The sequence below is a fragment of the Pseudopodoces humilis genome, chromosome 7, assembly GCF_049639895.1.
Source record: "Pseudopodoces humilis isolate 2021_Gansu_Grassland_sample_001 chromosome 7, ASM4963989v1, whole genome shotgun sequence".
In the NCBI taxonomy this organism is placed as follows: domain Eukaryota; kingdom Metazoa; phylum Chordata; class Aves; order Passeriformes; family Paridae; genus Pseudopodoces; species Pseudopodoces humilis.
In genome coordinates this window covers 5,281,343-5,544,465 of record NC_142206.1, presented here as the reverse complement: position 1 = coordinate 5,544,465, position 263,123 = coordinate 5,281,343, and the positions used below count along the sequence as shown (strand labels likewise).

The following is a 263,123-nucleotide window of genomic DNA, read 5'->3' as shown; positions in this document are numbered from 1 at the left end:
TTGTAGAATCAACAAGAGATCAGAGACAACTCTGTGTCCCTACTCCCTCTACAGTTTTTCCCCATGAAATGATGATTTTTTCTGTTGACCACATGGACCTATCATAGTGCCAGATTATTCTGGGATGTATATCAATGTGGGAAAGCTTAGGAGCAAAGCTTTTCATCCCATACTGTGTATTCTTGATTGACAGATCTTTGTCAACAGCAAGTGCCTTCTAATGAATGTGTGCAAATAAATGTTATAGTTTCTTAGCTTTTTAAACATGTAGGTGGTGGCCACATGGGTCATTACATTATTAGAAATCTATTATTATTGTTGTTGTTGTTGTTGTTGTTATTATTATTATTATTATTATTCTACAGAGACTACTGTAATGAAACTACCAATTGATTTGCATCTCAGTAAATTAGCTCTGGTTGAATAACTTACCATGATTCACACATCAAAATCTTCACTTGTGTGTCCTTCATTTTTGTCTGCTTTTGCTTTTCAGATGTTTGTGTAGTTTCTATCATCTGACCAACAGAAAAAAAATATTAATGTAAATTACTGTCTTAATACAACCTTTCATGTAGTAAATATAATTTACGTTCCATTTAGGGGTGTTTGACAGTGCTGTAAAAAGGACAAAGGAGACACAGTACAAGTACAAGACCAAATTAAGATGTAGTTAATTAGTCTGTATGATAGTTCTTTCCAACAGGGAAAGGAAGGATAAGAAATAAAGTCATTGTCTTCGTGGAAAAGTGAGTACTTTCAAAGTACCAAGTTATGAACCATTTCTGTGAAAATGTATGTTATAGACAGTGAAAGGGTATTTTCATGCCAAAATGCAAAGCTGTATCCAATATCTAAAAGTGCCTCTAAACTGAATTAGGGAAAGTTTGAGAAGCAGGATATTTATGACTAGATGGAAGACATGCTGCTTCTGATCCTGAAACCTTATTTTTGTAATGCACTTCATTATGAAATGTGATTATACCTTCGGATTTTACTAGGATTCTCTTTGTTGAAAGTAGTTTAACCCATATTCAGAGTGGGAAAAGCTGCTTTTCTTTTCTGTCTGGTAAGAATGTTTCCACCAGGAGTGAGGCAGGTTTGGTAGTGGGCTCAGATTGAGGCGAGTTTTCCTTTATGTTTACTTCCTTGTGTAGGCAAACCCCGAATGAGTGCGTCACACAGGAAGTCTTGGGAGTTACTCCAGATTTATGCTGATGTAACAGGACACAAGAGAAAAATGTATGACTTTCTGTCCTAAGCAGATGGAATACTGTTAAGTGACAGCTCCAGCAGGAACAGATTTGGGAAGTACTGTTTTTAAAGGCTTGTTAAAGCAGAATGTTTTAAAGAAAGGTTGGAAATAGCAGGAAGAGGAATCATGTTCATTTTTCAGGTTTAAATAACGCCTGAGTAGTGCATTACAAGTCCATGCTGCTGATAATGCTGGAATCCTATCCAGTGGCCTCTGTTTCCCCAGTTCTATTGTCAACTAATCTATTTAAATTTAGACTATGTGGGGGAAAGACCAATACTAGTACTGATCCAAGATGTGGGTACTCCTGGTCTGTGCTGGACTCAAGGTAGGCTGTCTATCCTTGGCTTGTGATCTTCCTGTTCTACTGCTGAAGTACTGAAAGAAAAACGTTAGTTGAAAGAACTGAGAGAGACCTTATAAATGTGCTAAAAGGCATCAGGGCAGTTTTAAAGCTCTTTGTGAAAAAGTAAAACACAAATGTGGCCTTTTGCCTCTCCACCAGTGTAATAAATGCCATCAAACTTTCCATTAGTACCATGCTGTGTTTTCCAAGAAGAGAAATGTCATCATCTTCATCCTATTCAATTTTTTAAAATATCTCTCTCTCTGTCTCCTTCATAACACTATTGAGGAGACTGGACAAAGTTAAACACAGCAATTCAAAAGTCAGATCCATTAGCCAAGATGGAATTGGACTCTCTGCTAAAAGAAGAATGATGAAAAGTACTGACAGAGTGAACACACTGAAGATTTCTTTGATTTAGATCTTGCAGTTTCTTAGTATCACATATTTCCTGGTTAAATTTCACTGAATAGAATTTATTTTTTTCTGGCCTAATGCTTTCCTTTCTTCAATAGGCTTATGTTAATTTTTGTATGATCCATGTGATATATTCAATAATTCTACTCTGTTTTCTAATCAGTATTTTTTAGCTTCCAGGAGTCAGATCTTATTGCTAGGCAACTAAATGAGAAATCTCCATCTCTGTATGAAGCAGTTTGCTGTATCCATGCTGACCCTGTGCTTATCTATACATACATCTATAAACCTACCTAAGTGCTGCTGTAAACATCAAATGTAAACATGCTATGTATCTTATCCATATGGAATTTATCTTGAAACTGTGTTGTTAATAGTCAAAACAGCTTGGAACAGGCACAGATTTTCCCCTCCCCCTTTTTAGACATGTTTCCCTCATATGTACCCATCATTAAGGGTAGCCTTCGTGCTGAAAATTACTTCTTTCTTTTAGACTAAAAGAAATAGGGATTTATGTATTAATCACCACTTTTTTTTTTTTACATCAGGATACTTCCTTAATTTAATTAATGCATCTGTGAAATTTTTATTACTGTGATTCTCTGTTTGCAAGTTTTCCAAAGGAATTATGAGATAGAGGACTTAGTGTGAAAACTAACAGCAGGGCTTTAGCAGATTGTAGTGCCAGCAGTCTTTCTGCAGTTTTTACAAAGCTTGTACATTTAATAATTTATTGAGCTCTTATTTGCCATCTTGGTGCTTGATTGCATTTCCAGTCATACAGTGTATTTTGGTGATCTTCTAATAATATGTCCTCTGTAACATCATTGTCTTATTAGTAAGGATTTGTTCCTACTTCCTTCAATGTTATTTTTGTTTTTAGAGTATCACTGTTCTGCCATGGAGAAAAGGGGTTCTGCTGTCACACATGGGCATGACTTTTTTTTTTTTAAACTGTTTTAGATTGTTTTTTAACCAGCTCATGACATGCTTTTAACATGTGTGTTGTGTGGGAGTCTCAGGAATGTAGAATTCAGGTCAGAAGAGGCGTGTGGAGGTCACCTAATTCACAGTCCTGCTCCAGGCATGGTTAATCTCTGAGGTTCAGAGCTTTGTTGTGTACTTTCTCTCTCCTATACTGAGTGCCAAAACTGGACACAGAATTCCAGTCAAAGGTGTTTTGGCTGTGGCCTGACAAGTGCTGAGCAAAGAACAACCAAGAGGTGACTTACAGGCGTTGCTTAGACATGCTGCTGTCACCACCCCTTAGCTGGTGGCTTGGCTGGCTGAATTACAGCTTTCCAAGTAAAAGCCTTGGTGGGAACAGGCCCCTTCCAATACCCAACTCTGCATTTTTAATTTCTCTTTAAACCAGCTTCTGATATTTCACTGAGGATCTGCAAAAGGGGTTTATGTATGTATTTTCATGTAAGTACACCTAAAGTTGGTTAGTATAAATAAAGGAGCTGAACTGATCCATTTTTCTGTTCTAATTTTGGTTCAGCTGTGATTAAGGATGTTCTGCTGTCCTTCCTGTTCAGATCAGAAATAGATTGGTAACTGACTCATGTTAGAAAATACTGTGTTCAAAAATAGAAATGATCGCATGCTGTGGGTGATCCCATGGAGTGGGGCTTTAGGTGAAGGGAGGGTTTAAACTCTCTTTTCTGCTTTACTGTCATAGCACTGCTATTATTTATGGTTCCCACGTGGCACCACTGCTTTTCTCACCTCCTCAGCCTCACTTGCTGTATTTAGGGACTGAGGCAATCTGGCAAGTACAGTTGAGGGACCGGAGGAAAGCTGTAGCTCTTCCCCATACTTTGTGTTTCAGCGGTGCCAAGGATGTGGGAGCTGGGAAGGCAGATGCTGAAGCCCTACTTTAGTATGGATGGACACAGGTGTTTGTGAGAGATTTGGTTCCTGTTCCTGAGTGAAGCAGCACTGCTGGGGCCCGGCAGGCACTGGGTGTACTGGTGGCACTGGTCGCTCAGGCTGGCTCAGGTGGCAGCCCGTGCTCAGCTTACATCAGGTGCACAAAAAAGCAGAATGTGTAGCAGAGGACACAGAACATGTGGAAATAGAATAAGTTCTCCCTTCCTTTCTGCCAGTTTAAAGTGAAGAGAGCACTTCTAAAGAGGAAATGGTATCTCATCAGATTCAGCAATTAGCCTCTCTTTTAACTGCAAAACTAGGTGACAGGCAGTGCTGCTTGCAGTGATGTACATCTCTGAGGCAAACCAACCAAACTGCACAGGAATATTCCCTGTAAGCCACCAAAGGCTTTCTCTTCAGGTGAAAGAGAAGCTTGCACATCCTCCAATTAGTAATCCACCAAGCCATCCAATATCCACAAAATGAAGTTATTATGTTTGGTATTGTTTGCTTAGTTATAACTTTTCATTTAAGTCCCAAGTTGGAGTCACAGAAACATTTCCATTATGATTGGAAAAGACCATAAGATCCAAAAGATCCCCAAGTCCCAGCACCACCACAATGTTAGGCATTAAATTACTAAACCATGTCCTCAATGCTACATTTGACCAAGCTGTTTCTACTGTAAATATTATTCCTAATATAATATTGTCTTATACACTACTTATTTTCTTTTACAGATTCTAGCCAGTCTTTTTTTGTTTCCTTATGAGATTTTCGTTGCAAAGTATCTAATTCTTTAAGATGTTACAGATGGAAGCATTAAAATGGTAAGTTATTAAGTAATTCGACTTAGAACCAGCAATGTTAATATTTTTATCTTTTATGCCTTTTAAAAAATCCTACGTTTTTGTGAACTGAGCTTGTTTTCACTTAAAAAATGCTGTAGGTGTTGATTTCTTATAGGACAATTTTCTTAATATACATCACTAAATCTCTTGATTATAAAAACTTGTATTTGTGTGGTCAGACAATTGGAATAGATGATCATTGTAGATCCCTTCCAACTGAACTATTCTATTTTATTCTATTCAGTACATCTTTTTTTCGTTTTTTGGACAGAAAAATCGGGGTTGTTTTCAGAAAACAGTTCACTCTTCTAATAGAGTTGGTTCATCCCCCCTCTTCTTCTATAATAGTGCTTCAAAAACAGCAAAACCTATCTCAGCTGTGAGTTCATATCCAGACTAAATAAATGCATTTTATGAGTCTATTATATTCCTAGTTCTCTCTCCCTAATTTAGCTGTGATTTCCAAATTTGCTTTTTTTTTTTTTTTAAAGTGCTTCAGTGGAGAGATGAAGTTGCCTTCCACAAAACAGGCTGAAATAAATACACAGGCTTTCAACCTTCAGGGAAAATGTGTTGGATTTGCAGGATAAGCGTGATAACTGACTCTAGACATGATAAAGGGAACTATGTAGCCCACATATTCACTTCATTTGTCTTTGTGCATGCAGATAACGTGCTGTGGTTGCTACAATTTCGACTTTCCATCCTGAACTTCCTGACATAGGTGAATCTAACTTGCTCCATTCCTCCCAGGCAAACAAAATGATCTATTTTTAAAATTATTTAATCAAAGGAAGTTTTATTAAGAGGAAAGCTGAGATGCAAAAAGGAAACACATCCTGCCGTGCAAAATTTGGCTCCAGCCTGCCCACCACCTTGAGCTAATATTGTCCAGTCTACATTTGCAAGTGGTGCTGTGCACTTAGAGCCAGTTTGCCTTTGGTGCCAAGAACCTGATGTCCACACTGCATGTGAGTGGGTGGAAAGGAGGGAATGTGCTTTGAACTAGCTCCAGTTTGCTCCTGTGAGCTGAAAGTCCAGTAATAGCTGGGGCACAGGAGATGGTCTGCAGTCTGTAGGGTGCATCTTTCACCTTTGTGTCATTTGGCTGTACCCTCTGATCTGGGCTGGGAGGAAGAAAGTAAGGTGAGAGGGAACGAACAGGAGATTTCCTTCAAAAGCATATTCCTGGTGTGAGCTCACAAATTCATAGAGATGCCTCCATTGATTGGATGGTTTGAAAAGTAAATATATTCTGGCAGACTGTAGGGAATTAATACCTTCTGCCCTTTGAAAATAAATTCTTTCTATATTCACTGATGCTTGAAAAGTATTCCAGTATTTATTCTCTGTGCCAGGGTGAGAGAGGGAAACATGGTTGAATATAAAAGTGTTCACAAGGGAAGCTACTTGTCTGGTTAATAGCAAAGGACACACCTGGTAAGTGATGACATTCTGCTTCATAACTAACATAGAGGATACATGGGCAGAAAGGTGTCCTCCATATATGTGTTTTAACTGTTTCAAAGCCTACAGTATTTACCTTTTTCTAAAAGCTGCAACTAAGAGAGCTTTCCCTGATTTCAAATCTTTTTATTCTTCATAAAACGAAAACTGATAAATTGAAGGCTTTGCATGAAATCCAGTATACCACTGCAGACAATAATACTGTTGCTACCTTTATTCTTTTGAGTCAGTACTGTAAAATAATGCAGCAGTGAATACAGAGAAATATGATAGTCCTGTAATAATGGTGGAAATGAAGAAGGTTATATAATTTAAACACTTGTGAAAGTAGTAGAATTATGGATTTCTTGCCAAGGCTTGTCTTCTGAGGCTGTGATTGTTTACAGGAGTTGTAGCACGGAAGCCCGTGAGGAAAGATGAGATGAGGAGGCTGATTCTGCTGCCTCATTCAGATGAAGCAGGACTTGCTCTGAGCAATGAATGCATTCATTTTCACGAGGTAGTCTAAAAATGGACTACAAAGCAGGATGGAATCCAACCCTACATCTTAGTATTCAAACTCTGTTTAAACAACTGTCTGCACAATGCTGCATTGCACTTGTGTTTTTAGTAAGGCTCTCAGTGGAAACCAGTAACACCAGTATGTACCACCAAGGTGAGAACACAAAGCCAGAGGCCATGGCACTTTTTACACAGACTTGACTTAAAATAGGTAAGTGGTCAGATGAGCAGAGGTAATGAGCCATGTAGAAAATTGTACCAAAGCTTTTACAAGCCTTAGCATGAGAGCTGCAGCATTTATGTAGCTTTACTCATGAATATTGTTGTCCTTTTGTAAACAAAGCCAATCCATAACCGAAAAGCTGTCTTTAAAAAAATAGGTATAAAATAAGCATTCTTTTAACCCAAACTCTTTCTCCCCCTTTCTGAACCACTTTATATTGTTGTTCCACGTGTGATACTTCCTTCAGCACTACATCAGTGCAGTGTGTGGTGGTCAGTGGGACTTTTGCCACGGTACAGTGTAAAACAGGTTTTGGCAAAGTGCGATTGCAGATTATAAAAGGTTGGCAGCAGAGTTAGCATGGGGTTAGGAGCCATAACACTAAGAAAGTTGGCTAAGAGAACCAACATGTTTATCAGAACTCAGCAGAAGCCCTGGAGCTGGGAAGTCCTTTCCTCATACTGCTGAGTATCATGATCATGTGGTGGGCAGCATTTAATTTCTTTGAGTTGGAGATATTTTTAAATTCTGCTGGGTGTCTGTGAGCATCCTCAGCATCTTATTTGGGAAAAAAGAATATAGTGTAGTGTACCATGCTCAAAAATTCTCTGACCCCTGAGCATTTGAGGTTTGATCTTATTGTGAACATCTACTTTTTAATCATATTTTGGGCCTCACAAATTCTAACCATTGCTTGAACAGTAAATGCTACTTGGTCCCTCAGGGTTTGGCCTTTTTTTTTAAAAAAAAAAGGCAATGGCATGTGTAAGAATTAATTAATTCCCTGCAGGTTTTTGTATTCTCTTCAACTCTCACTTTGATTTTCTGGATCTTTCTGCATGTTCATATGTATTCAGCAGCTGAGCAACTATGGTTTAAAAAAAATATTCACTGAAAAATACCAAAACTCTATTTCTCTCCTCCAACCCTTCACAAGATACCTGCAACAGAGAGAGTCAGGAATTTTAATGCCAGCTGATTTGAGACCTAAGAGAACAAATAACTACACAGCATTTTTGCCAGTGTAATCTTTGGTCATTATTATTGATTGAAATGAATCTTGAAAGTGTGTTTCTTCTGAAGGCTTTTGAAAAATGGTGGCTGTCAGTACGCTTTTAAGGCTGAAACATCTATCAGCAGCCCTGTAAAGATGGTGAATTAGTTCTGCTGAGGTGCGTGACACCTGGGAGAACTCCTCAGTGTGTCTGATGGGAATCAGAGGTAACTTAAAAATTTTGAATACAAATGGAGGAGAAGAATAACAATTCTCTGTGATGTGCCAATTTACGAGCAATGAGTAAGCATGCTATGGAGGTTAAAAGCACCTCTTTTTTGAGAAAGCAGCAAGGGAGAAAGTGTAAAATTATGTTCTGAGGTCTGACCCTAAAAATACTCAACTTTACAAAAGTTATTCACCAAGAGGACCTGTAGAACTCAGAGAGAGTTTCCTGGGGAAAAAAAAAACTGTAAGTGCTTAAGTGTAACTTCTTGAGTTTCATAGGATTGATGTTCTGACTATTTAGTTAGGTTTTTTCCCTTTGAGGTGATATTTGACATCTATCTAGCTGAAGGTCTTGCACAAGAATGAAAGTTATTTTACAAAAAATTAGGTGTTACAGAAAAAATTGATATCCAAGAGCACGCTCATGCTTATAAAGTCTTGACAAGAATGTTTTCATGAATTTCTATTCTAGAGGGTAGCCGTACATATTTAAATAAATTTAAACCTCCCCCAAAACAACGAAAAACCAAGTGTAAAGAATAAAGACAAGTCATTTCTGGTAATTCATGCAGATTATTCTTTCTGATTTGCTTAATATTTTATGTACAGATAATCTGTGAAGTCCCTTGAAGCAGAACAAAAGCTCTGAAGATACTCTTGCGTCCTCATTGATAATATTCATAAATGTTATCAGTGAGGAAGTAGAAAGCAATTTTTCCTGAACTTTGCCTCAATGAATAATTGTTGACAAAGGGCTCTTCAGGATGAAATGTCACATCTTCTTTTTCCTATGGCTTGTGATAAGTTGTGCAATCAAAATGCTAGGGTCACTAGTTTTTTACTAGGAAAGAGTTTATTATGTCTATGTGCCCAAATGTTTTCAGTTCTCCGTAACTCTGATGGCACAATATGTGATGGAAGTAAAGGAAATCAAGGTAATATTTGTGCCTGCTAATACAAACACAGCTGTACCACCTCTTACTAGTTAGGTAAATACTCTGTCTGCAAAGTTCAGGTCTGGAAGTAAATATCAAAGATGACCATTGTTAAATGTGTTGTTTAGATTGGGCCCAGGGTTCAGTTTGTTTCCTACTGAAGTTTTCTGTTCTGCTATCGACAATTACCACTTACATAAAAGCAATTTAAACAGATAATTCTTTTACCTGTACAGCTGAATAAAATAAAATCAAAACCAATTTCTTTTCCTCAAATACTTTTATGTCATTAAGGAGTGAATTCCTGCATAAAACTACTAAGCAGGGCTGTGATTTTTTTGTCATCCTTTTAGCCAACGTTTCTAGGATGGAAAAAGATTTTAATTGTAGATCAGGCCCTATTGAAGATTTTTCAAAGCTCAGATTAATTTATTACAGTACATAAAACAAGTGTAATTTTGACTCATCCTGTGTATAAATAGCTCCTCTAATGTATTAGATTTTTCTCAATTACTCAGATTACTCATATGTTTCCTAGGTTATCAACAGATTTTTTATATAGAAAAGAGGGAAGATTGATTCTGACATTTTCTCAGTCGTGTGCAATGACACTTTTGAAATCATAGCAGTCTCCTGCCAGCTATGGATATTGACTCAGGCATGAGATTTTTCAGAAGACATGCTTACTTTAGAGACAAACTCCAGTTTGTCATGTTTCCGTCTGTTGGATAAATATCTTTTTGGCTAAGTGTAAAACCCCAAATACGTGTCATCCCAGATGCTCAAGAAATTTTTCACCCCACTGCTGAAAGGATGAGATGCAAAATCCTTTCAAAACACCTGCCAAGAGAGACTGCACAATCCTGACCCAGGCAACTGGAACAGCCACCTGAGGTTTGGAACTTGAACAATACTGATGTTGAAAACAGCAATCCACGAGACAAATATTACTTCTGGGGAGTGTCTGATTTACCCAGCAGGTGGGAGATGTAAATCAGGAGCCTGGAGGGAACCAGGAGATATGAGAATAGCAGAGGGCTGTATGCTCAAGTGCATGCCCTGTGCAGCCAGGTTCCTGGAAACCTGACCTTGGGTTATTTTGGATACTGGCTGATAAGAACGTTTTCCTTGTTGTCTGAGCACTGAGACTGAAGAAATTTGCATTCCTCCTTTTTTCATTTTATCCTGCTGGCTGTACCAGACAGGACTGATGGGGGCAGGTGAGACTGAAATCCCATTGTGCAAGCTCCCTCGCTGGCACGCAGAGATTTCTGTCCCTCACAGGGAGTATTTGTTAGATAGACCTTGGGAAATGTTCCTTCAGGGTTCTAAGAACAGTATGCTCACTTGTAAATACTCTTCTCTTTCCCTTTCCCCTTTCACCGAGATAAAATAATGCTCTGGTGGCACAGGCTCTGTAATCCTTCTGCTTCTTCACTTCAATAGACGTGGAGGGATCTGTTGTTTAAATAGAAGTCTCCTCTGCAACACCAGTGTGCTTTCATTGACACTGTTTTTTTCCTTTCTTAAAAGTATTCTACATATTGATGTATTTGCCTAGGAATAAACAAACAGCTAAAGCAGGAAGTAAGCAAGAATGGCAGAAGAATTACTTTATACTGTTGACTTCTCCACAGCAGGTTTGATGAGAGCAGATAAAGCTAATTTCATGCTTTTATTCAGTAATGAGTTTTACTTAATGTAGCCACCAGCAGACTTAGTGATCCTATGTCCCATTTTATACGCTGTGATTTTAACTATGCAGTTTTCCCTTCTTCTGTCAGGATAACCTGAAAAGCAGGTTATTTTATTTTGTACTTAAGCTTGATTCTGACCAAGGCAGTGAACAGCTGTGGTCTAGCTGTAAGTTGCTACTGTTATTTTCCCTGTACTTTCCCAAACTCTGCCTGCAGAACAGGAAAGTGTGACTGGAAGTGACTCATTGGATCACAGAATCCACCTCTCTGCTGCAGCATTCATCACATCTTATAAACTCCCTTTAAAAACATCCAAACTTAGTCTTGAAACTGCCTTGTCACGCACCTTACGTGCTCTGAGATACCTACATTGTTTAAAATCTGCTGTTGAAGAACTTGAAAGACCTCTGCTCTCCTGACTGCTGCTAAGTAAGCTTTTTTCCCCCAAAATATACACATAAAAATATGGTGTGTAGGTGTTTCTTTCCAGTTGCTCCTGCCAGAATGCTGCTCTGGGACCCCACTGATTAAAAACACAATCATTTCGCTCAGCCTTCATGGCTAATTGATCTGGGCTTGGAAATGTCACCCAGCTTGCAAATTTGGTCATGCAGTTTCTTGTGTTGTCAGAACTCTTCTGGGGAGGTTTGTTTCAAATATGTCTAGAATTTGTCAGTTTATATTACATGAAGAATGTAGGAATAGGGTGGAAGATTCAGGGCTGCTGAATGATACTGTAGTAAGGGAAGAAATGCCTGGATTATCTGAGTATGAACGGACTGAGACTGGTTCCAAAAGCTTTGTAAATAGAAATATTTCAGGACATCTCAGTTGTGTATTTAAAATCAGCATTACAAAATTCTTCTCATCCATAGGGAGGATTTTAGAATGCATTGACAGGTAGTGTTACAGTCTCTATGATAGTTTTTCTAAATCAGTGAAAAAAAATACTTTAAGAATGCTTCTATGATCACAGAATATTCTTGGCTGGAAGGGACCCAGAAGGATCATCAAGTTCAACTCTTAGATGGATGGCCCATACAAGGATCAAATCCACAATCTTTATGTTATTAGCACCATGCTCTGGCCAACTGAGCTCATCCCAGAGCTTTTATGAAAGGAAATAGCACGACCCAAGCCTATGTCTTCTGGCAGAAACAAAAATGACAAAAATCTCCTTAAAGTTTTCTTTTTCAGATTTTCCTTTCCTCATTCACAACTTCTGTTGTTTTCAGCAGCGAATTTCAAACTATGTCCACCATTAGCCATGCCATTATTGTTCTTTTTCCTTTCAGTTCTTATTCATGGACTGATACCATAACATTCTGAATTGATTCCATAATTTATGACTGGTGTTATAACTAAAGAGTCTTACTTTATTTTTAAATTTTAAAATTAACGTGTAAGTAGATTCCACCTTCATCTGACATTCTAAGAATTTACTATCAGACTCTGGCAAGGTATATCAAATGGATTTTTAGATAAATGCAACACAAATTCCAGAACTACCTCTCTAGAACACTATTTTTTGATTTAAGTGCTAGTAATCATGGAGGTGTTCATGAGAGATTTCACTGATGAAGTAGGATGGGGCTCTTTCATATATTCCTTGAAGTTCCTTATTGATGTTTTCAAGCCATATTTGCACAAATTCCTGCTTTTGGTAGAGCTCTGGCAAAGGCAGTTTGATCTAAGAGCATGGAAGGGGGAAATTTAATACTGTAAGTGGGGCTGTGTGCTTCCAAAATTTTTAAATAACTCCTTAGGGCTTGGTGACGTAGGAAACTTCCCCTGAGTCCAGCCATTCACCCCCACCTTTGTATCAGAAATGCAAATCATCTTAATAATCATCCCTTGTATCCAAATATCTGATTTTGGACACTGCTTCTGCATTCACCGAGCCTCTTGCAATATTGAATATTTTTGACTGCAAGGTCAAAAATCTTACTGCTGTAAGATTACAGCGTAATAATGTAATCTTACAGCTGTAGAAGGAGGGGTTTTTGTGTGGGAAAGTTGCAGTGTCTGTTCATATATTATTCTGCCACATGATGTCCTCCTTAACCAGGTTAGAATTATGGAATGCAGGCACTCAAACTGTGCAATTCTTCAGCATTCACACATGTATTTATACAAAAAGTACCAATCTTGTAGTAAACTATTACTCTAACCAGAAATACCTAATCTGTAATTTGTTTCAGTTGCTACGTATAAATAGTGAACATTTCTTCTGAGGCTGAGCATTATTGATACAGCCTCATGATCACCTGCACTAAAATCCAAAGCTTAAGAAACTTCAGTGTTTTCAATTTGTTCAGCTTAGTCTTACTGGTACTGCTCACTACTTTGTAGAAGCATTTTGTGCTGGTTGTATTTTTTTTTACACCAAGGCACATTTTGAATGTTGCACACATTATGTGAGCGTTGTAATTAATCTTATTTATAAATTACTTTAAACAAAATGTCTAGTACTTGTATTTAGGGTCTGGCAGAAATAAAGACTTTTAGGTATAGCATCCTGCTTTTCCTTTGTGTCATGTTACTTGTTGCTGTATATAACTTTTCTTTTTCTGTCAAAAATTAGTGTGCTTTATAATGCTAATGTAGTGTATCTTTGTGTACTTAGGGGGGCATGAATGTTAGTTTTCTGCCAGTTCATTAATTTAGAGGGGATAATCTCCCACCCAGACAAAGGAAGATATTGGAACTAAAGAAGCAGCCTTGAGGATTTTGGTCATGGTGATGAGCACCTGGTTTCACTGGGGGTCAGTAGAGCACTGACTTGTCTCAGCTCTCAGTGTAGTGCTTCAGAATATTAACCAAAGCAAGGATAGAAAAATAACCCTGCTTTGTTTTCAGCAGAGTCAACAGGTCTGTCTTCTCTCCATACTTTATCTGTGTCTGTGCATATTCATAAATACGTACAGGTATGTGTATCTGACCACATAGAAACCAGCAGAGATACAAGAGAAACTTCACCCCTTGCTCATCTGAGCTTCTACTGTGTTAGGGGTTTACACTGGGCATGAACTATTTATAACACAGGTTTACAAGGTGGCTGGACAGTAGCAGAAAAAAAAATTCCAATACAGATATCTCAAGTGTTGAAATTTTACTTGCATATCTGGCTCTTACTATGTCCACTAAATTAGATATTTGGACTTATGACACACTGGAGGGCTTTCTTCTGGTATGGAATTTAAGTTTAACCTAAACTTCAGTTTAGGGTTTTTAAGTGGACTCATTCTTCAGTTAAAAAAGTAGGAAAAGGGTTACATAGCAAATTCTTAGGGAAATGAAAAGAACTGTTTTCTGTGGAATACTCAGTAACTGGTCCATCCCTCTCTCCTGAATGCAGCCAGTACTATTTAAAGTAATTATGCTAATCATGACAGTATTTAGGCATAGATTACATTCATAAAGAAAAATGAAAATGCTGTTCTAGCATGCCAGTGAAATCTGCTTTGACAAGTTAATCCAGCATTTATTTAATTAAACAATGGTAATAAAATATTTAATTGCACTTCAAGATTTCTATTTCTATCATCCAACCAGGTGAAAAATTCTGAACATATGTCAAGCAATGAAAATGCCTCAAGCACATCAAATACCAGCCATTATATAGATTAATGGAAGAAACTGAGCTGCAATGTGCACAGGTACTAAATATTTAATTCTCTTTCTGCTCTTTGAATCTGAAGCAAAAAGGAAATATCCCTCTCCTCCCCCAATCCAGGCCTGTTTGTTCCTGAGGAATGTTAATCAGCTTCCTAGTGCCAGCAGGCTACAATCACCAACTACTAATTAGTTTTAGATAATGATATTGGTAATGAGGCTCTAGTTTCTCAGAGGCACCAGACTGAGCTTGACTCAGGTTTATTCAGTTATTTATTAAGAATGTTATTGTGCAGTGTGAACAGTTTGAGCATGTTTAATGCCAAATATTTGTCTTTCATTTAATAATACCAACACACCATTTTAAAACAGGTTTTGCTGATAGAGCAGCTGATTTTAAATTAACTTTCCATTTAACAATGACAGTACTTGTCTCCTTGTTACTCCAATTGTTTGATTACTCTCTTGCACATGTTTACTCTCAGGCAGTTATCTAATTACCTGAGGTAAGAACACTTAATTGGGGAAGTTTTTAAATTAACTTCCCGTCACATTGCCTCTCTAGGAGGCCTGGTCATGGTCTTATGCCAAATGCTGCTATTTTTGCAAGGTGTAAAATTCTCCACTAGGTGTTTCACAGACAGGGCTATAATTCATTGGAGCTGCCAACTGTGAGGGGTAGAGAAAAAGTCTCCACTTCATGTAGTGCTGTTGCTAGGTGTGAGGTTAATTTGTATGTTCCCAAAAGTTAGCCTTAAAATTAACCTTTCAGGCAGAGAAAGAATACCATTATCTAGGAGATAATAACAAATACTGTGGAATTATTCCATACCTGGAATTGTATTTGGAAGGGAGAAATGAGACATTCCAGCATCTACATGAGGATCTCAGTTTGGTACCACCTTTCTGTCTGTAAGTTTACAGTGGAGGATTGTGCTTAATGGGTAAAAACATGAAAAAATGCCACGCTTGTTTCCTTGTAACATTGTGTATTGAGAGAAAGACTACAGGAGGCAGAAAGGTAACGTGTTTCCTGGCATCCTGTCCTTGCTTCTGCTAAACATTGCAGGCCTTATTTGACCTTTAATCCCTTAAAAATATCAACCCACTGTCAGAAGATTATGGTGGAAGAATGTAGCGTAATGAAACATTTTATGCTTTTTGTCTTTTCATGGCTGTCTTCTGCTTTTACATTTTCAGTATTTCAGAGGAAAAGCCTGAATTTTATTGATACTCTCAAAAAGGCCAGGTGTTTAAAGGCATAATTTTTATCAAAGTTTCATGTCTAAATTGCAGTTCTGAAAATGCTTGCAAGTGCTTTCTGTTGGCATATGGAGTCCGTTTTTGGCTTGTTTTTGTAGTTGAAAGTTCCCCAGTATGATTAAAATGCTCTCAATTTTGACAAATTGAGCAGTAGAAACTAATGGATCTGTTATTCTTTTGAGTAAATATGTAGAAAGCAGGTTTCAAGGCACATGTAATTGTATTTATGCCATCAAGAAAATGTGTGCTATTTCTATATTCCACTCAATAGAGCATCTGTCTGAGATGAAGAATACCTCGAGTTTTTGTTTTGGCTTCCAGTAAAATTTCAATCTACCACTAACAAACGTAAGAATCATTAATGAGATGCTGTGTTGCTCTGTCATATGTGATCCTTTTACTGGGCCCAAGAAGTCTTGAATTATTTTCCTTGCAATAATGCAGCTTCTGCTGAATCTTGTAGAATAGTTTCCAGCTTGCTTCTTAACACATTCTTTGGGAAAATAGAAGATGTCGTTTTGAGTTCCCTCATTCTGATGACAAATCAAGGTTGAGCTTTATATTTCATAGATGACTGCTAGGCTCTTCTGTGAACAATAATAACTTCTTTTTCTTAAATTTTGTTTTGCCTTTCTATTTCCAATATAAAAAAACCACACTCTGAATGTTTCAGCATTATAATCAGCCCAGCTAAATTATAATGCTGAAATGAATGCTACCCAGCTAGGGATATCAGGATATATCAGTTATAATTAAAATACAGGTTATATGTGAGGATCTAGGTTATCATAGGTTTTAGGCTAGCTGTGTCCTCCTCTGCTCACTAGCTGTATTCCATGGGAAGATTGTTTTAAAATATGCTCTCCTTGTATTATGATTGTAGAAAACATATTTATTTGTTTCATGTAATGTGGGGACAAACCTATTCAAAGGTTATATTTTATAAAGTGAAATTGTCTACAGTAGGTAGAATTTGAGGTTAATGGCACTAGAGTATGATAATTTCTGAGTGACTGTGGACAGCTGTAACTTTGATAATTAGGAAGAAACCTTGAATCTGGAGCAGATTGCTTCATATCTTTTTATTGGGCATGTTCTCCAAGCTTGCTGATCAAACATGGAATGCATCCCAACTATGAAGTACTGGAAAACTGATGAATAAGATCCCAAGACTGAGAGAATAACATTTTCCCTAATTTTACCAGGCACTGAAGTGAGACTGACAAGCCTGTAATTTACCAGGGTCTTCCTTCTCACTCTTCTTGAACTTTTTGCCACTTTTCAGTCAGCTGGAACCTCTCTGGACTACCAAGACTTTTCAAAAACAAGGAGAGAGGTGCTGCAATAACATCAGCCAGCTCTTTCAGTACCCTGGGATGAATCCCATTGGGCCCCATAGGAGCTGAGGGTGAAATAGCACACTTGGGTTGTACTCCCAATGGTCAGCTGATGTTTCTTTTTCTTCTTGAAAGCGCATAATAAACACAGACATTTTCTCTATTTCTGCCACACCGATTTTCTGCTTCGTTTTCTCCTGGAAATATGAAAAGATTGCAGCCTACAAAGGTGTCAATAACTGTGAATTAGTTCTGGGAAGAGCTGGTGGTTTATCATTTAGACATGCAGTGTTGCTGTGTGTCACACAACATCACTCACAAGAGGATTATGGTCTGCTTAAATGACAAATGCATCACTCTGTGCCAAACTCCTCAAAACTTGAATTTCTATACTTATTTGGAAACAAAACCCTTAATGATGATGATCGGCATTTCAAGTCCTCTGCTAGTTTCAATTCTCTTTAGCTTGTCTTGATGTGTGAGAAGTGCAGATCATGAACTTGTCAGTCAGGCAAAGGCAATAGTGCTTTGCAGCCTTCTAATTATCTAAAGAAAAAAAAAAAATCCTGTACACACAATTGTCCAGTGAACTTTTGAGGGTAAAATTATCTTTGACATCTGAGAAGTATGACACAGCAATGTAACAGCACATACTGCTGCTTAGAGGAGTTCTGCTGACTTTTTATCATAAAGATCCTATTTAAGTTGACTCTTAAAATTGTTTTGCTTTCCTGTTAGCTGCCTAGAGGTATGAGAAATTTTTTGTTTTAGTTTTCTTGCCCTTGGTGTGGCCATGTTGACTGTCACCAATCACCTCCTTACTTCCCATGTGCCTCAGCATAGTTTCCAGAAGTATCTGCTTCATGACCTTACAATATTTGGGTTCTGCTGTGCCAGTGAACTAACTCATAAAAACTCTATTTTGGTGTCCTCAGTTTCCCAGTCTTGGGGGAATGATTTCCTTTTGGTTTAATTATGTTTTTTCTGTTGTGGCAAGAGGCTTTACCATGAGGACTAGCACATAAAAGCTATTTTAACTTGGTCAGAGCCAATACACTGATTTTTCAGGGAACTTGGCCAGTGGGTTTAGCAGAGTGTAAGACACCAGTGAGACATCATGGTAGATACCTGACTCAAGATATCTTACATTTTTTCTCAATATGGTTAAATGTCCCCCCACCTCCCCAAAATATTTTTGTAAATAATTACTGTGGAGAGCTTTGAAGAGGTGAAGACATGAAGGACAGTGTCTGAATGCCATTTCTGGCTTCTTTGTTGTTTGAAAATACAAGGAAGTTGATGTCTGCCAGAAAGGTAAGGCTGAATGCTTTTTTTAGTTGGAGACACTCTGTGTTTTACTGGCCCTGGATTCTTGAAGTTGCTATTTACTCCCTGAAAACCTCTAAGTTAATCCAGTTCTAAAAAATATATTTTTAGCTTGTTGTGTCCATCTTTTGGATGAAGAAATAACTTAGCTTTTTACTAATTTTCCTTAATGTGGCTCTTTTTGCCATGTAAGTACCTTTATTTTATCATGTGGGAAACAAATGGGAAAAAGCCACTTCCTTATAGATATTTTAATTAGGTTTCAGATCTTTTTGTGTTTGTATATGAACATCTCAGGTGGAAGATATCATATAACATGAGATATACCTTTTTAATGAGAAATGCAAAATAAGGGTGAATCAATACAAATTAAGACTGAGAAGAACTCAGAGATTATCTCTATTTTGGTTTTGTATTATATCCTGAAGTTCTGTTATAGCTGAGTGACATGCTCACAATTAAAGGCAGTTTTGTGCAACCTATTTAAAACATGTTGAAATGTAGCTTTAGAGTAGCTAAAATGGAGATGGATGAAGTTCATTTCACAGTGCAGTCTGGAAGAGGTACAAAAGCTCAAGCACAAACTCGAGTGTCCAAGTAGTTATGTCCAAGTTTATGCCATGTCATAGCACATATCAGCATTGGTTTTAAGGACTTGTGAAGGAAGCCAATTTTTCAACACATTAACTGTTGTTCAACTCCATCTCAGGCTTGTAAGACAACTTATAACACTCTCTTCTCTTCCTCCTCTCAATCCTTTGTAAATTTTATATAATTTAGTAGTATTCTCTTCCCTCACTCTTCATAACCTAGGAGTTGCATATGTTGGAATTAAGAGTTGTGAAAGAAACATTGCTTGTATTTTAAAAAACAAATTCTACGTCAAAAGCAAAAGAAACCTGTCTTCACCTTGTCAATTGACTAAGAAGCTAAATAATTTAGGAGTTTGCCTTCCTTACCTCCTTCCTGCAGAAGACAAAAGGTTTGGTTTTCACAGTAAAGCACAATGCAAGTGTAATGCAAATCTAATTGAAATTGTAGTGCAAATCTATGCTTTCTATACCTATTTTACAGGAACTCCTGATGTTTCAAGTTTCTTTTATGCCAGAATAGTATGAAATGTTTTGGCCATTTTCCTGAAATTGGGTTGTCCAAGTCAGAATTTCAGCTTCTGATTTTGGGAGTTATGTGTGTGACTATCACCAGTATGTGTATCATGCACAAAAATGTGGGAGGTCTAGATTTAAATCTCTGTTCTTCTTTATTCAGAGCGGTTTATCCTCCATTATCAGAAGACATGCAGGGCATGGACTTGAATATGGATCCCCTGTTTCAAACCATGTCACTAGACAGGCTTACCAAGTTCATGTGAATATATTCAGATGTATGGTATAGCTCTGTGCAAAGAATGCAGCTTGGAATAACAGTTATGATAAAGTTTCAGTTAACCAAAAATACTCTGTTCATGTCTATGTGTATAAATAGCAAATAATTAGTTATACTCAGAATAACTCATTAAAATTCCATTTAAAGTCATTAAAGTTAATCTGGGCATTTAAAACATCATTAGCATGCAATTAGTTTGCTGTCTGTTGAATATTGGACTTCTTTTAATTGCATCTGAAAGGGGAAATTGGAAGTGGAAGAAACTTGCAGACAAAGCAACAAAAATAAATAAATTTTCTTGCTGTCTGGTGAAAAAACTCTCCAGAAAAGCAGATATGGATTTCCCAAAGTGGCCTTCCTTTCTGATAGCCTGTTCTTTCCCCTCCCTCCCTAACACTGCTGAAAAGTTACGTTTCTGTTACTTTTTCATTTCCATTTGACTACATCAGAGAAGATCAAATTATTTCCTGAGTGATGAAATGGGGGGGAAAAAAAATAATTGAAAGATAAAGTCCTTATTATTTTATAACTAATTACCAAGTTCCAGCATTCTTTGCTGGAATGAAAGATAATGTCTTAAGCTCCCTGTTTCTCATCATCATCAAGGAGGTGTCCCTGGTCATGGCAGAAGGGTTGGGACTAAATGGTCTAGAAAGGTCCCTTCCAACCCTTAACATTCCATCATCACTATCCTGGGGAGCAGTATTTGTTCTGCAATGGCTGCACAGTAAAAGTAAATCCCAAACTGTAGCTGCTTTCTGCTTTTATTAGCTTGATTTTTGATGTTTTGTTTTGTTTTTGGGGGGGGGGTGGAGGAGGGTGTTGTTTTGTTTTTAAGTAAAATAACTACTAGAAAACTAATTAATATATTTTAATTGTATAAACCTTCTGAATTACCATGGTAGTCAAATGACTGGGAGAGTGCAATGCCAGGGGAACACATTTTGGAATCACTGGAGACTCATTCTGTGTATTACTTTTCAGCATGCTGAATATGCTGGGATAATAAAAAAAACCCAAACCCAATGTTTAATTCAGGAACACAATTTGGTGGTAATTTTCATAACAATAAGATGCTGTTAAGCAAATGTTACTAAGTGGTTTAGGTATTGAATGAAGTAAGAAAGGAGATAGAAATTAGATTGCCATATACTGGTAGTACTTTAATCTCACCTTCCTTTTTTAAGGATGAGCTTAATCCTTTACTGATTTTTTTCTCATTTGTCTCCTAATTTTGTTTGTTAAAATATTTCAATTCTGCCTACTTAGCTGCTTTGTACTCTAGAGTTACATATGAATGAGTCTGGAAAATGAAATATATTAACATTTCTAAGAGTTTCAGTCTGAAGAAAATGCTGGAAGTCTTTGCTGTGAAATAAAGAATGCTCTACCTGACACTTGGGCCAAATTCAGCTAGTAATTCAGGTTTTTAGTCTTATTGTCATGGAATCATTGAAGCACCAACTTCTTTCCCAGATGTTTTACTCTAGTTTGTGCTGTGATGCTGCCAAGGTGGGTGTGATCAAAGGCTCTTTAGATGATGCCTCCTCACCACTGGAGTGGGCAGCAGCTCCATCCTTGAGCAATGTCTGGCTGGCCTCTGGCAGGCCTTGGCCACTGACTGCACCCTCTGCTTTTATTCCAATTATTTCCAAATTGTTGTCTTTAGTGTTATAAAGTGGGGGGTGAGATGAACTTTCAAGTTAATTGGAGTGAAAAGGCAGACAAATTTTTAATTGTAAAGAAAGGAAATTGCTGTAGCTGTGGAAGATGGAATCCTGTTAATTGCTTTTAACTGACGTCTTGGCCACTGAGATCAAATAGAAGGGTAGTACTTCCCTGCCTTTACCCTTCCTGAGGAGATAAGTTATGTTTTGGAGAACCTGGCAGCAGAGAGGTGTGGGCTGTCCCATGAGGGAGGATGGTCCAGGAGCCAAGAGTGACCAGGGCTCAGGCAGGACAGTGCTCTTGTCCCCAGCGCAGTCCCACATCCAGGACCCTGGGGCTGCAGCTCCCAGCTCAGACTGCTTGGGCATTTAAGGGCTGTTGGTGCACTCAGGGCCCCAGTGGAAGGTTTCTAAGGAATAAATATCAATAGTGAGCTGGCACTTGTATACAAGTTTTCGTGCAGATGGCCTGTGGCACAGTTTGGAATAAATTAAAATGGTTTCAGTTCTCCCTAAGAGAATTATTCCCACTTACAGATTTATGGAGTACATTTTTGCCATTTTCTGATGAAACATAGTGTATATTCTCACTGTGGATAATGGTTGAGTTAATAGACTGAATATATGAAATTAAATCTCTATCAATATTTTTCAGTATTATGTAGTTTCATTCTATTATGCAGAGCAGTATGTTAATACAGTCAGAGAACAAAATTGTGCAGACTGTTAAGTCTTTGGAGTTTTTTGCCTTGGATTTTTTTGAATCACAAAACTTTCGATTGCAGCATGAACCTTCATTAAAAAATTTAGGACATTTCAGTGGTTAAATACCATACAGAGTATTTCAGTTCCTTACCATGTACATTTCTCAAAAGCTTGTAAGAGAAGACTCATTAACATTTAGGCTTCTGGTTGTTTTCTCTATAATCTTCATGTTCAAATAAAGTTTTGGATCATTATTTGATGTTCAGCCTCTGTTGTGCTCATGTGTTTTATCCTGTGTACAAATTACTATTATATGTGGTTAGTTAGCCTGCTCTAAGGGGAACTGGGTTTTAGATTAGAAATATCTGGTCTTTGAGAACCTGGCAGTTTAAGGGAATCCTAGGCTGCCACAAGGCAAATATTAAAATCTAGATCCCTCAAAAGATTAAGTACCAAACTTCAGTAGTTATGTTACATTTTGTCTGCCTCATAGTGTTTGTTCCATTCTCTAATTATATCTTGTGCTTAATGAGATTATATATTTTTGAGTAGTGAATAAGTATAGAACTTCATTTTAAAAACAAATATTTTCTGCATACTTAGAATGTTTTGTTGAAAAAGTTGAGGCCAAAAGTGAAATCCACAACTTTTAAATGAAGATCTGAAATATTTTGAAGATGAATTATGACTATTTTTTTGGAACTGTTTTTATGACATTTTTCACAGGAGCTGCTTCCCAGCCCCCTTTTAAATCAACTCTGCAGGGAACTATTTCTATTTGAATGTTTTGCTTTGCTAGTCTAATGGAGCTCTAAGTTCTAATGATGGTTTTAGATGCTGCTGCAATATATAAAAAAACCCAGCAAAATAAAAAAACAAACCAAAGAAAATTCAACAATAAAAAAAAAAAAGCTGAACAAACAAAAGCCAATCACCACTACCAAAACGAAAAAAATAAACAAAAAACACAAAATAAATTTAAAAACCCAAACAAATGACAAAACTTTGTGACACCTTTATGGTCTTCATAGAATTCATTAACCTGCACTGTTAATAGTAAGACTAATGCAGCAGATCAAGGCTGTTATTGCTATTTGAATGGCTTTGCTTTTGTTTCAGCACAAGCAATCTGCAGTGACTGTTCCTGTAATGGTATTTTCCAGAGAGCCTCAGAGACACTCACTTTGATTGGCAGTGCTGTAGGACAGGGCACTTCTGGACAATTTATGCCTTTTATAACAGCCACTCAATGCTGTTACTTAATGTGCTGTGTTCTATCAGGCTTATCATTTACTGCAAATTGGAGATATTTCCCAGTCCATTTAAAGACTGTTCCATTGTTAGAAGACTTGTGTCCTCTTTTATATTTTGTTGTTATTTTCGTGATGGTTTTTGAGTTTTGCCTGTTGCCCGTGGCAGATTTATCTTGCTTCTTCTATATTTAATTATAGTTCCAGTGGAATTCTTGCTGTGAAAAAGCAAGTCTGACTTGCATTCCCTCTGAAACTGTTTTGACAAGTAAAACACAATTAATTTCTGCATAGTGCTATTCACAGTGTTTTAGTCCACGTTTCTTGGCATTTCTTGAGAGAAAATAATTGGGAGAAAAAATGGATACTTTGAAAGTTCTCCTTCTTCTTGATTTTGTGGTGAGTAGTTATAGGATCCCTGTTCAGATTTGTGTCTGCATGAGGTTCTGTGAAAACCTGGAGCTTTTGACCTCAAAGCTTCAGAAGTATGAGTGAGATTGTACTTCCCGGAATTTCTTTTAGCAATAATATAAACCTGTCTTGACAGTTACAAAACAGTATTTTGTGACTGTTCTTCTCTGTGGACAATGAATCTTTGTACCCATTTTTCCTTTTTATAATGTCAGTGTGTGCTCGTAACTTCATGGAAATGGCTTCAGGGAGCCTCATTTGTTCTTTTCATCAACTTTGCAGTGCAGTTGTCTCATTTAATATATAATTCTTTCTTTTGGTTTGTCCCTGGGTGATGCACTTTGCTAAGTGAAATTAAATTCCAGACATTTTTAAAAATGCAGTTCTTTAAATCTGGTTACAAACCCTTCTTTACTTCTGACTTGCTGCTGTCTGTCCCATATAGTCACTTTCAATTCTTTGTCAGCTTTCACTGACAAGCTGGGTATATAAAAGCTCAGTCCAGGCTGATGAGGTTTGGTGCAGCCAGCAGTGATCTTTCCTTCTTTGCCCATTGCAGACTTTTGACCTGAGGGAGCCTTTTAATTCTTCTGTTCAGAGATATTTGAGGACCAGAAACATCCCTTTGCCTTTTTGATTCCTGCTTGTTCTGTTTAGACAGGAGACTCTTGTCCTTGCTCTATTCTGCCTGTGATGCAAGTAATTCCTAATTTCTCTGCTCCTCAGTTTGATTCACAGCTGACTTCTTAGGATGGCTGTTGATTCAGTCCTGGGCTCATTGTTTGGGTCACGGTTTAATCTGATGTGACTCGTAGCTATTTGGGTGACATCAGCACCTTGCTTGTGTGATTTTTCCCAGTGTAGTTATGGTGACATGAAAACAGCCATTAAAATATGTCAAATTTGCATTTGCAACTCATGCAGCCTTCACAGCTCTTTATTGATTTTAATAGAGTTATATTGCTTTAAAGCAATGAAAGAACTGCCCTTTGTTTTTCCATATGTTATGATTCTTAAGCTGTACTTGCCATGTTGTAGCTACTTAGGCAGCCACACAAAAATGACCAGGGCTGCACCTTAACAGGTCCATGATCCCTTTTTGCTTTTCTACAACTATTTCTGGTTTTAGAAATAGGCCTGTTTTTTCACTTTCCAGGCTGCTTTCAATTATAGTGAGACAACAGCAGGATTTTGACAAATTCTATCAAAAAGCAGATTACACTTCTATCCTAAGAATATTTCTTGATCTGTACTAGATATTAAGGTTGGTATGTTTTCCACTGAAGCTTCCCACCAAAATGAAAGTGTAATACAAGAGAGTAAATGCCTCTTCATGCAGCTCCAGCTGCAGGACTGAGGTATAAATGGATGGGGGAAAAAAGTGACAATTTGCTTTCAAAGGATTCATTAATCAAGAATTGCTTTCTTCCTCTCTACTGAGAAAAATTCAACTTATAATTATAGTGTACCCAGTGCATCAGGGCATGCCTTTCTATTTTTATCTAAGTTGTCTTCCATCTTTCCCATCAAAATGTTCTGAGACTTATTATCATTCTTAATTATTACAGCTACTGTTTCTGTCTCTGAGAGATCTTTCTGGTATTTCACACTTCAAATCATATTTTTAGTTTAACCAGCTCCATCCACAATGCAATAATTAGAAGACCTACATGCTTTCTCTTTGTTATAGGTGAATAAGCTTTTCAGTGCTCTGTTTTTACTCTGTTTCCCATGTTTTGCAATATTGTTTGGTTATGACTCATACTCCCACAGCTGGCTGCCCATTTAGTAATTCCTAATATTCCACAAAGTGCATATCCTGATTAGACAGGAGATTCTGTGTCTGCAGATGAGAACCTCATCTCTTGTGTCTTTGAGAGACTGGTCCTTTTTGGCTATAGAACCTACTTTTGTGGAGTGAAATTCTGCTCTTGGATAGCACCAATGATCATTTGGTTAGGCTTGCTTTATTCCTGCTACTCTTAAGGACAGTTTGGATGAAAATTATTTTCCATTTACTGATGGAAAGAGTATTGTGTAGGCTGATCTACTCTGAATAATGAGTATCACACACAAACTTATGCTACAGTACCTGGTACTATGTATAGCTATTGTAATAAAAAGAGAATTTTATTGAATAAAGAGATTGTCAGTACACTAAGCCCTAACTAAACCCTGTGAACAGAAAGGTAAGCACTGGAAAGCTGCCTTCCTTAAACGAAGGTGTTCTTGTTTTAATTGTTTAATTTAGAAAAATACCCAACACTAATTACTTCAGTATCTTTTTCTATATGCACTCTACTGCAGAATGCTAGAAATGTGTTATCTTTTCTTTATTCATGCTTATTTGATATGGAATCCACGGAATATATTGGGAATATCGAAGGTGTGCTTTGGAATATTGTAAAGATGGAATATTGTAAAGACTCTACCCCACTGGAAGAATATTTCTGCCATCCCCTGCTATTGTTATGAAATCTTGGAGTTGAATGCTACCATTTTTTCTTGCAGAGGCAATATTGTATGCAGGACAGAGCTAGTGAGCAGCCGAATAAGAGCTCCTGATGGTGGATTTCAAGTTGCCTAGGTACAAAGCCATGTCTAGTTACAGGTAGTATGGATTTACTTTGCAGCTGGGATCAGAAGTGAAGGTTCTTTCAGGAGCACAGAAATTCATACAATCACCATGTGGTAATTTGCCTATTTTATCTTCTATCAGTGCCTGTTAACAACTTTAATGTGAGTGCCTTTATTGACAGGGCCAGGGAGACTCTCCAGTGCCAACCAGACCTCTGTGGGACCTTGATTTAAATATGAATTTGCAGAAGTGAGACCTGGTATGGTAAGAACCATTAGCTGCAGGCATGTGATGGGAAGCAAAATCCCTATTTTGCCCCAGTCCTTTCTCTCAAGATGTTTTGAATCTAACATCAAGCAACATGGGAACCAGAGAGTGAAATGGACCTAGAGTACTGGGAAACTTTCTTCCCAGTCTGCTCAGAGAATAACGGAGTGAGGGACAGTGTGTTGGAACTGTTGGGAACACCTGAGAAGGTGGGGGAGAAGAGCATCATGGATGGCTGATCTCCCTTCCTGTGTGTGAAAGAAAGTAGGGAAAAGGTTGCTGGTGACGGAACACATCTCCCTTTGCTTAAATATTTGTGTCTCCCACAGAGGAAAGTTCCTGCAACTCTGTAAAATGCAACTCCCTGGGTTTTTTTCCTCCAGTCCAGAAGGGTGTATATCCAAAGAGAGGAGTTGGGGGAACAGGCTTGTTCACATAAAAGGGATTTTTTCCATCTTCTTAAAAAAAAAAAAAAATAAAAAAAACAGTTTGTCAGCCTTTACTCAGCTTGTTCCCAGTTCAGCTCTGTTTGATCAAAACGTAGCAGCTTCCATCAGTATCTCTCTCACCTCATAATATTAATTGCTATTATGAAATTGCTTAGATTATTACTGAAGATAGGTTAATTATCAATGACAATAAATACCTGTGCAAATGTAGCATCAGAAACATGTTATTTTTTTATTTTTTTTTTGTGCAAAATCTCCCTGGTTTAACAGTGAACTCTAAGGCAGAGAATTTGTTTTGGTGAACCACCAAATGAACCAAGGTGTAGCACAACTTTCATCTCTGTGGAAATCCACTTCTCTTCATTCTTGCACATGTTTGCCTTCCCAGTGATGTGTATAATACAAGACAGATATATCTTTCTGAATATTCATAACACAGATGTGATATGATAGGTTTAATCTGACATCAAGAGGATGTAAACTGTATTTCTACTGCATGTCATTCTTAGCTTAGGTCTGGGGGAGCTAAACACTAAGGCATTGTCTGCATGAACCTGATACCTGTTGGTTTGTTTGTTTGTTTTAAGGATGTTTATTTAACCTCATGGTTCTAAGTGTATTTTTTAAGGAGAAAAAGTGCTAAAGATAGTAATGATGACACGTTGAGTTAGTTTTTATTTGTGTGATTCTAGCATATTTCTGAAGGGGTGATGAATTTGTGAAACTTCACAGTGTAGAGTTGCACTTGAATAACATTCTCAGGTATTAAGAGAATGTATTCATGGGTTTATTTCAAGTAATTCCCCTGTGCTTGGGAGACCTGATACTCAATATGCAATAAATTTCCCTTTTTTTGTGTGTGTTTGATATCTAACCTTTCCTTATTTAGTTTCTTTGCTTACAGCTGAGTTTTTTGGGTGGGTTTGTGGGTTTTTTAGTATTTTTTTTATTTGTTTGGGGTTTTTTTTGTTTGCAATTGTAGCTTTTCTACAGCCAAATACAGAAGTGGCTGGCATGGATTGGATAAAATTGCATTCCTTTCCATCACTTCCTTATGTAAATTCAGTATACAAGAGAGACTTGACCCTAGTAAACACACTCTCAAAAGTCAATTTGGGTTATGCTAATGAGCTAAACTGCTTATTAATTGATGTTCTGTAATGCTCTACTAGAAGCAGCAATTTAAAATATATCACAGGTTTTGGTTGCCTGTGTTCCATTGAGTTGTCACAGGATGCTCCTGGTTCTGTGGTGTTTTATTTTGCACTTCTCTTCAGGGCTGCACAGAACAGCACAAAACTGCCTCTCTGTAATTACATTTCAATGACACAACTCAGAAATTTGGTTTGACACCAACAATGTCAGAATATATTGGTCACAAACGAGCTTGGAAATTAATGTTCCTCCAAGGCGAATTGTGAAGTTCATGTCTGATACTTAAATGTTTTGTGACTTTGATTCAAAGTTGGAGCAGAGGGGAAACAATTTGTGTGGATGTAGGAGCCTCCCTCTCCTCCCTGTGACCACATATCACAGGAAAAACTTATGTGGGCTGGCAGTAAAGCCCCATGGATGAATTTGGGAGTTCTGTCCCATGATGGCTTTTGCTCCCACAGAGCTGGTGCAAGCAGCTGATGCAAGCCTAAGGAATGAGAAGTGTCCTGGTCTCTTTTAACTCAGTTTTTCAATTCTCAGTGACATTTACTCCATGTCCCAAAGGGCCAAATCAGTGTGTTTGTATTCCAGCCTCATCTGTGAGTTTCTGAGCACACATCAGCAGGCCTAAAGCATTGCAGCTTACACAGGGCCCATGGCAGCCCTTCCTTGGTCTTTTAGACACTGACAAGGCTGATTTCTTTTCAGTGTCTGCTAAAGGGAGAGATGACTGTTCATGCATAGTCACCACATAGAGCCTCTTTGGTTTTGTGTTTCTCCTATACAGGCTTTGTTCCTATTAGAAAAAATATACTTTTAATATTTATATTCCATTTTCTTCGACATTTCCATTGAAAATATTTGTAGCAATTATTATTAATGTATTTGATGGTAATATCTGAGTATTTAGGAACCAAAACACACCTCTTACCCTACAGTCTGATTCATTTTTGGGAGACTATTGGTAATTGTTGCAGCAGTGTTTTCAAGCCTCGTCTTCTGATAAAAAGGAGTTTTCCAGTTTAGAGGTAAAAGTACAAGGTACTTAAAAAAACCATAATTCTATTTCCTTTCTTGTATCTATTAATTTTCAAAGAAAGTTACATTTTAAAAAGCATAGTATTTACTTTCATTTAACTCTCCAACTTCTGCTAAATTTTTAAGTACAAAATAAAATGTTTGTATTGAAATAATTATAAGTACATAATAATAATAAGTACAGTTTAAGCCTTCAAAGTTATGCTCAGGCAATGCATTTGGGTTATTCACTAAAAATGAGAAGCTGACACAGTCTGATCAAGCAGGCATTTACAGGTGAGAAGAGACACTTTGAATATTTAGGCTTTTATGTACAACTAGGAAAACTATCCCCTCAGGTTTCTTTCATCAGATATCTAATATGCCCATAGTAGACCTAAACCCCTTTTCTCAGTGTCTATAAATAATTTACTAACTTTTAATACTGTGGTTATTCACTCTTATCATGAACATATGTTTGCATTAGTCACTGAAATGCAAATTAATTGGCTCAGTTGTGTGATTAGCTCATAATATCAGTCATCATAATTTTCCTACTGAAAGCCAGAACTTGGTAAAGCTGATCTCTCCTGCTTTTCTCACCTCCCCTCTGGCAAAAGAGAGGGACATGAACTGAAAAACACATTATAGCTGTTCAGAACAGTTCTGGTACCAGTTTTTATAAAGAAAAGCTCTCAGGGGTCTGTTTCTATTGTATTCACAATACTTGCTATGTTCATTTATGTCCACATTAAGACTTTTGAAAAAATTATTTCTCTACATTTATTACATTGAAGGCAAAATTGTGTGCAACTTCTGATAAGGAAAAATGGTGTGACTTGAGGATAATCCCACAGATTATGATTGGTATTTGTTTCTGTGCTGGAATAGCATCCCTTAAAGTGTGAATATTGTCTGAACCTTGCCTGAGGATCTGACAGAGTCATGCAGGCTTGGAGCTCAGCTGGAGATACAGAGATGCTTTCCAATGTGATCATGCAGATCAGCTGTTCCATTGAACTCTACTGGTTTGTTAAGTTTGGTTATGCTGCAGGAACAGGGTATTTAGTATTTTCTTTAGATGCTAATTGATTTGTTGTTGTTTTAAACTGGAAAAAGCTGCACTCTATTTTCTAACATTTGGGAATATGTCTTGCAGTGGTTTTGAGTGTAAATTCAGATGTAACAGGAGCAACTAGATAAGTGGTGTCTATATATTGAAAAAAAAATTGTATTTATCTGTCAGCTTCTGCAGAGTAGCTGCTTCATCTAAAATAACCAGATAAAGGCCTGGAGGAGAAAGGGGGCTTGAATATAGGTTTAAAAATGTTCACAAATACATACTTCAAGGAAGGTAAACAACATATATGTAGGACTATGTCTTACCTCCTATGCTGAAAATTAATGGCAAGAATCTCCCTGAACAGCAATGAAAACAATATTCCCCCCATCCTCCCCTTGAATCATGCAGCAATTCATAAGCAAATTCATAAGAAGTGGCATTTGGATGTTTTTAGGTAATGTGTGAATTTTCCTCCCACAGGTAAGGATCCAAACATGGATCAGGAGCACCATGAATCTCTACTAGTAGAGGAGTTTGTTGCCAAGAGTCAGACTGGAAAGTATTGATCCCAAATACTGTCCCAATTCATGGAGGGATTGATTTTAAGTGTGAAACAGACCAGTCTAGGAGAAATGGTTCAGTTGACCCCAGAAGAAAATATTCCTGTGAGGAAATGCAGCTCAGTGTTGCTCCCCACCCCTGTGCTCTTTATAGCAGGCAAAGGAAGGAGGCAGCTGCAGTGGTACCTGAAGCATCAGGTAATTTCCTGAATTGCAGGTGAGGAGAAATGTTCATGGTGCTGCTCATGGAAGCTCGAGGAAATGTGGAACAGCAAGACCCAAGGGATGGGTGTGTTTGGCACCACATCGAGGGTATGCAGGCACTGAATTTATTTATGGCACATGTAATCCTGTCCTGGCACTTTTAATGACTTCACAGGTTAAACTATTAAAATTAAACTGGGTATAGATTTCAACTTAGAACTCCTCTCTTTGGATTAAGATAGATGGGTTAAATGAAATCACTGGTGACAGTTGTGTGAAGAAATGGAGAAATTCCTTCTCCATGCTTGGCAAATCTAGTACAATTCAGAAGAATAAATCTTGTAGTTTTTTTAGCTGAAACAGGAAATATAGCAATGCAAATAAATATATTTCTGTTTTATTGGAACTGTCTATGATACTAAATATAGGTAAGAGTCCAGGAATATATTACTGCTAAACAACATAAGCCTGTAGACATTTAAAGGAGGGCAAAGTGGCAAAAATAAAGATAAATTAATGAATCAGACTCCTAGTTCTGCTTGTAGGTCCCTGAAGAGATGGAAGGATAGGACATTTTGCTTTAAGAATGGTATCTACAGCGCAGTTATGTGTTTTCCTCCATTGTTTTAGTGTTGGTTGGAGTCCAGGCCATGTTAAGGACCTTACAACCAGCCTGTCACTGTTCCAACTTACCTTGACTCCCCTGTGGCTGTCTTGGCATTTAGGGATTGTTATTAATCAGAGATGCTATCTTTTATTTGTTCTTGTATTTAAAGTTTGCATTTTTATTCCTTTTTATTGCCTTTGCATGCAATTCAGGGTTATGATTTCTATCTCAGAAATTCCCTAAATATAGAACTGATTTATTTTTACATTTTTACTTCATTATTTCACCTCTTAAGGTACATTCAGTGTCTTATTGGGAGTCCTGAAGATTTTCTTAAGTTGTCATCAGGAAAATAATTGTCTGGCTACTAATCATTTCCTGCTGTGGGGAAGCTGACTGTGGAAAGAAGGTAAGAAGAAACAGGGTTTGAAATGGATGTAAGAGCAAAAAATGACCCTACTCCATCGTCATTATTTTCCTTCTGAAGATATGCAATTTTTCCTTCTTTAGGTCTCCACTAATTGTGAAATTAATAAGCAAATGATGAAGCATTGCTACTGAATCAAACATTGTAAAATCAGTTTGCTTGGTTTCCTGTCCATGTTGCATTTCCATTGTTTTCTCCATAAGGAACAGTAAACACTTTTTTTGTTGCTTTAATGTGTCATTTATGTTGTTGCTTTGCATCATATGTTCTTCAGGAAGTTTCTCAGCTTTTCTCTGCAGCTTTTGACATTAAACTCTGATCATCAAAGCAGTGTTGTGGAATTAGGATGTAACTTCAGAGGTTTTAGTGTTTGTTCTTTTAGAAATGCAAAAACACCAACTGACATCAGTTCAGAAGATTGAGGTTCCTTTTTGTCAAAGGTGTCAACTTGTGACATTTGTAGTCACTTTTTTTTCAACTCAAAAAGAGATTGATCCTTTCTTTTTGCAGATCTCTTGCTGATGCTCTTCCAACATTATTCTCAAAGAATTCCAGGGGATGATAGGCTTGATTTGTGTGGCTCTATTTTCTTCTACATGACTCAGTGCATAAAAAGAAATGGCCACTGCTCCTAGGCAAATGAGTCAAAAGTCTATACCATCCCCCCTGTCTTCACAGTAGAAGGATCTAAAGAAGTTATCAAAACAACTTAGATATGACCTATGATTCTTTATCTTTTTGCTAGTTAGCCACAGGTGAAAATTTACATTCCTGTCTTGTGACCTTTTAGAAAATATATTTATTTCCCTATTGTTATCCTGTTTCTCAGACAGCAATTTTCCCATGGGCACCATCCCCCCTTAGCCTTTGCTGAGTTTAGCTCCAGTTTTTAACAAAAAAACTATAAAACTGGAGATTTCCTGGAGGGAGAAAAAAAAATCAATCACTGTTTGATATATGATGCACAATGGGAGAGAACGTTTGGATGTAAATCCTGTTTGGCATTTCTCTTTCATCTGGGAAGATGATTTATCTGATGAGATGAGCTCCTCTTTTGTACACTGAGCTGTTCTTTTTATATCTTCAGCTCAAGTATTTCAGTTGCCTGCTTTGTAAAGTCACTTCTCACACAATTGCATCAACACAGTGAAGGCAGGAGTGAGTGTGGGTCAAAGGTTGATGCAGAGGGTTAGGGAGCCACTTTTAAACAGAGAAGTCACAATCTACACCCTCACATGTATACAGGAACAAAATTTCTCCTCATACACAAGGAAGGCCTTTTTGACAGTATCTGTATTAAAAGTATGAAAAAAACCTGAGGGTTTTTTCCTGTGTTTCACCCCTTGCCCCCATAATATTTTCTGCTGAAATTTTTTCTTGCTGGAAGTTTTCCAAGCATTTTTAACACCAGCTTTCCAAAAGAAAATTCATGTAGTGCGTGAGGTTTATCAATCAGATGTTGTAGCAGACCTTTTCACATGAACCAAACTGATTGTGTGTAAAATAATACTGGATGCATTATGTACTGATGGGCAGCAGGAACACTTTAAAGTTTCTGTGGTGCTAATCTGTAAATCTGGTTACAGAGAGGAGTGTTTGTCATGCTGAGGGGTAAATCCAGTGTCATTGCATGGATTATTTTACTGGTTTAGTGGGGACTTTTTCTCCAGTGATCATTTTATCTGGATTATGAACCTGGCTTGCTGCATCAGGATATTTTTGAAACGGACATAACTTAATAGGATTTGTAAGAGTTCCCCCTCTTACAAAGGGAGGAGGATGTGCATCAACCTCCCGCTGTTGTAACAGCCTCTGTTCACCAGGAAAAGTTCCCACTTGACCTAAGGAACCTGAAAAATTGGAATTGCGAACAATAATAATCAAATTTTTAAAAAGTTGGACCTTGAAGTTGTTGAAGTGCATAGGGCTTTGCATGAACAGGAATGTTAAATACCCTAACAGGTTTGCAATGAGCTCCAAGAGAAACTCGCTGTCAGGAAGGTTTTGTGGACATTCTTGTGCACAGTGATGTGTGTCTGCATTATTGCTAATGATGTAAGAAGTACAATTGAGTCAGACTGTTTTCCTAGTTCACTGAACCAAGGGACATAAACCAAGCTTGCCTTCTGACAGTAGCATTACAAGCTCATCATGCTAGTTAAGATTTAACAGTATTTGTGTTTTTCTTGCTACTATATTAATTAAGCAACCATGATGCTGCTCAGGCTGCAGATCAAGTCCAGCAAAGAGGAAAGAAAGTGAATCATGACTAGGCTATTAACTCAAATGAGAGTCATGAGGTGTTCTAAGCCTATTTTCTACTGGAGTTCTGGGCTTTGAAACTCATGTTGAACCAGAACAAGGCTGAACTGTAAACTATGGCCTGATTCAAGTAATTTTGATTCCTGTATAGAAAGTCCTAAATCAATTAATGCTAACAGAGGTAGACAGAACAGATAGCTTGGATCATATTCCTACATTTTTCAGATGTTGCCAAAGGTGTGGTTAGAAAAGCTGTAGTTAGAAACTGAAGAAGTGCTTGGCCAAGAGTGACTTGGAAACTGCAGGTGCCCAAGAAACTCCTTGTGACGTGAACGCCCTCCTTTATCCCAAATAGTCTCAGAAAGGGCTATGGGTACATGTAGAACTCTGCATGGAGATAATTAACTCCCATGTGAGTGAAGTTTAATCAGACTGAAAGAGTGAGGGCACAGTCAGGTGAGTGGAAACCTTCCTTAAACTGGTGAGGTTCATTAACTTTGGTGTTGTTATTTATGGTGCCACTGACAGGAATGACACTGCTGGGATCACTTAATTTACCTTTATAGGAGAACCTTTATTGAGCAATTGAAAAGAGTTATTAAAAGTTCCCTGTCTCCTACTGGCTTACAGCATGCATAAGTAGAAAAAAAGGTTCTGCTAAACTCTTATTTTTATATTGATTTCCATGGGTGACCCTCATGCTGCTTTAATGGTTGTGCATATGAGCATAAATCTTTGAATCTGAGTTTTCACACAGTGTCACCTGAAATACTTTTTAAAAAAATAAGCAATTGGTAAGATGCTAGTTATCCTTGACAGAATAAACTCCAAATTCAGCTATTTTCTGCTACTTTCATACATGTGAATTTGTCTCTTCTTGTTCTGCTATCAGAGTTGTTCTCAGTCCTGTTCTCTCCATGCTGGTTTTATGGGAGGTTGAGGATTTAATTGCTAATGTGCTGTAGCTCATTTTTCATTCAATCACATGGTCTTGGTGTGATAATGAAGGAAATGGAATGGAAGGATGGGCCCTAACACATTAAAAAAACTTAAGATAAAGGTTTGTTTTTTAATGTGACAATTAAAACTAATTAACCTTTAGACCGTGTTTGAATCCAGTGAGATTTCAAAGTTTCTTTAAAGAAAGCACTGTAACTTAAAAATGTGTTTTGTTAATTTAATGGTTTAATACATTTAAATTAGCTAAGTAATTTGAAAATTACTTTGCCATCACTTTGAAACTTGCTTCCATTGGCTTCTAATGGGACTTGAATTCTTTTCCAGATATAATCTGTTTCATGAGGGTGGCTTCAGGTTGCAATAATCCTTCTCATTACGTTTCTAGGGCTTAACTCCTTTTTTCCTTAATAACACTCCTGGCAACTAGTACAGAGCAGTTTTCTGTTTCAGGAGTGTTCTGCTTTTTAAAAATAGCACTCAAGCTCTGTGAAGTTTGCCTAAGGGCTATTCTTGATGACTAAATTGAGGACTTTCAAATACCTGCAGTTTTTCCAACATGCACAAGGGATCTCAAAACCTCTGTGTTTTTTTGCATTTCCTGGACCTAAGGAAATATCAGGGGGTTTGGAGAAAATAGTTTTGTCTTTGTTTTTTTGGTTGGTTGGGTTGCTTTTTTTCAGTAGTAGTCGTTGCACAAAGCCTTCACAAAAAAAGCTGAGTGAGGCTGCAACACAACTCATTTAAGAATTCTGTATGCAGTATTTCCAGATTTATCTTTCAAACCCCTGCAGTACACACTGGGAGGAATCCTGATGGTTTCTTGCTACGTTAGAATATTGTTTCCAGTGCCTGATGCTGGCTCATAAATGTCTGGTTTGCAGTGTATTCAGGAGGACTCCTGCTCCTCAACCACAGTGAGGATGGTGTACCTTGGTGCCTTTCTAGTTCAGTGCTGTTTCAGAAATTGTGTTTAAGAAGGTGTAGCTGATTTTGTGGTATCTGAAAGGACTAAGCCTGCAGGGTATCTCGTTAGACTGTTTGTGTGGTTTTTCTTCAGCTTGGAAAAGTGCAGTGAAAGGACATGTGACAAATTTGCCTTCTTTTCTAATGGCAAAGGCTCTTGGAAAACTTCCAATACAATGACCTTTCCAATTCGACTAATCAGTGTCAGAAAACAGTCCTGTCCCATCAAACATGGAATAATAATATTATCTTGCCTTCGTTAATTTGATCTGCAATTTTATAAATTGATTTATTTAAAGAATGAAGAAAAATAAGAGTCTATGAAGATAGACTCTTAGATTAATTTAGAGATAAACGCTTTTTATGAGTTGTTCTTTATATTTCTCTATTAATTTAGGGATTTGTTTTAACTATGTTATTCCAGTTTTTCTCATATTTCCTATGTTAGAGCCTGTTTGCATGTCATTGCTTAGGTAGCCTAAAACAGTGGGATGAGCAAGCTCTGGGCATACTCAGTGGTTTGTATTGTCCTCTAGTTAAAAAATATAAGGCCCCTTTTCTTCAGTTAACCCTATTTGTTTGCATTACAGGTCTCTATTGCTTGTGTTGCTGCATTGCATGTGGTTTGAAAAGAGGCTTTAGGCCAAAAACATCTGTGTGACGGAAAGAGATCCTTTCTGAGTAAAGCGTGGGAACTTAGGCAAATCTAGTACAATTCAAAGGAATGAATCTTGTAATTTTTTGAACTGAAACAGGAAATACAGCATCTTTCAGATGGAAAGATGTTTTCCCCTATTAGTTACTAACAGTTCCACCAGCCTGTGGTGCAGATGCTCACCCATGTATTTACACAAGCTCCATAAAACAGGATGTTCAGAAATATAGAGGGAAATGTGAAATAACTATGAATATGCACAGCCAGCTGCTGGCAGTTCTTTCTGCTTCTGAGAGTGAGAGGCAAATTATGTTCTTACTAAAACACAAGTCAGAAATGGCTAAAATTGGCATTTATATACAGCCAGGAACCATATGCCAGGTTTAAGTGGGTGGTGGAACTCTAAATTGAGCCAATAGTTAAACTCAGTGCTGTGATGAACATAACATATTGAATTAGTCTTCTGCATTGTCCATTGAGGCAAAATATTACTGAGAACTAATCCAGATTAAAGATTATCTATAATGCAGTTTTAGACTGCTTTGTAAATCATGCTGTAAGGACGTGGAGTAGTCCTCATCCTGGTTCCAAGTGTTAATTATCAAGGTCTTTCTATAAATGGTATGCTCTTGGCAGCCAGTGAAGGTTTAACTCTCCTCTACTGGCAGTGAGGAAATTCCAAACTCTAGATCAAATGTATAATAAAACATTTACTATATGGCACAAAGACTTGTGTGGTTTTGTTTCGTTTTTTATTTGGGTATATGCTTGCAAATCTAAGCCGAGATGTGCTGGTTTGAAAACACCAAACCCCAACATCTGTTGTTCTGAAGGGCATTTTGAGTTCTGCTGCAGGAGTGTGTGTTGCTGTCCTCGGTGTTTTTCTCTTGTCTCATTTTGGTTAATAGAGCCCTCTGCTCATCCAGTAACTCGGGCACTGGACAGAAGCAGCATATTTGAGCTGGTTTCTGTATTGTGTTGGATTCAGTGATACTGGAGCAATGGCCACAATAGTCTTTAGCTCACTGGGGGTGTGAGGAGTCACAAAACACTCAGCAGGCTCTTACGAGGCCGTGGGTAGCACCACAATATTCAATTCATGTCACAATATTCAGGTGTTTGACCTGTCTGATGGGGTTCTCCCTTGCTTGCCAGGCAAAGTATTCCTTTCCTCCTGTGTCTCCAAACCATGGGAGCTGGTTTGGGCTGTGTGGCATGGCCAGAACAACAGGTTTGGTTTGATAGTCCTGATTTAGGCTGAGATGTTGGAACAGAATTCTTCCCAGCAAGCACTCCAAGGCAGCATGATTTTCATACCTTATTATCCCCTTTCCCATTTCCTGTCCCTTTTTCTCCTGCTGGCATGCTTCACTTTTGGCTATTCCTTCTCTTGCTTTTTATCTTGGTCCTAGTTTTGCTGCATCTATACCCAGATCTGGCATTCCTGATGCCATTACCTAGATAATCCCAGTCTTTTGTTGTGCTTCTGGTGCAGTTACACAAATGCTGCTGGTCTCTACTCCCCAGAAAATCCCCAGCACTCTCCTTCAATTACCTTTGGAATTCATCTGTTTTTCATGTAACTTCCACATTCCTACCTACGAAGCCTAGTTGTTCTTTCATTTTTGCTGTTTGTACCTCTTGTCAGCTTCTCACCTGTGGCATTTTTCCATGCCATTCTCAGCAGATTTTCATGTCTCTGCAGCCTTAGGAGGTATTTAAGACAAACTCTCTCCTTCTGCCATGCCTTTTCCCAGGTGGAAGGGATTCCTAGGGCAAGAGCAGGTTTTTTGATCATTCAGAATGTCTACAAAAGGCTTTTTCCTCACCCAGCAACCCACAGAAGTGAAAAAAAAACTGTCATGGCATGTCACTGAGCACTGAAACTGAACTGAAAGGTACTCAAGTATTTCCTCACTGCATTTTAGTTATTTTAAGGAAAAGCTTAAATATTTTGTGACTCGTGGACTTCCTGTTGTCTCAGAAGTTGTGCTGTCATTTCTACAGGGACAGATTTTTCTTCCAAGGTAGAATCAACATTCCAAAGGTTTCCCAGGCTAACATAATTCTTTTCTTTGGTATCCACAAAGATCAAAAGTATTCTTTAAGAACAGTAGGTAAGAGAAGGATCAGTTCTATTACTGATCAGATGAACTGGGTAGACTAAAGAGACATTAACATTTATAACTCAAAAATTAATATGTAAATAATAGTAATAATAATAATACATAATACCCTTTTTAGTAAGTTCAAAGGAAGCAAGAGGCATTTTCTTTAAATTATCTCACAAGTTTTTTCCCGTAGACACAGCCCATCATGGAAATAAAAGGAACAAATGTAACAATACATAAAGGATGCAATATCGGTCTGCTAAAACATTTGATTTAATATAAAAGTAGCATGTCTATTGTCTCTGACCTGACCTCGAGACACTGGGGGGATGAGTTTTGATTCCCGTGGAAAATTGCAGGATAGTGTTGTTCCAAGCCAGGACTTCATTTGGAGGATCATCATGTCCTTGGGAATTTTTTGAAGGTGGGAATGAACTTGTTTTCGCACTTCCCATCCGTTTCACACATGAGCTGAAGCATTGGGTCTGGACTGTGCAGCTGGGAAAAAGGTGCTACTAAATAGTTTTTTCTGCCTGATACATCACAGGCTGGTTTTAAATTTTAACTGAAATCTCAGGCAAATCTTTCCTGAAATTGGGTTAAAAGAAGATTCCTACACACAGACACATTTTTGCAGCACTTTATTAGGAAGCCTGGTGAGCCATTGGATTTGAGCTTCCTTAGACTTGGAAACAGGTCCCTGTTTTAGAAACTTTCAGCAAATTACTGAAGTTCTCGTGAGATCCAGCCTGTCAGCAGCAGCTTCCCATCCATCCTGAGAAACTGGGCAGGGACCCTTCTGGATTAGGCAATTTTTTTCCTGGAGAGATGCTCCAGCAGCACTTGGTAGTGAGTGTTGGGGATTAATCCATAAGGAAGGGTTAAATCCATGATCACTGCAGGGCCCTTTGCAGCACTGAATTCCCAGCTAAGGGGAGAGGAGCCTCTGAAATTGCCCCTTCCAGCACAGCAGCTGCTTTGTGCCAGTGCCTGGAACCTGGGAATGACCCTGACTGTCTGACTCTGGAGTCCCTGAAGTGCTGGATTATGGAAAACAGCCAAGGCAATGGATCAACCTCTGATGTCACCCAGTGGTTTTGGAGGGCACAGCAATTGGCAGTGGGTGTGTTTGTGGAGGGGAGCCCCTGCTTCCCTTCCCAGCAAGGTCAGCCCAGAGGATGAGGTTTAGGAAGGAGCTGTGAGCTGAGAAGTGGCTCAGATCTGTGACTTAAATTCCTGGAATGGTCTGGGTTGGAAGGAACCTTACGGACCATCCCACTCCCACCCCCTGCCATGATCACGGACACCTTCCTGGGCTGTCCATGGAATTTGCTCTGTGCCAGGCTGGTGGAAGAGGTGGGATTTTCTCCCTGAGCCCAGTCAGGGGCAAGTTTGGGATCTCCATGAGAAGAAGCCATGGGAATTGCATTTCCAGAGTTGGGATGCTCCATGCCTGGAAATGTTTCTATGCTATTTGTTTCAAATGCTATTTGTTTTTTTCCAAAATCAGGCATTACATTTCTCCCCCGACTGAGGTGGTTTTCCCTGGATTGCTGCGATTGCACACTGAGTGTTTAAGGGTTCTGTTGTCTCTTTCTCCTGAATGGAAGAGTGAGGAAATGAGGACGCTCCCAGCTGTCACAGAGATGTAGGAACAGCCCAGTTCCAGTGAGGAATGTGGTGCCCAGCTCATGGTGTGCACCCTGAGATGGTCTTTCCTGTTGTTTATTCCTTAGAGCCTGTTGTAGTGCTGGCCTGGATTTGGGAGGAGCCAAGTATCCTGGAGCTGTGAGGCTTTTCCTGTAAGAAATCCATGATGGGGATGTTTTCCCTGGCTTTCCCAAGGGGAAGGAACAGCTTTGGAGTCTTTGCCAGCCACAGGCTGGGGATGCATCCCCTGAAAACCCGTTCAGGATTGTTCATCTGAGTCTGCCCCTGACCTGTGGCTTCCAGGGACCCTTCTGGTGTTCTGGACATTCCCAGGAGAGGATACTCAACACTTGCCTTTTGAGCCAAGAATTCCAGACCCAGTAAGTCAGTCAGTCACATCCTATGTGAGCTGTCCTGGTGGTTGGGTGGGAGAGGGAACACCCCACACTGCTGTTTGAGACATTCCCAGCTGGAATGGGGGGCAACGGCGCATTTTGGAGCACTGAGGCCACAAGTTCAGTCTTGAACGGCATCCCCAGGGAATGCTGAGGCATCCTGTGCCCGTGGCACTCAGCAACACAGCACTGATGGGGAGCAAAAAGAGGAGGGGGGAAGCCCTGAGTTAATGGGAGGGATGTTTCTTGAATGGAATTCTAAGAGATGCTGATCATGCAATGAAATCATGGGGTGGTTTGGCTTGGAAGGGACACAAAGACCCTCTGGACTCTGTCATCCAATTCCATGGCAAAGAACACATCCAAAACTGCCTCCTCACCCTCATGGACAGCAGGAGTGTCTTCCATAGCTCTTATTTAGGAATAGGAATGGCTGTTGAGAGCTCTGGCAGGAACACCTGGAGACCAGATAAGAATAGTAAAGGGGTTGTTTTGGCTGCTGCTGGATGTGGTTTTCTCTTTTCAAAATCTTCCTCTGATTGATGTTTTCACAGTAGTTTCCTAGGCCTCATTTGAAGGTAATTCCAAAAATTTGGAATTAGTTGGGGAAAAGTGGGGAAAATATGTGAACCTGATCCATTTCTAGTAATTCCAAACTTCTCCCACACCGTTTTGGGGGAAAGCTGGTTAAAGGATAAAGATGCAGAGGAACAAGTGTTGTAAACCCCCCTGGCTCTCTGACAGAGCAAACCCTCCAGTAATCCCAGTAATCTCTCAGAGAGACTCTGGGATCATAACATTTTCCAGGAAAGCAGAAAAAGAACAGAGGTGAGGGAATAGGCTTCCAATTAATAATGATTTGATGGGTATAGGAACAATTCTTGTATGTTTGATGCTCCCCCTAGAATAATTTTAAATGATTCCTTCAACAAATCATTTAAATTTGTGAATTTGAATTTGAGAAGGATCAGTGCAAAATAAATGCATGGAGAGATCACAGAATCCCAAAATGGTTTGAGTGTGAAGGGACCTTAAGGATCACCTCATTCCATTCCCTGCCATTCCATCCACAGCCCAGGGTGCTCCAAGTCCCATCCAACCTGGCCTTCAACACTTCCAGGGATGGAGCAGCCACGATTTCTGTGGGTTTATGGACATAGGAGGAAATTTCCAGCAGGAACTGAGATATTTCCTTTGCTCTGTCCAGCCCCAGCAGGGCTTTGGGAGGCAGACATAGGAACAGGACCTTTGCCCAGTGCCTTGGGGGAGTCTCTGATGTCCCAAAACCCAGCAGAGCAAACACTTGTGGTTTAACATCTCATTAAAAGGAGATGCCAAGCCAGGAACAGGAATGGGCTGCGGAGCAGGGATGGTACCAGGCACAGGGGTGACCATCCAGAGGGTCCCACCAGTCTGTCCCTGCTGCCCAGCAGGCTGCCCAGGTTTGGGATGAGCAGGCTGGTGACTGTCCCTGTGTTTGCTCTGCAGGATGAGGAAGCCAACCCTGCTGATGAGGAGGTGTGGGAGGATGGAGACAGCAGCCACCAAAGGCTGGAGAAGGCACAGGTCCAGGTAGGAGACGTTCCCTTAAAAAGAGAGGGACTTGTCTGTCCCATTGGAATTTGGGGCGTGAGGTCAATGGAACAAAGGATTTGATTCCATTTTCTTACTTGGGTTCTCATGTGCCTTAGGAGGTATTTGTGAAAAGCTCATTATCCCTGATGGAATCTCTGTCAAACAGGGATTGAAGCTTTCTGAAGTGGCCCAAACCTGCCTGCATGTATCTAAATACAGCCCCTAATCCCTGTTTTTGTGTACACCTGGAATGAGACCTCAACTGCTGTCACTTGCCAGCTCTCAAGTTGTGTAGCTCAGTCTGCAGCCCTGAAGGGCCAGGCTGTGTTTAAACAGCCTGAGGTAGCAGAGACCTGGAGTAATTTCCTAGCAGGGAACTTGACTTGGAAGCTGCATTCCAAACTTTTGTCCACATTTATTTTATCTCCCACATGCAGTCGCCTAAAGAAGCAGAGATGGGGTGTTGCTAACAAAAAAACATCCAAATTCATCGGTGGTAGAGGGCTTAAAGTGTGAGTGGAGGTGCCTTTAGGACACTTCCAATTCCTTGGTATATGAATGGAATTTAAATGAAATAGCCAAATCCTGACAAGCTTCTATGAGCTCCAAAGCCTCTGCAGGTGTTTTACAGCCAGAGACAAGAGCCTGGAGTCTCTCCCCAAAAACTGCCTGCTGGTTTGTTTGGCCAGGCATAGGAAAAATTGTGTATTCCCTGGGGCTGTCCTCATGGAGAAAGGTTTATTTATGTGCCCTGGGTTTATTCTCTTCAAAATGATGGAAACCGATTTCACTGAAAGGCCAGAGGTGCCAAATGCTTTCCTCAGCCAGAGCTCCGAGCCAGCCCTGTGGGAAGGGGTTTAATGCCCCTTTTCCCAGTCCCCCGAGGCAGCAGCACTGGAGCACTTGAGCCAAACGTGCCCGAGGTGCCGAGTGCTGGCAGGAGGCAAATCCAGGGATGGGGCAGTGGGAGTTTGCACTGCTCCTGTAATCCCAGACCTGGAGCTGTGCTTCAGAAAGCCCAGGAGATGCTGCCTCACTCAAACCTTGTTTAAAGCTCAGCATCCCTCCTGCACTCTTGGAGTTAGTGTTGCTTCCATTGTTGCTCTTTCTTTCTTTTTATGTTTATAATAATTATGATTGTTACTGTAAATTCCCATTCCATGTCTTCCACAGGCCTTGGCTTCCCAGAGGTGGTGCTTTAGGAAAGCCCCTCCAGCCTCAGAGGTGCTTTGGGCTCTGGACACATTCCCAGTGCCCAGGAGCAGCAGGCCCTGTGCTGTTCCCAGCAGGTGAGGCACAGGTGCCTTTCCTTCCTTCCCTGCTGCATTTTGGCTTTTCGAGGGGTCTCTGGGGGTCTGAGGGAGAAGTTCTTTGTCATTCCAAGGCAGAATTAGCCCTGATCCCACTAAAAGCAGGAGGAATCATTTTATCCTTGATTTTGGATGCACACGTTGTGTTTCCTCTCTTTTGCTGACACCGTGTGGTGAAGCAGCAGCTCCCAACCTTGGCAGTGCTGCTCCCTGGAATAGTTTTTATTTGTCAAGCCATGAATTCCCTGCTGGAATCCCAGTCACAGCCCCCCAGATCAAAGTTGAAGGTCTTACACCCTGACCAGGACAATTTCCTGTTTCTAGGCATGGAAAATGGGGGAAAACTCAGACTGGACTGGAGTCAGAATCCAGAATGGGGGAGTGAGGCAGCGAGCTCAGCCCAGGCTGGGGTTGGCACAGGGGGTGTTCCCCGTTGGATGGAACCCGTGTGGAACAGATCCTTCTCTTCCTTTGTCCAAGGTCCGATGGCAAAGGATTGGATTCACGCCCCACTCACAAGTGGGGCCTGGAGTGAAAATGGTTCTGTTAAAATTAGGCAAAGAATGCAATAAGAAAAAACGGGCATCTTTTTTATGTATAAAAAAATGGAATACAGTTGAAAAGGGGCACTTTTATTTGAAGCCACCTTTCATTTTTTGCGGATAAAACCCTACAGTGAGCAGTCATGAGTTTGGAAGCCAGGAGCCTTTGACATCCACAGTGGGCTTAATTTCCATTTTCTCCTCCTTTTTAGGACAGAAAAAAACACTTAACTTGTCCCATCTTTGCCCAAAGCTTTGATGTTAGAGCAGCCAACCCAACGGGCTCCTGGTTCTGCCCGAGGTGTGGGGTGAGTCCCCAGTTATCCCCGGTGCTGCAAATCCAGAGGGCTCTGCCCTGGTTCCTGCAAATCCCCAGAGCCTGAGACAGAGAGCCCTGTCCAAAGGGGCCTTTGGCACGCTGTCAGGAATGTGGTGACAGTTCCGGGAGCAGGTTGGGGGTGAGACGTGGGGCAGTGTCTGACACTGATCCAGGTCAGGTCAGGGCAGTGTCTACCTCCGCCCCAGAGCCCGGTCCGGAGCAGGTCCTCCGGCCCGCAGCGATGCAGCCGCGCTCGTTCGGCAGGGGCTGCGGGCGGCACGGGGCCGGGAGCGCGCACCGGGGGCGCTGCGGGCGGCACGGGGCCGGGAGCGCGCACCGGGGGCGCTGCGGGCGGCACGGGGCCGGGAGCGCGCACCGGGGGCGCTGCGGGCGGCACGGGGCCGGGAGCGCGCACCGGGGGCGCTGCGGGCGGCACGGGGCCGGGAGCGCGCACCGGGGGCGCTGCGCTCGCGCAGCCGATCCGTGTCCGCCAGAGGGCGCCCCGCGGGGCGGGCAGCGCTGAGGCGGCGGCGGTGTCTGGGAACTCCCGGGGCCCGCACGGGCGGTCCCCGCGTCCCGCCCGCTTCCAGCCGCGCTCCAGAGCCTGCTCCGGGGACGCGCCGCCCGCCTGCGGCACCGGCATGGCCCCGGCTCCCCGCCGCCGCGGCGGGACCCCAGTCCCGCGCTGGCCAGAGCAGGAGCGGCAGTGCCGGGCTCGGCCCCAGAGCCCGTCCCGGAGAGGCTCCTCCCGCCCGCGGCGATCCCGGTCCCGATCCCTGCCCCAATCCCGCACAGGTCCTGGGGCTCCAGGACCCGCAGCCCGCCCGGCCCGGGACGCCCAGCAGCCACCGGCAGGACCCAGACTCGATTCCCCGGGCCCGGGTCTCGTCCCCGGCCCCACCTCAGCGCCTCGAGCTCCGCGCAGTGCCGGGAGCAGCTCCCGGTCCGGGGCTCCGCACAGCGCTCCGAGCGACGCTCCCGGCGTCTCCCGGGATGAGCAGCAGCCGCACAAAGCGGAGCGGGCGCGGCTCCACCGGGATTTACGGGTGGGGCGGGGCCGGCACAGGTGTGAAGGGGGGGCCGGCTCAGGTGCGAGGGGCCCCAGAGCTGCTGCGCAGGGCGGAGCCGAGGGGATTTAAGCCCCGGGAATCGCCCGGTAGCCATGTGCCCGCTCGACGCTTGGTGGGGGAGGCTGTGGCTGGGCTGGGCTGGGCTCTGCATTTCTCTTCCTCTGTGCCTCTTTTCTTCTATACTTCTCTTTCTCTATACCTCTCCTTCCTTCTCTCCCACATCCCATACTGCTTCCACCCTAACACCCCTCCCTCTCTCCACCCTTTAACCCTCCCCTCCCTGGCCCCCTCCCCCCCTACTCCCCTCCCCCGCTACTCCCCTCCCTATCTCCCTACACACAGCTTCCTTCCCCCCACCCGACTCCAGCTATCTCTGCCCCTCTCCATGCTAAATTCCGCCTTCCCCCAATCTGTCCAATCTTAATTTCTCCTACTTCGTCTCTACCCTTCCTTCCCACCCTACTTTCCGCTGTCCCCTCTCCCTGCTGCCCTCCAACCTTGACTCCCTGCTGACCACCGCCTCTGCCCCCTATTCCCATCCTCCAGCCCCATCCCCCCTCTCCTTTCCACTGCAGCCATGGGGTTCAGGGGGCCAGAGAAAAAAGCCCAGAGGGCCGGAGCCCGGTGCCCCCCACTCTCGCAGGAGCCCCCAGACAGGGCCGGGCCCGCTCGGCGGGTCTTCCCGTGCAGTTCATAAGCACTGCCCGACACCGCTGGGCTCCGACCTTCCCCACATCACAGAAGGGGCTCCCCGGGGGGGTCAGGGCTGGGTCAGGGAGGGCCCCCTTCTCTGGAGGGGGTCCGAGGGGGGCTGGGGCAGAGAGAGGACTCCCCCCTCCAATCCCCACCCCCTCCATCCCTTTGTCCACCTGAAGGGTGGACAAACCTTTCAGTTTTGCTTCCAATTCACCAAGTTCCTAACTGTGGCCACCAAGACTCTGCTGCACCATATGCTGGTGGGATCCAGGGAAACACACAGGGTATGGTCCCCTGGGAATGTTGCTGAGGAAGCACAGGGACCTCAGCTGTGCCTGCAGCCCAGAGGGAGATCTCTTCCCAACAGCTCCGGCTGTGCTCGGTGTGTCCCGATGGTTCCCACACAGACACACCACAGCTTCCTCTGCCCGCTGCCTTGGGAAGTATCCCTAAGGTGCCACCAGGAAAGGAGTCTCTTACAGACACAGTCTTGAGTTTCAGGGGAAGAGAAGGAGTTTTCAGTCTTTAGCATCTCCCACTCCATCGGCATTGATAGCAAACATGGCTTCAGCCTCGGGAAGACACGGAGAGTCATAGATTTTACAGATCCTGGTCTCACCTTGGCCTTTCCGCAGGTACAGCCTGACAGGGAGAGGGAAGGAAACAGGTCAGGATGGACAGCCTGCTCCCAGAAAATCATCCTAATCCATAAAGGAGTAAACAGAGCTGTAGGAACTGCCCAAGTTCATTTCCCTGTGGACCAGAGGGCTCAGGAGGGAAGCACGGGCTGGGGCTCTTTCCCTGCCTCGGCCATTGTGACCAAGGCCTGGGACAGCAGCTGGCTCTGGTGGTCGGTGTTAAAGCCCCGGCAGAGGCCAACTCATCCAGGGCATTGCTGCTGGAGGTCATTCCTGCAAAATCAGGGGAAATAAAGGGATGAACCTGGAGTTAGCCAGGAGCTTTGCCAAAAGACTGGAAGAAAAACTCACATCCCCAGCAGAGATAAAAACAGAGGGAAAAAATGCAACCCATGGTGATGAAAAGAGAATGGAATGACCGGAACCATTTGAAGTGGATAAGAGGAAACGGCCTCAGGTGATACCAGGGAAGGTTTAGGCTGGATATTGAGAAGTCTCTCAGAGGAAAGGCTGTCCAGCCCTGGCACAGCTGCCCAGGGCAGTGGTGGAGGCCCCATCCCTGGAGGGATTTAAAGCCATGTGGATGTGGCACCTGGGGACATGGGACAGTGGTGGCCTCAGCAGCACCGGGGAGCGGTTTGGCACGGGGATCTCCCAGGGCTCCTCCAACCTGAACCATTCCACGATTCCAAGGACTCTGTACACAGCCAGCACAGACACACCTGTGCCTGCTGCAAACGTCCTTTCACTTCCTCTCCTTCGCTTGGCTGCCAAATATTCCCTGGCGACAGGGAACATGGGAGCAGTCCTTGCTGCAGGAGGAGCAGGATTAGATCAAATTCCCTTCAGAAAGAGTGAACAGGATCCAGCCAGTCCTGTCCCCAGCTGCTCAGGAAGCTCCCAGTCCCTTCCAGTAGCAAAAGAGGGGGAAATCACCTCGTGCCAAAGGACAATGACACGAGAGCTGTGGGGGGTGAGTGGCAGGGACAGGAGAGGAACGGTAACACCAGAGCTTTCCAAAAGGAACACCTGCCAAATCAACCTCTAGGACCTGTGGAAAATGTTTTCCAAATGAGTTGTGAGTCCACTTATTCCCGTCTTCCACTCACAGACCTTTCAGCCACGGCCAGGAGCCGCTCTGGACAGAAGGTCTCCTCTGTGTCCATGGATGTGGCTTTTCCCTTGCTGAAACCAAATTCTTGCAATAAATTAATCCCAAGTGTTTGCTCCTCCATTCTGCCACAGCTCACCTCAAACACCAGTGGATTTGAAGCGTTTCAGTGGCCAAGGCAGCTGTGGGTGCCACAGATGAGACCATGGTGGAGACTTTCCCTTGTCAGCAATCTGCCAAGGGACCCTCAAAACACCTATCCTGTTGTTTTCATTCATGAAATTAGTGGGATTCTCAACCCTGCAATAGGCAGAAGCAACCATAACCCTGGCCTTTCCTCACTAGGACTTTCAAAATAAGCCAAGGTTTTGTGTGTCTGTTCAAATTACCTTCCAAGGCATTGATTTAACAGAGAGGGTGTTCCATCCCTCCTGAAATTCATCAGGAATTAGAAATGGACACAAAATAAGAAGGAATCAATTCCTATTCTGCATGGAAATAAGTAACAGATCCACACTCCCAGAACTTCAGGTCCCGCCTTGGAATCCTATGAACACACACGGACACGTATGGTGACACTGGGAAGTTTGGACATCCTGGAGACAACTCCCTGCCACTACTAATAACCACCAAGAGAAGATAAAGATCAGCCGAGGGATTATTCCCGTGAGCACCGTCTGCTGTTTAACCCCCAGCAGCTCTGCAAGGACAGGAATCTCAGGTGGTTTTCACCACTGGAGGCAAAGATACTGACTGACCTCATCAGTCCATCCATAGGTCTTGTTTCCCAACATCAGCCCACCAAAGTGACTTTAAGGGTCAGGTGCCAAAGATGCTGCACTGCGCTTTGGCTCTCTGTATGTGTAGAGACGTTGGAATCATGGAATTACAGAATGGACTGGGTGGGACGGCACCTTAAAGATTACCCAGTTCCAACCCCCTGCCATGGCCAGGGTCACCTTCTGCTATCCCAGGTTGCTCCAGGCTCTGTCCAACCTGGCCTTGAACACTTCCTGGGATGGGGCAGCCACAGCTTCTCTGGGCAACCTGTGCCAGGGCCTCCTCACACTCACAGGGAAGAATTTCTTCCCAATATCCCATCTAAACCCACCCTTTGGCAGTGGGAAGCCATTCTCCCTTGTCCTGTCACTCCAGACTCTTCCCCAAAGTCCCTCTCCAGCTCTCTTGGAGCCCCTTTAGGCACTGGAAAGGGCTCTAAGGGCTCCCTGGAGCTTTCTCTTCTCCCAGTTGAACATTCCCAGCTCTCTCAGCCTGTCTGTGTAATGCTCCAGCCCTTGGAGCACTTCCTGCCCCTTCCTGGTCTCCTCTGGACACCCTTGAGGACCTCTCCATTCATCCCAAAGCCACCACAGGTTGCACAGACAGAAGCTGCCTACAGGGGGAATCTGCCCTAAGGGAAGAGCACACACAAACCTCACCCTGTTGGAAACACAGGGCCAGGGAAGAGCAGCCTGAGCTCCCAGTGCTGCTGGAAAACATTTCAGCTGAGGAATGAGCTTTGTTTGCCTGGAAACAGAAGCTCCTCCTTGGCTTTAGACACAACCGAAGGCAAACCCACTGAGGAGAGGCTGAATAAAACAATATATTCCAGTCCTGGACACCTCTTCCCTAGGGAACTGGGAACCGGGTTCAGACAACTCTTCTTGATGAGACAGAATTCTAGAAAATGGGGAAAAACTCTCCCCTTTCTTCAGAAGTCTTGGAAAGTTCACTTCCAAACCCAGAACCAACCAGGCCACCCCTTTGCCTCAGGTTTTTTTCCAAGGGAAAGATGGCTCTTCACCTTTTAACAACTCCAACTCTCATTTTCCATCACCAGTCACTCCATGGAACAAAACCTTCATCAAAGTACCTTTAGTTCAGAGGCTCCATCTTCTTCCTTGTTTACATGAGCTCACACCTTGAAATTGTCACATCTCCAAATGCCACCAAACTCTTCCCAAATTCCACATGAGCCCTCTGCCATGATTTGACACATCACTTTTCAGGGATTTGAGTCAAGTTTTCAGTTGACCATCCACTTTTCTGTCACTAGCTCTAGTCTGGGAAAAAACCTTCAAGCCACATTGTTTTTCCATGGCTTTCTGTTCTAATCTAAAAGATTCATAAACTTTACTACAAGAGTTCAAATCCACAGCAAAATACCTTAAATCCAATTATATCAGCAAAATAACTTATTTTTCTCATTCACCCCATCACTGGTCCTGGTAGGAACATCAAGTGGTACAGATGCAGTGTGGAGCAGGGAAAGAATTAGGATCATTTCTCTTCTCCAATTCCAGTTTTCTCAGTGAGGCTGGGAAAAATAAGGAGAATTTATTTTACATGAGAAGACTGCAGTCTGTTTTTTAATGACTGGCAGATAACACACGTAGGAAAACATTTCCACCTGTCTCAGCACAGACAAACCATAAATAGCAGGATGGAATCCTGGAACAGAAATTATCAGGTGCCTTTTACCAAGGTGGCATCTCCCCAGACAGCAGCAGTGTAACCACAGCCCACAGGAGAGGAGAGAAGGATCTCCCTTCTCCCGGGATAGGTGTTGCACCTGGTTTACCTGCCTTGCACACCCTCAACAGCAAGTTTTCCTTATGGATAACACATTAGAAAAAAAAATTGCAAGTGCATTGTTAATTTGCCAGGATGACAGCCCTAGGACAGACATTTTTCCTGCTGTGCTCCTGCTCTTTTCAGAGTAATCTGAACAAGTTTTCCAGCCAGGAGACCACGTCTTAGCACAAACAGCCACCCCTCAGTACCACAGTTATTTACACTTCGGCTCTTGGCTACAGAGAAGTGTCCTGAAAACCCCAGCAGGAGCACAACCTTCAACTCAGGTCCCTTTGCACAGTCCAGGTGCACACAAAGCACACACAGCCTCAAACTCCTCCCTCCTGACTCAGTTACCTTCTGGAATGCCACAAAAGAAGGAATTCCAACCTAAACAGGGATTTCCTCCCTCTCCCTGCCTTCAGGGCACTGCTGGGCAAACGCAGCACTCCCTCCCTGGCTTGCTGGATTCAGTCTAACTCCTCCAAGCTCTCCCGCACTGTGGAATTACAACTGAAATGTTCCAAAGCGGTATAACCAGACCAGGAGCTGTCCCAAACACGTGAGCTAAAGACAACCCTGTAACCACTGCCGTGGTATCCAGCACTAAATCAGTGGTTTCAACCTTCTTCTGGCCACCTAACACAGCTAATGAGGGCAGGAAAATGAATTTAAACTAAGCATAATGTGCTCATTTTCCAGTGCCAGGTTTTACAGCTTCACAAAGAACTGAGCTTCCCCAGTATATGGATTTCAAACCACTGGCCAAACCCAGTAGATCAGAAAGGGAAAAAAAGAGTTGCTGGCAGTGCTGAAAGTACTGATTGCCCTGAGTTACAACAACTTGACCTAAACTGAAGCAGAACCTGAGCCCCTGTGAATATGGCATCAGGTATCTGTGCAGGTTACATTTCATAAGCAAAAAGATCCATGGGAAGTGCATTAAAATTGTTCCTACCTGTCCTTTCACAAGGCAAGACTTTTTTCATACAGCAAACATTTTTTGGATTAAAAAGGTAACACTTCACTCAGCTGGAGAAGAAAAAGATGAGATCTGCTAAATTGCTCTAAGCCAGGCAACACAAAACAAAACAAAACAAAGCAAAACTTTTCAGTTTGGGTCAAAAAGAACCTTTCATTCCACTTTTTCACCATTTTCAACAATCTACCATATTCATTTTGTCTCTCTTCAAACAAAAAGCCAATTCAACTCTGAAAACCGTATATTCTGGTGTCCCAAGCTAACACATGAATGCATTTCTCTTCCCCTGTGCCCAAATATATCTTAGAATAGAAACATCCAAACTCACTTTTCCCAGGAACCAGCAGAATTCTGTGCCAGCAGCTCAGCATTGCCTGATGAAAACCCCACAGATTTCCAGTGGTTTCTGCCCGTTTGGATTTTCAATTCCTTTTGCCCCAGTTCCTCCCTGCTCTGGCATTTGGGGCAGTTGTTTCCACTGGGCAGGACAGGGAGGGTTTCACATCTCATCTTTCCTGGGGGCTGCAATTGGAGCCTTTGGGTCCTGCTGTGTCAGCCCCCTCCAGGCCCTAAAGCAGCATTTCCTTCCACCCTTCCAGGGGTTGCCTCACAGCTCCCCAGGAAGGCCCCATATCAAAGCCCAACAGCTTTAGTTTGCCTTCTTGTTCCCAGACCAAAGAGATTTCACTGAAACAAGGGCTGAAAATCTTCCTCAAAAGAGGAACTGAGGGACCCTGCCCCTCCACATGCAAATTTCCAGCCACCACCACTCCTGTCCCACCAGTGAACCCACATTGCCCCTGTTATCAGATAGGCCTCCTCTAAAACTCCAGCTTTTCTCTCCTGCAGGAATTTCGAGGCCCAGGGAGTGGCTGTGCCCAGGACATTTGCCAAAATCCACTACGATTTCACCGCGCGAAACACCAACGAGCTCTCGGTGCTGAAGGATGAAATCCTGGAGGTACGTGACCACTGCTGGGAAAAGGTGTGTTCCCTTCCCAGGGGCAGGAGAGAGCTCAGGATACCAGCAAGCACCAGCTCCATTTTCCCTGCTGGTGTCTGAGCAGTGACACGGAGCTTTGCTCCAATCCAAAGCTGGAACAGGCTGCCTGTGCTGTGCTGTGTCACTTCCTCAGCTCAAACACATCGGTCCCATCTTAACCACAGTGAGGAGGGAGGACAACAACTCCCTGTTGTGCCCTGCTCATCCCCTGCTGGGTATGACTCCGCTCATAACACCGAGTTATTCTCCACAGTCCTCAGGAGTTTCATGGGGCAAGTGACACTGGCTGAAGTGTCACTGGAGTTTTCATAGAATCACAGGATGGCCTGGGCTGGAAGGGACCTTCAAGCTCATCTCATCATGAGTGTGTTTCTCACTCCCAGTTTGTGCTTCCTGACACTTCTGTTCTGCTGTAGAGCAAAGCCTGGAGCTCTGGGACCAGCAAATTACTGACTAGAAGTAGCTGAGAGGACTGAAAAGGTCTCAATCCCAGCTCTCAATTGTAGATTCTCACAGATCTGTCCTTCCATATCAGGAAACAGCCAAGGGGTGATGGAAGGAAAATAAATGGCAACACAAGGGCAACGGAAAATGGGAACGTGGTTCTCAGAAACACAGAGTCCATCCCCCTGACCTCTGCTGCCTCACAGGGGCTGGGATTTTCCTCTCTTGCTGTGAAGTCTGCAGGGCAGTTCCCTTATTTCACCAGCCCAAAGGGAACTAAATAATTCAAACCCAGAAGATGACAAACAGAAGCAAAACCCCAACACCAGCCCTCAGGGAACAGGACCCTGTGCCTTGCCACCACTTGAGAGCATTTCTGGGAGCAAAGAGTGTCAGATCAGGTTTAGACCCCTGAGCACACCTGAGCAGGAGCTGGTGGGTGTTGAGGGGTTTTATGTCCTTTGAATGGAGCAACAGGAATAGGATGAGTTAGAAACATGAGAAACAACTTGTCCCACTGTAAATTTGTTCACAAAACAGGTGAAAGTGAGGTTCTCTCCCCAGTCATGCTGCAAGAAACCATAAAGCAGTTTTTTAGATCCCTCGGCTGGGATTTTGTGATCCCTCCTCTCCTTCATCCTGCAGAAGAACTGCAGATATCCCAGTTTCTCCCAAAGAGAAAGTGAGGTTTCAAAAGCTGAAGGGAGACTCTTGGTTTGGGGGGAAAGGGGAGATCCTCCAGGGCCCTCCAGCCTCCAAAACCACAGTGATCTCCCTGTACACATTTGTTCCTGATGGTATTCTGAAGGTCCAAATGTCATTGCTCACCCTATTGCTCCAACAGAGCGCTTAAGCTTGTTCTTTAAAACTAAAATACGTAAGTAAGCACTTTCCTGGTCTGTATTAACAAAGCTAATAAAAATGCTGAGCCAGATTCCCATTTTCCTTACAGTTTCTCTACAAACACATTTCATGGGATTTGTGACTGAAGACTTGATTTCATTCCCTATTTGTTTCTACAGAACTTATTCACCAAATGGATGAGCTGAATGACGAGCTGCTAAAGAAGATCACAAACAATAAAATTCAGCCTCCCCACAGGAATTTCAAAGTGGAAAAGCCTCAGCAAGTTTTTGTACCCCTCACCTTTGAATCCAGCATTGAAGAAGTCAAAGCCTGGCTGGAGGCCAAGTCGTTCAGCAAAGAGTAAGATTTGCCCTATTGCCTCGAGAAATGCTCGTCCTTCCCTGGAGAAGAGCAGGGGAGGCCGCTGGCACCATCTCACCTGGGACAAGTCACTTGGATTTACACAGAGCCTGTGTTGCAAATTAGTTTTCAACCCTATTCAACCCAGCCTTTATAACCAGGATGTTCAGACCCCAAACTCACTCCCTTTCTCTTTTATAAACATTTTATTGGAGAAAAATAATTAAGGAATTAAACCCACAGCCTGACATGCCACTGGAATCACAGCTGGCACCCTGGCACAGCCCCAGGCCCTGTGATATGGTCCCAGTGCAGCTCCCAGCCTCCCATCTCCCTCCTCCCTCCATTCCTCACCTCTGGCACAAGGCCACGTGCAGCACAACCATCATCTCCCCACTTTGTGTCTCCCCAGGACCGTGGAACACCTGGGCATCCTCACCGGAGCTCAGCTCTTCTCCCTCAACAGAGAGGAGCTGAAGAAGGTGTGTGGTGATGAGGGAAACAGAGTGTACAGCAAGATCACGGTGGAGAAAAACCAGCTGGAGGTAAGTGCTCTTTTGGATAACTCCTGCTGGAATGGGGGGCTGTGGGGGCTGTGGGGGTGAATGGACACCAGCAGTGTCAGACAGTTCATGAAACAGCCATTTTAAGAAATACAGCTGGAAAAAAATGAACAAAACCCAACACAACCAAAACCCACACCAGCAATAAAACACACCTAAAAATTCTGAAGTGTCTTTTAAGCAAAATGGCCCCAAATCCATAAGATCCCCTGTGTCCACTAATTCATCTGCCTTTTACTGATACCAGCTATCCCTCTGCAACTAGCTCTACTCCTGCAGCATTCATTAAATATTGTAATTTAACTACAGCTTGAAGTTCAAATCCAAACTTCCTGTTTTGTTTCCATTCCAGAAAAGCAGAGGAGAGTCAGAGCTCCAAGAAATCATGAAGCACCGCCAGGAAATGATTGATTCTGCTAATTAAAGTCTCTCTGCTTTATTTCAGCTCTTAGCCCTAAGTAGTGCAGAAAAAAAGGGAATGAAAGCAATGATTCCCGGCCCAGGCCGGAGGCAGCAGAGCTCCCCTTGGGGTCCAGCTGCCATCAGAGTGACAATTCCTTGAACACTGTTGGGAAGGGTTGACAATAAGACCATGTCCCACTGGGAAAGGTGTTTTAATTTTGCATGAAGTATTTTTTTTATAACTATATATTTTATACTGAAATTTTCCGTGCATGCAATCAGAGCAGGATTCACACGGGGCTGGATGTAGACAAGGGCTGGATTCAAACAAAGACCCCCAGAGCTTTTCTCCGAGGGCTGTCCCTGCTCCAACCCCCTCGCTGGCAGAGCAGGTGTGGCATGCAGCACAGGAGAGGCCAGCCTCAAGGCCTGGAGCCTGCCCCACGGGAATGAGGCTTTGGAACCCTGCAGTGGTTTGGGTTTAAGGAAAGGACATTAAAGCTCATCCTGTTCCACCCCCCTGCTGTGGGCAGGGATGCCTTCCACAAGCCCAGGTTGTTCCAAATCCTGTCCAGCCTGGCCTTGGACACTTCCAGGGATGGGGAGTCATGACCTCCCTGGGCAACCTAAGGCAGCCCCATTTCCATTTCCTCCTCAGTGCAGGTGTCCCCTGCTGCCCACGAGCCCAGGCCTGGTGACAACTCCCTGTCCTCCTCCTGACCTCCTGTGCCCCCTCATTGGACAAGGCTAGAATGGCAACACACATTCCCAAAGTCTGGCTGCTTCCTTAAATCCCTGGACCAATTAGTGCCGCCTCTGAACAGCTGAAATGAGCTCTCAGTGCCTAGAAACGAGCAGGAGTGACAGACAAAGGGATCTGAATGTGGAAATAGGTGAGTTCCACCTGCCCACCGCTGCTGATGCAGAGGCAGGGGCTCAGGGCAGCTGTGCAGCCCTTCCCTGGGGCACTGATCCTGCACTGGAATGTTGTGGTGTTGCCAAACCCGGCCTCAAACCAGGACACGATAAGCCCTGACCATTTGCTCCCAACCCAGGCACACCACAGCCCTTCCTGGGGGTCACTCATCCCCCACCTTCACGTTTTCACTGCAAAAAGTCAGCTGAAATGATTCTCAAATAGCTGAAATCCCAAAGGATACTGGGAAAGGCACCTTTAACTCCAAATAAATGGGCACAAGAAAAAAAAAATAATCTAACTTAGCACAGGATGTTGCTCTTGACTTCCTGTTTTCCTTCATAAAGTTATGTGCATTTGTATATAACAATCTGTAAATAGGGGTGAGGAAAATCTCTCTCCCTAGAGGCAGAATTAGTGATTACGCTTCCAAAATTTACTCACAGTCTCAAAACTCAAGCAAGCAGCGTAGTTCCTGTCCACAGCAAGTCTGGCACATTGCATTTCTATCTCTATTTAACTGACAGACAACCTGATTGCAAAGCAGTGAGCAAACACAGCTCCAGAGCTGCCCACAGCCCAGTGACAGTTGGGTTTTCTCCCTCAGCATGAGCTGAGTCTTTGCCCAAATTTGTGTCTGTCCTTGCACATTTAATGGAAAAAGCTTTAAAACAGCACAGCACCTGGGGAACTTGTGTCTAAATCTGAGAACACCAGTGCACCTCAGTTCTGGCTTTATTCTTAAGTGTCTCCAATGGATAATCTGCTTTCTTCATTTGAAAGAGAGCACTGCTGGCACCAGCAGAATTAGGGTGCAGGCAGGGGAGGAGGATCCTGGGTTTAGTCACAGCCCTGCTGGGATCTGAGACTGGCACTCACCTTGTCAGGGAGGGATGAAGAGGACAATCCTCTTGAGAAGCCCTGGCTCTGGATTAGGGTGGAGAAAAGAAGCAGGATGGCAAGCACAGGAGGCAAAAAAAGTTTCTAAAATGAAAATAAAAAGAAACATTGAGCTAGGAAACACACCACCTTCTAGTCCTGGGGCATAGAGGAAAGAAAATCACAGGGAATTACATTTATCTGGGATTTCAACAGGAGTGTACACAACGGTTCTGTAAAGCTGGGAGCCACAGGAGCATTTCCTAAAACAGATATCTCAGCAGACCTTATTGCAGAGGTCACTTTTACAAATTTCCATGTGACTGAGCTGTGCATCTGTTCTGTTTATACTGCCTGCAGACACTGCTATAAAGTACTGTACATTGATGTAACTGAGCAAAGGAGACAATGATATAACCATGCACTGTACAAGAGTTATTAAAATAGTTAAGTTATACTTATAAATCCATCTCCGTCTCTTTCACTGGGTTTTCATAATGGTTTGCCACTGAGAGTCTCAGAAACTCAGCAAAATGTCTGAAACCACATGTTTCCTTTTGGGTCTGGGGACTGACATTCAACAGGAAGGATGTTATAGCCTGGATAGCTGTGTTTTAAAAACAGAGGTGAAAATCTCACATGTGATAAGAATTAAGTACCAGAAAAGCTGTGAGCTGAATTCCTTGTCTGGTCTAGTGGAAGGTGTCCCTGTCCGTGGCAGGGGATGGAACTGGATGGTCTTTAAAGTCCCTTCCAACCCAACCTGGGAATCTGTGATTCCATGACTCACAAGAGAGGCTCCCCTATTCCTTGGCAAAGAAACCAGAGACAGTACGAACCTGTTTCCTACACAGTCAGAAATGAAATGGGACTTAAACCTAAAGCTTCTTTGCATTATCCTTTCTTGGGCTGGGCAAAGGATGAAAAGGTACAAAAAGCACATTCTTGCCTATCAGGAAGAGGAACTTCTGTGGCAGCTGTCTCAAGTGGAACAATACAGAGAGGGAACAGCAAAACCCCATGACACAGCCAAGGGACAGATTCTCCGACACTTCCAGCCAAGGGCCGGCCATCTGTCTCAGGTGAACAACCACGCTAACAAGACCACCTCCTCTACAACCTAAATGAAGTTTAGGCAAACCAAGAGCCCAAAACACCGGCCGTGCTGGGTCGGGGGCTCTCTCAGCGGCTGGAGCTGTGGCCGACACGCCGTTTCGAACTTTGGGGCAGAGGAGGGAGCCCAGAGCGCTGAGCTCTGCAGCGGGGCAGCACCGGCGCGGCTCCGAGCCTTCCCTCACGGCCGCCCCGCTCAGGGCCTGCCCGCCGCCATCTTGCGGCACCGGCGGCGCCCGGGCCTCGCGCGGCCATGAGGGACGGGTGGCTTGGGGGTGGGTCGGGCGCCGTGCCGGCCGTGGGGAAGACCCCCGGGGGGTCCTGGGGACCGGAGATGCCGGGGCCGGGGGATGCAGAGACCCCCGGACACGCTCCGCTGGTGACAGCGGCAGCGCCAGGATTGCCAAGGCGACCACCCGCCCTGACCGCCAGGCCCACGAACCAGCCAATCAGAATCTTTCTCTCTCCCGCTGCCCCGCCTCTGCTCCTCCCGGCCGCGTCCGTCTTGTGTCCGCGCTGCTGATTGGCCGCTGCCTCCCAGCCGGGCTGGGATTGGCGGCGGGAGCGCGCGGGCCGCGGGTGCGCGCGCAGGTCGGTCCCCTCCGGGCACGCACTGTCCCTTATAGGCGCGCGAGCCCCCACAGCCGCGGACATGTCGGTGTCCCCCGTGAAGCGGCAGAAGATGGAGTCGGCGCTGGACCAGCTCAAGCACCACACCACGGTGGTGGCCGACACCGGGGACTTCAACGGTGAGAGGCGGCGCGAGGGGATCCTGTCATCGCACCTTCTCCTTAGCCCCCTCTCCCGCCCCCCTTCACGGAGAGTGGGCGCGCCCGGCCGAGGGGGCGCGCGCTGGGGGGAGCGAACCACCCTGCGGGCGCAGGGGGGGCGGAGGAAGGCGCTCGGTGGCGGCGCCTTGGTCCCCATGCCAGGGCAGATCCCGCCCAGGCAGGACGTTTTCCAGACCCTGCCGTGATCTCCCAGTTTGTCCTCCCTCGAGTGTGCCCTGACCACCACGTTCAGCTCTGCGTGCTGGCAGGAAGAAGTGCCAGGCTCTGCTGTGCTAATGAATTCGGGTTTTCTTCCAGTGACCTGTCTAGGTCTGGGACTTATTCGGGTTTTTTCCAAACTCAAGACAAGGCAACCCGGTCCAATGGAGGGTGTCACTGCCCGTGGTAGGGAGTGGAACTGGACGATTTTAAAAGTAGCTTCCAACCCAGTCATTACAGGATTCTGTAAAAATAATGCCAGAGTGGTTTTGTTTCCCTTATCTCCTGAGAATGAGCCAGCACACTCCTTTCTGCGAAAGGGAGGTGGCCTTCGTTAAAAAGCCACTTGTTCCCAAGCTGTCACTGCCTGGTCCAGCATGGACAGGGAGCCTGCTCTGTCCATCAGAGCCAAGAATTCCCTCCCTGGGTGTCTCTGGGCTGTGTAGAGCAGAACTTGAATCCTATCCTATCCTGTCCTTTCCTCACCCAGGCCTGCAGTAATCCCTCCATTGCTTGCCTAATCCTGATGGTGTAACAGTAAGCAATCCTAAATGGCCACTGTCAAATGTCTTAAGAGTACTAAACTTAAGGTGAAGAGAGCAAAGGGGTGGCAACGGCTCAGACACAGGAAAAAAACAAACCTCCAGGATGGCCAAGGTGGTGTTTGTGTGCAGGCAGCAGTAAGGATTGTAGAATATCCCACAGGGATCATCGAGTCCAGCTCCTGGCCCTGCTCAGGACATCCCCAAGTTGTTTTCTGGGCTGCTCTTATCACCTGGGGGTTATTCTTAGAGTCCTAACAAGGCAAGAGCCTTACCTGGCTCACTCCTGACAGGTTAAACACTGGTGGAGGTGAAGGTGGTTGCTGCTGCTGCTGGTTCCCAGTGGTGTTTGTAGGTGTCAGTACAGAACAGAGTTTCACTGATGTGCTGCTCTGCTTTAAGCAGTACCCACTGCTGAAGTTCTGAAGGACCTGTGTGTATGGAGTAGACCTCTCTCCAAGATCCTGATCATTGTCTGGGAGGGATCTATTGAAAAACAAGGCTTATTTTTAGTACAGTTGTTCTCTCTCACTTGAGGTTTCATCGCTGTGCAGAAATGCTGAGGAGAAGGGGCTGGTAACACAGATTTTGGATTTTTTTTTTTTTTAACGTTTTAACTGCATTGTTGAAACTGCTGAGTGGCCTGCAGAGACTCTGCTCTATTTGCCCTGGTGCCAGGCTGTGATTACAGCCAGACAATGTATGCCACAGACTGCTGGAGCAAAACCTGGCATCACACCTGGAACAGGCATAGTCCAGGGCTTAGGATAAGACCAATGGTCAAGTGTCTTCCTGGTAGGACAAGGAAGTGAGAAGAGCAGATACTGAGAAACTGCAACGGTTTAGAAAAGGTTTAAAAGCACTAAGAAAAGGTGCAGGAGCCTCACTGTCCAGGCTCCATCAGTTGGACACAAACAAAAGCCTGAATTTCTGACTGCTTGAAGGGAAGGTCCCCTGTTCTTTATTCCCTTCTGTGATTCCTGGAGCTCAGCTATGCTGGTTGGGATGAAGTTTGGAAATTAGTACTACTTCTCTCCATCCATCACTTCTACAGATTTATACTTTTGGGCAATTTCTGTAGTTTATAAACTTTAAAGTTTGCTATATGTTGTGACTGCAGCCCAGTAGTTCTGTGCTCTGGCACAAACCAGCCTTCAGGCACCGTTTAAACACCACTCGGTGCTAATGTGCTCTGTCATTAACAAGTATTAACATTCTCACCTGGTTGAGCAAAATCCTTGTGATTTCTCAGGCTGGCTGGCTGTTTCAAACAGGCTGGTTTTCTTTCCATAGCCATAGATGAGTACAAGCCCCTGGATGCCACCACAAACCCCTCCCTGATCCTTGCTGCTGCTCAGATGCCGGCATACCAGAAGCTTGTGGATGATGCTGTTGCCTACGGGAAGAAGCTTGGTGGGTAAGTAAAGAGGGGTTTAATCTCAGCAGACCTATATTTAAAGTGCCTTATTTATTCACAAGCAACATACTGGGGTTTCCCCATCATGTAATTGTGGGTTTGTCTCCTGCCCCAAAAGGCCTCAACACTCAAGAGAAAAATTCCTTAACCCCATTCCAGATGTGCTTTTAAGAAGTGCATCCCCATTTCCCAGCTCACATCTGCCCCTCCTTGCTCAGGAAAACAACAGCACTGCAGGGAGGAGTGTCCGAAGGCTAAGCTTGCTGGCAGGACATAAGTGGCTCATTTGAACTCTGGAATTTAATGTTAAATGGGCTGTGAAATTTGATCTTCAAATCCACAGCAAAGTGAAAACTCACCTTTTTTTTTACCCCCATAAATACTTTTGCTCTTTGTGGTTTTCAGGTCTGAAGAGGAGCAGATCAAAAATGCTTCTGACAAACTTTTTGTATTATTTGGAGCTGAAATCCTGAAGAGGATACCTGGCCGTGTGTCCACAGAAGTAGATGCTAGGTTGGTTCTTTTTCCTCTGGTTACCCTGGATATTTGTAACTACAAAAAGTGACCTCGTGTAAGTTGGAGGAAAAAAAAAATCTTTCTCCCCTAGAAGACTAGCAGGACTTATATTATTAATATTTAAGAGTGTGGATTTCCCTTAGTTTGACTAGAACTCTGTAACAAAAACAAGTAGCACTGACCTTGGATTTTCATAATACTCCTGTTGCTGCTCAAGCAAGGGAAACCTCACACTTCCAGTCATATTTTTGCTCACGCTCTTCTATGTGATAATAGCTGTTCAATTTAGTAAGAGATGTGTTTGAACAGTTTTTTCCAAGACTCACACAGGACTTGGTTGTTAACTTGCTCAGTGCCAATTTTTGTTAACACTCAGCTTCTGAATTAATTATAAGAAGCTTCCTTCTTGAAGGGCTGACAGTCTAGGAGGGATCTGAGAACACAAACCTGCTGTTGGCACGTAAATGCTGATAAAACAAGACAATGTTTTTCCATGGGGCCCTGGGGAAGAGAATTTTAAAAGCAAAAGTAAACTAATTTTAAACAGTCCTGCTCTTGCCTCAAAGGTTGTCTTTTGATAAGGAAGGAATGATTCAAAGGGCCAGGCGCCTCATCGACCTCTACAAGGAAGTAGGAGTTGGTAAAGATCGGATTCTCATCAAGCTCTCTTCAACATGGGAAGGAATCCAGGCTGGCAGGTAAGGCTGTGTGTGCCTGGTGTGCTGATTCATGGCATGCTCCTGCCTGTCCACAGGCACTGACATCACATTCTTCACTGAATAAACAGCAGTGCTGAAAGCACGGCATGAGGAAGTCTGTCACGAGCACAGAAGGTGCTCTGCCACAGCTTGCTGTTGAAATAGGGAAAGTTTCTTCATACAAGGGCAAGGCTACAGTTTCCTGCAATACCCCACTAAGCTGGCTGCATTTGGCCAGAGGAACAGCATTAATAAAGCAGAGTTTGACAGCACAAAACATTTGCTGTTAGCTGACAACTTTAAAGCTTACTGAGTGCGCCCCATTCCTAAATTAACTCGAGGAATTCCATAGTTTGAACTTAGCTGCTCATTCCTGAATATGAATTCCGTAGGTGAGCAAAGTGCTGTTCTAAGCCAGCCTGTGTCTGCAGGGTTCTGGAGGCCGAGTATGGGATTCACTGCAACATGACCTTGCTGTTCTCCTTTGCCCAGGCTGTTGCCTGTGCTGAAGCTGGAGTTACTCTGATTTCCCCGTTCGTGGGACGGATCCTGGACTGGTATGTTGCAAATGGAGACAAGAAAACCTATGAGCCTTCAGAGGATCCAGGTGAGCACAGATTTAACACAGCTGCTCATTCAGTTTACTTGTAAAAATACTATTAAGGCAAAATGCCAGTTTTGGGCATGTTCTAAATAATCACTTACAATAAAGTTTCTGGTTTCTACTTGTAGGAGTCAAGAGTGTCACCAAGATCTATAACTACTACAAAAAGTTTGGCTACAAAACCATCGTGATGGGCGCCTCATTTCGCAACACAGGCCAGATCAAAGCGCTCACGGGCTGTGACTATCTCACCATTTCACCCAAGCTCCTGGCAGAGCTCAGCAAAGAGCACATCAAGTTAACTCCCACACTCAGTGTCAAAGAGGGTGAGTCCACTCCTGAGGGTTTATTCAGTCTTCCTTACTTCTGCAATATTGAGTCTGGGGTTCTGGTCAATGCTGTGGTGCTTGCAGCCATCCCGCTTTAGGGATAAAACAAATTTCCTAGAGGAATTATTGTAGCCTCAGAAGGAAAGGCTGTAGCCTCAGTGCAATATCACTGCTACAATTGCTGACACTGAGCACCAACTGGATTGCAATGGTTTGGATATGTAGTGCTTCCATACTATGCACCTCTCCCCATAGCACAGAGAGAGAAGAGGAAAGTTAATCTGCACATGCTCGGGATGAAATTTTACTGAACAGTAGCAAAGATGCCAAACTTGGTTTCATCTTAATCTCTAGACATGCCAAGAGGTGTTTTCCCTCCAGAAATCAGGAACAAATCAGACAAGACCGAGTGATTTGATCTGGTGACACTGTGCCATAATGGTTTGGACTCCTTGTTCCCATTACACTACTTCAAGGTCAGGTTGGATAGGGTTTGGAGAAATCTGGGATAGTGGAAGGTGTCCCTGCCTGTGGCCAGGGAGTGAAACTGAATGGGCTTTTAGGTTCCTCTCCACCCAAATTATTTAAGGATTCTGTGATACTCTCCCTTTTCTGCAGCCTCATTAAAATGCTATTTGACATCTCAGAAAGCAGTTTTGTGCACAGCTGTAGCCATGGGTTGCTGCCCACAGGCTGTTGCTGGCCTGGGAGCCTGCTATCAAGCGAGCTTTTGTTAGTTTTTGCCAAATAATCAAAGCCCTGATTGTTCAGAATATTTGCTTAGAATGTCTCACTGCTGCGGGGTGGTTGCACAATTCCTTAAAATAGGCCTGGAAGTGCTGTGCCATTCAGCAGCAGGTACAAGATAATGACACACACAAACACTGTGTTAAGATAAACTGATTTATTAGGCTACCTTTTTCATTTTCCTCTTTGTTCTCCTCCAGCCAGATCAGGAGCACTTTCAGTCTCACATCCCAGACTGTGCTCCTGCAGCAAGTCATACTCAATTTAAAATTTTTCCAACACTTAGAAATGGTCAGAACTCAAGAGAATTTTAAGAAGTCTGAATTTGGTAAGAATCTGATCGCCTGGTCTGTTTCTTTTTCTACTTCTCCTGCACAGCTCAGGCGTGTGATCTTGAGAAAATCCACCTGGATGAGAAGGCATTCCGCTGGCACCACAACGAAGACCAAATGGCTGTGGAAAAGCTCTCTGATGGGATCAGGAGATTTGCTGCAGATGCAGTTAAGCTGGAGAGGATGTTAAAGGTAGGTATCATGCTGCTCCTGTGTACTGGAGCCAGCCTGGTGTGGCTGAGGATTAAGCAAGTCTGGTCAGGTCTTTGGACAGGTTATGTAGATAGGCCACCTAAATTCAGTGAGCTTGGTAAGCTTCACTGCATGCCAAGAATTCCTGCCAGGTGTGAGCCACACCTGCAGTTTGAGGCTGCAGGACTGGCAGCTCCTCAGGATAACTGTCAACGTGAGAAGTCCCTTAAATCTGATTCTGCGCTGTCATCAGCAGTACAAGACACAAAATCTGCAGGTAGTGAGCTAGAAATAAATCATGTTTGTACTTGGAGGCACTAAGAAAGAGCAGATCTGCTGTCAGTCTTATGTCAGATTGTGGAGAGGCTTTCACACGGGATTCATCAAACTGTGTTTTCTGGGTAAGAAATACTTAGTATACCTGATCTAGGCATTTGGAGACTGGCAACTCCTTGCAGCATTCCCAAACTCTTACCCAGCCATGCTTTGTTTATTCTTTTTCTAGGAACGAATGTTCAGCACTGAAAATGGAAAATAAAAAATGAAAAAATAATAATCAGCATTTCCCTGAGTGCTTCAAGCTGAGGTGGATCACCTGAGGTTCAGTGGATGTACAAATGTCTTACCTGTACAAGTATCATGCTGTGTATGGATAGATTTCTGTATCATGATTTTTTTTTTTTTTATCAATTTGCAAAGGGACAAATGGAATTTCAAATTTTGTGGCACTTTTGTCAATACATGCAAATTAAAACCGACTTGCCTTGTAACGTGGTCAATTCACTGCTGCAGGAGACCCCTGGTAGGACTTTAATTTTCAAATTCCTATTTGAAATTCCTAATGAAGTCTCCAGTCCTAACACATTGAAGAAAAGAGTTTTTAATTTCAGGTTGTTTTAAAGAGCAAACACAGGTTTCACAAGGCCCTCTTGGTACAAAACCCACAACTACTCCTTTGGGACACATATGTCAAAATACACGTGTACATTACTAGTTTATATAGATCCTGTTCTATGAAGAGCAGACAAGAACAAGTGATAGGACAAGAAGGAAATGGCCTAAAGTTGTGCCAGGGAAGGTTTAGATTGGATATGAATTTTCACTGAAAGCTGGCACAGCTGCCCAGGCCAGTGACTGAGTCCCCATCCCCAGAGAGATTTAAAAGGCACGTGGATGTGGCAGTTGGGAACAGGGGTAGTGGTGGCCCTGGCAGTGCTGGGGGAACTTGGCTGGACTTGCTGGTCTCAGGGAATCTCAGGGATTCATTCCATGTTTCTAAGAGATCCCTGCTTATATGTGGAAGCAATTTGCTGTTTCCTGACAAAGTTGCCTGAACCTAAAAAGAGGGAGAAAAGGCAGCAGTGTGGCTCCAGTGCTGATAGACACGTGCTGTGTTCACACCAAGGGAGCCACTGATCCCTCGCCCCAGTGTGACACAGCAGCTCTGCCATCAGCACATCCAGAACAACCTGGGAGCTGCTGTTCCAGCCAAAGGGACAGCCAGCTACAGCCAGACATGAGACAGCTGGTGCTGCACTCCCAGACTACCCTGGGAACAGTGCCAGCCTGCCAGAGGGAGGTGAAGTCCCCAGGGAACTCATCCAGACCTTCTGTCCTACAGCTGTTGGTGAGGGGGGAAAGCAGACCAGGCGGAAGGTGGCTGCCCAAAGGGAGGTGACCTTTTATCCTGTCAAAATCAAGCCAGCACTAAGAGCTTGACCCTACCCCTCCCTACAGCCATAGGACCCTCCACTGCACATCCCTTCTCAATTTCACCTATATTCATCATGCAAAATGAAGTAATTTTTCTTACTAAACTGAGAATTCCAACAGAGATTCCCAGAATGGTTTGGATTGGAAGGGGACTTTGAAGAGCATCTCAGTCCACTGCCCTGCCAGGAGCAGGTTGCTGTGCTCTAAACCACACACTGCACCCACCAGGGCAGGGTAGGGATTGAGGCACACAGAATCTGGGGACTTGGTGATATCAAACTGGCAGGTCAGAGGCTTGGAGCCTCTGGAATAAATGCTCCTTTTTCCCCATGAGGCAAGAACCTTCACATGCATGGAATCTGTCCCCTCACATAGCTGAGACACAACTGGGTCAGAAACACTATGGAGCTCAAACAAAACTGAAGCATTGCAGAAGGTGCTCAAGAGAGAATGAAATACTGCAGTGGAAGGGGATAAAGAGGTAGGAAAAGGTGCCTGAGTAACAGTTAAGCCTTCCACCACTCACTGACAGATGCCTCTCAAGAGTTGAAAGGGCAAGAGGGGAACAAGTTATCTTAAAATGTTCAGTCATGGGGTCCCTTCCCTGCTGTGGTGGCAGCTGATGTTTCCTCCTCAGCACTGGGCTTCTTTCTCTGCAGCACAGATGGATGCTGTGGCGTGCCTGACATCCGTGGCTAAGCCACAAAGTCCACATCCTTTCTGAAACGGTGAAAAATAACCAAGCACCACATAAACCTTCAGCCTGTGCAGCTCTTTAGTCAATCACACAAGGTGTGTTTACTCCTTAACTCCTCCTCAACTTCCCCTCTCTTCAGCAGATGGAGGGATCTCTCCAACGGCCCTGTCTGTGCCTCGCTTACAAACTCCTTTTGGGATTTTCCAGATCTCCATACCTCCTCAGCTTAAGAAATCAGGAGATGTCTCTTGTCTCCCAGAAAGGTCTGTGGCTCTCACAGTCACAAAGACAGGACTCCAGAATTAGGGGCAGATACAACATTTGGAGAAATCCCCAAGTCAATACATAAACTTTAAACCATTGATTTAAAAATGTCAGCACCTTTCCCAACCTTTCCTTGTGGTGGCTGCTCTCTGATTCCAACATCCAGCTCTGTGCAAACACACAAAGCTTGGAGGGGGTTTGGAAAAGGTTTTTCTTCCTCCTCCAGCTGTGCCGTGCATCCCATCACACTCTTAAGGGAGACACGCTGCTGCTCCCAGCACCTCCTCCATTCTTGAAACAGAGCACAGGAAAGCAGAACTGTTGGAAGGACACAATAAGTACATCCATTTATATTCATCCTCCCAACATGGAATTTAATTTAAAATTAGTCCTTAGATTCACTGGTTATGTCTAGCCAATACAGCCATCACAGGCTGGTACGGATGGCATGAAACCCAGACAGTTCCATTTGAAATTTTAAAGTAAATCAGGACCAAAGAGCCACTTCCATCTCTTCTGGCCCTTGTTTGAATGCACACAAGATAAATAAAGCAGCAAGTTCCAATAAAAAGAATGAATTTAGGTTTGTTTTACAAGATTATACTGTGGAAGCTCCAAGAAAAGACTCTTAATTAAATATGTTAATACACAAATGGAATGCTGGTATGACCAACAACCATCAGCTGCAGACAGGGCCAGAGTTCAAACATCTTGTCAGGATCCCCAAAAACATGAAAATTGAGATCACACCCACAGGCAGGTCTGGGGACTCTGTTTTCCAGAGTTAAGCAGTTTCCCAATTGCTGCACCAGCACCTCTCTTCCCAGATTGGGTGTAAACCTGCCAGGAGAGGCTCCCATACCTTAGGGGTGGTGGGCTGTCTTTTCTTTGGTGAAGAAATCCTTTGTGGGGTGCAGGATAGCAGTGCTCCTTTACAGCTGTGAGCCAACATCCAAGAAACTCCTCATCCCTTTGGATTCATCCTGCTTCACGTGCTGCAGAGGCACTCTGATGCTTCTAGCAGGTACCTCCATAGCTGCCTGTAAAAAAATCAGAGGAAAACAGAGGATGTGGTCCCAGCTGTTAAGCCCAGAGAAGATGTAACACTGTGAGTCCCAAAAAAAAAAATCAGTAAGACCCTAGAAAATAAAACCAATCCCCTACCCAAATAAATAAAACAATAAAACCCACCAGCTGGATGTTACCAGAAACAGATTTCCAAGGAAACAAGCCTGGCTGGTAACGTTCCTAGGACCACTGTGCATTCCTGCACAGTGCAATGCTAAAACTATAAAGGTTTGTGTGGGATGAATTTGAAGGTTTTCATTTCTTTGGGAAGCAGTTTCTGCCCTGGAGACAAAAACCCCTCAGTATAAACACCACGTGGATACCTGGAATGGGATTGCTCACAGAGCCTCTCAGCCACAACTAAACTAAAGGTACAGAAGACACAACCTGAGGTATCTAAATTCTTCCCACAGGAAATTTAAAATGCAAGAATTATCCAAAAATCCTTGCTCTTTGTGTAATGCCACTTCACAATCTCAGTTGATGTAAATACCTTTTAGGTGAAAGAAAATAAGAAATAAACTATCAAGTTTTGTAGAACAAAATTAACACAGAAAATAAACAGAATAAAACTTTCCTGAATATAACCAGATGACATTCAACAACTTTGTGTTTTCCACATCCATTTGATCTTCTTTTCCCACAGTTCTTGAACAATTTTTTCCAATCCCTGGCTAAAATTGGTCATACTGTACAAGAGCTTAAAAGCTATCATCACTAATGGCCTCAAGTTGTGCCAGGGGAAGTTTAGGTTGGATATCAGGGGAAGCTTCTTCATGGGAAGGGACAGCAAACACTGGAACAGGTTTCCCAGGACAGTGGTGGAGGCATCACCCTGGGAAGGGTTCAGAAAACACATGGATGTGATACCTGAGGTTGAGTGGTGAACATGGTGCTGCACTTGATCTTAAAAGCTCTTTTCCAACCTAAATTCCATGATTCTATGACTCAGATGGCTCCCAGTTTGTCAGCATGACTTGTGAAGGTGACACAGTCCAGCCCGCCACACCCAGAGCCACCCCACAAAGCTGCACACATCACCCCTCCAGCCACTTGCTGCTCAACCACACCTTTCTCCCCCAGTTTTCCCAAGAGCAACTTCATGGCTGAGGAGATAAAAGTGGATGTGTGATGGGAAAGAGTGAAAATACACACAGCAACTCATCTTTTTTCTGCTCTCATATGGGAGGAAAAAGAAAGCACCATTAAGTCCACAGGCAGCATGCTTTGTCCAGCTGTTTGCTTCCTGACAGAGGCACAAGCAGAGCAATTCCAGCAGGTCCTGGATGCCACAAAATAAGGAAAAATTGTACAACAGGGGACTGATCAAAGCCTGTAGTGGTCTGAATGCTGTTTGCTCACCTGGGAGCAGATGAATGAGCCTGGACAGAACCTCATTTAAGGAATGAAAACAGGACACAGGGTAGACACCAATGTTCTATTTTTACAGGTAAGCAGTGAAAGATGTAGCAATTTTGGCAAAATCCCATGGAAACACAGTCCCTAAGGAAATACAGTCTCCCACTTCACCAACAAGATGTGGCTTTCCTGACTGAAAATATTTCCTGATGGTGTCAACATCTAATCCCCAAGCTGGCTTGTCAGGAATGAAGATTTAAATTATCAAACCTAATTGATAATTTCATTTCTATCAAAGCCAAATTTTCATTTCAAATTCTGGCTTTAATTTCCATCAATGCCAAAGACCTGTAAGCTGGGCTCCAGAATGCAACAGCAGAAGACCCAGCAAACCCACAGCAGTCTGTCTTTTAAAATCACACCGGATTCTTGAGACAGAGCTAAAGAAATGGATTTCCACAGAAAAGACAGGATTTCCCTATTTGATGACTTGTTAGAACCAAAATATTACAATATCCTGGTAAGAAAACAAAAATGCATCCCCATTTCTTTAGGGCACTGAAGAAATGTTCCCCACAATTCCAAGAAGGAAGGAAAATCAATTATCTGAAAGTTAATTTATCTGCTTTCCAATATATTTGGTATGTTTGAGCCTGCAACAATTAAAAAAAAATCTTGGTCTGATTATTGCTTTCCATGCTCAGCTTCAAGCCACATCTGCAGCTCAAGGAGGAAGGAGGAGCCCAGACTCCACCCTACAGCTGGTTCCTCAGATGGGATCCACATCAGCCACCTGCATTTTACAGTGCCCTAGTCCACAAAATTCCAGCAAGAGACAGCAGCAGCGTGCTTCCAGAGACGAGCATTTCCAAGAGAACAAAACCCACAACATAAGCAGCACAAAGGAGAACAAATAAACAATTGTAGGACTGTGTTAAAAAAAACAAAACAGCTGAGCAAACTTTTTAAACACAATTCCAGCAATGTGAACAGGAAGAAAACAAGGGCACACTGTACACCAGTACAATGCCAACCCAGAGCAAGGGCTTCAGCCTCAGCAATTAGTATTCGCAGCACCAACTTTGGGGGTTTTTGAGGACACAGTTCCCCACATCTGTAAACTGAAGGTCTAGAGAAGCAGTGAGAAAATGGAGCAGCAAAAATGTAAGGGGGTGTCCCAGCTGCTTCTGACTGCCTTCATCCATTCCATCCACACAGAACCTGACACTTCCACTTCACGGCCACAGTCACTTCAAAGTCCAGGACAGGGATTCAGAGGGGTGTCTCATCCAGGTCACAGTCATGGAAATCCTCAGCCTGCTGGCTCTTCATCCATCCTCTTTGCAACAGACCTTCTCCTTCATTTCCTGCTGAAGGAAACACACCCAGACACGACAGGATCTATTAATGCACAGCCAGAACAGGACTGGTACCACACATTCACCTGAACAAAAAAAGGGGTTTGTGGTTACTCGTATGTCCCCTTCTATCTGACAAGATAACACTCAAACAAGCCAAGCAATTTCCAAAGAAATTAAATTCATTCATTCCCAGAATCCTAAATCAGAGCTGACTCAAAGCCAGCCTCCCAAAGCTCAAAAAACAAGAGATGTTTCCCTGAATAGAAATGTTTAGTGAAGCCTATTCAGCACTTTACTTTGCCAGTTCCACTACAGCTGTGCATTTCCCCACACATTTTCATCTTCTTCTTTTAAAATAATCAAATGCTCTTTGTCAAATGACACAACTGCCTGGCTGGCTTGATCAAACACAAGTGACACACACTTCAGCAGAAAACCAAGGGAAAAAACCCCTTCTGAGGGACAGTATTCCTGACACCAAATGATGCTCACCACTGGCTGTTCCCAGTTCTTAAGCTCCATCTTGCCTCACCTGACATTGCAAAGAATCAGAAGGTTCTGGACAGCAGGAAGGGTGGAATTCTCATTCTGTCCTGTCACCAGGTGCCTGTCCAGCACCACATGGACAGCATCTGGGCTGCTGGCTGAACACAGGAAGAAGAACACAGGGATTGCATCAGGGTACACAAGTTCAGTGCCAGAATCACACCACTGATAAACCCCACACAAACAACACGTAACTATTTTGGCCAGATAGATCTGTTGGGTGCTGATCTATTACCCCAGCAGAGAGAGGCAATCTCAATCCCCTCATCCTGAAACAATTTCCCTAGGAAACATTTTTCTGAAAGGACAGGACTGGGTCCTTGATTCAATTAACACTAGGTGGGTAAAGCACACATATCAGGAGATTTTCATAATAAAAAACTCAAAGTATGTATTTGAAAGTTACTATTACCTCACAATACAACATTAACTCTTCTTATGCCAGACATGAGCTGATGGTAGCATGGTGATCACCATGCTGCAAAGTTAAATTCTCATTTTCTGGCCAATTACAACACCCCAGAGTGCTCAGATCCCAAAACTGCAACTGCTCAGCACCCCAAACAGAATTTTTAAGTTACCTCACTCCAGACAGACTCCCAGACTGGTTTGGGTTGGAAGAGATCCTAAAGCTTATCCAGTCCCATTCCCCTGCCAGAGAAAGGGACACCTTCCACTATCCCAGGCTGTTCCAAGCCATGTCAAACTGGCCTTGCAAATGGCCAGTGAGGTACTGGTAAATGAGGGAATGGGAATGCCAGATGAGAGATCCCTGCTCAGCTGGACACAACCAGCACACAAACACTCATTTCCCAAAGGAGACACGAAGTGCCCATCCCAGACACCAGGCATGACCCACCACTGAATGTAGCTCCAGAATCCTTCACAAAATCCTCCACAATAATGGACAAACTGGCAAAATTCGGCTGCCTCACCAACTCGTACACAGAGGGCTGAAATAGATCAAAAGGAAATTAGTTTGGCTGGTTTTTTACAGAAAAAGCCAAGCAAAACCAGCACATATTACTGTGAAATTGATATTTCTGTTCCCTCTACTATTCATTCTCAATCAAATGACAAACAGCTTTGATGGATTTTGTGTAAGAAGCAAACTGGAAACTCTTAAGTGAATTAAGTAAAGAGGAAAAAACACCATCAAACAAATTTCTGCAGGTGTGATTAACTTCAGGAAGGCACAGACCTGTCTGTACATGGCACACAAATATTTGGACACAGATGCTGTGCCACCTCCATAATCAGTAATCCATGCTGGAATGAATATGGGAAACAGCTTACAGACAGAAAATTTAAGAGCACTTAAGAGCTTTTATTTGCAAAAGGAAGGAATTTAATTTTATGGTTTCCACAGAAACCACAGCTAAGCTACAACAAGATTTAAAATATTTCATCATGCACTATAACAATCCATATAAAGCCATAAATAATCCTTAACTCAAACAGAAGCACATGACAACACTAATAGCTTCTGTGAGTCACAAAATCTTAATTTCTTAACTTTCCCTGTAAATTTTCTATACTAGAAAGCTGTACTAGGGCAATTTGCATCACTCTGGCACTATAAAATGGGCTGTGAGGTCAGAGCACATAAAATAAAGTATCAGCAGTAACTGGCTACTTTAATTGCAAGCCAGTTTGTAGAAACAGCCTTTTTTCCTAAAACACATTCTAACTTTTTTCCTAAGACTCCCTCTACTTTTTAAAAAGAAACAGCACCTTAAGATATACAACTTATCCCCAGCATTCATCAAACAAACAAATAAAATTTTTTATAAGTCCTCAACAACAAACGGAAAGAGCTGCAGGAGGAATTTCCAGCTTTTTTTTTTTTTTTTTTTTTGCTTCAGTTTAAAATTTACTGAACAATCAGAGGGAAAGCATTCCCCACATGCCACTTAAGTGGGACAAACCCATCATGCACTCAGGGCTGGGCCCCTTGTCAAAGACAACTCTGCACATCTTGCACAAGCCAAGGGTACATCAAACTGATAGTTTATACTTATAGGAAGTTCCTGGGTAAGACCAAAACCACCAGAAATCACACAGCAAAAGTCAGGTAAAAGCTTGACTTACCCCTGTCAGGCTGTATCCCTGGAAAACCCAGGATTTATCCTCATTGGTGGCACAACACAAAGCTGCCACTCCCTGTCCCACAGCACAGATAGGCTCTAGAAAAGAATTAAAGCACATTTGTGAGCATCTCCAAATACTTAAAGCACAGGCGAGTGTGATGAGCCTCATGCTGCCCTCCTGCAGTGAAGTTACACTGCACTGATGATGTTCTTTTAGGTGGTAGCAGCTTTCCTGCACACTGCAGTAGCAATTATTGTCTATAATAAGAATTACTACTATTATTTTATTACTATCACAGTGAGAGGAAGAACAAGAATTGCAGCTTTTAACTCCAAGCTCCACAAATGTGGAGCACACCCCAAGTCTTGATTAACTGCAGCCTTAATGATAATCCTGGGACATTCCACACTTGGCTCTGAGCCTTGAATGCTGCTGATTTGGACAGAGCTGTTTCCCTACCACTGTAAGGCAGCAAATCCTTCTTCTGAGACAAGCTCTGAAAATCTATTGGCATTGCTCTTCAAGATATTTTAAGACTTCTTTTTCCTTTTCAAGGCTCCCTTTTTCCTATTTAAGACACATCAGGACACTTTTTTTTTTTCCTTCCAAGACTCCCTTTTTAAGACATCTTAGGCTACTACTTTTTCTTCTAAGTCTCCCTTTCCTTTTTTTAAAGACCCATTAAAACACTTGTTCCCTCCCCTTGACACCTTTTTCCTTCCCAGTTCTGAATGCTCTTTTGCCATGCAAACACTTTGAAGTCTCTGGAAGGCAGCCATCCTGCAAGAGGCAGCACAGGAGCCCTGTTTCATTTACCCAACGCCCCCCGAGGATGTTCACCTACTGCTCTCAGTGCTGAAGTGCTGCAGAATCTTGGCCAGGTACCCGCTGTTGGCCAGGTCAGTCATGGCCCCGGGGCAGTTTGGGATCAGCAGGGCGTGGTACCGAGCCCCTGGTCGGGAGGAAAGCAGGAACTGATTGTAGGAACAGATTGTAGGACAAAAAGCCTGACCATAAGTCCACTGCACATTTGGAAACAAGAGGACAAACCCACATAAATCAGTTAAAAATGACCTAAAGAAACTAACAGAGCTACACAGATGAGAGACAAAGGTCCTTCTTAGGACAAGAGATGTGCATTTTTAATGAGCTGTGATGACCCAGGCAAAACTTACAATTGTTCTGTCTGCTGGCTCCTACTTCAGCTATTTATTTTTTTTTTAAACAAGTAACAATGTTACTTAAGTGTGCTTATATACAACACAGACATTATATGTATATGTTGCATTTATACTGAAAGAGAATGACGATTCCAAGACAAAGTTGCAAAGCTGTCCCAGGACTTCCCCTTAAATAAAAAGTAAACCAACAACTGCAGCTGCCACGGTTTTCTCTTGAAACACAACTTTCCTGCATTTTCTGTGTTGTTCTTCCCGAAAATCCTGGCCCTAAGCAGGTCCTGTTTCCCTGACAGTGGAGATGACATGGCCTATGGTGACAGTGACACTCTTACCATCAATGGACTCCAGCTTGGCGGGGTTGGCGTAGGATTTCATGCGGAAGTCCTGGATCCAGCGTGTGTTGCCCTCGTTCACATCCACAAAATCAATGGGCTTCCCCTGGGGACAACACACGGTGGTCAGGATCACTGCACAAGCATCCATCACACCTCCTGAAGGATGGCCATGTGGGAGCTTTCAGCTCTCAAAAAGCTGAAGTTTTCCATTTTTCCCACTGAATTAGTGCTAACAGTTTTCCCTCCACTCTTTGTGGGAACAGATACTGGACAGAAAAGTCCAAATCCACGCTATAGAAAGGCTGCGGTCACTTTGGTATTAAAAAAACAGAATTAAACAGGTCCCTTAGTGTCTATGGCAAATAAAACTCCTCTCAATATATTTATAGTACAAGTATCTCCTGACAACTAAGATGTCAATGGTTTCAGGCTGAAATAGCAGTATTTGTCCATTTGCACTCACCCCAGGAGTTGCCACTTGCAGATTAAAGGCAGAGCTGGCCAGAGTAAAGCAGTGAAGGAATGACTGGGCTGAAACACCTGGAAAACAGATTCCAACACCTTAGGGAAACAACAGTGATAGCTTAATGCAGGCTACCCTTTATCCAACAAAGTACACAAGCTTGGGTGTTTGCTCATCTTGAAAGCTCTAGATAATTTCAGAGGATTATTTTGTTATGATTTTAAGACATGAGAAATGTACAGTCTTCATTACAGGTGAGCTGTGGAAGAGAATCCTGGAATGATTTGGGTCAGGAGGCCTCAAAGCCTATCTCGTACTAACTCCTTGCCATGGGCAGGGGCACCTTCCACTATCCCAGGCTGCTCCAAGCCCTGTCTAAAACGGCCTTGAACACTTCCAGGGATGGGGCAGCCACAGCTTCCTCTGGGCAACCATTGCCAGGGCCTCAGCACCCTCACAGGTGCGATTATTTCCCCTAACACCCAATCTGAGCCGACCCTCCTTCCCCTCAAACCACCACAGCCACATGCAGCGGAGCCGCCCAGCACAGCTGCAGACGGCGGCCGCAGCTGCAGCGCGGATGTGCAGGTGTGGAAACCCAGCACAGCTGTGCAGGGAGGGCACGGCCGGGGCTGCACGGCTGGGCTGCGGCGTGACACACACCCGGAACAGGCACAGGGCAAGGCCTGAGGGGAGGGCACACACGGGACACCAGGGACAGCCCCGGGCGGCACCGCCCCGCCCGCCGCGGCACCGGGAAGGGATGGCGAGCGACGGACGCCCACAGAGGCGGGAGCGGCGGCTCCCCGCGAACCGGCGGGGCCCCCCCGAGAGCGTCTCACCCGCGGTGGCGGCGCTGGCGACGATGAGGCAGGAGGGCTTAGCCAGCCGGTCCGACATGGCGGGGCCGGGCCGGGGCCTACGGGGAGCGGCGGCGGCTCGCGGGGCCGCGCGTGCGCAGTGCGGGGAGCGAGTGGGGCGGGGGAACCGCCCGAAATCCTGAGGGAGGCGGAAAAGCGCGGGAAAAGCTGAGGGGGCGCTGCCGCCGCCGGGCCCTTTAAAAGCCCTCGGGTGTCCCGAGAATCCCGGAGTGCCACGTCCCATTGGCAGTGGTCACCGTTCCCTTATTTGCCCACTTTTGTAAACCTCAGTGTTCCATTTCTGGGTTTGCATCTGTCATCCCTGTGTGAATTTAATAGGTTTGTCCCTTGCTGGCTGCTGGTGTGTTAGAGACACAATGCCTTTATAAAAATGAAAGATATAAAATAAAGACAGCAATAATTCTGCTATTGGCTTTATTTGTTTATTTGAAAGGGCTTTATTCCTAGCCTGCTTTCCTAAAGGAAATGTAGCTTACGCCACCTTGTCCATCTCTTCAATTATCTGTCGGTCTCCTTTTCTCTGCAGAACTGTGTTCTGAATCCATAGGCTGGTTAATCTGGATGTTCCTCACTGCTCCAGCCTGGACACCAGAAAATTATTTTTAAAAAAGGAAAAAAAGCCTCTCATTCACTATTCAGTATCGCTGTTGTGTGGGGTACTTTGGGACTTAGCGCCACTCCAGCAGCCTAAGCCTTTATATAACAGAGCATCACATTTATGGTCCTTATTCTCTGCTTGTGACTCCAGTGCTCTTTAAAAAAAACCACAAAGGACAGTGCTGTCCCAACCCCTGCCCCATCAGCTTTTCCCATCCTCCCTACACTGCCCCAGACATGTGCAGTTCCACACACCCTGACTGGGGCCAGTGGGAGGGTCAGGCCCCCATCCATCCCAGCCTCTCAGCTCCAGCATTCCCACTTAGAAAATAAGAATTTATTTAATCTCCTGCTCCTGTCAAGACAAACTAAAATTCGAGTCTCCAGCTGTGCTTCTGCAGCAAAACCCTCAGATGATTACACTTTTGCAGCTGAAGGATGCCCTTTTTTCCTGACCTTGTGGAATTTACAGGATTTTTCTTCCCAGTTCTTAAGAAATTAATTTCTAAAAGCCTGCAGGCTTCTGTCAGGACCCTGATTGGAGCTGGTGTAATACAACATCAACCCTGTGCAGTGACATGTGCTGCCAAAACCCTCCTCCCCTCCAAGAGCCTGGAGAGAATCCGTGCACAGGGACCCCACAGACCTTACCCAGTGCTCAGAGGATGGTTTGTTTGGGAGGTGTTCTCAGGCCATCTTAGAAACAAAACCAGAAAATCAGCAGGAGAAATTTGGCAGGAGAAAAGTCACAGCAAAGAACTGGGGGTGAAGGCTGGAGATTGGCCGGCGGGATAGGGAATCTCTTGGATTGGAAATGTTTCCCCTGCGTCTCTGGGTAAATCAATAATTCAATTTACTGCCTATCTGGGAATAACAATAATCATCCTCTGCCTGCTTTCCCTGGGCAGGCTGGAGTTTATTTGGGGCAGGAACTGCCTTTTCTCACAGTTCTCAGTGGGATCACTAATCACAGAAAACACAGAGTCTTCAGGAAACATACATAGAATCCAGGAATCGTAGAATGGTTTGGGTTGGAAGGGGGCTTAAAGCTCACCTCTTTCCACCCCCTGCCACGGGCAGGGACACCTTCCACTATCCCAGCTTGCTCCAAGCCCCATCCATCTTGGCCTTGGACATGTTCAGGAATGGGGCAGCCACAGCTTTCTCTGGACAAACTCCAGAGGGAGCACAGCAGGTTCCACTCACACCCCCAAGTACACGAAGATGCTCACGGGAGGAATTATACAATCTCTCTATGTGTGTGTATATATCTCTATATATAGTTTATTTCTCACAATCCTGGTAAGAGTTACAGGTGTATTTGGGAATCATTTACAGTTTCACAGCATATGGAGTGGCCATACAGCTTGTGATGTGAGTAACATACAGTGTGTAGAGAGCACACGATTCCGACCCATCCACCCACCACTCACACAATGGGTTTCCAAAGCTAATACTAGATTCAGCTACGGAGAAAGCCTGGAAAATGTCAGGGTACAGCGTTGGGTGTCATACAACACTGTCAGTCACAATGGGACAAGCTAAACTACTTTAAATTTTCAATCTAGTATTTCTAGTCTACCTGCATTATTGCATTTATACGCTTTTTTTGTTTTCAAAGTCAAAGTAAATAGAATACTATATGGGAAAGGAAAAAATTCTTGACTATTTTAGGATTTGAGCTGCAGCCCATACAAAGTGTCCATAGAAGCATAGACAAGATTATAAATTCAACAAGGTATAAATTAGCTGGATAGCTTTGTGTGTAGGTAGGTGTCCATTTCCCTCCAGGAAATGTGTCTAGCAGCATATTGTTTCTGAGAGCAAAAGAAAAAACCCCAAACCTGTATGTTGAACACAGGTAAAGATGTGTAAGTGACAAGCAGGTCTGGTTGTACAGGGAAGAAATCAAGGTGTCACTTGGAAAATTCTTATCGTTTGGAAAACACACTCAGGAGCTGACTCAAAACCCACCAACATCATTGGAAAGGTGCCTGAGGCTTCCAAAGGAACAGCAGGCATTTCAGTCTGACTTCCAAGGGCTTTGGATCAGTCCCTGGAGAAGTAACAGAATCCAAACAAACCAAAAACAAAAAAAAAAATTCCCTGTAATATGACCTTCGAGTTCCCTTCCTGTAATTTTAGTTCCTCCACAACCTTATAGCACCTACCACTGGAAAAGAGTTGCTTTCCAGGGGAGGTGGAAGTGCAACTTTTAAAGGCTTCAGTTGAAATAGTCCTGGGAAAAGGCACCAGGGTTATGAAGGGCTGCTCAAAACTCAGTAAAGCCAAATTATTCCCTGGTTGGTTGGTTTTTAACCAAACAAAATTGTGTGGCACCCTTGTTCTCATCAGCTTGCCCCAGAAGCTTGGCTGCTTGAAGTGGCTGTGGCAAAACCAGGGATACGGTGCAGGACTTGACTGTTGGAAAGGTGATTAAAGATTCCTCTTGTCCTGGTGGGAGCTTTGGTGCTGCAGCATCATCACACAGACAGAAATAACCTGTACTTTCATGCTTGGGATGCTGCACTGGGGCTGCGAAATGGAAAACTCATGGAACTGTTTGAGAACAACCAGCAGAGAAACAGGAACAGCCAGTCCAAAGCCTATTTAACCCAAGTTATACTTTTCAGCAGAAAAAGTCTATGTAATTTGAAGAGCATCAAAGAGCAGAGGGCATGAGTCCCAGAGTACTGCATATCCGAGCACACACTGTCCAGAGGAGGGAGCAGAACTACAGCACAAGGTAGATCCAGACTCATGAATTTGGGAAGCCAAAGGCTCTGATCTCTCACAGGATTTTGAGACCTACTGTAGCCAATTGAATGAAAAGTGAATTTTAGAGGCCTAGAAGTCCCACAGTTCTCTGTCACCCAGTGACACCTGATCAGCTCATTCAGATGAGACTGCACTTCCTGCACTCTCATCCCTGGCACAATAGCTGATCCTTCCAGGCCAGCAGAAGTACATATCCTCAACTTCAAAACTTCTCTTTTCCCTCTGTTTTTGGTGCTCCAGAGGGCTGAGGGAGCTCTGGCTGAAGCGAAGCGCGGTGTGTGTGCTCACACCACGTCAGCCCCTCTCAGGCAGCCAGAACACCTCACACCTGACTGACAGGGAAGGACAAGAACAGGACCTTCCTGGGGATTTGTCATCCATTACAAATCCTGTGGCAGATGAGCACTCAGCCTCTGGCAGACTTAGATCCTCAAAGGTGAGGGCAGACCAAAGCTTCACACATTCTCTGCTGTGACACACAGTCTAAGGGCCCAGCACTGCCTGTATTTTTGGGGGACCACTCAAAACCTGCCTTAGCCAACCCAAAATCTTCCTCAGCCTTGGGCTTTGGAGAGGCCACATCTGCAGAGCTGCCTGGGAATAAAGTAGGGAAAGGAAAGGGAAGAATACAGAGCAGTGGCTGAAGAAGGAGGCAAGAACAAGCAATGAATCAAATCAGAAACCAAAGGAACCCTGTAGTTTGTAGCAGCTGAAGATCTGGTGTGAACAGACATTCCAGGAATCAGGGAATTTAAAAGGAAAGCAGGTTACAGGGCTGGACTGATGGTCTCAGAAAGAAGAGGGAAAAGTCATCATAAGCTCACTTTATTCAGTGGATTAAACCCTCCAGGGGTTGCTGGATGGGGGCACAGGCTCCAAGGCTTTTTGAGGCTGTCAGTCGAGTGTCACTCGTAAGATCCAAAATGTGCCAACAGATCCTCAGCATCAACAGATTTCTCCCCAAAAGAGTAAAGAACCAAATACCTCCAGTGTAAATAGCAGGAAATATTCCCAATTCCAATGTCCCAGAGTGAGAATTTACTGGAATACAGAATAGTTATGCTCTGGATCAAAGCCAATTCCTCTTTGTGGCTGGAAGTGCCCAACCTGTGCAGCAGAACTGCAGCCAGCTCATGAATGTGATGTGATGCTGCATCTTGCCCCTACAGACCTCTCCTAGCTTTGTGGTGAAGGGAATGACACCACAGCAAGGCCTGGGAAGGGAATCAGCATTCCTGCTCCAGCATAAAGGATGGACCAGGAGAATGGAAGTCTGAGCAGGCTGCATTTGCAGTCCTTGGCATAGCAAAGCACGTGAAAAGAGAACACAGCCCTTCCCAATGTCCTGGAAATTCCCCTTAATAATGCAAAGTTGGTTGTAGGAAACTTCAGGTATTTTTCTAACCTTTTAACCTTGCACAGAACCAGCAGGAATTCATCTGGAAAAGGCAATTAGCAGAGGTTAATTTGCGTGGCACCGGAGCTCATAATTTTTGCCTTTTTCTGAAGAAAAAAAAAAGGAGGGAAGAGGATATGAAAGTTAGCATGTCCTTACCAAAGCTATTAAGATAATTAAATAGTGCTTTTTCTCCCCATTTCTCTACTCTGTTCTTTGCACCCTCTCAGAATCTTCACTGACTTGAAGCTTTCCATGGAGCTGATTGAAATTCCAAGAATTTCACCTTTCAAACGTATTTTTCCATTGCCTTCCTTTTTTGGTTTATTTCTCGAAGAATCATTGTCCTCTCCAATCTTCAGCACTGTTATTTTCAAGCAATTCTAAGAATAGTTAGAAGGCTGCTGAATTCTAAACCCCAGTAGCATTTCCAGGAAAAGTAGGGAATATTTTAAGGCATAAATCATCTCACCAGCTCCAGGGGTTTTTGGTTGCACTGCTGTTGTTCATACACAAATCCTGATGCCAGAATAAGCAGGGCTGCCTAAGAGAAGACACTTCCCTTATGCTCAGCATAAGAAACGTGTCAATTTAAAAATAAATGTGTAATTGAGATGATTTTATGATGACGTGTGATCATATCCCTGGTGCCAACAAGACCTCAAAGGCCAGAGCATGGTGAAGCCAATGGGAAAATCCCCCTTGTTTTCAGTATTCTATGGATCAACCTTCAAACTTTAGTCCATCAGAGACAAATGGATGTTTAATTTATCACCCAGCCCGAGGGAACTAAGAAATGCTTCAAGGCAAGTGCTTTAAGTGAGCCTCAGGCAAACAGCACTTGCAGGAATTCGTTCTTTCCCTCCCAAAAATGCTGCTGCATTATCCCCTGGCTGCCAGATTTGTTTTCATCCTGCTGCAGCACTGTTAGGAATAACAGGACTTATCTACAGGGCATTAAATCAGTAGGAAGAGGAAGCAGAAGCATAATCCATTTCATCTCTCTTAAAATAGAAGCAGCAAAAACCTTCTACTGACTTGTCCAAGACAGCAAAATTACATCTTTATATTCAACTAAAATTTATGATTCCCTAAAAAGAGATTGAGATCGGGTGCAGTGATTCAATCGAGAGTTTTGGTGATAAGCTGAAAGGTCTGAAACCAGTTTTGCCAATATTTAATTTATCAACTTGATCAAGAGTAAACTAGCAATCTAGATCTCTTCAAACCCCAAGCACAGACTCTGATTAGTTTTAAGTCTTAATTCACTCTCCCCATGGAGATGTCACTGGAAGGACTTCATACCACAAAAACCACACAAAGAAGGACATCAAGCAAAAAACGGCGTGTGCTCAGTACGAGAAAAGACAACTATTTATTTAGCACAGCGAGGTCAGTCATTTAAGCCTTCTGCTTAGACAGATTTGGGGCTGAGAGAGAGGGATTTGATCCCTCGGCCCGGTGCTCGCTGGACATTTTTGGCTCGGAACGAAAGCACTGCACAGCCTGGCACAGTAAGGCAGGACAGGAGGTGTTTGCAAGTTAGGGCTGCAGCGTGCTGTGCCATCTAGGCTGGATCTGCCCGGCTCAGCACTAGACCCACACTTGGAAAAGCTCTACAGCACAGCCCAGGATAGTCTAAAAGTGCCTCATTTTAAAGCAAAGAGCCCACACGACTACCCAGGCAGGGAGCAGGGGCTTGGGGCTCCGAGCACACCACACTCTCAGCGCTTCACCAGCCAGACATTCCTTGCGCTGAGAAGAAACCAGGACTGGAAAGGAATTCAGGAGCTGCATGGCGTGGTGGGAACGGCACAGGAAAGACATCATGGACACTTGGAGTGAATGCAGGGAACGAAGGAAGGGGCATCTCCAGTTTGGATTCTCTCCCTCCCCCAGACTGCAGCAATACAACACAAAGGTTTGTACACGCAGGGTGTGCTTCAAAGCACACACACACAGGCACAGACAGATGTTTTCAAACCAAACTGCCAAAGAGGTGGGTTCCAGGTGCAGAACCTGGACAGCAGAATGTTAAGTGATCACAGGAAGTGGAAAATCCCTTGAGAACAGGACAAACCACGTTCAAAAATCCCTTACGAACAGGACATACCAGGTTTGCTGTGCAGGGAGGGCTCGAATGAGTGATGTGCCCCGATGAGGAGCTGCAGCCCCATCACCACCTCTGTGGTGTTTCTGGATGAAATTGGTGGCCTTGAATCTGAGTGCTCTAAGGGCAGGCAGGGTTGGGACATGGAAAAAAGGTTAAGGCCATTGGCTGAGAACTCTTTTTCCCCTCTTCTGTTGCCAAAGGTGAAGACAAGGAAATAAAAACATTTTAGAAAATAAAACTGGAGACTGAAGTGAAGCAGACGCTTCACCTTCCTCCCCCAATCTATCTATGCTGGCAGAATAGATAGATGCTGTGCCTAATGTCACACACTGCTAAAAACAATCCTGGGCCAGAGCTGACAGGGAGGGAGGGGACAGGAAAGGTAGAAATATCTCTTGAAAACAGAAGTCACTGTATGAAAATCAATACCCTACTTGGCAAAACATGAACCAGAGCAGGAGGGGGTGATTTCCCTTCCTTCTGAGCAACATAAGCAAAACTCCCTGTGAAAATTGCCCTGCAAATTTGTGCTGCAGAAGTCTGAGGGGAGAGGAGAACCCTTCTGCTTCTAACCCTTCCCCAGGCTGTGACACACTGCTGCTGGGAGACACATCCACAGCTCATCCCAGAAGTGCTTTAGGCTACCAGGATCTCACCTGGAGCTGTAGCCCTGCTTCCCAAAACTCCTGTGAGCCCAACACGCCCGCTCCTGTCTCTGTGCTGGCAAAGGTGGAGGCATCAACCTCCAGCCAGACCAGGACACAGTGTCTGATATTCCCAGAGGCCATGCACCTTTGGGAACATCTTCTGAGCTCACCATAGGAGTAGCCATGCATTCCAAGACCATGTGCATTCAGCAGGGCAGATCTGGAGGTAAATAAGCCAGACATCAGCCAAGAGAAGAACTGCAGGGACTGTGCCAGAGGCACTGCATAGGCAGCACCTGAGGAATCCACACCTCCCTCTACCCCTGCAGCCCCATAATTCATCCATCCATCCATCCATCCATCCATCCATCCATCCAACCATCTCAGTTAAAGGTGCACGACGGGCTCTGTAACAACTCACCCCACTGTGTCACAGCCTCTTTCTAACCATCACTCCTGCCCCTGCCCATGGACTGTGGCCACTGCCAAGCTCCCATTGGACCTCATTTAATCTCTGATCCAACTTACACCCAAAATGTGAGAGGTTTTTATAACACCCTGTTTTGCAGCAGCCAAAAGAAGCCTAATGGAAGCTTTCAGAGGTAGATCTCCTCACCTCCTGCTGTTTAGTGCTGAGCATCAGCCAAAGCACTAAACACCCTCTCTCCTCCCCCTCAAAAAGTCTGGCTTTAGAGCCAGTGTACTCACCCATGAAATCAGGCTGCTCCTGAGGGCTGGGAATTTGTTTCCATTTCCAAAGTGTGGACGAGTTACAAATCCCTGCTACTACTGTCACAAGAGGGAGGTTAAGAAATCCACCCAGGACAGACTCCAGTGCTCTTGAAAGGGGTTTCCCTGGTATTAAGCAGGTAGGTCAGTTTTATTCTCATGGGGTCCCAGGTCCTCTCTGCCCCTAACATCAGCTCATGTCTCCCCCTTTTCCTGTCTTCCCATGTGCTGAGAAACCACAGCCTTCAGTGGGGGCAAAAATCCAGTGAAAGGCCTTATCCAAAGCCCAAAAAAATGAACACAAATAGTCCAGCCAACCTCAAGGGAGCTTGGACTGAGGCCACAGCACCCTGCCAAGCCCAGCATAACTTTAGGAAATACTAGATCCAAAACAAAGTCTCTCTATCCCAAACACTGCCCACGTGACCCTGGCGAGCCCTGGGTTCCTGAAGGCTGCAGTGGGACTTCTCTGGGCCACAGCACAGCCCCTCTGGTCACTGTCCCGCAGGCAGCTCAGCCAGAAGAGTGACCTGATGTGACATGCCAGGCTCACACTCAGCTCTGCCATGATGCAGTCTCCACCTGCAGCCACCCTGGTTCCTCCGGAGCACTTCCCAGGCGGGTGTTCCAAGGTGGGATGATGCGCGGCGGATACACAGACACCGATTAGGGATAGCCCGTGGCTGTCGGGTCAGGGAGCTGCCTCTTCCCTGCCACTGCCCCTGTGCTTCCCTTTTCCTGGGGGGAGGCTGGAAAAACACCCCCAGCCCAGTGCAACAGGCGAGCCGGCCCTTAGCACTCCCCTTCCATCTTCTTTACCACAGCCCAAGTTAAAACAGAACCAAACAGAAACCAAAAACACAAATTGGGACTCCGAATGGGACGTAGAACACTTTGGACTTGAAAACGGGACTGCAAGAGCAGGGGGGGTGTCTCCCAGGGAGGACAGCAGGGGAGGGGAGGGGACACCGTCATTTACACCGATCAGGAGAAGCTGTAATCTATACACAGCAGTATAAGCCAAGATATATTACATGAAAGAACACACTGAGTGCATGGAGTTACCCACAGCGGGTCAGAATGGCACAGTTGTCTTGAACAAGACCCTGGAGTTGCAGTTGGTGTTTCTTGTTGACCTATCTAGCTCGCTCTCTATATATATAGCTATGTATAGAATTTCTCTGCATGCATTTGTCTCAAAAGGAGCTGTACAGCTGGGCTGGGTTTCTTATCCCCACCCCATCTCCGTCTTCATTTTTTCCGGGCTAGGAGTGCCGCTCCCAGAACCACAGCCAGCGCAGCCACCGCCACTCCTCCAACGATGATCAAGGGCTTCATGTTGTCGAAGAAGCTGCCCGATGACTCCTCGGAGCTGTTTCCCTTGTGGTCAGAGTCAGGGGACTGGCCGCTGGCCTCCTGCGTCTCCGTGGCGGCGGGGCTGGGTTTCAGGTTGCTGTGGTTGTTGGCGATGGCGGCGTCACCGCCTGCCTTCTTGGTGGCCGTGGCAGGAGCTGGCTGCTCTTTGGGGGCTTCCTTCTTGTCTGCATTGGTGGCAGGCCCAGGGTTGGGTTTTTCTGGCTTCCCGGAGCTGGCGGCCTTGGCGTCGGGTTTGTTTCCGCTTCGGACGTTGCCTTTGGAATCCATCCTAGGGGTGCTGTAGGCAGTGGCTAGATACGGGCGGCTATCCCAGCTCTTCTCCCTTGCCCGGTTGCTCCAGGAAGCAGAGAAGCCACCCGAGCTCAAGGCCTGGGAGCGGTTTCTTTGGGATGCTTTTTCCGCTGGCGGTGTCCTACCTGGACATGGTACAGCACCTGGAGGGGGAAGCACAGCAAGGAGAGGTGAGTGACAGGGCAGAGCAAGCCAGTGTTGCTCTGCCTGGAGGTGATGGAGGAGGACAGAAAGGAAGACTGGAAAACTGTTGGCTCTTTCTTTCAGAACTGTGAGCTCCATTCAAAGCATTTTCTACATGCTCTGTGCCTGTAACAATAACAGAACCAGAGAATGGCCTGGTTTGGAAGGGACCTTAAAGCTCACCTGGGTCATGCTGGACTGGGAGGCTGGGACACCTTCTGCTGGATCAGAGAGCTCCAAGCCCTGTTCAGCCTGGCCTTAGGCACTTCCAGAGATGGGGCAGCCACAGCTTCTCTGGTCAGTGTTTGCCAGGGCCTCAGCACCCTCACAGGGAAGGATTTTTTCTTAATATTAAACAGGAACATCAAACAAGTTGGACTGACTGTCATCTACGGCTGCCACATCTGGGCATCCACAGTCCATCCTGGCTCTGTGTGTGAGGCCATTTGTCAGCGATGACAACCATCCAACTAAACAAACCTTTCTTTGCCTTTGCTCACCCTTTCAATTCCTTCTAGGTAAGGAGAAAACATTTTGTTCCATGGGGAAGCAGATGGATAGATCCTGCCTGCCTGTCTCACCTTCCACCCTTCCTTTCACAGCACTATCCCAAGGTCGATTTAGGGAGTGGTTAATATGTGATCTTGTGTGATACTCTCCCTCCAGATGGGTACTGCAGGAAAACCAGGATTAGTTCCTCAGTTCTCACAGGTATCAGGGATAAAAGGATTATTCCTGCCAGCATTTTGGTGGAGCAACAGCAAAACAAAGAGCCAGATCATCAGCTGGTGCAAAACAGAGAATTGACTGCATGGATTTACTGTAGAGCTGGATGTCTCTTGGTGTCAGAGACATCTCACTCCTGCCATCTCCTTTCAGGGTTTGCTGGGCTTGCCCATGGAGCCAAACAGGATGCTGGTGATCAGCTGAGGCTGTCTTCCCCAGGGAACTGGTGGAAGCAGTGAACAGCTTTGGGAATTCAGCAGAGGGACAGAGTGGGCTTTGAGGGGATGTAAAACTACCACAACAACCTCACCCCACAAACGTGGCAGGGCAGGGTGAGCTGAGGATGGAGCTCCTGTGGCTGCACTTCCATGTGAAGGGAGGAGAGGACAATACACTGGGCATTTTGCCAGCAGCCCTGGCAGTTCAGCACCACATCAGCTCCCAGCTAGAGAAATAAAGAGTAACCGGGAGGCAGCATCGGATCCGAGCCGCCGGCTTTGCCGGCTCCCTGCTGACCTTCAGGGCTGCCAGGAGCCTGCAGGGAGCTTTCTGCCTGCTAAGTGAAATCAGAGCTCATTGTCTGGATCGAGAGCTGAAGAGGCTCCTCAAAAACCTCAGCAGCTCAGAGGGCAGATCACTCCTCTAATGACAGGAACAAAGTCCCAGGACTGCAGCAATGATCTGTGCTGCTGACTCTTCTGGAAAAGAGGCAGACAAAGGTGGGGCTTTCATCTCCATTTAGGCAGGAATGGAGGAAATCTCACAGAAATGACAGGTTTGGAACTAGAGCAAAGCTGATCAACACCTTACGGTCCTAAGATGGAAACACCTCCCTCTCCTGCTCTTCCTTGCCAGCCATTGCTTGGTGGCCACCACCTGCTCCAGTGCCAGTCAGGTGGAGCTGACTAAGGGAACTGCAGCACCAAAATCATGGAATTCCATAGCTCTCACAGAATATCCTAAGTTGGAAAGAACCCACAAGCATCTTCCAGTCCAGCTCCTCACACTGCACTAGGCTTGGTGACCATCAAACCCGATACTTCTCATTGACTGCAGCTGGACAGTGCTTGCATTCCCTAGTTTGGGATACTAAACCCTTTTGGAAAGCCCAAACTCTCTCTCTCTCACAGTTTGCTGAGTGTGTATCAGACACTTGGGCATCCTGTACCACACAAACACCACCCAGCTTCAGACCTCGCTGGGGACTGGGGCTTGGGAGGGAAACAAGGGCCTGGCCAAGTACAAGAAATATTTTCCTCTCAATGCTCATTCTGTAATATTTCTGTAGATATTACCTGCCTCACCTTTTCCTGTTTTTCTGGATGCTTCCAAAGAGCATCCATACTGCTCTGTCAGCACAAGTCCTACATAAATCCAGGGCTGAGGCTGTGCAAAGTCACTCAAAGCTCCTCCGGTTTGGGACCAATTTATCTTTTTTTTTTTCAATCTGGTACCGTGAGACACAAAGAAATAGCAAGTGGAGCCCACAGCTGAAGTGGGCTCAGAGCTTAAAGCAGGGAGAATCAGATTAATCATGGCATAAATATTAATTTACCTTCTTTGTTGCTTTGATATCAGTTAACTGGGCCACTCACACACTCAGATATTCATGTGGTTACAGCACATGGACCAAGCATTAAACTTCTGCTCTTTCCCTAGGAAAATCATGTGCAGCCTGTGGAGATCGTGAGGCAAACCAGAGAGGGAAAACTCACCTTTTTTGCTGAGAAATGGGGACCCTGTACAGCCCTGGCACCACAAGATTTATCCACACCCCTCACTGATCCAGATTCCTGGGGGCAGGAAAGCTGGTTTTGCTTGGATCCCATGCAGGGCCATGGAACTTTGTCCTGCTGCCATGCCGATCTATCACACATGCCCTGCACTGCCACAAACAGAATTTCCTGATTCTAAGTGAATTTCCACTAAAAGCAACACAAACGCATCATGCAGCTTAGAAAAGGTTTTAAAAGCTGTAGAAACCAAACTGAGCCAAAAATCAATATTGGCAGTTCTTAAGTGCCCACATAAAAGGGCTTTTGTCTGTGGTTTTCCATCACTGCAAGTAGCCACAGGATCACCCAGCACCTCTCCAGACCTTCTGGCCTGGCTCCACCTCCTCCTCTGGCTCCTGGGTACCCTTAGAAGCACATCCTCTTCCATCCCAGTACTTAATCTTCTTCTGTGTGCTCTTAGCTCCCTACCTTGGCAATCATCTCTCCTCTCCATCCTGTACTTCCAAGGGCATGACCATGAGCTCATCTTTAAGCACCTCTGTCTCCCCCAGACTGAAGAAAGAGGTGCTTTCCTCATATCCAAAAACTAAGCCTGCACATGAGGGTTCCCCCATTCCTTTGTCTCCTCCTCTTCCCTCATTCCATCACACCAAGTTTTTCTCTAATGACACATTTTCCTGCCTTTGCTTTCTTCTTTATAGCTCCTCACATCTTTTAATTCCTCTCTTCTCTCTTGTCAGCTGCTGTCTCTGCCTGTCTACCCATTCCTCCCCCTTCCAGCTTGCTCTCTGCCTCCTACACAGACAGCAGCACTTTGGAATAAGATTTTGTGGAAGACAGGCTTCATTCCCTGCCTCCCTTTTCCCTGCTCCATGCTATTTCTGTTTAACAATCAGTGCCCTTTCAGGGAGGTTCTCATTGCCAGCAGCTAAACAGCTCTTTCTCAGGCTGGGAAGACGGAGCTGGAGTAATAAAACCAGGGATGATAAAGGAGAAAAAGGAAAAGGAAAGCCTTCCAAATTGATGCTGCTGCAAAGATTGGCACGCAAACGCCACAGCTCCCCTGGGATGCTCTCAAGGTCAGTGCAGTCGGACTCACCCAGCGCAACAAGCTGCCCTCTGCCAGAGCAACAGGCCAGCGGAGGAACAGCTTCCCTTGGCTCCCTGAAGGGCACCTTTCCTGCCTCAAATCCCAGCAAATCACCAAACACATCTATTCATCTGTCTCCTGCGTGCACAGATGAAATCTGCATCAATCCTGCACCGAAGGCAGCGGATGAGTCATTGCTAAGCTGTGCCACAGCACAGCTCCATCCGGATGGCCCCTTCCCCCTGCAGGGAGCAGCCCATCTCCAAATCCTCTCATCCTCCCCTCCTGCTTCCATTTGGAAGGAAAAGTCAGTCACTTTGCAAGACCGAGGAGCTGCTCCAGGGTGTAGGTGTGGGGTACAGTGGGAAGCTCATCCATCTTGCAAATAGCTACTGACCACATCTGACCTGGAGCAATGCTGTGCAGAAAGAGCCAGAGATGGCAGGAAACTCCTCATCTTCAAATCTTCCCCCTTATCACTTCATCTCCTCTTCCCTTCTTTGTCACTCCTACCTGTCTGGAAGAAAGGCACTGATCCCCTTGTGCACAGGACAGACAGACCCTTGCTCTCCCTAAGGAAACAGCAGCTGGCACCAAAGGTGACTGTCACAGCGGTGGGAGCTCCTTTCCCAGCACTCTCACCATCCCACTCTCCTCCACCTTCTCATCTAACCCCTCAGGAATGCAGCTTGGACCACCCTGTCCTTTGGGAAGTGTCCTCAGGGGTCTGTGCCTGTCCCCTCTGCCACATGTGGAGTGATCTGTCAGGGCTGGAAAGATTTGTGTCCAGTCCCCTCCTGCAACTGAGCAACATTCCCAGTGCTCCAACTCCCCATTTCCAATGGGGATAACCAGCATTTCTCCTTTTTTTCTGAGCTGCTGGGGGAACAAATGTGTTAAAGGTGGGGAGATGCCAAGCAAGCACCCAGGAGAAGGGCGGCAGTGTAGTGACTAAGCCTTTCCCCATGCCCAAGAAGTGCAGCGAAGATGGATGAGGTAATGCACCGCCTCTGATATTACCATAAATATTAAAGCAGCTTTACATAAGGAGCTTGTGTTCTCTCAGCTGCCGTGAGCAGCTCCCCAAGGAGGACTTGAGCTCCCTTCCAGGCTATTTCAGCCCCCAGCTCCTTACGCAACGCCTGGCAAATGTGACACAACGCAACGCAAACCCCACGCCAGCAGAGTCACTTGTCAGATGCCTCTAAACGGCCTCAGTGCTGCACAGCCAGGCACAGACTGTACAGGAGCCCGCTGTGCATCCCAACCCTCCCAAATCCAACCCTCAGAGACAGCAGCACCAAGTCGCAGCAAACACTGGTGACCCACTTCACTCTGATGAGATATTTATGAATCTTTTTCCAAGTCTGTTGTTTGTTACTCCCCACATCCCTCCCCCCATCCCTGGATTAAACATTTCCCTCTCAAAAAGCCCTTTGAATCTTCTTGTGGAGTGTCAGATGCTGGAAGTATTTTAGCAGGGGCAGCAGCCTCAAATCACTGCCACTGGGGGAGATCTGCCAGCCAAGCCTCTGCTCCATGGCTGCGGCAATTCCTGCAGCTGCTCTGAGCTCCAACATGCTCCTCACTGCTCCAGCTGGTGCTAGCAGTGACCAAAAATCTGCACCCACCACCCCCACAGCGTGGCCAGGACCCCCCTTCTCACTCCCAGTGCCACCGAGCCACATCCCCTCTCTCCAGGCTGGGCAATGCATCCACACAGAGATTGGGTTGTACCTGGCACCAAGGTGAGGTGTGGGAACAGGATGGGTTCCTGTAGCCCAGCAAAGGTGGCTTTACCCTCCATTAGCAAAGAGAAGGGCTCTGGGATGCAGACCCTGGGCCACCAGCTGCACAAAGGTGTGACACCATTGTCAGCATCCTCTCCAGAGGCTGCCCAGCCATGCTGCCCACACAGGTGACACAGCACTTCAGTCTCCCCACCAGCAAGAGCCCAGGAACAGCTCTGTGGTCTTTGTCTGCACCACAACCTCTGCAGATGACAAGCTCTGAGCTGAGCATCACCTCTGCAAGCCACACACATCTTGTTCCCAAAGAATTCCTGGGACGGACGCGGCAGACATTTTATTCTCTGAGAGATGGAGGCGGCATTGCAGACACACCACGCTCCTGCCAGGGGCTCAACCTGTGTTCTTTTCAGGGGGTTTAACCCCAAACACAGCTCCACCCTTCCCCCCTGTCTGTACACAGCCACATGTGCAGCAAAAGCCAGGCACTGCCGAGCAGCTGTGGGAGAGAGAAGATTTTGTCTCCAGCCACGTGCTCCGGCTGACTCCCCAGGGGTGGCCACTGAGTCACACCTGGCACAGCCCTGGCCTGCTGTCAGCAGGAGCAGTCACACCTGGCATGGCCCCTCAAGTGCCACAGGCCTCCCCCCATGCAGCTGCACTCTCAGACACAACTTATAGCAAAATAATTTCTAGAATTTGATAGAATCTGGAAATACTTTTGCTGAGACTGGGTTGGAAATACCCTGCTGCAAAGCCTGGCTCCTCAGGGTCCCAACACAGTCCCCAGGCCCCCAAAACAGAGTTCAGAGAACCTCAATTTGCTGTGCTAACCCCGCTTTAATCTTGGGTTTGGACCTCCCTCAGACAGAAAATCAAATCCTCTTTTCCCCTGCCTAGTTCCATTTTTTTGTAGCAGAGCAAAAATGTAGCTTTTACCCTTCAAAAGTCATGAGGTGTTAGATCTTGAGCCTCTCCGTGGCAGGCCTGAGCATCCCTCACCCCAAGACAGAAATTCAGGGCACAAAGGAAAGGCTTCTCAGCCAGAATGACTTTTTTTTCTTCCCATGGCAGCTATTTGTCAGGACACTGGATCGAAGCACTGGAGCAATAATGGGGAACACTGTGGGAGATGCCACAGCAACAGGAATCCTGAAGCCTTAACCCATGAAGTGTGACACCTCACAGGGATCTGGGTACATCCTGAACCCTACCCTCATGTTTTGACTTTTGCAAACACACTCAGTTCCTTTCTTTATAATATTTTTCTGGCCCTCCCAGAGCCAAAAATTCAATTCCAGCAACACCCTGCCTGGGGCCATGGCGCTTGTCTGGGTTCTCTGCTCAGCTCTGGGTCTGTGGTGCCAGCTCAGGGATAGCATGACAGGGTCAGAAAACATTCCCTGCCTCTTGGAGAATGGTGAACAGACATTCCTTCCCACCACAAAGCCCTGCTCCTTACCCAGGGCCTGCCAGCACTTGGGAAAATCCTTTGGGAAGAGGGCAGATGATTCCAAATTGGGGTGCTGCTCCCCAAGCCAGTCCCCAGCTTCAGGAGGCTGATTCCCTTTCTGACAGATCTTGCTTTTAAGGCGTCTTCCTCACAGTCCTGTATCCCAAATTCAATATCCATAAGCAAAAAAGGATGAGGGATATATGTGACACAGTGAAACAGCCCCAACCACTGCAGGCTGGGGTCAGGCATTGATGCTGCAGGAAGCAGCAGCAAATTCAACATCCCTCCCCAGCTTATGGGCATCCTAAATCCATCCCTTCTGCCTAATGCAGCATCACCCCCTTTGTGGCTGAGCTGGGGCCAGCAGAAAGATTCTGGAAGCAATTCCTTACAGGCAGAGCTGCGTCTGGAATCTGGCAGCCCCTGGATCTGCATCAGCCTGAAAACTGTTGCTCTGCAGCTGAAATCTAAGAAGCCACCGCAGGCAGATGAGAGGCCAATTCCACATGAGGCAGTGACCTTCCAGGGAGGCTCCCCACACTCTGGGGTAAAATCCATCCCTTACCTTGTGCAGCAACACCAGGGCACTTTCCTTCCCGGCAGAAAGCTGGAAAGCATCTGGGGAAGGATGGCCAAAGCTCCTCCAGCATGGAAATCCTTGCTCAGGGAGCTCCATCCATCCCTCCACCCCGTCTGACAGCCCCAACACCTGATCCAGGATGGGGACAATGTGCCAGGTTGTTCTCCTGCCAGGGGAGGGGACGGATGCAGCGGGATGAAAATGCACTTTTAGGGAAGAATTGGGGTTTTTTTTCCCCCATCCTACCACAGTATCACAGGGTTAGATGGTATTGGGCACCGTGGCTGAGAAAGGACAGATTTCCATTCCACTGAAGGTCAAACCTGTGAAGGTCAGACTTTTGGAGGTCAGTCCTGAGATGGAGCACGGAGCTTAATCCGGTGTAGTCCATCCTCCCTCTCCTGACTGCATCCTGCCCAAGCCCCACCCAGGAAAGCAGGGCTGCGGCAGGGGGGAGTTTCCTCCTCTTGTCCCAATGCCCAAGTTCTGCCAGCCTGACCCCGATTCAATTTTTAAAATCCTCTTCCTTCCCCCTTTGCATCTCCCCAGAAGCCACCAGCGGGACAGAGAAGTAAACAGGAGCAAATCAACAGGTTCCTGCAAGCACACATCACAGGGATGCACATGGATGCGCAGAGAGCAGGGACATCTGACTGAAGAGCCTGAGACATTCCCAAAGCATTCCCTCCCTGGAAGCACCCACCGTGACTCAGGAGACACGGTCTGGTATCCACCCCTCTCCCGCTCCTTCGGTGCAATATTCTCCCTTAAAACAGGCACTACTGCCTCTTGACATTTTTCTCCCTTTCGTTTGTTTTTTTGGGGGCAGATTTCCCTTTGTGAGCCACTCTCCAGCACAAGCCCAGGGTCAAATCAAAGGATGCACCCCCTAATTGATATCAAATTCTCCATGTCCAACAAAACAACCCCCTTTCCTCGGAAAAGGCGAAGCCTGAACCAAGCTGCCGGCTGTTCCCGCTTCCCTCCTACCTCAGGACTGACAGAACTAAAGAGAGCCATTAAATCCACCCAGGCAGAGCAAAAGGCAAGCAAGTCCCACTCTCCATGCAGATGGGAGCGGAAAAGCAGCCGGAAAACTGCCCAAAACCTCTCGGGGAGGTGCGGCAGCTCTCCTGCCAAGGCTGGAGGGGCTTAGCTCGGGATGCTGCCTCCCCTCCTCCCTCCCAGCAGCCCTGTTTCCGGCACATGGCCGGCTCCGCTTCCCCGTGCCCGGCTCCCTCCAGCCTCCGGAGCGCTGCTGCGGCGCCCAGGGCCTCTCCTTCCCCCGGCCCGGCTCGGATCGGACGGAAGGGCTCGCTCGGGCGCCTTTGCACAGCCCGCAGAGCCGGCGGAGGAGGCTGCAGGTAGGTGGGGGCAGCGGGAAGCAGCGGGCAGGAGGCACCCGTGCTTTTGCAGAAGCGCCTTCTGTGACTGTCTGACCTTCAGGGAGCGAAACGTGCGAGCCGGGACGGGAAGGGAACCCCTCGGGGCCGGCCATCCTCCTTGTCTGGGGGCAGAAAAGCACTTTTTGCCTCTTACGGGGAAAGCTGTGGGCAGAGGCAGGCGGCGTGGCAGCCCCCGGCCTCCATCGCAGGCGGCTGCGAGGAGATGGACACTCACCTTGAGCAGGCAGCTCCGCGTCTCCATTTCGCTCGGTCACCCTGCGCAGGACATCCGCACGTCCCCGAGCCGGCAGCCCCGGCCCTTGCACCCCGCGCCCCCCGTGCCGGCGGCATCCCTTACCTCTGTCCTCCGGCCGGCCGAGTCACACCTTGGGAGCTGGCTCTTGCGCAGAGAGGAGGGAGGGAGGGAGGGGGGTGGGATGGGATGGGGGGGGGGGAACTCGGGAGTTTCCCACAATGCACCTCTGCAGACTGCATGAAGATGGAGAGCGGGGAGGGGGGGAGAGGGCGCTCCAATCCAGAGGGAAGGGCTGGGATCTGGAGGGGCGGGATGCCAAGGTGAGGGCTGCAGGGAGGTAAAGGCAGCCCAGCTGCATCTCCACGTTCTCTGTAATTTGGGGCTGAGCTGGCTCAGCAGTTCTGGGCTGTCCCTGCGGCACTGACCCCTCTGCTGCTCCATTTGTTTCTCCTCCAAATCCTGCCTGGATTTGCAGCAATTACATGAAACACAGCAACAAAGTGGGGGAGACACACTGGGAAAAACACCTGGGGAGCAGGCCAGCCTGATAAATTGGGATGCCTCTGTGTAAAAGGAGCATGAGCCTCACCCCACCAGGATAAGGGATTTCCAACTGAGGCAGTGAGTTAAGGAATGTCATACTCACTTGCCAAGGAGAAGCTCTGCACAGTGCAGGGAGGACACTGAAATGCTGCACTTTGGGGTAATTCTTGTGCCAGCTCTGCTTCCCTTCTCCCCAGACTGCTCCTTGTCCCAGCAGGCTGGGGTTTGACACCCCTTCCCAGTCTAGAACTGGGCACACAGCCCAGTCCCACTGCAGAGTGCTATCAGCCAGCCAGGCACACAGCCATCTCATCCTCTTCCTCCTCCTCATCCTCACCAGCTAAAAGCAATGAGTCCTCTCTGTTACAGCCTCACCTATGCAACCAGGTGCAGGGCTCAGATTCCCATCCTTGTGTCACTTCCTGCTTGTATCCCAAACCTCAGCAGTTCTGGGATTGTCTGGAGCTCTTTTAGCCCTTATTTCACAGCAAATCAGGCTGTGTGCTACTTGCCCATCTGCCTCCATCAGTTACTTGGGACCCACCAGTGCAGATGGGCAAGTAGCACACAGCCTGATTTCCTGTGAAATACATGTCATGTCTAAAAAACACTCAGGTTGCTTAAATCCCACTGCTGAGAAAAATCCTGCCTATGTTTGAAGAGAGCTGCAGAATGAGGGGCTGGATGTAAGAACCCAAATCTCCCAGGACAGGCTGTGCTTCCAGGGGCTGCTTTGGGATGCAGCTACCCACACCCTGTCAGGGCAGGGATGAGCAAGGTTATTCCTTCTGTAGTCCTTGGCGCCAGGACTCGGCTCAGACAGGCTGGCACGGACAGGATTAGCTGTGGCTGATGCTGATGGCTCTGTTCCCTGTCTGGTCCTGCACCAAGCAGTGCCAGCACTCCCTGCTCTTTCAGAGACTTGTGCCAGGCACAGCCAGGACCTTTCCATGGCTCCAAACAGCTGCTTTCCCTTCCTAACACCTCCCAAATCTGCTGATCTACTGACAGCAGCAGAGGGGCTGAATTCCTGCAAAGCTGGTGGAAATCCACAGTTTAATGCAGGTGACACTCCTAAACCATCGCTTCCCTAGCAAAATCTCTTTGCTACTTCTGTATCAGGCAGGAATATCCTCAAGGTGGCAGGAGGAGGGAGGGAGCCTCCTGCAAGTGGGAATCACTGGGTCCTGTCCCCAGAGCCTGGATGAGCTGAGGCCAGGGGTTCTGGCAGCGTTTTCCTTATGTTCACACACTGCCTCTGCCTTAGGAGATAAAACAGTCCCACATGATGCTCTCACACGCCTCAGACCAGAATTCACATTATATTTAAATTCTGAATGTAACCTTTTTTTTTTTTTTTTAAACTGAGGTTGGAAAAAGGGAAGCAAAGGAAAAGCTGTAAAAACAATAAGCTTCCCCCATCTCCCCATGGCAGAGTCACATCCCCCCTAATGCAGCACAGGCACAGTGAGCAGCAGCCCTGGCTGAGACACAGCAAGGTGAAAATGGCTTTTTCAAGGTCAGAAGGAGTGGGAAACCTTTAGAAACGGTGCTGCTGGATTTGCCCCCTCCCTCTCAGCTCACAGCACCTCCCAGGAGGAGTTGGCAGGGATAAGGACAGCCCTGGCTCCTGGGGAGCTCTCCCCTGCAAAACCCACAGGGGAATGTTGGTGGCAGCAGCATCCCTGGAAAGGAGCATAGAATCATGGAATTGTTCACGTTGGGAAAGCCCCCTGAGATTATTATAATCAAGACCAAACGTTCCCCAGCACTGCCCAAGGCCATCATTGTCTCACATCCCCAGGTGCCACATCCACACAGCTTTTAAATCCCTCCAGGGATGGAGACTCCACCACTGCCCTGAGCAGCTGTGCCAGGACTGGAAAACCCTTTCTGTGAAGGAATTTTCCCCAATATCCAGTCTAAATCTTCCCTGGCACGACTCAAGACCATGTCCTTTAGAGAGAAACAGTTATCCCCAGAATTGACATCCTGAAAGCAGGAGGGACAGTTTGATGTCTGGCTCTGAGCAGCGAAATAAGGAGTCCATAGGGAGTCCTTAAACTCCCAATGTGCCTTAAAACACCCTTTCCCCCTTTCCCAGTATTCCTCACAGGCAGCTTTGCTCAACACATCATCCTGGAGCTTTTTTTTTTTTTCCATCATGGAAAGAAAATCATCACAGAAAATAAAATAATCAAGAGGGTTACCCCCTCCTAATCCAGACACAGGTGCCCTGTTCATAAACTGGAGCAAGCAAACCAGGAGAGCAGGTCACAGCACAGGCTCACACCCCTTTCATCCCTGAGCATTCAAAGATCCTAAAGGAGCCTCTCTCCTTTCCTTGAGCCCCAGTTACAACCCACCCACAGCTGGAGAGGGGGAAAAGGCCACATAGCAGAAAAAAACCTTGTGGCCGTTTGGGCAGCACCATTTGTCCTTAAACTCCCGGGAAAGCAGGATGAAGGACGTTTCTCACAGTGTAATGAATTGCTGCAGCAGCCAAGGTGGGTTTGCCTGGCAGCAGGAAGTCCTTGCAGTGAAAATCCAAGCCTCCCCACTGGCTGGCTTGGGCTTGGCTTCTGAGTTCAGTCCTGGGCACTCCTAGTTGGAGCTGTGCTAGGGACAGGGTCACCAGCTGTGTCCAGGCAACTCATCTCTGCAGGGGATTACATGGGCTTGCAATTCCTCCATAAATGCATTGTTTAAAATCACAGAATGGTTTGGGTTGGAAGTGACCTTAAAGCTCTCAGCACTTTCTGGCAGCCAGCTGGGCAGATTCTTTCCTCCTGAGATGGGGATTAAGGGTATCTCTGCTGAGATCTGTGCTCTGGAGCCCAGGGGCACTGCCTTTGTCTCCTGGAGCATCAGTCAGAGGCTGCAGGCAGCCCCAGGCAGTTGCATTTGCTCCCAGGTGGGTGAGGATGATAAAACAAGAGTTGATAGATCAGGATCAGGACCCAGAAGAATGCCCAACCGACCAGAGTCCCCAAATCCTCACAAACTGTGTCCTTAGTGCCCCAGCCAGACTTAGGAAGCACTGAGCATTGAAATAAGTGGCTGCTGGCTGATGGTGTGGTGGGGAATTTGTCTGAGCTGTCGTCTGACCCTGCTCCTCCTCAGCACAGAGCGCAGGCGGGACAGCAGAGAGCACATGGTCCAGGAGTCCCGGCAGGACAGGGAGCTGGGCACCTGTCCCAGGGAGAGCCCATCCTTCCACAGACGCTTCACCACCCTGACCATCACCAGGGAGCCTCGGAGCAAGCACGGAGCCACAGATGGAACCAGCCAGGGACGTGCCAGCGCCGGCAGCGGAGCAGCCACTGCCACCACCGCGCTGTTTGAACCCAGTGGAGACGGGAAAACCCCGCAGGTCGTGGTGCTGGTGGGCGCCCCGGGGATGGGGAAGACAGCAATGGTCAGGAAGGTGATGGTGGAGTGGAGAGAAGGGACACTCCACACGCAGTTTGACTTTGTCTTCTGCATTGACTGCAAAGCCATCATCCTTCCCATGGAAGCCAGTGTGGTAGACCTGGTTTCACAGTGCTGTCCTGGCCTGACAGTGCCGGCTGGGAAGATCCTGGATGACCAGAAGAAGATCCTGTTAATTTTTGATGGCTTTGAGGCCCTGGGGTTTTCCTTGGTTCAGCCCGAAGCTGAGCTGAGCTCTGACCCCAGGGAGGTGAAGCCGCTGGAGCTCACCCTGATGAGTTTGTTGAAGAAGATCGTGCTCCCCGAAGCCTCTTTGCTCATCACCATGAGGCCAACAGCTCTTGGAAGCCTGAGGCAGTGCCTGAAGGGTGAGCATTACGTGGAGATACTGGGATTTTCGGCAGCCAGGAGGGAGGAGTATTTCCACAGGTATTTTGAGAACCCCAGCAAAGCAGACATGGCCTTCAGGTTTGCCAGAGGCAACGAGATCCTCTATAGCTTGTGTGTCATCCCTGTCATGAGCTGGACCATCTGCACCGCCCTTGAACAAGAGCTTTGTGGGAAGAAAAACCTCCTTGAGTGCTCCAAAGCCACCACAGAGATGATGACGTTCTACCTCTCCCAATTACTGAAGCACAGGGACAGGGACAACCCACAGGTCCTGCAGCAGTTCCTACTCCAGCTTTGCTCTTTGGCTGCCGAGGGTATCTGGAAGCACAAGGTCCTCTTTGAGGAGAAGGAAATCAAGGACTATGGCTTGGACCAGTCAGGTCTTCTCCCCTTCTTCCTCAGTGAAAGGATCCCAAGGGAAGGAGAAGACCACGGGAATGTCTATGCCTTCACCCACCTGCACCTCCAGGAGTTTTTTGCAGCAATGTTTTACGTTCTGGAAGATGATGGGGAAATGGTCAGCAGCTTGGGGAAGCTTGAGAAGGATGTAAATAAATTATTAGAAAGCTACAGCAAGTCCAGAAAGGATTTGAATGTAACAGTGCGATTCCTCTTTGGTCTGATCAGCCAGAAATCCGTAGAGTACATGGACAAAACCATTGGGTGTAGAATTTCACCACGAGCCAGGGAAGAGCTGCTGGAGTGGCTTCAGGAGAGGCACAGAGGCCTCTCCCACCCTGGCCAAGCACTGAAGGTTTCAGAGATGGACACTTTCCACTTCTTGTTCGAGATGAATGAGAAAAGCTTCACACAAAGTGCACTGGGTCATTTCACTGACCTGGACTTGAAGGACACCAAGCTGACCCTGTATGACCAGATGGCTCTTTCCTTCTGCATCCAGCACTGGGCTGGGCTGGGCTGTATCAGCCTCCAGGGATGCTCCTTCCACTGGCAGGATCCTGAAGCAAAGCTGGATGCGTCAGTGCCTTGGTAAGTCCTGCTCCTCCTTGCTTTAATGACCCAAAAGGATTTCTCTGGCCCAAAGGATGACTCAGTTCCTCCCTTCCGAACACCAGCTTGGCCTTTCACTGGAGTGATGGAGTTTCTTGGCTCGACCTGGCCAGGTCCACCTGTGCCCAGCTGTCACTCTGGTTCCCGGTCCCCCTTCTCCCTTGCAAAGGGGGATCCCTGGTGCTGGAACATTAAGCGCACCCTGTGACTCACATCTCCCTAGGTGGCTCCAGCAGCAATGCTCCAGGTCCTTCACACCTCCAAAACCACAAAGGTCCCTCTGGAGGAGCCCTCCCATGCACTGAAGGCTCTGACTGGGGCAGGGGGGTTGTGTGCAGGTGCCAGTGTTGGAGCTGGGAGCTCCCAGCACCACTGAGGGCTGCATGTGCCCCGTGGCTCTGTTCCCCTGCAGCTCTGGAGTCTTGGGAGCCGGAGGAGATCCCAGTGCCCTCATCCTGCGGCGGCGGGAGGAGCTGCCCTGCCCCATCCATCTGCTCTGCCGGGCTCTGCGGCACCAGGACAGCGCCCTGCAGGTGCTCCGGTGAGAGACACACATGGAGCCCAAACCAGGGCTGGGATCGGGGTGTGGGTGGGGGCACCTGAAGCACAGTGCAGTGGGTGAGTGGGTTGGTGCTGCCCCTGCAGCAGGGACACTGCCTAGCTGCCAGGGGGAGGCCAGGCCCTGTTTACCTGAGGGTGGGTGTTGTCCCTCAGGTTCAGTGGGCAGGTGAGCAGCCAGGACAGGTGAGGTGTGCTGAGCTGCCATTCTCCGCGCTCTCCCGCAGGCTGCAGTGGTGCCGGCTGTCTGAGAGCTGCTGTGCAGAGCTGGCAGCGCTGCTGGCGGAGCATCCTGGCCTGGCCTGTCTGGAGCTGGGTGACAGCTCGCTGGGTGACAGCGGCGTGCGCCTCCTCTGTGAGGGGCTGCAGACTCCAGGCTGCCGCCTGCGCGTCCTGCGGTGAGCACCCCCAGCGTCCATTGGGCATCTCGGACCTGAGAGCTGGGGTGGCGACCCCAAGGGTCCCCATGGGGTGGCATCGTGTCTCTGTCCCACTCTTCCAGGGCAAGGAGATCCAAGGTTCTGGCACCAGGGTGGGGACAGCCACCATGGTGGGATGGCAATGAGGGTCTTTCCCGGGGTTCCCATCAGGCTGCGGTATTCCCACATCACCAGTGCCTGCTGTGAGGACCTCGCCGCTGTGCTACGCACCAACACGTCTCTGGAGGAACTGGATTTGTCTTTCAGTGAGGGGCTGCGCGACACTGGCGTGGAGCTGCTGTGTGAGGGGCTCAGGCACTGCGGCTGCCCACTACAGACACTGCGGTAAAGGGGCTGTGGGATGGGCCAGTGCTCCCTCCTTGCTATCTAGAGCTTTCTCCTTCCCACCTGGAGCAGCTCACCTAGCAGAGGCCAAAACCCTCCTTCCCTGTTTCCCTCGCTCCCGCAGGCTGGGGAGCTGCCGGCTGTCGGGTGCCTGCTGCCCTGCCCTGGCTGCGCTTCTGCTGCAGGGGCCTCGTCTCACCTGCCTGGACCTGAGTGACAACGAGCTGGCAGCCCACGGCGTCCTGCAGCTCTGCCAGCAGCTCCGGCATCCCGCCTGCCCGCTGCGGAGCCTGGGGTGAGGGCCCTGCCACGGCCTCTTCCATGCCCGGTATCCCCGAGCTGGTGTGCAGAGTAGGTGGCGCCACGCCGGCATCCCAGCTGTTTCAGCACCTCCCTCCTTGCCACATCAAACACCTTCTCCTCTTTTCCTGCCTCCTCCATGCCCAGGCTCAGCACAGACGGCTTCAGCCAGGCCCTGCTGCAGGAACTCGACGCCCTCCGGCCACTGCAGCCTGCCCTGAAGATCGGGAACCTCCTGGAGCATGACGTGCCGCAGGCAGGGGCCATGGCCAGGCTGCCCTGCCACCGTGGGCTCCTGCCGGGCCGCAGCAAGGCGCTCCCCTCCTTCAGGAGACCTCCACTCCTTTAGGAAAACTCATTCCAACAACCAGAGCCATTCCCAGCCCAGCTCAGTGCTGCGAGTGCATCTGAGCCTGCCCCACCTGCAGGGCACAGCAGATCCTGCTGCATCTGTGGGGGATCCGGGTTCTGCCCTCTCCTTTTCCCCTCGCTTTTCCTGGGAACACTTGGGTGCATTTGCCACTACCAAATAAACACCCTGCAGACAATCCCAGGAATTCCCCTGTGCTCTTTCCCCTCATCCCAGCATACCCGTGGATCTGTCTACTGTTCCAGTTCCTGCCCCGTGTCATTCCCCAAGGAATGGCTGATGTACATTCATTCAAGGAATGAATGATGGAGGTACCAGCACCAGAGTGAGGTCCCAGCCTTGGGAGTGAATCCCTGACCAGTCTGGGTTTTAATAGGAAAAAAGGGAAATTCACAATGAAATCAAAGAAAATCCCTACACAGGAGCTGTTTCCCTGCAGGGCTGGACACAGAGCTCTGTAGCCATGGCCACCCCTCCCTGGGGACAGGGGCCCACCACAAAGCCACACAGTGTCCCCAGGGCTGTGGCATGGCCAGGGCATCCTCATGGCAACGTCCCCGATGCGCTGCTGCCCACATCATCATAGTCCGTGTGCCCCGGTGGCTCTTCTGAGGGCTCCCTGGAGGCTCCTGGGGGAATTGGAGGGGAGTGCATCCCACCTTGGGACAGCACAGAAAGGGGCCTGAGGGGACAGGTAGCTCCATGTCCCCCCATCACAGACCCCACCTGGGCTCTGACCACAGCACCCACGGATCTGCTGCTGGCTCCCTGCCTGCCCCCACAGCCAATTCCTGCCATGGACTGGCTCTGCAGAGGGAACAGAGCAGCTGGGAGCCCTCTTACCTGTGGGGAGGACACGGATCCACCTCTGCTGTGCCACTCCCTCGGACATGTCCCCAGTGCTGGGAGCTGGGGGCTCCTCTGGCACACCCAGGGCGTCGTCGTAGCCATCCGGGGTTCCTGGCTCGGGCCAGGCAGGGGGCTCTGGGACAGGCACAGGGGTCCATGGCAGCGACCAGCGGCCCTGGCAGGGCTCTGGCTGTGCCATCCCCTCCAGCATTTCCACTGGCCATGAGCTGGAGGCCGCAGGGAAAGGCCATGCTTCCCTGCACACTAACAAGAGGAGGACTTGTCCCCTCATTTCCCTGGCCCGGCTGTGTCCTCTGTCCCCGCTCTCCCCGCTGGCTTCCTGCCCTGCGGCCCTACCTGGGGCTGCCTCGCTCTCACTGCCCTCCACGCTGTCCCCGGTGTAATACGGCAGCTTCTGCACCGATCCCTTCGTCAGGGAACCTGCAGGGACTTGGGGGTGGCATCAAATGGCACCGCAGGGGACAGAACCTCACACCACAGAGCGGGGCTGCTGTGGAACTGAGGGGCCACCCCGGCCCATGGCGAGGAGCCATCACCGGCCACCGGGGCCCGGAGCTGCCATGGGGCTGTCGGGCAGAGCCTTCACTCCAGGCAGAGCTGGGGCACAAGGGCTGCACCCACCTGGGCGACTGGGCACCTCCAGGTGCTCCGGCATGGCGCTGTAATCCAGCTCCTCGTAGACAGCGTTGGAGATGGCATCCGCAGCTCTGCCAGCACCTGCAACAACCCACAGCATTTACCTGGGGCCTTGGGCACTGTGGGTGGCACCGGGCTCACCCCTGGCCACCTCCTCAGCTCTTCTGCAGGGCAGGGGCCCAGAACCAGCTCTGTCCCGTACCCATCCACCGGGACTCACCTCGCTGCTGGGCACGGGCACGGGCACGGCACAGCAGCACGGCCAGGACACCCAGGGTCAGGCACAGCAACGTCCCCAGCACCGCGTACACGATGGTTGGCACGGGCACAGTCTCCATGGCCACTGCCAGGGTGCTTCTGCTGGGGACACCTGTGGCTACACAGCCAGGCATGAGGGGAGGGGGATCCCAGGCAGCCTGCCGTGGGCCATGCAGGCACGGGCACAGCTACCTGCGCTGGTGGCACCCTCTGGATATGAGGTGGCGTTTGTCTCAGCGGTGCCGTCGCTGTCCTCCTCGCAAGCCACGTGGGCGTCCCCGCCAGCGCCGCAGCTCTGCAGGTGCCAGGCTGCCGAGGGGCACCCCCAGAGCGAGCGGCTCCCGCCCTCGCAGCCCCCCCAGGCCAGCCGGGCACGGGCCGGCTGCGGGCCGGCGCCGGCCGACAGCCAGCCCCGGTCCCCGCAGCCCAGCTGGCGGCAGACGGTGCCGGCGGTGCCGGGGCCGGTGCCGTTGGCGCACACGCGGCCCCGGGTGCCGTTGTAGGACACCTCCAGGAAGCCCCGGCAGCGCCCGCGGCCTCCTGCCAGCCGCACCGAGACCTGCTCTGCAACGGGACCGGCGGGGCCACGGCACGGCCGGCAACCCCCCCCCGGGGCCCGCGCCGGCCTCTGCCGGGGCTGCCCGCCGCTCACCTGAGCACACGGCCCCTGCCCCGCCGCCGCGCCCGCACTCGCGCCGTTCCGAGCGCCCGCATTGCCACAGAGACTCCTCGCTCCCGGAGCACTCGGGCGCGTACGGCCACAGCGGGCCCGTGCCGGCACCGAAGCGCGCCGAGCTCGCGGCCTCCAGGGCCGTGCCACAGCCCAGCTCACGGCACACAACGGCAGCGTCCCGCACGTCCCAGCCTTCCTGGCACACGCTGCTCCAGCCGCCGCCCCAATAGACCTCCACGAGCCCGGCACAGCGCCCGGAGCTCCCCACCAGCCTCACCCGGCGGCTGCCTGCGGGTACACAAGGGCGACGCTGGCATGGCTGCCTGGGGCACCGCCACCTCCCGCCCTTCTCGGGACACCCACCTGAGCAGAAAAGGTATGTGCCGTGAGGGACGCCAGCAGGTGCAGTGGTCAGCCACTGTAAGAAATAAGTTGATACCTGGTCCTGAAATAAGTAACTGGGCAGCTCATCAGGCCACTCGGTCAGCGCAGTGGTCTTCCCCAGGATGGTTATGATCACGCTTTCCATGATGGCCCTCTCCGTCGCGTCGATGCCCCCCAGGGTAACATTACCGGGGACAGCGTTGCTCTCGTCCAGTTCTCCACAGCCCAGCTCCCAGCACACCTTGCTGAAATTCCGTAGAAGCAACAGGTCTCCCGGCACACGGCGTATGGCCCCGGTCTTTGTGGCCACCTCCAGCCACCCATCGCACCGGGTCTCGCCCTCCACCAGCCGCAGCGACTCGACAACGCCTGTAAAATGGCCGCAGTCAGCCCTTCATCCCAAAATAACCCTCTCTCTTCTCCTCCCAGTTCCTGAGGTGTCCCAAAAGCCCTTCAGGCTCCTCCGCAGGTGCCCTGCACACCTGAGCATTTGACGGCGGCGGCGTTGCCGGGGGCACAGGGCGGCTTCCCCAGCACGGTCACGGGGCACTCGCCCGGGTGCCGCTCGCTCCCGCTGCAGCCGAAGGCGTCCGGCCGCAGCGGCCCCTCCCCGCTGCCGAAGGAGCCTCGCGGGGACACGCCGAGGGCGCTCCCGCAGCCCAGGTGGCGACACAGGACGTGGGCATCGGGCAGGTCCCACTCGCTGGCGCACACGGAGCCCCACGTCCCCCTGAGCGCCACCTCCACCCGGCCGGAGCACGCCGAGCTGCCGTTCTCCAGCCGGAAGCCCGTGTAGGCTGCGGGAGGAAAAGCCTTGAGGGCGCTGATGGCGCAGGGACCCCAAGAGCCCCCGGGGTCCCCGGCACTTACGGGAGCAGATGACGCTGCCAGGGCCGCTGCAGCCCCGGCCGCGGGGCGGACGCCGGGCACAGGCGCTGAGGAGGGGCTCGGTGCCATGGCACTGGAAGCCTCCGTCCCACAGCGACCCCGATGCCGCCCCAAAGCGGCCGCTGCCGGGGATGGAGAGCACCGGCCCGCAGCCCAGCTCCCTGCACACCACCTGCGCCGCCTTCACGTCCACCTGATCCTCGCAGACACCAAGCCAGGCCCCGCCCTGCCGCACCTCCAGCTGCCCGGCGCAGGCCCCGTCACCTCCGACCAGCCGGGAAAAACCTGTGGGAGCAGCGCAGGCTCAGTGCCAAGGGATGGGCGTGAAGTGCCACACGCCCCCCCAGTCCAGCTCCTACCTGTGCAGACCACGGCAGTGTCGAAGTCACGGAAGCTGATGTTATAGGGTCCCCAGCCACGGATCTCGCAGTCCCAGAGCGTGGCCTCGAAGCCCTTGCAGTCCACCATGGCCACGTTGACTGGCCCGTCCCCTGGGTCGAAGCGGTCGAGGACGAAGTAGGCGCCGGCAGCCGAGCCACAGCCCAGCTGCTGGCAAACCACCTCGGCATCCTCCATGTCCCAGATGTCGTCTCCCACCGAGCCCCAGCGGCCATGCAGCTTCACTTCCACCCTTCCGGCACAGGGACTGCCGCCGCCCGCCAGCCTCAGCTCCACGCCATCTACACCGGGCCACGGGCAGGGCTCAGAGCTCCCTGGCACGCTTGCAGCACAAGGCGGCCGTCCCAACGTGGCCAGCGTGTCCCCTCACCTGTGCAGATCACCCCCACGTCCCGCTCGTGGCCGCAGAAGTGCTCTCCCCATCCGAAGTGCGGACACTCCTGCAGCGCATCCTCGGTGCCGCGGCAGAAGAAGGGATGCAGCCATATCCGCCCGCTGCCCTGCCCGAACGGGGCGTACGGCGACGCCTTGGCCACCCGGCCGCAGCCCAGCTGCCGGCACACCACCGTGGCCCATCGGTCTTCGAAGTCGAAGTCGAAGGTGCACACGGAGCCCCACTCACCGCCGTGCTTCACCTCCACACGCCCGGCACAGCGCTCGCCGCCGCCCACCAGACGCAGCTCCCCGGAGCCTGCGGCACCGAGGCTGCCGAGCCCGGCCCCGATCCCAGCCGCCCGGCACTTACCCCCACGCAGCTGCGTGCACAGCAGCAGCCCCAGCAACACCATCGGCCCCATGCCATCGGCCCCAACCCAACGCAGCCAGGGCAGCTCTCGCCCGTGCCCGATCCAATGCAGGCGGCAGCACCGGCGCAGCCTTTATCAGGCGCCTCATCTCCCGGCTGCGGGGCCGCAGCCTCCAATAACCTGCTCCGTGCCCAAATATGAACCTCGGCTCCGCTTCTGGCGTCACACACCTCGCCACAGTGGGCTGCCACACGGATGTCCCCGAGGGGGAGACGGCCCCCCCAGAGCACCTGGGATGCGGGGGCCCTTCCTGTAGCCCCCAGGGCTCTAACTCTGCTGCCGGAGCCCGGCAAGATCAATCCTGATGTGGACAGGCTTCACCCCAAACCCATAGCAACATCAAGCACGGGACCAGCTGTAGGTCCTGCACCTGCAGAGCTCCGAGCCCCCATCCTTGGGGTGCTCCCCTCCCGGGCCGCTCGGAGCCCCCGCGGGGGGCGGCAGGTGCCGGCTCCCCGGTCCCTCGCGGCGGCGCTGGCACATGGCGCTGCTGCCGCAGCTGCGGCCCCGCGCTCGCCTCGCCGCCAGGGCAGGAAGGAGGCGGTCACCCCCCGGCGGCTCCCGGCGTCGTCATCGACCGCACGCGGCTCCCGACACCTGCGCTGCCTCCGAGAACGCCGCGCCGCCCCTGCCCCGCGGTGAAGCCACACAGGGGGGGCACAGAGCCCACTTGATTTTGGGGCGACCCAGCTGGGTAAGCTGGGACCAAGCAGCGCCGAAAACCAAGTGGTGCAAGAGGGGGGAGGAGGTGCTCCCTTGAGTTCTTGGCTGTGTGTGAAGGTGAGGACGGGGCCGAGCCCCCCCGCAGCAATACTGAGCAGTGTCAGTGCCGGCAGAGCAGCGTGCTCCCTACGGGGTCACTCCTGCAGCACCGCAGTCACCTCCGTGAGCTACCAGCCTTTCTGTGGGACTGGGGACCTGCCACCTGCCAGTGTCCTCGTGTCACCCCAGGATGGCTTGTGGACTAAACTGAACCCTGGTAACCCCGAAGGTGTGCCCCCCAATGGTGTCGCGCTGCCAATCCTTCCTGCCCGCACGGAGACCCTGCCGGGGCTGGCGGGAGCAAAAGACCAGGCTACGCTCTGCCCGCAGCGGGCGGGACCCTTACAGTGGGTCCCCGCGATATTATCCGCCTCTCATCCTACACCGCGTCCTTCTTGGTAGGTGGCAAAGTGTCACAGGAGGTGTTCACTCCGGGACGCCTGCCGCGTCTCCTGGAATTGCACCCGAGAACGGAGGAGGAGAGACGGGAAACCAGAACCACGTGGGAACCGGGTGCTCGGCTCCCCCGCTGGACACGCCTCCTTATCAATGGCCACGCCCCTTTCCCGGGGCCCCGCCCCGCAGCACCACCTCCGTGCCGGCAGGGGGAGCCCCGCGCAGCCACGACTATCCGGAAAGAATCGAGCGAAGGCGGAGGCGGCCGAGCCAGGGCTGGCGGCGCGGGTGGAGCGGGCGCGATGGAGCAGCAAGTCGAGCAGCTGCGAGCGGACGGCGTGGACAAGGAGGTGCTGCGGGAGGGCACCGGGCCGCTGCCAGACTTCTGCGACGGCACCAAGGTCAGGTCTGCGGGGAGACGGGCGGGGTGGGGGGATGTGGGAAGCGGAACGCGGCGGGGGATGCGCGCATGCGCGCTCCCCCTCCCCCTCCCCACGTCTGCGTCGCCATGGTGACGCCGTGGGCTCCTCCTGCCTGTTCAGGCCACTTTCCACTACCGGACGCTGCGATGTGGCGATGAGGAGACACCGGTGGACGATAGCAGGGCACGGGGGAAGCCCATGGAGCTCATCGCCGGGAAAAAGTTCAAGCTGCCGGTGTGGGAAGCGGCTCTGCGAACCATGCGGCCCGGCGAGCGCGCCCGTTTCCGCTGCGACGCCAAGGTGGGCGGGAGCGGGAGCTTTCGGGGGCGTGGCTTGTGGGCCAGGGCGTGGTTTGTGGTCGGGGGCGTGGCCCGCGCGGGTGGGCGGTGACTTTCTGCTGTGGGCGCGGGTGGCGGGCGCCGCGTTGCCCCCCAGCCGCGGGGTGCGAGGCTGGAACATCCTGATATTCTCCCCCCCCCCCCCCCCCCGCCCTCCTCAAATTTCGCCTCCCTTCCCTCCCGCAGCACGTGTTGCTTTACCCGCTAGTGTCCAAGAGCCTGCGGAACATCGCAGCAGGGAAGGACCCGCTGGAGGGGCAGCGGCACTGCTGCAGCATTGCCCAGATGCACGAGCACTACTCCCTGGGGTACCCCGACCTCGACGAGCTCCAGAAGAACCCCCAGCCCCTCATCTTCGACATCGAGGTGCTGAAGGTGAGGTGCCAGCATGGGGAGCTCAGGGTGGAAGTGTCCAGGAAACACACAGATGTGGCATGTGGGACGTGGTTTAGTAGTGGCCATGGCAGTGCAGGACTCGATGATCCTAGACGTCTTCTCCAACCTAAACAATTCCATGATCCTGTTCTCTGATTCCATGATGGGGTGCTGGCAGGTGGAGCCACCTGGCTCCTACCAGCAGGACCCATGGGCCATGACAGATGAGGAGAAGCTCCAGGCTGTTCCCCAGATCCACAAGGAAGGCAACGAGCTGTACCGGCAGGGCAAGGTGTCCGAGGCAGCTTCCAAATACTACGATGCCATCGCCTGTCTCAAGAACCTGCAGATGAAGGTGAGTCTCCCCAGATGCACACAGGCATTCCCAGGAATGCAGGGCTTGAGAGCTGCCCCTCACTCTCCCTGTTCTGTCTGCCACAGGAGCAACCGGGCTCTCCAGACTGGATCGAGCTCGACCAGAAGATCACACCCCTGCTCTTAAACTACTGCCAATGCAAGCTGCAGTGTGAGGAGTACTACGAGGTGCTGGACCACTGCTCCTCCATCCTCAACAAGTATGAGGGTAAGGAGCTATGAGCCATCCCAGGTGGCTGTGGCAGGCACCAGGAGACCCCCCCATGCTCCACTGACGCTGGCTCTCTCCCCACAGACAATGTCAAGGCCTATTTCAAGCGGGGCAAGGCCCACGCAGCCGTGTGGAACGTGGCCGAGGCGCAGGCTGACTTTGCCAAAGTCCTGGCTCTCGACCCCTCGCTGCGCCCCGTGGTCTCCAAGGAGCTGCGGAGCCTGGAAGCGCGGCTGCGGGAGAAGGATGCCGAAGACAAGATCCGCTTCAAGGGTATCTTCTCCCAGTAGAGTCCGCAGCTGCAAGGGAGAGCCCAGTGCTCTCGGGACAGGTTCTTCTAGATATTCCACATGTGGAATGGTCATGGATGTTTATTAATGTTTAATACAGATTTTACTTATTTGAAGTCAGTGAAAATGGCCCCGGAGCTCGCCACGGATTGGGGACACAGCCAGGCACTTAGGTGGCAGCGTAAAGCATCGCAGCACACGGCTGAAGCTGTTCACTGGGCTCTAGACTCTGCTCATCGTCACACCAGAGATGCATGGGTGACAAGAGCCCGCTGCTCCCTGCCAACTTTTATCACTTATTTGATGTTTTTATACTTTATGATGGCCATGGAGGGGCAATGCCTCAGCCCCAGCTCCAACCCATTCATGCCTGTTCTCCTCCGTGCCACGCCATTGTCACTTCTCCAGGCTGCTGCTATCATCCCAAACCAGTGTCTCCTCCAATCATGTCAGTGTCGGGAATATTTTATATAGAATAACAGCTTGTTCCTGCTATCTCTATAAACCTCTGGTCATGCTATGCCAAGATAAACTCAAGTAAAACCAGTCACACCCCCTGGTCACTACAAAAATTTGCTGCTGGAGGTAAAGGAGGGGAAACCAAGTCGGAGATGGGGAGGGTATCGGCATAGCCCACACACCCCAGGCCCTTTTCCTGTCCTAAATTGCTTGTGACCCAACTGCTGTGTCCCACAGCCATCTCCCTGTGGGACATGGTGTCCCTGGAGGCTCCCAAGGACTTTCCCAGTCAGTGGGAACCTTGCTGCCACAAGCAAAGAGCAGACCCATGGGTGCTGGCACCTTGTCATAACATCTCTTTATTCAACACCGAAACGAAAGGGGGGGGAACAGAGGAACCGCTCTGGAACCCCAACCCAGCCCTGCCCCGCGACACCGGATGGAAATAAATAGGTGGGGAGGTGCCACTCGCACTGGGGCACAGCCACAGCCCCCAGTTCTGCACAGGGATAATGACCCTGGGGTGCAGACCCCACTGGGCACTGCCCAACTGCCTCAAAGGACCAGAGGGGACAGGGCTGGGGGCAACAGGGAGGACCCAGGGTGGCTCAGCCCTGAGGGGATCACTCTGGTCCTCTGGGGGGCTCTGAGCCATCTCCCAGCACCCCCCAATCTCAGGGGACCCAGCAGCCTCTTCTTCCTATGGCCTCATGGCCCAGCACTGGCTCTGTCCCCAGGTGCTCCTTGCTGGGAAATCAGGGATGTGGTGGAGGGGGGGGACGTGGCCGTGCCACCCTCACTCCTCACCCTCCAGCTTGAGGCTGACACTGCGGGGCTTGGTCCGGGACAAGCCAGGGGGTGCTGAGGGGGGCCCCCCATCCCGCTCTGCCTGGCTGGAGCCGCGGGAGCGCAGCAGCTGGCTCTGCTTCCGCAGGAAGTCGACAGGCGCCGGGCAGCCATAGGTGCCTTTCCCCAGCACAGGTCGTGGGGGGCCCTTGGGGGAGTTGGCCAGGGCTGCGGCTTCCAGCTGGGCCAGATGGGCAACATAACCCTCGGAGAGGAACTGCAGGACACACAGACAGCCTCAGGCGGTGGCCACGGCCGGCTGGTGAGGTCAGCCCTTGTCCCCTGCATCCCCAGGCTGTCCCCAGCCCTGCCACCACCATACCTGGCACTGGTTGTGGAACTTCTTGACGGCCCGTCCCACTATGTAGATGTGTGCTGGGGTAAGTCCCAGTGAGCTGTAGACGGAGACGTCCTTGGTGGAGCCATAGCCAGCAACTATGGAGATCTCTGCCTGCCCAGGGACAAGAGCATTAGGGCAGGGAACACCCCTTCCCATAGGGACAGCCACCCCCAGGGGCTGGGACATCCTCACGTTAAGAGGGATGGCAGGGAGCTGTCCTGAGAAGCTTCCAGCTCTGCCATGGCAGTGCAATTCAGCTCCCAGCATCTCTGCCACGATGCAGAAGTGCACGGGATTCAGCACAGCCCACACCACCCCATCACCAGCCCTGTGTCCCAGCAGCACCCCCATCCCCACCTCGGTGCGCAGGCTCTGCAGGAAGGCGGCTTTCTGGCGCAGCGGGTCGTGGGTGAGCCCGTCACAGAAGGAGACAGCACCGTGGGGGAAGTTGTGCTGGGAGAGCCAGGCCACCACGCGGTGCTTCTGCATGTCGGGGCGCCCTGTCACGTAGATGATCATGTACCCCGAGTCCTGCCAGTGCCTAGGAGGGGACATGGGTGGCTGCCAGGAGCCTGTGTGGAGACAGTCCTGCTGTGGGAAGCTGGGATCTCCCAATACAGCATGTGTGGGTGCCACCTCCAAAGCCTCCCTGCTCCCAGGGATTTTTTCAAGGAGAAGGCATAGCAGAGCTGTGGGGACCACATCCAAACTCTGAGAGGATTATTTTCCACAACAGGGCACCAGCATAGAGATGATGTGCTGGAGGCAAGCGAGTGGTGGAATACCCTCCCCCTTGTCCCTGCCCTGACATCTCCCAACTGAGTTGTCACACCATGAAAGATGGGGAGACTGACTCTCTAATTGAAGGACACCCACCTTACAACATCCACAGCCCCTGCCCGCACTTTGGGGTCACTGCCCATGATGGAGACGCTTGCGGTGAAGGAGCCATCAATGCTGAACACAACAGACTCGGTGCCACGGGCCACCACAGTCAGGTAGGCCTCGGCATAGCTGTGGTCCCCTCTGCAAAGGCACAGGTGGTGGCTCAGCACCAGCTGTGCTGCCAGGGAAGTGGGTATAGCTCTGCCAAAAGGGCTGGAGGAGAAACTGAGGCAACACCTCACCTGACCACCATGCGCACAGGGTAGATCCCAATGGCCAGAGCCTTGTCTGGAGGGATGGTGAAGGTCAGGCGTCCGCTGCCACTTGTCACCTCAGTGCCATAGTACAGCCACTTCCCTGACAGCGGCTGCGTCATGATGTAGATGTCCACCTGAGAGGGAAACGGGCTGAGCATGGGCTGGACCCCACATCCTGCTGTGTCCCTTCAAGTCATTACAACCTCCTCCTGCCATCCCACACAGTGTCCTGTTAACCACATCCTTCCCCTGCTGTGGGTGACACCAGCCCCATGCCTGGTCCTGGACACCCCCACCCTGTTTTGAGGGGTCCTGGTGGCCCCAAGCCTGGCAATACCTTCTCTCCAGTCAGTGTCACCACATCCAGGGGTCCGTACATGAAGCGCCCGCTGAGGACCTGCGCTTTGCCCTCGCACACGATCACATCACAGGCACGGTGGTTGGCCGTCACATTCTGCAGGAACACGGGGTGTTCAGCAGCTCCTGGGGGAGCTCCTGAGGTGCCACCAGGACACCACTGGGCTGTGGGATTGTCCCAGAACCCACAACACCTCAGGAGGCCTCCCACTGGCCACATACCCGGATCTTCACTTGGGTGCGCTTGCGCTGCCACTTCTCCCGAGGGATGGCGGGGCTGTAGATGGAGCTCTCCTCACTCTCTGCAGGCTGTGGCCCCTCTTTCTCCATCACCTGCCGACAGCACAGTGCTGGCTAAGCCTCCGCCAGCCCCGGCTTGCCACCCACCCCACTGTGCCCACCATACCTGGCGCAGGATGAAGGCCACCACGTCGGAGGATTCCCAGTAGCTGGCGTGGAAGAGGTGGGGCAGGGTGATGGTGGGGAAGGCAGTCAGGGCATCGGGGCAGTACAGAGAGTAGTCGATGCGCTTTGGGCCCCACCAGCGCTCCAGGACTGCAGGGAGAGCAGGAATGAAGCCTTTTCCAGACCTCATCCCCGGTTGTGCAGCCTGAGGTGCCCACATGGGATGGGGTGGGTGGGGATGACACTTACTCTTGACAACCTCGCTGGTGCTGGCAGGAGTGGGGGGCTCTGCTGGCTCACTGCCCTTCCAGAAGCCCCCAAAGCTGCCAGTAGGGGTAGGAGGAGCAGCCACATCCACTTTGGGCAGGAACAGGGCAGAGTGTGTCTGCAGGGCCTCCGCTGAAGAGAGAGCTGGGTAAGCACACCCAGAGCCCCTGGGGATACCCACCACCCCAGGACACCCCTCCAGTAGAGCCACAGCGGGAAGGGCTTGCACATCCCTCTACCCTCACCCAGCCAGCATGTGGGTTCTCCAGGTACCCTGAAGTGGCCCCAGTATGCCTGGCACCAGCGTGGTGGGAACCTGCTCACCCAACAGGGACGAGGTGCCATCACCCAGGGGATACTTCTGGTATCGGGGCACGCTGAGCGGGGGCACAGCATGGAAGGCCTTGGCCAGGAGGGGCTCCAGGCGGGAGGCACAGGGATCGGCGGCATGGAAGAGGTTGTAGATTTGCTCGCAGGCAGGACGCAGCTGGGCCACTGCAGCACAGAGCAGGGTCAGGGGAGCTCATGAGGGCTGGGGGGCACCAGGAGCAAAACACCCGGGAGGGGTAAAGCAGGACACAGCAACAGGAAAGGCTAGAGAGGGAAATCTGGGGCACCAGAGATGGGCTGAGGCTGGCACAGAGCAGGGATACTCAGCCACCCACCAACTCCCACACAGCCAGGGCTGGGCATGTGAGGGGCTCAAACCCAAGCAGGGCTCTCTGGGGTGGTCCTGAGGAGCTCAGGCTTGTTGGGTGAGCACAACTCAGGGACTTGAGCCCTGCAGGGAGGGTCAGGGGCTGGCACTGTGCCAGGTGGGCATCCTCACCATCCAGAGCAGGCATGACGGTCTTGCGCAGTGCGAGCACCAGCCCCAGTGGGGAACCGAAGAGGAAGAAGCCGGATACCTTAAATTCGAGGCGGGTGCTGGCACCCTCCGCCCCATCCAGCGCCACAGCGCTGCTCCGGGGCGCCTCTGCCTCCAGTGGAGCCTCGCTGGCCTGCAGGCTGGGACAGCAGAGACAGTGGGCACGGGGAGGGATGGCAACATTGCATTCCCACCATCCTGAAGGCAAAGCTGTGCCTGGTGTGGCCCCGTTATCCCAGAGAGGGCTCCAGCAAGATCCTCCCTGAGGCTACATTTCATGCTAGCCTCCATGAAATGCTCCTTCCCAGCCTGGAGTAGACGGGAATTGCACTCTTTCCATAAAGCACAAGATAGCCCCTTGGGCTCACCTGCATGTGGAACTGTGCTGTTGGCTGTCCCCCTGTGTCCCTGATGGCTCAGGGCTGGCCTGGCCCAACACCGACACTCCCTCTGTCCCATCAGCCAGCGGGTCCAGGCCACCACACTGCTCCGGGGAGATGGGCTCCATGCTCTGCAGGAAGAGGCAGCAAACACCCAGACCCCATGGAGCCCCCAGTGCACCCCCAAACCCTTCACAAGGGGTGTTAGGATGAAAGCACTCACCAGGCTGCCACGGCGGCTGCTGCTCCGGCTGCCCCCTAAGCCCACCCGGCTCTGACAGAGGGCATCGAATCCCAGGATGCCGCCCACGCAGTCCCCCAGCAGCACCACCTGCAGAGACCACAGATCCACAAGGAGGGTGACACCCCCAAACCTTCCATGCAGGGTCACAGCTGGACTCCAGAGCCAAGCTTACCCCCAGATTCCACCTCACCTGGCCGCAGAAGCCAGTGCCCTCTCCGGAGTGCAGGAAGGCTGCGTAGGCCTGGTTGGCACGGGTGATGACAGTGCCCACGGCGTGCTGGTAGGTCCCTGAGGAGGTGGCCAGCAGCGGGAGCGCTGCCAATGGGATGTGGTCCTGGCTGCTGGACAGGCTGTCCCTGTCATGGCTGTAGGGGCTGAGCCTGAGGGGGACACGGCAAAGAATGAACGGGACACTACTGATGTCCTCATCCCACCACACGGTACTGGTTCACCCCAGGATGCTGCACCAGGAGTAATCCCCATCCTGTTCCCTCCTACCACAAGACACTTGCTCACCCAGGATGCTGTATCTGGAGTTATCCCGATCCCATCCAATTCCATGCCATTCCATGCTGCCTGATGTCCCCATCTCTCTGCACAATGCTTGCTCAACCCAGGATGCTGCATGAGGAGTTATCCCCATCCTATCCCATCCCATTCCACCCCACAACAAAACACCTGCATGCCCTGGGATACCACACCAGGAATTATATGTATCCCATCCCATCTCACCACACAACACTTGCTTGCCCCAAGATGCTGCACCAGGAGCTAACCCCCATCCCCTCCCCAGTCCTTAATATCCCACCAGAAGCGAAGTCCCCTCTCCAAGGATACCAGCTCCCCAGCCCCCTGCTTTCCCAGAAGGAATCCATACTTGGAGACAAGGGCATAGGCTGCAGCACAGATGGGCGGGCAGGGCACCAGACGCAGGGCCACATGTCCCAGTGCCTCGGGAAAGTGGACGCGGGTGACAGCATCAAAGGTGGCTGCCAGTGTCTGCACATCTGCCTGCTTGGAGCCCGGCTCGCCCGCTCCCTGATCCAGGATGTTCCCGCTGTGGAGGATGAGGAAGAGCGCGTGGATCCGGCACATCTGCCCCGTGCTCTCTGCCGTGCCACCCTGCAGGAAGGAGAGAAGTCAAGTTGTGGGGCACAGCAGGAGGGCAAGGCCCAAGGGAGGGGACACGCACCTCAGGGAAGCTGGATGTCCCCAGTCCTTCACCGTCCCCCTTGGTGGCACTGGCTCCATCCCCTGTGAGCACACAGCCCTGGTGAGGCAGCTGGGTTCTCCAAGTGGGAATCAGGCCCCTCCCAGGACACCCACCCCAAGATTTGGGGCCAGAGCACCCCCAGCACTCACCCAGTGCCTCGTCCAGCTCTGCTGGTCGCTCAAGCGTGTCCAAGAAGTCGTTGGAGCTCCACTTGGTCATCTCCTTGGCAAAGACCTCGTCACTGTCAGACAGATCCTCTGCAGAGGCAGTAAGGAAGCGTGGGTGGGGGGACATCCCTGTGCCTGCATGCCCATCCCAGACGCCCTTGCCCACACCCTGCCTGTTCTGAGATGGTTCCAGTACCGTGGGCATCGAAAAATTCCTCTTCAGAGCTGTTCTCCGAGTCCCGGGCAATGTTCTGCATCCGCCACTCCGACAGGCTCTGAGGAGACACACCCCCTGCCACCCATGGGGGGTCAGCACTCACAGCCCCCTGCAGAGAGACCCCCGCTCCCACCCCACAGCTCCCCCTTGGTCCTGGATGCAGATCCCCCAGGGAGATCTGGGGCAATCCCTGGGTCACCCAGAGCCCCATCCCAGGAGACCCAAGCCAGGCAAAACAGTCCCCTGACACATCTGCTATGGAGAACTGCAGCATCCAGGACATAACCACACAGGACCTGGTCTCTCACCTCCATGCTGGGAAGAGTAGGAAGACCGAGAAGAGGTGGACCACTGCTTGGCAAAGGTATCATCAGAGGGGGTATTGGCCCCCACCTGCAGCTCCGCTTCCTCCTGCCCACCAGGACCATCTGGCTCCGGCTGCCCCTCGGGGCTGATCCCAGCTGCAGGCGGCTCCTCGCCCTCGCCACACTTGGCCATCTTCTGTGCCAGCATTCGCGCCGTCTCCTCCTCCAGCTGCCGGATATCCTCCATCGTCAGGTCTGTCCACTCATCCTGCCAGCACCAGGCTTGGCGGTGGGCACGCAGCATCACCTTCCTCAAACCTGCGGGAAGAAGTGAGTCCAGTGTGACCCCACGGCTGCCCAAATGACCCTCCAGCAACCCACGGGTCCAAACTCACCCACGTCGTGGATGAACTGCTCTATCTTGGACTGCATCCCCCAGTATCGGAACTCCACCTTGCAGAGTTTGTAGGCGCACATCAGGGGCCCGCTGGCCGCTGCTGCCTCCAGCCAGTCATCCCCCAGCGGCCCCCGGCCCGTCTTGGATGAGTGGTAGAGTTTGGGATCCTCCTCGGGCTTGTATTCCCCGGGGGAGATGGGATCACGCACAATGTCAATGGTGTCTGTGGGGGGAATGGTGCTTGTCACCCCACAGCGCTTGGCAAGGGGGCACAGGTAGGAAAACAAGGAAAAAGGGACAAAAATCAGGTCAAATTATTCCCGTGAGCCATGCATCCAACACAGCTGGCAGCAAAAACTCTCTGTCCTAGAATTCTAAAATCTTGGTGTTCTAGAATCGTAGAATCCTGGAATGGTTTTAGTTGGAAGGGACCTTATGGATCATCTCATTCAACTCCCTGCCACAGGCAGGGACACCTACCACTATCCCAAGTTTCTCCAAGCCCCATCCAACCTGGCCTTGGACACTTCCAGGGATGGAGCATCTGCAGTTTCTCTGGGCAACCTGTGCCAGGGCCTCACCACCCTCACAGGGAAGGATTTCCTAACAGAACACATAAAATCCCACGGCAGGAACATCACAGACATATTTGGTGCAGCCAAAGACAGCCCTGTGCCCACGTGGGATCCCAGTCTGGCACCCCAGGAAGCACAGGGAGGCAGAGTGATCCTGGCCACTCTGGGGGACATGGGGGCTGAGGATGGGGACAGCTCATGGGGCAGCTCAGCACAGCTCACAGCTCCGCCCCCCCCCAGAATCCCAAGGGTCCCCCAAAACCAGGGCACAGCAAAACCACCACATGACACAGAAGTCTCCGGAGAGCTGGGTGGGGGAGGGCAATGAACCCAAACAAAGGTGACATCTCCCAAAATGAGGGTGACACATCCCCACAAATGAGGATGACCTCCCAAGACCAGAGGGAGGCTCCTGAATGACACCCAGGAAAACATGATCCAACAGTCATTTGGGCTCAATCCAGCATAAAATCTCCTAGAATTTGGCTTTTCCAGCCCTGTCTCCAGGTCATGGTCTGGGAGATCCCAGGGCACCCCACTGTCCCACAGCACTGTCCTCATTCCCAGGTTGTGCCAAGCCCTGCATTTCTTTGCCCCCCTTGATATCCCCAAGGTGCTAGCACCCTCTCTTCCTCCAGCTTGGGCTGAAAAAAAGGGAGAAAAGAAAACTAGAGATGCCCTGAATCCACAAAAATGATGCAATGCACAGCATGATGCCAAGCATCTTGGATAACAGCAGCAAAGAGCTGGGATAGAACCTGCTGTCCCCAAGCAGCTCCTGGCAGTGTCATTCCCGTCACAATCCAACTCCCTTTGCTTTTGCCACTGGGAGAAAGCTGCCAAGGAAGCAGCAGATCACCCAGACCATGTTTTTCCACTGCCCTTTGAAACATGAGAGGGGTTTAAATCTGTCGGTGCTACAGGACACCAGGGCAGAGAAAATCCCAGCGGGATCCACACTGGGGCTGGTCCCACCTCAACCCTTCTCCCTGTGGAAAGCAGCAGACACTGGAGATGCTGAGTGCCCTGTGGAATGCCCAAGGCACTAGAGTGGAAAACCAGGCAGTGGGCATGGAGCCATGCCCTGATGCCGTCTGCTTGGGCCTGGTTGCTTCCTGGGGACATTAGGGGCAGAATTCCTGCCCCCAGGTCCAAGCTATCAGTATCCCGGCCGGACATCCCCAGTGCCGCAAGAGACGGGGAGAGAAATAGGTCAGATGAATCATTTCCTCCGAGTGCCTATTTTGGGCCTCCATTTTAAGAGGCAGCACGTCACACTCCACGCTCTGGCGCCTGAACTGACCATGTCCACACCACTGGGAACGGGAACCCGCTGGAGAGGGAAGAATCCCACCCCAAGCTCCCAGTTCTGCCCACCAGTCCCCCTGGAAAGGAGCCAGAGCACGATCTGGAGCAAAGCCCTGGGGGAGAGGGGAAGCAGGGCAGGGAGTGGGAAAATAAGGACATGCTTTCCCAGCTCTCCCTGCTCCAGCTGATCCAAAACACCTCACAGGACCCAGGTGTGGGCTGCCATGTACACCAGGAGAGACTGACAAGGCAAATCCATTCAGAACAAGGCTGGGACATGGAAGGAGAGGGGAGCAGGCTGGCACTAGGAAGGAGAAGCTACAAACAGAAATAGAGGCAAGGGAAGAGGCAGAGGACAAAACCGTCCCTGAAAATATCTTTAATGCGGAACTGAATTCAGCAGTGCTGAGAGGGAGCAGGCAAGGAACTCGGAGAAGGGAGCCTGAGGCAGGGAGCTCAGGATCCAGGGAGCTCTTTCCTTCCAGCATCCCTGAAACACGAGGACCAGCAAGGAGAGTGAAGTTGAGCCCCTAAGGCCCCATCACAAGCACACACCCATCCCAGAAGCACTATGTGGGAATCCCAGCAGCCACAGTGTCCTGCCCAGCTCCCCAAGCCAGCCATACCCACCCAAAATCCTCTGCCTCTTCTCCGCCGCACTCAGGTTGAAGATGTTGGTCTGCTGCCCTGCATCTGGGCGGTAGTACGTCTCGATCTCAATGGAAAACTTCTCCACAAAGGGACATGTGTACCTGGAGGGGCACAGGACTGAGCCTAGGGGCATGGCCAGTCCTGCAACCCACCCCGCCGCCTCCCAGCTCCCACCTGGTGCGTGTGTAGGGATAAGCATTCCAGGACTCCTCTTCCACCTGGAGCGCGGCTTTGGGGAGCAGTGCCCGGAACCAGCTGGGGATGTGGGAGCCGACATGGTAGATCTTGTGGGTGTACTGGCCACTGCCCCCGGGGCCATCGCTGTAGGGTCGGTTGGCCAGGATCTCCACGCCACTGCCCTCGCCACTCGACTCCTCACGGCTCTTCTTCTGCACAGAGATGATGGCTCAGTGCAGCCTCTCCAAGACCCCAGATGCCCATGGGCGCCCAGGATCCCTGAACACTCCTGTCCCTACGTGTTGGCATCCCCAGCTCCACACCTGTTCACAGGACCCCCTGCTTGGCCCCGTGGTCCCAAACCCAGCTGAAGCCTCAGTGACAACCCTGCAACCTGCCAGTCCCTTGGGATCAGCCTCAGGGCCCCCCATACCCCTCCAGGCTCCATGCTCAGCCCTACAGCCCCCTTGCTCCCTCCAGCACCCCATCATCAGCCTCAAAGCCCCCTGTGCACCCCCAGGCTCAGCCCCTGCACGGTTCATGCTTCCTCACAGCCCTCTACTCCCCTCAGACTACAATCTCCAACCTCTCTCAGCCCCCTGCACCCCCTCAGTCTCAGTCCCCAGACCCCTGCACCCCTCCAGCTCCGCATACCCAGCCCCACAGCCCTGTGCACCCGCTCACTCTTGGCACTTGGACCCCACATCCCTCAGGCTCAGCCCCACAAACCGCAGACCCGTGAAGCCCCCAGGCTCATCCCCCAGACCCCTGCAACCCCAGCGTGCCCCGCTCAGCCCCGCAGCTCCCCCAGGCCCTCATGCTCAGCCCCACATCCCCACCTGGATCATGTACAGCTGGGCCACCTGGTACTCCTCCAGGCTCATGGGCAGCAGGATGTGGTACTCCTTGATCAGCATGGCGGCGGCGGGGCACAGCGGGGGGCAGCTCCTGAGGGGGCTTCCGTTACACCGGACCGGGCCGCTTCGGCACCCCTTCACAACCGCTCGGGGCACACTCAGCTCAGCCCGGTACCGCTCGACCCGGGTTTAGCCCGTCTCGGAGCCGCTCCGCCCCCAGGTTCGACTGAGTCCGGCACCGCTCGGCTCCGGGTTCGGTTCAGTCCGGTACCGCTCGGCTGCGCTCGGTCCCGGGTCGGACCCGGCTCGGCACCACGCTCGGCTGAGTCCGGTACCGCCCGTCACCGCTCGGCCCCAGGTTCGGCCCGGCTCGGAAAGACTCGGACCCGGGTTCGGCGGAGTCCGGTACCGCTCGGCTCCCGGTTCGGTTCAGTCTGGTACCACCCGGCCCCCCTCGGCCCCGGGTTCGGCCCGGCTCGGTCCCACGTTCGGCTCAGTCCGGTACCGCTCGGCCCCCCTGGGCCCCGGGTTCGGCCCGGCTCGGCCCCACTCGGCTCGGCTCCGTTGCCATGGCAACGCGGCCCCCTCCACTCCCCCCCGCCCGCCCGGTCCCCGCCGTCCCCCGGCCCCACCGAACCTGCGCCGCTCTGCACCGGCCCCTCGGATCGTGACATCACAGCCCGTTCCCACGGCGACAGCCGTGACGTAGGGAGGTGAGGGGGGGGCCCGTGACGTCAGAGAGCGGAAGGCAGCGAGCGCCACTCACGGGCGCTCCGCGTGTACCGGCACCGCCGCCCCCGGAAAACCCCGGTGTTTTATTTAAAAAGCCACTTTTTAAAGTCATCAACGAGTGGTTTGATCACTCCTGCACCTCTCAGCTCCGGGACACCCACCAGCGCGGCTCCAAACCCTTCCCCGACCCCCCGAGCTCTACCCCGCGTCCCACCATCGCCATCGGGACCCACCCCCGCGCGGGACACACCGAGGCTAAGTCCCAACATTGTCCTTTATTTATAAAAACACGCATTTATAAAGAGCGGAGAGCGCGGGGAGGGGGGGCTCGGGCAGCACGGCGGCCCCCCCGCCCCCGCCGCCACCACCGGGAGGTCCCGGGGGGTCCCGGGTGGCAGCTGCCGTTACGTGCGGGCGTTTCGCTCTGTCTCTGCCAGGCACTCCCTGACCAGCGCCCGGGCGTGGATGATCCCTGCGGGGAGAAGCACAGGGACACCTCCAATCACCCTCCAGTCGCTCCCCGAGGGGCTGGGGAGCCTCGGGGGCGCAGCCCCGCGGCCGCCCGGTTCCACCCCCTGCCCCTACCCCGCTTCAGCCGCTCCATGGCGCTCTTGCTGCCGGCGTAGGTGGGCCGGATCTCCTTCCCCATCTCCTCGATGACCGAGAGCAGGTCGGTGTAGGTGCTCTGCGAGCCCTGCGCCCCGGGGGGCTTCATAGCCTGCGGGAACAGGGGGACACGTAGGGACGGAGGGGCTGGGGGCCATCCCCGCCGCCGCGCCCGGCCCCGCCGGCCCCGGCCCCGCGCCTCACCTGCACGTAGCCCATGGACGGCGGCCCGAAGTCATTGAAGAGCGGCCGGAAAGGGGCGGCGGCGCCAGGGACGGAACCGGAGGGCGACGGGACACTCGTGGCTGCGGGAAACCGAGAGTCACGGCCGCACTCCCCCTTCCTCGTTACCTCCCTCATCCGGTACCATCCCTTCCCGGGCTACCACCCTCCATCCCTCCGGTCCCTCTCCGCTCCCGGTGCCCCCCGGTTACCGCGGGGTTCTCTCACCGGCGGAAGGTGCCCCAGGCCCCGGCGGGGCGGGGCTGGCGCTGGCGGCTCCGGGGGTAGCGGGGGCGGGAGCGATGGGCTTGTAGGACATCCCCGACGGCCGCCCGCCGCTCCCGGATCCCTGGAGCCCCGCGGCGGGGGTCGGCGTGCGGCCCCCGCGCTCGCCCCGCCGGTTATATCGCCGGTGCCCGCCTCTCTTCAGCTCAGCTCGGCCCCGCTCGGCCCGGCAGGAAGCCGGGAACCGGAGCGGAGCGCGGCGGCCCCGGTTCCCGGTAGCGCTGCGCGGCCCCGGCCTGACCCGGGTCTCTCCCCCCTCCGCCGCCGCCGGCGCTCGCGGTGATGACGCAGGCGCGTCACGAGCGCGACGTCATTACGCCGCCGCGCGCCCGCTGGCCGGTCACCGTGGAGACACGCGGCGTCGGCCCCGCCCCCTCGGTGCCTCTCCGAACACGTGACTCCTGTGTAGGCCACGCCCCCTCGCTGGGGGCTCTGCGGCGCCGCCTCGGGGGGCACCGGGAGGCACCACCGGCACCGCCGCGCTCCCCCCACCGCCAAGGAACCCGTGTCACCCCACAGCCCCGAGCCGGTCAGGGCGTCCTGACTCTGTGGGCGTGAACCCCGGCCCGGACTTTGGGGATCATCGCTGCCGCCCGTCCCGGGAACCGGCCCCACCCGCCGGCCGTGCATTCGCCGGAGCCCTGTGCCCGCACAGGTGAGAGAGTGCCCGGTTCTCTGCGAGGCTCCCGTGAGACACAGTCCAGGGAGTCCAGGATTTTGGGGGGATACCAGTGGATGGCACTATCACGAATAAAACTTTTGAAAACAGCATAAAACACAAAACAGAAGTCTGTAGAGAGAATTTTATCATTTCGAAAGGGCAAAATTGGCCCCAAAACTGCAGCCAGGGCAGGGAGGGTACCTGCAGCAGCCCTGCCTGCAGATGACTGAGGCCCTTCTACCCAGTAATGCTTCATTTTTCTCTTTGAGGGGCTCCTGGCTGGGCTGCCAGGAATCTCCCTTGTGCTGGAGGCTGCCAAAACACCCATGAGGGTCTGTACCAGCCCCAAAAGGGGGGGATGCCTCACCCTAGGTGGGTCTGGGGTAGGTCTGAGCTCAAACCATGGTGACGGGGAGGGTTTTGCTGTGCAGTCCATATTAAACATGGTCTGGAGGGAGCCTGAGAGGCTCAGTGTGGTACCCAGAGTGGGAATGGAGGCTGGAGAGATGAGCAGCAGGGATGGGGCACAGCTGAAGGAGAGGGGACCACGATGGTGTGACTTTTAGGATGAGGTCCGGGTGGGAAGGGGGATGATGCAGGGAGAGAGCAGAGGTGAGAGCGAGAGTGGTCGAAGCTCGGCTGAGCCTGTGCCGAAAAGGGTCCCGACTTTAGCCCCGGTGCCTCCCACCACGGTCAGACCTCAGCACCGGAGCAGCTCCGGCACCCGGCCTCACCCCAGGCATAGGCACCGCTGTGCCAGCACTGCCCCAGCCCCTGGACCTGGGGGTCCCTCTGTGGCCCCCTCCTCTTCGTAAGGCACGGGGGGCTTGGGTCCCGCATTGGCAGATACGGCTCTCAGCGCGACATCATCCGCACAAACTCTGCCGGAGGAAAACACACATGGAACATCCCAGCTGTCCCTGGAGGCTCTCCTGGCCCTTTCCCTGCTCCTACCTTCAAAGTCCACCAGGCCATCGCCATTGAGATCCACGTCCTTGAGGATCTCATCCACCTCCCGATAGTTGAGCTGCTGCCCCAGGAGCTTGCGCATGGCCTCCCGCAGCTCTGCCATGCTGATCTGTCCGTCCCCATTGGTGTCAAACTACAGACAAGGTCCTGTTGCCACCGGCCACCCCTGGCATGCTGGAAGCCTACCTGCCCGTCCCCGCCGTCCCCGTACCTCACGGAAGGCATCACGCAGCTCCTTGATCCCAATCATATCCGCCGTCTCCGCCAGCATCTTGGGGCCCATCAGCTCCACGAAATCATCAAAATCCACCTTGCCCCCGGCTGTGGCAGGAGAGGGGTGTCAGCAGGGCATGGGGCAGGGATTGAAGGGGACCGGCTGCCCCACCACGTACTGATCTGCTGGGACAGCTCGATGAGCTCCATCTCCGTGGGCATGTAACCCATGGTCCGCATGCACTCGCCCAGGTCCTTGTAGCTGATGTAGCCATCGTGGTCCTTGTCAAACTCCCGGAATGCCTGCTTCAGCTCTGGGGACACCACAGCGTCACCACCGGCACCCCGGCACCGCCACCCACCTGAGCAGGACCCCCTCCCCAGCGCCTCACCTTCAATCTCCTCGGGCCGCAGCTCCCGGTCCTGGGGAAGAGAAAACGGGAAGAGACGAAGGAGGGGTCCTACTCCCGGCAATCCTACCGGGATTCTGCCCTAAGTCCCCCGGGAGCGCAGGCAGCACACGGGGAGGGGACGGTCGCGTACCCGTTGGGTGATGGCGATGCTCTGCCGCAGGAAGATGCAGGCCGGCCCCACCAGCCCCTGCAGCACCGAGTATCCCTGCATCGGGGGGGTTTGCGCCGCGTCCAGCACGTCCTCGGGGTCCTCTGCGCCGGAGCCTGGAGCGCCCGAGCGCGGCTTCCCATCCTGCGGGTGGAGCAGGCATCAGCGGCGAGGGGGGGCCAAGCAGGGACCCCCTCCTCCTCCTCCTCCTCCTCCTCCTCCTCCCGCTGCCCCGCGGGGTATCGCAGCCCTGCCCTACCTTGGGGAGCCGCCGCTCAGGGGTCTTGGTGCAGTTGCCCATGGCTGGGGGCTGCCCCCGCGCCGCAGGACATGCCTGGCCCCGGGTGGGGGGGGCTGGCTGGCGCAGACCGTGGGGCTGCCACCGGGGATTTGAGGTTTTTATGGAATATCTGGGGATATGCAGGGCAGGCGCGGGGGGGTGGGTGCCGCGCCCGCGTGCATAATCCTCCGGATTATTCCCCGCTCGGCCGCCCTGCTCCAGATGTGGGCAGCCGCCCAGCTGTTCCCCAGTCTCGCAGCCTCCCTGCGAGGGCACGCAGGATCCCCGGTACCCACCGTGCCCCTGCCCTGTCCCCGCTGCCGGTTACCTGCCCAAAAGCAGGGGGCGGCCGGGACCCCGGCTCTTCGGCAGCCCACTGACGCTCCACGGGGGACGCACCACTACGGTTTAATCTTCCCCGGCTCCCAGCAGCGCCGGCGCTGCCGGGACGCCTGAGCCGAGGGGCCGGGCGGGAGCCGCGGGCACCCCTCCGGCCAGGGCCGTGGTGCCGGGGGGTGCCCCGGCAGATGGGGGGCGCGGGGCTGCCAGCGCCGCGCCGCTGCGGCCCGCGGAAGAGGAAGAACATTCCGCCCGCTCCTGCTCCTTCTCCCCACCACCGGGACCGAACAGGAGGAAACCAGATCTTCCCGAACCTGCGCTCGTCCCTCGCAGGGACGAGGCCACCGCTCTCCCCGGGGCCCGCCGTGTCGCCCGGAGACCGGGTGGAGCGCAGCGCCCCCCCGGGGCGCTGGGAGGGAGGAGCGGGGCGCCCCGGGGGGCTCCGGGTGGGGCGGGCGGGGGGGCTCCGGTTTCAGCGCCGAAACCCGAGCCGGGCCCGGGCGGGGGGCACGGGCCGGTGCGCCGCCAGCGAGGCCACGCCCCCTCCGGGGCCACGAGCCCGCCTTGCGAGCGCGCCCCCTGCTCTGGCCCCGCCCCCTCCGCGCGGCCCCGCCCCCAAACAGGCCCCGGTCCGGCCTCTCTCCCTGACGTCACTGCCGCGCCGCCGGCGCTCCCCCTGACGTCACCGCGGGGGCGGCTGAAGGTGACGGTGGTCGGTCCCGGTGCCGGTGCCCCCCGCCATGGCCGGCAGGCAGCTGCTGGCGCTACGGCGCCTGTCCGCCGCCTCCTACTCGGTGAGAGGGGATGGGGCGGGGAGCGCCGGGACCATGCGAGACGGGTCCCGGTGCTCCCTGTGCTGAATCCGTGTGTCCCCCTCAGACGGCGCCCAAGAAGACGCAGTTCGGGTCGCTGCGGGATGAGGACCGGATCTTCACCAACCTCTACGGGCGGCACGACTGGCGGTGAGTAGCGGGAGCAGCGCGGGGAGCGCCGGTGCGCCGAGCCCCGTGCCCGGTGCCACCGTGCCCGGTGCCCGCAGGCTGCAGGGCGCGCTCCGCCGCGGGGATTGGTACAAGACGAAGGAGATCCTGCTCAAGGGGGTGGACTGGATCCTCGGCGAGATCAAGACCTCGGGGCTGCGGGGCCGCGGCGGCGCCGGGTTCCCCACCGGGCTCAAGTGGAGCTTCATGAACAAACCCCCGGACGGGAGGTGAGACCAGGACCGGCCACAGCTCCGGTACCGCGGCCCCGCCCTGGGGGAGCCCCCCCTGACGTGAGCTGCCCGCAGACCCAAGTACCTGGTGGTGAACGCGGACGAGGGCGAGCCAGGCACCTGCAAGGACCGGGAGATCATGCGGCACGACCCGCACAAGCTGCTGGAGGGCTGCCTGGTGGCGGGGCGGGCCATGGGGGCCCGTGCCGCCTACATCTACATCCGCGGGGAGTTCTACAACGAGGCCTCCAACCTGCAGGTGGGGGGAGCGCCCCACAGCCACCCCACAGCTCCTGGCGTGGCTCGGGGCGCTCCCGGGCTCAGCAGCTGCCCCGCTGCAGGTGGCCATCCGTGAGGCGTACGAGGCCGGGCTGCTGGGCGGCGATGCCTGCGGGTCGGGGTACGCCTTTGACGTGTTCGTGGTGCGCGGAGCCGGCGCCTACATCTGCGGGGAGGAGACAGCACTCATCGAGTCCATCGAGGGCAAGCAGGGGAAGCCCCGCCTCAAGCCCCCCTTCCCCGCTGATGTGGGTACGGCCCCACAGTTCTGTCCTTAATTGCCAGCTGCCACTCCAAAACAGCTGTCCCCAGGACACCGTCCTGCTGCGAGGACAGCACCACAGCCAACACCATGTCCACTGAGAGCTCCCACTGTTTCATGAAACGGTGTGGGTTGTAGGGGACCTGAAAACACTGTCTCATTCCACCCCGCTTCCATGGGCCACATACCGTGATCCCAGGTTGCTCCAAACCCTGTTGAACCTGGCCTTGGACACTTCCAGGGGTGGGGCAGCCACAGCATCTTTGAGCCACTTGTGCCAGGGCATCACCACCCTCACAGGGAGGAGTTTTTTCCCAATGTTTTTCCAGGTGTGTTTGGCTGCCCCACCACGGTGGCCAACGTGGAGACGGTGTCGGTGGCCCCCACGATCTGCCGACGCGGCGGTGCCTGGTTCGCCAGCTTCGGCCGGGAGCGGAATTCCGGCACCAAGCTCTTCAACATCTCGGGGCACGTCAACACGCCCTGCACGGTGGAGGAGGAGATGTCGGTGCCGCTGAAGGAGCTCATCGAGAAACACGCCGGTGAGTGCCGTGGCCGAGCCGGGCCAGAGCGGGGCTGGAGTTGCCCATCCTGACCATCCTGTCTGCAGGAGGTGTCCGTGGGGGCTGGGACAACCTGCTGGCCGTCATCCCGGGCGGCTCCTCCACGCCGCTGCTGCCCAAATCCGTGTGTGAGACGGTGCTGATGGACTTCGATTCCCTGGTGCAGGCACAGAGCGGGCTGGGCACGGCCGCCGTCATCGTCATGGATAAATCGGTAAGGGATGGGCCCCCAGTGGCTCCCCCAGCCACGGTGGGACCTTCACCTTCCTCACCCTCCCTCTTGTCCCAGACCGACGTCATCAAAGCCATCGCACGCCTGATCGAGTTCTACAAGCATGAGAGCTGTGGGCAGTGCACCCCGTGCCGGGAAGGTGAGCAGGGGGCCGTGGGTGAGGGGCTGCGGGGCGGGGCACTGCAGGGACCCATCCCAATTCCCACAGGCGTGGACTGGATGAACAAGGTGATGGCGCGGTTTGTGCGGGGCGACGCGCAGGCCGCCGAGATCGACGCGCTCTGGGAGATCAGCAAGCAGATCGAGGGACACACTATCTGTGCCCTGGGTGATGGTGCAGCCTGGCCCGTGCAGGTGAGGGGCTCAGAGGGCTTGGAGGGGCCAGCAGCGTTCCCCCACCCCACTGACCAACTCCCCTGCCCCATGCAGGGCCTTATCCGCCACTTCCGCCCCGAGCTGGAGGAGAGGATGCGGCGCTACAACGAGGCCAAAGCCCGAGCGGCGTCGGCGTAAGGATTCACCACCACACCTCCCTTCTCCTGCTTGGAAGGGGTTTCTGGGGTGTTGGCAGCACTCAGAGGGTTCTCCAGAGGGTCCTCAATAAATGGTGCTGTGCTCCCAGGCTCTGCTGTGGACATATTAATGGTAGGAAGGGTCTGACAAAGCAGAGGGCCTCTGAGTCCTGCTGCCCCTGGAGCAGGAGATCCTCAGGGATCACGGGGTCACACAGCTGGGGCCTGGATACCCCAGAGAGGAGATCCTGGATTTCCATGAGGCTGGGGGTGGGACAGAGGCGATGGCTGTAACGTACTGACAGACAGTCCCCTCCTTGGGGACCCTACACTCCTTGTCCCCGCTGCAGTGGCACCAGGACTCCTCCCTCCTCCTGTGCCCGTGCCAAGGGACCAGCTGTCCTGGCCACATTCCACAACTCGAAGCCCAGGGCAGTTCCAAACATGGCTTTTACTGAATCACAGTGTGCGACATCAGTGCTGAGCTCAGAGCCGTGTCCCCCGTGCACGGGTGGAGAACCGAGGCACGGGACCCCACAGCCTCCCCCTGCCGCTCCCCGCTCAGGCCGGGTCTTTCCTGGGAGGCACGTGGGTCTTCCTGCGGTAGCGGCCAGGCACCAGCAGCTCCAGGGTCAGCTCGGTGACGATGGCTGTGAGCCCCCACACCTTGTGGGGGCCGTTGAGGAACACAGGCAAGGTGTATCCATAGCCGCTGGCCGTACGGAAGTTGGTGTAGCCCTGGTTCTCCTTGCGGAGCAGGTGAGCCAGGGGCAGGGTGAACACCTCCTCCACCTGTCAGCACAGACCACAGTGACCAGGAGCGGCTGCCATGGGAAGGGGAGCGGGCCTGGGGAGGAGTCACTCACCTCGTCAGGGTTGGGGTTCAGTGTCAAGGCCTCCAGCGGCCCCAGGTTGGCCACGACGGGTGCCACGGTCATTCCATGCTGGAAGGTGTGTCAGCAAGGGACAGGGTAACACCCCCTCCCCCAAGTGCCTGCACCCTGACCCCCCTGCACCCAGTGCAGGCACCCATCATGTGTGTCACTCCCTCACCTGTTGCCTTGAATCCCCAGAACTCTTGTCACTTGTGTCCCTGCTGACCTGTCCCTGTCACCTGTAACCCATCAGCTGTGTCCCTGTCACACCAAATCCACCACCCTTGTCCCTGCTGCCCTCTCCCTGTCACCCAGAATCCCCACCATCTGTAACACCTATCACCTGTGTCCCTGACCTGTCCCTGAACCTGTCACACATGACCCTGTTGCCTTTTCCTTGTCATTCCAATCCTCTGCTGCCTGCAACCTCCCTCACCTCTGTGTTCCTGTCCCTCTGTCACCTGTACACTGTCACCCATCTCCCTGTTGCCTTGTCCCTGTCACCCAGAACTCTTGCTGTCACCTGTGTCCCTACTGCTTTGTCTCTGTCAACTGAACCCCTTCTCTGTGTTCCTGCGGCCTTGTCACCCCTGTCACCCCTTGTTCCTGTCACCTGTGCCCCTGTCACCCCAAACCCATCACACCAGAACCCTTATCCCCGTCTCCTCAAACCCGTCACTCATGACCCTCCTGCCTTTCCCCGGTCACCCACGACTCTGCCACCTTCCCTGTCACCTTGAACCCATCCCCGTGTCCCTGCCTCCTGCCCTTTTGCTCTCGTCCCCGCACGCCCTCGTCCCCGCCGATCCCCGGTACCCGGTCGGGCAGTGTCCGAAGCTGTCCCCAGACGCTGCTGGGTGCCACCGCCACCCCCAGCTCCTCCCGCGTCTCCCGCAGAGCCGTGGCCACCGCGTCCCCGTCCGCCGGGTCCCGCCGCCCACCGGGGAAGCTGCGGGAGGGATGGGGGGGGTCAGGGCCGGCTCGGCCCCGGTGCCCGCTCCCCCCGCCGGTACCTGACGTCGCCGCTGTGGGGGCCGGCGAGGCGGCGGGAGCGGAGCGTGAAGAGCAGCGCGGGGCGGCCGCGCACCGAGCACAGCGGCACCAGCACCGCGGCCGCCGCCGCCGCGCCCCCCGCTCCCGCCGCCAGCCGCGCCCGGCACCGCCGCTCGCTGCCGCCGCTCAGCACATCCCCCGCGTCCCCTGCACCGCCCGGGCCCGCCATGGCGCCGGCACGGGGCGGGGAGGAGCGGCGAGGGAGGAGGGACACAGGGAGACACCGGCACCGCCCCCCGCACCGAGCTCGCTCCCGCCCCGGCCCGGCCGTCCCGGGGGCGCGGCAGTCCGGCCCGGTGCACGACAGCCTCCGCCGGCGCGGAACGGCCCCTGCCGGGTCTGAAACCGCCTGCCAGCTTGGCCATGCCCTCGTTCGGTACGCGACAGCCGCCGCCAGGCGTGTGACCCACGTCCCACCTTCGCAATGTGCCTGCCAGGTGTGCAAGTCCTGTTCCAGCCGTGCAGCAGCCTCCACCAGGTGTGCAACAACTCCTGCCAGGTGTGTGACCTACCTTCCAGCTTTGCAACAACCCTCCGGCTCTGCCGGTTGTGCAAGTCCTGCTCCAGCTGTGCTATAACCCTCATCACGTGTGCAGCAGCCCCCGCCAGATGTGCAATGACCCCTTGCTGTGACCCCACCAGCTGTGTGACCGCGCCTCCCAGCTCTACACACCCCCCTGGGTGTGCAAACCTCTGCCCAGGTGTGCAAGGCTCACCTCTACCCCTTCCATGGGCCTTGCAAGGACCCTTCCAGGTGTCCAACAACCCCTTCCAGGCACACATTCCTCCCACTTCTGACAGCTCCCACATGCCACTGGCCCTCCGTGTCACCAGGTGCCTGGGGTTGCCAGGGAATTTCCCCTGTGGAAACAGCCTCAACAGTGTTTGAGGCTGGGAAAAGGCTCCCAGATAAATCAGGGAATGCTGGTGACCGTCTTCCTAGGAAACCCCCACAGACAGAAACTCTCACACTTGCACCTTCAGCTCTCAGCAGGAAATGATTTTTAAAAAACTGTATAGAAATCAACACTCTCCATGATTCTTTGCTTCCAGAGCCCAGCATTGGCTCCACAATCCCACTCCCATCTTCGGAATCAGCGGAACCTCCGCTCCTCCCACACGTATCGCTTCCCTGCTGGAACCTTGCGGAAGAACAGGCTGTTCCCTCGGCTCATGTTGCCCTGGAAAGGGAAAACGACCATGGAGGACACAAGGCCCAAGGTGGCCTCTCCAACCCCACAGAGCTCCCACCCGGCTCCTCTCCGTGTCCTGGTGCATCCCAGACTCAGCACTTACCTCCCTGTGCAGCTGGCTCCAGCAATCCAGCCAGGAGGAGTAGGTGGGTGCATAAGGAAGGAGACCCCCAGCCAACCTGAGGAAGAAGGGAAAGACCCACTGGGAATTATTCCCACAGGGAACTATTCTTACCCAGGAATGACCCATCCCCTCTGTGGCTCCACACTGGGTTGAACAACAAAAAAACCTTTTCCCACTTCAAGCAAAGAGGGATCAACCTTGTGGAGCCCTGGAAGCACCTTCCCATCTGGGAATTTTGGACAAGTGGTTCCAGGAGCTGTTCCAGGGCAGAGTGTCAGTGGGATTAGGGACTCACCCGCAGTTGTTCACAGCCATCAGGTTGGAGACCAGGACGAAGGGATAGGTCAGCATGCTGGCAAAGAACTGCAGGAAAAGCGGGGATCGGTGGGATGTTCCCTCTTCCCTCCACATGGGGAGATCCCCTGGGAGTTTCACCCCAGAGAGGGAGCCCACTCCTGCCACCTCCACAGGGTCACACATTTCCTCCACGGAGCATCCCTTGGCCTGTGGGCTGATCCTGCTGATCCCAGCCTGGCTCCATCCCCACCCTGGCAGCCGCAGGATTCCGGGAACACACCACTCCCTAGGGAAAGGATCCACGTCCTGCCCGTGGCTGTACTCACCCCAGTGACCGCGTGGGAGTAGCTATTCACCTCGGTCATGGTGGAGACCTGAGGGAGGAGCAACAGCACCTGAATCCCCCCCAGAACGGGGCCATGGCTCCCAGAACAGCCCTGGAGCTGCCCCCGTCAGCTCCCGGCTCCCTGGATCCCGGAGCGGAGCCTACCCCGCTCTCCAGCGCGTATGTGTTGATGAGGTAGGCCAGCATGTTGCACAGCCACAGGGAGAGGATGTCCCCGAGGAGCCGTGGGATGAGGCCGCTGCAAGGGAACAAACAGTAGGAATGTCGGCTGAGGGTTGGGATCCGACTGTGCGGAGAGCTGGGAACGGCTGGTTTTGGGACAGGGGCAGCTGTTCCCACAGCAGCTGGGTGACGGGGAACGGCCATCCCTGGGAATGGGGATGCTCAGGTGAGTGATCCGGAGCTGCTGGAGGGATTGAAGAAACTCCCCAGAGGGCTCTGGGACCTTCCCACTGATGTCAGCCCCGCCGTGCCCCTCCCCGCCTTGCCAGCACTCACGCGAAGAATCCCAGGATTCCCTCTTCCTGGTAGATTGTGGTGAAGGCGCTTAGTGTCCCACTGGGATAGGGAGAAAGAGAAGGGACAACGTCAGGGCGATGCAGGACCCCAAAGCTCCCGGAGCCCCCAGAGCCCCCAGGCCGTACCTGTACTTGGTCTCACGGCCGATGAACTGCACCATGCAGCGCAGGGTGATCACTGCGGGGACACGGGAGCGACACGGGAGTGACGGGAAGCGCCTGGCACCGCGCCCCCCGGTCCCCTGGGATGGGGGGACACCTACCGTGGAAGGGGTGGGTGATGAGGGTGGCGGCGGAGCGGGCGACCATCTCCTGGGAGGTCTGGGAACAAAGGGAACATCACCAGGAGGGGACAGGGATGTGACATCCCACTGCCTTCCTCCTCCTCCTCCTCCTCACCTGCTTGAGCACATGCTCCAGTGAGAACACCTTCTTGCTGACTCCAGGCTGGAGGGGGAAGGAAGAGACAGTTGGGAACAGCCCGGAGAAGGGATGCTGTCCCCAGGCTGGGGGTGGAAGCTCCCGGCCCACTGGAGCGCTCCAGAGCCAGGGCTGGGGCTGTCCAAAGCCAGGGGGCGAGGGGAGGGAGAGAGGGAACAGAGAAAGGAGAGAAGGAGGAGGAAAGGATGGAGGGAAACAAAGGGGAAAAGGAGGAGGGAAGAAATGGAGAAGGGAAAATGGAGAGAAGAACAGAAGGGAAGAGAGAAGAGGAGGAGGGAAAGGAGAAAGAAAAAGGAGAAAGGAATGAGGGAAAGAAGAAGAGAAAGAAAAAAGAAGGGAGGAATAGAAAAACAGAGAAATGGAAAGAGGGAGAAGGAAGGAGACAGGGATGAAGGGAAGGGAAGGATGGATTCCCTGTGGGAAGCACCTCTGCACCCACCTCAGACTGCTCAGCCTCCTGGTACCGCTGTGGAGCAAAGGGCAGGGTCAGCGCGGGGAGCCAGGGGGCCCCGGTGTCCCCTTGTCCCGGCGGCAGAACCCCCGGTTCCCGCAGCGCCCCGGGCCCGGCGCCCCGCCCGTGCCGGTACCTGCAGCACTTTGCTGTGCACCACGGTGCCGATGGCGCTGGAGCAGAGGCGGGGGGCGAGGCCTTTGAAGAGTCCCGCTCTCCCGTCCACCTTTACGATGTGCTTGGCTGGGGACAGCGGGGACCGTCAGCCCCGGGGGGACACCACGGCGGCACCGGGACGGCGCCGGGGCGGCCCCACCGGGGCGGACTCACCGTAAGAGAAGAGGCCGGGCAGCTGGTATACCTGGCGGCCGAAGATGTTCCTCCCCAGGGTGGGCGGCAGTGGCTCGTAGCCCACCTGCATCGGGGACGGGCAGGCTGTACCCCACGCGCGGCCCACACCGAGCCCGGTACCCCCTCTCAACCCCGCCACTCCCGCCCTTACCTGCACCAGCACCTTCACGTACATGAGCGGCTGCGAGAGCACGGTGAGCCCCGAGCCCAGCAGCACCTGCGAAGCCGTGTCCACCATGGTGCCGCCCCGGCGTCACGGCACAGAAGGACACGGCCCCGGCCGCCGCCGCTTCCGCTTCCGCCTCCCCGGTAGTTCCGGCGCCGCCGTTACGCACTTCCGGTCTCTGGGGGCGCCCTGGGAGCTCAGCGGCTGCCATGGAAACGCCCGGCGGCGCCGGGGGGGCGTTGCCATGGCAACGGGGCCTGCGGGCCTGGGGTACCCACGGGGCCTGCGGGGACACCGTGGGGACAGGGGGACAGCGTGGTGGCAGGGCTGAGGAGACGCCAGGGTGGCAGAGTTCGCGACGCCGCAACCCTAGAGCCCAAAGTGACACCGCCGTGGTAGGGCCGAGGTAACACCACAGGCATAGGCTGACACCATGGTGGCTCGGGGTTGGGTGCAAGCAAGACTCTGACCGGGCCCGGGGACAAAGGGACCCCTGAGGGGACATCGCAATGAGAACAGGCAGCACCAGGCATGGACACGGAGGTGGCAGCATCTTTACTGCCGAGCGCAGGCGGAGCAGCGTGAGGCCACTGCAGGGACAGTGAGGGGATGTGCCCTGTCCTGGGGTCTGCGCCTGCCCCGCTGCCAGGATGGCCCCGGGATCGCTCCCACTGCTGGATCCCGGGAATAGTCACTGGTGGCACCACGGCGGCAGGAGCTCCGCGGTGGCCTGTGGTGTGTCACAGCGCTTGTGCCATTGTCCAGCTGATGCCTTCCCTTGGTAGCACAGCGGCCATTCCCTGCTTCGGGTGCCCTGGGAAGGGCCACTCCAGAGTCAGCTACAGACACCTCTCCTGTGATGGCACGGGGGACATTCCCTGCTCCAGCTGCCCTGGGAAAGGTGACACTGGAGCTGGCTTTGGGCTTCTCTCCCGCACTGCCACCTCCACTCTGGACACCAGGAAGAACTGGATGCCTGCGGGTCCCAGCCTGGGGGGCACAGGAGAGGGGTCAGACCCACTTGAGGTGTGGGACAGCACTGGGGACAAGTCTCCCTGCAGGACTGTCCCCTCGGGGCCTGGATGAACTGTGGTGGCTCCAGGCTCACCGGGAAGCTGGTGAGGCTCCGGTTTGTTCGGCGCAGGGAATTCCTTGCTCTCTGTCTCTGCAACCGCTTCCTCCTCCGTGGCTCCATCTGTGCTGGGTGGTAAAGTGGCACTGGGACATCTGCACCCTCTGTCACCTTGTTCCACCCTGGCTCTGCGTCCCTCCCACCTCAAAATCAGTGGCACATGGGAACTCACTGGCCGATCGGGGCTGTGGAAGTCATCTGGGATCCCATCGGACACAGAGCTGTCGGAGCCACTGGTGCTGCAGGGGGGAAGAGCCATCTGCAGCCCTCAGTGGCACCTCGGGGTGACAGGGGGTGACAGGGGATGACATACCTGGACTCAAGCTCTGAGGGGGACACATCGCTCCAGCTGTCTCCAGAGCCCAGCTCACGACCCATCTGCTGCTGCAGGAGCGCATCCGCCTCCACCAGGCACTGCTGGAACTGCAGGACAGTGCCGGTGTCCCGGTGTCACCGTGGTCCCACAGCACCGGGGCACCCTAGGCCAGGTCCAAGCCCACCTTGGCAGGCGCAGGGTCGCAGAAGTCAAGCAGGGTGTCACAGAGGAGACGGCCCAGTGACCCGAGGTCCTCCACACTGAAGTGCGAGCTCCTCCTGCCTGGAGGGGACAGGGAAAAGGAAACAAGGGCAGCTCCCCAACCCAGGACCACCCGCCTGACACCGTCCCTGTGGCTGTGGCAGCCTCTCACCCAGTGTGGAGCCACTGAAAGCCACCTCTAGGGTGTAGCTGTGGGAGACGCCCAGGCGCCACATGGAGACCCGGCCTGTCCCCTCTCTGCTCTTCTGCACCTGGAACTTGCAGCTGGAGAAAGAGAACTGGAGGGCCCCAGGGTCAGAGGGGTCCCAACCCCAGAGGGACAGCTCGGGAAGCAGCACGGTGGCTGCATTCCCACTGTCACCACAACACGTGGCTCTGAGGGATCCGTGTCCCACCTTGTCGGGGGCGTTTTTGCTCAGCATCAGGGGGAACACACGCTGGCGCAGCCGTGTCCCAGTGCTGTCCCCACCGGCATCGCAGCCATACATGAAGACGTTGTTCTTCCGGCTGTGCCCGTGGAAGTCGCAGTACAGCAGCACCTCCCGCTCCGCCAGCACCCTGCACGCATCAGGATATGGCCACCAGCACCGCCACAGGAGTGGCCCTGTCCCACCGGCTCCTCACGCCCCCCTCACCTCTGGACCATGGCCCGCAGGTGCCACACGCCGGGGAAGGAGCCGGGAAGCGCCATCCCATAGGCCCTGTTGGGATCCCGTCCCGCCAAGGAGCAGCGGGAGTTGCCCACCACCACCCCATCGGGGTTGAGCATCGGCACCACCTTGAAGACGAAGAGACGGCGCAGGAGCCTGGCGTCCGCGTGGGCGCTCAGCAGGAAATCGAGGAATCCCCTCATGGCCCAGGAGCCGCCACTCTCTCCAGGGTGCACGCGGGCGCTCGCCACCACCACCCGCTTGCCGGCCGTGCCGCCTGGGCTGGTGATGGTCAGCAGGTACACGGTGTTGCCGGCCAGGCTGCGGCACAGCGCCTGCACCACGCAGTACCGCGAGCGCGCCGGGTCAGCCGCCAGCGTGCGCAGGTAGCGCTGCAGGTCCGAGTAGGTGTAGGGGTAGCAGGAGGCGAAGAAGCACGTGTCGCCATCGTGCGGGAAGCGCACCGTCCAGCTGAGCCGGAACATCGGCGGCTCCCCTGCCCTGCCACGGTAGTAGCAGATGTCAGTTCCCACCCGGTGCCAGCCTATGCCACGGCTCTGAGCATCCTGCTGGGAGTAGAGCAGTGGCTGCAGGCCCTGGCCGTAGAGGCTCTTGGGCTTGGCCATGTTGGCGATGGTGAAGCGGTAGAGCGGCTCCTGCCGAGTGTTTTGGACACGGAAGTAGAACCACTGCGTGTGTTTGGCCGTGTACAGGTCCGGCCGCAGCGTCAGCACGTACTCATAGGGACCCCTGTGTGGAGGGAAGGGTCACGCTCTGGATCCAGGCCTGACATGAAAGGCCCCATGCCCCCCGCTCTCTGTCTTACACCTTGATGGCCTTTTGGAGGTTCCCACTCTCAAAGCGGGACTCAAAGAGCAGCGTGGTGTCCTGGGGACCCTCCAAGGGGGCTGCTGGCGAGGAGAGCGGCCCCGGGGCACCCCCGACCCGAGCACGGGTAAAGCAGGAGCCTTGGAGCGCTGTGGGGGGAGCAGAGACAGTGGTGGGGGTCTGGGGAGAGCGGAGGCACTCAGGGGCGCTGCCCGTGCTCTGTTACCTGGGCTGGAGTGGTAGACAACGGTGCCCTGCTCCTCACTGAGGGTGTACAGGGCCTGCTCCAGGCCCATGGGTGGGCAGAAGGGCTCCGGTTTAGGGGGGACCCACTCTGGGAGGCAGAGGGACACAAACGCCATATGCACAACAGGGTTCTGGCACAGGAGTGAGGCGGGGGGACAGCTGGAGCATTCTCTCACCGATGTGCTCAATTGTCTCCTGGATGACTTCACACTCCACAGGCCAGCGGGGAGCGGGGAGAGAGAATGGAGCCTGTGGTTTTCCTGGAAACCTCCAGGACTGTGTTGAGGGGGCCAGCCTGCCCTGGCAGGGGGTCTGCTCCACCACCCCAGGGGCTGCAAGAGCACCAGGAAAGGGTGGGGGTCTCCAGTGGGGCTGGGGTAGTGGTATCCCCCAAAACCAAGGCAGGGGCAGGGAGAGGCCCTCCCATCACGCTTGCTGTGCTGGGAGGACGCTGTGCTGGGGGGCTGTGAAGGGCTGCAGGGTCTCACTCACGGTTTGGCTTGTGCCCAGGACCTTGCTGCCAGCCATGGCCAGTGTTGCCCATGGTGGATGTCTCTTCCCTGCCCGTCTTCTCATCTTGGGGAGAACAGCACTGCGGCAGGGGGCCAGAGGGGACACGGCCCAGGGACAGGAGGGGACACAACACAGCAGCCAGGGCTCACCTCGGAAGTAGCCATAGAAGCGCAGGTGGGTGCGGATGAAGCTGTCATAGGGCTTCAGGACCTGTCCCCCACCAAACCCCCCCAGAGCCCCCTCCCCTCCCTGGGCAGCGCGGTGCCCCGTGGGCTCCATGGCTGTGAGAGCTCCGGGAGACCTGGAACAGCAGCAGCAGTGTCAGGGCTGGGCTGGCATGTGGTTGCTGAGCTACAGAGAGGAATGGGGCGGTCCCGGAGCAGAGCTGGGAAAGGAGCCAGAGGGATTTCAGAGTCATTAAGGCTGGAAAAGACCTCCAAGATCTTTGAGTCCAACCTGTGACCAATCCCCACCTTGTCACCCAGACCAGAGCACTGAGTGCCATGTCCAGTCATTCCTTGGACACTTCCAGGGCTGGGAACTCCATAACCTTCCTGAGCAGCCCATTCTGATGCCTGACACCATTTTCTATAAAGAAATTCCTCCTCATGTCCAACCTCAACTTCCCCTGGCAGAGCTTGAGGCTGTTTTCTCTTGTCCTGTCCTTGTTCCCTGGCAGCAGAGCCTGACACACCCCCCGGCTGCACCCTCCTGTCAGGGTCTTGTGGAGAGCCAGAAGGTCCCCACTGATCCTCCTTTTCTCCAGGCTGAGCCCCCCCAGCTCCTCCTGGTGCTCCAGACCCTCCCCCTGCATCATTCCCTTCTTTGGACAGCCCCTCTGTTGCCATGAGGGCTCCAAATCTGTCCCCAAGGCTGGAAGTGGCCCAGCAGTGCCAGAACAGGGGACAGGCCTGTGGCCACACACCAATGCTGGAACAGCTCAGGTGCCATCTGCCTTTTGCCCACCTGGTCTTCAGCTGCTCCCACCAGCACCTCCAGGGCCTTTCCCAGCTTTCCCGCCTCTTCCCCCAGCCTAGAGCATTCCACAGGGTTTGTGTAACCCAAGTGTAGGACCCGGCCCTTGGCCTTTACCCTCACACCTTTACCCTCAGCCCTTCAATCCAGCCTCTCCAGTTTCCTCCGCAGAGCCCTCCTGCCCTCCACAATACACACACACCCACCCAACTTGTAGTCGTGGATTCCAGCGGTCTGTTGTGCTCCCCATCCCCATCTACCACCCACCCCCAGCAGAATCAATGAGATGGCACTTCCCAAACTGCTACAATTTATTGGACAATGGTCAAAGGAACTGTACATCTGTAAAAAAAACCAAAACAAAACAAAAAAACCCCAAGAGGTGGGCATGGCACAGCATGCCTCATGTGCTCGAGGCCGTTTTCCTCCGCTTCAGCCGTGAACGCCAGTCCTCTGGCAGCGCCTCGAAGTTGGCGTTCCTCTCGGCCATGCCACTGCAGGGACAAAGTGGGATGTCAGCACCCAGCTGGTCCTCTCATGGATCCCCCACCTTTACAAGGGACATTTACAAATGTCCTGGTGCCAGCACCCGGAATCTGTACCTCATCAGCTGCTGCTGCTTCCACTCCTCGATGCGCCGCTGGGCTGTGGTCTCCCGGTCCTCCTCACTGGAGCTGGAATTCTCCTCCTCATCCAGCTCCCGCTGGATACTTTGCCACTTCTTCACCAGCGATGGCATCTTTGTCTTACCCTTCTTGCCCTGTGCCACAAAAATAACAGTGGTGAATGCAGCTGGAAAGGGAGGAGGGAAGGAATGTTGCCGATGTGGGACCACCCATCTGGCCTACCTTGTCCTTGCGTCCCTTCCTTGGCTTCTCCTTCTCTGGAGGCAGCGGAGCCTTGGGGGTGGGCGGTGGGGGTGTCTGTGGGGGTGGCGGGGGCGGCGGCTGCTCGGCTGTGGTGCTGGCGGCTGGCAGGGCTGCCCGTGCCGGCACCGGCTGCGCGGCGGCCGTGGTGGCCAGGCTGACGGGCACGGCGCACTCCGAGTATCCCATCATGGAAGGTGCGGCAGGTCCCGTCACACCCAGGTAGCTGGACTGCAGTCCCAGTGCCGTGGGCTGAGGACCGGCGTGGCCCGGAGCCATGCGGAGGTTGGGGCGTCCCTGGATCTCACTCTGGAGGCGCTGGCGCGGCCTCAGGGAGGCCAAGGGCACGGCTGATGGCTGGTACTTGCCCGTGGCCATCAGGGGCTGGCTGTAGATGACGGGACAGCTGCCGATGGTGGCCGTGCGCTGCATCAGCCCCGGGCTCATCTCCACTGCTTTCCTCTTCTGTGGTTTGGCCGAGAGCAGCGGGGCTGGGCTCGGATCAACGGTGACCTGGAAGAGAGTGCCGAGGTGAATGCTGAGCCAGGAGCACCGTTATACACCCATTTCCCAGAGTCTCACACCCTGCAATCAGTGGAGCCCTTGCCTCACTGCTCACCTGGCTGCTGCTGGCCGCGGGCCGCACCAGGGACTTGAGGGGAGCATCTTCTTCTGTTCCTGGGGCAGGCGGCTCCTCACCCCCCTCATCTTCCATCTCCACTTCCTGGATCTCCCCGTCTTCTCCAGGCGGTGGGGGTGGTGGGGGAGGCGGCGGGGGCGAGTCTGGGGGGGGTGGAGGCGGCGGAGGCATTTCCAAAGGCAAGGGAGGTTGGAGGACGGGGACGGAGGACTGAAGCAGAGTCCAAAATGGAGTGAGCGGCATGAGAGACGTAGCAGGAACTTGGCCCGAGAAGGATTCTTTACCAAGGGAGCCTGAAGAATACACATTGACACGGGCTTGAATGCCCGGCCTATGGTCTGCACCACCTGCTCCTGCCTGCGGTCCCCACTTGGAAACACCACCACCGAGGACTGCCCTGCCCCCACCCCCGCTCTGGGGCCAGGACCCCCAGTGCCAGCCAGGCGTACCTGTGGGGCGCTCGGCGGGCCCCTCGGTGTGCTCTCCTTTGTCTTTGGGAGGTGGCTTTGGAGGACCGTCGGGTTTTCTGTCGGCGGCGCCTCGCTGTCCCTCCTCTTCGTCCTCCCCATCGGGGAACTCCCATTGCGACTCTCCCGAGCGCTCGTTAACATAGAAATAGCGTCTATGCTCCCTAGATCACAAGAAAGAGAAGGAGGCTTCAGCTTCCCTTCTCCGCCCCCGACACTCCAAGGTGGGCCTGCCCACGACAGCGGTGCGCTCTCGCAGGGGAGACCCTCGTGCAGCAGGGCTGCCACTCTCCCACACGCAACAAACAACTTTGAGGACAGAGGCAGGAGAGGCCCGAGCCGACTCGCTCAAAGCTATTTGCTATCGCTGGCTGCGGGAACGTCGCCCTGAGCCCCCCGCTCCGAGGGAGGGGAGGGCCGGGAACGCTGGCGACGTCTCGCTAACATTGGGACTTTCAGCACGGCCTTGGCTGAAAGTCGCCCTCCGAGAAGAGGCACCGGGGAACAGCCCAATGGAGGGAAGCGGCTGCCCCCCTACCCCATGGTGCGCAGAGGTTTTTATGATACTCTTGGTGTCAAACACACAGTGAATGCTAGAGAGAGGGAGCGGATCTGGGAGCTGAAAAACAAAAGAGCAAAGATTTCAAACAAAGGAAAATTAATCAAGAAAGCCAAATAGACAAAGAAATGTTTGGGTCTGACCTGCTGGCAGGAGACAGAAATCTTGTTCTTCATTCCGTCGGTGAGTTGAAGTTTGTCCTTTGGAAGAGCTGTTGGTCAGAAGAGTTGATCCAGAGATCCTGCAAAGTTCACAGAGCTCTCGCATGCGCGACCCCCCAGGCCCGCCCTCCACAGCGCTTGGACACTCGCGAGAGGGACAACCAGCTCTGTCCGTCAGGGAATCGGCTCCGTCGCAAAGCACTGGGCACTCCGTTTGGATCCTCCAGTTTGGCGGCCGGCCCAAACTCTGCGAGTGCCGGACGTTTCTCTGCCTGCCCAGCACTAACAGAAGCCGCTCTCAGTCTGCCAGAGGGACGGCGCCAGCGTCGTCGGGTGGTTGATGGTCACAAATCATGTCTGAGATGTCAGAGATGAAAGGTGAGAAAGGAGGAGAGCGCGTACCTGTCCCAGTGGCAGGACCAGCCTTTAGGGGTGGCGTTTATTTCGTATTGTTTAAGCTGTTCGGCTGCATCTTGGAGTTTGCGTTTGAGGTAGTTTCCATTGAGAGCACCTTCTCGCCAGTCTGCAATGCGGGTCTAGAGGGCAAGAACCGGGGGAAGCCGTTGAGGTGGGCTGCCAGTGGCCCCGGGGGGGACAGGACTCGAGGATCGGGAGGCTCCCTTCCGGCACGGGACGCGGGGGGCCAGGAGGAGGACACCCCACCTCCGCGCCAAGCCACGCTCTCCCCCCGCCGAGGAAGGGAGGGCCCTGCGCGGCGAGGCGCCACGAGGCTCACGCAGCACCGGCGCTCGGACGGCGGATTGCATCCGATCCGCTCCGGAACACAAGGCCGGAGCGAGGGGCGAAGGCTCGGTTACCTCTGTCTGCAACAGCAACATGTGGAAGTTGGAGATAGATTGTCTGTTGATGCCCAGGAACTCCAATTTACTAGTCAGAGTATTGGCCAGCTCTCCAATCTGAAACTGCCAGGAGAAAGGGCAGAGTCAAGAGCTGCCCTCTGGGAGCAGCATCGGGCGGCTGTGGCCCTGCGGCTCTCAGGAAACACCGCTCGGGACCACCCGTGGCCCCTCAGCCTGGAGGGACCGGGACGTGCCACCCTGGCCCTGTGTGCCTGTCACTCCCTCTGTTAAGTCCCGCTACATCCTGCACCCCAGGGACAGGGCAGTGTGGGTGGCTGGGTGACAGCTCCTCCACAGACTGTGCTTGACTCTGTGTGGAAGGACAGCATGGGCTCAGGTAGCTCTGGTACTTTGGAGTTACAGCAGAACCAATGCCATGGCATATATCTAAGAATATTTCCCAAGTAAATGGGCCAGGATGTCATTCCAGGTTCTATAAATAATTGCTTTCCAGAGGAACTAGCTGGAAAGCAGCAGAAAGGGATTACAGCTCTGGATTTACTCCAGAGCAGAGAAAGCAGCTACATCAAAACTCAGGTCAGCTCACAGCAACCATGGCTACTCATCCCCAGCATCCCATGGGAGTGAAACCTCCAGTCTGGGGACACGGGGATCCCTGTGTCCATCCCCCTGCCTGAAGGCACTGCATGGAAGCAGCCACAAGTCAGAAAGGAATCAGGAACAGTAACAGGGATGTCTGCAAGTGGCATCAGCACCGCTTTAAAAATGTCTGTTTTTAACTTCACTCCTCAGAAGAGGCTTTGGAATGTCCACCAAAGCCACCAAGGAAGCATCTGTCTCTAGAGAGGGAATGGGCCAGACAAGCAAGCCCTAGAGAAGACCAAGGCAGGCATATGAATTCCCATGTTAATGTGGCTCTGGAGAAGCCAGGGAACATCCCGGAGCAGAGGGTGACTTGGGAGCGGTGGTGCTGTCGCAGCTCCTGTAACCAGAGAGATCCCAACCCGATGAGCAAACGGTACTGGTTACCCAGGGAGCCGGCATTCCTCCAACAGCTCTAAGGGAATCCTGCATGGAAAAGCACCACACGGTCTGTCACAGCACCCACTGGGACCAGAGGGAGGGGGGACAGCAGAGGGGACCAGCAAGTCCAGCCCTGCTACAGGCTTAATTTTTTTTTATTTAATAAACTGATTTAAAAATCAGGTCTCAAGTGGATACTGCACTGAGGGAGGCTCAATTTTCATCTGGGAATGACACATCTTAAAATCCTTTAAGGAGTTGCTTTAAGGGAGAGATGTGGGATTTCTCACAAGGACAAAAGGACCTTCCCTTTCACACCACAAAAATTCTTTAAGTGGTGGGAAATGAGGACAGGGATGGGCAACTCTCACTGCGGGTTCCACCTGGGCTCCACCATGAGCTGGCGATTCCCCATCTGCCACAGGGAGGTGACACATTTCCCAACGTCACAGAATTACTCCAGAGCCAAATTTTATGCTGCAGGAGGTCTCATGGTAATAAGTGACATGGGGACTAAATGACAAATGAGAAAGATCTCCCCTACTGCTCTGTCATACTGCCCTAGAGCCTGGAGCTCTGCTATAGATCAGGGAATCGATCCAATGCAGCTGAAGGAGCAAACCAAGGCTCAGAGAAGAGCTATCAGCAGGATGCTGCAGAAATCCCCAGGGCTTCCCCAGCTCTCATCTAAAAGTAATGCCGGGCGAAGGGCAGAGTGGTACCGTCAGCCTCAAGAAACGGAGAGATTACGGACGAGGAGTCTTCAGCCTGGAAACGGGACGACTGAGCGGGCCAGAGACTGGAATATTGTTATTGGTGAAAACAAAGTCAAGATCAAACTGGTTGTTCTCTGTCACAACAACACCCAGGGCTCAGTCTTTTCCCCCCCACACCCTCCTTTCATCCAAGCTTTTGCTGCTGAATCCTACTGGAGACAGGATATTGTCCCAGTCCTGCACAGCCCTTCCTTCACAAGCTGCTCCCACAGGGATCTGAGCTTTAAAGCTTTAAAAGCTTCAGGTGGGTCAAATCCAGAGCCCAAAGCTCCAGTGTTCCCAGGGAAGAGGTGGCTGGGGGAGCCAGTGTGTCCCTTGTTTCTGCTGGCAGCTGGAGTACCCATGACATCCCTCATCTCACAGACACGCACCTCTGCCTCTCCGTACCTTTAGATCCTGCTCCTCCTCTTCCATTTTTGGAGCCCCTTGTGATTTGGCTTTTTCCTGAGGCTCCTCAGATTCTGTCTCTTTGTCTGAGCTTGGATCAGTTGCTTCTGTGCTCGGAGCTGCAGGAGAAGGAAGGACAGGTCAGTCCTTGTCCCACCACCCTGGCAGTGCCAGCAGCTGGCTGGACACTGTGTCTGGAACCAAAACCAACGTGGGTAACAGTGGGGAAAGAACTAGGACCCACCAGAGCCAGTGACAAAAGCCTGAAATTTAAAAGGAAAGATGGTCACCACTCTGTGTTTTGATGATGGGGATCCTTCCAGAAGGGTAACATGGGAAGGGGAGAGGCTGCTACAGCGCAAAGCAGAAATGAGGCAAGGCCCGTTAAATTTGGCATCAGGGAAGCAGGAAGAGACTAACCCCCAAAATCTGTCATCTTAATAATCTGTTAATTACAGGTACTAGGTATTCAATGAGTTAATTATGAAAGACTGAAGAGGTCCCCAAAAGCTGCCAATACCAGAAGGTTTTGCCTTCAGATGACTAATTCACTGTCAAAACAATCAATTCCAAGGAAGGAAGTTTATGACAGAGTCCCACAGGCCTCTGGGGAAAGAAACCCCAGTTCTCATCACATCCTGGCATTGGAAGGCAGGACACTTCCCTAAATCATGCTCCAGCAGCAGGGTGCTCAATTTAAACTGGTTATTTTGGAGTGATAGCTTGTTGTTCCCCAGGTTAAGGTGGAATCTGGTGGTGCTGGGAAGAGCTGGCTTCAGGGTTATCTGGAAAGCCCTCTGGCAAAACCATTCATTTTCCTAAGCGAAAATGACATCACTGATTTAATGACAGAGTTGTCACCCAGCTCATGCCCCTGCCTTAAGCAGAGGCACCTCAGGGCCACAAGAACCCCGGGATGGGGCAGGCCCAGCAGGACACAGCCTGCTGCATGCACTTTAGTACCAGTTTTTTCTTGGAAGAGCAGTTTGATTCAGCTTTCTGTGCTGCAGGCACACAAATCATGTGCTGGGAAGGGACTGGCACATCCAGAGAAAAGGAGAATTGGGGGGACCATCTTGCTCCCAACAATGCCCTGAGAGGAGGGTGGAGTCAGGCTCTGCTCCCAGGGAACAAGAGACAGAACAAGAGAAACAGCCTTAAGTTGTGCATGGGGAGGTTTGAGTTGGATACTGGGGAAAGCTTCTTAATGGAAAGAGCTGTCCAGTCCTTGCACAGGCTGCACATAGATGTGGTAGAGTCCCCATCCCTGGAGGGATTTAAAAGCCATGTGGATGTGGCACTTGGGGACATGGGTTAGTAGCGGCCTTGGCAGTGCTGGGGGAATAGCTGGATTCCATGACCTCATGGAGTTGTTCCAACTTGAACAACCCCACAAATTCTACAATCTGGGAGTCCCAGAGCTGATGGGAACACAGAGTGTTCCTTAAAATGCTATAGCTGGTGCATTTTGGGAAGCACAGCTCTGGGGGATCCAACAGGAACACGATGGGTATTTGTGTATGACTGATACATCCACAGACACCCTGAGTTGAACCAGCCCCACAGAAACAGTGGCTGCCTTGCCGCAAGGGCCTGAGTTACATTCCCTACACACTGAGTGTGGGATCCTGGAGTGACTCCAGGGACACTTCAGCTGTCTGGAATTTGGTACCAGGCAGCTCAAAAACTGAACTTTAGAAGTGGAGGGTGACAATTCCCAGTGTGCCATAGGCTGGATTTGTGATGTTGGGAGGAACGGGAAAGCAATGGGATGTGAGGCAGCTGCTATCTGTGTCCCTTCTTCCAAGGAACCACTGAATATGACACTCTTCTCCCTATGTGGGTAATTAGGATAGGGAGACTGGCAGAGGAGCAGCTTATCCCAGTGAGGTTGGCCTGTGACACAGCCACCCCTCAGCCTGTCTCCACCTGGCACACGTACCTCATGGCCCTTCCCGGCTCTGCTCTGTGGGTCTTCAGGGAAAGGAGACCCCCTGCTCCTCCCTCCAAAGGAAGCCTTTCCAATTACCTGCTTCTCCTGCTTCTGGGCTCTCCCGGCCCGTTTTGCTGGAGCCTAGACTGGCAGACTCAGGGCTGGTGGCTCCCACAAACAGTTTCCATTTCCCTCGCTTGGAGGCCAGCCTGCGGGACGCATCCTGCGAGGCCGACTGGCTCCCATCGGAGAGCGGGCTGGAGCCCGAAATGCTGCCATCGCCTTCCTCCAAGGCACGCAGCTCTGCCTGCCGAGACACAACATCCCCGTTTATTCCCAGCAATGCTGTGCCTGCATGTGTGGCCCTGTTTCCAGGACAAACATCTCCCCTTACCTTTTTCCTCTCCAGCACCATCTCCAGCTCAAGTGTGTCCTGTTCTTCCTCCTCCTCTGCGCTCTCCCCTGATTGCACCACACTGCACAGATCCTCCTGCCCTGTGTCTTCCAGGGGGTCCCTGCTGGGCTCTGGCTCTTCAGGGGCAGCCGGCGCCTCTTCCACTTTCACCTCCTCTTCCAGAGGTGGCTCAACCTCCTCTTTGCAGATCACTTTCCTCCTCCAGCGCTCCTCTTCCTCCTTCACCACGTCAGGCACCAGCGGGGCCAGGAGGGCCGCAGCCACTCCCTTCCTCTCTTCTTCACTGTTGGAGAGAGCCTGCACTCCTTCATTCACCTCCTGTGGGATGAGCTCCGTGTGAGCTTTCTGGCAGCTGCCTGGGAAAGCCCATGCGCTGCCAGGCCCCTCCCAGGGCTGTGGATGGAGCAGAGCATCCCAGTTGCTTTCAAGGAAGCCCAAGGAGGTGCCTGCTAGCCCCGTGACAGCCAAAACCCATACGACTGACCTTCTTCACCTCCCGCTTGCTGAGGCCAGTCCCACGGCCAGCACTGCCTGGGGTCCCCTTCTCCTGAGAGAATGGCTCTGTGGTTGCCATGAAGCTGCCGTTAGTGCCTGCCATGGTGCTGCTGAGGAAGAGAAAAGGGAATGAAGGGTGGGACTGGGACAACATCCCAGAGGGAAACATCCTGGAGGTCTCACCCACCTGTGCTGGTAATGCTGCAGGCCCTGGACCTGCGTCGCCAAGTACTGCGGCAGCTCCCAGGTCACCTCGTTGCTCTGGGTGTTCCAATAGTAGTAGCAGCCGGTGTTCTCATCCCACACTTCCTGCCAGTCACCCATCTCCAGCTCTCCCACTGCCGGGGGAACAAGGGCAGCCTGTCACTCCCCTCTCCCCAGTGACACCCGTTTGTCAGCACCCCCCTGGGAGAGAGGAATGGTGCTCACCTCCGGCCAGTGAGCACTGGGTGTCATACTGCCACTCTGGGGCCGGTGTCGAACCCGTGCCGTTGGCTGTGCCCGACGATGGGCCTGTGCCCGAATCCTTTGGCTCCGGGCGGGGAGGCGTGGGGGGTGGCACAGAGGAGGAGGAGGAGGAGGAAGAGGAGGCAGGGGTGGGCTCAGCGGGCTGTGGAGGGGCTGTGATGGCATCAATCTCCTGTAAAAACAGCGTCCCATTGTGAGCTTCAAATCAAAGCACTAACTGGATGAAGACAGTATCTTTGTGAAACTCCCCTCCTCCAACCACCCCTCCCTCTTGTCATCCTGGCCGGAGTGGCACTCACAGCCAGGAAGTTTGCCAAGGTGCTGTCGATGTCAGCAGAATTGCTGCCGTTGGCATCCGTGGAACGGGCTGGCTTCTCCGGTGTCTCGCCCTCCTCATCATCGCTGTCAGCATAGGCACCCAGCAGGCACAAACCTCCTGGAGAAGGGAGAGAGAATCCTCAGGGGAATCCTCCTGCTGCCACAGGGCATTGGATCCCACCCCCACCCTTCCCTCCAGGTGCCACTGTCATCCCAAGGGGAACAGCCCCTGTACAAGTGCAAGGGAGGAATCAGCACAGGAACCAGTAACAAAACTCATTTAAGAATGAGCAGCTGCCTCTTGGGAAATAACAGCACGATTAAAATAATTAAAATGGAAACAACTCCAGCCCCAAAGTGAATTATTTAGGAAAGGGTTAACTATCTTCCCTTAAAAGTAATAGCTGAGCCTGGATGATTATCCTGTGTTAAAAATAAGGGGTTATGGAGAGGGAAACAAACACAGTCACATAAAAAACCCCTTATGTTTTGCACAAAACCCACCACGCTTAGAACCATAAAACCCACACTCGGCACCTCCAAAAACTATTTGGAACCTCACAGCCCTGCACTTTTAGGACCAAAACTCCAAATATACGACCAAAAAAAATCACACAAAGGACCAAACTCCTACATTTAGGAGCCCTAACACTCCACATCTAGTATCAAAACCGGCTAAACTTAGGACCAAACCCCCCATAATTTGAACTTAAGAAAAAAATCATGTTTTGGACCCAAAAAATGACATCTGAATCAACCCCCTTAATTTAATCCAAAAAGTCCCATTTATAACCAGAACTCTTAACATTTTTTTATAATTATTGTGCATCGGGGGCCGCCAGCACCCCTAAATCCCGAAATTCTCCCCCGAGTGTTCTAGGGGGGATGTAATGCCGCGTCTCACCCCAGAGCGCTCCCTTACCTGTGGCCTTGACCGCGGCGGGAACGGGGGGCGGCGGATTGGGCGGGTTGCGGGGCGGCTCCGCCACCGTCTCGGGCTCATCTGCGGGGCAGAAGCGTCAATTACGCGGAGAGCTCGGACCGGGGGGATAGCGGGGGAGGCCGGATCGAGACCTCCCGGTACCGACAGGCCACGCTAGGCCGCACTAGGCCGCGCCCCACCAACAAAGCGCCCCCCGATTCCACCCGCCTTCTTCGCCTTACCCGGCTCGGAGCCCGAGTCGCCCCCCTCGCCCGCGGGTCCCGCCGCCTCGTCGCGGCGCGGCGCGGGCGGGGAGAGCTGCAGGATGGGCCGGCGTCCGGGCGCGGCCCGCGCCTTCTTCCCCATGGCGGCGGCGGCGGCGGCGGCGGCGGCTGCGCCTCAGGGCTGTGGCCGCGCGCGCCGCGCGCAGGGGGCGGTGCGCTTACGTCACAAAAGGGGCGGAGCATGCGCGAGACGCGCTCCCTATGGATGGGGACGAGCCAGAGGTTACGGCCCCATCCGGACCTGAGGCTCCGTCCTGCCCTATAGCATAGTCCCGCCCCTTGATCCCGGATCCCCTACAGCCCTGTGCTGCCCTCCGGGCTTGTGGTCACATGCTATCCTATAGCATAATCCTATAGTTCTTCCTGGGGACTATAGCCCCTTATTATCCTATACCCCCTTCCCCTGAGCTATATCCAGTGGGTATTATACAGCTCCATCCCTCCCTATATCTATCTCAGCCCTACTGGGTATTATATAGCTCCATCCCTCCCGATATCTCAGCCCTAGGGCAAGGGCAGTATGGGGATGATCCCTGGATAGGAGCACCACAGTCCTTGCTTTTCCCACCACATCCTTACGCACACCTCAAATAACACTTCCATTTTATTAAAGTTGATCCAAAAACATACCAATAAATAAAATAAATTCCTAACAGTTCCATGTCTGGAGGAGGCAGAGAACAAAGGGGTGTTATGGCCACACTGCCCAGCTCTGTTGCTCACCCACTGGCCTCAAAAGGGACAGTGAGGGGACACACCCATCGGCGCTCCACCTCCCTCAACCGGATCCTTGTGGAAAAACAATGGGCAAAACCAGCACCGCAGGGTGAGATGGTGACACTCCTGGGAATGTCACCTGGACTAGGGCTGGCAGTACAGGCGCTCCATGGTGGCCACGCTGACCTTCTGCTGGTAGTCCTCCATCCTGTCGTTCAGCTTCTCATAGAGCTGGGAGAGGCAAGAGTCATGAGGGATCCCACCCTATCCCACCACCCATCCCACCCTGTCCCCCCATCCCGGTGTTTGGGAGCTCGGTACCCACCACAACGCTGTTCTCGCTGGCGCTGCTCTCCCGCAGCGCCTGCAGCAGCTGGTCAATGGCAGTGTAGGGAAGCCACATCGTGGGGGACGATGGGGACAGTGGGACCTGGAATGGACAGGAACCCTCACATCATGTCCCCCAAGGAACATCCTGCCACATCCCAACAGCGATGAGGTAAGCTCACCTCGATCCCAAAATACTGGTGCCCTTTGCCCAGCACAGCGTCCACGTACTCCAGGACCAAATCCACGGCCTCCTCCAGCAGATCATAGTTCAGGTACAGGCGCAGCAGCTCGGCAGCGTCCACTTCCTGCCAGAAAGAGGAAAGCTCAGCCAGGGAATCTGACCAGGACTGGGACCACACTAAGAGAATCTGCTCTGAGCCTTGGTACCAGACACGGAGCACCTGGCAGGTGTCCATTGGAGTGAGGGTGACCCAGCAGTTCTAGAATTTTAGGGTTTTTGGGGACAGCTGTCTCCCTGTTCTCACCTTGTAGCTGTTAATGAGCCAGTTGGGCAGAGGTATCCCGTGTGCCAGGAGCTTGTTGATGACGCAGCGATGGTACAGGCTGTTCTGCGATGGGTAACGCTCCAAGTAGGATGACAGCAGCCTCCAGGCTTCATCTGTGGCACTGCAAGCAAACAATTCCCTGTGGAACACATGCCAGCAGCTCCTGCCCCTTCTGTGAGGCCCAGAGTGTGCTCCAGGTGATGTGGGGACAAGGTGGAAGCACAGCTCTCCCCACATCCTGTGCCCACAGTTCTGGCCTTAGGGATTTTTTAAGGACCTGTAACCCTCTGGATTCACACAGGGCTCCTGTCTCCAGACCCTTCTCCTCCAAAACTATGGAGAAATACCTACCTGGACTCTTTGGTGGTGACCAGTGCTGAGAGTTGGTTGGCTGCCAACCAGTCCCAGGCCTTCGCCTGTGCCGCTTCCCCTCCCAGCTGGAGCTTGATGCACCTGCACGACCAAAAGCCATGGCAAGGCGGGTCCCTCCAGAGCCCAGCCCCTTCCCAACAGCATCAAACCACCCCTTGCAGGACTATTCTCAACGAACAACCCAGCTGGACTGGCAGGAAAAAATGGCTCTTGGGCAAGTTCCACGCCACGCCCGAGCCCCTGCATCCTTCCATCCCCGCATCCCCTGAGAGGGGAGGGCACCCAGACGTACTTGAAGGTCAGGCCCTCAAAGATGGGGGTCAAGGGCAGCTTGAAGGTTTGGCAGAGGGTGATGGCCGAGTCGAAGAGCCCAGCCCGGACCAGCAGAGACACCGTTTCCTCTGGGGTGGAATTGCCTGAAGGGGAGGAAGTGCAGGTAAAGCCTCCCTGAGGAACACCCCAGTGCTCACCAGGACCTCGCCCTGTGTTACTCATTGAGAGATGCAGCAGCAGGGTGCCAACAGCCTCCAACACCCTGCAGCAGTACTCCTCAATCCATGGCTGGAGGCTTTCCTGGCCTCTGGAGCATCCCATGAGCCCAGGAGCTATCCCTGGAGGGACTGGATAGAGCAGCTGTGACCCACAGAGCTGTCCCTGATGGAGAGGGACTGAAGAGGGACGCAGGTAGCAACACATGGTAGGCAAATGCTGCTCTTGTTTGGAATCATTGAATTGTTAATGTTGGAAAAAGATCCCCAAGATCATTGAGGTTAGGGAGGGGACAGCCTCATCACAGGTCTGTATCCAAGCAAACAATGCATCAGCTCTGCCAGCACAGAAACTGTGGCACTCGGCTCCCTGCGTCACCACTCTGACCTCAAAGCAGCTGTTCCATCCTTTCCCTGCAATCCCACACTGGGAAGTTACCTCCTCCTGACATTTAGAGGGGAAAGATGTGGACATGTTGTGTAACTTCTACCAGAGATTCTAAAAGACTCCGGGTGGGATAGTTATACCTTCCTGTTCCCCAGAAAGGAACAACTTTCACAACTTTTTAACACCATTCCATGAAGCAGGATTGTCCAGAAAAATACATTATTCATCAATTAAAGAGGTTGGATTTGATGATTTTGGACGTCTTCTCAAACCTCAATAATTCTATGCTTCCATGATTTCCAAAATGCCTTTTTTTTGTCCCAACTCCACTGCAGACCATCAGAGGTTGGAAAAGCCAAAGAAAGGTGGAAAACTTAAAACTGGTTCTCCTGATGTTCATCTCAGAACCTGCTGAAGTCAGTGGCCGGATTTCATGGTAGGGATGGGAATTTGATGGTCCCTGGCAGCTTCTGGGTTTGCCTCTGGGACAGGACAGAGTGGCTGAAGCCCCCTCACCTGCCACAGCTGCTGCCGACACGTCGTGTTCCACCAGGGTCAGCCGGATCCGTGCCAGCAGACATTCCCTCTCCAAATCCTCCAGCTCCAGGATCTCGATCTGGCGAGTGGCTGGAACAGATGGATACTGGGCTCTCAGTACTTAAAAAAGGGCTCTTTGGGCACTGTGCAGAATGTCTTGCAATCGCAGAATGGTTTGGGCTGGAAGGGACCTTAAAACTCAGCCACTTCCAAGGGTAAGGACACCTTCCACTATCCCAGGTTGCTCCAAGTCCTGACCGACCTGACCTCGGACACTGCCACGGATGGGGCAGCCACAGCTTCTCTGAGCAACCTGTGCCAGGGCCTCAGCACGCTCCTAGGGAAGAATTTCTTCCCAACATTCCATTTAGACCCACCCTCTGTCAGTGTGAAGCCATTCCCCCTTGTCCTGGCATTTCATTCCTTGTTCAAATCCCCTCTCCAACTCTCTTGGAGCCCCCTTAGGCACTGAAGAGGCTCTGAGGTCTCCCTGGAGCCCTTGTAAGAGCATCTCTACAGCCCTCTGCCATCCTAAGAGGATTTGTACCCCAAAAAAGCACCAAAGGAATTATCAGGATTTGCTGACTCTTCCCTGCTCCCTTGACTGTGCTTATGTCCTTGATACCATCCTCCTGGTCCTCCTCCTCCAGATGTTAGATAATATTTGGGAACAGCTGCTGCTTTGCCTGCCAGGCACACGCCACAAAGGAAAAAAAAAAAAAAACACCTCTTCAGAAAAATCAGGTTTAAAAATACCTGACCTTAAATTTTCCTACTGGAACACTGAGGATAACCTGATCCCATATCCTGGGCTGTGGCAGATGCAGGCAGAGTTTATTCCTACACAGGATTTCCAAGGGCACAAACAGCCTTGAACAACTAGAAATTGCCTCAAAAAGATGGTTTTGTTTTAAATTACAAGTTACTTCCACTGAAAAAATGAGCTGTCAAGGCATCAAGCTGTTAGAAGCAGGCACAGGAGCTCCTTGGGGAATAGCTGTACCCTTGGGGAAATTACTGTATTCCTTGGGGAACAGTGGCAGGCGTGTTGCAACTGGGGGACACTGGGAGAGTTATTGACCTTAAAATCCCACAAATGATTGATTTGGTGGAGGCAGGAGCTGCCCTGAGCCATCTCCCAGCTCACATGGGAGCTGCAGAGCCATGGGAAAGACCAGGATTGGGCACTTACTGGGAACAGCCATGCACTCCCCATCGTGGCTCCTCTTCGGGGATGCTCCCGGGCGCTCGTACTTGCAGGAAAAAGCAGAAAGAGGATTTTACCCACCTGGTTTCTGAAGGACAAATCATTGATAGGATAAATCCCAACAAGAGCTCTCCATTTCAAGCCTAGATTTAGACCAGGGAAGATGTACAGTCCCTTGGGAACTCAGGTTACTTTATCCCTGGCTATCAGGAACACCAGGATCAGGTGACCAGGCTGCAGCCACCACCTCCCTGAGTCCTGAATGGGATTTGAAACACAACCCCTGTTACACTAACACTCCTCTGGACTGGTATTCCAGCTGTTCACACTTCCTAAAACATTTGCTGTCTTAACACAAGGTAATACACTCCCCTGTCTACCCACCAGCCCACTCACAACAGTTTTCCTGCTTCCCCCCCGTGCCCTAGAGAGATGGGAACGGCACAAGGGTGATGGATAGGGTCAATGAGAAGGGCAAGACAGTTGGCTGTGAGCAGCAGATTAAGAAGTCCAATGTCTCTGCTCCCATCAGAAAGGATTTTGGAAACTCCTTTCCAGGAAGCTCAGCATTCTTACCACAGCTCCAGAGGCTGGCTGCACTATCCAGGCGTATTCCGGGCGGATCAACCGCAGGCAGTTAATGGCAGCCAGGAAACAATTTCCCTGTTTCTGGAGCCCTCGGAGCGTCCGCACCTCCCTGCCCAGCCGCATGCCGTACTCAAACATCACTGTTCCAGCTGAAAACAGGGAAAAGTGCATCAGCCAACAGCCTGGAGAGGCCACACAGCTGGCAGGGGCAGGGAAAGGGTGTCCCAGGTGGGTGGGCAGGTACAAGGTGCCATCCCAAGCTTTACCTTTCCGGTAGTTGTGCCGGTACACGTGGAAGGCATAGAGCAGCTCGTAGTAGTTGTGAGTCATCAGATCCACGGCCCGAGCGTGGGACTCGATGATCCCAACGACCTGCAGCACATGGAGGCTCCAGTGGGTTCATAATCCCTTTAAAGGGAGGGTTGTGCTCCCCCCTCCACAAGCCGTGATCCCAGGATTACCTCATTGTGAAGGTTCACGTAAGGGAATTCCACCAGGTCCTGGAGCTGGGATCGCTCGCAGAGAACCACCACTAGCTGGCGTAGGCAGTCCAGCTGCCTGCAGAGGGAAGCACAACCCTTTGGAGGAGCAGGAATAAACCCAGGAGCACAAACAAACCCGGGATTTGAGCCACAAACAACCAATTTGTGACAAGCTCCTGCTTCTGGATGAGCTCTGCAGGCTTTTTCCTGGCTTAGAACCAATTTAAACCTTCAAGTTTCTCCTGTGCTGGAAACAGATCCTCTGGAAAGGCCTCTCAGGACGGCAGTCTCCCTCCCTCCCTCCCTCCCTCAATCAGTTAAAAAGCATTCCTATTTCTCCCCTGTTATTCCAACATTTTTCTCTGCTAGGATAAAGCTTTCTCTACACAGTTCATTTTCCAAACTGAAAACTCAACACTAAATCTTTTCTTTATTGAACAAAAATTAGCTCAACTTAGCTCCCATAGCTTCTAAACACAGAATGCTACACATGATCCTTCAGTGTCTTCCCTGTTTTCTCCCCTCCCATTTTCCTCTTTTGAGAGCATGCCAATCCCAGGCGTCCTTCAGATGAACATCCAAAAATGAACTCTACATTTTTAAACCCACCTCAACACATTAACCTAACGCAGCAGTAGTTCCCTCCCCTGAAGTGTCATTTTCCTTTCAGTTTCATGGGAAAATGGGACCATGGACCTCCAACAAATGTGTAAGCTTGTCACCTACCTGCCTGGATCCGGGTTTTGCGTTAAGGCTACATAGGCTTCGCTATTGTGCCCCAAATCCAAGTGATGTTTGAAGATGCAGGTCCTCAAAGTAGCCTGAGAACAGCACAAATCAGTTATAAAACCGACCAGCAATTCCTGTGGAAGAGGTTTCTGAAGAAACAGCTTGCTGGGAAGGAAGTGGCTGTACCTGGCTTCTCCAATCATCTGCTGATTCCATGATAGCCAGGGTGGCCAGCTCGATGACCAGCTCCGGCAAACCCAGCATCTCCAACAAGCGAAGGACCTGGTGGGGGGAGAATACTCCACTAAAGAGTTGGCAGGAGGGTTTTTTGTTGTTTTTTCTTTAGGAGCTGTTCCAGCCCCTAAAGATTTTTAAGGGATTAGACTTTAAAAGGGAATATTTGGGTAAATCGCAGCGATCTGGATGAAATCCCAGCACAACAGGACCAGGTTATGGCTTCTCTGGAAGATTCACCTCTGTACATGGGGGATTTTTTGAAGCATTTCAGCATTAATGATTAGTTTTCTGGATCCTAAATCCAGGGAATCCCTCACCAAAAGCCCAGCTCCAGGCTTGCAGCCTGCTTGAACCATGGTATTATACAAAAGAAAGATCCTATCTCAAATCAAACATATTCATTTTAATTTGCCTCAGAGCTTAGTAACCTTTGCCTTAGGCAGCATCTTACATCGAGCCTGGACTTGTCTGGCTTCTGCTCCCTGCAGCTGGATCTCATACTGCCTTTTTCTGCTGGATAACAAAGTCCTTAGCTATTAGGAAACCAATAGGTGGAAAGTACCTAAATTTCACATAATCAGCTTGTCATTACCCCCAGACAAAGTAAAGACAGTACAGATGTTTCACGTTCCAAAAGCTAAAGTTTTCTGAGGCTCAAGTAAATTTCCCCAAAGCCAGAGATTGAGCAGGAATTCCCTCTCCAGTGTGGAAGGACTCGGTGCCAGTTTACCTGCTCAGGACCGTACCTTGTTGTAGTACTGCAGGCGTGGTGTGGAGACCACCTCACCCTCCTCGGGCTGGATCAGCCTGTCCAGGAACTCCTCTCTTCCCACCTCTGAGGCAGCTTGGCAGAAGCAATCCAAAGCCTGGAAGCAGACCTGGAATCAGCTTGCTGTGCCTTCAGGTGACTTATCCACTTGCTGTACAGGTGAGGGGACAATACTGCCTGTCCCAAGCTCATGAGATCTTTCCAAGAGCAGATCACACTGGCTGGTCCAATCCCATCCTTTCCAAAGCAAGCAGAGCTTGGGAAAGATGCTTCCTGTGCAACCTCCTCCCTCCCAAGGGAAAAGGTCCCAGACCCTGGGAAGGAGATGAGGGAAAGCCTTACCTTGTGCCCTTCACCCATGACGAGGTAGCACCTGCCCATCATGAAGCAGCAGGAGCCCATGTTCACGTGGCACCATGGCTGCAGCAGTCGGATGTATTCCTATGGGAGAGAAGGAACAGGAGTTTGGATTCAGGTCAGCGCTCGCTTGTGATCTGCAGGCACCCAGAACCAGCAAGTTTTTAGTGGCCTCTTTAGCTACTGTGTTCAGACAAATCCTGCTTCTCCAGCCCGAGGGCTGGTCTTTCCAGCCCTAAAGTCCCTTGGATGCACTGATCATGAAATCCTGGTATGGTTTGAGTTGGAAGGGAACCCTTAAGCCCATCCAGACCCACGTCCCTGTGAAAGGCAGGGACATCTTACATTAGACCAGGCTGCTCCAAGTCCTGTCCAGACTGGCCTTGAACCCTTCCAGGGATGAGGCAGCCACAGCTTCTTTGGGAAACCTGTGCCAGGGCTTCAGCATCCCTACAAGGAAGCATTTTTTTCCAGTATCCCATCTAGCCTTGCTCTCTCTCAGTATGAAGCCATTCCCCCCTGTCCTGTCAGTCCAGGTCCTTGTCCAAAGCCCCTCTCCAGCTCTCTTGGAGCCCCTTTAGGCACTGGAAGAGGTTCCCAGGAGACCGTGAAGGCTTCTCTTCTCCAGGCTGAATATTCCCAGCTCGCCGAGCTCCCCAGAGCAGAGCTGCTCCAGCCCTGTAAAACGGGGAGATACCCCCCACATGCTCTTGGGAAAAAACTGCTTTAAACAGTTCCAGTGTCTGTAAGAAGCACCTTAGAAACACCTCCCAACATGCCCAAAAATCAGACAGGATTCTTCATACATCCTGTTGCAGGGAACTGCAGGGCCAATGTGGACAGAACGTGGAGGGCAGAGCAAAAGCTGCAGTACAATGGGCAAGGCAGGTGCTAGAAGGGAAATACCTGTGCAGGAGAGGGCCAGCAGCCAAGGAAGCACATGGATTACAGCATGTGGGAGGGAGAGCCGATGGCACTGAGGGCACAGATGAAGTGAGATGACCCAGCCTGGGCCTGTGCCATCAGTGCATCCTCGTCATCCTTGGAGAAGCAGCCATGTCCTGCTAGCAGGGCCATGGGACTCAGCAGGAACTGAGAGGAGAAACCAGGACTTGGAAGTCAAGTCAGCTCTACAGGTGCACAAACCACCAGCGCCTCTTGCCTCGCCTTTCCTGGCCATGAGTCCTCTCAAAACCACGTGGCGACGCACCTGGAGCCCGGATTCACTGCCTGGATTAGCAGCTACAAGGGATAAATCCTGCTCCAGCTTGTCACACACAATGAACAGCACGGAGAGGCTTGGCCCGTGTCCCAGGCCTCTGCTCTGGCACCAGACCGTCCCCGTGCCCGCCTGCTCCTTGCAAGGAGCTTCCTGTACCCCCACAGTTCAGGTCACCATGCTCACAGCAAAGCTGCTGTTATCTCCCCAGGGTCAAGGCACTTAATCCAAGTTTCCATGACCAGCTGGGGTCAGGGAGAGGAACAGAAGGCAGGGGGAGGAGGAGGAGCCGGGCTCTGCGGAGATAAAAGCCTGGAGGAGACACCAGCGAGGCGAAAGAAATGCAAGGAGATTCAAAGCCTGCACATTTGCCAGGAGGGAGAAGATGCTGCTCCAGTCTTGGCATTTCCTGGCTCAAAAGCTCTGAAGAATTGAAATTCTTCTCTCAATTCTATTCAGCAACAACACAAAAGGAAGCAATTCAGCCCCAGGTATGAGGGGCAGGGAGGATAAAAGGTTCTGCTGAAAAACAGGTCGTCACTAACAGCCTGCCTGGCCCTGGTGCCTCCAGGAATGCCCAGACTGGGATAAAGCATCACGTGGAGCTGCAGACAAGGAATTGTGCAGGTCAGAACTTGAGCACAAGCAACTCCAGTTTGCTTAAAGACATTTAAGAAATAGATGAGCCCTTTCTGGGCTGAAGAAATGCTTCTGAAGCCAGATCCCATGGGCAATCATGGGCAAAGGCTGTGGGCACATCAGCAGCCAACAAGCTCTAGGATTGCTGGGATATTTACACAGGCTGGGATATTTAAACCGGCTCTGCAAAGGTGTTTCAGGAGCGTGGCATCACACAGTCAGACAAGCCCTGGGAGAATAAACTCCTCCATGGAAAGGGAATAGCATAAACCTGAGTATCTGGATGCTCTTGAAAACAGATGAAAGAGAAGAATGAAAATGATTCCCCCATGGCAGGGGAGTGGAATGAGATGAGCTTTAAGGTCCTTTCCAACCCAAACTGTTCTGGGATTCCACAATCTTAAATCACTCCCCATCAGACACACTGTTGCATTGTCTCAGCTCAGAGAGCAGTGATTAAGGGTGGTGGTTTTCAACTGTAACAGGGGAGATTTACATTGGATATTGGGAAGAAATTCTTCCCTGTGAAGATGGGGAGGCCCTAGCACAGGTTGCCCAGAGAAGCTGTGGCTGTTCCCATCCCTGGAAGTATCCAAGACCAGTCTGGACAGGGCTTGGAGCAACCTGGGATAGCGGACAGTATCGCTGTCCATGGCAGGAGGTGGAACTGAACGAGCTCTGAAGCCACTTCCAACCCAAAGCATTCCAGGATTTCATGACCAGGGGAAGGAAGAATTCCAGGACTTGGAAAGACAAGGTTTTGGGGAATTTTCCAGCACCTGTGAGAGGGCTGGCATGATGCACTCACCTGGAGCTGGGTGTACTGACAGCTCCCCATCAGGCACTCTGGGAAGAGGAAGCTGGGATTGCTGGGCCATCTGAGCAGAGGTTAAGGAACACAGGACCATCCAGTCTGGAGAGCTTGGAGAACTAGTCTGGAAGTCAACATGCCTCTCATGCTCCGTTTGTGGGGGGAAAGGAGAGAAGATTAAGCTGCTCATTATACAAACCATTATTCTGTAATAAGATTTATCCATATTAGAACAAAATCACCAGTACATCTAATCCCCAACTCCTGTTACCCTTCCAAATCCCCCAGCATCCCGCCCCACCAAGTCAAGTAGTGAGAGCTCAGGGGCTTAAAGTCAAAAACTCAAATCCTTTATCGTGCACCTAAACAGGATGAAATCTGTGAAATCTTAAAATACCCACAAATCCCATTAATGCTAACAACCTCCCTCCTTCAGGAGGCTTGTCTTTGAAATTTGGGGGTGGAAAACTGATTTTGGAATGGCAGGCAGCTCAGTGGCAATGGAATCACAGTCAAGGATACAGGAGAGGCAGAAAATCAGCCACTATTGAGGTGATGAGGTGAGGCCAATTCAAACTTGTCTCAGCCAAAGAGGTGTTGGGTTGCAGGAAGAGTCGGGATATGATGTGTTTTCTGGCCACTTCCTGAAAGAAGAGCTCCACGATTGTTTGAGGGCCAGATACTAAAAGTACAAATTAAAGGAACAGTGAGTAGAGAGTATGCAGCAGAGATCCCAGGTTTTCCACCCTGTCCTGTGCTCATCAGCCCAAACAGCACAGATTAAGTCAGGGCAAACCAAAAGCATGTTCCATACTCCAACTTGTTGGTTTTGGATTTCTCCTGCCGTCTGGTTAAGTCAGAGGGAGCAGCAGGAGATCAAAGTGCCCCATCCTGCAGTGTTTATTAACCACAGCTCAATTAAAACACACAAAAAAAGGGCTCTGCTCCCTCTCCACTTGTTATTCCCAGCCCAGCTGCAGCTTTCTAGCACGACAGGGCTGAGGGAGTGCTGAGCTGGCTGTTCCATTCCTTCCCTCCTCATTCCAGCATCCCAAAAATCCCCCCTTACTGACTGTTCCCAACGCCTCTTCCCGAGCTGCCACCTCCTTCCCTACGTTTCACATATTTTTCCCTAAAGAACAGTGGCCAAACAGGACTTTCCTCACGAGCCAGCCAAGAAATAACCCACGACACCGGCACACACAAAGGGTGTTTTCAACTTCCCTGACATTTCCAGCTGCCTCCTGCACCCAGGCTCTCCGTCAGGGAGAGCTTGGGCTCTGAGGATCACTGATGCCAGAAAGTGGAGGACGCTCTTTCCCAGCTCACATGTGGCACTGCTGCCTGTTTGTCCCAGATTTCCCCAGCTCCCTCTGAAGTATCTCAGCCTCCAAGTGCTGACTAGTCACAGCAGGCTCTTACCTGCATGCTTCCTTCCCATCCTTGTTCACCTCCTCCCTCTGGAACCGCTTCAAGGCCCACATTTCCCTAATTAAAGCTGCCTTATATTCTCCCAATAAAAAACTAACCCAAAAGTTACATCTTTGCAACAAAACTTAAAAAATATGAACCAAATATCAGCTGCTATGTTTTGGGGAGGTATTTCCACATTTTCAAACACGTTTTGAGCAAGTACTTTTACGTTCTCATGCTCCCCTGAGCTGCAGCTCTTGGATGCTGTGGGGTAAAGGCTGGAGAGCAGGACAGGCTGGATGGAGCAGGCTGCTCTGAGCAACTCCAGCTAGTGGAAGGTGTTCCTGAATGGTTCCAGGGGTGGAACTGGATGAACTTTAAGGTCCTTCCAACCCAAGCCACTCCAGGATTCGTGACAGACGTAGTCTGAGCTACTACAGCCACTGTAAAGTACATGAGGGCTAAGTTTGGCTGATGCTGCCAGGGTTAGAATGAAAAATTTTTGGCTGAGTGAGGCATTCCCATCCTTCTCAGGCTGAGAGTAAAATCCGAGTTCAAGACTCCAAGATCCTTTGTTGTTGCGGTTTGTTTTTTTTTTTGTTGTTGACAGCCTGACTAACATCCCCACTTAAATCAGGGTCATTCAACCACACAGTCCATTAGCTCCCTGCATAAAGCACTTCCCTCAGGTGGCAGATACAGGCTTAAATAACAGAAAGGGAGAGCTGATGATCCGTGGACACCTTACCCAGTTTGTGTGGTGTCAGAGCAGTGGTGTCTGCTAACTCCAACACGGAGAGATGCTGCAGATTAGATTCCCTAGGGAAGAAAGGAGCCATCAGTGAAGAGACAACAAAACGCCTCCTGCTTTAATTGTGCTCATTGTTCAACTCCCACGGAGCACAGAACAGCGAGGCCTCGCAGGGCAGATTTAGCACAAGGCAGAGTCAGCTCAGAACTTGGAAGGGAAAAAACCCTCCCCAGTGCTCCTGGAGCAATACTCCCACAGCAGGCACCTGCTTTCCACACCAGGAAGGGCATTTCAGGTGGATTAAGGAGGAATCAAAGCCAGGCCAGGTAGAGACTTACAGCGTGTCCAAGGGGACGTCGGAGGCCAGGCACTGGCTCGCCCACCGGATCAGGAAGTAGGACAGCAGCAGGGGAGAGGTGCGGTGCAGCAAGTCCTGCTGGGACTGGAAGAGCTGTCCCCCTCCCAAAACGATCTGCAAGGAAAGCACAGAGCTTGGCACACTTGGAGCAACTGCAGGACAAAGGCAACCAGAGAGGTTTGTGTCAGGCCCAGCTTGTCCCTTCTGCAAACACCAAGGTGCTCAACAGCCTGGCAGGAGCTCAGCCTTCCCAGGGAATCAGCAGGACTCTTGCCCCACCTCTGGAAGTGATCAAGGCCAGATTGGAAGGTGCTTTCCACCTGGCCTAGTGGAAAATGCCCCTGCCCACGTCAGGGGTTTGGAATTAAACAGTCTTTAAGGTCCCTTCCAACCCAAAGTATTCCAGGATTGCTGTCCCTGAGACTGAAAACATGGTTTTGCTGCAGAGATCACATCAGAGTCTCCATAAGCTCCAGCAAAGAGCATGAGTCACAGGAGATGAAACAATCTGAGCTTTCAAAGGACACAGGTATGCCAAGGTGGGAAAGGAGCAGGTCACATGTCTCATGGTCTGGGAGAGCCTAGCTCCAGAGGGCACCTTGCAATGCACTTTAAATGCTACCAGGACAACCTTGTACAGGAAAAAGGGATTTATTTTCAACCAGGAAACTCCTGGTTATTTCTAAGTAAATAATATTGGTTTAAACAAGGCTGTCCCTGTCTGGGGACTTGTTCTGTATCCCTGTGTCCCTGTGAGCAGCAACATGCCTCACGTGGCTTGAGGCCTGATGGGACAGACCCAAACCAGTCCATCCCACCACTCCAAACACAGCTACCGTCGTGGGGGTTGTTTGCTCTGGCTGGAGCAGCTTCCAAGGGGCTGAAACTGCAGCCTTGGAGTGTGCAGCCACAGAATGGAGCTGCCATCGGTGCTGGGAGAGCGATGGGAGGATAGCTGGGAAAGCTGCATGTGTGCTGATTCACACAGGAGGCTGGAATTCATGCCCTCCTTCCACAAATACAGCTTGGCTTCCTGCTTCCTGGATGTTCACCGAGGAATAAAGGGAATTAGGCTGCTTTGCTTAGGAAGACAAAACCAGCTGGAGAGAGCAGGACCTGCCCAAGCCTCGAGCTATTCCAACAGCCTTGTGGGAAGAGACAGAGCTCCGCCCTGCACCACCAGCAGAACCCCACAGGATTCCCAAATCCCGGGGCGTGGCAGCCGGGGGCTGCACTCACGGGATCTCCGAGTCGCAGCAGGAGCTGCTGGAGGATGAGCAGGTCCCGGCAGAGGAGGAAGCGGACGGTGCAGATCTTGGCCACTCCCCCGCACACCACATTCCCTGCGGTGGTGCTGCCGAACAGCTGGGACAGGCTCATGCGCAGCGCCAGGTGAGGACCTGCGGGGAAAACCAGCCAGGTGAGGCAGGAGCCACACAGGCAGGAACAATTCCCAGGGTAAGGACACTTCCTAGCGTTTCCCAGAAAGAGCTTTCACCTCTTTCCATCTCAGCGTCTGTCTCGTAGTCCATCTCTCGGATGAGCAATCCAATGGCATGGATGGGGTTCCTGATCTCCTGCAGTTTGCTGTGGATATCCTCCATCACATTTTCCCTGCAAAATCAAAAAGATCGTCATCATCACGAACAGCAACCTGAGGTTCCAACTGAAGAGGGCTCCCTTACACTCCCTTCCAGTGAGGATCAGTATCTGATCAGCCTGGACATTCCTAACTGGAATCCTTGGCTAGCTTGTGAGTTTTATTACAGCGCCTGCAGGGACCAGTCTATTTATTCCACTACCTCAGGCTACCAGGAAATAACAGCCAGATAGTTGGCATTCCACAAGGAAACGATTTCAGGTTAGCACAGGAACCACACAGGACCACATGGTTTGACCAAGGCTCTGACCTCTCCCTCCAGGCACTTCTTTCCACACCTAAAAGGAATCTGTCCCTCTTCTCTAGGTTGTGGATGGAAGACCCTGCTAACGACACCAAACCATGGTCCTCATCCCCGGAAAAGTCTCCTGCAGCACAGGGCAAGGAGCCCACACATCTCAAATGCCCTTGGATGTCAAGCAAGGACGGCTCTGGACAATCCCAGCTCAGCCACCCTGAGAAGCTTCTGGAAAACACATCTCCTTACGTGTCATTAGCTATCAAGTCCTCCAGGATCTGCTCTGCAGCCTTTTCTGGAGGCTGGAGGCGGGAGCAGGCCATTTCCATGATGAATGCCATTTCCATGGAAATTGATTCTCCGATCAGGCGAAGGCACTGGACAAGACAGACAACATCACGAGACATCTCCAAATCTGCAATGAAAGAATCTAACTGTGTATTTTCCAAGAGATTTCCAAGGGAAGGTGGGAAGACCATGCAAAAGCCAGTTAGTTCAGCTCCTATCACCAGTAACAGCAGACTGGTCCCAGTTCCCTGTGCCAAACCTTCCCCAATAACAATGAGGCTAAATTAAAGCTCAGGAGTTGATAAGGGAAAGATTTGGGATTTATTGTTTGGAAAATAAAAAATGATGCAACAATAAAAAAATCTAATTCCCTCCAAGGAATCTTTTCCAACCACAGGTTGAAAGAAAATAATTAGTGCAAAAAAATATATCCTGGAGAAAATGTCTCAGCTTGGCTCTGCAATTCTTTACGGGTGAGATTTTAAATTAAATCCCATTTTTTGAGACTGTGACTGTTTAGAACAGCCAGGGCAGGAACTGCTGGGGCTCCTAAATCCAGCCCAGGCCTCCAGCTTTCCTTCCCTCTGCTCCACAAAAAGCTCAACCAATGGACGATGATCCTGCTTTATAAAAATATATAAAAATCACTCAAGCACGAAAGTGGAGCTTAGGTAACATTTTCCATTGCCTTTTTCTTAGTGAAACGGCATTCCAGGGCCAGCAAAGCACAGAGGGCACTGTGGTGACAATATTAATGACGTGTTTTCCATACTCTGGCATTCACTTCCTGGAGACAAGGAACAGCACGGCCCCTCTCCAAAGCTGATGTGAAAACATCTCGTAAATTCTGGAATGGTTTGGGTTGCAATGGACTTTAAAGCCCATCCAGTCCCACCCCCTGCCATGGGCAGGGACACCTTCCACTATCCCAGATTGCTCCAAACCCTGTCCAACTTGGCACTGGACACTTCTGAAGATGAGGCAACCACAGCTTCCTCTGGGCACCTGTGCCAGGGCCTCCCCACCCTCACAGAGAAGAATTTCACCCAACCCAAACAATGCCACAATTCCATGATTCTACTGGCAGCCTTGGCACTACTTTCTAACTGCTGGTGTGAGGCACGACAGCCAAGTTTCACAAAATAAGTATCCCTGCAAAGCCCAAATGAAAATATCTCCATGCAACTGTGTATCAGGAGCTCTTCAAGGGATCTCTATGGAAGCTCCCACATCTCTGACAGGAGGGAAGAAACTCCATCTATTCTCACCTTCAAAGATGGCAGCGTCATCCTCGGTCAGGAGGTGCTCGTTGGAGAGGAGATAGAGATGATCAACCAAGGAGCAGGGCACGAGGAAGGACATGGAGCCCTGAAAGGTGAGGAGAAAAGTCCTTGAGCTTCCCAAATCCTCTGGAGAAATGTGTTCAGGGAATCTCACCACCACCCAGCCTCACCTTCTTTAGCAGGCACACCATGCTGGTGTAGGGGTTCAGGTGCAAGGCCAGGGGCCGGGAAAGAGCTTCCTGGTACTGCAGGCAGCAGGCATAGAACTTGGACCAGAATTCCACCTGCAGCTGCCAAAACTCCTCTGGGGAGCACTCGTATTCCGTCACACTGCCCTGGAACTGGTGGGGGCAAAACAAGGGAATCAGGAATGGCCGAGTGAAATAAGAACAGGATAAAACAAGGGAAACTCAGACCCAAAAAGAACATAGGGATCTCTCAGGTAGGTCCCCTAATAATTGTTATTTGGAAGATAATCCCTCTGTTTTGGATTGTCCTCCAAAATGATGAGCAATCACTCTGCATGGTGGTGGTCTGGGCACAGTGTGATGGGTGACCCAAGTGCACACAGGGAGCAGAGACAGAACAGCCAGGATTCCAAAAACCCCAGGCAGGAAGAATGAAGATTTGCACTTTTTAAGATGTTTCATCATTCCCTTTGGAGAACTGAAGGATAAACCAAGGTGTGGAGTCACTTGGCACCTAAAACATCGTGACACCATGTACAAAACAATATCCTGGGAGGAAAATCCATCTCACCTCGTTTTCCACGGCTAAGGTGACCTCTTTCCTTAACTCATCCCACGTCAGATCCATGTGCCTCTCAGTTCCTTGAGAAAAGATCTGCAAACCAGCACAGGAAACTTGGATTTTATGGCAAAATAAGTCTCTCCAAGGGTTGAAGCAGCACTGAGTGAGGTAAAGCAGGACAAGAGCATCAGCCAGCACTTTGTGGGATGGAAGTGTTAAAAGAAAGGTCTGGAAGCTAAATTTGGGATACGTGGATGTGTGGCAGTGTGCAGCCACCACACCTCAAAGGATTTAAAATCCATGTGATGTGGCACTTGGGGACATGGGTTAGTGGTGGTCTTGGCAGTGCTGGATGGAACTGTCAGATTCCACCATCTCAGAGAGCTTTTCTGACCTTAGTAATTATTCCATGATTCCGTGACATATCCTGACAAACAGCACCACAGGGTTATGAGTCCCCGTTCTCCTGGCTAAATCAGCAGGAATGAAAAACAAGCTCAGCAACTTGCTGTGCTATCCAAAGGGGGAAAAAAAAAAAATTATCTGGATTCCAGGTTCCACCTCTGGCTGTGGGCACACAGCAGCTGCAGCACAGCCCAGCAGCCACCAACTCATTCCAGGGACTCCCCATGAAAACATGCCTGGCAAGAGCTCCAAGGAATCCTGCTGCCTCAGATCTAAAGGGCCAGGAAGAGGATGAAAAGAGAGCATCCCAAGTTCTCTCTCATTTACCTGCAAAGCCTTCTGGATAGCTGCATTAGTGAACCGGCCCGGCATGAAGAGATATTCCAAGTAGATTTCCTGCAAAAAGACCGTGACTTAAGGAAGCTCAAGGATGAGGAGAACGTTTAAGCTGCTGTTTCTGGTCTTTCTTCCCATTCTCAACATCATCCCCTGGATCTGTGTTTCTGTGCACACCCTGCTCCAACCTGGGATCAAAAATGGCTTCCTGCACACCCCTGACTTTGTTTATTCCCATTTTCTCTCCTGAGTGGCCTCGCTGTTTTTTGGTGCTGTTCTATGGCTGGCTCACCCTGGGGTCCTGATCCTGTCGGACTGTCACCTCCTCCTCAGGGAGCGGCTGCACAAACACCTGGTTCCACTGGCCTGCAACATTCCTGGAAGAAAACAAACCTGGAATCAGCTTGGTATCCACCTGAACCAAACCTGTAGCTTTCATCAGCAAAAGCAGCCCTCTGGGTGTGGAAACAGGAGGTCTGTGCAGTGACAAAGGACACATTTTGGCAGGAGAGGTGAACTGTGGTATTCCTAGCCATAAACTGATGGAACAGGTCGTAATACTTCATTTAAATCAACGTTCTCCCCATCCCACAAGCTTACAAGCAACTCTCAGACTGACCAGTAACTTAAATCTCCTAAAATTTGTACACTCACAGCATTTTTCATCCACTGTTCAGCTCCCTGGCTCTGCACCAACCCACCCTCTCAGCTTTATATTCAGGGATGATCCTTTCTCACCACCATCTCCCCAAAACATGTTTTTTCCTGGAAGGGACCACCTGGCTGTTTTGAAGGAGCTGTGGGGAAGCACAGCTCTCCCTCTGCCATGTTCAAACTCCACTTCCAGCAATCCCGCAGCCTGGATTTTTACATTTTTCATGTCCCAGCAGCTTGAGTACAAATCTCTAAGTTGAGGAGTTCTGACAGGGTTTTCCTGCAGTTATCCCAGTGATCCATGCCCAAAACTCACTGTTCAAAGTTGATGTATTTCACAACTGTTTGGTTCTCCTCGTTGTGCCACAGTGCCCAGATCTCGGCTGAGGTTAAGGCAAAGTCAACCAGAGTCTCCTAGGAAAGAATGAAAGAGACAATTTCCTTTCTTATCCCCAAATTAAGAGTACAGCAAAGAAAGGTGGGTACTTAACAACAGCAGTACATTCCCTTGTGGAATTTAACAGGCTTTGGGAATTGTTTAGCCTGGAAAAGCAAAGGCTTTGGGGTGAACTAATTGCCCCTTCCAGTACCTGAAGGAAACCTACAAGAAAGATGGAGAGGGACTTCGGACAAGGGCTTGGAGTGATGGGACAAGGGGGAATGGTTTTACATGGAAAAAAAGGAGATTCAGATGTGATATTGAGAAGCAATTATTTCCTGTGAGGGTGCTGAGGTTGCCCAGAGAAGCTGTGGTTGCCTCATCCCTGAAAGTGTCCAAGGCCAGGTTGGACAGGGTTTGGAGCAACCTGGTCTAGTAGAAGGTGTCTGCCTCCTACAGCAGGAGGTTGGAACAAGATGAGCTCTAAGGGACTCCTTCCAACCCAACCATTGGGACTCTATGATTTAAATCCCAAAGGCCTCTCCCTCCAGGGGCCAGGCCCCAGCTCTCACCTGCGAGGAGAACAGGGAGGAGATGTGGTCAAGGCTGTAGCGGTTGCTCTCAGTGGTCACCAGCTGGAAGACACAAAACTACAAACACACCTCATAAATCATTTCCTGAAGGATTAGACCAACACATCTCAGGGAATCTCATCATTCCAGTCCATCTCCCTGCCTGGTGCTAGGGGTAACAGACCCCAGAGGACAAGAGGGGTGAGCTGAGCATACCAGTGTACCCTCTGCACAGACATGCTGGCTTCACCCTTCTCCCCAAGGACACTCATCCCTGCCTGGCCCTGAAGGACTCCCAGGTTATTCCAAACACTAAACCTGAAAAACTTTAAGACCACCACACCCAGCACTGCCAGTGATCACAAGATGTGGGAAAAGAAGGAGACTAAGGTGGGAAAGCCCCAATTCCTTAGCTGCAGGCCTAGCTCTGCATGTTCTTCCCAAAGCAGAGCACTCATGGGACAACAGGACTCATGTTACACACTCTTATTCTGTGTGGGAATTCCCTGGAGAAAGGGATAAGCTGTCCAACAGATGAGCCTGGTTTGTGCCGTCATTCCCCTCCTGCTAAATTTATCGTTCTCCACAAAAAGTTCTCCCCAAGTTGCAGAAGCATCCACACGCTCCCAGGAGCCTGGTGTAAACACACCATCGGCATTTCCATGCTTTTAGCTCCTTTCGGACCTTCCCTTTTCCCACGGCACATCCACGCTTTTGGAGCAGGAGGTAAACAAGTGTACTAGCCCTCACAGATCAGCTTAGTCACACAGGGAATTCCACTCCCAGGGCTCGGGCACACATATCCCGCAATGTTGTGAGAGGGAAGATGTTTATTCAGAAAGCACTGATCCCTCCCAAGGGTCAGACAGAAACTTTTCTCTATTTCTTGCCTTCCAAACCCAAGTCTTAGGGGACTCTTCTTGCAGCCTGAAGAGCCCGTGGCTCCATACCTGCCCTCGCTTGGGAGCGTGCATGTAGACTCCCAGGTAAAGGCCCAGGGACTGGGAGAAGGCCAGGCGCAGGCGGTGCCCGGTGCCGGCCGCCAGCCGCAGGTCCCTGCTGACCGGCATGAACTCCAGCAGATCCGCCACCATCAGGCACATCTGATCCTGCAAACAACAAAAGTATCAGGAGAGTGGCTTAGGAAATACTCTGGATTGAGAAACTGCTCATCTCCCTCCTTTCCCTTCTGACAACATCTGCCCAGAATTTTCCACAACAGATGTTAATTAAGGCTCCATACATTTACCTGAACCGCTCCTTGGCTTCTCCTAGCTCACCTGGGCCCCCTTCCCACCAATCCTACAGGCTGCCGGAGCCCAGGCATGTAGGATAAAGCTTCCCCTCCCTCCCACAGCACATTCCAGTGCCACTGAGCCGTGAAAGCGACGTGCTGCTCCATTAGCTCTGGCACTCAATATCTGGAGCAAGAGGCTTTTATTAACTTCTTGTTGACAACGACACTTTCATTACTGTTAAAAGCACATGAAAATCCATTTGGGATGGCTCCTTGGGCCTCAAAACACTCCTGCCTGCCTTCCCAAATGCTCCAGTTGGTCTGGAAAAAACAACTCGTATCCCAGGAATGCGGCTGGGCAGGAAACCCCTCACTTCACAGACACTGCTACCCAACACACACGACGACTGTTCTCACATATTGTCCCAAAATCCCAGTGTGGAGAAGCCACAATTTAATGGGAGACAGATCCATGCCAAGCACTCACCCATGATTCCTTGGGCTTCATTTTGCTCCCCCAAACCCAAGTTCTGCTCACCTTGTAGGACCACATCCGGAGCTTATGGTCCTGGCAGAGGGCGAAGAGGACGGCGTCGTGATCCAGGCAGTGCACGGAGAGGCTGACGGGCACATCCGAGGGGCCGCCATCGCCTCTGGAAAACCAGAGGTTACATCAACACCTTCAAAGGAAACTCTCCATCTCTGGAAGTGTCCAAACCCAGCCTGGACACTGGTCTAGTGGAAGGTGTCCTTGCCCTAGGCAGGGGGTGGGACTGGATGAGCTCTAAGGCCCTTTCCAACTCAAACCATTCCAGGACTTCATGATTTTAAAATCACAGCAGGTGCATAGCTCCAAGGCAGTGGTGTTCCACCACTGCACTTAAATCCAAACAAACCGGTGGGTGAGATGAGGAGAAGGGAATGTTTCAGCATCCATGGAACAGAGGATCACACCACACCAGTGACACTCAGTTCTCCACTTGCTTTGGTGGAACTGAAGCACATTCCCACTTCCCCATCCCCAGCCGGGTACTTGCAGAACACAGGTGAAGAATCCAGAGGGGAAAAAAGGATCCAAGCAACCCCCAGCATGGATCCTGCCAGCCACTGACAAGGATCCAAGAAGCCATGAGCAAGGATCCCGACAGCCCCTGGGCAACATCCCCCAATGGTCAAAGTCACTCAGGGCATCAAGTGACTCACTGCCACTTCCAAGAAAAAGGCCCTAGGATTCAGCTGTGTGCTCTAAGTCACCCTAACAATCCCAACCCTAACGATCCAAATCCACCACAGAGCATCCATGTGATTCCCACGCAACCTCTGCTTGTCAGGAACGCGCCTGGCTCCTCAGCACCAGGCCAGAGTAATCCTTAATCCATGCTGGCTGCAAGCCACATCCTGAGCAAATCCTTGGAGGCCAATTACTAGAGAACATATTCACAGACACATGGAATCAGCAGAACCCTGCTAATCCAGCATTCCACTCCCAGCTTCCGTACTCTGATAGCTCCTGTGACCCTGTTAACTTTTTTGTGTGGAGTATTTATAGGTGCCTGTATGACTCGAGCTAAAAATTCCAGGTGAGGGGGATCCAAAAGCCAAAATTAGCTCAGTTTATCCATCTCCAGGCATTCACCTGATGGCAGTCGGCATCCAGCCCGTGAGGAAACGCTGCACCACCGAGCTCTGCTTCAATTCCACGACAGAAACACTTCCTTAAAAGCAAAAGGAAAATCAAAAATGAAGATCAAATGAAATTCCAAGGCAGGTGAGGGGCTGTAGTACGCAATCCTTACCCTGCACATCGGGAGGAGGCAGCTTAAGGACAAAGATCCCTCCTGAGGCAGAGGGAAGGGCGAAGAGAGCCTCCCCCTCACTGCTCAGCCAGGCTGCAGAGGCCACAGAGTTGGGAGCCAGCCCCGGCACGCTGGGAATCACGTAGTAATTGGAGGGATCCCTGATGTGGATTTTGCTGATATCTGTAAACACGGACTGCACTTGGCTCTCCGTTATCAGCTCCTGGAAGGAAACAGGAGAAAACAGCCTCAAGTTGTGCCAGGGGAGGTTTAGGTTGGGTATCACAGAAAATTCCTTCATGGAAGGGGTTGTCAGGCATTAGAACAGGCTCCAGTGGTGGAGTTCCCATCCCGTGGGGACATGGGTGGCCTTGACAATGCTGGGGAATTGGCTGGACTCCATGATCCTAAAGGATTCCACAAAACATCAAATCCTGAGCACACATATCTAAGGCACAGGGTAAAAAAAAACAAAACCACCAGCCACTGATGGAATGACAACTGTCTCCTTGATAAAAAGGACTTTTCCAGTAAAAAATCTCAGGGACAGCTCAGAGAAAACCACTAGTGACAAATCCCAGGAAGAGCAGCTCTGCCACAGCACAGGGTCATCCCTTGGGAAAGCTCTCTAGCGTTCTAAAACTAGGAAAGAAGCTCTCCAGGAGGGAAGAGGATCCTGGCAAGAAGCAGGCACAAGAGGAAAACTCAGAGCAAATAGGGAGAATCACAGAATCCTGCAATCATTTCAGTCAGAAGAGACCTTAAAAACCATTCAGTTCCAACCCACAGCCACAAAAAGACAGTAAATGTGATATAAACCCTGCCTAGGATCCATCTGCCATGTGAAATACGGATTCCAACTCAGAGCAAACCAGCCTGCAGCCTTCTCAGCTGAGGAAAAAGACAATCCAACCAGGAAGGGATTCTGGAAAAGCTGAGACTCATCCCCGACAACATCTCAACTCCAGTGTCACCACAGTCCACATGACACAGGCTGGAGACCCAGTCAGTTCCCGAGCAAAACACGGCTAAATTTCCCAAACCTCCACTTTTCTTCTTGTTCCCGATGTATTTTGGGTCACGTACCCCCTTCCCAAGCCCTCCCCGTGGTGACGAGGGCCCCGAGGGCATTCCCGGCACTCACGCTGCGGTAGAGGCGGGCGGGGTGCGGGAGCAGCAGGCGGTGCACCGTCTGCGCCGTGAGCAGCAGCACCACCAGGTGACTCTGCACCTCGCACAGGTGGATCCCGCCCGGCAGGAACGGGCAGCCCTGGATCCGCAGCCGCACAGCGTTGTTCAGCAGGTTCACGTCCAGGGACTCCTCCACCAGCTCCACCGTGTCCCCCGACGTGCTCCTGCGGGAACAGAGGGGCAGACGTGGATGAGGAGGGTCTGAGAGGGGAGAGAAGGGCAGAGATGAGGCTGATCTGAGAGACGGGAGGGTCTCAGTAGGGTGGGAAGGGAGAGGTGTGGATGAGGAGGGTCGAAGCGAGGCAAGGCGGACGGGGGCGTGCACTCACCATCGCACCCAGCGATTCCTGGTGGCGGCCCCGAGCTGCGCGCTCTCTTGGTAGCAGAAGCCGCCGGCGCTGTCGCTGTAGCGCCCGGCAGGGAGCGGGGCAACGCCGGGGGGGATGAAGAGCAGCTCCTGCGGGGGTCGCGGCGGGGCCCGGCCAGCCGCGCTCAGCTCCAGGCAGCTCCGCGCCGCCAGAGCCGCCGCCATCTTGGGCCGCCGCGTTCCCGCCTCGGCCGCGCGGGGCACGACGGGAAGGGGACGGAGCGGGCGCCCCCTGGCGGGCGGGAGGACGGGGGCAGGAGGGGGCAGGGCGCCCCCTGGCGGGAGGAAGGACAGGGGGCAAGAGGAAGAGGAAGGGAGGAGAGGGGAGGGCTGGGGGCAGGAGGGTGGGGAGAGGGTCTGGGGAGAGGGATCTGGGATGGAGATGTGGGAAAGGGACCATGGAGAGGGGAGAACGGGGAGAAAATGTGGGGAGGGGCTACAGGGAGAGAGGGAAAAGGAAGGGCTAGAAGGAGAGTGGATGTGGGGAGAAGGTAAAGGGGATTTGGGGAAGGGGTTTGAGGAGGGTCTATAAAATTTGGCGCAGGACACTGGGGGACAGGACAGGAGGTCAGTCTGGTTTAGTGGGGGTGTGTGCCCTCAGCAGCAGCCACCCTGCCAGCTCCTGACACCCACTTGTGCCCATCCCTCATCCCGGTGAAACAGCCACAGCCGCATTCCCGGACATGTGCAGCACACTGGACCCAGCCACCGGCAGAGCATACGTTCCCATACTGGTGAGGGCAGTGGGGACCCCGCCGTCCCATGGATGCCACAATACCACACAGTGCCAGCGCCGGTGCTGGGCCTGGCCAGGCTCCCGCTCTGCTCGGAACAATCCTGCCTTTCAGCGGGATCCAGTGCCGGCGGCACGAGGCGCCTGCCTGTAGAATGGGCCCATTCTGGTGGCAGGTGCCGTGAGGGGCCGGGGGCTCCAGCTGGCCCCCAGCTTTACTGGGGGGGTTGAAACCCCCATGTTGGTGCGGGGAGCTGGCACACAGTTGGATTTGGGGGCTCAGGTGTCACAGCACTGCCAGGGCCATGCACCAGTCATGGAAGGGGCTGAGGTGGGATGGAGGGGCACTGGGACCAGGCCCCACCCGTGGGCACCCATCCCGCCTTGGCACCGAGGGGTGCCCTGCATCCACCCCGCGGTTGATGGCAATGGGTGTCCATGTCCCTGTGTCCCCACGCGCAGGAATGGCGGCTGTTGATGGCTGGGACCCTTTCGGGTGCCCGTGTCCCCTGGGAAGGTAACCCCACGGGTGAGCCGGTGCCTGCGGGCTCCAGTCCGCCATGCTCGGTGCACCCCGGGACAGGATCAGGACGTCCCGGGATCGTCTCGGGACTGTGCCTGGACAGTACCGGGACCACGCCAGAAGCACGACTAGTTCGGTACCGGAACAGTACCGGGACCATGCCAGGACCGTGCCGGGACAGTACCTGAACCATCTCTGGACTGTACCAGGACAATACCTGGACCATACCTGGACTGTGCCGGGACCGTGTCAGGACAGTACCAAGACTGTACCGGAACCATACCTGGATCCGACCGGGACCGGGACCGGGACAGTACCGGACCGTGCCCCGCAGTCACGGCCGGGCTCGCTGCGGTACTGTCCCGTTCCCATTCCCGGGAGTTCCCGTTCCCAGGGCCGGGCGGGGCGGCCGCTGTCCCCGCCCCGGGGCGCTCCCGCCGCTTCCTGCGGGCACGGCCGGGACGGGGCGGGACGGGACGGGTCGAGGCGGCGGCGGTAGCGGAGCGCGGTGAGTCCGGCCCGGGCGGGAACGGGGCACGGCCGTGGGGTCCGCGGGAGGGGAGCCGGGGGTCCCCGCCGGGCGGCAGGGGGCGGTCCCGAGGGTCCCCGGCGGCGGGGGTCTCCCGGTGGGGCAGGATCCGGGGGTCCCGGTGCTGCAGGAACCGTTGCGTCCCGGTGAAGCTGGAGCCGAGGGTCCCGATGGAGTGGGACTCATTGCATCCCAGTAGAGTGGGATCCCTGAGTCCCGATGGGGCGGGGGCCGTTGCATTCCCGCCCGGCAGGATCTGTGGGTCCCGGTGGAGCCGGACCCGTGGGTCCTGGTGGGGCAGGAACCGTTGCATCCCGGTGGAGCAGGATCCACGGGCCCTGGTTAGGCAGGATTCGTGAGTCCAGGGATGTTCGGGGCGAGGCAGGAGCTGGGGGTCCCAACGAAGCGGGAGTTGGGGATACTGGGATCCCCGAGAGGCACGGGACAGCAAGATCTTGGGGTGCTGGGAGACCCCCGGGACAGGCACCCAGAGAAATTGGGGGTGGTCCTCAGGCCGAGCCGGGGGTGCACGGCAGGCTAGTGTGACCCTGGACAGGGGTCCCAGTGGGAGATGGGGGTGTCCCGCGTCTCTCTTTCGGGATTAGGTGGCACGACGCCATGGGCTCCGGGCACTAAGAGGCTTTGTCAGCCCCGCGGGTCGGTGCCGCCTTGTCCCGGGAATGCCGTGACACGGGGACCCCCGTGGTGCCGTGCCCCCCGAGCCCCCGCGGGCGGGAGCGCCATCGCCCAGCCCGTGTCCGCCGGGCATCGGCGGTGCCAGCCGGGGCCGGGAGCGACGGCCGCGGCAGCTGCGCTGGAGCCGGCGGCGACCTCCCCGCTCCTAAGGCCGCTGGGATTCTGGAAAACGCCTGGAAATGGTGAACCGCCTGCCCTTATATGGCTCCGGCGGGCTGGCGCGCCGCGGCCCCTCTCCCGGCGTGCCGTGCCGTGCCGGGATCCTGGGAAAACGCCGTGGGCTGTGCCTCGCGCCCCAACTCCCGCGCTGGAATGTGCAGCGGGACCGGCGATCCCACGGTGGGGAGAAAAATCCCACCTCCCTCCCGCCGGCCCCGGCGGCTCGGCACAACAAACCCGGCCCCTGCCTCAGTTTCCCCCACCGAGTACTTTTGGGGTCCCACCAGAGCCCCCTGTTCGGCACTCCAGGGAGATCGCCCGTCCTCTGTGGCGCGGCTGGGGAGGCTCGGGGGTGTGAAGGTGAGAGCTAATCCCGCCTGGAGCAGGCGGCAGCGGGAGGGCTCTGGGCGGCCGCGTGCCCACCGAGGTGATACTGGGGGCGGTAAGAGGATCAACCCCCCCCCGATCACCGGGGCGGGATGACGGTGGCCGATGGGCCGAGGCGAGTGGCCGCGGTCCCTGTGACGTGGGACCGGCGCCGTAATCCCGGTGCTTTGAGCGGATTAGAATGGCCGGGGGTGGCCTTCGGGGACGAGCTGCAGTAGCCACAAGTCCCCGCCCCGGGTGTTAGGTGAGGGAGCCCCTTTGTGGTCCCCCAGTACCACCTGAGGGTCTCCTCTTGTCCCCCCGGCAGGGTGGGATAGGGGTCAGACACTGCCGGGAGGGATGCTCGGGGTCTGCTGTCTCTGGTGTCTCCGGCTGGGCGCCCCTCCCGTGGACGAGGTGACCCTGGGACCGGGTGCCTCATGCCTGTAGGGGTGAGGAATTTGGGGGCTGGGCGAGCTGCTCCCCAAATGACCCAGATCCGGGGTGCTCAGGAGGTGCCCCATAGCAGGGTCGGATGTGCCAGCACGCGGGGTCCCGGGCTGTGGCACCGCTGGGGACGTGGGCCCGAACCCCGTTTAGGAGGCACCGCGGTGGCGTTTTGGGGGGCTCCTGGCGTGCTCGGGGAAGCCCCGGGGAGGGCGGTGGCTGGATGGCGGCCACGCGGCACGGTGGGTGTGGGGAAGCGCCGGCGGGAACCGGCCTGACCGGTTGGGTGCCGGCACCGGGGGTGCCGGGGGGCTCGGGCGGCCACGCCGCCGGCGCAGCACGTGGCCCAGCTCAAGGTCACTGTCCCCAGGGCCACCCGCCGCGGTGACCGGGATCAGTGGCCTCGACACTCCCACACGCTTTGCCACTGGCCGCTGTTTTCTGGGTGTCCCAACCATGTTTGTGGCACTGAGCGGCTTCGGTGGCACGGGAGGATCCCGGTGGCACCGGTGGTCCGGAAGGGCGAGCCGGTGCTGAGCTCACCTGGAAGGTGTTCCGCGGGCGCGGCGGTGACGCACGGCCCCGGTGGGTGGGGGCAGAGGCGCTTGTCCCACCTGGTCCCAGCACGGTCCCTGCGTCTGGGATGAGGAGGAGGAGGAGGAGGGGCTGAACTCCCAAAGATCAGCACGGGGGGGGCTGTGCAGAGACCCCCTTTTGCTGTACCAGGGGACTTTTGGGGCTGGGGGATGCTAACACCCCTTGGTATAGAGGATTTGGTCATCAGGAGTCTTCATCAGGATGACACCCCCCCCTTGGTGCTGCCCACCACCCATATCTGGGGGCTCTCCGCACCCCCTAACCCACCATTCTCCCCCCAGAGCCTCCCTGTGCCCTACTGGTGCCAGGGGATGCCGGGATGCCGGTGCCCACGTGCCCTCAGCGCCCTGCCCTGAGCCCGGAGCCCGGCTGTGCCATGGAGGATCCACCCGGCACCAGGACCGAGGCGTGGGCCGAGGGGCTCCATAACGCCAACAACAACGCCTCCCCTGGGGGGTGGCCTGGTGCCCGCGGTGGGCACCCCCTGGCAGCTTTTGGGGGTCCCGGAGCCAAACCCAGCTACCTGGACCGCGTGGTGCAGGAGATCGTGGAGTCAGAGCGCACCTACGCCCGTGACCTGCGCAGCATCGTAGAGGTGGGTGCCGGGGGCACATGGGGGCACACCCCTTAGACACGGTTTGGGGCCTAGGAGTTCAATGGTGCCACCGTGGGTGCCCGGCAGGGTTACCTGGGCAAGATCATCGACGCAGAGGAGCCGGTGCTGCGACCGGAGCAGGTCAGCGCGCTCTTCGGGAACATCGAGGACATCTACGAGCTCAGCAGGTGGGGGAGCAGGTGCCACTGGGAGATGACAGGGATGTGACCCTGTCCTGTGGATCTGTGGGGGGGCTATGGTCACCCTGTCCTCTCTGTGCCCCCAGCACCCTCCTGCAAAACCTGGAGAGCTGCGCCAATGACCCCGTGGCTGTGGCCGTGTGCTTTGTCACCCGGGTAAGGGCGAGCAAAGTGGGGGACACCGGGGGGGACATGTGGTCATACCAGGCTCTCACTGTGTTCCCCTTACCCACAGAGCCAGGAATTTGCCATCTACACCCAGTACTGCAACAACTACCCCAGGTGGGTAGGGGCCACAGCTGGGTGAGCAGGGAGGTGGGCAGGCAGCACACGGGTGGGCAGGGATCTGAGACCCCTCCCTGCCCACAGCTCGGTGGCGGCACTGACCGAGTGCATGAGGAGCAAGGTCCAGGCACGGTTCCTGCGGGAATGCCAGGAGCGGCTGCGCCATGCACTGCCCCTTGGCGCCTACCTGCTCAAGCCTGTCCAGAGGATCCTCAAGTACCACCTACTGCTCCAGGTGAGCTTCTGGCGCCTAGCACGGCACGGTGTGGACACCTGCTGTGGCATGGGTGCCTGGCACAGCCTGGGGTGGCACAGGGAGCATCTGGCCTAGCCTGGGGATAGCACAGGGACATGGCTTGGGTGCCTGGAGCAGTCCAGGCACCTGGCACGGCACATTCCCATATCCTGATGCCACGTGCTGTGCCCAGGAGATCGCCAGGCACTTCGAGCACAAGGTGGGGGACGACTATGAGCTGGTGCTGGAGGCCATTGACACCATGACCTGCGTGGCCTGGTACATCAATGACATGAAGCGCAAGCACGAGCACGCCATCCGCCAGCAGGTGGGCATGGGGGGGGACACCAGGGAGACACCACAGGGGCGGTGGATGGCACCAGGTGACACGAGATGGGCACTGTCACAGGGTGCTGATGCTGTCTCCATGTCTGTGCAGGAGATCCAGTCGCTGCTGCTGGGCTGGAAGGGGCCAGACCTGACAAGCTACGGGGAGCTGGTGCTGGAGGGCACATTTCGGACACAGCGGGTGCGCCACGACCGTGCCCTCTTCCTCTTCGACAAGGCCCTGCTCATCACCAAGCGCCGTGGTGACCACTATGTCTACAAGAGCCACATCCCGGTGCGGGCTAAGGACAGGAGACTCTGAGGGTGACAGGGGTGGGGAGCTCACTGGGTGCCAGGGACTCCTGTGGATTGCCAGGACAGAGGAGCAGGGTTGGTGCTGGGAACCTCAGTGGGTGCTGGGCTTGGGGGAACTGGGGAGTGCTGGGAATGGGGGAGCCCAGTGGGTGCTGGGGTGGGAAGTTCCAGGGATGCTGATGCCTCTCCCGGCAGTGCTCCTCGCTGATGCTGATTGAGAGCACACGGGACTCGCTGTGCTTCAGCCTGGCACACTACAAGCACGGCAAGCAGCAGTACAGCCTGCAGGTAGGAGGGCATGGGGTGGGGGGCACCCTGGGGACCTCCCAGCACCTCCTGCCCAACTCCACCACCCTTCCTGTGCCCCCCAGGCCAAGAGCGTGGAGGAGAAGCGCGTGTGGACTCACCACATCAAGCGGCTCATCCTGGAGAACCACCACGCCACCATCCCCCAAAAGGTGAGAGTGATGGGGTGGGTACCTCAGTGACACCAGGGACCCCCTATCACAGCGAGGGGGGCAGCTGTACCCTACCTTTTCCCCATTTCTCTCCACCTTCCCTCCACCCAGGCTAAGGAAGCCATCCTGGAGATGGACCTGTTCTGTAAGTGCCACCAGTGCCCTACCATTCCCTCTCTGCCCTACTCTGTCCCCCCCATTTTCCCTGGTGTCACTCCCTGCCCCCACAGACCCCCCACGCCTGCCCCGCTGCAGCCCCGAGCGCCTGAAGAAGAGCTGGTCCTGCCAGCCCCTGGGTGACGCTGCCACCGAGCCACTCCAGGGACGCCGGCAGTCTGGTGAGCACCACGTGTCACCAGTGTTCCTGCTGTCCTGTGTGTTCCCACCATGCTACCCCACCGTCACCCCTTCACCAGGGCCAGGCTGTGGCTGGGTGACACCAGTACCCGTAGGGAGGGTGGCACTGGGTGCTGATGGTGCCCCTGTCCCTGTTCCCACAGAGCCCTTCCAGCATCAGGGGCACACGGAGACGCTGCTGGAGCGGCTGCAGGGACACGGGGGACGCAGGCAGTCGGGTGTGGACAGCGGATGGGATCAGGGGGCTCGGGGTGCTGATGAGTTGGGAGACACAGGGGTGATGCCACTGTCACTTCCCCTGCCCCCAGAGCCCACCAAGCACAACCTGTGGCACCTGGGTGAGCAAGGTGAGCCAGCAGAACTGCGACACCGGTGTGGCAGGTGGAGGGGTGGCTGGGGGCTGGGGGGGGAATTTTGGGTGCTCCCTCCACTAATCTCTGCTTTTCTCTATCCCGGCTGGCAGGGCTGAAGGTAAGGCCGGGTGTGGTGGATTGGGGTGCCCAGTGCCTCCAGCCCTGGCACGGGGTGCTGAGCCCAGCGCTCACCCCCACACAGAGCACCGGCAGTGACGGGGCACTCCTGGAAGTGGGGGAGCCACCCCAGCACCCCAGAGCCTGGGCAGCAGCTGAGGGCACGGTGGCAGAGGAAGAGGAGGAGGAGGAAGAGGAGGCTTTGGGCAAGGACTGTCAGGAGGAGCTGCCGGGGCGTGAGGATCTGCTGTTGGAGCCCCAGGAGGTGCAGGTACATAACACCAGCCCTTCAAACTCCAGGGAGGGTGTGCAGAGGACCCCATATCGCTTCTAGGGTACCCCACATCACTACCAGGACATCCTACACCACTCCCTGAAGGCACCCCATATTGCTCCCAGTGCCCCCTGCCAGGGCCCCATGGCTTGGCTGGGATTTATCCTGCTCGGAGCACGTGGGTGCCCCCCCAGCTCATGACTCCCCACATTTGTCTCACCCAGGCTGGGGGACACCCCTGGGTGCTGGAGGGACCCAAGCGGCCGAGCAGCTGGGGGCCGGGGAGCTGTGAGAAGGTCAGTGCAACCCCCCGGCCCTCACCTGGGGGTGCCCAGACACCCAGCTCCCACCCCCCTAACAGCAGTGCTGGAGAGCACCCCAAGGTCCCCAGATCCCCATCCCTGGTGGGGACCCTGGCGCTACCCAGTGGGGACAGGGAACCGGAGCGTGCTGCGGAGGATTTGCAGGTACTGAGCAGCGAGGAGGAGGAAGAGGAGGAGGGGGAAGGAGCCACCAGCATCCTGCCGCCCTCAGTGCTGGACCAGGCCAGCGTCATTGCTGAGCGGTTCGGCGGCGGCAGCAGCTTATCCCGAAGGAGCAGCCTGGTGCTGGAGGGGCCCCTGGGACGCACCCCCAGCCATGGTGGCAGCACCCTCAGCCTGGATGGGGGCCCCCCGCTCGAATCTGGAGAGCCTGAGGGATCCCGCAGTGCCATCCCCTCGCCCGAGCCCTTCACTAGAGCCCGCCGGGAATCGCTGCTCTCCAACCGCGACCGCCTGCTCCTCGACAAGATCAAGAGTTACTATGGCCATGCTGAGCACCGCGATGCCAGTTTTGCGGTGCGCCGTCGCGAGAGCCTCTCCTTCATCCCCAAGGGGCTGGTGCGGAGCTCCGTGTGCCGCCTCAATGGGCTCCCACGGCCCCCCGAGAGCCCTGAGCCCCCCACCCAGCCCGAGGCACCAGAGCCATGCCAGGAGAATGGGGAGCAGCCCCCCGAGCCACTGCTCATCCTGGAGGAGGATGATGTGGGCACCGTGGCGTCACCTCCCAGGCCACCCCCGCAGCTGCTGCTGACACCCCCTCATCTGGGCACCAAAGTGTACCAGCTGGCACGGCAGTACAGCCTCCGCATCAAGAGCCGCCGCGCCGGCACCCGCCGCCCCCCGCTGCCGCCGCAGGAGGACAGGGACCCCCCTCCCAGCACCCCTTCGCTGGCTGTGCCGCGGGACGACGCGCTGGTGTCGTCCCCATCCCCTCGTGCCCCCCGCAGCCCTTCGAGCCCCGTGGGCGCCGAGCCCTTTGCGTGGCCCGACGTGCGGGAGCTCCGTGCCCGTTTCGGTGCCCCGCGACCGCCGCCGGTGAGCCGCAGCTGCTCGGCGCCCGAGGGTCCCGGCCGCGGTGGGCGCCCGGCTGGGAAGGAGCGGGGCAGTGGCCGGAGCCGCAGCGCCGGGGCCAACGGGGGTTCGGACACCCCGAGCCCGGCGCCAGCGCGGTACAGCAGTGATGGGGCGCTGTGGGTGGCGGCTGAAGCCCCTCTGGGCTCCGGGCAGCGGGTGCTGGTGCTGGAGCGGCTGCCGGAGCCCCCGGCCTACGTGCAGATCCGCTCGCCCACCACCAGGGAGAAGATCTGCCTGAAGGCGGTCGTGGAGCGCTGCAAAGCCTACCAGGCATCTGAAGAGTACCGGCGGCGCTGCCCCGAGCCCCCCAGCAGCCCCGAGCCGCTGCGGCACGGCCTCGTCAGGGACCTGCGGCAGAAGTTTCAGACCCTCGACGCTGCCAGCTAGGGGCAGGGATGGGTAGAAGGGGTGTCCTGTGGACCCTCGCAGGAAGGAGCACCCTGTGGACCTCCATCCTTCCTGGGAAAAGAGGCACCATATGGACCTCAAGTCTCGTTGGAAGAAGGGTCGCCCCATGGATCCTGAACCTGCCTGGGAGAAGGGGCACTCCATGGCCTCCCAGGCTGTTTGGAAGAGGGAGCTCTTTGGGAACTTCCAATCTGCCCAGGATCCCCAGCCCTCCTGGAAGAAGGAGCAAGCCATGGACACCCAGCTTGCCCAGGAGAAGGGGCACCCCATGGACCCCCAATCTACCTGGAAGAAGAGACACCCATGACCCCCCAGCCCACAGGAAAACCTGGCAGAAAGAGCACCCTGGGGACTCCCAACCTGCTCTGGACAAGAGACACCCCCTGTTCTCTCTGCCCACAGGATCAGGGGCACCCCAAGAACCTCCCACTACAAGCACCAGTGGCCCTCCATGCCCCGCAGGCACCCAGCACTGCATCCCGCTCGCTTTCACATCTTTATTAGAAAAAAAACCCAAACTGAACCCAAAGTTCTTTTGTGGTCGCCCGCCCCCCCCAGGGTCTTTCGGCCCAGCTGCGGGGTGCAGGGGGGTCCCCCCACCCCGGCTGGGGGGGGCACGGGATGGGGGGTGCCAGAGAGGGGCCCCCATGGGCTGGCGCTCTTTGGTTGGTGCCCGCGGGGGCCAAGGGGTCCCCCCTCTGCACCCACACGCTGGGGGGGGGGGGGGGAGGTTATGGCTTTGGGGGGCACCCACACGCCCCCCGTGTGGGTGCTGGGGGGGCGTCCATGCACACCTGTGGGGCGCACACCTGTGCCGTGCGTGCGGAGGGGGGCCGGGGGGTGCACCTGCATGCGGGGACACACGTGTGCAGACGTGTGCGTGCAGGGACACGTATGGGCACGGGGGGCGCACGCCTGGGGGGCACCTGCGGCCGCCTCCGCGCAGGGGTGCGCCTGAAGCGTGTAAATGTATGTATATATATAAATACAAATATATATATATACACTGCGCACACTGACACGTGTGCTCGTGGCGGGGGGGGGGGGCTGGGGGGCTCCTGCCCACGCGTGACCCCCGCGTGCCCCTCTAGACCCAGTGGCACCTGTACAGGCACCGCAGACGCGTGTCCTTACGCACGCGTGGCCCCGATGGCGTGATGTGGGGTGTCACCCCCTTCCCCCCACCGCCATCCAGGGGGGTTATTTCTTTTTCGGGAAGAAGCTGAAGCGTTTCTCCTTGTCCTTGCGGGGCAGGGGGGCTTCGGGGGGGGCCGGGGGTATGGGCAGGGGGAGGCTCTGCACCTTCCCGCGGCTGCCCCGACACTCGGTGATGGCTGCGCTCAGCCCCTGCAGCCAGGCCTGCAGCTCCTCCTGTGGGCATGGGGGGGTGGTCAGGGGGGGCTTTCTTGGCCCCTCAGCAGCGTCCCAGCCAACCACAGGGCCCCCTGGATGATGGCCCGTGTGCCATGTCTTCCATGGGCACCCATGTCCCCTTGGGCACTGCCAGCCCCTCACCGTGTCCTCATGGCACCCCTGGCCATCCTCCCCTTCCCCTCTAAGCATTGCTGACCATGTCCCCCAGCCATCCCTGTGTACTGCAGTCACTGCTGGCCACCACCATGTCCCCTAGACAGCTACAGCCACCCCACGTACCCCTGCGCACCGCTGGTGTCCCCCTGGGAACAACCAGCCACCCTGTGTGTCCCTCTGGACCTCTCTGACCACCCATGTCCCCTTGGGCACTGCTGACCACCACCACCATACCCTCCAGCCACCCTGTGCCCCCTGGGCTCCACCAGCCACCCCGTGTCCCCCCAGGCCACCCCTCACCTCATCCTTGCCATGGAACAGCCACTCGCTGCCATTGCTGAGCCTAGGGACAGAGCACAGACACCAGTGCCATGCATGCCCACAGTGCCACCCCGCATGGTGCCGTGCCCTCACCTGAGCTTGAAGACATGTTTCTTCTTCTTGTAGCCCGCAGGCACCTCGCAGCGGGCGTCCCACAGCCCCAGGGGCTCCTCACCCTGGCACGGCAGCCCCAGCGCGCGGCTCTTGGCGTCCTTGAAGAAGGCGAGCTGGCCGCCTCGCAGGACGCAGTACCGTGTGCTCCACGACCTGCACCGGCACCGTGTCACCCTGGGGACACAGCCCCGCTGGGGACACCGTGCTCGCCACCACCGCTGCTGTGCCTACCGGTTGGATGCGCGCTTGGTGGCCGCCTCCAGGTCGTGCTTGCGGCCGAGGTAGCCCTCCAGTTGGACGCTGCTGACACGGGCGGGCAGCGTGGCTGGCTCCTCCGGCTCCTCCCGCGGTGGCCGTGGGGTCGGTGACACCGGCTCCTCGTCACCTGTCCTCGGTGCCAGCTGTTGCGAGGCAACAGCGCGGTTATGCCGCAGTGTCACCCACCCACTGCCACTGATGGACCCACGGCAAGGTGTTGTCCCCTCCCCTGGTGGCACTGGGCACACGGGGTCACCAGTGGGTCATGGACCTCAGTTTGGTGGCCTGGGGGTGGGTCACCCCCAGGTCCCCCTACCAGTGACATCACCAGCTCTGGAATGTGGGAACTGGTGTCTACTGGGAAGACCCCAGTGAGTGGCTGGATGCCAATGACCCCACCAGTTCCGACAGGTGGGAACTGGTGACTGCTGCGACAACCACTCAGCATCCTCATCCCAGATGTGATCCCCCAGTGAGTGTTTGGGATCCTGCAGTGAGTCCAGCCCTGGAACCCTCCGCACAGTGCCAGTGACCCTGCCAGATCCAGGGAGTGGGAACTGATGGTTATTGGGAAGACCTCAGTGAGGATCTGGGATGTGGTCCAGCCCTGGGACTCAGTGCAGTGTGCAATGTGTGTGTGTGTGTGTCCACGTGTCCATCTCACATCCTGCAAACATCTCGTGTGCAGGAATTGGTGGCTACTGGGAGGACCTCAGTGAACAGCTGGGACATGGTCCAGCCTTAGGACCCTCAGATTTCGGTGCCAGTGACCCCACCAGCTCCAGTATGTGGGAACTGGTGGGTACTGGGAAGACCCCAACAATCAGCTGGGACCCTCAGCACAGTGCCAGTGAAGCCACCAGCTCCAGTACACACAAACTGGTGGCTACTGGGAGGACCCCAGTGAGCGGCTGAGACCTGGGCCAGCCCTGGCACTCCCCAGTCTCAGTGCCAGTGTCTCCTCAGATTTGGGATGATGAGGTTGAACCAAGCTAGATGAGAAGTCCTGGGAGCCACCTCAGTGTAGTCACCAGCCCCGGGGACATGGGGACAGTGGGAGGTCTGGTTGGGGACCATGGCATCGGTGCCATCATCTCAAGGCATCAGTGGTGCCTGATGAAGGGGACACTCATCCAGCTGTGTGCCACAGGAGGGGCTTGGCCATGGCCCCTGTCCCCAAGGAGCCAGGAGATGCCCATGTACCCAGGCAGGCAGTGATCTTGCCCCCACATGCGTAGTCAGGGGTCTTGTCCCCAAGCAGGCGAATGTGATCTTGTTCCCAGGGAGGCAGGAGATGTCCCAGGTAGAGGGGGCTCTTTTTCCCAAGCAGGGGAAGTGTCTGTGTTCCTGAGCAGGCAAAGACCACCCTGTCCCCAAGGAGCCAGAAGATTCCCATGTCCCCAAGAACTCAGAGCAGGACCCTGTCCCCAAAGAGATGCCCATGTCCCCAAGCCAGCAGAAATGTTCTTGTCCCCAAGTAGGTTCTCAAGGATCCTGTCCCCACGCAGTGATCTGGTCCCCAGGGATCCAGAGAACGGCCATGTTCCCGAGCAGGCCGGCACTAAGCAGAGAGCACTCCTGTCCCCAAGCAGTTGAAAGTGGCCATGTCCCCAAGCAGGCAGAGAGGATACTGTTCCTTAGGAGCCAGAAGATGCGCATGTTGCTGTGCTGGCAGAAATGATCCTGCCCCAAGGAGCCAGGAGATGCCCATGTCCCCAAGCAGGCAGAAGAGGCAGAACGGGTTTCTGTCCCCAAGAAGCCAGAGGATGCCCATGTCCCTGAGTGGGCTGGCAGTAAGTAGAGAGGGCTACTGTCCCCAAGCTGATGAAAGTGGCCATGTCCCCAAGCAGGCTGAGTGGCACACTCTCCCTGAGTAGCCAGAACTCCACGTCCCTGATCAGGCACAAATGAGCTTGTTCCCATGCAGGCACTCAAGGATCCTGTCCCCAGGCAGGGGAGAATGATCTGGTCCCTGCAGAGCCAGGAGATGCCCATGTCCCTAAGCAGGCAGAAGAGGCAGAAGGGGTTCCTGTCCCCAAGCAGGCAGAGCCACAGACAGCCATCGTGTCCCTGCGCAGGCAGAGCATGTGGGAGGAGCAGAGAGCTGGCAGCGAGCACAGGGGCTGGCACACGGTGACAATGCCCTGTAGGTGATGATGCCCGCCTCAAAGGGTGACAATGCTGCAGGATGTAACGATGCCCCAGAGGGTGACAGTGCCCCATGGGGTGACAATGCTCTGTACGGTGATTGTGTCTCTTGGGGTGACGATGCTCCACAGGGTGACAATGACCCACAGGGTGAAAATTCCCTGCAGAGTGCCGATGTCCTGCACGGTTCCGATGAAGTCCCACAGGGTGACGACGCCCCGCAGGATACTGATGTCCCATACAGCAATGATGTCCCTTGGGGTGACACGGTGGCCCCAGGGCAGACACTCCAGCTCTGGCTGCTGCACGGATCCCAGACACACGCATACACCATGGGTGCCACCCTCCATGTCACCCCAGGAGTTGGGGCAAAGGGGACCTGCAGTGCCCCTCTGCCCACCTGGCCTTTTTGGGGTAATTCAACATTTATTCAACACAAGGCAAGGACAAGGTGAAGGCTGGGAATGTGGGGATCTGTCAACACAGTGAGGTCATGGTCATGGGGAGTGCCAGGAGCTGTGGGACATGCAGGGACACCTTTTTGGTCGTCAGGGAAGGTAAAAGCTAAATTCAAGAACTGACCGGCTCTGGTCCATCCGTAGTGGGCAGCGAAGTGTCCTGTGTGCTCACATCCTTCTTCTCCTCCTCTTCCTCCTCCTCCTCAGACCTGCACAGGGAGACAGTCAGTTAGCATCCCTATCCTAGACGTGATCCCACAGGGATGGGACTGGCTGCTGCTCTCCTGTCCCCACTGAGGGATGAAAGCCCTGTCAGGGTGAGGCTTGTCCTTCATCTCTCCTCTTCATCAGCATCAATTTATGGCTTGGAAAAGGCAAATTGCTAAAAAGCCCCTTAATGCTAAAAAACATCCTTAATGGTTTGAGAAGAGAGGTGTGGAAACAGTGTCTCTGGTCACATGGAGTGATGGTGGCATCCCTTACCCAGCCTCCAGCTCCCCATCCAGATCCAGGTAGTAGTCAGGAGCTTCGGAGCGCATTGTTCCGTCCCGCACCAGCCCCTCACGCAGAGACCGCCCACCCAGGAGCTCCAGCTGCCAGGCAAAGAGTGAAGGTGTTAAGGGATGGGGGAGAGACTGTGGCAGGGCCGACAGAGTCTTCCTCATTGTTTCTCATCCCGAGCCTTTCTCACCGTTGTCAGCTTCCTGAGGGCAGCAATGCGCTCCTCCCAAGTGGCGGAGGACTTCTCAAAAGCTTCGTGCCGCTTCAGCAGCTTCTCCACCGCATCCACCGTCTGCCCGTAGTCGCTGCTGGCCAGGTAGGGCTCCTGAGCCATGAGCCATGACTCGGCCACCGAGGCGTCGCGGGAGAACTGGCACACCTCCAGCACTGTGGGAGGGACGGGCAGCGCTCAGCCCCTGGACCACCCGCCCCCGGCACTGCCGCACTCCTCCCTGGCACCCCCAGCGCACTCACGCAGCCGCAGCCGCTCCCAGCGCTGCTCCCACGTCTCCATCATGGCTTTCCTCTTGTCCACCAGCTCCACCAGCTTCACCTTGATCTGTGAGAGGATGCTGTTAGGGGGTGGCCCAGATGGCATCACCCGCACCGCCCCCCATCCCCGATTCCCTCACCTCTGGTGAGTCCTGGTGCTTACGCTGCAGCAGCTTCTTGCCCAGCTCGATGCAGTTGGTGAAGTTCTTGCCCCGAGCATCCACCTCAGCCTTAATTCCCTGGTGGTATTTCATCAGCAGCTCCACCGAGGAGACATCCCTGAGGACACAGAGGCACCAGGGTCAGTGGTGCCATTGGTTCCATGTCCCATCCCAGGTGCCTGCTGGGTGCATCCATACCTGGGTTTCTCCTGTGTCTCAATCTGCCGGACAGTGCTCTCCATCCAGGAGAGCAGATCTCGTGCCATGCTGAAGAAGCGGTGCTTGTCAGCTGTGTCCGTCAGCCGTGCCCGGCGCCCGCTGCATGCTTCCAGCAGCTCCTGCAGTGCTCGGGACACCTCCTGCTCCTGCTCCTGGATTCCAGCCGCCTTCTCCCCGGCATAGGCAGTCTGCAGGCGTGCTGCTGTCTCCCGAAACTGCTGCACCTGCACAAACCACAGAACGGCTTGGGTTGGAAGAGACCTCAAAGACCATTGAGCCCAGCCTCCCACCATGGGTAGGGATGCCTTCCACAAGACCACAGAGAATGCTGAGCATTCACGTCAGGTTGGAGCCTCACCTGTGCCTCCAGCAGCTGGAGGTCCCTCTCAAAGGCGCTGTGCATGCGGTGGAAAGCCTCCACTGTGCCGGCATCCTCACCCAGATCCTGCGGCAGCTCCTGGCGCCGGGTGGCAATGAGGGCCAGCAGCTCGGCACCGTCGTAGAAGTATTTGTGGAGGTCATGGGAGGCGGCGAGGAGCTGCATGCGGGTGTCGATCAGCTCCAGGAGGTCAGCCCAACTCTCGTTCAGCCCATCCTTCCACTCAGCTATGGTGGCCGCCTCGATGTGCCCCGCGTCAATGAGGTCCTCAATGGTCAGGTTCACCCGGTCCACGCGCTCCTGCCCCACGCTCCCTGTCTCCCGCGCAAACTCACGAAACTTCTCCCGCAGGAGCTACATGGAGGGAAAAGAAGGGTCAACTCTCCCCCCTCAAGCCACCCGCCGGCACCGCCACATCCGCCCCATCACCCTCACCATGACATGGTCCAGGTCCTGCCCCATCTCCGGGGAGGAAGCAACCACATCGCGCTCGGCAATCCACTGCTCCAGCTCTTCCACCTCCCGCTTCAGCTGGAAGAGGTGGGACATGTTCTCCAGGCGCCGGCGGCGCTCCTCGGCCGCCTCCTTCAGCCCCGCGTAGTGCTTGTCCACCTGGCCCTGCAGCCGGATGATCTGCTCCCTGCGCGGCCCCGGCACACAGACACCCAGTTCTCACCCATGAAAAAATGTCCCCGACCCACCCGGGTTGACATCCAGGGGGGTTGGGGGTGAAGGACCCGCTCTGTGCTCCCCATATCCCTCTCCGACCACCTCCCTGCCCACCTGGAGCAGCTGACACTGCCGGAACTCCAGCCAAACCCCCCACCCATGGGGTGCTGAGGGCACGGGGTCACCCCAAAGGACAGGGGACACGTGGCGTGGCACCTACCCCTCGGGGTGGCCGGCAGAGAGCAGCTGCTGTGCCCTCCCTGCCAGCTCCTTGATGGTTTGTCCGTAGTCCTCGATGGAGCGCAGCTGCCGGACATGTCTCTTCAGCATCATCAAGCAGCTCTCCTCATCCTAGGGCATGGAAAACATTGGTGTCATGAGCACCTGGCATGGCTGGGGGACAGGGACTAGGGTATAGACTCAGTGCCTGCCCTATGGGAATGTCCTGGCTCTGTCTGATGCCACAGGGAGCAATGGGATGGATGGTGTGTAATGGCACGGGAGTGACACATAAGAGCAGGACACACCACGGTGTGTCACATGTGGATGATGTTCAACAGAACAACGTGGCACTGCCTGGGTCCATACTGGACATCCCAGCAAGGCACGGCCCAGTGCAGCACAGACCCCACAAACACGGAGCGTTACATGGAATCCTCACCTTTGGTTTCTCCTCAGGTCCCATGAAGAGCTCCTGCTCGCTGACCCAGGCCTCAGCCTCATCAGCATCCATGTAGTACTGCTGGGCCTCTTCGGCCTCCCGCAGGCGCTGGTGCCGGGCAGCTGCCTCCTCCTGCAGCGTCTCCCACAGCGCCCGCAGCTCCTGTGCCTGAGCCGCCAGCTCCGGGCCTGGCTCCTCACCGCTCCCCGCTGCCTCTCCCCGGTTCAGCACCTCACCCAGGCGGGGGGCATGGCCTGCCAGCTCCTTCTGCAGTGTCTGCCAGCAGGAAGGAAGTCCCAAGTGAGGGTCACCCATGGGATGGATCCTGAGGGACCACCCGGGACGGTGGCTGTTGCTGCAGTACCCAGGCTCACCTCATTCCTCTTGGTCAGGCGCTGCACGCTTGGGAGGTCAGTGCCGTGATCCGTTGACCTCGCCAGGGAAAGCCGCTCCTGCACCCATAGCTGGGGGAAGGAGCACCCACTGAGCCCCCTGCAGCACCCGTGGGTACCCCCAGGCCCCCCGCCCCTGCCACAGCAAGGACACTCACCGTCTCATCCTCCAGATCCCGCCCCAGCTGGTACATGGCCTTAGCAGTCTCCAGCTCTTTCCTCTTCCTCTCCAGTGGCTCCAGCAGCTCAAGGACTCGCTGCCGGAGCATCTGCTCCTGCCTGGTGGTATCTGGCACATCCCCAGCACCAGGGGTGCCTTGCCGCCCCAGTTCCTCCAGCTCCTTCATCCATGTTTTCACTTGCTCTTCCAGTCTCTGGCAAGGCAAATCCATGTGAGTGAGGGATCTGAGCCAAAATGGAGAACCCAAATCCCATCTGGGAACGAACATCATTGCCGTGGACCTCCTGCCCCTTCCCAAAGAACCCAGTGAGGTGCCAGTACCCACCGTCAACCTCTTCAGCAGCAGGTTGGTGGCGGTGAGGTCCTTGACCTTCTCGGCATGGCGCAGCTCCTCCTGTGCCCGCCCCAGCCAGCTCTCCAGCTCCCCGTAGCTCCGGGCGTACAGAGCCGAGCGCTCAGCCTCGAACAGTTGCCGGCCCTTGTCCTCGGCAGCGCTGCTCAGCTCGGCCCAGCGCCGGCGCAGCTCCTCCAGCCGCTGCGTCACCACCGCGCCGTACTGCGGCTTGCGCGTGGCCAGCTCCGTCCCCTCCTGCGTCAACAGCAGAGAGGTGGGTGGTCACTGAGGCATGGGCACATCCCACCCATGCAGCAGGCTGGGAGCATTCCAGAGTCCTGGAATTGTTAAGGTTGGAAGACACCTCTCAGGCTGTAGAGTCCACCCATCCCCCCAGAACTGTCAAGGCCACCACTAACCCGTGTCCCCAGATGCCATGTTCATATAGCTTTTAAATCCCTCCAGGGATGGAGATTCTACTACTGCCATGGGTACTCTGTGCCATGTAGGCTGCACAACCCTTTCCTTGAAGAAATTTTCCCTGATATCCAATCAAAACCTCCCCTGGTGCAACTTGAGGCTGTTTCCTCTTGTCCTTTCCCTTGTTTCCTGGGAGCAGAGCCCAAACTGGCTGCACACTCCTGTCAGGGAGTTGTAGAGAGCAAGAAGGTCCTCCTTGAGCCTCCTTTTCTCCAGGCTGAGCCTCCCAGCTCCCTCAGCAATTCTTCATGCTCCAGACTCTTCCCCAACTCTGTTCCCCATCTCCCATCACAGTGCTGCCACCCACCGCTTCAATCTTCTCCAGCCAGCTCTGGTTGGGTGCCAGCTCAGCCATGAATGCCTGGTGCTTCTGCCACTTGCTGTGGAGACCACGGGCTTCTCCATAGGAGACATCCTGAGCCATCAGCATCTTCTCATCCACCCAGGCATCAAACTGCAGGGAAGGAGTGTCAGTGCTCAGCTGCTGGGGACTCCCCAGGGATCCCCACCACGTTGCATTCCTACCTCGCGGCAGCTCTGCAGGAAGGTCTGTAGGTCATGGTTGTCTTGCATCAAACCCGCTGCCTCCTCCACCTTGTCCATGACGGCTCCATGCCTGGCAGGGAAACATGGATGTGGAGCATCAGCCCTGCTGCCCGCACACTGCCCACCCGCCTGCCAGCCCTGTGCCGGACTCACCGCTCCTGGAGAGTTCGGCACTTCTCGGAGATCTTCTCGGCAAAGATGTTCTCCTCAGCCACCAGCTTAGTGCCACCAACCACCACCTCTGGGACCTTCTTGGCATTGCTCTCCACACCAGCACGGAAGTTCTGGAAGCGGTGCAGGGCAGCAGCCGAGCCCTCCAGTGTGGAGGGCAGCTCCAAGTGGGACAGCGTGTACTCCTGAGGGGCACAGCAAGGGATCAGCGCACAAACACCCATTTTTGGGGTGCCCGTGAGCCGAGAGACAATCCCAAAAGACATAGCTTGAGCACCCACCTGCTTGGTGAGGAGGATCTCCGCCTGCTTGGTGTCGCGAAGGAACTCCTGGAAGTTGCGGCACTGGGTAAGGAAGCGCTTCCGAGCCTCTGCCATCTTGCCCAGGGCAGCCCAGCCATCCTTCACGCCGCCCAGGCGCTGCCGCAGCCCCTCGTATTCGGGGTCCGTCTGCCCCCCCAGCACCCGCTCCCCCGCCTCCGCCAAGGCAGCGAAGGCTCCCGCATGCTCCTCGGCGTCGCGCCGGGCCGCTTCGTGCCGCTGCAGCATCTCCTCTGCCTCCGACAGCGACGCCGGCACCTCATCGACGGCCGCCACGGCTTTCTGAGCGCCGAAGAGCCACGCCTGGAAGTCATCCAGGTCCTGCAGGAAACTCCGGAGCTGCCCGGCTTCCCCCAGGGACGCCGCACGCTCTGCCAGGGCCGCCTGCAGCTCATCCCAGGCGGACGTGGCCATCGCCAGCTTCTGGGCCACCTCCGTGGCCGCCTCGGGCCGCTCCTCGGCCAGGCGCTCGGCTTGGGAGCGCAGGGCGGCCAGGCGGTCCTGGGCCACTGCCAGCTCCCGCTCGATGCCGTAGAGCTTGCGCTGGGTGGCCAGGACGCCGGCCAGGTCGCGGCCCAGCTCGGCCGTGGCTTCCACCGCTCGGGCTTTGCTCCGCAGCCATTTCTGGGTCTCCTCCGACTCCAGGTTGTAGTTGAGGAGGCGCAGCGCCGAGCCCACCGCCCGCCGGCGCTCCGACACCAGCTCCCGGAACCGGCCCCACCTGCGGGACAGAGGCGGGGGATGGCGGAGGCCACTGTCACCGTGTCACCCGCCCGCCCCGACACCGCCCGACACCGCACCTCGCGTTGAGCTGCTCCCGGCACTGCCGGACCTGGGGGCTCCGGGGGTGCCCGCTGGCCAGAAGTCCGTCGGCTGCTTGGTTGACTGCGGCGATCTGGGAAGCCACGGTGGCCATGTCTTGCTCCAGCCCGTCCAACCTGCGGGAACATCCATGCTTAGAACGAGCAGCAACTCGGGACAGGGCACGGCAGGGTGGTGGTGGATCCTTCCTACCTGCGCTGCGTCACGTCCAGGTCCTCCAGCGCCTTCGGCACCTCCAGCTCTCCCAGCCAGGTCTCCTTGGAGCCCATCCAGAGATGGCAGGCGTCGCTCTCCCCGAAAACAGTGTAGAGGTCCAGGGCATCCTGCAGCTGGCGGCCGCGGCGCTCGGCCAGTGCGGTTGCCTCGGCGTGCAGCTCCCGCAGGGCCGCCAGCCGGCTCTGCGCCTCGGGACCGGCACGCAGCTCCGGCGGAAAGCCCTCGGCCTGCTGAGCCAGCCTGTCCAGCTGCTCCCGGGCGGCCGCCAGCTCGTCCAGCAGCTCCTGGTGCTGCCGCAGCAGGACAAGGGTGCGGGATTCATCCTGGCCCAGCTCCTCGGCGGCCGCCCGCCGGCGCGCATCCTGCAGCCCCTCCGCCAGCTCCTCCACCTCCGCCTGGAACTGGAAGAAGCCCTCGGCTTCCCGCAAGCCGCGCCGTCGGAACGCCGCCAGCTCCTCCAGCTGCGCCCACAGCGCCCGCACGGCCGCCCCCCGCTCCCGCAGCCGCTCGGCCGCCCGGCCCGCCGCCGCCAGCCCCTCGCCCACCGCCAGCGTCTGCTCCAGCCGCCCGCCCCGGCTCCGCATCTCGGCCTCGAAGGCAGCGTGCCGGCGCTGGAGCAGCAGCACGCCGGGCAGGTCCTTCCCGAAGTCCAGGGAAGAGTAGAGCTGCTCCTGCTCCTTGATCCAGCTCTCTGCCTCGTCCAGCTCCCACAGGCAGGTCCAGAGCGAGCGCGATTGCTCCAGCAAGGCTCTCCTCCGCGCCGCCAGTACCTGCAGCTCTCGCCGGCACATTTCCAGGTGGCTCACGCGGTCCCGGATGACTTTGGGATCGCAGGGACGATAGCCTGAGCAGGGAGCAGGGTGGGTGGGTGCTCGTCAGTACAGCGTCCTGCTTTCCCTTGGCCATGCCAGGGATGCAGGGGTATCCTGGCATACCCACCCTCAGCGTCGGCAAAGCGGAGGGCGGCAGCACTGATGGCCCGGGTCTTCTCTGCCTGTACAGCCATGTCAGCCTCCAGCAGACGGTGGGTTTGCAGCAGCTCCTCTGCTTCCAGAAGATGCTTCCCAGATTCGGGAGATGCCAGCTTCACCTGCAGGAGACCCTCAGCCATTACCCACTGCCACCCAAAACTCTGCACCAGCACCCCAACATCTCATCTCCCTCCCCAGTGAACTTCCACCAACACCTGGTGGGACAAAGACACCTCACCCATGGTGACACCCAATGCCCACAGCTCACCTTGACCTCATCCATCCAGTCGATGCAATGGAGCATCTCCTGGAAGAGGTGCTGCAGGGTGAGGTTCATCTCCAAGCGCTGGCGCCGGGCAGCCAGTAGCTCCAGGAGCTGCTCCCAGAGCCGCAGGATGTTGTCCTTCCGCCCGTTGATGCGCTGGATGTCATGGTAGCCCTCCAGCTCCAGCTCCTTGGCCACAGCCTCAATGGCCTGCACCCTCTCCCTGTAGGCAGCCGTGTCTGTCTCGATGGCCTCGTGCTTCTTCTTGGCCGCCTCCACCGCCGCCAGATCCTGCCCAAAGTTGTCCTGCCCCGGCACAGAGCCCGTGGTGAGGCTCTGGTGAGTTCCCCAGGGTGGGGGTCCCTGGTGTGGGTGGTCTCCCTCCTCACCTGGGCCACCAGGCGCTGGTTCTCGCTCAGCCAGGCCTCCCGCATGGCTGCTTTGCGGTCGAAGCGCCGTGCCAGCTGCTCCAGCTTCTCCTGACGGATCAGCTCATTGCGCAGCGCCAGCTCCCGCTCATGCTCCGCTTTCTCCAGCTGCTCCCAGGCCTGGGGGAAGGCAGAAATGGACCAGTGGCACCCATATCCCACATCCCCCCACCCACCCACCCATTTCTTGTTCTGCTGGTGAACCCCATTATGACCCCCAGGTGGAGGAACAGAACCTGCCATGGGATGCATCAGTCCTGTCCCAGTATGGATTCAGCATGTCCTGGGATGGACCTGAACTGCCTCAGGAGATGGACTCAACTTGCCCTCAGACCCATCCCAGCCTGGCCAAGGACCTGAACTGCTCAGGGGTGGACCCAATCTGCCTCAGAAGAGGAATTCAGTTTTCCCCAGGAGATGGACCTGACTTGACCACAGGAGACAGCCCCCAGCTCCCACAGCAGACAGAGCCCATACCCGGTTGATGTCAGAGACCAGGCGCCCCTCGTGTGGGGTGTAGACGCGCTGGTTGTTGGCCCTCATCCGCGACTGGATGGTGAAGAGCAGCACCTCCAGGTTGCCCTTCTCCTGAAACCTGGCCCAGAGAATGCTCCGTGTTGGGCACCCTTGGGGTGGGCATGCCCAACAGGGGCGGGCATGGGGAGCAGGGGGCTCTTACTTGGGGGGCTTCTCCACGGTACGGTACGTGCTGAAGGCTTGCAGCTGGTGCTGCACGCCAGCCAGCGAGTTGGCGAAGCTGCGGCTGTTGAGGGAGGCAATGGTCTGCTCGATCCAGGTGAGCAGGTCAGACGCCAGCCCCCCGTAGCCCTCGATCATCCGCTCCGTCTCCTTGGCATGCTCAATGACCTGCGGTGGGACCAGGGTGAGTGTGAGGGGCCAGCACCCCAAGAGAACACCCCTGACCGCCTCATTGCTGTTCCCTACCTTGCCCAGGCGCCTTCCCTCCACCTCCAGCACCTTCATCTTGGAGAAGTAGTGATAGAAGGCCACGACGTAGGTGATGATGGACTTCTCATCAGGGTTCTCCGTGAACACATCTGCCCGGTGTGAGCCAGAGGCGTCACTCCTGACCCAACCTCAACCCACCTCACCGGCTACTGCAGCTTCATAGGTCCCTCCTGTGCCCACCCAGGCCCTCCTTCCATGTACTGAGAACCTCTCTGTGCTCCATGGAGCCTGGGAATGTCCTAGGGGAAACTGAGGCACGAGGACTGGCAGCAACTGCCTCACCTTCGGGGTCGAGGAGAGGAGTGATGCCCAGGTGCCGCTCTGCCACGCTGAACGCATGCTCCAGGTTGTGCCGGGCATTGGATTTGGTCAGGTTTTGGAAGTCAACCAGCTCAGGCCTGGGGACAGAGGACATGACACAGCGGTGACACACATGTGGGACATCTCTTGGTGCCACTGCCACCCCAGTGCATCCTGCTGTACCACCTACCTGTGCCTGTGGATGAGGGCATTGAAGGCCAGCCCGTCCTTCCAGCTTGAGGTGAAGTTGGTGACATTCACGTGGGGGTACCTGCGATGGGGACAGGGTGTCAGTGTCACCCTCTGGACACTCCTGGGCCTTGACACAGTCACCTGGTGATCCCACCACCTACCCTGCTGTCTTCATCTGGCACCAGAGCAGAAGTGCATCCCTGGCAGAGCGTGTCTCCCGGCCCTCCTGCGTCTCCACAATGATGTCCTGGATCTAGGGGCAAAAGGACATTCTGGGCTTGTAACAGCAGTTCCATGGAGGATGGCTCCCACCTGGGGATGAGGTGTGGAGCAGGGGGATGCCCCAAACCACCTGTCCTCACCTGGAAGCGGAGGATGATGGTCCAGATGAGGCCGAGGACGAGGCGGTGGTTGCCATCCACGATATCGTGGGAGCCCATGTTCTCCAGGTGCACCCGCTGCTCCTTCAGGAACTGCAGCGCCTTGTCCACATTCTCCAGGCAGTGGATCCGCATCCGGCCCTTGGTGGGCTTGGGCTGGGGCATGACAGTGCTCAGCACCCTCCCTTCCACACCACGTACCCCAAGCCCTGCCCAGGGACACCCCCACACCCATGCTGCCACCCCAACCCTTGGCCAACACCGAGAGAGATGGTGTGGCATGGCATGGCATGGCATGGCAGGCCACAGGGTCTCCAACTGGATGAAATTCCTACCAGAAGCTCTCCTGACAGCACTTCCAGCAGCTTGATGAGCACCCGCCCATCCCGGAGGTCCATGTAGAGGTCCGAGATGCGGCAGGTGACACGAGCCAGGTGCGAGTTCACCCACTTGGTGAAGGTTTTCTTCTGCACGGCCTCCCGCTCATCTGCAGGGACAGCGGGCACGGTGTCACCGACAGTGGGGACAACCCAGGTGGGACCGAGGGGACCTGCCACCCACCTGCCAGGGCTTTGATGCGGGAGCGCTCGAAGAGCCGTGCAGAGCTGTTGTCGTTGTCCAGCTCATCGTCAGACGCGTCCCAGCGGACATTGATGCGGCTGTATTGCTGCTGCAGCTCCAGCTGCTCGTAGTCATTGGCCGAGGTCATGGTCCCAGTGTGCCCCGGCCCAGTGGCCGTCGGCTACCGGTGAGAGGCCCCTGGGGGACAGCGGGACCGTGAGCATCAGTGCGGCCACAGCGGCTCACCGGCCCCGCGGCACGTGGGGATTTGCGGCTCAGAGCCCCGGGATAAGCTGCTCAGAGGGATTTAGCCTCGCCCCACCCAGGTGTTGGGGGGGCACCTGGCAGCTGCCCGCTCCAGGACCCCCGTGCTGAGCCCTGACGAGCCGGGCTAATGGATATTTACGGTGCTGTGTCCCCACCCAGCTCCCTTTGCCCAGCTGAAACCCCAGCCCAGGTCCCCAGAGGTGTTCCCCCAATCCTTGGATGCCCCCAGGGAAGGGGCTGCTGCTCACCCCCACCCCAATCCCTGCGCTGCAGAGGGGCTTCACCAGCACTGGTGGCAGAAAGTGGGTGACAGCTGTCGGCAGGGGGGGGGCACCCACCCCCGGGGACATTTGAGACACAGATAGGACATGGCTGGTATCTAAAAATGCCTCTGAGCAGCTGTCCGTGGCTGCTGGGGCCCCTGAGGGGTGCGAGGAGATGGGCTGGGGCTCCCCACAGCCAGCAGCGTGTCCAGGACCTCCCCTGCGACCCAGAGCTGCGCAGAGCCCTCATTGTGGGTGCCAGGGGGAATCCCATCTGCACCAAATCCCTGCTGTCCTCGTGAGCTGTGACAACCCATGGGCCCCCAGGTCCCCCTTGGATGCCCTGGGGATCCACCAGGTCCCCCCTGGCAGGGTTATCGGGGCGGCCCAGGCTGTGCCACACCCCAGCTCCACACCCTAATCGGGGCAGCGCAGGCAGGGCCTTGGCTTGGACCTGGAGGCACCGGGAGCGTGCAAGGACATGGAGGAGCGTGCAGGAGTGTGAGCAGCGCAGTAAGGGCACACAGGAGCACACCAGCGTGTGCAAGTGTGAGGTAGGGCATGGAGAAGGGTGGCAGAGTGTGTACCTGTGAGCCAGGACATGCAGGGGACTTGTCACAGCATCCACATGTGAACGGGGACACACAGAAGTGTGACAAGAGTGTGCCTGTGAGCAAGGACACACAGGGACATGCCAGAGCATACACAGGTGAACAAGGACAAGTAGAAATGTGCCAGAGTGTGTATGCCTGAGAAACGACATGCAGGAACACACCAGAGCGTGCATGGGACACACACAACAGGCACATGAGTTGGTGCAGGGCCATGCAGGTGTGTACCGGAGCAAGCAGGAGGGTGCTGGAGCTGACCCTGCAGCCCCTCATGCATGACTCTGTGCTTCTGCCAGAGCACCCAGTTTCCAGGGCAGGAAAGCCCTGTGAGAGACCGAATTTGGGGATTTTGCCCCCAAAACTTCAGGGACCACCAGCAGGATGAGTGTGCTAAGTTGTGTCAGGTCTCTGCAGGATACCTGACTTCTGACTGTGTCCCCGACAACACAGCAGCGGGGCCATGGCTGCAAGCATCCAAGGAGGAGAAAGAGGAGGAGGAGGAGGAGGAGGAGGAGGAGGAGGAGGTGGGGGAGGAGGAGGAAGAGGAGGAGGAGATGACGCCGAAGGGAGCTACAGCAGGCCCATGGGAGCATTACGAGCGCGGGCGCTCACCCACCCTTTAAATCTCCCTCCGCCGCACCGGCGCCTTCTGAGCATCCCTGCCACAGCCACGCCGCCACCAGCACCCGCCACCCGGGAATTGTCATTCCTCCCGCTCAGCGTGCGGAAAGCTGGGATTGCCAGCATGCCGGCCTTGCCGCCAGCATCCTGCGGCCGTGGCCCGGGCAGCGTCGCCTTCCCCGGCCAGTGGCTCGGCACGGTGAATCAGCACTTCCCGGTGAGGGGCTGGCACCGTGCCATCACCACGGTCCCCCCACCGGGCATAGGGAATGTCCCCCAACACCACAAGGCCAGCTGGGGCAGTGGTTGGCACCTGGTACCTATGGCACCCTCAAACCTTCTCCCTGGCTCATCCCTCACAGCCACAGGAAAGCCGGAAAGCCCATTTCCAGTGCACAGAAACTCATCGGAATCCCCCAAAACACCCCAAAATTCTGCCCTATCACCGCCACCCAGAGCCGGGCACGTCCCCATTGCTCCACTTCATCAAAACACTTGGATTTGACATCTCCTCCATGTCCACAAGCAGCCATGCTCTGGCTGGGAAGGGGCAGGAGCTGGGGGGCATTCCCCCAGCCCCCCAACAGTCTCCTGCCTGCCAGGTGCAGGGCCGGGGCCGGGAGCAGATGGTTCCTCTCGGCACGGCCGCGCGGCACAGCACGGGGCAGTTGGGCATGGAAAGGCACGGCACAGCTCCCTCCGCCTGTGATGCCCTGCCCTGGCCAGGGCTCCCCGGCCACGCTCCCACCCGCCAGGAGAATTTGGGCTTCCCCAGGGCCACATGCCGGCCGTGCCAGGACTGTCCCATGTCACCCAAGCCGGTGACACGCACACGTGCTGACACTCCACAGACATTTTTGGCTATAAATAGGTCTCCCCTGAGCATGGTGCCAGCCGAGCCCCACTCCCTTCTTAGGAGCTGCCCCCCACTGCACCCCAAAATCACCAGAAAGTGCCCCAAAACCACATGATAGCTATAAAATACTCTGTGGGGGGCCATGCTGGCACACAGCAGGATTTTCTGAGTCTCCTGTGCTTGCCACCGTCTTCCAGGGTGCCCCAATCCTCTGGTCTGGGAGGTTTATAAAGGGAAAAGCTAGGAAATCAGGCCTGGGGGACCCCTAGGTTATTGGGGTGAGGGTAAGAATTCCCCCAGCCCAACGCCCACCCATGAGCATCCTCCTGGCACTGGGACAAGGGGGCCCAAGGGCACGGCACCCCAAAAACCCTTCCCAGTAACTCCGGTTTGCTCAGTTGCTAAAAACTGGGGGATGAGGTGGGTTGGGTGATGTGTCCCACCAAGACCCCGAGGACTCGGCTTTTCCACCGTGTCCCAACAGTGCTGGAAGCACCAATGACTGGTGTGAGGAGCCCTCCAGGGGTTGGCACCCCAGGAAAAGTGTCTCCAGGATGTCCCCACACTGTCCCCGGGCTGTCCCCAGGGTGTCCCTAGAAAGTCACCGCCACTCGCCCGCCCCGTCCTTCCGGAGAGCAGCCCCGAGGGACACGGGGTGACAGCAGACCCCCCGCGGCAGGGCGAAAAGGAGGTTCAGGCTCCCCGGAGGGCTCTTCACCCCCAAACTTCACCACCAAACTTTCCTCCATGCCCACGGTCCCCCCCCACTACCCCGGTACCGCGTCCGGTGTTCGGTGCCGCACCCCCCACCCGGTATCCCCGGGGCGGGCAGCGCCTGCCGGTGCTCCCCCCTAACCGCGTGTCCCCGGGAACCGGCGCCTCCCGCTGTCCTCCGGTCCCTCCCGTGTTCCCCGGAGCGGCGCATCCTGGTGCCGCGGGGTCTCACCTGCGCGGGGCGGCGGGCAGGCGAGCGGCGGCGGCGGCGGCGGCGGGGCCGGTGCGGGAGCGGGGCGGGGGGAGCGGAGCCGCCCTGCACCGCGATATAAATAACATTATCTGGGCGCGCAGGGACATTCCTACCCGGAGCCGGCGGCGCTGCCCGGCCCCGATAGCCCCGCTCCCCCCGGGAGGGCCGGGCCGAGTCGACCGGGCGGGCGGGGACGGGGATGGGCGCAGGGACGGGGACGGGGGCGGGCCGCCCGCCCCGCAATGCAGCACAGCGGCGCCCCCCGCCCGCCAGCGCCACCGGCACCGGCAGCAGCACCGACCCCGGCAGCACCGGCATCGGCAGCGCCGTTGGCGGCAGCATCATTGGCAGCAGCACCGGCAGTACCGGCAGCAGCGCCGGCGGCACCGGCACCTGCAGGCTGCGGAGAGGCGCAGCGCTCCGCCGACACCGGCGGGGGTCCCCGGCCATCCCCCGCGGCCAGCCCTTGTCCCCCGCTAGCTCTAGGTGCCCCCCCAACTAGCCCCAGGCATCCCTCAGCTAGCCCTAGGTGTCCTCCACCAGCCGTGTGAGTTCTCGAACTCGTCCCAGGTACCCCATAATTAGCCCTGGGTGACCCTCACCAGCCCTGGATGTCTCCCAGCTAGTCCTTGGTGTCCTCCATCAAACCCAGGCAGTCCCCAGCTAGCCCTGGATGACCCCCAGCTAGCCCAAGCCGCCCTACAATCAGCCCTGGGTGTCTCCCGCTATTCCTGGACGCCCCCCAGGTACTTCCCAGGGTCTCCCACTAGCCCTGGATATCCCCCAGCTAATCCCATGCTGCTCCCAGCTAGCCCTAGGTGCCCTTCGTTAGTCCTAGATAACCCTGAACCCTTTCCAGGTCACTCCAGGTGTCCCCCACTAGCCTTGGGTGAACCCAGGTAGCTGCAAGTATCCCCCACTGGCCCTGGGTGCCCGACTAGCCCAGACTCCCCAATTATTCCTGGTAGCCCCAAGCAGCCCCACGGGCCCTTAGGCCCCGCCCATTCCATCAAGCCACGCCCATTGTGAGACAGGACACGCCCACACCCTGCGCCTCGGTCCCCGCCCCGTCACTTAGCCCCGCCCCTCTGCGCAGATCTCGCGACATTTGCGAGGGAGGGCGGCGCGAGATGTGCGGCGGCTGTGTGGGCACCGAGTACCCGGAGCGGGTGAGGGCGGGCGCGGGGGGCGCCGGTCCCGGTCCCGGTCCCGGTCCCGGTCCCGGTCTCGGTCTCGGTCTCGGTCTCGGTCTCGGTCTCGGTCTCGGTCTCGGTCTCGGTCTCGGTCTCGGTCTCGGTCCCAGCCTGTGCTCCCGCCCTAGGGCACCACCTGCCTGGAGGGTGGATCTTTCCTCCTGAACTTCGTGGGGTGCGCGCAGTGCGGCCGCCGGGATTTCGTGCTCGTCGGCAACCGGGCCGCGGACCTGGACGGCGGGGAGGAGATCGTCACCTATGACCGTGCGGCGAAGGGCACCGGGGGGATGAGGGCCCGCGGGGGGAGCCTTGGGGTTCTTGAGGGTTGGGGGGCCTGAGGGGACCTTTGGGGTCTGGGGCTCTTGAGGGCGACATTTGGGGGATCCCTGAGCCATCCTTGGGGCTCAGGAATCGCTGAAGGTTTGAGGGCTGGGAGGGGTCGGGGCTCCGAGGGTGTTGAGTGTTCGGAGGGACCTTGGGTCTTGAAGGTCTTCACGGATGCAGAAGGCTCTGGGGGACTTATGGAGTCTGGAGCTTGGGCGATCTCGAGGGTTAGAGAGGGCTGGAGGGGACCTTTGGGAGCTTGGGGGCACAAGTGGAGGCCTTGAAGGTTGAGGTTTGGAGGTAGCATTTGTATTCGGGGGGGTCTTGGGGGCATGGGGGTTCTCGAGGGCTGGGGTGTGATGGAGAGGGCTCAGAGGTCAAAGGAGGGGGAGGCCTAAGGGAGGATTACTTCAAGTAGGGAAAATTGGGGGTCCCTGAGGGAGGGGATGGTGGATGCTCAGGGAAGGGGTCTTAAGTTTTAGAAGGAGCATCAGGGAGCTGCCAGTGAGCTTTGAGGGGGGTGAGTTGCTGTGGGGGGAATTTTAGGGGGCTTGATGTTTTGGGGACTGGGATGTCTATGCCCTGGGGGTGAGGTCAGGCACAGAGGATTGGGGCTTGTCCCAAGAGATTGGGAGTGGGGGGATACCCCAGGGACAGTGTCCATGTCTTCTCACTCCATTGTCCCCTGCCCCACAGACCTGTGCAAGAACTGCCACCACCTGATCGCACGCCATGAATACACCTTCAGTGTGGTGGATGACTACCAGGTTTGTCTCTTGTCCCCCAAAAGCCCTTCCTGACTCTGCCTCTGGAATTCCAGACCCACCCTTCCACAGGCTGATTCCCACCTTCCCCGGGACAGAGTCTTGTAGGACTCAGTGCTGTATCCCTGTGTTCAGGGCTACCAGGAGTCCCCCCAGCACTAGTCCATGCCTTATGGGGGAAGACCAACTCACCTGGCATGGGAATGTGGGTGATGGGACGGGGCTGTGACCCCCATTCCTCATTCCTGGCACATCTCCTATTCAGCAAATGGCCGGAAAAAGGGCTCAGGGGAGCCACTGGGGCTGGAAACGAGATCCCCTGGCTCTGATTGCAATCAGGGATCGGGTACCGGATCTGGCTCGAGTTTCCCTGTGGGGGAGCAGGGCTGTGGCAGCCCCCCTTTTTCCAGCCCTCCCCCTTTTCCTTCCCCCAGGAATATACCATGCTGTGCCTGCTCTGCGGCCGCGCTGAGGATTCTGTCAGTATCTTGCCTGATGACCCTCGCCAGATGACCCCGCTGTTCTGATCCCCGTGTATACCTCGGGATGAGCTTCCAGGAGCTCTGGGAGATCCCTCGATCCCTGGCACTGTAATTTCTGGGGACCACACAGTCCCTGGCGTGCTTTGCTCCTCCAAACTTCCAGCCTGGATGCAGCGAACACCCAACACTGGATGCTCCCATGTTTCTGGAGCCTTTTGGTTCCAACCCTGAGTGCAAGGATGGGATGCAGCGACACGGCCCAAGCTCCCTATGTGCCGAAGACCTAAAGGAGTCCCCAAAACAGGATCCAAAGGGATTCCCACCCCCTCCCGCCTCAGGAGCCCGCATATGTGGAGTAATAAATGTGACGTGTGACAGTTCAGTGGCACAGGCAGGAGTATTTTGGGGGTGGGCTTCACCCCCTGGAGTTGGTGAAGGGTGTTGGGGGCTGATTCAGGGAACTTCTTCCATCCCAGGGGACTGTGGAATTCCTCCTTGGCCCTTCCCAGCACTGGAGAGCCCACTGCACTCTCCCAGTGTTCTCCTAAACCCTGCAGAGGAAGGACTTGGATCATTTTCCCTTCCCAAGGAGTTGGTTTCACTTCCCCCTGCCCTGGGGTTTGTAAACTGGCCCTGCCCTGCTGGGAATTCCATATTCCTGAGGTGGGAAGGAACTGGGAAATCACTGCCCTGGGGTGGGTGAAGTGCTGCTCTTGGCACCTGGCCAAGCACACCCACAGGGAACTGGGTGCAGCCGGCCTGGCACCCACCAATCCCTGAGCCTCCATTTCCTGGATTTAGCACCTCAGGGCTGCATCCTTCTTCCTGCTTTCCCTGAAAGCCCCCAAAACCCACATGGGTATGGGTATGTTCCCAAAAATGTCATGGATCCATTTACACTCCCAAAAACCACGTGGATCCAGGCACGCTCCCTCCGGCTCATTTATTGCCACCAGCCCACGCCGCCCCGGCGGCTCCAACCCTCTGCCCCCATCAAGCCCCGTCCCCATGGAGGTTTCGGAGGGGGCTGTCACTGCGGAGAGCTGGGGCCATCCCAGGGTGACGCCTGAGCCAGGGTCACACCAGAGCCAGGATCACACTGGAGCTAGGATTACTTGGCCAGCTTGAGGAGACGCTGGATGTCGGGCTCCAGCTGGGCCGTGGGCACACGGGGGCTGTAGCGCCGGAACGGTTCCCCCTCAGGCCCCACCAGGAACTTCTCAAAATTCCAGGAGATATCGGAGCGCCGCACAGGGCTCCAGGTGACAAAGCGGGGCTCAGCCATCAGGTGTGCGGCCTCGTCAGCCGGTGCAGGCAGGTGAGCCTTGAGGTAGGCGAACACGGGATGGGTGTCGTTCCCGTTCACCTGGCACTTCTGGAACAGGGTGAAGTTGGGCTCGAAGCCACCCCCCGGCCGCACGTGCTTCAGGGTGTTGAGGATCTCCTCGTTGGTGCCATTCTCCTGTGGTGGGGAAGGAGAAATCCAGAGCCCTGTGTTTCCCGGCTCCTCACCCCCTGCCTTGTAGCCCATAGGACTTACCTGGTATCCAAACTGGTTACAGGGGAAGCCCAGCACGACCAGCCGCCGGGGGTAGCGGGCTTGGAGCTGGTTGAGCTGGGTGTAATCCCGCACCGTGGTGCCTCAGAGCGAAGCCACATTCTCGATCAGGACCACGCGGCCCCGGAAAACGCCAAAATCCACTTTTTCCCCCTGCAAGGAGGTGGCGCTCAGGTCATAGAAGGACTTGGCGATGGGGACGGTCATGGCTGCAGGTGTGCGGCTGCTTGTGCCCCGTGCCCTGCACCGCCTCTTAAGGGCTTCCCGGTGCTCACGTCATGGTCCAAAGGTCTCCAGGCCCCGCCGTGGCTCAGGAGAAACCAGAGCCGCCTGTCCCACCCGTGGAAGGAGGAAAGTGGCATGGGGCCAAGGCAATGCTCTACCTGCCTCAATAATTCATAGCACGGCGCGGTGCGGCTGCTCATCCTAGTGCCTGCGGGATGTGGGATGCTCCCAGCCTGGCACAGCATGTTCCCGGGGGTTGGGAATGACAGTGAGAGTTGGGGAATAACGGCAGTCAGGGAGTAATGGGAATCTGGGAGCTGGGATTCTGTGAGGCACAGGAGGAGGAGACAAGTGCCTCCAGTACTCCTCCTTGCCTGGCATGGCATCACCTCTGGGGCCTCCAGTGCTGCCCATCCCAGTGCCCACCAGTCTCGGGGCCCACTGGTCCCAGCACCAGCTCCACCCTTGGGGCTATCTGCTGTGGTGCACCTTCCAGTGCCTGGCAGCATCCTGGTATCCACCTAGATCCCAGTAGGTTCCACTATCTTAGTGCCCACCATCATCCCAGTAACCACCCATGCCAGCCCTCCACCATCCCTCTGCTGGTTCATCCCAGTGCCTCCACCAAGCTTTCCGGCCCTGTTCTCACAGCTGGGGCTGAGCTGGTAGTCTGGCAGGCCATGGTGGTGGCCATGGCACCCCATGGGCACCATGCCCCATGTCCCTGTGCCCAGCCTGGAAAGGGGACACCGTGCTGGCAGCCCCAGATCACCCTCAATTATTGATCACCACTTGGGTGTCCATGCCCAGGCTGTGCCTGCTGCCATGGCATCACGCCCACAGCCCCCCTGGAGCACACAGACCACCAGCCCCTCCAGCATCACCTTTATTCTGCAAACCACTGTGTAAAACCGGGGGTCCCACGGCGTGGCACAGGGTGGGCACACAGCGCCTGGACAGCCCTCACCCCACCCACAAACTGAGGGGGGCACAGGTGCCAGGATGGGAGGGCCCCCCTTGCCACCTTCCCATCTCCCTCCCGTTCCTGAGGGTGTCTCGTGTTGCCCCCACTCCATGGGGGCTGCCCCAATCCTGCCCCTACCAAGCCCCCCGACACAGCCTGGGGAGGAGGGGTCAGGGATGTCCCAGCCTTCAACACCAGCAGGTTTTGGGGGTGTCCTCGCTCCCCAGGGGCTGCTGCTCGTCCTCCTCCAGCCGGGCCAGGGTGGGGGCACGGGGTGGCCCCCGCAGCTCATCCAGCTCCTTGCGGTGTGCCTGCAGCACCAGCTCCGTCAGCCGCGTGAAGGACTGTGGGAGAGGGGTGGGGTGAACCTGGGAGACCCCTCCAGTACCCCCTGACCTCTCCAGGTGGCCCAGGCCACCCCCAGCTCCCTCAGAGACCCCCCCCCCCGGCCCCCTTCCCCTCCCCAGGCCCCTCATACCTCCTTGATGTTGAGGTTGCTGCAGGCACTGGTCTCGTAGAAATCCATCCCGTATTCCCTGGCCAGCTGCAGCACCAGGGGTTTGGCGGGGGTGGGGGAGGTAGGATGATTTGGGGGAGGGGGGATTCAATACCTCTGGCCCCCCTCTCTGGACTGTGCACAGCCAGGCATGGACAGACAGGAGAGCTGCGGGGTGGGGGGACTGGCATAGGGGCACACCTGGGGTTGGGTGCAGGGGGCTCTGGGAGGGGCGCTGGCTTCTTTGGGGTCCAGAGGTCACTGGGAGGGATACTGGGGGGAACTGGGTGCTTTAGGGCTGCAGAGGAGCACGACGGAGGTGTGGGGAGGGGTTGGGGGTTGTTGGACGCCCTGCAGTAGCACTGGGCAGTAAATGGGTTTCCTGGATGCTCTGGATGCTCTGGAGCTGCAAGGGCAGGGTCAGGGGTCCCTGGGTTCAGACTGCAGGAGCATGGGAGGGTCACTGGATACAGATAGGGAGGTTTGGGGGTCCCTGGATATGGGTGGGGCTGCAGGAAGGCTATTGGGGTCCATGTGGAATGCAGAGAGGGCTTTGTGGAGGGTCTGGCCATGCTGGGATTGCAGGGAGGTGCACTGGGTGCTTTGGGGGTCAAGGGGGACACTGAGGGGGTCACTGTGTGATTCAGGGGTCCAGGAGACCATGCTGGAGGTACAGGGAGAGATTAGGGGTCTCTGAACATTTTGCAGGTGGGGAAGAGGGAGCCTTGGGGGTGCTCAACTACTGCAGGGGTGGAGGGGAAGAGGGTTCCCACACGCTGGGGGAGCAGGATTTGGGGTGCCTGGGTACAGACTGCAAGATGGGAAGGGTCCCTGGTCTTGGTGGGAGGGGCTGGGGAGGTTTGGGGGTCCCGGATAGAGGTAGGGCTGCAGGAGGGCTGTTGGGGTCCCGAGTGCAGAGGGGGCTCAGGAAGAGGCTGGCCATGCTGGGGGTGCAGGAAGGGTCCTGCCCCCTGGGGGGGGCACACAGCAGCCCCCGCTCACCTGCAGCCCTTGCTCTTTGGGCACTTGCCTCTTGTGCTCCTCGTCCGCCTTGTTCCCGATGAGGATTTTCTGGACGCCATCAGGTGCGTACTGGGCGGGGGAACAGTGTAAGGACACGCCCGCCACACACACACGGCTGGGGAACCTCCAAACCTCCCCTCATGAACCCCCACCTCATCCACGTCGCTGGCCCACTTCACGATGTGCTGGTAGGAGCGCTCGCTGCTGATGTCGTACACCAGGAAAATGCCCTGCAGGGGGTGGGGGGAGGCCGTTGACATCCCAAAACTGTGTCTCAATTTCCCCTCTCCTGTGCACCTGGACGGGAAGCTCCCTGTCGCCTGTACCTGTGCCCGTCGATAGTACTGCTTGGTGATGGTCTGGTAACGCTCCTGGCCAGCTGTGTCCCTGCCCAGGGACAGTGGGTCAGTGCCACCTCCCATGGCATGAGTTTGGCAGGGCTCAGCCCCTGCCTAGGGTGGGGGGAGCAGGACTCATACCCCCCAAAATTTCTTCCCTCTTCCCCCCAGGATCCAGTGCTGCCACTCACCAGATCTGTATCCGCACCTTGATCCCATCCACCTCGATGGTCTTCATCTTGAAGTCGACACCTGGGATTGGAATGGGAGAGGTTTTGGGGCATCCTGGTGTTTCCCTCTGCAGGAGCTGTTGTCACTGGGGCCCTCTGGTCCCCTCACCTCTCCTGGCCCACCCAACTCCCCACCACGGCTTGGTGCTGGTCCCCACACCCGGTGCCTGGCCTGGCAGGAGGCCCTGATGCCAGGTGGTGATCCTGGCGCTCCCAGTTCCCTGGAGCTGCAGCTGTCCAGTTCTCCCAGTTCCCCAGTGCTACGGCTTCTCGGTGCTGTGGCTGCCCAATGCTTTCAGTTCCCGGTTGCACGCTGCTCCCGGTTCCCCTGGGCCAGAGGTGCCCGGTCCTCCCGGTTCTCCCGTGCCCATGACTTCCTGGCTCCCTGATGCTCCCGGTTCCCTGGAGTCGCGGCTCTCCAGAGCTGCCGGTTTCCCAGTTTCCCTATGCTGCAGTTTCCCGGTGGTCCCGGCTTGTGAATGCCCCCGGTTTTACCGTTTCCCGATGCCCATGGCTTCCCGGTTCCCCGGTGCTGCGACGCCCGATGCTCCTGGTTCCCTGGTGCCCACAGTTTCCCCTCTCCCCGGTGCCCACGGTTTTCCCGCTCTCTGGTTACCTGTTTCCCCATGTTCCTAGTGTTGCAGCTCTCCAGTGCCCACGGTTAACCCTTTCCCGGTGCCCCTGGCTTTCCTGTGCCCACCACTCCCCGGTTCCCTGGTTCCCACTATTCCCGGGTGCCCTGGTTTCCCGTTTCTCCGATCCCGTGGCTTCCCAGCTCCTCGGCAGTCCCGGTTCCTCGATGCCCACAGTTTTCCCGTTCACTGGTTTCTCGGTTGCTGAGTCTCCCTTGTCCTCCCGGTTCTCCGGTTCCCACGGTTTTCCCGCTCCCCGGTTGCCCATTTTCCCGTTTCCCCAGTGCTGTGGCTTCCCAGAACTCACGGTTTCCTGATGCCCACGGCTCCCCAGTTCCCCGGTTTCCCTTTTCCCCGGTACTGCGGCTCCCAGTGCTCCCGGTTATCCGGTGCTGCGCTTCCCCATCACTCCCGATTCCTTGATGCTCCCGGCTTCACGTTTCCCCGGTGCCGCAGCTCCCCATTTCCCCGGTGTTCCCGGTTCTCTGGCTTCCCGTTTCCACGGTGCTGCGGCTCCCAGTCTTCCCGGTTGCCCGTTTCCCCGGTGCTCCCGTTTCCCCGGTGCTGCGCCTCCCCACTGTTCCCGCTTCCCCGATGCTCCCGGTTCCCCGTTTCCCCGCTCCCGCCGCCGCGACCGCCGTGCGCTGCCGGTGCCGGTACCGATGGTGGAGATGTGGGCGGGGTGGAACTGGTTGTCGGTGAACCGGCAGAGCAGGCAGGTCTTGCCCACGCCCGAATCCCCGAGCAGCAGCAACCGGAACAGCACGTCGTACTGCTTGGCCATGGCGGGCCCGGGCCGCCGCCGCCGCCGCCACACCGGGGCCGCTCCGGGGCCGCGAGCTGCGCCGCCGCCGCGCCGGGCCGGGCTGGCACCGGGGGATGCACCGGGGCGGGGCGGGGCGGGGGCGGCGGCGGCGGGAGGGGGCACCGGGAGGGGAAACGAGGGGGGCGACACCGGGGATGGACCGGCGGATGCTGTGGGGAGCGGGGAGGGGACACCGGGGATACACCGGGAATACACCGGGAGATGCTGTGGGGAATTGGGCGGCGAAACGGGGGATGGACTGAGAGGGGAGATGGGGAAAACAGTGGGACGGAGCCAGGAATGAACCGTAGGATATGCTGGGGATGCTCTGGAAAACGGGAGGTAGGAGACAGGGGATGTACCGGGGGACCAGTGAGGACTCCGAGGGCTCCGGGAGCACCGAGGATGTACCCGGTGTTCCCAATGCTCTGGGGGCGTTGGGAAGGGGACAGAGGGGTGCAGCAGGGGACACTGGGGTGACACAGAGCTGCACCAGAGGAACTGGTGACACTTAGGAAGGATGGGATGGCACCCAGCGGGACCTGGACAAGGAGGGGTTGTCCAGATTGTCCTATCCAGGGACAAGGCCCCCATGGGAACTTTGTGAGGATCAACAAGGCCAAGGGCAGGGTTGGCACATGGATCAGGACGACTCCTGAGATAAGTGCAGGATGGGGGTGATGGGATGGAGAACAGCCCAAATGAGAGGAATCTGGGGGGATGAGAGGCTGGATATGACCTGGCAACCTGGCAGCTCTGGAAAGCCACTCATGGCCTGGGCTGTGTCACAGGCAGCATGGGCAACAGGTGAGGGGGGATTGTCCTCCTGTGCCCCACTCATGTGAAATCCCACATGGAGCACTGTGTCCATCCCTGGGGTCCTTGTCATGGGAAGGACATGGAGTTGCTGGAGCAAGTCCAAAGAAAGCCATAGAAATGGTCCAAGGGCTAAGAACAAGCTGGGAGAGCTGGGATTGCTCAGCCTGGAGAAAAGAAGGCTTCAGGGAGAGTTAGAGCCATTTCCAGCGTCTGTAGGGGCTCCAAGAGAGATGGAGAGGGACTTGGAATGAGGGCATGGAGAGACAGGACAAGGGGCAATGTCTCCAAAGTGGAAAAGGGGAGGTGTGGGTTGGATATTGGGGAAAAATTCTTCTCTGTGAGGGTGGAGAGGCACTGGAGTGGATTTCCCAGAGAGGCCGTGACTAGCTCATCCCTGGAAGTGTCCAAGGCCAGGCTGGACAGGGCTTGGAGCAATCTGCTCTAGCAGAAGGCCTCCCTGCCCATGGCAGGGGATGGAACTGGATGGGTTTTAGGGTTCTTATCAACCCAGCCCGTGGATTCTATGATGACGTAACAAATGACGTCACACCACGATGACGCAGCTCCCCGGGGGGAGTGGTGGCGCCTCCGCGCACGCGCACCGGAGCTGGGCGTGACCAAGACTGAAGGGGCGTGGTCACCAGGGAAAGGGGTGTGAGCACGTGCGCTGGGCGTGGCCAGGACCGCGGCCGCGCGTCCCCTCCCGGCCGCCGTCGCCCGCTGCCCCCGCGGCCGCAGCATGGCGGGAGCGGTCCCCGGCTCCGGCGGGCGGCGGCGGCTGCGGGACGATGGGCTGCGGACCTGCACCTCCGCCGAGCAGGTGCCGGGGGGTGCCAGGGGGCTGCAGGGTGCGGCGTGGGGTGTCGGGGCGGTGGGCTGTGGAGTGCCAGACTGCCGTGGGGCTGGGGTTTGGGGTGCCATGGAAGTGGGGTTTGGGGTGCAATGGAGGTGGGGTTTGGGGTGTCACGCTGCCGTGGGGCTGGGATTTGAGGTGCTATGGAAGTGGGTTTTGGGGTGCCAGGCTGGCGTGGGGCTGGGCTTTGGGATGCCGTGGAGCTGGGGTTTGGGGTACCATGGGACTGGGGTTTGGGGTGCCAGGCTACCGTGGGGCTGGGCTTTGGGCTGCTCTGGGACGGGGCTCAGGGGTGCCATGGCACTGGGTGATCGCTATCCCAGTGTCCCTGCGGAGCTACTGTCCCCATAGCCGCTGTCACAGCAGCCCAGCAGCGAGTTTTGGGGGGTCCGGCGGTGCTGCCGCCCGCCAGCCACGGCAGCTTCCATGGGACACATCCGCCAGAACCAGTCGGAGGAGGGTGAGGGGTCCTGGGACAGCCAGACTCTCCCCTCTGTCCCTTTATCCTGACCCAGCCCTGGCAGCTGCCCTGGGTGCTGGGACGGGGTAAAAAGTGACTCCGGGTTTCCCAATCCGTGGGGTTCTTGCTCAATTCTGCCCTGGCAGGACACAGTGCCATGGATATGGGTCCCCGTGTGGCCCCTCCTCACCCCTGAGGCTGATCCTGGGGTATTTCCTTGAGGATTACCACGGCTTAGAGCGTCCAAGTCCCCGGTTATCTCAGCGTGAGCGGGAGGAGGGTGTTTTCCATGACAGTCTTGCAATGAACCAAACTCAAGCTGGATTTGTAAAGCAGCACGGGATGGTGCTGGATTCTGGCATAATTTGGGGCACAAAGCTCCTGGGAATTCCTACTTTTAGAATTCCTAATTTTACTGGGTGAGATGGGGCTGTGAATTGATAAACCCCTGGGATGGGGTAGAAGCTGGAGGGCACAGTGGGGACCATGTTTGGGATGTGCCGAGCCTCTTTCCAGAGCCCACCATAGTCTTTATTCCCATTTTTCCTGACAAGTCCAAGGTGGAGGACATTGTGCAGGAGGTCTATGATGCCTACAAGACAAACCATCACTCCTCACAGTGAGTATCAAAACTCCAAAAAAAAGACACTGACCCCAGGATTCTGCCCCTCCTGCCACTGTCCCCCTGTTTTCTCAGGCTATCCTGCCTGCTCATCCTCTCCTCTCTGTATTCCAGGTACGTCCTGCAGCGGGAAAAGCACTTCCATTACCTGAAGAGAGGCCTCCGGCAGCTCACTGAAGCTTATGAGGTACCAGGAATGACGGATATTCCACCTGGAGCCACTGGCTGGGGTGAACCCCTCACCCTGGGGCTGTCACCAGGGTTGTTTGTTGCCGGGAGTTTGCCAGTCCCAGAGTGGACACAGCATTCCCTGTGTGCCCAGGCTCATCCCAGCGATGCTCTGGGGGTTCTCCTGGCTGTCTCCTCACTCCTGCTTGCTCCTGCCGTGTCCAGTGCCACTCCCTGACTGTGCCCTCTGTCCTTGCAGTGTCTGGATGCCAGTCGTCCCTGGCTCTGCTACTGGATCCTGCACAGCCTGGAGCTGCTGGATGAGCCCATTCCCGAGTCGGTGGCCTCTGAGTAAGTGGGGAGAGCTGGGGGGGACCCCACCATGGCCTCTGTCGCTGCAGGCCACCCTCGTGACTCCGGAGGTGCCACCTCCCGCTGTCCCCAGAGCAAAGGAGCGCTTTGTCTCCCTGCCACCGTCAATGCCGCCCATTCTTCCGGCGGCTTCCTCGTGACGACGGAGATGGGAGGGTGACACCCCCGGCTTCGACCTCGGGGGGATTCATGAGGCTGGGAGGGGATGTATCACCCCAGTGAGTGACACAGGTGACACCGAACCCCCTCCCCACCTTCCTGCAGTGTCTGCCAATTCCTGAGGCGGTGCCAGAGTCCCCAGGGTGGATTTGGGGGGGGTCCCGGCCAACACCCCCACCTTGCCCCCACCTACGCCGCCGTCAACGCGCTCTGCATCATCGGCACCGAGGAGGCTTTCGGCATCATCGACAGGTCTGGGGGGCCGGGAGAAGCTGGGTGGGAGGTGGGGTGCATGTCCCCCCTCTCACAGGTGCTGGATTCCGCAGGAAGAAGCTCTTGGAATACCTGCACTCGCTGAAGCAGCCGGATGGCTCCTTCCTCATGCACGTGGGTGGAGAGGTGGATGTCAGGTGGGTGAGAGCTGCATGGGGGGGCTGTTTGGAGGCCCTGGGCATTTTGGGGAGCCAGTGCTGGAAGCAGATGCTATGGTGGGGAGCTGGTGCCATTCTGGGGATTCAGTGCTGGGAGCTGGTGATGATTTTGGGAGCCAGTATCATTTTGGGGAGCTGGTGCTATGGTGAGGAGCCACTGCTAGTTTGGGGTACAGTTTTGGGGAGTCAGTGTTGTTTGGGGGAGCGAGTGCTGGGAGCTGGTGCCATTCTGAGGAGCCAGTGCCATGGCAGGGTGCAATTTTGGGAAACTGGTGGTGTTTTGAGGAGCTGGTACTGTGGTGGGGAGCCAGTGCCACAGGGAGGTGTAGTTTTGGGGAGCCAATGCTGTTTTGGGGTGCTGGTGCCATGGCAGGGGACCAGTGACACGAGCCACTGCCATGGTAAGGTGCCGTTGCAGGGAGCCAGTGCTGGATCAAACCTTGTGCTGTTTTGGGGAGCCAGAGTAATTTTAGGGAGCTGGTGCTGCTTTGGGGTGCCAGTGCCACATCCCTGAGTACCTATCTTCTGAATCTCTGGGCACCCTTTTCCTGCAGGAGCGCCTACTGCGCCGCCTCAGTGGCCTCGCTGACCAACATCCTGACGCCTGCACTCTTCGCTGGGACAGCCGAGTGGATCGCCAGGTGAGATCTGGGGACAGGTGGGGGACAGGGGATGACATTCCTGGCTTCCCTGCCGCCCTGACCTCGCTCTCACAGATGCCAGAACTGGGAGGGTGGGATCGGCGGCGTGCCGGGCATGGAGGCGCACGGCGGCTACACTTTCTGCGGCGTGGCTGCGCTGGTCATCCTCAAGCAGGAACACCTGCTGAACCTCCGGAGCCTGCTGGTGAGTGACCCCTCTCTGGGTTACCGGGGGTCTCATCCTGCTGTGGATCTTTGGTCACACACTGGTTGCCATCACCCCACAGCACTGGGTGACTGGGCGGCAAATGCGCTTCGAGGGCGGATTCCAGGGCCGCTGCAACAAGCTGGTGGATGGGTGCTACTCCTTTTGGCAAGCCGGCCTCCTGCCCCTGCTCCATCGGGCACTCCATGCCAGGGGTGAGTTGCCACAAGCTTCATCTGTCCCCAGAATGGCATCTTGAAGGATTTGACATCTTCTCTGGTGTTTCTCCTCTGGGTTTCCCTTCCAGGCGATCCAGCGCTGAGCATGGCGCACTGGATGTTCGACCAGCTGGCACTGCAGGAATACATTCTCCTGTGCTGCCAGTGCCCGGCTGGCGGGCTGCTGGATAAGCCAGGAAAGTGAGTGCAGTGGGGAACACAGGGCTGCCTGGCATCAGGGATGCCCAGATGCCCCCTTAGCATCCCAGTTATCTCCTTGCATGCAGATCCCGGGATTTCTACCACACCTGCTACTGCCTGAGTGGGCTGGCCATTGCACAGCACTTCGGAAGTGGAGATCTCCACAATGAGGTGGTCCTGGGTATCCCTGAGAATTGCCTGGTAAGTGCTGGGATTGCTGGGGTGGGCAGGGATGAGCTTCCAGTGCTCCACAGCACTGAGAAAGGTAGATCAAATGGCAGTGGGAAAAGTTTGGGTTCAGCCTGGAGAAGAGAAGGCTTCAGGGAGACTTAGAGCTGCTTCAAGGGCCTAAAGAGCTACAAGGGAGCTGGAGTTGGGCTTGGGACAAGGGCTTGGAGTGACAGGACAAGGGGGAATGACTCCAAACTGGAAAAGGGTAATTTTAGCTGGGATATGGGGAAGAAATTCTTCCCTGTGAGGGTGCTGAGGCCTTGGCTCAGGCTGCCCAGAGAAGCTGTGGCTGCCCTATCCCTGGAAGTGTTCAAGACCTATTTGGACCAGGCTTGGAGCAACATGGGATGGCAGAGATTCCCTGTGCACAGTGGGTTGGACTAGATTATCCTTAAGGTGCCTTCCCATCCAAACCATTCCAGGACTCCGTGATTAACATCCTCCATCCCTCTCTCTCCCACAGCAGGCCACACACCCTGTCTACAACATTGCCCCAGAGAAGGTGGCGAGGGCTGTGATGCACTTCCTGCAGTATCCCGTGCCCAGCCTGGATTCGACATCCACTGCTGAGTAGGGGGGTCCTGCTGCTGGCTCGGGGTGCTGAGTCCCGGGAGCGAGCGGCACAACCCATCCCCGCGGCGGCCTGGCCGGGCAGAGCGAGGTGCTCAGGGTGCTAGCAATACCAAAATCCAGCCTGCTCTGGGCCTGGTGTCCTGCTGCCATCCTGGCCAGCGCCGAGGTGGGACACGGGCTCTGGCAGAGCTTTTTGGCATCAATAAAACAGAAATGACACCCGCCATGTGCTGGTGGCCCCGGGGATGCGGGGCAGGAGGTGATGCCACGTCTGGATCTGGTGGCACCGACTTCCCCCTTTCCAAGAACACACGGTAACCACGGGGGAGGATAAAATAAGTGGAATTTTGGCTTTTTTTGTTTATTATTTATAGTCTTATAGTAAAGGGAAGCCTTAACTTGCAAGACAATTCTGGGCAGTATGTACAACATACCTTAGATCCATGGAATGGCATCAAAATGGGGGGAAAAGGGGCACCTACGGGGCAGGGATGGGCCACTGGAGTTTGGAAAATGCCACGGAGGTTGGGAAGGGTCAAGGGAGGAGAGGAGGAGGAGGAGTGGGGAAGGAGCCCCCAAGCCAGGCTCTGTGCTCCGCCGACTCGGGCAGGTGGAGTTGCACACGGAGAAAATAAATAGGGAGATTCCCCCCCCAGTGCTTGCTCCTTTTTGGGGGGGGGGCTGCCCGGCTCCTCCCCGTTTTGGACTGCACTGGTCCCCGGGTATAAATAGAAATGCTCCTATAAAACCAGGAGGGAAGGGGAGGGGGGTCGCTAGCGGAGGGGAGTTGGCGGGGGAGTCTCCCTGACCCCCCCAAGTCTTTCTGCTCGGCCTGGCCAGCTCCCCCCGGGGCCGGCGCGCTGGGAGCAGGGAAGGGGCCAGGGAGGGCTGGGAAGCTGCAGTCCGAGAGCTTCTAGGAGCGGAGGGAGCGAGTCCTGCCGCGGGCCGGGGGGCGGCGGGGGGGCCTAACTGGCCTCCATGCGCAGCTTCTTCCTGTTCTGCGGCTCGTCGGGCTCCGAGTCGGAGCTGGAGTCGGAGCCACCGTCGAAGGCGGAGATGGCGCTGCCCTTGGGGTTGGTGTAGAGGCTGTTGTCCGCGGGATAGCTGGCCTGGAGCTGGGCGCTGGCTCGGGCCTTCTCCAGCGCACGCACTGCGAGGGACGGCACTGTGTCACCCCCAGGCCCGGGCCTGCCTGCAGCCTGGCTCCTGCCAGGCCCCAGCTCCCACTGAATTCTGGATCCCGAACTCTTCCGGACTCCAGATCCTGCCAGACCCAGCTCCCCCTGAATTCTCAGCCTTGCTAGACCCTGGTACTGCCACACCTCAGCTCTCACCAGATCCCAACTCCCATTGGATCTCAGCTCCCACCAGATACTGCATTCTGATGGATCGTATCTCCTGCCAGACCCCGGCTCCCACTGGATCTTGGATCCCAAAGCCTACTGGACCAGATCCTGGCTCCCAAACACTGCCAGACCCCAGCTCCTGGATCTCACACCCTGCCAGACCCAATCTCCAGCCAGATCTCAGCTACCACCTTGCTGCTCCAGTAGCGCATTCTGCCGCTTGAGGTCATCAATGTCCTGCTGGTGTGTGTGGTTTTTCCGGCGCATGTACTGGATGTACTCTGTGGCTTTGTCCAGGATTTGGGCCCGGGATGCCTGTTGCAATAGTGGGAAAAGCCAGAGGCAAGATAAAGACCTAGTTCAGGGGAAAAACTGGAATTTTACCTCCCTCATCCCACCCTGGCTCTGGTCCTTGCTGGGGACTCCGGTGGCCCAAGAGAGCCTCAGGAACATCCCAAATTGAGATGGCTGAACCACGGGTGGGTTCTGTCTGTGCTCCCAGCACGCTCCATAAACTCACCTTCTCTCCTTGGAGTGAGGGCACGGAATCCCGCAGGCTGTGGAAGCTATCCTTGATGTGGTCCCTGCGCTTGCGCTCCAGCGCGTTGTGATGAGCCCGTTTATCGGCCTGGGAGGGGGGGAGAGGGGTGGCACTGGGAGGAAGCCACCACCTGCACCCCCAAAATTCCCTCTGCAAGAGCTCTGCTGAGCCCCCAGGGCGGCTCCGTGGCCGTGACGCCTCCGGCTGGGCCACCAGGGCGTGGGAAGGAGGCGGCTCCCAGTGCTTTCAGTTTCCCCAGCTTCCTGCTGCCGGGGCAGCTCTGGGTCCCGGGGAGAACGGGAAACTTTCCCCCTGGAACACGGTCACCTTCTCCCCTGCCCCCCTCAACCAACCAAACACAAGCCCCCCCCCCCATGCCCTCTGTCAACCCCTTGTGTTGTTCCCCCTGTGCTCCCCAAACATAGCCCCACCCCCCCAAGTGACGGCCCCACACATAACACCCCCCCAACCCCCCCGCTTTACCCCAGAAAGCCTCCCACTCCCCCTCCCTTAAAAAGCCCCAGATCTTTTTCCACACGACCTCAAGCCCCACTGATGTCCTCCCAATAAGACACCCAGCCCCACAGGACTCCCCCAAACCCAGCTGCCCCCCTAAAATACATGACTCCATGGATCACTTTCTGTGTCACAGCCCCCAACCCAAATAAGACCTCCATGCCCACAGGTGTCCCCTCCCCAAGCCCAAGCCTGCTCCCCAAAAGACCCCCAACCCAGCTGGTGTCCTCCCCCCTTCCAAGAATCCCATCCCCACAGGAAGACACCCCCAAGCCCAGATTTCTCCCCGAAGATCCCCATCCCCATATCACCCCCCCAGCAAAAGACCTCAGCCCCAAAGGTGTGTTCCCCTCAAAAAAAAGACCCCCAACCCCACTGGTGCCTCTCTCAACACCCCCAACCCCACTGTTGTTTCCCCGACACGCCGATCCCCACAGGAGACGCCCAACACCCCCATTCCCCCCACGATCCCCATTCCCCCAGTCCCCTTCCATGTCACCCCCTCCCCAAATCCCGCCCCCTTCACACCCCCGCCCACGTGCTCCCGATCCCGGGGGCGCTGCGGGGCGGCCCCCAGCGACCTACCGCGGACTGAAACCTCGGCTGCTCCTCCTGAGGAGCCCCGACCCGGGCGAGGAGGAAGAGGAAGAAGATGGTGGGGGGGGGCGCCGCCATATGAAGGAAGAACACACACAAACCAAACATTACCCCATTCCCAGCCCTCCTAAGGTGGGGAAGAGCCACGGGGGGGTTATCCCAGGGATTGTCCCGGGGTTGGGGGCCCAACTCACGTCGCTCTCCACCTCGATGTCATCGTTGTCGCTCATCGCTCCCGCCCGGGTGAAGCCGCGGGCCGCGCCGCCACAACAACAGCCCGCACCGCGCATGCGCGGAAGTCGGGGGGGGGTAATGATGGCGCCGGGCGACGCGAACGGTCGCGGGAGTTGTGGTTTGAGTGGGGAGATGGAGGCATCTTCCACGTGGCGGAGACTACAACTCCCGGCGTACATCGCGCGGGGCAGCGCACGGCACGCCGGGAGCTGTAGTCTCCGCTTGGGGAAGGGGGCGCTGAGGGTGCGTGGCCGGAGGATGGAGGAGGTGAGGGCCAAAGAGACGGAGGGAGGGGGTTTATTTAGGGAAAATGGGGATGGGAGGGGTCGGGAAGCCTGCGGTGCCGGCCTGGGGAGCTGCAGGCTGAGCTAGCGGGGCTCCGGGACAACCTACGGGGTGCTGCAGGGTTTGCCTGGGGTGCGTGTGGGACTGTGGAGGGTGTCGATCTGCCTGGGGGCTCCAGGGTAGCCCTGCGGGGTCTGAGGGTCTGGCTGGGGGCTAATATGGGAGGGCTGGGGGCGTGCCTGGGATCTGCAGGACATTGTGGGGGGCTGCAAGCCTTGCTAGAGGGTCTGTGCATCTGCTCAGGGGTCTGTGGGCCTCACCTTGGGGGGCTTTGGCCAAATTGGGGGGGGGGGGGCTGCGGATCTGCCTCAGGGGCGTGAGCCTTTTCTGAGGGGCTGTGGATTTGCGTGGGGGGGGGCTCAGGGGTTGGCCTGTGGGTCTGCAGGTTTCATCTGAGCAACTGCATCATAATTTTGGGGGCTACTGGGCCTGCCTGAGGGCTGAACCACAATTTGGGGGGGGTCTCTGTACCACAGTTTGGGGATGTAGGTCAATCTGAAGGCTGCAAACCTGACCTGGGGGGTCCATGGGCCAGTATGGGGGTCTGTCAGTCATGTGTGTCAGCATTGATGCCAGCCAAAGTGGGGGGCTCTGGGCTACCTGGGGGCTTTAGGCTTAGCTTGGGGGGCTGCAAGCCTGACCTGAGTGGATTTGAAGAATTTTGGGCCCACCCGGGGAGAGCTGTGGAACCCCCTCAGGTGCCAAGAGCAGGATGGGGCCCAGGCCAGGCTGTCCTTATCCCAGCTGTTCGCCGTCCTCTTTCGGCAGCTCGTTTTCACTGGTGGCCTCAGTTGGGTGCCTGTCATCATCCTCCTTGTCCCCGTCACCATCGGAGCCAGTCTCATCCGAGTTGTCCTCCAGGTAGCGGTATCCACGTGTTTTATGGCGTGGGCGTGGGATGCGGGGCAGCCGGACTTCCATGTTCTGCGCCACCTTCCGCTCCATCCACAGGTATGTCCCCACTGCCACCACCAGCGTCAGCAGCATGATGGACAGCTTGGCCTGCGGCACAGGGAATTTTGGGATTGGTGTGGGGGTGTGTCCCCAAAAAGCCTGGAATATCTCAGAGTGGGCTGGGGCATATCTGGGATTTACCTTCATGGGCAGCCCTGACCACAGGTAGACGGTGAAGATGGCCAGGGCCTGCCACCAGTGGTAGATGGTGAAGATGAAGTCTTGGCGCTCCTTTTTCTTGTACAACATTCCCAGGAGGACTGTGACAGAGACTGGAATCAGTGTCCCCTTCCTGTGGCCGTGTCCCCTTGGCGTGGGGGGGACAATCACAGTGGGTTTGTCCCATGGAACCGAGGAGTGAGACCACAAATTCGCGGTGCCGGGGGACACGAGGAGAGGATGTGTGGAAAAATCTGGGACAACCTAGGCTATTTTGGGGACTACCAAGGTGTTTTGGGGACACTTAAGGCTGTTTCAGGACCTTCCCACTACTTACTGCTGATTCCGGTCTTGTTGAGGGCACTGCCCATGCCCCAGAGTGCAGCAATGGTGTAGAGCAGCGGCGCCTGTGCCAGGTACCGGGGCTCCGGCGCCCAGCAGAAGAGCGTCACCAGGAGTACAGCGTGGATGAAAGCTCCAGCCAGGAGCGGGATGTGCCGGCGTAGGCGCAGCATGCACAGGGCCAGGCTGGAGCACGCCGAGGCAGAGAAGCCGTAGGCCATGAGGAGATACGCCAACCTCTCCAGCCCCAGGGCACACACGCCGTAGTTCTGCAGCAAGCACAGGCTCAGCATCGCCTGTCCCTGCTCCATCACCTCCCACCCCATCACGTATCCTACCAGGGAAAATCCAGTGCAGACAAAAAGCACTTCGAAGCCGCTGTAGATGAACAATGGGAAGAGGTGCCGCAGGCGATAGTCCCGCACATGCTTGAAGGGCAGCTGGAAAATGTTGCCCCAGCCGATGCTGCGCATGTCAATCTCCTCCATGGGCCGGTACGCTGCGCCACACAGCACCAGCACCTGCGGAGCGCCTGCGGGTGAGGTACTGCCATCATCCAGCCCATCCCTGTCCCCTCCCGCCCCGGTGCTCACCACCAGCATGGCGAGGAAGGCGGCGGCCATCAACACACTCTCCACGATGATGAGGTTGACGCTGCGGGGAAGGCTCTGCAGCACCGTCTTGTTGAAGCCGGGCAGCGTGCCATGGCTCAGGGTCCCTGCCAGTGGGGCACGGGCCGTGGTTAATCCCAACTGGGGGGCTCCCGGTGCCACCCCGTGCTCCACCCGCAGCCTCACCACAGTGCTTCACTGCGAAGAGCGTGTGGTTCAGTTGGTAGAGGTAGTTGTTGAGGAAGAAGACCATGGGCATCTGAGCGCAGACGAAGCTCAACTACAGGATGTAGAGGGGTGCATGGTCAGTGCTGCTGGGGTGGCCCCCCCACCCATCCCAGCCAACCCACCGGGGCTCACGTGGAAGCAGGAGTAGAAAACAGTCTGGAAGACAATAATGTAGGCATTGCAGGCATCTCGCGGCGCCCGCTTCTTCTCCTTCTCCTGCTCCTCCTTGTAGTTAACGTACTCATAGTACTTCTGGGCCATCCTGCGTAGAGCAGCACGTCAGCCGGCACCCCCTGAACCCCCTCCCACCCCCCCCCCCCATGCCTACCGTGTGATGTAGGTGCCCATGGAGGCCCAGAGGGGCACGATGACCATGCCGATGGCCACCGCGGAGGGCACCAGCGTGTAGTAGCGCTCCCAGTAGTTGCTGGAGACGAAGAGGGCATAGACACCGACTGCCAGGAACATGGCCCACTTGGTGCCGAAGAACCTGCCAGGGCAAGGAGTGGAAGCGTGGGTGGCTGTGCCAGCGAGCCATGCTGGCCGGGAGCATGGCAGGGCCGTACCTGATAAGGATGGGTGTGTAGAGCAGTGCCGCCACGGGTGTGACATTGATGCCCATCAGCACCTTGTGGTCGATGTCCTCCAGCCGGATGTTGCTGTACTTCACCTCCCGGTAGGTCTCGTCATAGTGAAGGATCAGCTGCATCTGCAGCAGGCCTGTGGGGGTCCAGGGATGGTCACCCCAAGTGACATCACCCTGAACACTCCAAGTTGTTTTGGAGATCCCTGGGAGGTCCCTTACCCAGGTAGACGCTGTAAGTGAGGGTGCCAGCCAGGCTGGCGGCCACCACGTTCTTGATGACACCGAGGCGCTTGCGGCGAAAGTACTTCTGCTCCTCCTCCTCCTCATTGTAGTCAGGGTGAGCACCCACAAAATCGTCCAGCTGTGGGCGATTCCAGCTGTCAGCCCTTGGTGATGGCCACCATGGGCCTGGTTCCCTCCCAGTGGGTGTCCCACTGGTCTCACCTGTGTCTCTGTCCCTTCAGGGCCCAGCCTGGCATTTGGCACTGTCTTAGTCCCATCCTGGCAGCCATCGATGTCCTTCTCCATTGGTGCTTCTGGGGGGCCCTGGATGGTGTCAGGGTGGAGGGGACCCTGTTGGCACCCCAAGTCTTGCACCCATATGTTTTGCACTCCCGTATCCTGCACACACAGACCGTGCACCCTCATGCCCAGCACCCCCAGCCCTTGCACCCCTACATCCAGCACCGTGTACCCATGCACACGGCAACCCCAAGCCCTAAACTCTGTGCTCTGCACCCCCAGATCCTGCACTCATGGTTTACACCCGTGTTCTGCACCCCTACACCTTCAGATCCTGCATCCCTGAATCCCGCACCCCCTACCCAGCTTTGCAAGTCCCCAGAACTGCACTTCTGGGCTCAGCACCCCCAGGCTCCTCACCCCCACCGTCACCCCTACCCCAGCCCTGCTCGCCGATGCCGGAGCCTCTCGGGGCGGGGCGGGAGCCTCTTCCTCTTTCGTTTAGTGCGGGCGGGACGGAGGTGGTTAAAGGGGCCGTTCCCGGACATCCCCCTCCCTCCCCGGATCCCCCCGGTCCCTGCCCACACTCCTCAGTGACTCCCACCCTCGCCCGTTCTCAGCACCCCGCAGCACTCATCATACTCCAACCCTTACAGCACCCATTGCTCCCCCATCGCACAGCACCCCAGCCCTCCCGCCCCCCACTTCCCTGTGACTCCCCCCAGTCTCCCCACCAGGCGTCGGGTGGGTGCTGCCTCCTCGGGGTGCCCCGTGGCGCTGAGTGCAGCGCCCTGCTGCTTTCACTTCCCCTTCCCGGCCCGGGGGATGTGCCAGGTGCCTGGGCGGGGGGACACCCCAGTCGGGGGTGTAGGGCACGTGTCTGCCCTGGCGTCACCCCAAAGCTGGGGCCGGGAGGGTGCCCGGGTGCGTGGCACGGCGGGGTGCCCCGGGGCAGGGTGGGGGGATTGCTGGGCAGGGCGGACGGGGTGACATCTCCAGGGCAGGATCTGGACCAGCCGGTAGCGGGGGATTCTTGAGATGGAACTCTTGGAAGGGTGCTGGTTTCTACAGGACTGGGGGGGATATGCAGGGAGCAGCTCCAGAAGGGTCATGGCCGTGGGGCAGGAGCAAAGGACCCCCATCCTGAGGATCCCCCACACCCCAGGCAATGGGAGCCACCCTGTGGTGCCAGAGCAAAGGGCCCTTCCTGGGAGTGGTCCTGGGAGCAGGATGAGGGGTATCTACTGGTTATGGAACCCTTGGGAAGCAAGATGAAGGGTGTCAGTGGGAACCCCATGGGTCAGGGTGATCCTGGGAGCAGGATAATGGGTTACTATTGGTCATGAAACCCTTGGGAAGCAGGATGAGCAGTGTTGGTGGGATCCCCATGGGTCAGGGTAGTCACGGTAGCAGCATAGTGGGTGTCCAATGATCATGGAAGCCTTGGGAAGCAGGATGAGGAGTGTCTATGGAACCCCATGGTTCAGGGTGGTCACAGAACAGGATGAGGAGTGTCTGTGGGAATCCATGGGTCAGGATGGTCATGGGACCAGGATGAGGAGTGTCTGTGGGGTCCAAATGGGTCAAGGTTCATGGTGGTGGTGTGGTGGCCATGGGAGTTCCACAGTCCCAAGAGGGAGGTCCCATTCCATCCTATCCCATTCCAAACCTTGTTCCCACTGCCAGCCCCATGGAGGCGGGGCCCAATCCTTCCCGCCCCTGGCCATGGGGCTCAGCCCCACAGCATTTAGGGACCCCCACCCCAAGCCTCGGCAGTGCCTGCCTGGCCTCGCGCTCCTCCAGCTTCCACACAAGCTCCCAGGTATGTGCTTCGGGGTCCCCAAAGCTGGCACTCCCTGCATGGCACCCCTCTGACACCCCCCATGCTGGTGGGGCCTGTGGGGCACGGTGGGGTTCCCTCGAGGAAGGGTGGGTGTTTGGGCACAGAGAAGAAGAGGGTGCAGCTGAGGGGCTGCAGCTCTGCCCCCCAGATTTGGGGGTGTCTTGTCCCTGAGGTCCCCATAGGTGACCCTACATCAGCAGGGCAGCCTGGGCAGGTCAGTGTCTGGAGGATGGTGATTATCCTGGGAATCCCAGGCATCTCCCAGGGCCTCCGGCAGCTGCCCTGGCTTGAGTCACCCCACAACCAGGACGGCCCCGAGCACCAAGCTGCCCTTCAAAGGTGCCGTGGTTGACTCCTATTGGGATCAAGCCGGCATCCCCAGCACTTCCATCCTGGCATAACCCACCCAGTGTCTCTCTCCAGGCCCACCACACTCTCCATGGAGACCAGCAGCTCCTTCCAACAGCTTGGCATGCAGCAGCGCCCTGAGCCGCCCAGGCAGCAGCTCCCAGGCTATGGCAAGTGCAGCACCACAGGCGGTGATCCTGGCAAAGATCCTGGGAAAGCTGCTGGGTGCAGTGGAGGCAGCGGGATCGGGAAGGGGCCAGTGCCAATGGTCTGCAGCACTCCATGGTGAGAGCAAGGGGCTGGGGGCAGGACTGGGACAGGGAGGTGGGCAGGGGAAGCTGTGGCAGTGCCAGGGGAATGGGGACCACAGGTTGGTGCTGGGGGAAAAGTCTGAGGTCTGTGAGCCACCACATCCCAGCATGGTCCAAGGGAGAAGACAGGATCTGCTGGGAATGGTGCTGTGTTGGGCTGCTCCCAGCAGTAAGGGAGACAGGTGTGTGTGGACTCCCTGCCCTGTCCCCGGGGAATCTGGAGTCCAGTTTGATGCTGGGATAACATGGATCTGGGATGACGTGAAGCTCTGGGGAGGTAGAATAGGGCTGGGTCCCCTCTAACACCCTTGTTCCTGCAGTGGGAACCCCTACGCGGGGCTGGTGAGCCACCTGCGGGCATCCTGGAACTCGGGGAAGACGCGGCCCATGGAATACCGTGTTGCCCAGCTGGAGGCTCTGGGACGATTCCTGGATGACAAGAAGCAGGAGATCCTGGAAGCCACTGAATTGGACATGGGCAAGGTAAGAGGGGCTGGGAATTGGGGGCCACTGGCATTACATCTCTGAAGTCCTTCATACACCCTTATCTGGGTATTGCATCCTTGTGAGGGTCTGGGCAGAGGGGTGTCCCTTCCTTGGGGTCCTGCTTCCTCCTTGATGTGCTCCCAGGCTGGTGCATCTGTTAGTGCTGGATCTTTGCAGATCCAGGGATAGTGGCAGGACTGTGCTTTTGATCCCATCCCTGGTGCCCTGAAACCAAAGGCCCTGTTGGCTTGTTGGTGACCAGCCAAGGTGGGAGTGTTTCACTCTCTGGTCTGTATCCTGGGGGTCCATGTGACCTCCACAGAGGTGACATCCTGGGGTGCCCCTTGCCAGCCCAGCACACCCAGGATTACTGGCATTGTGAAATGTGCTGGCACTGCACGTTCCTCCCAGGGCCTCCAAGGGACTGGTTTCACTGGCATGGTGGCATGGGCAGGGCTCTGGATATGGCTCAAGGTATTGTGGCATACCAGGAGCTCCTGGATGATCTGCTGGTGAAGTGTGAGCATCTGCACCATGGATAATTCTAGTGGTCTCAGCTCATCATCCCTGGAAGTGTTCAAGGCCAGGCTGGATGGGGCTTGGAGCAACCTGGACTAGTGGAAGGTGTCCCTGCCCATGACAGGGCAGAATTGGATGAGCTTCAAGGTCCCTCCCAATCCAAACCATTACAGGATTCCATGATATGATCCATACGTCTTTGTTCAGCATTGGGGAAGTGGCCCATGCCCTCAGCAATATCTTTCTTTGTCCTGCCATCTCCCAAGGCTCCTAATTGTCTTGTTTGTTGGAGGCAAGGCCTTTTCCTTCAGCCAGGCCTTGATAGGCATCAGTGCTCTGAGTGTGTCCATCATCTTTCCTAATTATGCCTAATTAGAGCCAGTTGTCCAGTAATGAGCTTGTTATGCAGCTGGGCCCTCATAGCTAGATGGACACTTCATCTGCTCTTACGTAGCTGAGGTGGTGTCTCACCTCCAGCAGTGCCAGTTCCTCTCTGGTGCTGATGACTGGTGGCACTTGGATGACCTCAGATTTAATGTCCTATCTCACAACCTTTGTATCCCATCAAAATTCTTAATGAACCATCATCCTGCTGATGTCATCCTGGGTTGAGAAGAGCCCCGTTGCTTCACCTGATCATCTCATTGTGCCTGCTGAGCCCTCATGTCCAAGAGGGTCCTTGCACCTCCTAGAAGCTGCATTTTGGGGACCTGAAGGTCTCTTGGTGGTGGAAGATCCTGGGAACCAGCAACCAGCCTTCCCAACCCCAAAGTGATGTGGGGATGGGAGGAAGACTCAAATCCAGGGATGGTTTTGGGAAGTCCAAAATGTGATGTCGCAGCACAGAAGCTTTGTCCTTCTGCTCTCCACAGTCATGAAGGGGCTCCACTGGATCCCCTAGTCTATCCCTGGTGTCTTCAGATTTCTCCTGCAAGGATGATATGATTCCAATCTCTGCTCCGCAGCTATGGAGAGGACCCACTTCCCCATCACAATTAATTAAGCTGTGGTTCTTATTACTTCCCTTTAGTCAAGGTCTGAAGACTTTGACTAAACTTAAGACTCAAAGGTGTGGCTTTTGTCCACAGGCAGTGGAAGGGAAATCAGGACCTTGATTCCAGCTTAAATATCCAACAGGTCAGGATGCCTTCTACCAGGACCAGTTCTTCAGAAGCTCTGGTGACATTGCTTGGGTGTCCCCTTGGCCCAGGGCTCTGTTGTCAGTTCCAGTGCTGAACTCGGGAATTTGTTAAATACCATGAATATGTTCAATTTTGTTTTGTTTTTTCCTTCTGGCCAAATAACAGTTTTCATAAAATTTCTGGGACACTGATATTCCCTGGGAGTTACAGGAGGTGATGGAAACTTCTGCTGAAGAGATCATCCTGCTATTCATATTTGGAAGAGGGGAGAGATGCCTCCTGGGGTGGTGGGGTTGGCATTGGAGTGATGGGGTCTGTGGTAGGGTGACAGGGTCAGTGATGGGGTCAGTGTTGGGGTGGCACTTCTGTGATGTCTGTCCCCAGCCATCCTTCGAGGCATTCTTCAGCGAGATCCTCCTCTGCAAGAACGAGCTCAATGTCACCCTCAACAACCTGTCCCACTGGATGAAGGATGAGTACGTGGACAAGAACCTGGTAAGAAGGAAACTCTGGGAAAAGGGAAGCTGGGGAGAGGGATTGCTGATGGGGAAGGCAGTGCTGAGGTTGTGTTCTTCTTCAAAGGTGATGCAGCTGGACTCTGCCTTCATCCGCAAGGACCCCTATGGGGTGGTGCTCATCATAGCACCCTGGAACTACCCCATCCACCTCTTCCTGGTGCCCCTCATCGGGGCCATCGCTGCCGGTGAGCCCAGCCTTCCAGTCCCCTGACCTGCAAGTGCCAGGGTCTCCCCAGGGGTCTTGTCCCCAGAAGGGCTGGCTATCACCATGTGACTGTGCTGATGTCCCTTTCATCTTCCCCCAGGGAACTGCGCCATCATCAAACCCTCAGAGATCTCCAAGAACACAGAGAGACTCGTTGCTGAAACGCTGAGCTGTTACCTGGACAGTGTGAGAAGCCCTTCTTGTCCTTGCCTGTTGTTCCTGAGCCGTGGTGTTCCCAACCCTCATAATCACCATCACATCACATCATCTGTGTGCAGAACCTCCTCCCTTTGCACTCCCAAAGGCAATGTCCCACCCTCCCGGGATGCTGTTGGTGGGGACAGATGGTGACACAAGGGCATTTTTTCTGTTTCCTTGCAGGACTGCTTTGCTGTGGTGACTGGTGGCATGCCAGAGACCACCAGGCTGCTGGAGAACAAGTTTGACTACATCTTCTTCACTGGTACGTCCCATAGCACAGAGCAGAGCCCTGCCTGGATGTGGTGCCAGGATCTGTTGGAGGATCTGGGATGTGTATCTGAGGTCTGGCAGGACTCAGTGCCACATCCCAGAGCCGTGTGACGCCTGGTGGGATTCCCACCTCAATCCATGTTTTCCCTGCCTACAGGCAGCCCCCCAGTGGGGCAGATCGTGATGACGGCCGCTGCCAAGCACCTGACCCCGGTGACACTGGAGCTGGGGGGCAAGAACCCCTGCTACGTGTCTGACACCTGTGACGTGACCAACGTGGCGCGGCGCGTGGCCTGGGGCCGCTTCTTCAACGCGGGGCAGACCTGCATCGCACCCGACTACCTGCTCTGCACCATAGAGATGCAGGAGAAGCTCATGCCTGCCCTGCGTGAGGCCATCACTGAGTTTTTTGGCCCCAACCCCCAAGAATCCCCGGATTTTGGCCGCATTGTGAGTGACAAGCAGTTCCAGCGCCTCCGGGCACTGCTGGGCAGCGGGCGCGTGGCCATCGGGGGACAGACGGACGAGGCAGAGCGCTACATCGGTGAGGCTTGGGGGTCACTCACATCTTGGTGGGCATATTGGGGATTTTCAGGGGGTCTTCAAACAGAGGGGAGGCTCTAGAAGGAAAAGAGTTGTAGGGGTGCTTAAAAATGGGTCCTGAGGGGAGGTTTCATCTCTGATCTCTGTGGCTGGCTGATGCGGTTGGGTTTTCTCTCTGCAGCTCCCACAGTGCTGGCGGATGTGCTGCCCTCGGACCCTGCCATGCAGGAGGAGATCTTCGGGCCCATCCTGCCCATTGTCGTCATCGCCAACATGGATGAAGCCATTGATTTCATCAACGCGCGGCCGCGGCCACTGGCCCTCTACGCCTTCTCCTGTGATAGCAAGGTGTGTCTGAAGGGTCTTCAGAGCCCAAACACTCTGGGAACATCTGATGGGTAAACTGGGTAACGTTTGCCAAGTGCAAGCCCTTCATCTGCCTTCTCTGCTCCCTCCCAGATAGTGAACCAGGTCCTGGAGCGGACGAGCAGCGGAGGCTTCTGTGGCAACGACACCCTGATGCATGTGACACTGACCTCTCTGCCCTTCGAAGGCATTGGTAGGTCCAAAATCCGCAGTCCTGGCCTTTGGGTGCCAGGTGTGATCCATGGTGAGGAATGTGAGTTTTCCTCCTGCTGCCAGTGTGGTGCTAGGCTGGATCCCTTAATGTCCATCAGGAGCCAGGTTGTATCTTCATTCCAATATTTAGGACAAAATGGTAGGAACAAAACAGTTCTGGAGAAACCTGGAGAACCTCTTGTCTTATCCAAGAGATCTTGGAAATCCCCCATGGAGAAGAAGAAATTTTTGGTCTCCAGAGAAACCAATTTTTGCTTTCTCAGGTGAAAAGTGAGGCTGCTCAGCCCTAGGCTGTGGGTGCAGCATGGTCCAGGGATACAGGAATACAGGAATGTTGTTTCCCAGAATACTTCGCCATGTCTTGATCTCTTCCCAAAATATTTCTGGGATAAGTCTCCTTCATTTGGTGCTGCCCTTGCTCAGCATCTCTGTCGGGGCTGGCACTTGAGTCAGACATAATGAAACACGCAGACAATTAATTCCTCACCTGCCTGTGGCTCAGGGAACAATTTTTTATACTTCCCATTCCGTAACTTATCTTAATTGGGAATGATTCAGACCAACCACCTTCAATTATCAGGTAAAGCCACTTTAGAGCCAGTGAAGGGACTGAAGTCATTGGGGTGAGATGGCACCAAAGCTTCCATGGGAAGTCACTGGGCTCTTAACCTCCATTTAAAGCAGCCACAGGAAGTGGGAAAACTGGTGTTGCCAATGTGGCTCCAGGTTTTTAGAGCTCCAGAAGGAGGTCGAGCAGCTCCAACCACGGGGAGATACGGTGGAGCATCATGGAAGGAAACCAAGACTTGCAGAACCCAGCAAAGCTTGTGTAGATAAATGGAGGTGGGTAAAAAGGAGACACTGGGGCCTCCAAACGGAGCTGAGCTGCAGCAGGATTGACTGGGCTGAACATCCATATACCTGGAGGAGACACTGAAAAAATGGAATTCCTCCACCATGTCTCTGCTGCTCAGAAAATCCTGTAGGTTCTTTTTCCCTTGTTTTGATGCTTGGAGAAGGCATCATCAGGAGCAGAGACCTGTCCTGAGCACAGACCTGTCCTGTGTGTTCCAGGGAACAGTGGCCTTGGAAGATACCATGGGAAACTGACCTTTGACACCTTCTCCCACCACCGTGGCTGCCTGCACCGGAACATGGGGCTCGAGACCCTCAACACCCCGCGCTACCCCCCCTACACCCAGCAGAAGTTGGGGCTCCTCACGACCACCTTCGAGGTGAAGCGCAGGGGCACCTGCACCCTGCTCTGAGGCTGCCATGTCCTGCTCTGAGGATGCCATGGAGTCAGCGTGGAGAACTGGGACCATCCCCCTGTCCCTCTTCACCACGCTCCCCACTTCCTCACCGTGTCCTTTGCCTTGCTGGAACATGTCGGACAGCCAGGATGGACATTCCCTCCTGCAGCCTTGTGGCCTGTGCTCTGAACCATTTTCCAGGACACAGCAGAAACGACCAAAAACCTTTCCTTCAAACCTCTCTTTCTGGTGGAGAAGTGCTTCCATCAGTTCCATCTTACCTCACATGGACTTTTCCTTTGGAATGAACCTCTCTGCCTCCTCACTGTTGCTCTTTGCTCCATGTAACTCTGCCTGTAATAAAGACTTCGCATCAAACTCTCCCAGCCTGTCTTTGTGCCTCCCTCCTCGGGTTTGGGGGGTGCTGGGAGGGTTGAGGGGGCGTGTTTCCCATCCCAAGTGGTTTTAGCTGGAATGGAGCCAGCAGTGACGTGTGGCGGGGCAGGCGGCCAAGGGTCAGGTGGCCAAGGGTCAGGCAGGCGGCCAAGGGGCAGGGCAGGAAGCTGGCAGCCATCCTGCTAGCTGGGAAGAGGGAAGCTGTGGTTGACAACCACCACGCAACCATCCCACACCGCGCCTGTGGGAGCATGGAGACTGGAGCTGTATTTCCACAGCTCCCTGAGAGCGAGGCCAGGAGAGCCCCGGAGGGTGATGGTGGGAACGGAAGCGTGGATGGTGATGCCACGAGGTGAGAGTGTGGAGGGACAGAGGGGCGGCAGGAGTGGTCCCAGTGCTCCATCCTCTCCCTGGAGTGGCAGTTGGATGCCGGGCTGGGGTGATGCAGAGCTCTAAGGAGCTGGAATGGGGCTGGCATCCCTCTAACACCTCTGTCCCCACAGCAGGAACCCCTTTAAAGGGCTGGTGAGCCACCTGCGGGCATCCTGGCTCTCTGGGAAGACTCGACCCATGGAATACCGCATGGCCCAGCTGAAGGCCCTGGGACACTTCCTGGATGACAAGAAGCAGCAGATCCTGGAGGCCACTGCCTCTGACTTGGGCAAGGTGACAGGGGACAGGGATAGGAGGACTTGGTGGCTGGAGGAGCTGAGGGGCTCCCACAGCACAGCTGGGGGTGCTTTGTCCTCCTCTCATTGGGTTCTCCTGCCCTGCCTGTGCTCTGCCCTGGGTTCACAGCCTTGGGATTTGGGAGACTGAGGTGAAGCATGTCCCAGTCACCATCCTCCAGAGTCCATCCCTGCTCCGCCATAGACAGAGGGGCCTGTGGGGAGCCCCTTGACACAGATAGCCATTCCCACACTCACCAGCCTCAGTTTCCCTCTTCCCTGGGCAGGTTAATCCCTGATTTCTGTCCCTGCTCCCTGCCCTGAACTTCCTACCTGATGTCACCCCCTTCCCTCCCGTGGGGCTCACCCAGGCTGTGACTCTCTGAGCTCAGATCACCTGGCTCTACAGCCAGAGCCTTAATACCACACAGAGCTCACAGTCTTCTCCAACCTAGTCCCTTTGGACACCTTCTCAATTCTTCCTGTTGTCTGGATGAATGGGATCTGCACAATTTTCCCTATTTTTAAGCAAATTAAAGCAATCTGAAAAACATCATGTTGCAGACACAAGGGGGTACTCAACTTTAGGGACTCAAATCCAGCATGGGATGTAGAAGGCTCCCAAAATCCTGGGCAGTCCTGGGCAAAACACTATGGAGTGTTGGCATAAGAGTTGCAGTACATGCTAAGGTGACATGTTGCATCCTTGGTATCTGCAGGCACCCTTTGAAGCTGAATTATCTGAGATCCTCCTGTGCAAGAACGAGCTCCACGAGACCCTGAACAACCTGGCCTGCTGGATGAAGGACGAGCAGGTGGACAGGACTCTGGTGAGAGGGAAGAGGAGAGAGAGGATGGGAGGCAGAGCTGGGTGGGATGTTGGTGCAGGGTGGGACCTGACGTGGCAGGTATCCCACAGGCGATGCAGCTGGACTCTGCCTTCATCCGCAAGGACCCCTACGGGGTGGTGCTCATCATAGCACCCTGGAATTACCCCATCCACCTCTTCCTGGTGCCCCTTGTCGGTGCCATCGCTGCTGGTGAGCCCAAACTTCCAGTCCCCTGGCCCAGAGGATCCCAGCAGTGCTGAGCACTGGTGAGGGCACATTGTCCATAGAAGGGGTGTCTGTCACCATGTCTCCAACATCCTGTCTGTGTTCCCCAGGGAACTGTGTCATTGTCAAACCCTCAGAGGTGTCCAAGAAGACAGAAAGACTCGTAGCAGAAGCGCTGCCTGGTTACCTGGACAAGGTGGGACACTCTTCCTATCCCTGTGGCATGGCTGGGGCACCCCTGCACACACAGAGCTCTGTGCCTGCCCCACACACCATCTCTGGTTCCATGTACTGCCCAACTTCCTTCCTCCATGCCCAGCCACTGTCCCACCCTCCCGGGATGCTGTTGGTAGGGAGAGATGGTGATAGGAAGGGGCCTTTCTCATTTCCTTGCAGGACTGCTTTGCTGTGGTGACTGGTGGCATGCCAGAGACCACCAGGCTGCTGGAGAACAAGTTTGACTACATCTTCTTCACTGGTACGTCCCATAGCACAGAGCAGAGCCCTGCCTGGATGTGGTGCCAGGATCTGTTGGAGGATCTGGGATGTGTATCTGAGGTCTGGCAGGACTCAGTGCCACATCCCAGAGCCATGTGACGCCTGGTGGGATTCCCACCTCAATCCATGTTTTCCTTGCCTACAGGCAGCCCCCCAGTGGGGCGGATTGTGATGACGGCCGCTGCCAAGCACCTGACCCCGGTGACACTGGAGCTGGGGGGCAAGAACCCCTGCTACGTGTCTGACACCTGTGACGTGACCAACGTGGCGCGGCGCGTGGCCTGGGGCCGCTTCTTCAACGCGGGGCAGACCTGCATCGCACCCGACTACCTGCTCTGCACCATAGAGATGCAGGAGAAGCTGCTCCCGGCCCTGCGTAAGGCCATTGATGATTTCTATGGCCCCAACCCCCAAGAATCCCCGGATTTTGGCCGCATTGTGAGTGACAAGCAGTTCCAGCGCCTCCGGGCACTGCTGGGCAGCGGGCGTGTGGCCATCGGGGGACAGACGGACGAGGCAGAGCGCTACATCGGTGAGGCTTGGGGGTCACTCACATCTTCATCCCTGCTTGGAGCACATTTTGGGTTTGGAGACAATTATGACAGGAAGCAGGTGCTTGGCCAGGTGGCTTTTGTTGCAGGAGGTGGGTCCTGGGGGACAACCAAGGTGTCTTCTCTAACCTTTGTGCCCAGCTGATGCTGTTGGGTCTCCTCTCCGCAGCTCCCACAGTGCTGGTGGATGTGCAGCCCTTGGATCCCATCATGCAGGAGGAGATCTTCGGGCCCATCCTGCCCATCATGATCATCACCAACATGGATGAAGCCATTGACTTCATCAACAGCCGGGAGCGGCCCTTGGCTGTGTACGCCTTCTCCTCTGATGACAAGGTAGAGCCAAGCTGTCCTGTGCTCCTTGGCAGCTGTATCCAGCCATGTCTGCGTTCCAAGTGTTTCCCTTACAGCACACAGCTCTAGTTAGGTGACATGGATTGTGTTTGGAAGCAGGGGAATGGGGTGGGAGACCCACATCCCATCTTGTCTGTGTCACTCCCAGGTGGTGAACCAGGTCCTGGAGCAGACAAGCAGTGGAGGCTTCTGTGGCAACGACACCCTGATGCATGTGACACTGCCTTCGCTGCCCTTTGGAGGCATTGGTAGGTCCAAAATCCCCAATCCTGGCCATTGGGAGCCAGGTGTGATCCCACCCATGGTCAGGAGGGGTCTCAGGAGGAACTCTCAGCTCCAGAGGGCTCAGTAGTCCATAAGGAAATTGTCCTCCAGAAGCACTTTTCACCTTGGGCTCTTGGGCTTTGTTGGACACCTATGGAGCACCCTGAGGTTCTTTCTCACCATATTCCCCATCCCAAGCTCTGTGTCCCCTGAATTCATGGAAATGTCTTGCTTAAAACATAGGGAATCAGGGCTTGAAGCAAACTGGTCTAGTGGAAGGTGTCTCTGCCCATGGCAGGAGGTGGAACTGGATAATCTTTAAGGTCCTCTCCAACCCAAACTATTCTAGGATTCCATGATGGAGACACCCCCTTTTTATGGGATGATCTCCACTACCAGCTTCTGTTTTTCACTCCTGTTTTCCACCTATTTTTCTCTCTTCTCACTCAGTTGGCCAGGAGGCATCAGTGACCTCCCTTTATCCTGGGGCTGCTGATGTGCGAGGTACTGAACCCAATGCATCACCCCAACCAGGATTAGTGTTTTATCAGGAAGACTGACTAACTCAGGCTGACTCATGCAATTTTATCCCACCTGTTATCAAATGATGTGTGGATTTAGTTATTTTTTGCCAGTCTGCCTGGCTTTCCTGTGCTTGTTCCTGGCCAGCCTGCTTCCACCTCCCAACATTCATCCTTGGTGCTGGGCAACCTTGGACATTGTGCCTCTCCACCCCTGCAGTCTTGCCCCCTTGCAGCAGGGCTGGATCCACCATGGATGGGATGTCTTTTGGAGGGTACTCCTGTGGTAGGGAAGCTCATCTGGTGGGAGCATCATGCTGCTGCCATCACCTTGTCAGCGACACTCTTCCAGTTCTAAATATGTTAATTGAAATGGTAAAATCCACCGACGAGGGTTTTTGGGAATCTCTCCACCTCCCAGCCTGATCTTCCCACTCCAAACATCCACTTGGGTGTGCACTAGGTCACATCCATGGTCCTCTTTGGGTCACATCCCTGGGAAGCTCATCTATGGCTTGGAAAGCAGCTGGATGAAGTCGTGCTGCTGCTTTTACAGAGCTGGGACCTTAATTTTGGGTTCTTCGACCCAAAGGATGGCCAGATCCAGCTACCCTCCAAGATCCTGTGCTGTGTATTCCAGGGAACAGCGGCCTGGGAACGCACCATGGGAAGTTCAGCTTTGACACGTTCTCCCACCACCGCGGGTGCCTGAAGCGCGGGATGGGCTGGGAGCGCCTCAACGCCCCGCGCTACCCCCCGTACAGCCAGCAGAAATTTGGGGTCATCCGGGCCATGTCCAAGGTGACACGTAAGAGTGACTGTACCCTGCTCTGAGGGTCTCCACATCCCACTCGGAGTCTCCCCACTCAGCACATCTCCTGCTGCTGGTCCCGATGCTCAGGTGCAATGAAAGCTGTTTCTCCACATCCTGTGTGCTTCCCTTTCACCGCCCTGCACCCCTGCTCACCCCGAAAGACCCTTGTTCCCCACATCTCCCTCCACCCCAGTCCCATATCACCCTTTTCTGGTTCTCTGGGGTTTTATTTCCGCTGGTACCACCAGAGCAGAGGGGTCCCCTGTGCCCCTCATTGTGTACTCTGCCTCAAGAAGGTCCTCAACTCCCTGATCCCAAATCCTTGAGCTGGGATGATCCTGGCTTCTCGGGCTCTATTATCCCAGTGTCCTTTGCCCCATGTTCCCAGTTTCTCCTATTCCATGATCTCAAGTTTCCTTTTGCCCCATTATCTCAGCGTCCTCTGCCCCACGATCCTTGTTTCCTTCACTCCATGCTGCTCCATTTTGGGGGGCTGGTTGTGCCGGTTAAGGGGTACCCATTCCTGCTGGGCTGTGGGCTGTCCTGACTGACTCCCACAGGGATCCCTCCGGGTGGGCGGATGAACAGAACTGGACAAGGGGTTGAGATAAAGACCGGTTAATAGGGAAAGAGAAACATCCCCGGTGCCCGCCTCGAGGGATTCTGCCGGGGCTGAGGGGTCGAGGCCAATGCTGAGCCCGCCAGAGGAAGAGCCGGGCTTTGTAGTGAATCCAAGTGTCTGTGCCGCTCCGGCTTCAAGACCTTCCGGCATCCGTGGCCCGAGCTGCTCCAGGTACCGGACGGTAAGCTCCGGAGGCTCGGGAAGCCCTGGAAGAGCGGGAGGTTCCGCGCCGGCACCGTAACCACGCGCCTCCGCCATGAACACGCGCTTCCGCTTCCGCCCTCCCTTCGGACACGCCCCTTCTCCCGTCCCACCAATCTCCGCGCGGCACGGACACGCTCCGCCCAATCAGCGACGCTTCCCCGTCTTTCTTCCCGCCCCTCCGCCGGTTGCGGGATTCCCACCAATGAGAAGCGCATCCACCGCCTCTCGCCCCGCCCACGACGCGCCGCCGCACGCGCATGCGCAGTGCCCCCGGGGGCGGCCAGGGGTCAGGACGGCGGAGGGCGCTCGGGGCAGGTGAGGTGGAAAGGGGAGCCCGGGCGGCCCGGGGCTGTGATCGCCCCCGGTGGCGTGTGGTGGCCGCCCAATCCCGCTTGGGACAGAGAGGGCGGCCCGGACACTGCGCTACCCTCGGCCCGCTCGCTCTCCGAAGGGACACGCAGAGGCTGAGCGGGGGTTTGGGGGTGACAGGAGGGATCAGTCCCGCCGGGGGCCCAGGTGGGTGCGGGGCGGCGGGGAGGGGCATTGGGGACTGGGATGGGAGGATACGTGGGTCCCTTGGAGGGGGCAGGACATCAGGGCCCCTGGGTCCTTAGGGGTGGGAGGGGACGGGACACCTGGGTGCCCCTGGGGGTGGGGGAGCAGGATGCTCGGGTCTTTGGGGGAACAGCTGGCTCCCTTTTAGGCGGTGGGCAAGGTTCCCGGCTCTCTTGGGGGATACGCTTGGGTGCCTTAAGAGGGGGCTGCAAGGAGGGACAGGATGCCTGGGAGCCTTGAGAGGGGTTGGAAATAGGTTGCCTGGGTCCCGAGGGGGAAGCACTTGGGGGTCCCTTGTGGGGTGTTGGGACAGGGATGCCCGGGGGTCCGCATCTCTTTTGGGTGAAGGGATGGGGATCAGGGTGCCAGTGTCCCCCATGGGAAGTGGGGGGCCTCTGGCTGCCCCAGTCCCTTACTGGTAGTTGCTGAGATTTCCCTCTGTGCCCCAGGACCGGCCATGGCAGCGCTGCGACTGCTGTACCGGGCTGTCCGTGCAGGTGAGGCTGCCTGGGAATCCCCAGACCTCCTGAATCCCCCAAACCCCATCTTGACCCTACTGACCCTCCTGTCCCTCCCCAGGCCCCCCGGCCCCACTGGGCTCCCTGCGCCTGCTCAGCACCAGCACCCCCAGGGACTGTTACAGTGAGTATGGCCGTGCCACCCCCCGTGAGGGCTCAGCTCCCACCCCAGGGCTCTGCAGGGTGGGCACAGCTCCCCTCTTCCCACAGAGTACGTCAACATCCAGGAGCCGGCCATGGACATGCGATCCATCACTGACCGCGCCGCCCAGACCCTGCTCTGGACCGAGCTCATCCGAGGTGAGACCTCGCTCACCCTCCTTATTTGTGGGGTGATTCCCCCTTCCCAAATATGTCCTAACCCCACCTTCTCCCTCACAGGCCTGGCCATGACCCTGAGCTACCTTTTCCGTGAGCCGGCCACCATCAATTACCCGTTTGAGAAGGGCCCGCTGAGCCCGCGGTTCCGCGGGGAGCACGCGCTGCGCCGGTACCCGTCCGGGGAGGAGCGCTGCATCGCCTGCAAGCTCTGTGAGGCCGTGTGCCCAGCACAGGTGAGCCTTCCTCCTCCTCCCCCTCCTCCTCCTCCTCGCCTAGGGCTCTGGCTGTGACGGTGTTCCCGTGCCAGGCCATCACCATCGAGGCCGAACCCCGCGCCGACGGCAGCCGCCGCACCACCCGCTACGACATCGACATGACCAAGTGCATCTACTGCGGGTTCTGCCAGGAGGCCTGTCCCGTGGACGCCATCGTGGAGGTGAGTGGGGCCTGTGGGGGCTGCGGGGACTCCCTCTTCCCGCCACAGTGACCCCAAGGGTGACCCCGTCCCACCCTGGCAGGGCCCCAACTTCGAGTTCTCGACGGAGACGCACGAGGAGCTGCTCTACAACAAAGAGAAGCTGCTCAACAACGGCGACAAGTGGGAGGCTGAGATTGCGGCCAATATCCAGGCCGATTACCTGTACCGGTGACGGCCCCCACCTGCCCCCCAAATAAAGCATTTGGGGGTTCACCCCCTCTGTTGGCACTGTGGGTGCCAGCCCCTTCCCATAACTCTGTGTCTTTTCCTTTCCAGCGCTGGGGTCAGACCCCGGACCCTTGGGGGGACCCACCCCTGGGTGCGTGGCTGTGTTTTGGGGAGGCGGATGCGGGTCCTGGGGGTGCTGGCAGCAGTGTTGGGGTAGGGGGTGTTTTGTGGGGAAGGGAGTGGGAGGAGGAAGGGGCCAGGTAAGGATGGAGGGGCAGTGCTAGGGGAATTTAGGAATCTGGGAGGGTAATTTCCTGCTTCTGAGGGCAGCCAGGATGGGGGGTCTGGTGATCCTGGCAAGGGGGGTTCACAGTGGTATTGTTGTGAGGGTCCCAGTGATGCCTGGGATTCCAGCAGAGGGTCCTGATGCTGCCAGTGGGGGAGCCTCTAGTGGGATTGGTATGGGTGTCCCAGTGGTGCTGGTGTGTGGGTACCAGTGTGCAGTGCCTGGCAAATCTGCAGTCTCCCAGTGGTACCTGTGTGGGGGTCCTGATGATCCCAGCAGGGAGATCCTGGTGCTACCAGTTATGACCTGTCCCTCGAAGGTGAGACTAACACAGGGGCGGATTAGAGTGAAAGGATTTTTAATGATTGGTGTTTGTAAGAATGTATGTGTAGGGTTTATTTCAGAACAGTTGGGTTGCAATGGAAAGCAGGTATGTAGCTGTTTGGTCATTATTATCTACAGTAATACAGCAGCATGAAAGCATAAAAATGTTACTTTAAAGAAATTTATAAAAAAAGAATGAAAAGATAAGGGTAAAAACAAATCACTCCTGGCGGATCTTGTGACTTGATTGTGGCAGTTTAGTTGTCCCTTGGTCGAAGTGATGGTCTTGATCTCTCAGCAGTGGGGGAAGAAGCCCACAAAACACAAAGTCTGATGGGTTAAAATGCGACCAGGCTCGGGAGGAATGCCCAGGTTTCAGTCCTCTGGTGAAGGGCCTCAGAAACGAGTCTGGGAGCGCTTCGGGGGTCCTTGATGCTCAATGATCCCTTCTCAGCTGCCTCTCCTGGCGGCGCAGTTCAGCCGGCGATGCCGGAGGGGAAGCATTAGAGCTGAGCGAGTTGTGCAAGGGAGGGCCATGAGCGTGACGAGAACGACCATTGCAGGATGTAGGCAGTGATAGTTCACGCCCTTTGTTTTATGCAGATTGGGTAGTAGCACCCCAAACCTCTTCTCTCCAGGGATGGCAACCTGGTCCCAGCAAAGCACCCCGGCTCCTGCACAAATGGGGACTGTTTTGAGTAATTACTCGCTGACAGTCCGGTTTCACACCGGTGTGAGGGTCCTGCTGATACTGGCGGGCGGTTTCCCATTTCCATCCTCCTCGGGGGATGCTGCGGGGCTCCTGTGCCGAGGGGCCGCTCCCTGCGGGGTGCGGGATGTCCCGGGGAACGGGGTTCCGGGGGGCGGCGGGGCCGGGCCGGCCGGTCCCTCCCCGGGGCCGGGCTCTTCCTGGGGAAGAGGAAGTGCTGGATCCCGGCCGAGCTCCGCGGCAGGGGGGACAGCACGGGCGGGTGGGTCCGGAGAGGGTCCGGCCCGGGGCGGTCCCGGGGCGGGGAGTGCGCTGGCCCTGACTCAGAGGCAGCTGAATGGGGCGGGGGGTGGAGGAGAAAGGGGGGGGTTTCCAAAGTACTTTGCCGGCCCGGTGCTGAGCACAGCCGCGCGTGACTGAGCGGGCCGGTTCCCCACGGGCACAACCCGGTTCCTTCGCCGCAGCCGCCGAGACACCGGTGCGACCTCTGCCCTGTTGTCCCCCTTTCCAGCCCTCACCCCCCTTCCCCTCAGTTTCCCATTCTCATCCCACCCTCGTTCCCTCCTATTCCATTCTGTCCCGTCCCCAGGCGTGTGCCCTGACGCCTCCGCACCCCGGGCCGGACCGGGGGTCTCCGGGGGGCCATGGGGTCCCTGTTCCGTAGCGAGGAGGTTTGCCTGGCCCAGCTCTTCCTGCAGTCGGCTTCTGCCTACAGCTGCATCAGCGAGCTGGGGGAGCGCGGGCTGCTGGAGTTCAGAGACGTAAGTAGGGGCTGGGGGGCGTTTTGGGGTGTCTGCGGTGCAGGGGGTCCCGCTGGGTGGGCCTGGGTGCGCTGGGTTTGTGGTGTGTGATTTAGAGTGCTCTGCGTACAGGGGGTTTGGTCTGGTTGGGTTGTTTTAGGGTGCCGTGGGAACAGGGAAGTTGGTCAGGCTGGGTTTGGTGCCTGGGCTGCCCGTTTCCCCGGGATGCCGAACCCCTCCCAATCCAGTGTGGGGCCATGCCTTGACTGTACCCCTACAGCTGAACCCCAAAGTGAGCCCCTTCCAGCGGCGCTTCGTGGGCGAGGTGCGGCGCTGCGAGGAGATGGAGAAAACCTTCAGTGAGTGCCGGGGGGCCGCGGGCTGACTTTGGGGGCGCTTCTCAGGGGAACGCCCGGTTCGGCCCCTCAGTCCGACCGTGTCCCCTCCTTCTCCAGCCTTCCTGCAGCAGGAGCTGCGGGCCGCGGGGCGGATGCCGGGGCCGTGTCCCGAGAGCCCGCGGGCGCCGGTGGCACGGGAAGCGCTGCGGGTGCAGGAGCAGTCGGAGCAGCTGGCGCAGGAGCTGCGGGAGGTCACCCGGAGCCGCGCGTCCCTGCGCGGCCGCCTGCGGGACGTGCGCCAGTACCTACACGTGCTGCGCGAGGGACAGCGCTTCACCAGCCTGCCGGTGGGTCCGGGGGTCCCCGCCGACCTGGGGGTGCTGCTCGGTGCCCCGGTTTCCCCCAGGCTCATCCCTCTGCTCCGCATCGCCGCAGGCCCCCCCGGGCTCCCCGCCGCGGCCACGGGCGCTCTCGGAGCGTGAGCCCATCCTCGACCCCTCCCTGCACCAGCACCTCGAGCGCAAGATCAAGTGAGACGGGGAAGGGTGTGGGGCGGGGGTGGAGAGGGGCTCTGGGGCAGCGGTGTGGCCGTGGGGCAGCTGGGAAGCTGTGGGATAAGGCTCGGGAGGTGACTTGTGGGGCAGTGGTGCAGCCATGGAGCGGTTTGCCTATCCCAACACTCCTGTCGTGCCTCTGCAGCTTCGTGGCCGGTGTCATCCACCCATGGCGAGTGACCGCCTTCGAGCGGCTGCTGTGGCGCGCCTGCCGCGGGTACCTGGTGGCCTCCTTCGTGGAGATGCCCGAGCCCATGGAGGACCCGGCCACGGTGAGGCAACACCCGGTGGGGGGCTTGCATGACTGTGAGGGCTGGGACACCAGAGTGACGCAGACTGTCCCCAGGGCGAGAGCATCACCTGGGTCATCTTCCTCATCTCCTACTGGGGTGAGCAGATCGGGCAGAAGATCCGCAAGATCTCGGACTGGTGAGTGGCCATGCATCACCCAAGGGTGGTTTATTTAGAAACACCCACTGTGGACCCTGCTGCGGGGCCGGGCTGGGGAGCCCTGACACCCTCTGACACAGCGATGTTCCTCTGCCCCAGCTTCCACTGCCAGGTGTATCTGTACCCGGAGAGCGAGGCCAGCAGGACAGACACCATTACTGGGCTGCATGGCCAGATCCAGGAGCTCAGCGTGGTGAGCTGGGTGCCATGAGGGGATGTGGGGGCCATGCTTGGATTGCCATCCCTGACACAGGTGCCCGCAGACACTGGAGGAAACGGAGAAGTACCTGGCGGAGGTGCTGGACAAGGTGGCGCAGGCGCTGCCCACCTGGCGCGTGCAGGTGCAGAAGATGAAGGCCATCTACCTCGTCCTCAACCAGTGCAGCTTTGATGTCACCCAGAAGTGCCTCATTGCAGAGGTTTGGTGCCCGGTGCAGGACCTCACCCAAGTGCAGGATGCCCTGCGCCAGGCATCTGTGAGTGGCTCGGCGTCCTCATCCTGGGCATGGTCGGTGTCCCTGTGTCCTTGCACCAGGGATTGTTGTTCCCGTGTCCTTGTGCCTGGGTTTCTTGGTGTCTCATGTCTTCATGTCAAGGGTTTCTTGGTGTCCCCACATCCTTGTGCCAGGGGTTGTTCTGTGTTTCCATGTCCTTTTTGTGGGGTTGCTCAGTATCCTCATGTCCTCATGCCAGAGGTCTCTTGGTGTCCCTATGTCCCCTCATCATGGTGGGGCATGTGCCAGGCTGGGGGGGATTGTGGGGTGGGTGCCAGGAACAGGCTCCAGGTGCTGGGCAAGGGGTGCTGGGGGCTGGTGCCGGGAAGGGGGGGTGTTGTGAGGTGGGTGCTGGGGCAGGCTCCGTGTGCAGGGCAGGGGTGTGCCGGGGGTGCCAGGATCAGGTTCTGGGTGCTGTTCCTGCAGTACCAGAGCGGCTCCAGCGTGGAGTGCTTTGTGCAGCGCGTCCCCACCTCGGAGAGCCCCCCCACCCTCATCCGCACCAACAAGTTCACTGCCGGCTTCCAGAGCATTGTGGACGCCTATGGGGTGGCCAGTTACCAGGAGGTGAACCCCGGTAAGGCCCCCTGGCACCCCCTGAGGCCCAGAGCGGAGAGGGGACACCTTGTGTAACGCAGTCCCTGTGTCCCACAGCACCGTACGCCATCATCACCTTCCCCTTCATCTTCGCCATCATGTTTGGGGACGTGGGGCACGGGCTGCTCATGTTCCTCTTCGCACTCTGGATGGTGCTGTATGAGGACAGCCCCCGCCTGCGGCAGGGCACCAACGAGGTGGGGGCAGAATGGAGGGGTGGGATGCAGTTGGAGATACGGGATGGGGTTGGGGGCGTGAATTGAGGTTGGAGGTGTGGGACATGGTTGGGGATGTGGGATGGGGTTGGATGATACAGCATGGGGCTGGTGGCTCAGGACAGGGACATTATGGGTCAGGGTGGTGCTGTGGGAAGGGAACGGTGGTGTGGGGCAGGGGAGGAGGTGTGGGACATGGGAGCCGTGTTTTCCCGCCTAGATCTGGCTGACATTCTTCGAGGGGCGCTACCTCATCCTGCTCATGGGCGCCTTCTCCATCTACACCGGCTTCATCTACAACGAGTGCTTCAGCAAAGCCACCGCCATCTTCCCCTCTGCCTGGAGCGTGGCCACCATGGCCAACCACTCCTCCTGGAGGTGGGGTCCCAGCCCTGTGCCCCCTGCCCGGGTCCCCATCTCCCCGCTCACACTGACACCCCTCGCTCTGTCCCCAGCTCTGAGTATCTCGCCGCCCACCCCTCGCTCACCCTGGACCCCAATGTTACCGGTGTCTTCCGAGGGCCGTATCCATTTGGGATCGACCCAGTGAGTGTCCTATGGGAATGACAACGAGGTGGGACCCTCTTTGCGGTGGTGCAGAGTCTCACCCACCTTGCTTGTGACAGATCTGGAGCTTGGCCACCAACCACCTGAACTTCCTCAACTCCTTCAAGATGAAGATGTCAGTGGTGCTGGGCATTGTGCACATGGGCTTTGGTGTTGTGCTGGGGGTCTTCAACCACGTGTGAGTCCTTGGGCTGCACGCACGGGCTCTGGTCATGCCAAGGGGACTGGAATTGGACTCACCTGGATAGGATGGGGTGGCAACTGGGGTCTTGTACCCCTGCGCCTCGGTGGGTGCTAAGGAGGTACGAGGGTGAGGAGGGACAGGCTGAGCATGGCTGATGCCCTCCCACCCAGGCACTTCAAGCAGCATCACCGCCTGGTCCTGGAGTTCCTCCCAGAAATGATTTTCCTCCTGGCTCTTTTTGGCTACCTGGTCTTCCTCATCTTCTACAAGTGGATCAAGTTCAGTGCTGCTGACTCCCTGGTGGCCCCCAGCATCCTCATACACTTCATCGACATGTTCCTATTCACCTCCAATGCCGAGAACCTCCCACTCTACCCGGGGCAGGTACCACCCCACTGCCCCGGCAGGCACCTGCTCCCCACCCCAGCTGGGAGAATGGGTGTCAGGAGTGGGGCTGTTCTCAGAGGGAGTAGACCCCAAAATGCTGTCCTTGTGCCACAGGTGCCAGTGCAGACAGTGCTGGTGCTGCTGGCGCTGGCGTCGGTGCCCGTCCTGCTCCTGGGGACGCCACTGTACCAGTGGTGCCGGCGGCGTGCCCCGAGGATGGTAAGGCCAAGGGCCATGGGGGGGTCCGTGGGGATCACAGGGAGGTCTCACCACTGGTGCTGTCCTGGTGCAGTCGCTGGCCATGGGGGAACAGGAGCCGCTGCTGGAGGGGCAGGAGGCTGGGAACTCCGTCAATGCCACCAAGGAGGATGTGGAGAGCGGGGGGCACAGCCCTGACGCCAAGGTGAGGAGCATCCAGGCGGGCTTTGGTGGTGGGATGAGGGTGTCTGTGCCCCCACTGATGTCCCTTGTCCCCTCTCTCCCTGCAGCATTTGGACTTCGCCGAAATCTTCATGCACCAGGCAATCCACACCATCGAGTACTGCCTGGGCTGTGTCTCCAACACGGCGTCCTACCTGCGGCTCTGGGCGCTCAGCCTGGCACACGCCCGTGAGTCCCCTTGATCCCCCCTTGTCCCACTCAGAGCCAGGCAGACCCTCACTCTCCTCCTCCTGCCCTGGACCCTGCTGTTCCCAGAGCTCTCGGAGGTCCTGTGGACCATGGTGATGCGGAACGGCTTTGTGGGGCTGAGCTACGTGGGTGGCGTGGTGCTGGTGCCCGTCTTTGCCGCCTTTGCCGTGCTGACCGTGGCTATCCTGCTGGTGATGGAGGGGCTCTCTGCCTTCCTCCATGCCCTGCGCCTGCATTGGTGAGCCCCCAAAGCTGACAGGGTGCTGGTTGGGTCTGGGATGGTGATGGACTGCCCAGAGCACTCCTCAACCCTCTCTCCTTGCCAGGGTGGAGTTCCAGAATAAGTTCTACGTGGGTGCCGGGTACAAGCTGTGCCCCTTCGCCTTCGCCCCGGACACCTGGGAATAGCCTCGCCACGGGGATTCCAGGGGCTTGGAACATCAGCTGCACCCCAAATTCCCCCCCACTGGCCCCCTGGAGCCTCCTTGGCGGTGAATAAAGCCGTCCCTGTGTCTCCCCCCAGGTCTTTGTTGCCATTGCTTGGGTAGGAGGTGCAGGGGGGGCTTGGGGGTGCCCCCTGTCACTGCTGGCTGTAACCAAAGGTGGGGGCTGCGGTGGGGCCGTAGGTGCTGAGTGGAGGGAAGGTGGGCAGGGGGTAGGGCAGGGTGCGGGGTTTGGCTCCCACATAGACACCAGGGGGGCAGGTGAGGGGCTGGAAGGTGGGTGCAGGGAGCTCGGGGAAACTGGGGGATGCTGCTGGTTGTTGGGGGACAGCAGCCAGAGCAGCCCCATGGCTGCGTGGAGCCCCTGCAGGGGGGAGAGGCAGCAGCAGGGGCTCAGCCCCCCCGCCAGCCCCCCTACCTTTCTCCTGCTTCTCGGGACGGGGGGGCAGCGGGGCAGCCCGGGCACGGGGCATCGCACCCAGCAGGGACCCTGCCGGCACCCCACACCTGCGAGAGACATGGGGTGGGGGCTCAGGGGGGTGCCTCGACATCCTCACCATGCTGTGGGATGATGTCCAGGGGTGCCTTACCATGGCTCGGGGTCGCCGTCCCGAAATCCCTTGGCAAAGGGGTTGCTGGCGATCTTCAGCTGGGTGATCTGCAGAGGGGAGCAGGGTCAGGGAGCTCCTGGGAGGGTGCCCCAATTTCCTTCTGGCTGGTGCTCACCCGGTGGTTCTGGTAGGCTGTCACTGCCATGAACTGGGTCTCGGGGAAGCTGAAGGACTTGAAGTTCTGGTGGGCGAAGCGCTCGCTGTCGCGCCGCGGGTCCACGAAGACGACGTGGAAGCGGGGCTGGTAGCGGTGCATGGAGTTGAGGATGATCTAGGGGTGGGAAAGAGGAGGTGGCAGGATCCCCCCAGGCAGGGATGCATTGCGTCCCCCCCGTCACCCACCCCGCAGTGGGGTCCTCACGTGGCCGTTGTCATCCAGGAGGTTGTTGGTCAGCTTGAGCTTGTCGAAGGACACGATCTGCCGCATCCACTGGGCTCCCTTGGCCGGGGAGTCAGGGTGGAAGTGGACACGGCCAGGAGCCGCCGGCTCAGCCCGGCCTGCCGCCAGCCAGGATGAGCTGTGGAAGGCGTATCTGCAGGGCAGGGAGGGGCTCAGCACCCCCAGGTCTGGTTCCCTGCCCCTGTTGCCCCATTCCCACCTGTATCTCTTGTCGTCCAGCGGGATGAAATCCATGAGCAGCACGTAGTCAGCCAACGGATCCAACCCCGAGAGCTTCACCTGAAAGGTGGGGAACATCCTCCTGCACAGAGAGGGGGGTGGGAAGGGGGTGCCCTCCCACCTTTGCAGCCCTCCAGGCTGCTCCAGTTCCCACCTGCCTGCCTTGGTGACGATCATCTCAGTGCCCAGGCGGTTGAACTCCTCCCAGAGGCTGCCCATCTCCAGCCGTGCCGCGGCGTGGCACACGTGCCGGTTCTTACCACTGGCCCCCGGCCCCTCACCAGCCCACTCGAGGCTGGGGGTGCACGGAGACTCCTCACCCGGGCCTCGCAGGAAGGCTGCGGAGGGTTGAAGGGGTGTTGGTCAGGGAAGCAGGGTCACCCCATCACACCCTCCCTCCATGGAGATAGTGGCAGGATCAGGGTGTCCTGTCCCCCACCAGAGCGTGGTTTTTTTCCCCACCATTTATCTCACACCCCAAAACGCCACAGGACCCTGCCACTGGGTGCAGGGAGTGTTGTCCCAGGTGGGTTTTACCTGCCATGGGTGTGGTGGGAGGGCAGGAGGTGTCCATGGCTCCGTTCCCCGGCATGGTGGCAGTGGGACCCTGCCAAAGCCCCTTCCCCGTGCAGCGCCGGCTCCGCAGTGTTCCTGCAGCCTGCCGGGGGTTTTATGCCCCAGCTCAGGGATGGAGAGGCGGGGGCTGGAGCCGAGGTGGTCCTTGGGGCCTGAAGCACGGCCCCCTTCCCCAGCCTGCCTTCATACCTTGACATGGTGATGATGGACGGGAGGTGCGCGGTGGCACCGCTGGGACCACCACCACTCCCCAAACAGAGCTTGGGATGCCCCAGGCTGTGCGGGGATATCTTTCTTGGGGTCTCCTCATCCCTTCACATCACAGATCTGAGCGGGTGAGGCGGGGGCTCCCCCAGGCAAAGCCCCTCTCTGTACGTGGCCGTCACCACCTGATATTGAAAACCACGGTGAGGTGTTGAGGCATTGGCAAAGATCCGCTGCTCCGGCAGAGTCTCTACAGCTCTGGAGGGAGGAACGAGCTGCCCCCTCCCCATAAACCCCCGCAAGGTGGGTCCAGTCTCTGCCCTGGTGCCTGGGACCCCCCGTGCCCCTCATTGCAGTGACAGCGGGAATGGATGGGGACAAGTGGGCGCCGCGGGGCTGGGGGCTCTTTGTGGGAGGTGACAGACACCGGGATGGGACATTATAGGGGAAAAGCAGGGGGGTTACTCCGGAGCCCTTCTACTTCCCTCCAAACTCCACTGGGGCCATGGACAGTCATAGCCCAGCACGGAGTGCATTCCAGAGGGATGAGGGATGCTGAGGCTCTGGGAGAGGGTCTGGAGGACCAGGGGATGTCCTTGTGGGGATGCCGGTGGCTTTCTGTACCTGTTGGTGTCCCAGTGATGGTGGCATTGGCCTGAACTCCCTCCCTGCTCTGCACAGAGCTGGATATTTTCTTCCAACTGTGACTCAGCCTTCTGTCCTGCCTTGGGTTCAGCACTTGAATCCTTCCTGTGTCCATCGTAACACAGAGGGGACCCTGTGTCCCCAGGCACTTGGGGCAGCCAAGGGGGCAGCCCAGGCAGCTCCAGCATTTGGGACCAGGGCTGGGACTGATGTGAAGCAGGGAGGAGCCACCTGTCCAGGATCCCCCCTCATCCCCCACGTGTCCATGCCCTGCGGAGCCAGCTCAGCCCCATCCATCTCCCGCTGTCAGCCAGGCTTGGCTGCGGGGCCGGTATCGAGCACCAGATGAGGAGGTGCGAGAGAGGCAGAGCTGACAGCGGGCAGGAGGATGGAGGGGGCTCAGCCCTGGGCAGGATTGGATCTGCCAGGGCTCATCCGCAGCTCCTGGACCTCCTGGGTGGAACTGGATGAGCTTTAAGGGCCTTTCTAAGTCCAAGCCATTCCAGGATTCTCTGGTTGGTGTAGATGACTGCAGGTGGGTTTCCTAAACCCATTTTGAAGCACATGATACAAAATAGTTTTTCAAAATGAGCTTTTTTGTTCCCAAATGGGCAAATGGGAGCCAGAAAAAAACTTCAAAAAAGGGAAACAGTGAATCTTTCCCATGAGGAATAATTGCCCCAGACAGCAGGACAAGCTGGACAGAGCTGTGGAGGTTGTGGTGGCCACCAAGATGAAGCAGAAGAAAAGAGTTGGCAGATGGTCAGATGACTCCCTGCAATGAGCCTCTGACTCAGCTGGAATGGGGAAGTAAAAGCTGCTTGGGAGGGCAGTGAGGGGAGAAGAGGAATTGACCCTGTTTTGCAGGGACTAGCGAACAGCTGGTGTGGTGGGGGGCAAGAGGGAAGTGAGAAGGTGGGAAGTAACAATACTCATTTCTCAACCAGAAATGCACATATCTGTTTGGTCAGAGTGGGCAACTCAAGCAGCAATTGGCTCTTCATTTATTTTATTTATTAATTCTTAATTTTTTCTTTAATTTGTAAAACCCCTATTGAGAAATGAGGACGAGAATTTTAGCAGATAAAGTTATACCCTGGAGGCATCCAAGGCTGGGTTGGCCAGAGCTTGGAGCACCCTGGTTTAGTAAAAGGTGTCCATGCCCATGGCAGGGGCTGGGTCTGGATGGTCTTTAAGGTCCTTTCCAATCCAAATAATTCCAGGTTCTAGGATCTCCTCTAGGGAATGTGTAGTGCAAAAGAAAATTGATAATTGCAAAGATAAAAGAGTAATTTTCCTAATTATGTCTATTACTTCAAATTAATAGTTTTTTCCCCTCCTATATATAATAAATAAAAGATATATTATACAAGTACAATTATGTATAATTAAAAAGTTATATAGAAATAGAGAAGAATTTAAAAAGTCTTTCAAACTCAAGTCTTCAACAAACCCCTTTGATTTTGTTTCACTCCTCCTGACACCATTGTGTACACGAGTGGCATCGCTCCGGCTCTGCAGGCATCCATTGTGATGTGCCGTGGGGATCCCATCCCTAAAACCCAAGAGAGAAACCTCGGGATAGATCCCAAGGCTTCTGGGGAAGGCTCATTTTGTTTTCAGGTGCTTCAGAGACCCTTTGGCAACTGTTCATGTGGGGAAGGTGTAAAACTTAAAATCTTCCAGCCACGTTAGAGGATGGAACAGGAAAAACTTCCTGGTTTTGGCAAGACTGATGGGGCTTGAGGACTTCAACTCAAGGACCTGTGAGTATCTTGAGTCAAACTGCCATTAACTAAAGGGTGGAACTTTAAGTGGTTCTGGGACAATTTTTTGCTGGATGGGAACAGTCATAAATTGGATTAGAAGGGGGTGGTTTTCCCTTGAAGCTTCACGTGGATGAACTTGCAACCAAGAATGTTCATTTTAATTGACCCAGGTTGATTGGAAATCACTTAAACGGTGTCTGTTGTCGATTTAATACAACACTAATTAACATGGAAAATTAAGGCATGATGTTATTGTATTTGTTATTGTATTTATTTGTCCCTAAATAAGAACATCTCCTCCTCCCCTACAAAATGTCATCCCTTCTAGGGACTGGGCAGGGCTTGGAGCAGCCTGGGATAGTGGAAGGTGTCCCTGCCCATGGCAGAGGGTTGGAACAAGATCAGCTTTAGGATCCCTTCCAACCCATTCCAGGATTCCATAATTCTGTGTGTTGTATTCAGATGCACCTGGCTCGTTTGATGCCTCCAAACCTCCCACACCATCTCCTCTCCAGCCTGTCTCTTTCCACCCAGGCAAGGCTGATTTTCCACCCCAGCTGCAGTTTTCTGATCATTCCAGCTTCCAGGTTTCAGGACTTGAGTCATCTCAGCCCAGGACTCATCCTCTCTCCTTGTAGGCTTGGAATGAGTCACCACAGGTTCCCCTGATGGAGACAACAATGTGTTTGGGGGCTTTGACTCATCTGATATATTTTAAACATTTTTTTATGGAAAAATGGCATGGATTTCTCCACTTGCTGCCTGATGGTGAAGGGTTGCAGGGTGACAGAGTCACGTGGGAAATGCAGGATTTATTCAGAGCAGGCACACTCCAGGCACAGGCTGAAGAGTCAATTTGAGCCTCAAGGGCTTAAATTCTGACTATAATCATCATCAGGAAGTGTAAAAATAATTTTGCAGCAGGAGAGTTCCTGAAGGGTTTTCCCTTTATCCCAGTTTGCAGTTGGAACACTTATCTAAATCCTGGGCTGTCTCCCCATTCCCGAATCTTGATTTCCTATATCAATTCTTTTTATAAGTTTATTTATATATAAAATAATATAAAAATTATATCTATGTTATATATGTATGTAGAAGTAGGCAATCAACCCTCAAGTTTCCATTTAACTTTCTGAGACTGATTTGATTTGTTTAACTAATTGTTTTTATTTATCAGTGCAGGTCTCCTTTTAAGGAGCTGCTTCCAAAGTAACCAGTTCCCAAACCATTCCAGGATTCTGTATGAATGTGCATGGCTCTCACTGGGACATGGCACGTCTTCTTCTAGGCTGCCTTGAGCATGTTGATCCATCCAATTCTGCCCCGAGATGTCACAGGATATGAAAACCTGCTTCAGCTGCACCTGGGAGGAAAGAGGAGCCAAAATCTCCCTTCAGGCATGTTTGCATTGGGTATAGGGAAGGAATTCTTCCCTGTGAGGGTGCTGAGGCCCTGGCACAGGTTGCCCAGAGCTGGGTTGCCATCTGTGGCTGCCCCTGGATCCCTGGAATTGTCCAAGGTCAGGCTGGATGGGCTGATCTTGGTGAGTCCAACTGCCTTGCACAAGGGTCTTACGGAAGTTGAGTAGGAAAGCAGGTGCCACAATGGAGATCTTTACCCCAGGACAAGGATGAATATTCCACACAGAGTGCAGACCAAGCACCAGCCTCTCAGCAGGGATGAAATCCAATCCCTGCTTTTTAATTTAATTAATTTCCTTTCTATGTCTTGGATTTTTCACACCAAAGAAAGATGGTTTGTTGAGTAAGAAAGAGTGAGGCTGAACTTGGATTAATTAAGAAATCGAGGTCAGTTCTCTGACAGGGGCAGATTTCCAGACCTAGGCAGGTGGATGCTGTCCCCAGGGAGGACTCAGCCCCCAAACTGCTCGATTTTCATTATCTGTAACATCTCCAGCACCATCCCGGTGCCACCTTGCCTCCGGCATCTCCTCGTGGGTGATGAAAAGCAGCTCTAAATCCTCATTATAGCAGCAGGAGACCAGACACATTGCTTCTGGGGCATCTGAAACGGGATGTCAGATCCTGAGGATGAAACTCAGCCCTTCAGCCAAGGTTTATCCAATAATGATAATTTTTAGGTTTGGATCCATTTGTCAGGAGCCTGCGGTGCCTACCCTTGGTTTACTCTCTGGTGTAACACTGTCAAGCCATGATAAATGTTATCCAGGAGAAAAATCAATGTTTATTTATTCTATCTGTCACAGTGAGATTTTAGGAGCTGTTGATCTCTCCCTGGTGAGCGGCAAGACGGAGCCTGAATTTTTCTTTTAGCTCCAAACGAAGCATCACATCTAAAGCACAGTGAGGTGAGGCAAAGTCCAGCTCTTATTCTTAGCGCTTTCACCTAGAAAAGCTTCCTGGGACACGGGGAGCAGCTATTTATTCCTCAAGTGCTCTGGCTGGACTGAGAGCACTCAGAAGATGAGGGGTATTTTCAATTTTCCACCAGGTACTGGGAAAATCGTGCGTTTCCACGTACGAATGGTCGGAGGAGCACTAAGAAGCAGCTTTGCGGTTTACTTATGACCCATCCTGGTGCGGTATTTCTCTCTTTAGCGCACCAAATATTCCCGTTTCCTGCGGTTGCCGCCGCGGCCCAGCGTGAGGGGCGGCGCGCAGGTGGCGCCCCCCTGCGGCCCGAGCGCGGTACCGGACACCAGGAGCTCGCGCATGCGCAGAGGCAGGAATGGCGCTCGCAGCACAGCGCATGCGCAGTCCGGTCGTGCCCCCCCCCCCCTCCCGCGTGTCTCAGTGCTGCCGCCGTGTGGGAGCGGCCGGCGTTGCAGGCCCCAAATATTCCCCCGGGAATGCCGAGGGGCGCTGCCCTGACCTGCTGCAAAAGGAGGAACGAGCGAGTTCTGGATTAGCGGGAGGATGTTTCTGGAATGGAATTTGTTTCAGGAGGGTCCGCAAAGCCCATATAAACTCTTGCTTTCCGATTCTGCAGCAAAGAACACGTCCAGAACTGGCTCCTCGGCCTCATGGACCTTGTCAGTGCCTTCCATAGTGCTGCCCGGGCTTGTCTGGGAATGGGAATGGCTCTTGGGAGCTCTGGCAGAGCACCTGCAGACCAGGCGAAATCAGAAATGGGATTGTTTTGGCTGCTGCTGTGTGTGCATTTATTTTCAAGATGTTCCTCTGATCGATCTGTGTCACAGTAGCTTCCTAGAGCTGGAATCATTTCCTAGCAGGGAACTTGACTTGGAAGCTGCATTCCAAACTTCTGTCCACATTTATTTTATCTCCCACATGCAGTCGCCTAAAGAAGCAGAGATGGGGTGTTGCTAACAAAAAAACATCCAAATTCATCGGTGGTAGAGGGCTTAAAGTGTGAGTGGAGGTGCCTTTAGGACACTTCCAATTCCTTGGTATATGAATGGAATTTAAATGAAATAGCCAAATCCTGACAAGCTTCTATGAGCTCCAAAGCCTCTGCAGGTGTTTTACAGCCAGAGACAAGAGCCTGGAGTCTCTCCCCAAAAACTGCCTGCTGGTTTGTTTGGCCAGGCATAGGAAAAATTGTGTATTCCCTGGGGCTGTCCTCATGGAGAAAGGTTTATTTATGTGCCTTGGGTTTATTCTCTTCAAAATGATGGAAACCGATTTCACTGAAAGGCCAGAGGTGCCAAATGCTTTCCTCAGCCAGAGCTCCGAGCCAGCCCTGTGGGAAGGGGTCTAATGCCCCTTTTCCCAGTCCCCCGAGGCAGCAGCACTGGAGCACTTGAGCCAAACGTGCCCGAGGTGCCGAGTGCTGGCAGGAGGCAAATCCAGGGATGGGGCAGTGGGAGTTTGCACTGCTCCTGTAATCCCAGACCTGGAGCTGTGCTTCAGAAAGCCCAGGAGATGCTGCCTCACTCAAACCTTGTTTAAAGCTCAGCATCCCTCCTGCACTCTTGGAGTTAGTGTTGCTTCCATTGTTGCTCTTTCTTTCTTTTTATGTTTATAATAATTATGATTGTTACTGTAAATTCCCATTCCATGTCTTCCACAGGCCTTGGCTTCCCAGAGGTGGTGCTTTAGGAAAGCCCCTCCAGCCTCAGAGGTGCTTTGGGCTCTGGACACATTCCCAGTGCCCAGGAGCAGCAGGCCCTGTGCTGTTCCCAGCAGGTGAGGCACAGGTGCCTTTCCTTCCTTCCTTCCCCCCTGCACTTTGGCTTTTTGAGGGGTCTCTGGGGGTCTGAGGGAGTTCTTTGTCATTCCAGGGCAGAATTAGCCCTGATCCCACTGAAAGTAGGAGGAATCATTTTATCCTTGATTTTGGATACACACGTTGTGTTTCCTCTCTTTTGCTGACACCGTGTGGTGAAGCAGCAGCTCCCAACCTTGGCAGTGCTGCTCCCTGGAATAGTTTTTATTTGTCAAGCCATGAATTCCCCGCTGGAATCCCAGTCACAGCCCCCCAGATCAAAATTGAAGGTCTTACACCCTGACCAGGACAATTTCCTGTTTCTAGGCATGGAAAATGGGGGAAAACTCAGACTGGACTGGAGCCAGAATCCAGAATGGGGGGGTGAGGCAGCGAGCTCAGCGAGCTGGGGTTGGCACAGGGGGTGTTCCCTGTTGGATGGAACCCGTGTGGAACAGATCCTTCTCTTCCTTTGTCCAAGGTCCGATGGCAAAGGATTGGACTCACGCCCCACTCACAAGTGGGGCCTGGAGTGAAAATGGTTCTGTTAAAATTAGGCAAAGAATGCAATAAGAAAAAATGGGCATCCTTTTTATGTATGAAAAAAGTAGAGAAAAAATGTTGAAAAGGGGCATTTTTATTTGATGCCACCTTTCATTTTTTGGAGATAAAACCCTACAGTGAGCAGTCATGAGTTTGGAAGCCAGGAGCCTTTGACATCCAAAGAAAATTTCCATTTTCTCGTCTTTCAGGACAGGAAAAAACACTTAACTCGTCCCATCTTTGCCCAAAGCTTTGGTGTTTGAGCAGCCAAACCCAATGGGCTCTGGCCCCACTGCCCCCTAGTCCTGCCCGAGGTGTGGAGTGAGTCCCCAGTTATCCCCAGTCCCCTTCCCAGTTCAGCCCAGCACATCCCAAAGGCTCTTAAGGGAATATTTATCCTTTACTTCCCTTTGTGATAACTTAATCTCCATCCTGCCATGAGCCATTCCTTGATTCCTTCTGGAGCAAACCCCATGGCAGAGGCAGTTTGCAATGAGCCCAGAGCTGTGTTTGGAGCAGGGAGAGCTGAGAGCTGCATCTGCCTGTGCTGCCCCAGCCTGGCAGCATCCACATGGAACAGCCTGGGCAGATGGGATCAGGTGGAACAAAATCCCTTCATGGAAGAGATTTTCTCCTGTGCAGATCAGGCATGGGGCAGGCAGTGAACTTTGGAAATCAGCTGATTTCCCCCAGGAAGCATCACTCACCTCAGCATTGAGAGGAATGACGGGTTTGTCTTTACAAACAAGCTGTGGGTCAGCTGATAAGATGCAGCTATCAGTGAGAGACAACAGAAACAATGGGATGGATTCAGCTAAAAGATGAAAGAGGCACTGAAAGAGCACCATGAATTCCACAAAAGTTAAGAATTAAGGGATTATGCATTGTGGGGGGGGGGGCGGGGGGAAGGTATCACAGGTATCAGGCGCTCCGGGAAGTCTGTACCTCTCAAGTACCTCAACCTATGGGGAAAGAGAGAAGGGACAAGCGGCAGGGAATTAGGATAAAAAGGAGGCTGCGACCTCCAAAAATTTGAGAGACCCCAGGGGAATGCCCCATGGCCTCTCCCTTTATTCGAATACAGAAAAAGGACTCCTATGTCTCCTTTTTGGACATAAACCTCTGGTGTTTGTGGATTGATTTTCCTGACAGCATGAACGACATGATCTGTACCCACTGCTCAGGTTTCACCCAGCCAAAATCAAGAGTAAAGGTTGGTTTGGGTTTGAGAACTTAAAATAACTTTTAAAGAGAAGAAATCACCCTTTTCCTTTCTTTCAGATGCTGGAATTGCCTCTGTGGATGTGAGCTGCAGAGAACTGCCAGGCCTCAGTGGCTGTGAGTTCGTGTTCTCACTGGGAAACTGGAAATAATTATTAATTAATTAATTGCAGAAATGTTTTCTGAAACCTTTCCCCTTTGCTGGTAGATCTTCTCATTCTGCCTTTGAATTTACAGCTGTTCCCTGCTGTCATTTGTCCTGCCTGAACTCCTCACAGGAAAACCTGGGATAACTTAGAGGGGACAGAGGTGACATTTTTAGCTGAAAACCTGGAGTAATTGAGAGGAGTCACAAGAACTGTTTGTGGAAAGATATGAGGGGATGTCCAGGGCAGCGAGGTGGCATTTTTGAGGGGAAAGCTGAGGTGATGTTTAGGGGAGAGAGTGCCCATTTTTGGGGAAGAAAAGAGTTAATCAATATTGTACAGGAAGGAGAATTTTGGGGGTACAACTCAATATAATCTGTAGGGATTAATACAGAATGAATATTAATAGAATGAATATTTTGGAGTAAAAATGAGGTACTCAGTAGTAGACAAGTTAGGAAAATTTTAGAGACAAAACTTGAGAAAATCTCAAAAGCAGAGAATGAACAATGAGGGAAAAATGGGGTGATGAATACTGAGCATGTAGGGAAAATTATGGGGCTAAATCAGAGCTGATCTCTAGAGGAGAGCATGAACATATTGAGGTAACATGAGGGAATCAGTCATGGGCAGATGGGGAAATTTTGGGGGGCAAAAATAATATGAAATAATCTGTAGGGAGGAGATTTTGATTTAAAAAATGAGGTCATCAGTAGTAGACATGGTAAAATTTGTGGGGCAAATCTTGAGAGAAGCTACATGGTAAAAAATAAATATATTGAAGGGAAAATGAGGGAATCAGTAGTGGACAGGTAAGGGAATTTTAGGGGGAAAACCGAAATAATCTAAAGGTTGAGAATGAATATTTTAAAGTAAAATAAGGTAATGAACTGGGGACAGGTAAGGAAAATTTTGGGGTAAAACTTGAGTAAATCTCTAGGGAAAAGTGAACACTGACATAAACTGAGGACATCACTGGGGGTAGACAAAGAAATTTTTGGGGTAAAACTTGGAAAGATCTGTAAGGCTGAGAATTAACATATTGAGGTGGAAATGAGGTGATCAGGAGTGGACCAGCTAGGTCCACTAGGAGAATTTGGGGGGCAAACCCAATATGTAATATTGCCCCCCAATATTTTGGGGGACAGAAAAATATGTAAAGGGTGATATGTTTTTGAGAAAAACTGATGTGATGTGTAGGGGAGAGAATTTGGGGATAAAACAGACATAACTTGTGTGGTTTTTGTTTTAAAATCTAGTTAGTAAACGGGACAAACCAGACATTTTGGTAGTAAAATCTGAGTTAATCTGTGGGTGAAAGAATGAATATTTTGAGTTTAAAAGGAGGTAATCAGTATTGGGCAGGTAAGGAAAATTGAGGGGGTAAAATGTGAGATTATCTCTTGGAAAGAGCAGGAACATCCTGAGGTAAAATTGCTGTGGACAGGTGGGTAAATCTGGGGGGTAAGACTTGAGGGAATATTTTGAGGTAAAAATGAGGTACTCATGGTGGAGAGGTAGGGAAAATTTCAGGGGTAAAACTTGAGGTGATCTGTAGCAGAGAGAATGCACTTCATGGGGTAAACTGAGATAATCAGTTATAGACAGGTAGGGAAATCATTGGGGGGTAAAAATTGAAAGCATCCATCAGGTAAGGAGTGAAAATATTGAGGTGAAAATGAGGAAATAGGTACTGGAGAGGTAGGGAAAATTTTGGGGATAAAGGTTGTGGTAATTGCCAGAGTAAAGAAAGAATGCTTTATTGTAAAAAAATGAGGAAAACAGAAGGGGACAGACAGGGAGTACTGGGGAGGGAATGTGAAATAATCCCCAGTGAAGAGAATGAACATCATGAGGTAAACTGAGGTAATCACTTGTGGACAGGTAATGAAAATTTTGGGCGCAGAAATTGCTATTTTCTCCAGGATGGAGAATTAATGTTTTGAGGTAAAAAATGAGGTAGCTAGTAGTGAACAGGTAGGGAAGACCTTGAGGGGTAAAACTTGGAATAATTTTAGAAGTATTTTGGAGAAGATATCTGATATCATTTGTAGGGGACAAAATGAACATTAAGTGGATGAGACAGACAAAACCTGTGTGGTTCTCACTTTTAAAAATAGGTAATACATAGATGACAAAAAGCTGGTTGCTGGGATTGATAATTCCATACATTTGGCTGCTGAAATTTCCCAGCCCAGGTGGCTTTGGTTGACAGGGCAGCACAAAGATTGTTCTGTGTGGTGCCCAGATTTGGGGTTCAGCTTTGCTAGTTAAGATGAATTATAGCTATAGCCCTGAATTCCCTGCTGAACTCCTGCTGGAATAACCTTACAGTGCCTCGTGCAGCATGGATATTCCCATGCAGAGCTGCCTATTTAACACCAGCTGGGCCAGGAACCAGCAGAAGTTCCAAGGAAGCTCAGTGGAATGGAGACAAGGACAGGTTTATAATCCATAGAATTTGCTATTTCTAACCCTCATCCCCCAGCCCAATGTCCCTGGGGGGCACCTGACAGAGTTCCCTGGAATTCAGCAGATTCCACCCCCCTGAGCACGGGCTCCAGTTGATGTTTTAAAGCAGGAGAAGGCGGTGGCCAGATGCACTCCCAGCCCGTGCTGAGGCAGCCCCTGTGCCCACGGGAGAACATCTCTCCCTGCAGAAGCTGAGTTCATTCCAGAGACTCAGGAGTGGCCTCTGGAAGTCCTTTTCCCTGAGGAAAGCGATGCAGATCCCTGCCTTCAAGGCACCTGCAGTGTGGCCCACCTGTGAAAGCTTTCTATTGGTTCTGCAGTTCCAGCTGGCTCCCTGAAAATGTCCAAACGTAATCCAAACAAATTTGTCTGACTGTAACCTGTTATTTTAGGGCATCTCCGAGGGCATTGCTTGGGATTTAATTTCTGTGAGGGAAATTCCCTTGGCTTTAAAACTGCTGATGGAGGATGTCCCAAGGCTGGAGGGGAAGGGATTGGGGGTGGCTGGGACAGACCTGGTGGGTGTGGGCCCTCCCTACTCCCCCCTGGACTTCCTCCTGAGGAGGGGGCCCTCCCTGACCCCCAGCCTGGTACCCACAACACCAGAGGAATCTTTTTTGGAACTTTTTATTCAGTGTAGGCAGATAATTCTCATAGAGAAACCCCAAAAATAAAGGATATGGGGTCGGGCCAGGCAGTGTTCTGCTTTAAATTAAAATGCATTGGGGAAAAATAAATCTGTGGAACAGCTCACTCACCCTACTGAACCGGGTTCTGTGTGATCAGCTGTGATTCCTGCTGTTCACATGGGATTTGCAGCCTGTGAGACTCCAATGAAATGCCAGGTTCTGAGCACAAGAGAACATAATGGGAAATCTCTCTGGATGAGGCAGTATACCAAGGGTCTGGCAGTGCCCAGCTTTCCTGGCTGTAATTTGGGGGGGTCCCAGCACAGTCCCCCCAGCACATCCCGCTGCTTCCTTGAGTCTCCTTTAACCAGGATCTTTTTTTGGGGTGGGGGCACCCAAACCCAGCAGAACTGGCTCTAATCAGTTTCGGGGGAATCTCCCCTC

The 263,123-nt window shown here is 54.0% G+C and overlaps 29 protein-coding genes across 53 annotated transcripts; 12 read left to right on the top strand and 17 right to left on the bottom strand.

Annotated features, from left to right (window-relative positions):
- The first annotated feature begins 54,364 nt into the window (after positions 1 to 54,364).
- Positions 54,365 to 57,416, top strand: LOC106628481 (epidermal growth factor receptor kinase substrate 8-like protein 2). Its single transcript, XM_014257864.2, has 3 exons — positions 54,365 to 54,542; positions 54,955 to 55,087; positions 55,458 to 57,416. Exons 1-3 carry the CDS (start codon positions 54,373 to 54,375, stop codon positions 55,527 to 55,529), a joined length of 375 nt encoding a protein of 124 aa, XP_014113339.2. The 5' UTR covers positions 54,365 to 54,372; the 3' UTR covers positions 55,530 to 57,416.
- A 1,555-nt stretch (positions 57,417 to 58,971) lies between these two features.
- TALDO1 (transaldolase 1) lies at positions 58,972 to 65,539 on the top strand. The gene is made up of 8 exons (XM_005529036.2): positions 58,972 to 59,164; positions 61,240 to 61,363; positions 61,769 to 61,876; positions 62,446 to 62,577; positions 63,009 to 63,184; positions 63,310 to 63,507; positions 64,636 to 64,781; positions 65,287 to 65,539. The coding sequence occupies exons 1-8, from the start codon at positions 59,068 to 59,070 to the stop codon at positions 65,317 to 65,319; spliced, it is 1,014 nt and encodes a 337-aa protein (XP_005529093.1). The 5' UTR covers positions 58,972 to 59,067; the 3' UTR covers positions 65,320 to 65,539.
- A 4,424-nt stretch (positions 65,540 to 69,963) lies between these two features.
- GATD1 (glutamine amidotransferase class 1 domain containing 1) lies at positions 69,964 to 76,844 on the bottom strand. 4 transcript variants are annotated; one of them, XM_005529038.3, is made up of 8 exons: positions 76,702 to 76,844; positions 75,860 to 75,936; positions 75,394 to 75,499; positions 74,725 to 74,832; positions 73,881 to 73,975; positions 72,649 to 72,742; positions 71,776 to 71,887; positions 69,964 to 71,252 (listed from the first exon to the last, which is right to left on the bottom strand). In XM_005529038.3, the coding sequence occupies exons 1-8, from the start codon at positions 76,757 to 76,759 to the stop codon at positions 71,243 to 71,245; spliced, it is 660 nt and encodes a 219-aa protein (XP_005529095.1). In that variant the 5' UTR covers positions 76,760 to 76,844; the 3' UTR covers positions 69,964 to 71,242. The 4 variants fall into 4 exon arrangements, with proteins under 4 accessions (XP_005529095.1, XP_005529096.1, XP_087913820.1 ...); XM_005529039.3 differs by having other exon boundaries at positions 69,964 to 71,249; XM_088057694.1 differs by lacking the exon at positions 76,702 to 76,844 and adding an exon at positions 76,181 to 76,498.
- A 1,751-nt stretch (positions 76,845 to 78,595) lies between these two features.
- CEND1 (cell cycle exit and neuronal differentiation 1) lies at positions 78,596 to 96,007 on the bottom strand. 4 transcript variants are annotated; one of them, XM_005529042.3, is made up of 2 exons: positions 95,931 to 96,007; positions 78,596 to 86,811 (listed from the first exon to the last, which is right to left on the bottom strand). In XM_005529042.3, the coding sequence occupies exon 2, from the start codon at positions 86,642 to 86,644 to the stop codon at positions 86,252 to 86,254; it is 393 nt and encodes a 130-aa protein (XP_005529099.2). In that variant the 5' UTR covers positions 86,645 to 86,811; positions 95,931 to 96,007; the 3' UTR covers positions 78,596 to 86,251. The 4 variants fall into 4 exon arrangements, with proteins under 4 accessions (XP_005529099.2, XP_087913575.1, XP_014113305.2 ...); XM_088057449.1 differs by lacking the exon at positions 95,931 to 96,007 and adding an exon at positions 95,808 to 95,930; XM_014257830.2 differs by lacking the exon at positions 95,931 to 96,007 and adding an exon at positions 95,178 to 95,323.
- Positions 95,418 to 103,368, top strand: LOC102100929 (NACHT, LRR and PYD domains-containing protein 3-like). The gene is made up of 7 exons (XM_014257829.2): positions 95,418 to 95,551; positions 99,500 to 101,183; positions 101,617 to 101,745; positions 101,990 to 102,160; positions 102,353 to 102,526; positions 102,651 to 102,821; positions 102,974 to 103,368. Exons 2-7 carry the CDS (start codon positions 99,526 to 99,528, stop codon positions 103,173 to 103,175), a joined length of 2,505 nt encoding a protein of 834 aa, XP_014113304.2. The 5' UTR covers positions 95,418 to 95,551; positions 99,500 to 99,525; the 3' UTR covers positions 103,176 to 103,368.
- A 195-nt stretch (positions 103,369 to 103,563) lies between these two features.
- On the bottom strand, positions 103,564 to 108,101 carry LOC102101115 (scavenger receptor cysteine-rich type 1 protein M130-like). Its single transcript, XM_088057968.1, has 13 exons — positions 108,050 to 108,101; positions 107,675 to 107,995; positions 107,265 to 107,585; positions 106,888 to 107,190; positions 106,500 to 106,814; positions 105,997 to 106,386; positions 105,613 to 105,921; positions 105,153 to 105,524; positions 104,923 to 105,072; positions 104,688 to 104,783; positions 104,403 to 104,486; positions 104,040 to 104,180; positions 103,564 to 103,825 (listed from the first exon to the last, which is right to left on the bottom strand). Exons 1-13 carry the CDS (start codon positions 108,099 to 108,101, stop codon positions 103,740 to 103,742), a joined length of 2,940 nt encoding a protein of 979 aa, XP_087914094.1. The 3' UTR covers positions 103,564 to 103,739.
- A 1,341-nt stretch (positions 108,102 to 109,442) lies between these two features.
- Positions 109,443 to 111,851, top strand: AIP (AHR interacting HSP90 co-chaperone). The gene is made up of 6 exons (XM_005529043.3): positions 109,443 to 109,669; positions 109,811 to 109,990; positions 110,215 to 110,403; positions 110,582 to 110,758; positions 110,845 to 110,986; positions 111,074 to 111,851. The coding sequence occupies exons 1-6, from the start codon at positions 109,571 to 109,573 to the stop codon at positions 111,277 to 111,279; spliced, it is 993 nt and encodes a 330-aa protein (XP_005529100.1). The 5' UTR covers positions 109,443 to 109,570; the 3' UTR covers positions 111,280 to 111,851.
- Positions 111,852 to 112,061: 210 nt separating this feature from the next.
- PITPNM1 (phosphatidylinositol transfer protein membrane associated 1) lies at positions 112,062 to 123,173 on the bottom strand. 3 transcript variants are annotated; one of them, XM_005529044.3, is made up of 24 exons: positions 123,092 to 123,173; positions 122,437 to 122,545; positions 121,595 to 121,809; positions 121,400 to 121,521; positions 118,885 to 119,109; positions 118,493 to 118,807; positions 118,164 to 118,259; positions 117,950 to 118,057; positions 117,780 to 117,841; positions 117,465 to 117,709; positions 116,778 to 116,967; positions 116,567 to 116,674; positions 116,332 to 116,474; positions 115,925 to 116,103; positions 115,420 to 115,590; positions 115,078 to 115,227; positions 114,830 to 114,978; positions 114,646 to 114,756; positions 114,404 to 114,520; positions 114,052 to 114,200; positions 113,801 to 113,950; positions 113,282 to 113,465; positions 112,907 to 113,035; positions 112,063 to 112,801 (listed from the first exon to the last, which is right to left on the bottom strand). In XM_005529044.3, exons 2-24 carry the CDS (start codon positions 122,512 to 122,514, stop codon positions 112,535 to 112,537), a joined length of 3,663 nt encoding a protein of 1,220 aa, XP_005529101.1. In that variant the 5' UTR covers positions 122,515 to 122,545; positions 123,092 to 123,173; the 3' UTR covers positions 112,063 to 112,534. The 3 variants fall into 3 exon arrangements, with proteins under 3 accessions (XP_087913392.1, XP_005529101.1, XP_087913393.1); XM_088057266.1 differs by lacking the exons at positions 115,420 to 115,590; positions 123,092 to 123,173 and having other exon boundaries at positions 112,062 to 112,801; positions 122,437 to 123,029; XM_088057267.1 differs by lacking the exons at positions 112,063 to 112,801; positions 112,907 to 113,035; positions 123,092 to 123,173 and having other exon boundaries at positions 113,358 to 113,496; positions 122,437 to 123,029.
- A 273-nt stretch (positions 123,174 to 123,446) lies between these two features.
- CDK2AP2 (cyclin dependent kinase 2 associated protein 2) lies at positions 123,447 to 124,566 on the bottom strand. Its single transcript, XM_005529047.3, has 4 exons — positions 124,243 to 124,566; positions 123,997 to 124,097; positions 123,772 to 123,904; positions 123,447 to 123,658 (listed from the first exon to the last, which is right to left on the bottom strand). The coding sequence occupies exons 1-4, from the start codon at positions 124,331 to 124,333 to the stop codon at positions 123,591 to 123,593; spliced, it is 393 nt and encodes a 130-aa protein (XP_005529104.1). The 5' UTR covers positions 124,334 to 124,566; the 3' UTR covers positions 123,447 to 123,590.
- A 572-nt stretch (positions 124,567 to 125,138) lies between these two features.
- Positions 125,139 to 127,569, bottom strand: CABP2 (calcium binding protein 2). 4 transcript variants are annotated; one of them, XM_088057269.1, is made up of 8 exons: positions 127,312 to 127,569; positions 126,963 to 127,139; positions 126,686 to 126,847; positions 126,535 to 126,565; positions 126,322 to 126,456; positions 126,141 to 126,250; positions 125,915 to 126,062; positions 125,688 to 125,841 (listed from the first exon to the last, which is right to left on the bottom strand). In XM_088057269.1, exons 1-8 carry the CDS (start codon positions 127,567 to 127,569, stop codon positions 125,816 to 125,818), a joined length of 1,047 nt encoding a protein of 348 aa, XP_087913395.1. In that variant the 3' UTR covers positions 125,688 to 125,815. The 4 variants fall into 4 exon arrangements, with proteins under 4 accessions (XP_014113323.2, XP_087913395.1, XP_087913394.1 ...); XM_088057268.1 differs by lacking the exon at positions 126,963 to 127,139; XM_005529046.3 differs by lacking the exon at positions 127,312 to 127,569 and having other exon boundaries at positions 126,963 to 127,076.
- Positions 127,570 to 127,987: 418 nt separating this feature from the next.
- NDUFV1 (NADH:ubiquinone oxidoreductase core subunit V1) lies at positions 127,988 to 130,493 on the top strand. The gene is made up of 10 exons (XM_005529045.3): positions 127,988 to 128,116; positions 128,202 to 128,284; positions 128,362 to 128,532; positions 128,611 to 128,794; positions 128,877 to 129,066; positions 129,406 to 129,618; positions 129,687 to 129,853; positions 129,929 to 130,010; positions 130,080 to 130,225; positions 130,301 to 130,493. The coding sequence occupies exons 1-10, from the start codon at positions 128,063 to 128,065 to the stop codon at positions 130,382 to 130,384; spliced, it is 1,374 nt and encodes a 457-aa protein (XP_005529102.1). The 5' UTR covers positions 127,988 to 128,062; the 3' UTR covers positions 130,385 to 130,493.
- A 322-nt stretch (positions 130,494 to 130,815) lies between these two features.
- On the bottom strand, positions 130,816 to 132,480 carry LOC102101547 (mitochondrial coenzyme A diphosphatase NUDT8). The gene is made up of 4 exons (XM_014257811.2): positions 132,272 to 132,480; positions 132,075 to 132,207; positions 131,250 to 131,327; positions 130,816 to 131,175 (listed from the first exon to the last, which is right to left on the bottom strand). Exons 1-4 carry the CDS (start codon positions 132,478 to 132,480, stop codon positions 130,945 to 130,947), a joined length of 651 nt encoding a protein of 216 aa, XP_014113286.2. The 3' UTR covers positions 130,816 to 130,944.
- An 810-nt stretch (positions 132,481 to 133,290) lies between these two features.
- On the bottom strand, positions 133,291 to 136,334 carry MTCH2 (mitochondrial carrier 2). The gene is made up of 13 exons (XM_005529049.3): positions 136,184 to 136,334; positions 136,012 to 136,096; positions 135,818 to 135,924; positions 135,670 to 135,696; positions 135,189 to 135,236; positions 135,053 to 135,110; positions 134,916 to 134,967; positions 134,770 to 134,829; positions 134,416 to 134,509; positions 134,252 to 134,299; positions 133,924 to 133,991; positions 133,608 to 133,683; positions 133,291 to 133,492 (listed from the first exon to the last, which is right to left on the bottom strand). Exons 1-13 carry the CDS (start codon positions 136,268 to 136,270, stop codon positions 133,406 to 133,408), a joined length of 897 nt encoding a protein of 298 aa, XP_005529106.1. The 5' UTR covers positions 136,271 to 136,334; the 3' UTR covers positions 133,291 to 133,405.
- LOC102101291 (AGBL carboxypeptidase 2) lies at positions 136,286 to 140,384 on the bottom strand. The gene is made up of 13 exons (XM_088057425.1): positions 140,255 to 140,384; positions 140,085 to 140,168; positions 139,769 to 139,924; positions 139,573 to 139,680; positions 139,345 to 139,495; positions 138,504 to 139,268; positions 138,264 to 138,426; positions 138,013 to 138,146; positions 137,831 to 137,924; positions 137,644 to 137,753; positions 137,307 to 137,569; positions 137,107 to 137,188; positions 136,286 to 136,481 (listed from the first exon to the last, which is right to left on the bottom strand). The coding sequence occupies exons 1-13, from the start codon at positions 140,382 to 140,384 to the stop codon at positions 136,286 to 136,288; spliced, it is 2,436 nt and encodes an 811-aa protein (XP_087913551.1).
- Positions 140,385 to 141,378: 994 nt separating this feature from the next.
- FNBP4 (formin binding protein 4) lies at positions 141,379 to 151,697 on the bottom strand. 3 transcript variants are annotated; one of them, XM_088057416.1, is made up of 17 exons: positions 151,574 to 151,697; positions 151,332 to 151,412; positions 150,391 to 150,527; positions 150,053 to 150,263; positions 149,811 to 149,961; positions 149,613 to 149,733; positions 149,108 to 149,446; positions 148,810 to 149,020; positions 146,781 to 146,899; positions 144,592 to 144,696; positions 144,176 to 144,309; positions 143,756 to 143,853; positions 143,036 to 143,217; positions 142,566 to 142,796; positions 141,929 to 142,459; positions 141,683 to 141,840; positions 141,379 to 141,574 (listed from the first exon to the last, which is right to left on the bottom strand). In XM_088057416.1, exons 1-17 carry the CDS (start codon positions 151,695 to 151,697, stop codon positions 141,484 to 141,486), a joined length of 3,024 nt encoding a protein of 1,007 aa, XP_087913542.1. In that variant the 3' UTR covers positions 141,379 to 141,483. The 3 variants fall into 3 exon arrangements, with proteins under 3 accessions (XP_087913542.1, XP_014113287.2, XP_087913541.1); XM_014257812.2 differs by lacking the exon at positions 143,756 to 143,853 and having other exon boundaries at positions 142,566 to 142,879; XM_088057415.1 differs by lacking the exon at positions 143,756 to 143,853 and having other exon boundaries at positions 142,566 to 142,879; positions 149,613 to 149,730.
- A 504-nt stretch (positions 151,698 to 152,201) lies between these two features.
- On the bottom strand, positions 152,202 to 175,849 carry NUP160 (nucleoporin 160). The gene is made up of 35 exons (XM_014257943.2): positions 175,632 to 175,849; positions 175,256 to 175,466; positions 174,112 to 174,334; positions 173,952 to 174,030; positions 172,854 to 172,968; positions 172,029 to 172,187; positions 171,079 to 171,156; positions 170,444 to 170,541; positions 169,766 to 169,850; positions 169,465 to 169,533; positions 168,742 to 168,825; positions 168,153 to 168,323; positions 167,968 to 168,067; positions 166,661 to 166,826; positions 166,012 to 166,127; positions 165,753 to 165,913; positions 164,494 to 164,627; positions 164,153 to 164,223; positions 162,514 to 162,673; positions 161,989 to 162,058; positions 159,308 to 159,406; positions 158,943 to 159,062; positions 158,146 to 158,241; positions 157,957 to 158,051; positions 157,210 to 157,306; positions 157,015 to 157,120; positions 156,737 to 156,897; positions 156,146 to 156,206; positions 154,933 to 155,043; positions 153,833 to 153,956; positions 153,520 to 153,621; positions 153,148 to 153,289; positions 152,842 to 152,967; positions 152,658 to 152,762; positions 152,202 to 152,563 (listed from the first exon to the last, which is right to left on the bottom strand). The coding sequence occupies exons 1-35, from the start codon at positions 175,832 to 175,834 to the stop codon at positions 152,477 to 152,479; spliced, it is 4,185 nt and encodes a 1,394-aa protein (XP_014113418.1). The 5' UTR covers positions 175,835 to 175,849; the 3' UTR covers positions 152,202 to 152,476.
- Positions 175,850 to 177,363: 1,514 nt separating this feature from the next.
- PLEKHG3 (pleckstrin homology and RhoGEF domain containing G3) lies at positions 177,364 to 185,563 on the top strand. The gene is made up of 15 exons (XM_088058412.1): positions 177,364 to 177,433; positions 180,001 to 180,314; positions 180,402 to 180,502; positions 180,601 to 180,670; positions 180,750 to 180,796; positions 180,884 to 181,034; positions 181,228 to 181,362; positions 181,474 to 181,656; positions 181,872 to 181,964; positions 182,048 to 182,134; positions 182,246 to 182,279; positions 182,365 to 182,472; positions 182,635 to 182,838; positions 182,955 to 183,232; positions 183,460 to 185,563. The coding sequence occupies exons 2-15, from the start codon at positions 180,039 to 180,041 to the stop codon at positions 185,017 to 185,019; spliced, it is 3,327 nt and encodes a 1,108-aa protein (XP_087914538.1). The 5' UTR covers positions 177,364 to 177,433; positions 180,001 to 180,038; the 3' UTR covers positions 185,020 to 185,563.
- On the bottom strand, positions 185,524 to 204,133 carry SPTB (spectrin beta, erythrocytic). 2 transcript variants are annotated; one of them, XM_005529051.3, is made up of 36 exons: positions 204,044 to 204,133; positions 200,480 to 200,677; positions 200,254 to 200,405; positions 199,901 to 200,074; positions 199,700 to 199,791; positions 199,537 to 199,617; positions 199,329 to 199,444; positions 199,023 to 199,135; positions 198,757 to 198,944; positions 198,555 to 198,672; positions 198,039 to 198,197; positions 197,653 to 197,955; positions 197,353 to 197,503; positions 196,390 to 197,257; positions 196,176 to 196,313; positions 195,337 to 196,096; positions 195,038 to 195,240; positions 194,864 to 194,954; positions 194,646 to 194,792; positions 193,850 to 194,113; positions 193,502 to 193,717; positions 193,326 to 193,415; positions 192,952 to 193,227; positions 192,511 to 192,641; positions 192,057 to 192,261; positions 191,601 to 191,975; positions 191,222 to 191,466; positions 191,003 to 191,141; positions 190,845 to 190,929; positions 190,561 to 190,757; positions 190,353 to 190,462; positions 189,994 to 190,078; positions 187,237 to 187,406; positions 186,985 to 187,158; positions 186,871 to 186,913; positions 185,524 to 186,411 (listed from the first exon to the last, which is right to left on the bottom strand). In XM_005529051.3, exons 2-36 carry the CDS (start codon positions 200,625 to 200,627, stop codon positions 186,241 to 186,243), a joined length of 6,978 nt encoding a protein of 2,325 aa, XP_005529108.3. In that variant the 5' UTR covers positions 200,628 to 200,677; positions 204,044 to 204,133; the 3' UTR covers positions 185,524 to 186,240. The 2 variants fall into 2 exon arrangements, with proteins under 2 accessions (XP_005529108.3, XP_014113355.2); XM_014257880.2 differs by lacking the exon at positions 204,044 to 204,133 and adding an exon at positions 202,237 to 202,377.
- Positions 204,134 to 204,542: 409 nt separating this feature from the next.
- CHURC1 (churchill domain containing 1) lies at positions 204,543 to 207,204 on the top strand. Its single transcript, XM_014257884.2, has 4 exons — positions 204,543 to 205,233; positions 205,386 to 205,521; positions 206,278 to 206,348; positions 206,780 to 207,204. Exons 1-4 carry the CDS (start codon positions 205,195 to 205,197, stop codon positions 206,870 to 206,872), a joined length of 339 nt encoding a protein of 112 aa, XP_014113359.1. The 5' UTR covers positions 204,543 to 205,194; the 3' UTR covers positions 206,873 to 207,204.
- A 552-nt stretch (positions 207,205 to 207,756) lies between these two features.
- GPX2 (glutathione peroxidase 2) lies at positions 207,757 to 208,735 on the bottom strand. The gene is made up of 2 exons (XM_005529055.3): positions 208,368 to 208,735; positions 207,757 to 208,289 (listed from the first exon to the last, which is right to left on the bottom strand). The coding sequence occupies exons 1-2, from the start codon at positions 208,590 to 208,592 to the stop codon at positions 207,939 to 207,941; spliced, it is 576 nt and encodes a 191-aa protein (XP_005529112.2). The 5' UTR covers positions 208,593 to 208,735; the 3' UTR covers positions 207,757 to 207,938.
- Positions 208,736 to 209,483: 748 nt separating this feature from the next.
- Positions 209,484 to 213,079, bottom strand: RAB15 (RAB15, member RAS oncogene family). 2 transcript variants are annotated; one of them, XM_005529054.3, is made up of 7 exons: positions 212,954 to 213,079; positions 211,623 to 211,683; positions 211,420 to 211,480; positions 211,246 to 211,323; positions 211,073 to 211,162; positions 210,053 to 210,118; positions 209,484 to 209,918 (listed from the first exon to the last, which is right to left on the bottom strand). In XM_005529054.3, exons 1-7 carry the CDS (start codon positions 213,075 to 213,077, stop codon positions 209,763 to 209,765), a joined length of 636 nt encoding a protein of 211 aa, XP_005529111.1. In that variant the 5' UTR covers positions 213,078 to 213,079; the 3' UTR covers positions 209,484 to 209,762. The 2 variants fall into 2 exon arrangements, with proteins under 2 accessions (XP_005529111.1, XP_087913713.1); XM_088057587.1 differs by lacking the exon at positions 212,954 to 213,079 and adding an exon at positions 212,601 to 212,863.
- A 1,556-nt stretch (positions 213,080 to 214,635) lies between these two features.
- Positions 214,636 to 219,403, top strand: FNTB (farnesyltransferase, CAAX box, subunit beta). The gene is made up of 12 exons (XM_014257881.2): positions 214,636 to 214,737; positions 215,785 to 215,849; positions 215,967 to 216,039; positions 216,280 to 216,371; positions 216,657 to 216,803; positions 216,878 to 216,961; positions 217,537 to 217,623; positions 217,699 to 217,828; positions 217,911 to 218,043; positions 218,136 to 218,247; positions 218,334 to 218,448; positions 218,942 to 219,403. The coding sequence occupies exons 1-12, from the start codon at positions 214,657 to 214,659 to the stop codon at positions 219,050 to 219,052; spliced, it is 1,230 nt and encodes a 409-aa protein (XP_014113356.2). The 5' UTR covers positions 214,636 to 214,656; the 3' UTR covers positions 219,053 to 219,403.
- MAX (MYC associated transcriptional regulator X) lies at positions 219,378 to 222,485 on the bottom strand. Of its 4 annotated transcripts, none has more exons than XM_088058415.1 (5): positions 222,246 to 222,462; positions 222,040 to 222,066; positions 220,919 to 221,025; positions 220,589 to 220,719; positions 219,378 to 220,201 (listed from the first exon to the last, which is right to left on the bottom strand). In XM_088058415.1, exons 1-5 carry the CDS (start codon positions 222,339 to 222,341, stop codon positions 220,017 to 220,019), a joined length of 546 nt encoding a protein of 181 aa, XP_087914541.1. In that variant the 5' UTR covers positions 222,342 to 222,462; the 3' UTR covers positions 219,378 to 220,016. The 4 variants fall into 4 exon arrangements, with proteins under 4 accessions (XP_087914541.1, XP_005529110.2, XP_087914542.1 ...); XM_005529053.3 differs by having other exon boundaries at positions 220,589 to 220,712; positions 220,918 to 221,025; positions 222,246 to 222,437; XM_088058416.1 differs by lacking the exon at positions 222,040 to 222,066 and having other exon boundaries at positions 222,246 to 222,485.
- An 81-nt stretch (positions 222,486 to 222,566) lies between these two features.
- On the bottom strand, positions 222,567 to 226,155 carry UNC93B1 (unc-93B1 regulator of TLR signaling). Of its 2 annotated transcripts, XM_005529057.3 has the most exons (11): positions 225,955 to 226,155; positions 225,730 to 225,871; positions 225,491 to 225,644; positions 225,253 to 225,414; positions 225,057 to 225,186; positions 224,883 to 224,976; positions 224,679 to 224,803; positions 224,424 to 224,606; positions 224,081 to 224,354; positions 223,726 to 223,844; positions 222,567 to 223,632 (listed from the first exon to the last, which is right to left on the bottom strand). In XM_005529057.3, exons 1-11 carry the CDS (start codon positions 226,036 to 226,038, stop codon positions 223,366 to 223,368), a joined length of 1,734 nt encoding a protein of 577 aa, XP_005529114.1. In that variant the 5' UTR covers positions 226,039 to 226,155; the 3' UTR covers positions 222,567 to 223,365. The 2 variants fall into 2 exon arrangements, with proteins under 2 accessions (XP_005529114.1, XP_087914539.1); XM_088058413.1 differs by having other exon boundaries at positions 224,081 to 224,606.
- LOC102103263 (aldehyde dehydrogenase family 3 member B1-like) lies at positions 222,683 to 234,491 on the top strand. 2 transcript variants are annotated; one of them, XM_088058414.1, is made up of 12 exons: positions 222,683 to 222,702; positions 223,399 to 223,491; positions 228,239 to 228,448; positions 228,795 to 228,957; positions 231,006 to 231,116; positions 231,204 to 231,324; positions 231,445 to 231,530; positions 231,726 to 231,807; positions 231,973 to 232,359; positions 232,540 to 232,706; positions 232,818 to 232,917; positions 234,012 to 234,491. In XM_088058414.1, the coding sequence occupies exons 3-12, from the start codon at positions 228,255 to 228,257 to the stop codon at positions 234,203 to 234,205; spliced, it is 1,605 nt and encodes a 534-aa protein (XP_087914540.1). In that variant the 5' UTR covers positions 222,683 to 222,702; positions 223,399 to 223,491; positions 228,239 to 228,254; the 3' UTR covers positions 234,206 to 234,491. The 2 variants fall into 2 exon arrangements, with proteins under 2 accessions (XP_087914540.1, XP_005529115.2); XM_005529058.3 differs by lacking the exons at positions 222,683 to 222,702; positions 223,399 to 223,491 and adding an exon at positions 227,073 to 227,794.
- Positions 234,492 to 234,792: 301 nt separating this feature from the next.
- LOC102103447 (aldehyde dehydrogenase family 3 member B1) lies at positions 234,793 to 239,751 on the top strand. 3 transcript variants are annotated; one of them, XM_088057631.1, is made up of 10 exons: positions 234,793 to 234,938; positions 235,093 to 235,252; positions 235,974 to 236,084; positions 236,174 to 236,294; positions 236,420 to 236,505; positions 236,706 to 236,787; positions 236,953 to 237,339; positions 237,528 to 237,694; positions 237,861 to 237,960; positions 239,138 to 239,751. In XM_088057631.1, the coding sequence occupies exons 1-10, from the start codon at positions 234,838 to 234,840 to the stop codon at positions 239,329 to 239,331; spliced, it is 1,509 nt and encodes a 502-aa protein (XP_087913757.1). In that variant the 5' UTR covers positions 234,793 to 234,837; the 3' UTR covers positions 239,332 to 239,751. The 3 variants fall into 3 exon arrangements, with proteins under 3 accessions (XP_087913757.1, XP_087913758.1, XP_005529116.3); XM_088057632.1 differs by having other exon boundaries at positions 235,090 to 235,252; positions 236,953 to 237,183; XM_005529059.3 differs by having other exon boundaries at positions 235,090 to 235,252.
- A 605-nt stretch (positions 239,752 to 240,356) lies between these two features.
- On the top strand, positions 240,357 to 242,263 carry NDUFS8 (NADH:ubiquinone oxidoreductase core subunit S8). 2 transcript variants are annotated; one of them, XM_088057869.1, is made up of 7 exons: positions 240,357 to 240,452; positions 241,142 to 241,189; positions 241,272 to 241,334; positions 241,421 to 241,510; positions 241,592 to 241,764; positions 241,839 to 241,967; positions 242,050 to 242,263. In XM_088057869.1, exons 1-7 carry the CDS (start codon positions 240,395 to 240,397, stop codon positions 242,179 to 242,181), a joined length of 693 nt encoding a protein of 230 aa, XP_087913995.1. In that variant the 5' UTR covers positions 240,357 to 240,394; the 3' UTR covers positions 242,182 to 242,263. The 2 variants fall into 2 exon arrangements, with proteins under 2 accessions (XP_087913995.1, XP_005529117.2); XM_005529060.3 differs by having other exon boundaries at positions 240,380 to 240,653.
- Positions 242,264 to 243,713: 1,450 nt separating this feature from the next.
- On the top strand, positions 243,714 to 249,164 carry TCIRG1 (T cell immune regulator 1, ATPase H+ transporting V0 subunit a3). 2 transcript variants are annotated; one of them, XM_014257822.2, is made up of 20 exons: positions 243,714 to 243,758; positions 244,086 to 244,257; positions 244,517 to 244,595; positions 244,692 to 244,921; positions 245,010 to 245,104; positions 245,274 to 245,400; positions 245,475 to 245,557; positions 245,678 to 245,771; positions 245,842 to 246,054; positions 246,499 to 246,649; positions 246,727 to 246,866; positions 247,105 to 247,262; positions 247,340 to 247,430; positions 247,511 to 247,629; positions 247,806 to 248,019; positions 248,137 to 248,241; positions 248,315 to 248,425; positions 248,511 to 248,631; positions 248,719 to 248,890; positions 248,979 to 249,164. In XM_014257822.2, exons 2-20 carry the CDS (start codon positions 244,141 to 244,143, stop codon positions 249,058 to 249,060), a joined length of 2,502 nt encoding a protein of 833 aa, XP_014113297.1. In that variant the 5' UTR covers positions 243,714 to 243,758; positions 244,086 to 244,140; the 3' UTR covers positions 249,061 to 249,164. The 2 variants fall into 2 exon arrangements, with proteins under 2 accessions (XP_014113297.1, XP_014113296.1); XM_014257821.2 differs by lacking the exon at positions 243,714 to 243,758 and adding an exon at positions 243,837 to 243,974.
- A 68-nt stretch (positions 249,165 to 249,232) lies between these two features.
- TBX10 (T-box transcription factor 10) lies at positions 249,233 to 250,547 on the bottom strand. The gene is made up of 7 exons (XM_005529133.2): positions 250,480 to 250,547; positions 250,306 to 250,407; positions 250,068 to 250,239; positions 249,822 to 249,977; positions 249,686 to 249,753; positions 249,514 to 249,602; positions 249,233 to 249,459 (listed from the first exon to the last, which is right to left on the bottom strand). The coding sequence occupies exons 1-7, from the start codon at positions 250,542 to 250,544 to the stop codon at positions 249,233 to 249,235; spliced, it is 879 nt and encodes a 292-aa protein (XP_005529190.2). The 5' UTR covers positions 250,545 to 250,547.
- Between the last annotated feature and the right edge of the window lie 12,576 nt (positions 250,548 to 263,123).

Excerpts from the sequence above, each read along its gene's own strand:
- TBX10 (XM_005529133.2), bottom strand. The coding sequence starts at position 250,544 with ATGGGCAGCCTCTGGGAGGAGTTCAACCGCCTGGGCACTGAGATGATC. Across the intron at positions 250,408-250,479 it reads ATCGTCACCAAGGCAGGCAG|GAGGATGTTCCCCACCTTTC; the intron begins GTGGGAACTGGA and ends CTCTCTGTGCAG. Across the intron at positions 249,460-249,513 it reads TCCCGAGAAGCAGGAGAAAG|GGGCTCCACGCAGCCATGGG; the intron begins GTAGGGGGGCTG and ends TCCCCCCTGCAG.
- FNBP4 (XM_088057416.1), bottom strand. The coding sequence starts at position 151,697 with ATGGGGAAGAAGGCGCGGGCCGCGCCCGGACGCCGGCCCATCCTGCAG. Across the intron at positions 151,413-151,573 it reads CGACTCGGGCTCCGAGCCGG|ATGAGCCCGAGACGGTGGCG; the intron begins GTAAGGCGAAGA and ends TCTGCCCCGCAG. Across the intron at positions 150,264-150,390 it reads CCTTGGCAAACTTCCTGGCT|GAGATTGATGCCATCACAGC; the intron begins GTGAGTGCCACT and ends CTGTTTTTACAG.
- TCIRG1 (XM_014257822.2), top strand. The coding sequence starts at position 244,141 with ATGGGGTCCCTGTTCCGTAGCGAGGAGGTTTGCCTGGCCCAGCTCTTC. Across the intron at positions 244,922-245,009 it reads AGCGCTTCACCAGCCTGCCG|GCCCCCCCGGGCTCCCCGCC; the intron begins GTGGGTCCGGGG and ends GCATCGCCGCAG. Across the intron at positions 248,020-248,136 it reads TCCCACTCTACCCGGGGCAG|GTGCCAGTGCAGACAGTGCT; the intron begins GTACCACCCCAC and ends CTTGTGCCACAG.
- MAX (XM_088058416.1), bottom strand. The coding sequence starts at position 222,464 with ATGTACGCCGGGAGTTGTAGTCTCCGCCACGTGGAAGATGCCTCCATC. Across the intron at positions 221,026-222,245 it reads ACATCGAGGTGGAGAGCGAC|GCCGATAAACGGGCTCATCA; the intron begins GTGAGTTGGGCC and ends CCCCCCTCCCAG. Across the intron at positions 220,202-220,588 it reads TGCGCTACTGGAGCAGCAAG|TGCGTGCGCTGGAGAAGGCC; the intron begins GTGGTAGCTGAG and ends CGTCCCTCGCAG.
- PITPNM1 (XM_005529044.3), bottom strand. The coding sequence starts at position 122,514 with ATGCTGATCAAGGAGTACCACATCCTGCTGCCCATGAGCCTGGAGGAG. Across the intron at positions 116,675-116,777 it reads GCACTGGCTTCTGCGGCCAG|GTGGTGCTGCTGGGGGACTG; the intron begins GTGAGGTGGAAT and ends TGGTCTCTGCAG. Across the intron at positions 113,466-113,800 it reads GGGGCTGTGGATGTTGTAAG|GCACTGGCAGGACTCGGGGT; the intron begins GTGGGTGTCCTT and ends GTCCCCTCCTAG.
- FNTB (XM_014257881.2), top strand. The coding sequence starts at position 214,657 with ATGGCGGGAGCGGTCCCCGGCTCCGGCGGGCGGCGGCGGCTGCGGGAC. Across the intron at positions 217,829-217,910 it reads TGAACCTCCGGAGCCTGCTG|CACTGGGTGACTGGGCGGCA; the intron begins GTGAGTGACCCC and ends ATCACCCCACAG. Across the intron at positions 218,449-218,941 it reads GTATCCCTGAGAATTGCCTG|CAGGCCACACACCCTGTCTA; the intron begins GTAAGTGCTGGG and ends TCTCTCCCACAG.
- LOC102100929 (XM_014257829.2), top strand. The coding sequence starts at position 99,526 with ATGGTCCAGGAGTCCCGGCAGGACAGGGAGCTGGGCACCTGTCCCAGG. Across the intron at positions 101,184-101,616 it reads CTGGATGCGTCAGTGCCTTG|CTCTGGAGTCTTGGGAGCCG; the intron begins GTAAGTCCTGCT and ends GTTCCCCTGCAG. Across the intron at positions 102,161-102,352 it reads TGCCGCCTGCGCGTCCTGCG|GCTGCGGTATTCCCACATCA; the intron begins GTGAGCACCCCC and ends GGTTCCCATCAG.
- RAB15 (XM_005529054.3), bottom strand. The coding sequence starts at position 213,077 with ATGGCCAAGCAGTACGACGTGCTGTTCCGGTTGCTGCTGCTCGGGGAT. Across the intron at positions 211,481-211,622 it reads AAGGTGCGGATACAGATCTG|GGACACAGCTGGCCAGGAGC; the intron begins GTGAGTGGCAGC and ends GTCCCTGGGCAG. Across the intron at positions 211,163-211,245 it reads GGGCCAGCGACGTGGATGAG|TACGCACCTGATGGCGTCCA; the intron begins GTGGGGGTTCAT and ends TCCCCCGCCCAG.
- GATD1 (XM_005529038.3), bottom strand. The coding sequence starts at position 76,759 with ATGTCGGACCGGCTGGCTAAGCCCTCCTGCCTCATCGTCGCCAGCGCC. Across the intron at positions 75,500-75,859 it reads TGCAAGTGGCAACTCCTGGG|GGGAAGCCCATTGATTTTGT; the intron begins GTGAGTGCAAAT and ends TGTTGTCCCCAG. Across the intron at positions 73,976-74,724 it reads GCACTTCAGCACTGAGAGCA|AGCCTATCTGTGCTGTGGGA; the intron begins GTAGGTGAACAT and ends ATTCTTTTCTAG.
- NDUFS8 (XM_005529060.3), top strand. The coding sequence starts at position 240,395 with ATGCGCAGTGCCCCCGGGGGCGGCCAGGGGTCAGGACGGCGGAGGGCG. Across the intron at positions 240,654-241,141 it reads CAGTCCCGCCGGGGGCCCAG|GACCGGCCATGGCAGCGCTG; the intron begins GTGGGTGCGGGG and ends TCTGTGCCCCAG. Across the intron at positions 241,968-242,049 it reads CCGTGGACGCCATCGTGGAG|GGCCCCAACTTCGAGTTCTC; the intron begins GTGAGTGGGGCC and ends CCACCCTGGCAG.
- MTCH2 (XM_005529049.3), bottom strand. The coding sequence starts at position 136,270 with ATGGTGGACACGGCTTCGCAGGTGCTGCTGGGCTCGGGGCTCACCGTG. Across the intron at positions 134,510-134,769 it reads GGAATCCTGGGATTCTTCGC|CGGCCTCATCCCACGGCTCC; the intron begins GTGAGTGCTGGC and ends GTTCCCTTGCAG. Across the intron at positions 133,493-133,607 it reads GGAGCCAGCTGCACAGGGAG|GGCAACATGAGCCGAGGGAA; the intron begins GTAAGTGCTGAG and ends TTCCCTTTCCAG.
- LOC102103447 (XM_005529059.3), top strand. The coding sequence starts at position 234,838 with ATGGAGACTGGAGCTGTATTTCCACAGCTCCCTGAGAGCGAGGCCAGG. Across the intron at positions 236,788-236,952 it reads TGACTACATCTTCTTCACTG|GCAGCCCCCCAGTGGGGCGG; the intron begins GTACGTCCCATA and ends CCTTGCCTACAG. Across the intron at positions 237,340-237,527 it reads CGAGGCAGAGCGCTACATCG|CTCCCACAGTGCTGGTGGAT; the intron begins GTGAGGCTTGGG and ends TCCTCTCCGCAG.
- LOC102103263 (XM_088058414.1), top strand. The coding sequence starts at position 228,255 with ATGGAGACCAGCAGCTCCTTCCAACAGCTTGGCATGCAGCAGCGCCCT. Across the intron at positions 231,531-231,725 it reads TGAGCTGTTACCTGGACAGT|GACTGCTTTGCTGTGGTGAC; the intron begins GTGAGAAGCCCT and ends GTTTCCTTGCAG. Across the intron at positions 232,360-232,539 it reads CGAGGCAGAGCGCTACATCG|CTCCCACAGTGCTGGCGGAT; the intron begins GTGAGGCTTGGG and ends TTCTCTCTGCAG.
- CABP2 (XM_014257848.2), bottom strand. The coding sequence starts at position 127,569 with ATGTTCTTCCTCTTCCGCGGGCCGCAGCGGCGCGGCGCTGGCAGCCCC. Across the intron at positions 126,566-126,685 it reads GCATCGCCATCACCCAACGG|GACCGGGAGCTGCGGCCCGA; the intron begins GTACGCGACCGT and ends TCTCTTCCCCAG. Across the intron at positions 126,457-126,534 it reads GCGGCCCGAGGAGATTGAAG|AGCTGAAGCAGGCATTCCGG; the intron begins GTGAGGCGCTGG and ends TGGTGTCCCCAG.
- TALDO1 (XM_005529036.2), top strand. The coding sequence starts at position 59,068 with ATGTCGGTGTCCCCCGTGAAGCGGCAGAAGATGGAGTCGGCGCTGGAC. Across the intron at positions 61,877-62,445 it reads TCCACAGAAGTAGATGCTAG|GTTGTCTTTTGATAAGGAAG; the intron begins GTTGGTTCTTTT and ends CTTGCCTCAAAG. Across the intron at positions 64,782-65,286 it reads AGCTGGAGAGGATGTTAAAG|GAACGAATGTTCAGCACTGA; the intron begins GTAGGTATCATG and ends TTCTTTTTCTAG.
- NUP160 (XM_014257943.2), bottom strand. The coding sequence starts at position 175,834 with ATGGCGGCGGCTCTGGCGGCGCGGAGCTGCCTGGAGCTGAGCGCGGCT. Across the intron at positions 157,121-157,209 it reads ACGTGAACCTTCACAATGAG|GTCGTTGGGATCATCGAGTC; the intron begins GTAATCCTGGGA and ends CATGTGCTGCAG. Across the intron at positions 153,957-154,932 it reads GTCGGCAGCAGCTGTGGCAG|GCAATTCCACCCCAGAGGAA; the intron begins GTGAGGGGGCTT and ends CCTCCCCTTCAG.
- UNC93B1 (XM_088058413.1), bottom strand. The coding sequence starts at position 226,038 with ATGGAGAAGGACATCGATGGCTGCCAGGATGGGACTAAGACAGTGCCA. Across the intron at positions 224,804-224,882 it reads CTTCGCAGTGAAGCACTGTG|GGACCCTGAGCCATGGCACG; the intron begins GTGAGGCTGCGG and ends CCCCACTGGCAG. Across the intron at positions 223,845-224,080 it reads CAACAAGACCGGAATCAGCA|TCCTCCTGGGAATGTTGTAC; the intron begins GTAAGTAGTGGG and ends TCTCTGTCACAG.
- LOC102101547 (XM_014257811.2), bottom strand. The coding sequence starts at position 132,480 with ATGGCGGGCCCGGGCGGTGCAGGGGACGCGGGGGATGTGCTGAGCGGC. Across the intron at positions 132,208-132,271 it reads CCCCACAGCGGCGACGTCAG|CTTCCCCGGTGGGCGGCGGG; the intron begins GTACCGGCGGGG and ends TCCCTCCCGCAG. Across the intron at positions 131,176-131,249 it reads TGAACCCCAACCCTGACGAG|GTGGAGGAGGTGTTCACCCT; the intron begins GTGAGTGACTCC and ends CTGTGCTGACAG.
- LOC102101291 (XM_088057425.1), bottom strand. The coding sequence starts at position 140,384 with ATGGAGCCCACGGGGCACCGCGCTGCCCAGGGAGGGGAGGGGGCTCTG. Across the intron at positions 140,169-140,254 it reads CTTCTATGGCTACTTCCGAG|ATGAGAAGACGGGCAGGGAA; the intron begins GTGAGCCCTGGC and ends GTTCTCCCCAAG. Across the intron at positions 136,482-137,106 it reads GAAGCCCAAAGCCAGCTCCA|GCCCCGTGGGTACCCCAGGC; the intron begins GTGTCACCTTTC and ends GTGTCCCCGCAG.
- LOC106628481 (XM_014257864.2), top strand. The coding sequence starts at position 54,373 with ATGGATGAGCTGAATGACGAGCTGCTAAAGAAGATCACAAACAATAAA. Across the intron at positions 54,543-54,954 it reads GCCAAGTCGTTCAGCAAAGA|GACCGTGGAACACCTGGGCA; the intron begins GTAAGATTTGCC and ends GTGTCTCCCCAG. Across the intron at positions 55,088-55,457 it reads TGGAGAAAAACCAGCTGGAG|AAAAGCAGAGGAGAGTCAGA; the intron begins GTAAGTGCTCTT and ends TTTCCATTCCAG.
- CDK2AP2 (XM_005529047.3), bottom strand. The coding sequence starts at position 124,333 with ATGTCCTACAAGCCCATCGCTCCCGCCCCCGCTACCCCCGGAGCCGCC. Across the intron at positions 124,098-124,242 it reads GCCTGGGGCACCTTCCGCCG|CCACGAGTGTCCCGTCGCCC; the intron begins GTGAGAGAACCC and ends GGTTTCCCGCAG. Across the intron at positions 123,659-123,771 it reads CATGGAGCGGCTGAAGCGGG|GGATCATCCACGCCCGGGCG; the intron begins GTAGGGGCAGGG and ends TTCTCCCCGCAG.
- LOC102101115 (XM_088057968.1), bottom strand. The coding sequence starts at position 108,101 with ATGGGGCCGATGGTGTTGCTGGGGCTGCTGCTGTGCACGCAGCTGCGT. Across the intron at positions 104,784-104,922 it reads TGCCCGTGCCCAGCAGCGAG|GTGCTGGCAGAGCTGCGGAT; the intron begins GTGAGTCCCGGT and ends GGGTTGTTGCAG. Across the intron at positions 104,487-104,687 it reads GGAGGTGCCCAGTCGCCCAG|GTTCCCTGACGAAGGGATCG; the intron begins GTGGGTGCAGCC and ends AAGTCCCTGCAG.
- SPTB (XM_005529051.3), bottom strand. The coding sequence starts at position 200,627 with ATGACCTCGGCCAATGACTACGAGCAGCTGGAGCTGCAGCAGCAATAC. Across the intron at positions 194,955-195,037 it reads TGCCGAACTCTCCAGGAGCG|GCATGGAGCCGTCATGGACA; the intron begins GTGAGTCCGGCA and ends TTTCCCTGCCAG. Across the intron at positions 186,914-186,984 it reads AAACATGTCTTCAAGCTCAG|GCTCAGCAATGGCAGCGAGT; the intron begins GTGAGGGCACGG and ends CTCTGTCCCTAG.
- CEND1 (XM_005529042.3), bottom strand. The coding sequence starts at position 86,644 with ATGGATTCCAAAGGCAACGTCCGAAGCGGAAACAAACCCGACGCCAAG.
- PLEKHG3 (XM_088058412.1), top strand. The coding sequence starts at position 180,039 with ATGCCGGTGCCCACGTGCCCTCAGCGCCCTGCCCTGAGCCCGGAGCCC. Across the intron at positions 181,363-181,473 it reads AGCACGCCATCCGCCAGCAG|GAGATCCAGTCGCTGCTGCT; the intron begins GTGGGCATGGGG and ends ATGTCTGTGCAG. Across the intron at positions 181,657-181,871 it reads TCTACAAGAGCCACATCCCG|TGCTCCTCGCTGATGCTGAT; the intron begins GTGCGGGCTAAG and ends CTCTCCCGGCAG.
- AIP (XM_005529043.3), top strand. The coding sequence starts at position 109,571 with ATGGAGCAGCAAGTCGAGCAGCTGCGAGCGGACGGCGTGGACAAGGAG. Across the intron at positions 109,991-110,214 it reads GTTTCCGCTGCGACGCCAAG|CACGTGTTGCTTTACCCGCT; the intron begins GTGGGCGGGAGC and ends TCCCTCCCGCAG. Across the intron at positions 110,759-110,844 it reads TCAAGAACCTGCAGATGAAG|GAGCAACCGGGCTCTCCAGA; the intron begins GTGAGTCTCCCC and ends TGTCTGCCACAG.
- CHURC1 (XM_014257884.2), top strand. The coding sequence starts at position 205,195 with ATGTGCGGCGGCTGTGTGGGCACCGAGTACCCGGAGCGG. Across the intron at positions 205,234-205,385 it reads GCACCGAGTACCCGGAGCGG|GGCACCACCTGCCTGGAGGG; the intron begins GTGAGGGCGGGC and ends CTCCCGCCCTAG. Across the intron at positions 205,522-206,277 it reads GGAGATCGTCACCTATGACC|ACCTGTGCAAGAACTGCCAC; the intron begins GTGCGGCGAAGG and ends CCTGCCCCACAG.
- NDUFV1 (XM_005529045.3), top strand. The coding sequence starts at position 128,063 with ATGGCCGGCAGGCAGCTGCTGGCGCTACGGCGCCTGTCCGCCGCCTCC. Across the intron at positions 128,533-128,610 it reads AACAAACCCCCGGACGGGAG|ACCCAAGTACCTGGTGGTGA; the intron begins GTGAGACCAGGA and ends AGCTGCCCGCAG. Across the intron at positions 129,619-129,686 it reads GCTCATCGAGAAACACGCCG|GAGGTGTCCGTGGGGGCTGG; the intron begins GTGAGTGCCGTG and ends TCCTGTCTGCAG.